This window comes from Tripterygium wilfordii, chromosome 12, assembly GCF_013401445.1.
Source record: "Tripterygium wilfordii isolate XIE 37 chromosome 12, ASM1340144v1, whole genome shotgun sequence".
In the NCBI taxonomy this organism is placed as follows: domain Eukaryota; kingdom Viridiplantae; phylum Streptophyta; class Magnoliopsida; order Celastrales; family Celastraceae; genus Tripterygium; species Tripterygium wilfordii.
The window spans coordinates 4,606,614-4,873,075 of record NC_052243.1 but is presented as its reverse complement, the minus strand read 5'-3'; the positions used below and the strand labels follow the sequence as shown (position 1 = coordinate 4,873,075).

At 36.8% G+C, this 266,462-nt stretch overlaps 33 protein-coding genes, 2 non-coding genes and 2 pseudogenes across 42 annotated transcripts; 17 read left to right on the top strand and 20 right to left on the bottom strand.

Moving 5' to 3' along the window:
* The first annotated feature begins 5,050 nt into the window (after positions 1–5,050).
* LOC120010040 (interferon-related developmental regulator 1-like) lies at positions 5,051–10,375 on the top strand. Its single transcript, XM_038860722.1, has 13 exons — positions 5,051–5,366; positions 5,559–5,730; positions 5,940–6,020; positions 6,272–6,354; positions 6,442–6,557; positions 6,671–6,781; positions 6,876–6,985; positions 7,582–7,879; positions 7,947–8,024; positions 8,142–8,192; positions 8,303–8,392; positions 9,683–9,760; positions 10,136–10,375. Exons 1-13 carry the CDS (start codon positions 5,357–5,359, stop codon positions 10,184–10,186), a joined length of 1,329 nt encoding a protein of 442 aa, XP_038716650.1. The 5' UTR covers positions 5,051–5,356; the 3' UTR covers positions 10,187–10,375.
* Positions 10,376–13,732: 3,357 nt separating this feature from the next.
* Positions 13,733–13,839, bottom strand: LOC120011615. Its single transcript, XR_005471063.1, has one exon. It is a non-coding gene; the product is annotated as a small nucleolar RNA R71 (small nucleolar RNA).
* Positions 13,840–30,008: 16,169 nt separating this feature from the next.
* LOC120011580 (transcription factor RSL2-like) lies at positions 30,009–32,474 on the bottom strand. Its single transcript, XM_038862728.1, has 4 exons — positions 30,897–32,474; positions 30,576–30,812; positions 30,344–30,475; positions 30,009–30,248 (listed from the first exon to the last, which is right to left on the bottom strand). The coding sequence occupies exons 1-4, from the start codon at positions 31,572–31,574 to the stop codon at positions 30,156–30,158; spliced, it is 1,140 nt and encodes a 379-aa protein (XP_038718656.1). The 5' UTR covers positions 31,575–32,474; the 3' UTR covers positions 30,009–30,155.
* Positions 32,475–39,963: 7,489 nt separating this feature from the next.
* Positions 39,964–46,010, bottom strand: LOC120010125 (adenine phosphoribosyltransferase 1, chloroplastic-like). The gene is made up of 6 exons (XM_038860827.1): positions 45,816–46,010; positions 45,604–45,714; positions 44,140–44,232; positions 42,220–42,369; positions 41,505–41,563; positions 39,964–40,395 (listed from the first exon to the last, which is right to left on the bottom strand). Exons 1-6 carry the CDS (start codon positions 45,901–45,903, stop codon positions 40,342–40,344), a joined length of 555 nt encoding a protein of 184 aa, XP_038716755.1. The 5' UTR covers positions 45,904–46,010; the 3' UTR covers positions 39,964–40,341.
* Positions 46,011–52,623: 6,613 nt separating this feature from the next.
* LOC120010166 (zinc finger protein ZAT10-like) lies at positions 52,624–53,671 on the top strand. Its single transcript, XM_038860877.1, has one exon. The coding sequence runs from the start codon at positions 52,801–52,803 to the stop codon at positions 53,497–53,499; it is 699 nt and encodes a 232-aa protein (XP_038716805.1). The 5' UTR covers positions 52,624–52,800; the 3' UTR covers positions 53,500–53,671.
* A 14,162-nt stretch (positions 53,672–67,833) lies between these two features.
* LOC120011367 (LOB domain-containing protein 39-like) lies at positions 67,834–68,604 on the top strand. The gene is made up of 2 exons (XM_038862467.1): positions 67,834–68,084; positions 68,153–68,604. The coding sequence occupies exons 1-2, from the start codon at positions 67,901–67,903 to the stop codon at positions 68,548–68,550; spliced, it is 582 nt and encodes a 193-aa protein (XP_038718395.1). The 5' UTR covers positions 67,834–67,900; the 3' UTR covers positions 68,551–68,604.
* Positions 68,605–70,728: 2,124 nt separating this feature from the next.
* On the bottom strand, positions 70,729–80,489 carry LOC120011001 (QWRF motif-containing protein 2-like). Its single transcript, XM_038861996.1, has 6 exons — positions 78,834–80,489; positions 74,578–74,697; positions 73,019–73,135; positions 72,816–72,905; positions 71,609–71,716; positions 70,729–71,138 (listed from the first exon to the last, which is right to left on the bottom strand). The coding sequence occupies exons 1-6, from the start codon at positions 80,175–80,177 to the stop codon at positions 71,064–71,066; spliced, it is 1,854 nt and encodes a 617-aa protein (XP_038717924.1). The 5' UTR covers positions 80,178–80,489; the 3' UTR covers positions 70,729–71,063.
* A 7,975-nt stretch (positions 80,490–88,464) lies between these two features.
* Positions 88,465–91,757, bottom strand: LOC120010650 (PXMP2/4 family protein 4-like). The gene is made up of 4 exons (XM_038861442.1): positions 91,351–91,757; positions 89,627–89,849; positions 88,931–89,055; positions 88,465–88,797 (listed from the first exon to the last, which is right to left on the bottom strand). Exons 1-4 carry the CDS (start codon positions 91,675–91,677, stop codon positions 88,714–88,716), a joined length of 759 nt encoding a protein of 252 aa, XP_038717370.1. The 5' UTR covers positions 91,678–91,757; the 3' UTR covers positions 88,465–88,713.
* Positions 91,758–92,475: 718 nt separating this feature from the next.
* Positions 92,476–99,890, top strand: LOC120010073 (casein kinase II subunit alpha-2). Of its 3 annotated transcripts, XM_038860765.1 has the most exons (11): positions 92,476–92,720; positions 93,542–93,671; positions 95,075–95,269; positions 95,510–95,534; positions 95,607–95,667; positions 96,623–96,713; positions 96,830–96,895; positions 98,356–98,438; positions 98,811–98,874; positions 98,972–99,040; positions 99,735–99,890. In XM_038860765.1, the coding sequence occupies exons 1-11, from the start codon at positions 92,635–92,637 to the stop codon at positions 99,792–99,794; spliced, it is 930 nt and encodes a 309-aa protein (XP_038716693.1). In that variant the 5' UTR covers positions 92,476–92,634; the 3' UTR covers positions 99,795–99,890. The 3 variants fall into 3 exon arrangements, with proteins under 3 accessions (XP_038716693.1, XP_038716692.1, XP_038716694.1); XM_038860764.1 differs by having other exon boundaries at positions 95,510–95,667; XM_038860766.1 differs by having other exon boundaries at positions 92,476–92,725; positions 95,510–95,667.
* Positions 99,891–101,319: 1,429 nt separating this feature from the next.
* LOC120010484 (glycine-rich protein 5-like) lies at positions 101,320–101,928 on the bottom strand. The gene has a single exon (XM_038861276.1). The coding sequence runs from the start codon at positions 101,926–101,928 to the stop codon at positions 101,320–101,322; it is 609 nt and encodes a 202-aa protein (XP_038717204.1).
* Positions 101,929–102,795: 867 nt separating this feature from the next.
* LOC120010704 lies at positions 102,796–106,466 on the top strand. Of its 3 annotated transcripts, none has more exons than XM_038861500.1 (6): positions 102,796–103,102; positions 103,554–103,668; positions 103,799–104,398; positions 104,504–104,687; positions 104,948–105,082; positions 106,157–106,466. In XM_038861500.1, the coding sequence occupies exons 1-5, from the start codon at positions 103,026–103,028 to the stop codon at positions 104,953–104,955; spliced, it is 984 nt and encodes a 327-aa protein (XP_038717428.1). In that variant the 5' UTR covers positions 102,796–103,025; the 3' UTR covers positions 104,956–105,082; positions 106,157–106,466. The 3 variants fall into 3 exon arrangements, with proteins under 3 accessions (XP_038717428.1, XP_038717429.1, XP_038717427.1); XM_038861501.1 differs by lacking the exon at positions 106,157–106,466 and adding an exon at positions 105,362–105,391; XM_038861499.1 differs by lacking the exon at positions 104,948–105,082 and having other exon boundaries at positions 102,797–103,102.
* Positions 106,467–106,666: 200 nt separating this feature from the next.
* Positions 106,667–107,597, bottom strand: LOC120010705 (cytochrome b5-like). The gene is made up of 2 exons (XM_038861502.1): positions 107,471–107,597; positions 106,667–107,195 (listed from the first exon to the last, which is right to left on the bottom strand). Exons 1-2 carry the CDS (start codon positions 107,552–107,554, stop codon positions 106,848–106,850), a joined length of 432 nt encoding a protein of 143 aa, XP_038717430.1. The 5' UTR covers positions 107,555–107,597; the 3' UTR covers positions 106,667–106,847.
* Positions 107,598–108,343: 746 nt separating this feature from the next.
* On the bottom strand, positions 108,344–109,903 carry LOC120010703 (3-oxo-Delta(4,5)-steroid 5-beta-reductase-like). Its single transcript, XM_038861498.1, has 2 exons — positions 109,745–109,903; positions 108,344–109,658 (listed from the first exon to the last, which is right to left on the bottom strand). Exons 1-2 carry the CDS (start codon positions 109,781–109,783, stop codon positions 108,531–108,533), a joined length of 1,167 nt encoding a protein of 388 aa, XP_038717426.1. The 5' UTR covers positions 109,784–109,903; the 3' UTR covers positions 108,344–108,530.
* Positions 109,904–115,252: 5,349 nt separating this feature from the next.
* On the bottom strand, positions 115,253–117,922 carry LOC120011383. The gene is made up of 3 exons (XM_038862490.1): positions 117,334–117,922; positions 116,348–116,695; positions 115,253–116,249 (listed from the first exon to the last, which is right to left on the bottom strand). The coding sequence occupies exons 1-3, from the start codon at positions 117,790–117,792 to the stop codon at positions 115,623–115,625; spliced, it is 1,434 nt and encodes a 477-aa protein (XP_038718418.1). The 5' UTR covers positions 117,793–117,922; the 3' UTR covers positions 115,253–115,622.
* A 6,938-nt stretch (positions 117,923–124,860) lies between these two features.
* LOC120011129 (aspartic proteinase 39-like) lies at positions 124,861–133,757 on the top strand. Its single transcript, XM_038862187.1, has 12 exons — positions 124,861–125,199; positions 125,282–125,402; positions 125,963–126,390; positions 126,487–126,643; positions 128,205–128,287; positions 128,392–128,488; positions 128,676–128,748; positions 128,883–129,095; positions 130,508–130,632; positions 131,193–131,294; positions 131,390–131,487; positions 133,312–133,757. The coding sequence occupies exons 1-12, from the start codon at positions 124,955–124,957 to the stop codon at positions 133,481–133,483; spliced, it is 1,914 nt and encodes a 637-aa protein (XP_038718115.1). The 5' UTR covers positions 124,861–124,954; the 3' UTR covers positions 133,484–133,757.
* Positions 133,758–138,431: 4,674 nt separating this feature from the next.
* LOC120011532 (peamaclein-like) lies at positions 138,432–139,031 on the bottom strand. The gene is made up of 2 exons (XM_038862665.1): positions 138,894–139,031; positions 138,432–138,793 (listed from the first exon to the last, which is right to left on the bottom strand). The coding sequence occupies exons 1-2, from the start codon at positions 138,985–138,987 to the stop codon at positions 138,609–138,611; spliced, it is 279 nt and encodes a 92-aa protein (XP_038718593.1). The 5' UTR covers positions 138,988–139,031; the 3' UTR covers positions 138,432–138,608.
* Positions 139,032–141,968: 2,937 nt separating this feature from the next.
* Positions 141,969–143,603, top strand: LOC120010109 (annotated as a pseudogene).
* Positions 143,604–145,279: 1,676 nt separating this feature from the next.
* Positions 145,280–148,942, top strand: LOC120010388 (cytochrome B5). Its single transcript, XM_038861170.1, has 6 exons — positions 145,280–145,470; positions 145,579–145,623; positions 146,883–146,915; positions 147,007–147,117; positions 148,051–148,142; positions 148,413–148,942. The coding sequence occupies exons 1-6, from the start codon at positions 145,431–145,433 to the stop codon at positions 148,758–148,760; spliced, it is 669 nt and encodes a 222-aa protein (XP_038717098.1). The 5' UTR covers positions 145,280–145,430; the 3' UTR covers positions 148,761–148,942.
* A 2,227-nt stretch (positions 148,943–151,169) lies between these two features.
* Positions 151,170–154,509, bottom strand: LOC120010385 (acyl-CoA-binding domain-containing protein 3-like). Of its 2 annotated transcripts, none has more exons than XM_038861167.1 (5): positions 153,558–154,509; positions 152,600–152,705; positions 152,396–152,493; positions 152,206–152,278; positions 151,170–151,520 (listed from the first exon to the last, which is right to left on the bottom strand). In XM_038861167.1, exons 1-5 carry the CDS (start codon positions 154,322–154,324, stop codon positions 151,509–151,511), a joined length of 1,056 nt encoding a protein of 351 aa, XP_038717095.1. In that variant the 5' UTR covers positions 154,325–154,509; the 3' UTR covers positions 151,170–151,508. The 2 variants fall into 2 exon arrangements, with proteins under 2 accessions (XP_038717095.1, XP_038717096.1); XM_038861168.1 differs by having other exon boundaries at positions 151,436–151,520; positions 152,212–152,278.
* A 2,023-nt stretch (positions 154,510–156,532) lies between these two features.
* Positions 156,533–163,604, bottom strand: LOC120010386 (casein kinase II subunit alpha-2-like). Its single transcript, XM_038861169.1, has 10 exons — positions 163,189–163,604; positions 162,483–162,612; positions 161,308–161,502; positions 160,911–161,068; positions 159,863–159,953; positions 159,682–159,747; positions 158,211–158,293; positions 157,781–157,844; positions 157,615–157,683; positions 156,533–156,821 (listed from the first exon to the last, which is right to left on the bottom strand). The coding sequence occupies exons 1-10, from the start codon at positions 163,272–163,274 to the stop codon at positions 156,762–156,764; spliced, it is 1,002 nt and encodes a 333-aa protein (XP_038717097.1). The 5' UTR covers positions 163,275–163,604; the 3' UTR covers positions 156,533–156,761.
* Positions 163,605–166,679: 3,075 nt separating this feature from the next.
* Positions 166,680–168,627, top strand: LOC120011582. Its single transcript, XM_038862734.1, has 3 exons — positions 166,680–167,210; positions 167,994–168,064; positions 168,203–168,627. Exons 1-3 carry the CDS (start codon positions 167,114–167,116, stop codon positions 168,386–168,388), a joined length of 354 nt encoding a protein of 117 aa, XP_038718662.1. The 5' UTR covers positions 166,680–167,113; the 3' UTR covers positions 168,389–168,627.
* A 6,933-nt stretch (positions 168,628–175,560) lies between these two features.
* On the top strand, positions 175,561–182,985 carry LOC120010083 (QWRF motif-containing protein 2-like). The gene is made up of 6 exons (XM_038860775.1): positions 175,561–177,273; positions 179,628–179,747; positions 180,488–180,604; positions 180,717–180,806; positions 181,975–182,082; positions 182,549–182,985. The coding sequence occupies exons 1-6, from the start codon at positions 175,888–175,890 to the stop codon at positions 182,621–182,623; spliced, it is 1,896 nt and encodes a 631-aa protein (XP_038716703.1). The 5' UTR covers positions 175,561–175,887; the 3' UTR covers positions 182,624–182,985.
* A 2,956-nt stretch (positions 182,986–185,941) lies between these two features.
* Positions 185,942–188,595, bottom strand: LOC120010258 (LOB domain-containing protein 38-like). 2 transcript variants are annotated; one of them, XM_038860995.1, is made up of 3 exons: positions 188,146–188,595; positions 186,577–187,135; positions 185,942–186,414 (listed from the first exon to the last, which is right to left on the bottom strand). In XM_038860995.1, exons 2-3 carry the CDS (start codon positions 186,758–186,760, stop codon positions 186,023–186,025), a joined length of 576 nt encoding a protein of 191 aa, XP_038716923.1. In that variant the 5' UTR covers positions 186,761–187,135; positions 188,146–188,595; the 3' UTR covers positions 185,942–186,022. The 2 variants fall into 2 exon arrangements, 1 of the variants encoding a protein (XP_038716923.1); XR_005470849.1 differs by lacking the exons at positions 185,942–186,414; positions 186,577–187,135 and adding an exon at positions 187,290–187,804 and having other exon boundaries at positions 188,146–188,591.
* A 5,642-nt stretch (positions 188,596–194,237) lies between these two features.
* LOC120010647 (zinc finger protein ZAT10-like) lies at positions 194,238–195,230 on the bottom strand. Its single transcript, XM_038861439.1, has one exon. It carries the CDS (start codon positions 195,110–195,112, stop codon positions 194,429–194,431), a length of 684 nt encoding a protein of 227 aa, XP_038717367.1. The 5' UTR covers positions 195,113–195,230; the 3' UTR covers positions 194,238–194,428.
* Positions 195,231–200,166: 4,936 nt separating this feature from the next.
* Positions 200,167–206,498, top strand: LOC120010649 (adenine phosphoribosyltransferase 1, chloroplastic-like). 2 transcript variants are annotated; one of them, XM_038861441.1, is made up of 7 exons: positions 200,167–200,337; positions 200,584–200,700; positions 200,825–200,935; positions 201,937–202,029; positions 203,854–204,003; positions 205,029–205,087; positions 206,082–206,498. In XM_038861441.1, exons 2-7 carry the CDS (start codon positions 200,613–200,615, stop codon positions 206,139–206,141), a joined length of 561 nt encoding a protein of 186 aa, XP_038717369.1. In that variant the 5' UTR covers positions 200,167–200,337; positions 200,584–200,612; the 3' UTR covers positions 206,142–206,498. The 2 variants fall into 2 exon arrangements, with proteins under 2 accessions (XP_038717369.1, XP_038717368.1); XM_038861440.1 differs by having other exon boundaries at positions 200,581–200,700.
* A 4,592-nt stretch (positions 206,499–211,090) lies between these two features.
* On the top strand, positions 211,091–215,427 carry LOC120010646 (mitochondrial outer membrane protein porin 2-like). Its single transcript, XM_038861438.1, has 6 exons — positions 211,091–211,318; positions 211,407–211,474; positions 213,895–214,005; positions 214,106–214,192; positions 214,278–214,486; positions 214,858–215,427. The coding sequence occupies exons 1-6, from the start codon at positions 211,270–211,272 to the stop codon at positions 215,162–215,164; spliced, it is 831 nt and encodes a 276-aa protein (XP_038717366.1). The 5' UTR covers positions 211,091–211,269; the 3' UTR covers positions 215,165–215,427.
* A 687-nt stretch (positions 215,428–216,114) lies between these two features.
* Positions 216,115–217,477, bottom strand: LOC120011386 (F-box/kelch-repeat protein At5g43190-like). Its single transcript, XM_038862492.1, has one exon. The coding sequence runs from the start codon at positions 217,346–217,348 to the stop codon at positions 216,185–216,187; it is 1,164 nt and encodes a 387-aa protein (XP_038718420.1). The 5' UTR covers positions 217,349–217,477; the 3' UTR covers positions 216,115–216,184.
* A 4,960-nt stretch (positions 217,478–222,437) lies between these two features.
* On the bottom strand, positions 222,438–226,436 carry LOC120010639 (annotated as a pseudogene).
* A 1,952-nt stretch (positions 226,437–228,388) lies between these two features.
* On the bottom strand, positions 228,389–229,730 carry LOC120011158. Its single transcript, XM_038862223.1, has one exon. The coding sequence runs from the start codon at positions 229,589–229,591 to the stop codon at positions 228,758–228,760; it is 834 nt and encodes a 277-aa protein (XP_038718151.1). The 5' UTR covers positions 229,592–229,730; the 3' UTR covers positions 228,389–228,757.
* Positions 229,731–236,469: 6,739 nt separating this feature from the next.
* TRNAP-UGG lies at positions 236,470–236,541 on the bottom strand. Its single transcript has one exon. It is a non-coding gene; the product is annotated as a tRNA-Pro (tRNA).
* A 1,147-nt stretch (positions 236,542–237,688) lies between these two features.
* Positions 237,689–239,285, top strand: LOC120011475 (LIM domain-containing protein WLIM1-like). The gene is made up of 5 exons (XM_038862600.1): positions 237,689–237,950; positions 238,307–238,403; positions 238,512–238,555; positions 238,633–238,722; positions 238,861–239,285. Exons 1-5 carry the CDS (start codon positions 237,816–237,818, stop codon positions 239,050–239,052), a joined length of 558 nt encoding a protein of 185 aa, XP_038718528.1. The 5' UTR covers positions 237,689–237,815; the 3' UTR covers positions 239,053–239,285.
* A 209-nt stretch (positions 239,286–239,494) lies between these two features.
* On the bottom strand, positions 239,495–242,793 carry LOC120011474 (60S ribosomal protein L5-like). Its single transcript, XM_038862598.1, has 9 exons — positions 242,649–242,793; positions 241,821–241,890; positions 241,633–241,724; positions 241,027–241,153; positions 240,850–240,929; positions 240,652–240,768; positions 240,321–240,455; positions 240,031–240,200; positions 239,495–239,830 (listed from the first exon to the last, which is right to left on the bottom strand). Exons 1-9 carry the CDS (start codon positions 242,649–242,651, stop codon positions 239,722–239,724), a joined length of 903 nt encoding a protein of 300 aa, XP_038718526.1. The 5' UTR covers positions 242,652–242,793; the 3' UTR covers positions 239,495–239,721.
* Positions 242,794–243,007: 214 nt separating this feature from the next.
* Positions 243,008–246,446, top strand: LOC120010197 (NADH dehydrogenase [ubiquinone] iron-sulfur protein 4, mitochondrial-like). Its single transcript, XM_038860916.1, has 5 exons — positions 243,008–243,264; positions 244,867–244,955; positions 245,359–245,488; positions 245,947–245,976; positions 246,147–246,446. The coding sequence occupies exons 1-5, from the start codon at positions 243,097–243,099 to the stop codon at positions 246,201–246,203; spliced, it is 474 nt and encodes a 157-aa protein (XP_038716844.1). The 5' UTR covers positions 243,008–243,096; the 3' UTR covers positions 246,204–246,446.
* Positions 246,447–246,578: 132 nt separating this feature from the next.
* LOC120010196 lies at positions 246,579–248,213 on the bottom strand. The gene has a single exon (XM_038860915.1). It carries the CDS (start codon positions 247,794–247,796, stop codon positions 246,711–246,713), a length of 1,086 nt encoding a protein of 361 aa, XP_038716843.1. The 5' UTR covers positions 247,797–248,213; the 3' UTR covers positions 246,579–246,710.
* A 2,982-nt stretch (positions 248,214–251,195) lies between these two features.
* On the top strand, positions 251,196–252,272 carry LOC120010112. The gene is made up of 4 exons (XM_038860816.1): positions 251,196–251,602; positions 251,705–251,785; positions 251,878–251,932; positions 252,005–252,272. Exons 1-4 carry the CDS (start codon positions 251,225–251,227, stop codon positions 252,031–252,033), a joined length of 543 nt encoding a protein of 180 aa, XP_038716744.1. The 5' UTR covers positions 251,196–251,224; the 3' UTR covers positions 252,034–252,272.
* Positions 252,273–257,404: 5,132 nt separating this feature from the next.
* On the top strand, positions 257,405–259,882 carry LOC120010134 (U-box domain-containing protein 30-like). Its single transcript, XM_038860839.1, has one exon. It carries the CDS (start codon positions 257,944–257,946, stop codon positions 259,273–259,275), a length of 1,332 nt encoding a protein of 443 aa, XP_038716767.1. The 5' UTR covers positions 257,405–257,943; the 3' UTR covers positions 259,276–259,882.
* A 4,713-nt stretch (positions 259,883–264,595) lies between these two features.
* LOC120010285 (protein PHLOEM PROTEIN 2-LIKE A10-like) lies at positions 264,596–266,063 on the top strand. Its single transcript, XM_038861042.1, has one exon. The coding sequence runs from the start codon at positions 264,725–264,727 to the stop codon at positions 265,994–265,996; it is 1,272 nt and encodes a 423-aa protein (XP_038716970.1). The 5' UTR covers positions 264,596–264,724; the 3' UTR covers positions 265,997–266,063.
* Positions 266,064–266,462: the final 399 nt, after the last annotated feature.

Genomic DNA, 266,462 nt, shown 5'->3' with positions numbered 1-266,462 from the left:
GAGAACTGGTGAAATAATAAGTCTCGACATGATCCTACTTGATCGTGAGGTGAGCCTTTCTGTTAAGCTTTTTCATATGTCAATTTACTGCATTTTCTATAAAATCACTAGCGGATTGTGCCTTCCCTTTTCCTCCCAAAGGGGTCGCAAATGCATGTTGTTATTTGGAAACGGCAGGCCGAACGCTTCCGAGAGAATTTGAGGGAGGGAATAGTCTATAAAATAACAAATTTCAGAGTGACTGAGAGCAAAGAAAAGTACAAATCAGTTGATGAACAATACACCATAAATTTTCTGCCCAACACTAACTTGGTAGAACTTTCAGATGACTTCAATTTCCATTGCCCATCACAAGTTCTGCTTTCAAGGACGTGAGGAATTATTGAAACGCTTAGACGACCATGCTCTGCTATCAGGTATTTCTAAACCTTCACTTCATCAATATGAACTGAAATAAGTTCATAAACCTTCACTTCATCAATAGAGAAGTAGAAGAATAACCATCGACCATAGAGGTTCGAAAATGACATGTTGACGTGAAATTAATTAACTAATGCAGATGTTATTGGTCTACTAACTGGTGTGGGAGCTATTGAGCCGACTTTGGGTCAAGGCTCTATGGTGGACAACATGAATGTAGAGCTTTAGCTTGAAGGGTAGTGGCATTTTATACATATTTATTTGATTTACAGTTGGACACATAATTAATAACCTTTTTAAAGTCCATAAACTAGTGTATTGATGTTCATCATTCCATTGTACAAAAATTTTCAAGTGAAAGTGACCTTGTGGGCAGAAAAAGCTCATACCTTTATGAGTGTAGTAGGACAGTTGGAAGAGCAACCACGTGGTGTTGTTGTAACTTCAACGATGGTTAAAACATTTTACGATATGTACCAAAACTTTATAACCCAAAAAAAAAAACCAAATCGTTGAATAAATTTTACAATATGTTTGTTATTTTACGATACAGGCCAACATAGTTTAAATGCATAATTTGAATGATGAATAGATTAATTACACTTGGGAAAGATGGGTTTGATTTTCGATACAATAAAAATTAGGGTTTGACTTTCCCCTCTTTCTTAGAATTCAACATCTCTGATATGTTCTGCATTTTGTTCGCCCACTCTTCATTCTGGGTGGTTAGAATCAGGGGAGGATCTTCAACCTTTAAGGTCATAGCACCATCACCTCATCGCATACTTAGTTGTTCCACAACCGAATTTCTAAGATATATAATTAAGATATAGGAACATTATTCTATGTTCAAAACTGTAAATGTAAAGGTTTCAAATCATTTGAATTCGACGCCATATTATACTCTTGAAACATTCTTTTCCTTTACTTTAGTTTAGCAAAGACTTATTTCTTGGTTATTCGACGAAGGTGATTATTTAACATATGTCCTTCTTGATAAACGTTGTGTTGTTTATCATTGACGATTACATTTCTATTTACATGTTCAAATATTCGGTTGGCATTGTAGAGCGTCGAAAAAATAATTCACATTGTAATAAAGAAGATTGGGAGATGTTCAAAAAATGGAAATTACAACGAACCTAATCTATCTTATTCACAATAATGCTTATCTGAGTTAAAGATTGCATGAATCTTGCCATTAGAGAACATGTGTCATTCAAAACTAATCAATGCCCTGAGACTTATACACTCTTTCTTGCATTAGAATATAAAGATGCATTTGCTTTGCTTTTGATGGCATACAACATAGAATGAATGTAGTTAACAATATTAATTTATCTTAAAGTGACCAATAAATTCATGTATACTCACCCCTGCTTATGATTATTAATTTAACATGAGATTAATAAGGGTCTCCATAAATGTGAATTTCATTTTCATATATATACCCATGGAAAGTAGTTGTCATCACATTCCAATTACAAATATCAATCATGGATGAAGAGAAAAATGATGAAGTGAATCATTTTGAAAGACTCCCACAACACTTGGTATCCAATATTCTGGGAAGGGTTGTTCAAGAACCTGAGACATTTGCCATGGTTCGTCAAAGGTTGTTATCTCTCTTATCTTCATTATATTTATTTTAAAAGGGTTATTTCACATTAGTTCATCTGTTCTTCAAGGGCATACACATCATTTTAATAACAAAAGTATTTTGAAACAAAAGTTTTATTATTGTTAGTTGTAAGCAGTTCTGCAAAGTGGTCCAGAAGAAAGATGTTACAAGCCAGGTAAACATATGAAAATTGAGAGGCATGCTTCCATTCCTTAATGGCAGGGGAGAAGATTTCATCAATTTCATGGTTATGAAAGGGCATAAAGATGCCAAACTGATGTAAGGAGTGAATTATATCTCCAATAGGGACTTGCCATATACTGGGTTAAGCTGTTTGAAAGCAGCTGTTGCCAATAATGAACGAGAGTTATGCAATTATCCTTGGTGATTGGAACTTTGACCACTAAAGGACGTGCGGGTGTCAACAAATGTTAACTATCTTCTCCAAAATTGCATCAAATAAGAAGCAACTAAAAAAACACCGAAGAAACTTGATCAAGATGTTCAGGCCACATGCATTCTCCAAAGTATATGTGACTAGGAGCTGCAGACAATTCGAGCAAGGACATTAGAGTAAAAGCTGGGTGCAAGTAGTTGGTGAAAGAGAACGGATGTTCACATGCCCCAAATGTGTCATGGACATAGAGACGTACAAATTACATTACTGAATGGTTTGATTTGTTGTGGCTCATATATCCTTGCTCTAATATGCACAAGCTTCGTGCCTGTGACAAAAAATATTTGAAATGTCCTTAAACTACTATTTCTGATATGTTCTAAATTATAATTAACGATAATAATTAAATCTTGACTAAAATATTTTAAGCATTGGTCGAGGATTGGATTCCTCCAGGAATACATAAGGTCGGTTATGTCTTCTTCTAAGATATTTAACTTTAACATTGATCCGCCACATGAACGTATATATTTGAGGATCTGTATCTGTTTGATACACCTTCAAGATAATATGATCCGAAAAATTTTGATGGCTTCTTTTTTTTTGGCTTTAGATTGGGTTTTTCTTAATTATTAAACTTCCCGAATGGCCATGCGATCATATCTGAGGCCAAATGTGTTACAGATATATACTCATTTCATTCGTGTTTGGATATATTGAAATAAGTTAACTACCAACATCATTTGTTCAAGTAAAACCGGTAGGATCTCAACATCAAATGTTCATTTGGATGTTGTATTTCACAGTTTTCTTCTAAGTAATATTTTTTATTTCTTTAGCAGAAAATACTACTTCATTAAGAAGAAAATGAACTGCGATCCACAGCAAATACAACATCCAGAAAATCTGCATTTACACCAAACCATTGCCTACTCTTTGAACACAACAAAGCCTGATGAGCCAGCACATCAGCAAATAAAATGGTATTCTCTCCCTCTTTCACTACTGAAAGTAAAATTGTCTCCAAGATACTACCGATGTCTCACTATACATTCAACCTCTATATAAGTGAGACCTCTTCATCTTTCCTTCAGCTAATATGAATTTCTTCGTTGAATTATATGAGATGAGGAAATTGTTAACATAGGCCACGTGAAGCACAGACATGCAACTAGTAACTAATAAGATCCAAAGCAGAGTAGTACCACAGTCCATTTAAAAACTCAAACCCATTTAATTTAGGGGAGTTGCGGACTTACTAAATAAACATGAAATTCGACTCATTACACACTTACTTAATACACTCTATTATTTTAATACACATGTAACTACCCAAATTAGTGAAATTACCCGTTCATATATGAATCTTGTTTTTGTCATCCATGAATCAATTGACAATTGTGCAATTTAAAAAGTAGACAGGTTTAGGGTTACACAATTTAGGTTTAAGTAAAGGGTTAGGGTTACACAATTTAATTTAACTTAACTTAATTGTATTTATAATTTATACTTAAAATTAATTTTAATAATAAATTATATTTATTAGGCTAAATTTAAGATTAAATTTTACAAAATTTATTATAAAAATCATAAAAAATAATATTATAAAGTTAAGATAATACTAGTCAATAGCTTATAAGTTAGCATCAGCTTTTAATTTTTAAGCTTTTATTATTGTTTTTTTCATAATTTTTTAGCATTGAAAATCAATTCAATCGACAATCGTTCTATCAAACGAAGCCTAAATATAGAGTACGCGAATCACTTTGGTATGACCACTGTGGGGGTGCTCTGATTAGATTACTTGTACCGTTTTGTTGCTTTTATATCCCTAATTCTTTTATATTCTTTCTTTTCCCTTTTGTCTGTATTTTGTTTCAAACCTTACTAGTGCATCTCTTTACGCTCATACTTGTATTTTTTCCTTTTATGGAGTTCATGCTGTCCTATTTAATTACAATTAACTTTGAATTAGTAATTTTCACATGCACAAGCACCAAGAAAAATGCCCCCCTTAAATTTCGACCAAAAAAATATTTTTCATTCCTCAATTATGGGTCGAGTTTTGTTTTCATTTCTAAACTTTTTTTTTTCTCATTTTCATCCCTCGACTATTGAAAAGTACCATTTTCGTTCTTCAAGTGAGATTGAGGTTAAAAAATGCTTACGTGACACCTATATGACACGTCAGAGAAATCGATAGGACGAACAATAGGATGTCATATTGAATTTTTCCGTCGCCGGATTTATTCGAGGGACAAACGAAGATACTTTCCCATAGTTGGGGGATAACAAAAGAGAGAAAAAACTTAAGGGACGAAAATGAAACTTTACCAATAGTTGAGGGATGAAAAATACTTTTGTGCCCTTAAATTTCTATTGCTTTCATCAAATCTCGTTTATCGTGGGTACCTCTCCCAACCCACGTGTTCCCACGTCAGCTATCCTCGTGTCTTACTCTAAGTTACCCAACTGGCGCGTGTCATCCACTGCTCTCCTTCTATCAAACTTGGCCTAGAATCGCATAAATTTAACGGCGTACATCGCGCCACGTGGTGACCCGCACAATTGAATGTCTACACACGCCTACATCTTTCGCCGAATATTCCTCTCCACCCGATCTGAATAAACCCTCGAGCCCTCCTCCCCTGCGAAACTTTGAAAACTACAAATAGGAGTATTTCGCGACCTGATCTTCGTCGTCTCGTCATATATTTTTCTGTTCTTTTTAAAATCCTCCCTTATAGATTTTAATGGCTGAATCTGCATTCGCTGTAACTACGTGTTGCCTGCGTTTCGTTGTTTCGTTTCAGTTTGCTTCTTTCGATCGGTTTTCAAAGTCATCGCATTCTTTAATTCCTAGTCAACGTTGTTCCTGTTTTTGACACTCCTGTAATCAAGCATCCGCCGCCGCTAACATGGGGAAGCGTATGTTCTTGATTCTCCTTTTTTGAGATTCAATCGATCAATTTCTGTAAAATTAGGGTTTCTGTTGTTATTAATTTCGATAATTTAGATGTTTGAATTTTTCTCTAATTCTTGAATTCTAGTTGGTGAGTTCTGGATTTTGTAAAACCTAGGTTACGTTTTGTTTTGACGTTTCAATTGGAATTTCTACAGGTAGTTCTCAGAAAAAAAATGCAGTGATGTTAGATAGCGACGACGATGATAGTAGCATAAGTTCGTCCTCGTCTATTAGGTCAGATCGAATATCGATTTTTGGAGCTGAAGAGGTGCAGCCCGTTAAAGACAATTTGCTGGACCAAGCACTTGATGCTCTTTATGAGAGGAGGTAATATAGATAACAGACACGAGAATTCAATCTGATTTGGGTTCAATGATTTTAGTTTTCTGGCCTGCAATTAAAGAGGAGAAATTTATTATATTGAACTTATGTCATAGCTGAATTTGTGAGATGTAACTATGCTTCAGTGGATGAATTTTGTCTTCGTATTGCCTCAAGTGAACATTGCTGATGTTGTTATGTTTATATGGGTGAAGGGGTTCGACAAGAGAGAAGGCTTTGACTGCAATTATTGAGGCTTTCAATAGCAACATGCAACATGAGTTTGTCGAGAAAAAGTGAGTACTTTCTTTGCTCTTTTGTACGGTTTATCTCTCCTGTTCTTTTCTGGTCTCACTAGGCAATGACACTATAATTTATTAAGGTATTTGAAGTAAATGGAGCTTACTATTTTGTTATTAGCCAAGTTTTTTATGGAAAAAAGGTATATTCTGGAATCATCTTTTTTACATGTCTGTCTGCTTATTGAATACAACGTTATACTGAAACTGGTATGTGCATTTAAGATCTTGCTTCTGTGGTTTTTCAGATTTGCTACTTTGCTGAATCAGTGTCTAAGTTGCATTAAACGGGGGTCTAGCAAGGAGATATCATTGGCATGCAGAGTTATTGGTTGGCTTTAGACGCTTTATGCTGGTTCTTTTGTGCCCCCTTTTCCGTTATTGAATTCCGTTGTAATTAGTGTTTTTTCCTTTGCAGGATTGTTGGCTTTGACAGTAGGTTGTGGTGACAATGCGCGTGAAATCTTGGAAGAGTCGGTCACCCCTCTTTCACAGGCACTTAAATCTGGGTTTGAGTCCTTAAAAATAGTATCGGTATGTATGAGACTGAATGCATTGTCAATCTTTGAGCTTTGGCTGGTCACTGAATGCTAGTGGTTGCTATATACTGAACCTAATGTTTCTGTGCAACTTGGTCATGATTCTAGGTAATTGAGTGTTTGGCCATTGTTACCTTTGTTGGTGGAAACGATCCTGAAGAAACGGAAAGGTCGATGGAGATCATGTGGCATGTAGTCCATCCGAAACTTGGTTCTAATGTAGGTTTCTGTGCCTGATTTGCTTTACCTAGAGAGTATCTGAAGCTCTTATTATTTGGTTCTTAAATGAGTTTGTCTGTTTTTCTCACTTCAGGTTGTTGCTGTTAAGCCTTCGCCACCTCTGATAACAGCGGTGGTCTCTTCTTGGGCATTTCTTCTGACAACCATGGACGGATGGACTCTTAGTCCCAAACACTGGCAAGAGTGAGTAACTCTTTCTGTTTGAGTCTTTACTGTTCCATCGCTCTATCTTTCCAACCTCTTTTGAGGTGGTAAGCATTTTTATGTAGCTGAAGCATGATCAGATGCATCTCTTCTCATGAACATCATTTTCTTAATACCTTAAAAAAATTAAAATGACACGATATAACTAATAATAAACGCTGATTTGTTTTTGTTTTTTTTCCCTTTGGTTTACTTTGGCACAAGTGCATAATTTCCGATTTGACTGTTGTAGACTTTTTTAGTAGAAGAATAGAACTGAATTGACATTATGGCTTAGTTGACCTTTTTGACATACCTGTGGAGTTGCAATTATATTATTTTTTCCTTAAAAAATAATATAGTTGGTTCTGTTGGTTTGTGTCGAATTTCAAGTATTCATGACGACAAACTATGCATGAAAACTTCGGTACATAGAAAATCAAGTAATTACAATTTTGGGTCAGTGAGAACAAGAAGCCAAAATGGATCATTACTGAGATTCTTTTTTTTTTTTTAATGAATGGCAGATGCTACCTAGAGTTGTGAAAGTTTTAATTAAGGACTAAGCCATAGCTTTCTGACATGTTATAATGCAGGGCAATTTCCTACCTTTCTAGCCTTCTTGACAAGGACGATCGATCTATACGCATTGCTGCTGGGGAAGCTTTGGCTTTAATTTTCGAAATAGGAAGCTTGGAGAAATTTTCTTCTGAAAGTAAGAGTTTGAAGGACGGTGCAGCGCAAGGAGAGAAATATAACCATATACATGGCTTGAAGGGAAAATTTCTAAATCAAGCCCGAAATCTTTCCGCAGAGGCAGGTGGAAAAGGTTCTGCTAAGAAAGATCTTAACAGCCAGCGGAACTTGTTCAAGGATATTCTGGAATTTCTCGAGGTATTGGTTACAAACTTATTGTATATGTAGACTTCCTTTTGTGTGATGCTCCTTTTATTATTTCCAGGATGGTTATTGCCCTGAAACCTCAATGAAGATTGGTGGAGATTCACTGGAGACATCGACATGGTCAAACCTTATACAGGTTTCTTTCTTGCTCTACTTTTTGTTGTTGCTTGTAGACGTTGTCTTGGTATTTCTTGTATATGATCTTTTGGCTTGTTTCACTTCTTTAAGGTTTCTAATATAAAATTTGAAACAGTTGAACTTTTTGAAGCGTTTTCTTGGTGGAGGGTTTATTAAGCACATGCAGGTTCGCTTTCCTAGTCGTAGTCCTGTGCTTGATTTAAGTTGGTTGGGATTCTATGTGTACTTTTATGCCTTTCCCTGGTGGTTGAGGATTAAATGATTGATTTGTTTCAGGATAATGAATTTCTTCACGATGTTTTTGGGTTCACACCAAAGAGAAAGCAACTTGCTAGTGGTGAACTTCGTATGTCCGGTGGTGAAAAGGTAACTCCTATGCTACTGGAACTCAACTTGGTGGCCTTGTTTCTTATTGAAATGACGATGCGAATATGCAACTTATATGGTTTTAATAATTTATAATTTGTCACATATGCAGTCTCCGAGTTGTTTAGCAAGTTCTTTAACTGTCTTCTTTTTATCCTCATATATGTGACATGTCAGTTTCATTTCTGATACTATGACTTTCGAGTTGTTGAATGAAAATATAATCACATGGTAGCATGTGAAGATTGTGTAAATGAGATTTGTGTTGGTAATGATATATTTGTATTTTGTATGTCATGCTTGTTAATTTATGACGTATTTTGATTTAATTATTGTCCACTGTATCCGTAACTCAAATCTCTTCTCATGCAGTTCTATGAATTCATGAAAGATAAGTGGATATTCCAGTAGAAAACAAAGAACTCCTGTTTCGTTGTTGTTCTCAAAACATTTTCATATTTTTCAAAATAAAAAAACAAAACAAGTCATTTGGATTTTTTCTTCTTGCAAGAAACAGTATCTTAAAATTTGCATCTCAAAAACAATAAAATTGGAAACATTATTAAGATGGTTTCATGATTTTTCTCTTCATGTTACTTGAAATAAGTGAACATCATGCATATCGCCAACCAAGTTTTCAGTAGTATTCTAGAATAAAAAGTTATGAAATCTTAATAACTCAAAATTAATTTTGGAAACATAAAAATGAAACATATCCTTGATGTTTCTGAGTGGTGTCTTCAGCATGTTCAGTTAACTGTTGTGTGGTTTTCTTCTTGTGATGATTATAGTGATGGGCTGACGGCCGGCACTTCATTTTAGTCTCCTGGAAACTGCTTTTGAAGGCAGGCGAATATTCTTTGATGCTAGAGATATGAGCATGACATTAATGATTCTCCTTTCTAGTTTAGTGCTAGCGTCTATCTGGCTTGTTCTTGCATATAACAGCATCACACCTCCCTGGATATGAAGTGGTTCCGACTCAAATGTGCTGTTGATTGTGTGGCAGCCGGCATATGACCTGCTAGCCTTTTTTAACATAATGTTATCTGGATTCTGAGTTCTTTAGTGTCTGTAACATGCTTTTTATATGTTCAAAGCAGGTTTAGAAATGACTTAAATGAGTGGCACAAAAACTTCAGCTATTGATAGTGGAGTCCAGATTTTGTGGCCTTGCTTGCATATGTTAGATGTGTGGATATGCAACATTTTATCTTCAGATATCAAAATGTTTGAATGATCCAAATTCTTACCAGAACATTTTTGCTGATGCTTTATTTGTTGGCGCAGAGGCTGTACAAGTCACCCAATTCAGTTCTCAACAAGGCGAGGACCCAGTTCTTGAACAAGCAACGGATGGTATCAAAGGTACTCTTTATTATTGTGTGAATTTGGTTAATATGCAGCGTCATCTGCAGTCTTGTTAGAGGCTTAAATGAATGTGTTGTTTTTTACTAGTAAATTTAAAAATACTGAATGGTGGAACTCCATCCATGTCCCCATGGACAAGGGTTCAAATCCTACCCTCACACCCAAACCTTACCCTCGAAAGGAAAAAAATAAAGAATTTGAATGCTGCAATATGGTAGTAGGGGTGGGTGGTTGATGGTATTATTCCAATTTTAGCTGGCGAACATGGTGCAACAGAATGTGAATCACGTAGATTCTTGAACATTTATTTGTTTCAGAGGCGATTGATTCATTGATTGCTGCCAATTATAATCAGTGACACTGTGTTTTCAGGACAAGAACATTGGCCATTATGCTGTCAACCAGGGGAATGAAGAAGCATGAAGTAGAGACTAAAGATAACTTGTTGATACCATTTGTATTTTTACATTATTATTCTTACCACCATGGCAAAGTATTGAGCTTCTGAGGCCTTTGATATTCTGTTTTATATGATTTTTGTGTTGTACTTTTATTTGAGCTTCAGGTGGCTTAACTTAAATAAATGAAATCCTTAATTTATTTATCTTTCTGTAGAGGTTGGGGAAGTAATTTGGTACCTTAATGCAATTTTGTAAGGCAGCTCTGTTAACTCCATATTTGTCTGTCTTCCTCCTGATCCCTCTTAGGTTGTGATTGGGACGGGGGTTTGGAGAGTTTCGCCAGGGGAAGGGAGGGTTAGGGAGTCTCGTTGAACCCTTGATTGGAACATCACACTTCCTGAACCTTAGCCTCCCTCAATTTTTGAATATCCTTGCAATTTTTGTACTAACATAGTTACGATCCTTGTAGGCTTGATATGTGTTGAGTATGTATTCAATTGAGGCGGGTAGACAAGTTTGAAAAGTTATAGGATTTGATACCGAGTGATTTGAGGTTGACTAGACATATTGGATGTGTGTTTCAGAGTATTAGATTACTTAGAAATGTATCCAGATCGATCGAGAAAAAACTATGCGCAGGGAATACACTTATTTAGCAGTCGTGGCGCTTGAGCGACTCTGGGTTGCATCGTTTTTTAAAAAATGGCCAGAGCCGTAGTCGCTCGAGCGACCAATGGATGGAACTAACAGGCTGTGCAAGGCTCATACAGTCAAATATGTTGATACAAAAACTGGACATTGTTCAGCCAGTTATTGGCAAAAGAATCAGGACGAGAAACTCACATGCGATATGGCTTAACTCAGACTCGCCAACAATGACTCCAGCTAAAATACCCTTGGCCCCATGATTGGGGAAATCATACCATCTGCTCTTGAATTGTAGGAAACTATCCAGGAATTTGTGCACCTAACGGGTAAGTGTCTATAGCCACTGAGACGCAAAAGAAAATGCAGTCCCTGTTAATTTATTGAAAAGTTTCAAGTGTTCGGTTTTGGGCACGAAAATTTTCTGGGTTGTTGGAATTCCAATTTTTCTCTTGTTGCTGCTGCTTGTTCCTGGAGTGTTGATTCGACATGATTTTGAATTCGATTCTAATGAAGTCAAACGAGCAAACGAAGACACTGATAACCACCTTTCTACCTTGACGAAGCTATGGCTGTAAACAGGGAGATTATAGAGAGAGCAAGAAAAAGAAATGAGAAGAAACAATCCACAATTTCATAACTGTCTTTCTTTGCAAGCTTTCAGAGACTATACTCTGAGCTTACAGACTTTCACTAAAAACAAGTTCAGATCACTGACGGAGGGAGTGCAGAGCGTTTGTGCTCTCGGGAGCTTCCTGAAGATCTGGAAGCTCCCGATCTTTCACTAATAAATAAAAAAAAGAGGATAATTAAAAAACAATCTTGAATTCTGAAGATTAATTTTCCCTGGAAAATACGAATAGGATAGGCTAATGGCAATCAACTCAAACTTTACACTGCTAAGTGATGTGTCAAATATATACATACATTTGTGCATCATTTACGCATAAGTTCATTGCATTTTGAGTTGATTAAGAGTTAATATTGCCTAAGAAAGCTCTATTTGCATATTATAGGTGTCAAGGCAAGAAAGGGAGGAAAAGAGTGCAAAATGAAGATTTGGAGCCCAGTACTGATTTCCGATCGATCGGGCCATATTCCCGATCGATCGGACCTGCCAAAACACCTAAAAATATCATCGAGACAGATTGTATTTCCGATCGATCGGACTATTCCCGATCGATCGGAGTACTATTCACAGCACTGCGCAGTTTCGCGGAAAAGACCCGAATTCACGTGTTTCTAGCTCAAAACGACATCATCCTGTGAGATAAACGACTCTGGGTCATGGGGAGTATAAAAGGAATAAGTTGCTAGGTTTTGAGGGGGTTGGAACTTTGGAGAAATTCTCTCAAGCTTGGACGGCAACCCTTGGGAGCTCAAGCTGGAATTTCAGGGGTTTCATCGAATTTCTTCTCATTTCTTGTATTAAATGACTGCTAGTATGGATTTCAAGTTGTATTTCGTGATTATGAGGAACTAATCCTCTAACTAGGGGTCCTAATGGAACCCCTCTTTGAATGTTGAATGAACTTGATTTTTAGCCTTTAATCTCTCTTATGGTTGTTGATTTTCTATGGATACACTTATTGCTTTCAAATGCTTGATCACCATTTGAATGATTTTTAGCTTGAGTTGAGTCCGAAAGGATAGGCCTAAGGTTGCAAGAATCCATAGAAAACATAAGTTGAATGAACCATAGAAATATAGGTTTATGACTTATGCAATTGTTAAGTGATTTCCATTGATCTTAATGGGTTTACAATGTACTAATCCGAGTGTTAGGAATAACCCGGATTTATGTTGAAAACACATTCGATGTATCTAGGAATAGAACATTGAATAGAGTGGGAAATTGATTGTCAACAACTAATTTGAGAATTGAGAGTTAAAGAATCAATGGAGTTCAATTGGATGAGAGGTGGTGAAATTAGGAACCCTAGTGTTTAACTTTCTTGGAAATCAAATTGTCGTTTGTTGTTAGTTAATTGTTCAATTTGTTACTTACTTAGTGATTTTGCAGTTGCTTGTTAGCTTTGAATGACCACAATCACAATTCGCATTGCCAATTAGTGTAAAAATTGTTTGAATTGACTTTGAATTTGAATTTGCTAAAATATCCTCGTGGGAACGATACTCTACTCATTCTTTATTACTTGTGCGACTTGTCCGCTTGCGAATAATTTCACAACAAGTTTTTGGCGCCGTTGCCGGGGATTGAGGCAAATTTTTATTTTTGTGTCAATTTAGGAAATTTTTGTGCTAATTCGGTTTTTAATTTTCTGCAGAAATTATTTCCTCTTGTATGAGCTTGGGAACACGTTCTTCTAATCCAGAATTAATTGCTATTGATTTGGAGATTGAAAGGACTCTTCACAATCTTAGACGAGAGCTTATTAATAATCAAATGGAAGGCTTTGGGGACAATCAAGGAAAGGGAAATCTTGGTGATCTTGGTGGAGCTGTAAATGTGAATGGTGGCAATGGTAATGGTGGAGGTGTTAATGTAAGACATGGTGATGATGAGGTTGAAGGTCCTCCTAGACAATTTGATCCTCGCTCTCTCGAGGATTGTGCTAGGCCTACTTGGGACACCAATCCTTCAAGCATCCGCTATCCCCCTATCAATGCTACTAATTTTGAGATCAAGCCGGCTATCATCAACATTATCTCTAATTCAGTGGTTTTCTATGGTCTTCCTAATGAAGAGCCCAATATTCATCTTCGCTCTTTCTTGCATGTGTGCACCACTTTTGGGATTAACGGAGCTTCTAAGGATGCTATCTTGTTGAGGTTATTCCCATTTTCTTTGAGGGACAAGGCTAAGGGATGGTTGATGTCTTTGCCTCCCAACTCTATCACCACTTGGGATGAGATGGCGGAACAATTCTTGACGAAATTCTTTCCTCCAAGCAAGGCGGTGCTAATTAGGGCGGATATCATGTCTTTTGCCCAAAAGGATTTTGAATCATTTTATGAAGCTTGGGAGCGCTTTAAAGGAATTATTCGAAGTTGCCCAAATCATGGCCTCCCGGAATGGGTAGTGTACCAAACTTTTTATAATGGGTTGTGCATGCATACTAAAGAGACTATTGATGCGGCTGCGGGAGGTTCTTTTATGACCAAAAATCAAGAGGAGGCTCGGGAATTACTTGATAAAGTGGCCAAGACCACTAACTCTTGGTCCTCGGTGAGGGGGAATCCAAAGCAAGGAGGAAGTTGTAGAGATGATGAAGTTATGTCTACCTTGGCTATTATGGCGAAGAAGATTGAGGCATTGACGCTAAATCAAGCTCAAGGGGTACATGCTATGCAAAACACACATTCTTATATGTCTTGTGCTTATTGTTGTGGACGCCATCCTACCGAAGAGTGTCTTATTGCTTCTTCATCTAATCCTAGTGAGCAAGTGAATGCCATTGGTGGAGGTAATTTCAATCAACCTCGCAATGATCTTTATTCCAACTTCTACAATCCGGGATTTAGGAATCACCCCAACTTCTCTTGGAGCAGTACTCAAAATGTGCAAAATCCTCAACATCTAGTGCAGCCCCAAGAGAAGAAGAGGGATGTTGATGAGATGTTTTCAAAGCTAGCCGGAGGCCTAGATACACTTACAACTCATACCTCCTAATTTATGACGAGGACGGAGCAATACATGAGTAAAACCGATGCCACTCTACAAGCTCAAGCAACTTTGATGCAAAGCTATGGAACTTCCATCCGGAATCTTGAGGTACAAATGGGGCAAATAGCTAACACTTTGTCATATAGAGAAAGAGGTACATTGCCAAGCCAATCGGAGGTGAATCCAAAAGGGAAGGAGAAGGAACAATGCATGGCAATCACTCTCCGGACTGGTAAGGTGGTTAAAAATGCTTTTGATCTAGATGCCGAAAAGGCAAAAATTTTGCAGGAGGAGGAGAAGTGCAGGAAAACAGGGGAGAACGAAGCTGAAAAATGTCCAGAGACAATTTTCGATCGATCGGAGGGGGTTCCCGATCGATCGGGCCTCCCTGGTAAAACTTTACCCGAGGCTATTTCCGATCGATCGGAGCCCCACCCGATCGATCGACCTGTTCCAGCTCCTGTGAAAACGAAAGATGTGCAGCCACGATATGCAATTGAGCCCGATTGGCCCGATAGTTCTCTCCCTGCACCTCCAATCAAACCTTATGTGCCTCCAATTCCATTTCCTCAAAGGTTGAAGAGCACTAAGAAGAATGATGATCAATTTTCTAAATTTTTGGAGGTATTCAAGAAGCTTCAAGTGAACATCCCCTTTGCCGAAGCTTTAGAGAAAATTCCTTGCTATGCCAAATTCATGAAAGAGATCTTATCCAAGAAGCGGAGGTTGCAGGAGCATGAAAAGATACAATTGACCGAAGAGTGTAGTGCCATTGTGCAACGGAAGCTCCCAATTAAGCAAGATGATCCGGGAAGTTTCACAATCCCGTGCACCATTGGAAACACCTTGATTGAAATATCTTTATGTGATCTTGGAGCTAGCATCAATTTGATGCCATTATCGGTAGCTAAGCAAATTGGGATGAAGGAGATTAGTCCAACCACGGTGTCTTTGCAAATGGCGGATAGATCTATCAAGTATCCTATTGGCATGGTGGAGGATGTTTTAGTGAAGGTGGGTGATCTTATGTTCCCGGTGGATTTTCTTATCTTGGATATGGAAGCCAATCCCACCACTCCCATAATCTTGGGAAGGCCATTCTTGAGCACCGGGAAAGCTTTGATAGATGTTGAAAAAGGGAAGCTTACTTTGAGAGGTGCGGGAGGTGATCAAATCACTTTCAAAGTGTTTGGCAATAGAAGGCAAGATGAGGTTTCTCAACAATGCCTCCAAGTGGAGCATATTGACATGGTTATCCCCGACACTCTAAAAAAGGAAACTCCATATATTCCGGTGGAAGTTTTCCTAGGCCAAGACTCCAAAGTGAAGCATGAAATTCCCAAGGCAGCCTCCCAAGCTGAAATTGAAGTTCAAAAGTCTCAAGTTGAAGATCCCAAGGAGAAGAAAAAGAAGAAGAGGAAGACCAAGGAAATGAAGAAAAATGCCTATCCTAAGGAAATGGTGGTGATGAAAGCTTATGCTCCTTGCATGGCACCTAAGCAATCAAATGTCAATCCTAAGAAGCCATCACGGGGAGTCTACACCACAACCCTCAAGGATCCCGGTTGAATTCACAAAGGGGAGTCGGGCTGAAGACTTTAAACCAAGCGCTTTCGGGAGGCAACCCAGGTTTTATTGTTTTATCTCTATCTTTTTATTTCTATTTTCACCTATTCCATGCATTGAGGACATTGCATATTTTAAGTGTGGGGGTGGGAATTTAGGTTTCTAGTTTTTGTAAAAAATAAAATATTTGACTTCAAATGCCTTATGCCATGTCACTCTTGAGTGTATTTGGATGAATTTTGTGATCTTTGAAGCATTGATGGATCTTGCTATGGACATTCTTTCCAATTGAGTTTTCCTAGCTTGAAAATTGTTTTGTCCATTGTGCTTTTGTGAATATGGAACACTTGATTGTGGGGTATGAAATACGACTTGACTTTGGCATTTGTGGTTGTTTGAGATCAATTTGATTCTAAATAGCATTACTTGAGCAATGAAAAATGAAAAAAAAAATAGAAAAGAGAAAAAAAAAATTGTGTTTATGAATAAATGGTTTCTTTCATAAATTTTTTGCTGAGTAACCGGGCCTCTTGCCTAGCAAGCAATGAGTTTCGCGTAAAAAGGTAGGAAATGAATGTTAGAGTACCTTGGTGACTAGTTTAACCTCGTAGCCTTTTTGACTTGGGTAATTAGATCCGTTGGGGTGTCTTAACACCTAGTGCCCTAAGCCAACTGGATTGGGAGTCATTGGTCGAAAGCTCGTTACATGAGTCATTTAGAAAGCTTAAGGAGGTTGAACATTGCACAAGTCACTTTTGAGAAGAAAAAGAAAAAAAAAATGTGAATAAGAATGAAGTTTGAATAAATGCTCATTCTATTTGCTTTTGGATTCTTATTGTTCTTGGAAGACTACATGGCCATTGTTTAGGTCACTTTGAAGCCAAATATCAAGTGAAATCCATTATGTGCATCAATTCTAGAATTTATAAGCAAAGTGGATGAGATAAGATTCTTGAAGGAATGCCTTTATTGGTTTGAATGCCCTAATGTTTGGTTTGTTAATGTGGATAGGGTTGCAATTGTGAATCCGTTTTATACTCTTGTTGATGACATGAATTTTGGCATTGAATTTGTTTAATGTTTGTGGGTATCATTCTGGTAAACCCTCAGGAGACACAACTCCTCCTACTAGGGGCACCTAGGGGTTTAAAGGCTTGTGGCACATGCTAAGTGTCATCGTGAGCCCTACGAAAGTGGCATAGATTAGTTGCTTATTTGGAGTAGGTCTTTGTTGTTTTATTTTTCATTTGAGCTTAACAGAAAATACTCTTTCCCTCCTTTATTCATTCTCAACTTGCTCGAGGACGAGCAAAGGTTAAGTGTGGGGGTGTTTGATGTGTCAAATATATACATACATTTGTGCATCATTTACGCATAAGTTCATTGCATTTTGAGTTGATTAAGAGTTAATATTGCCTAAGAAAGCTCTATTTGCATATTATAGGTGTCAAGGCAAGAAAGGGAGGAAAAGAGTGCAAAATGAAGATTTGGAGCCCAGTACTGATTTCCGATCGATCGGGCCATATTCCCGATCAATCGGACCTGCCAAAACACCTAAAAATATCATCGAGACAGATTGTATTTCCGATCGATCGGACTATTCCCGATCGATCGGAGTACTATTCACAGCACTGCGCAGTTTCGCGGAAAAGACCCGAATTCACGTGTTTCTAGCTCAAAACGACATCATCCTGTGAGATAAACGACTCTGGGTCATGGGGAGTATAAAAGGAATAAGTTGCTAGGTTTTGAGGGGGTTGGAACTTTGGAGAAATTCTCTCAAGCTTGGACGGCAACCCTTGGGAGCTCAAGCTTGAATTTCAGGGGTTTCATCGAATTTCTTCTCATTTCTTGTATTAAATGACTGCTAGTATGGATTTCAAGTTGTATTTCGTGATTATGAGGAACTAATCCTCTAACTAGGGGTCCTAATGGAACCCCTCTTTGAATGTTGAATGAACTTGATTTTTAGCCTTTAATCTCTCTTATGGTTGTTGATTTTCTATGGATACACTTATTGCTTTCAAATGCTTGATCACCATTTGAATGATTTTTAGCTTGAGTTGAGTCCGAAAGGATAGGCCTAAGGTTGCAAGAATCCATAGAAAACATAAGTTGAATGAACCATAGAAATATATGATGGATCGTACTTAACACAAGAGGGGGGGTGAATTGTGTCCCCAAATTCCGATAGGAATCTCTTTTTATAATTTAAAAGGAAATCAATGTCAATTAACAATTAGCACATAAATTTGAACTCTAATGATTATCCTAATCAACATTCATTTCAATGCAAGATGTGATACAATATGGTGAATGATCAATTATCAAATAATCAAGGAATTGCAGAAACAGATTTTTTTCAAACAACACACTGCGCACAGATTTTACAACTCAAATTTCACCTAGCAAATCAAGTCAGAATTCAATGAAATTTGGTATGCAGTATCACAACACCCTAATGAATACTATATCAAAAATTCAGATTAAAATTCAAAGTTTAGCTATGTGAACAGTGCACGGACAGACTAGTAGTTCAGAAAATTCTGCAATCAAAACACTTAATCAATCAACAAGCAAGCAATGCAATCAAGAAAGTCCACACAGCAATTTATAGTAGTTCGGAGACTCTTCTCCTACATCTACTACCTAGGTTCACCAACCTAGGATTTTTCAACCTCCACTAAGGATGTGGTTTTCTCAAGAGCTCCACAAAACTCACAAGGGTTTTTAGGTCACCCTTAAAACTGAAGATTTCAAGACAATCTTCAAACTTTACAACCAAGGGTTTCAAGCACTCCCTTAAACTCAACCTCAACAAGGTTTTTGCCCAATGAAGGGACTTTTACAAGTGTTCGGTATAAATGGTTCACTCAAGGTTTGCACTAAGCAAATAGGGTTGAGGAACACTCAAGAATCACAATATCACCTCACGGGTTGGATAGAAAATGAAGAATAATGAGGATTTTCGAATCTGAAAATAAGAAGCCAAATGAGAAGCACTCCCTCTTTGCAAAAGCAAAATAGTGAGGAAGCCTTTAGAGTGGCTTGGGTAGAAGCTTGGATTCAATGGCACAAACTAGCTTGAAAGTTTTGAGAGCAAGAATTTCTTCAATGTAATTTTGGCTTCTCCAAGTTGGAATGAGGAAGAACCCCTCTTTATAATTTATCAAGCTCTTGTGATTTCCACCATTGGATCTTTTTCCATCTTCAAATCTCGACCTTCAATTACATGTGCAAATCTCGGCCATTTAATGAATAAATCATTAAATCTTGACCTTACAATATGTAGCCGTTGCACTTGCATTATTTTCCAAGTCTAGCTTTCCAAGATTTGAGTTGTCATGTGCACTTGCAGCCATTTTTGACAATTTGATCAAACTTGCACCAAATCTTGACCTTGGTATCTCCAACAATTTTGTCATCTTTGACCATTTGATCAAACTTCCACCAAATCTTGGCCTTGGTATCTCCAATGATTTCCTACAAAATGTGTAGCAACTTGCAGCCATCTTTGACTCCAAAAATTAAGTAAGATCTTCTTTTAAGTCAAAAATTGCAAGCAAGAATATGGTCTTATGCACAACCATTGGATTCACCTTTTAAATGGTCATCTTAGCCCTTCAAGTCTTGTTGTAATCTGATCCATTCATAATTCAAAACAATTCAATCTCGACCATAGATTAGTGTACCGTTGGAGCTTGTAGTCTTCAAGAATATCTTCATAATCTAAGTCTTGTCTAGTTGCAAAATATATTTTCTCATCTCTTACAAATTTCAACCATTGCATTTGTCCTTTAGCTTCATCAATTTTCTTCTCACAAAAATCTTATCATTGACCTCAATAAAGGAAGCATGTGCAAGATCTTGTTTGATGAAGATAAGAGATCCTTCACATGACCAAACATGTCCCTCCAATCTTGACTTCAAACTCTGAATTTGGCAGCACCAATATATCCATATTATACAGCCCCAAGGCTAATTCCAATCATCAATCAAAATGCCTTAGTGGAAGGTTGATGAACATAGGTTTTTCTTGGTTTTCTAGAGATCCAAGCTCATACTCGAAAACCGGCCTTTAGTTCACTTGAGCATACTGAATTCTGAGTCATATGAGACCACAATGATGATTAACCTACAAGGAAATAGGAGGTAGAACTCCCCAATTGCATGTAAGCTCAAAGAGCTTCATATAGAGTGCATAGGTTAATTACATTAGAAAAACAACCCAGAAAATTCATATTACTGCATGATAAATCATTTTATGTGTATTAGAATGTCCATGTAAAATTTCATAACAATCGGAAATCGTTTGGTCACTCAACCAAGCAATTTGATCACTAATAGTGAAACCGATAAATTCTAAGTGTAAATTCAAAGTCATTTTGCAAACTCAGTGTAAATGACCTTTTCTCTTAAACTTTACTAAATCAAATATGTTCATAGTGATGAAACTAAGATGCACACGAAATTTCATTTAAATCGGAGTTCATTTGGTTCACTACGTTCACAAAGAACACATATGCACAAAATTAGGTAAAACCTAGTTTTGGCGGAATTTAAGCATATGACCAAATATATATGTGATGCACTTAATTTATCATGATTATAGTCCTAGAACATATATTAGACCTTCATGTGCATGTGGTTCAAGTTTCAAGTCATTTGGACCTAAGTAAGATAAATTATGATCATTAGAAGATTAATGCCCTAACTTAGTCCATGTATGTTTGTTTCCAAAACTTAATTTCCAGCACTATCTCAAATATATATAGATACCAAATTCACATATAGATATACATAAGCCCTCATTTGTATATGCACAATTAAGATATTAAACAATTAACCAAATAACCATTTAAGCATGTTTTCTAGCATTTTAGGATATGTTCAAGTCAAGCATGCTCACACACATTTTAGTATACAATCATACACAATCATCAAAAACACAATGTTGACTAGACACTAAGTCTTGGTCCGACAATCTCTTCATATTCCATTCGTATAAATATTCAAAGGTAAGAATCATCATAAACCAATATCTTTCTCAAGAAATCTTCAAGGATGGATACTCCTAACTCTCCACCTGTAAAAAGGTCTAGAACTGATGAAGGTTCTACTTCTAAAGAAGAAGAAGGTGGAGGTGATCCCAGATTCAACCTCTCCCCTATAAGGGAAGACGTATACGAGGACGATCCCCAGAAAACTATCGAATCTCTACAAGAAGCTTTGAGGGAAACCAAAAGGAGACTTAAAAAAGCAACCGACAAAGTTCAAGACTACAAAAGGCAACTTATGGTTTCAAGGTATGCCATACAAGGTGTTCGATATATGTCATGGGGCAGACAAGCAAGTACTCATGACCCAGATAAATTGCACGAAGCAATCACTGAGATCACAGTACAACTTGGATCTGTTGCAGATGGAATAGACAGTGTTCTTTATACCCTAGAATAAAATCTTTGTCCAACAATCTCCCCCTTTTTGATGATTCCAAAATGTGCAATGTAGTTTTCTAAAGATGTACCATTTTTCTTTTTTTAAGAACTACAATCTTTATCCAAAAACTATATTCTTTCTCCCCCCTTTTTGTAATTATCAAAAAGATCTTAAGGTTTAATTGTAATTCTCATTTTATACTCAAATTCTTAATTGTTTTCAATCATGCAAATGAAGTGAGCTATAGATCGAGTACAAAGTAATGTTCATATTAGCTCCCCCTCACTTCAAGTATAGTAGCATACATACTTCTCACCAAAACATGCCAAATGCACTCCCCCTTAAACTTTGGTCTATAAACCATTTCATATGTCAGTTCAAGTACTAGTTTAAGGATGCACCATGCTTGATACAAGATAAGTATGTTTTGTCAATAAAAGTTCAAATACTAAATATCGCATGAAAGGATACCATTTTAGAATATGTCCTTTTAATGCATCTTTTCTAATCATTATCCCTTCCCTATAATGTAGTCAATCAAGAGGGAATAGGGAGAGGAGTTGACACCAACCAAATACATGCATGCATGAATTTAATAAAAGCACACCAGAAGTCATGTATTCCACATATTGCTTCCAAATTATAGAGATGCAACAAGTTCACTTAAGAAACTTAGCATGCATTCTATCTTTTTCAATTAATGATAAAACATGAATTCCTAGACTTAGGGCATGCTCCCCCTTCAATCATGCATACCAATGAATATTTGAGAACATATGCATACCACATATAATCAATGTATTCCAATCCAATTAAAAACAACAAGAGATACCAATTAAGCAAATATGCACCCATGATGCTTCATTCAAACTTAATGCACGTATCATCATCATTTAATCATGTCTAAAGCATATATCATCTAAAATCAAACATTGCAAATGCAATTGAGTTAAAGTTAAGCATCTAACAAAAATAATGCAAAGGAGTTTAAAGGTTTAAGAAATGACCGTCGAAACCCTCCTAGCTTTTTGTTTGAGCATCTTGATGATATTCCTTTAATATTTGTTCCTTCCTTAGAGTGTTTGTGCTTGTCCATGTTTTGAATATATTTTCCTTGATTTAAAGTTGCTCCCCCAAGGGTTGCACACTTTCCTCACCAATTGGTGTTGCTTCATCATTTGAGATCTTCATCTTCTTTTGAGCTCTTCACCAATGGTGCATCCTCATTCAAGATAAGTACCCCACGGGTACCATTTGACATTAACTCCTTGGGATGTCCAAGGTCCTTCAAATCTGAAAATTATTTCTCTACAAGCACATTGACCTCAAGTGTGGTTATATCATAAAAATTAACACAAACACTTTCCTTAACCATTCTAGGCTTAGCATCAAAAGCATTGTGTGCACTAGAAAGAGATAAGTAATCAAGAAGCATACCAATATCACTTTTATCATCAAACTTCTCCAGATTTTCTTTTGTATTCAAGAAAAAGAATCTTTAAATTAAAACTCCTAAAGTGAATAACTTTAGGTTTTCTCGTCATACAAAAATTACAAAAATAATTTGTTCAATGATTTTCTCATATTCAACCTTTGTCATACATATCATGCATTTCATGCTTAATTTGCAATCTTTTTCAATAAAGATTAAAAATAGTATAAATGCATAACTCTCATACAACAACCAAACATCATATAACCTAATAAAATCGTTTACAATGACAATCATTAAAAATCATATTTGGGCAGCCCCTTCATTTAGGTTCTAGCATTCAAATTTATTTTTTTTTTATTTTTTTATTTTTTTTATTTTTTTTTTTTAAAAGAAACAAATCAATAAAGCCTAGTATCTCAAACTAATGCATAGCACATCTAAATAAAGTGTGATCAAGACGCTTTAGGTATCCAAACCTTGGATCCTTTAGGGTTAGTGGCCACAATTGCATATGCATTAATATTAAAAGAATTCTTCACATATGCTTTCACATCAATATCACACAAACCCTTTGGCACCCACAACCTCCTTAGGTGAATTCTCCTTAGTCTAGGATGAGTTTCCCTAGAGGTACTAGTCTCACCCATGGGATAAGCTAGCTTGACTTTGCCTTTTGAAAGCTTGGCAATGGTGCCAACACTACTCAAGGTTTCTTTGAGTTTCGTAGGATCAAATCCAAGTCCACTCTTATCAAGGTAGTGTCTTTGAGAGACAAACAACTCATCAAGCTTTGATGAACTCATAGAGAATTTAGAAAATTGAATTTCTAACATCCTATACTTTTCTTTCACATCATCAAGCTCAAGTTGCAAAGAAGTAGAGTTGTTCAAAATTATACATTCATGCTCATCCCATGTTCTCAACTCTTGTTCTAACTCATTCACTCTAGCATGCAAGGCATCCAAATCATGAATCTTTGAAGTATTACAATTTGTCATGTTACTACTAGAAGTGTGCATAGATAATTGCTTTCTAAGATTTTCATTTTCTTTCATCAAAGCATCAAGAGATAAATATATATTATCATGCTTTGCATTTAGATCAACATACTTATCATTCAAGTCATTAATCTCATCCACATGTGATTTCTCAATTTTCACAAGCCTAGATATTTCTTTTGTAGCATGCTTGTATTTAGAAATTAAGTCACCATGAGCATCACATAATTCATCATACACATCACTCAATTCATCATAAGTGGGTAGTGTAGAATCATTTACCATATCATCCGGAATGGATGATAACTCTTCTTCCTTTGCCACCAAGCAAAGGTTGGCCTTGATTTCATCCTCTTTATCACTAGAGGTCTCCTCCACTTTGGTCACTAGACACACATCGCCATTTGACCTTTCATACTTTCTTTCCATCATTTCCCAAATTTGCTTTGCATTTGTACATCCGGAAATGAGGTCAAGTCCACACCTACTAAGAGAGATATGAAAGAGATTAATAGCATAAACATTTAAGCACATTAATTCAATGTCCTTATTTGTCCATTCATCTCCTCTACTCCTACTAGGACAATGAGGACCATCCTTTACTACCCTCCATACATCTATGCCTCTAGATTTAATAAATATTCTCATTCTATTCTTCCAAAATGGATAGTCACCATCAAAGATAGGTGGAATATCCATAGAAAGGATTTCGGCCTCAACATGCAAATTTGTGTAAGTCATAAAAATGCTAATAAGGGTGTTAATCCTATGTTTTAGCAAACCGGCTCCGATACCAATTGATGGATCGTACTTAACACAAGAGGGGGGGTGAATTGTGTCCCCAAATTCCGATAGGAATCTCTTTTTATAATTTAAAAGGAAATCAATGTCAATTAACAATTAGCACATAAATTTGAACTCTAATGATTATCCTAATCAACATTCATTTCAATGCAAGATGTGATACAATATGGTGAATGATCAATTATCAAATAATCAAGGAATTGCAGAAACAGAATTTTTTCAAACAACACACTGCGCACAGATTTTACAACTCAAATTTCACCTAGCAAATCAAGTCAGAATTCAATGAAATTTGGTATGCAGTATCACAACACCCTAATGAATACTATATCAAAAATTCAGATTAAAATTCAAAGTTTAGCTATGTGAACAGTGCACGGACAGACTAGTAGTTCAGAAAATTCTGCAATCAAAACACTTAATCAATCAACAAGCAAGCAATGCAATCAAGAAAGTCCACACAGCAATTTATAGTAGTTCGGAGACTCTTCTCCTACATCTACTACCTAGGTTCACCAACCTAGGATTTTTCAACCTCCACTAAGGATGTGGTTTTCTCAAGAGCTCCACAAAACTCACAAGGGTTTTTAGGTCACCCTTAAAACTGAAGATTTCAAGACAATCTTCAAACTTTACAACCAAGGGTTTCAAGCACTCCCTTAAACTCAACCTCAACAAGGTTTTTGCCCAATGAAGGGACTTTTACAAGTGTTCGGTATAAATGGTTCACTCAAGGTTTGCACTAAGCAAATAGGGTTGAGGAACACTCAAGAATCACAATATCACCTCACGGGTTAGATAGAAAATGAAGAATAATGAGGATTTTCGAATATGAAAATAAGAAGCCAAATGAGAAGCACTCCCTCTTTGCAAAAGCAAAATAGTGAGGAAGCCTTTAGAGTGGCTTGGGTAGAAGCTTGGATTCAATGGCACAAACTAGCTTGAAAGTTTTGAGAGCAAGAATTTCTTCAATGTAATTTTGGCTTCTCCAAGTTGGAATGAGGAAGAACCCCTCTTTATAATTTATCAAGCTCTTGTGATTTCCACCATTGGATCTTTTTCCATCTTCAAATCTCGACCTTCAATTACATGTGCAAATCTCGGCCATTTAATGAATAAATCATTAAATCTTGACCTTACAATATGTAGCCGTTGCACTTGCATTATTTTCCAAGTCTAGCTTTCCAAGATTTGAGTTGTCATGTGCACTTGCAGCCATTTTTGACAATTTGATCAAACTTGCACCAAATCTTGACCTTGGTATCTCCAACAATTTTGTCATCTTTGACCATTTGATCAAACTTCCACCAAATCTTGGCCTTGGTATCTCCAATGATTTCCTACAAAATGTGTAGCAACTTGCAGCCATCTTTGACTCCAAAAATTAAGTAAGATCTTCTTTTAAGTCAAAAATTGCAAGCAAGAATATGGTCTTATGCACAACCATTGGATTCACCTTTTAAATGGTCATCTTAGCCCTTCAAGTCTTGTTGTAATCTGATCCATTCATAATTCAAAACAATTCAATCTCGACCATAGATTAGTGTACCGTTGGAGCTTGTAGTCTTCAAGAATATCTTCATAATCTAAGTCTTGTCTAGTTGCAAAATATATTTTCTCATCTCTTACAAATTTCAACCATTGCATTTGTCCTTTAGCTTCATCAATTTTCTTCTCACAAAAATCTTATCATTGACCTCAATAAAGGAAGCATGTGCAAGATCTTGTTTGATGAAGATAAGAGATCCTTCACATGACCAAACATGTCCCTCCAATCTTGACTTCAAACTCTGAATTTGGCAGCACCAATATATCCATATTATACAGCCCCAAGGCTAATTCCAATCATCAATCAAAATGCCTTAGTGGAAGGTTGATGAACATAGGTTTTTCTTGGTTTTCTAGAGATCCAAGCTCATACTCGAAAACCGGCCTTTAGTTCACTTGAGCATACTGAATTCTGAGTCATATGAGACCACAATGATGATTAACCTACAAGGAAATAGGAGGTAGAACTCCCCAATTGCATGTAAGCTCAAAGAGCTTCATATAGAGTGCATAGGTTAATTACATTAGAAAAACAACCCAGAAAATTCATATTACTGCATGATAAATCATTTTATGTGTATTAGAATGTCCATGTAAAATTTCATAACAATCGGAAATCGTTTGGTCACTCAACCAAGCAATTTGATCACTAATAGTGAAACCGATAAATTCTAAGTGTAAATTCAAAGTCATTTTGCAAACTCAGTGTAAATGACCTTTTCTCTTAAACTTTACTAAATCAAATATGTTCATAGTGATGAAACTAAGATGCACACGAAATTTCATTTAAATCGGAGTTCATTTGGTTCACTACGTTCACAAAGAACACATATGCACAAAATTAGGTAAAACCTAGTTTTGGCGGAATTTAAGCATATGACCAAATATATATGTGATGCACTTAATTTATCATGATTATAGTCCTAGAACATATATTAGACCTTCATGTGCATGTGGTTCAAGTTTCAAGTCATTTGGACCTAAGTAAGATAAATTATGATCATTAGAAGATTAATGCCCTAACTTAGTCCATGTATGTTTGTTTCCAAAACTTAATTTCCAGCACTATCTCAAATATATATAGATACCAAATTCACATATAGATATACATAAGCCCTCATTTGTATATGCACAATTAAGATATTAAACAATTAACCAAATAACCATTTAAGCATGTTTTCTAGCATTTTAGGATATGTTCAAGTCAAGCATGCTCACACACATTTTAGTATACAATCATACACAATCATCAAAAACACAATGTTGACTAGACACTAAGTCTTGGTCCGACAATCTCTTCATATTCCATTCGTATAAATATTCAAAGGTAAGAATCATCATAAACCAATATCTTTCTCAAGAAATCTTCAAGGATGGATACTCCTAACTCTCCACCTGTAAAAAGGTCTAGAACTGATGAAGGTTCTACTTCTAAAGAAGAAGAAGGTGGAGGTGATCCCAGATTCAACCTCTCCCCTATAAGGGAAGACGTATACGAGGACGATCCCCAGAAAACTATCGAATCTCTACAAGAAGCTTTGAGGGAAACCAAAAGGAGACTTAAAAAAGCAACCGACAAAGTTCAAGACTACAAAAGGCAACTTATGGTTTCAAGGTATGCCATACAAGGTGTTCGATATATGTCATGGGGCAGACAAGCAAGTACTCATGACCCAGATAAATTGCACGAAGCAATCACTGAGATCACAGTACAACTTGGATCTGTTGCAGATGGAATAGACAGTGTTCTTTATACCCTAGAATAAAATCTTTGTCCAACAATATAGGTTTATGACTTATGCAATTGTTAAGTGATTTCCATTGATCTTAATGGGTTTACAATGTACTAATCCGAGTGTTAGGAATAACCCGGATTTATGTTGAAAACACATTCGATGTATCTAGGAATAGAACATTGAATAGAGTGGGAAATTGATTGTCAACAACTAATTTGAGAATTGAGAGTTAAAGAATCAATGGAGTTCAATTGGATGAGAGGTGGTGAAATTAGGAACCCTAGTGTTTAACTTTCTTGGAAATCAAATTGTCGTTTGTTGTTAGTTAATTGTTCAATTTGTTACTTACTTAGTGATTTTGCAGTTGCTTGTTAGCTTTGAATGACCACAATCACAATTCGCATTGCCAATTAGTGTAAAAATTGTTTGAATTGACTTTGAATTTGAATTTGCTAAAATATCCTCGTGGGAACGATACTCTACTCATTCTTTATTACTTGTGCGACTTGTCCGCTTGCGAATAATTTCACAACACTAAGTCCATTATTTATGAACCAAGATAAACTCATAAACATGTGGGTTCATGGTCATTAAAATTTCTCCCAATTCTTTCTAGCCAATAAGTACTCGCGGGAATGATATTGCAAATTTGCGGAACGGGTCTTTGACTCAATGTAGATAATATTGGTTTGTAGTGTTTAGGCTAGAAAAGTAAGGTAAAGAAAGAGAAGCGAAAATAAATTCATTCCTTCAAATATAATAATATTAGTAGTACATTAGCAATATAAACAAAAAAGAAAAGAAAAGAGGAGCTTGACGCAGGCAACTCCACACACTGGCACCTTAATTGTGCAAGATTTGATTCACATGATTTGGCCAAGAGCTCCTTGTTAAACCAGTTCATCGATCAGTGATAAAAAATATGATTTATAATTTTATTTTTTTTTACAATTTCACATGCATAGCTGAATTTTATATTAATAGCGAAAGCTCGACTCTTTGTAGTTTGTAGTGTTTCCATATCTGGTTTATGTGTTGGAACTTGAAAGTGAATGGAACTGGATTCAAACACTGCATATACCACATATTCTGGCCCTGATTACTGGAAATAACATACTCACATTTGCAACGCCGGGAAGAAAGTGGCAACATTTGTGGTGTAAGGCTGGTGGTCAAAAGCTTGCAATATATGTGAAGCCTCAGATGGCTTGACCTCCATACATGGCTGCATCACCAACTCAGGCAGGCCATGACAGGCCTTATAATTAGGCATCTGAGGCGTCTCAAATTGACCGGCCCTATATATACATACATATATATATGTATGTATATATAGGGCCGGTCAAATTTGAGACGCCTCAGATGCCTAATTATAAGGCCTGTCATGGCCTGCCTATACATACATACATATATATATATATATATATATATGTGCCAGGCTGGCAGCTCTTATTGATGATGACATGAACGTACTTTGTCAGCTATGTGTGTGTGACAATTATTGGTAACAAGTCTGAGATTATTTTAATCAATGAGATTAATAACCTTATCTTCACGTCTTAAAGTCAAGGGTGCAATTTACTAAGGAGAGGCGACTCGATTGACAATCAACTGGGTTATATATATGTGTGTATACAATGTTTAATTCTAATGAGAAGCATATTTCTCAGCTGTATTTCAAAAAAAAAATGAAAGTCGAGTTCAATTTTACTAATCGTATATGCAAATATTTCATACAAGAAGGCAAGATCAAAAAACCGGATTTTGTTCATGAAGAAGGTCTCGCGCATCTTGTTTGAAATTTTCACATGAGATATCAAAGCAAGTCGTTGTTGTACACATTGTAATTTGGTTTACAGTCATTTAAACCATAAAATTTTATAACAGAAAAATCGAGTCATTACATCGTTAAGTTCAGTCATCAGCAAGATCATCGGTAACTACCTGCCTGCCTCCATGCATGTGCAGGGGCAATTTATGGTGACATGAAGGAAATCAGAAGATGATACAAGTATATATCAAGCAGTGCACCTGGTAGTTGAAAAAGAAACTTTATTTAACTTAACCAGTTATTACAAGTTATATGTATCTATACCTATATATATATATGTATGAAATATATGTTCTCCTTTTCGTTTGTTCGTCTGTTAAAAGAACACATTCAGAAAAATGTCATGTTGCTCCATCCGATATCATAGAAGCGAAGAAAACTTCTGATTGAGACCAATATCAAGGCCATTATAAGCAATAGGTGCATACATCCATAGATCATCGTGGCTCAAGAGCTGCAAAGACAGAGTTCAAGAATTAGAAAACTTGTTTTATATATGCAAATTTTTCTGTACGATTCGATACGACGTTAACCAGCCCTTGTTAATACCTTGATTTGGAGCTGCAAAAACTTGACATAGAGGACTGCCTCTTCAAGCATTGTGCTAATGTCGACCTTTGTTCCGTTAGGAACAAGGTTCTGTAAAATTCTCAGTCGCTCGTTTATTCTCTCTCTCCTTTTCTGCAAGATTTTTGTATATAAAACATGTCAAATTGTTGAATCTAAAAGACAATGTGAATATCAGAACATTTTTTGCATGCCATAGTAGAAGCTATCTTACCCTTGCATAAAGGCTTTGGGGATCTGTTGCTGAGCCTCTAGTAGCCCTTTTTTTCCCACTAGAAATGACAGCTTTTGATTCCTTGGCCTCGGAATTCATCCTTTCATTGGACTCCTGAGAAGCATTATCATCCTCAGAATTGTAGCTAGTTCGAGAATTGCTGTCTACTTCGTCCTTGTTATTTGGTGAGTTGTTCTGGTTCCTCTTAGACCTCACATTCTTCTTATTCTTCTGCGCCTGCATTGGGACATTAAAATAAGAACTACGTACTGGCGAAAAAGATTTCATTTTACAGTTTGAAGCTTCAGAATTTTCACTTACATCTCTTGATACTCGAGGCTTTTTCTGCAGGTTCTCATGCAAATTTGCGTCGACGCTGTTTTCTGCACTGATGTGCAAATCTGGTGCATCAATTTTTCTCTTGAGCTGCAATGCCTCGACTGGAACGGCAATAGCTGCAGGGTCACTGCCATCCATATGCATACTTATATCTTCATTGTCGTAAGAAGTTTCTCCAATTACTTTGTCAGGGAATGAGGAGCGGAACGAGCTGATTTTTTCCTCATCCAAGAAACAAACATTCATGGAATTGGAAACATCATTAGTAGCCGATGTAATCGAATCCCCAAGAAAAAAGGTTTCATGACTTGAATCAGGAATATTGCTCTGACCAACACCCTGAAAATCGGAGTAAAGAATATTGCAAGGATAGAACAAACTCTCATTAGCATCACCCACACTCACATCAGCATCAGTAGTTGTGGGGCAAAAACTTAACGGGGTTGTCAAGTACAGTTCCTTATCATGCTCGATAAAATTCGAACAATGACTGAGAAACTGTGAAGTGAAATCTTCACCATGCTCTTCTGAGGAGAACATTTTGTTAAAGAATTCCCATTCTCCATCAGGAAAAGCACCTAGAGACTCCATTGCGTCTTTTCTACAAACAGTTGGAAGGCTTGAAGTTGTGCTTGAAAACAAACAAAAACTTTGAGACATATATATACCCAATTCCTCCAAAGAATGTTAGTGATGATATTTGACTTCATCTGGGTGCTACACAGAATTGTTAAGTCCTAATCATTGCTCATTCTGTAGGTCCCAAGTCCACTGTAGGGGCCCAAGTACCAGGCCAAGTACAACTCATAATAGGGCCAAGTTCATGCTGATAGATTAAAATAACACCAGAAGGTTCAATGGCTTTTAAACATCTTAGACTCTTATCAGAGAGGTCTTAAGGACAATGATTAAGAGTAAGAAAATGTAGTTTGTTAGTTGGATTAACGAAAGCGAAAGCAAGCGGAGGAATTATTTGAAAATGTCTAGAACGTGGAGAGAGTCTTCTAAATGATTTTCAAGTAAAAAATGAAGCACAAGGTCGGCTAGAGATCGTGGCGATAAGTCTTTTAAGATTAGACAGCAGAACCCCGACACGGCGACCACTGTTCTGGTTCTGTCTGCCCAGATGGATCCAACTCTCAAGTACAAAAAAAAAAAAGTGGATCTTCTTATCCGCTTCAAACTCCAACATTGTACAATGAAATATTACAGTTGAATGGTTAATCTACTCCACTGCTTCTACTTGTATTGCCTGTCTTTGCTACAAAATGTCTAGACATGAAGCGGAGCAGAGCGAAAATGATAAAAGATTTCAGCAGTATCTCAGAAGTAAATTCGTGGGTTTCACATATCCCGCATGATACACATAAAACCCTATGCATAGTAGCTGCTGGAATCTGTATCATAACTGTAAACAAATAGACGAGATTCTAACGCATTCAAGAACACAAACAGGGTATCCATCACCCTGCAGGCACCCAGCTGTAAAGATCTCCATTCAGATTGCCTGAACAGAGCCACAAACACAAACACAACACAAGAACTCTTTACGCGGCTTTATTTTTTAATCTACGCGTCGTATAAAGACAAGTTCCAACTTTTGATTGTTAAAACAGAGATTCAACAAAAGGGTGTGCCGGCCATTGCACGACCTTCAAAAGGGCTTTAAAGCCACTCCAAAATCCCAAACGATTAAGGAGAATATAATCTAGCCAGCCATGTATGTACAATGTGAGGATCAAAATCTCTTCTTCTTCTTATTATTATTATTATTATCAATCAGTTTCTCCATTGCTTGCACGATTTGGGTTAAAGGGGTTGTCTTTTGCTTTAAATTTCCAACCTTAACATCGAAAACCTAGAATGACAGCTATTTTTGTCTCAACTGAACTACCAACCGTAATAAGATATTTGGTCTCCGATTCTCAATCCGCTCAACACAAGCCACGTGCTGCATGCCTACTCAACCATGACACAGATTAGACTTGAGTCTTTTATTTCTTTTGATTTCATAACTACGTGTCTAAAATTGTGTGCTGAATATTGGTGATGAATACCCGTCACAAGGGATGTGACCCAAGTTTAACATCACAAATTTAGATCTAACTCTCTATTGAAAATCTAGGTTGATAATAGGAGGTTTGTCTTCCCTAATAAGCTAAGAGGTTTGTCCTCCGTAATAAGTTAGACTCCAAACTCACTATCTTCCGATATGGGATTCTATCAATCCTTTCACCTTGGGTTGAGAGCCGATGTGAGATTCTCATTAATCCTTCCCCTTTGGGTTGGGAGCATGCATGACCTTGTGTATGGTCTTGATTGTACCATTTCGGCATACAACCCATTTGTCACCCCATGCCTTGTAAGCCAGGGTCACATAGTCTTGCCAAGTCCAGTGGATCTGGGGTTTTCCTAGTTACTTTTTAACAACCTTTTTTTTTCTATTTTTCTCAACTCCACAAAGGAATGAGCTATGGGATAAACCCGCCTATGATAGGGCTAACCCACGGGCCTGTATGTAGACGCGTGCACTTTCAATGAAAACACCAATGATGAATACCCGTCACACAGGATAGAGGCACAAGTCTAACATCATAAGTTTGGGTCTAACTCTCTATTGAAAACTCAAATTGATAATAGAATATTTGTCATCCTTTATAAGTTATACTCCAAACCCACCGTCTTCCAATATGAGATTCTCATCAATTGGTAAGAACATGAATGCTCTTACCATCATAAAAATATGAATATAAATTGTCAAAAATAAAAATTACAATTATTCTCTACGAGTTTTCATATTTTGATAAATACATCTTTCTCTATAAAACATTCTCAAGAACATTCATAAATTGATCATTTATCTTATTACGCAAATTCGTCTTCACAATATTCATTCATATCAAAAAAAAAAAATGTTCAATCCTGAAAAACATCATGTTATCAAATGGGCATCTGATGCCATACTAATCAACTAAGCCCCTCAAGTTCTTATCAGATTCAAATAGTTAATAGGATCCAAAAGATCATACTAACACAAAATTCAGAGATTTGAGTTTAGGCTGTACAATTGTTAGGCTGCTCTGCAATTTTTGAAGCTAGCTTTAAAATCAAATATTAGGGACTTGGTACATTTTTCCTTAAGCAACTGTTTAATACTATTGCATGTTGCACATGATTTCACAAGGGTAGCCCCTTAGTGTTATGAGAGTGCATCCACCTCTGCCTAAACTTTTTTTAACCGCTTCCCCACTTGGATAAACATTAATTGTATATTTAGATTAAATAAACAATAAGCCGTAAAAAAAAAATGTGCCTATTTGGTATAGTTTATAAGCTAGGAACAAATGCTCCACCAAATACCCATATAAGTTATCTTATAAGCTCTAATAAGTTGTAAAAAAAAAATTAAAGCTTACATTAAAACTTTTGTTTGTTTCTTTTTCTTCTCTTTTTTTTGGTTTCTTATTTTCTTATATTAAAATGATATCATATAATTTTTTAAATATTAATTGTAATTTTATTTATATAAAATATTTTATAATTTATTAGTTTAAGCTTAAAATTAAATTTAATAATAAAATATTTAAGTTAAACTTAAATAGATTTTTTCACAGCTTATAAAATAGCTTCAGTTATAAGCTTTATCAAACACCTGACAGAATATTTCACAGTTTATAAAACTAAAGTAGAATCAGATGTCTATTGATTCTCGAGTATTTACTAAAAGTTAGATACCTTTGCAACTCTAATTTATTTTCAGCACCACCAATCTCAATCCTAAGCCACTCAACTTAGAGAGGACACAAATTCTTGCACCATTATTGGCTTAGTTAAAGAGAGTTTCATAGAATGCATTTGAACTTTAGCTTAATTAGCTAAAACAAAACACACGATTTATGTGAATTTAAAATAATAAAATCACCATGAATTTCAATAAACCAATCTTAATTTATAAACATATATATGAAGACATAATCAAAGTTTTACAAGTGCTATTTGGTCTCCCATGACCGTCTCAACAACCCCAATATGTAACTTATATATATATAAATAATATAATATAATGATCTGTGTATATAAACTATGAAATGATACTCCATAAATTTTTTCTAGATCAATGTCTATTTCTTCAAGATTAATTAAAAAGTTAAGCACTAATGGGAAATTGGGTCTACACTTTGAGTTCATCTAAATACACCCTAGTTTTTACTCTATACACCCCCCTTCTTTTTTTTTCCTCTATACACCCCCTCGGTCCCACCATTGACCCCACCTCTTTTATATTTTTATAATTTTAAATTTATTTGGTTAAAATAAAATATTATTAAAATACAACATTATTAAAATAAAATAATTATTAAAAAACAATATTATTAAAAAATAATACTATTGAAATATAATATTAGAATTTGATTTTAATACTTTGTGTTATGATGTGAATTTTTTTTAATTTGATTTTTTATAATGTGAACTTTTTTGTATATTAATAATTATTTTAGTTTGAATTTTTATGATGTGAATTTTTTTGTATGTTTGTAATTATTTTACATTGAATTTTTATGATGTGAAATTTTTTTGTATGTTTGTTCAGGTATTTATGAGTGGGAATTATCCGATGCCCACTATTATGATCCAGTGGTTTTCATACAAGTATGATTGTGCAACAGTATGGGCGACACCATATAAGAAACAACTTCGTGATTATGAGAAACTTGTTCATTCGATAAATGTACCTCAATCCATTGTAGACATAACATCTGATTAATGTACTTGTATTCATAACAATATTATTTTTTAATAATATTGTTTTTTAATAATTTTTTTCCCAAATAAATTAAAAATTATAACCAAATAAATTAAAAATTAAAAATATAAATTATACAAATATATAAATATAAATTATAAAAATATAAATATAAATTATACAAATATAAAAATATAAAAATTTAATTATAAAATATAAAATATATATCAAAAAATTAAAAAATATAAATTATACAAATATAAAAATATAAATAAATTGAGGTGGGGTTGGGGGTGTAAAGAGAAAAAAAAATTAAAAAAAAGTTGAGGAAGTGTATAGAGTAAAAATATGGGTGCATTTAGACTTTGGCCTAGAGTTTACCTAACCTAATGGGAATTGAGGCCTAGCCTAAACCTTTTTAAGTTTTTGGTTTTTTTTTTTCCGATTAAATCCGAAACTGAATAAAAGAAACCGAAACCGAAATCAAAAAATATTCGAAAATCGAATAACCACAGTTCAAATCGGTTCCTCGATTGCGAGTCGGATTAACTTAAACATTGAATTGCAATATTATATTATCTTACAAGGAATCTCAAACGGTGAGAGTTTACGCAGAGCCTAACTCACGCATTTAATTTGATAATAATTTAGTCACTCATTTAATTTGATAATAAATATTTTGTTTTTCTTTATTGATTAAAAAAAAGATATCCTATATTCCTATGGAAATAAATGTGCACATGCGTTATAATTTAATTTGTTAATTTATTTGGGCGTGAAATTCGGATTCAAGACAGACGACTCTTATTTTGTCAAGGATATTTAGTACATGCACCTCCTTAGCTCATAATTACAACGCCATTAAATTATGGTCATTAATTGGAATCAAATTTATTAAAATAAATAAATAACACTATTCTTATTATTAATTATATGATAATTAATTTAGAGAAAATTTATTTGGGAAGTTTAAACTTTTTATCTCATACTACTACGTATTGTAGTTGTTTAAAAGTTTTAACCAGTTAAATTTTTTTTATCAATAAGTATTTTGAGAGTTCTAAATTCAATTAATCCAATTTTTATTCTAAATATAATTAATTAATTATGATTGAATATTTTAATAATTACATGCCCAATAAATCCCGCAACCTTGTTCCAATATCAAATTTAAAAGAGAGTAAGTATGCAGCATGTAGTTTCTTTAAAACAAGTCCACGAACACCAAATTTAACCATTCAATACAACTGCATACAATAATACCAAAAAAAAAAAAATAGAGATAATCTCCTATTAAATTAATAACCAACTAAGTATTTGACCCCAAAAAAAAAGACTTATTTTGTCAACGACATTGTTCATGCACCTTGGAAACCCATGAATTAATTATTTTCAACCAATATTAATCAATTAATACTCTATTTGTTTGTATGTTTTTCCCTGAAAAGATTAATTTGACCTGATTGTGTTCATTTACTTAATAAATTAGATAATTAAGTCCCGTAAACATTTGTGTCACATAAAGATAGAGTATGACCAAGAGTACAGAAAAAGACAAAACAGAAAAACACAAACCCTAAAACTCTGTTTGTTTGGACAAGACAAAACTCCCATGAAAAATCTATCATGAAAAATAAACTAATTTTCACTATGTAATAATTTTCAAAAGGTTGATTTTGACGGAACATAATATTGATCCAGTTTTTATGAGAGAACAAGTTTTAGGACCCGTTGCACTGTCTTTTATGGTTTGTATACATACAACTCTAAAATCTATAAATATTGTATAAAATTAAAGAAAATGGAGGTAATTAAGTTAGAATAATCCCATTATATAATTTATATTTAACATTTCGTTTAATTTGATGACTATAGTGGTAATGTACGTGAATTTGCCAAACACCCGAACCATTAGTTGAAGTGGTAAGAATGACGTGTATCACCCTGGTTATTAGAGTTCGAATTCTCCATTTCCGTTAAAAAAAAAATGTGTGAATTTTCCATATTAATTATCTTTGACCAAAAACTATTGATACTCCTTAAAATCTTATAACTGAAAGGGGAGAAAACGCTTACTATTCTTGCATGAAAGTGGATGGGCATTGGTGGCAATCAAAATCAACTATTGAAATATTTTGGTAATTAAGTACAAAATCAACGACTAGAAATGTATGATTAGGGAATAATTAAGAGATAAGTAGTATATTCAACAGTATAGAATGTATTATTAAGCTTATCATCTATTCAGAGACTCTTGAGCAAAGTATCTTCTTACTGGTTACTCATTAAGTCAATGAGAATTGGTTATAATTATATACAAACAATATAAATATATGATTCATTGAAATGTCAAATACTAAATATTTATTATTTTACTTCCCTGGAGTCAATGATCTTATAATTTATTAAAACCCCATGTCATTTACTTAAATCATTGGAATGTCAAACTTGATCATTTTTTTTTAATAAGAATTCAGCTCTACGAAAATATTTTAATGAAATGCATATAAATTGAGCTTTATTGTAGAGAATAAAATAATTAATTAGGGCACTGTCAACTCCAATTAATATTATTTATTTTGAAGACTAACTACTATTGATTGTAGGTCATCCCAACTCGAAAGTCCAAGCATTGTTCATACAATATAGTTTATAAATATTGACATAATTTTTATTTATTTATCATAGTCTACGTTAATCAAGAGATTAATTTTCTTATTAATAAATTTCATTATCAGTTTCTGGAAGTGTGCATTAAAAGAACACAAGTTTTCAACAAATTATAGAAAATGAAAGGGGAAAAAAAATGGGTGAGGAAGAAACTTTCATATATCCTAATAACGAAAATAATGAATTTAGAGTTAAATATGACGAAGCAACTTACGCCATGCATTAACTAATAATCCGGTGTTTGTAATTTCCTAGTATAGTGCGCTATTGTCTGGTGTTTATAAATTCTTAGGCTACTTTCGTGGCGTTAGATTTAATTTTTGTTGTCTTATAATGAAATGCAGGGTTTGAATCTTTTCAACAAAAAAATTTAATAAGCTATTTCAGGATATTGAAAAAAATGTATTTCAGGATATATTTTAAATTTTGCTTTGTTGTCAAGATCTAATGTTAAAATCGATTTATTTTTTTTGAATCAAACTCTTCAAAATTATGAGAGGAGAGAATTGAACTTTGTAGGTTTTTTTGGTAATCGATAATGACATCATACAAGTTTATCCTTTGGACATTCGATATGACTCCTGATGACGTTCAAAACTGTCTTCAGTTTTGAATCTTTTGATGACGTATCAGGCTGTAGGGCTAACGTCAAATGTCGTTTTCGGTATTGATGAGGATAGCATGCATAGGAGAACGTATGAACTAAGGGGTGTACGCTCAAGTTAGTAAACTATTAACTGGGACCGCTCGGAGCTGTCTCTCTCTAGTAGCGCGAGCTGGTCCTCTCTTATATTAGTTGGATGAGTTATAGTTTTGGTAGGAGTAAATCTCATCTCCCTGATATTTAGGTGGATTTATAGGAAGGTGAATCATCATATCCTAATTACTTTCCTTAGTGGAGTACTGAAGTCGGTCTCTTTTTGCAGTCTTGATTCCTGTGTGGTGTTTGCCACCAAGGGTTATCGGTGCTCGATAATATGCCCAGAGGGCATCTCGGTCCAACCGAGATGCTATCTCCTCGATTATCGTACCTTATTCGAGTGTCTTCTCTTCGATGGCTGTCCTCGGCTTTACTTTGGCCAATGGCCGAGGAGACTCCGGAAGAGATGTGTCATCTCAATCATATATGTCACATGTCAAGATCACAATAGAGGTTATTTTGGTACTATCATGTCTAAACTTGGACGGTTATACTTGCACCACTTTTACAATTTGCACCTCGTAATTCCCTTTTTTTCTGTTAAAAGTTTTCTCAAAACAAGCAAGTTTAGATTCAGTCATTTAGCTCTTGGAGCAGTATGAGAAGCCACAAGCCTACGATACTTGAGCAGTATGACTCACAAGCGATTGAACGTAAAATGCTGATTTTCTCTAGCAGCTTCAGCCTTAGGGGATGAAAGCTATTTCACAACAATAAATAAATAAACCAAAGGTCATATACTGCCTAGCCGCACTAATGGGTTGCAAAGAATCCACACAGGGTGAAAACTGAAAAGTGGGTCACTCAGCAAGGCAACTCTAGGAAGACATTCAAGAAACATACATGGTTTATGACCGTTCCTTGCTGGCAGTTCGACATAAATCAGAGACATTTGTTCATCGAGGCTCCAACAGCAAAGATAAGTAGAAACCATATCAAAAAGCATGTTGATCCAACCGTTAAAGAAGAAAACTTGCATTGCATCTGTCACGGTATCATTAAGTTATACAGCTTACAAATCAGACATTAGAAAAATTTACGTCATGTCCACAAGAAAAGCTGTACTACACCCAGTTGCAAACTGGAACCAAATTACTCGTGCTTGCAAAGCTGGTCACCACCACCATTTTTCAGCACTTCCAAGTTCCAGGCCCCTAGCAAGTAACAACCCCTCTTTATTACTAACAACCAACACCCCCTTTCCTACAATCCACACTCCAAATTGATAGTTCTCTAGCTTTGTGTAAATCTCCAGCAACTGCCATTACACGTGCGCAAGAAACATGCAGTTCTACAGCAGTATTGGTGTGAGATCAAGTTGAACTCACAAGAACAAACAGCGGTTTGTCTCCTAGCCTTTCGCGGCCCTGTTATAAGCCAAACAAGCACATTAGGATATGGTAAAAATGGTAAACAACTCTCACGCACAAGACTCTTGTAGTGGGCAAGGTCAAGGACATGCAAGATGTACGCAAATCTTACCCCCCACATAATATGTGGAAAGATTGTTTTCAAGAATGAACTTGTGACCTCCAAGTTACACCCTTGCAACTCTAGTACTCTACCACTGAGACATATGTTTGACTGTGGAGGTCATAACTTGAAATTGCAGAAACCGAGTCCGGTTGTCATTATAGATTGTTGATCTAGGCTAAATATGTGAGGTACCAAGAATCTTTAGGAAACAATATTTACTCTGGTTTCAAAAGATTTCTTTATTCCTTTACCGTGTGTTTAATAATGATATAAGAGATTAGCTTGAATTACAAAAATCATAAGATCGACAACTTACAAGTTACAGTGTGGCTAGGAGAACAGATAAAATAAAAAAAGCTTCTTTCTGAAGACGGTGCTGGTGGTTATGCGATAGGGGGAAGAGAGGCGAAAATAACATGTCCTGAGGGCAATGCAAAAGATATGCCAACCAGAACTCTCTGGAGGTCATAACTTGAAATCTTGAATAATAGCCAATGCAAAGGAGAAATTTTCATTTAACAGACTCAGTTTGGCGATGCTGGGATGATACATTCAATCTCGACTTAACCAATCTTCATAAAAATAAAAGTTCAACTGAAGTTGCAAATGAACTTCCAAAAGGTTGAAGCATGAAAAAGAAAAACAACTAATATAACTTAGATGCTATTAAATCAGTGGGCATTCTCCCTTAAATGAAAATCGGCCATTGCTGGGCAAGAAGCTAATGTCTCCTATAAGAAATTCAAACATCCAACATTTTTCAGCTTTATAAGAGCCAAGGATCAATAAGATCTTCACTCTCCTTCCATTTGTAACTATCTGATTGCACATAGTTATATATGATAAAGAGAGAATATATTCTCAACAATCGAAATTTCTAGCCGTGAAGTAGGTTACTCTACAAGAGTGTTGAGGGCCATACTAAAGGTCATGGTAAGCCAAAAAATTGGAACTATTTCATAACTTAGGTAAAGATTGTATCTTAAGATTCAGGACATACCTTGAGCTCTGCCAATTCAATAACACAAGCACACTCAACAACGTCAACCTCAACACGCTCTGCATTAACAAGCAGTATGATGTGAGCAAGCGCAGTCTAATAACTCTAACAAGATAACAAAAGCACCATCTCCACTGAACATGCAGTACTATGTGAGCAAGCATAATGTAACAACTCAAACAAGCTAACAGCAAAATTCCCCAAGATGATAATGCAGTAGCGTAAACAACCATAATGCTTCTTTATGTGTGGTATTTTAAACATATAGATATAGTCAGTGCAAAGGGCGTTGTCATAAATCACTTAACTACACAAATAAATTTAACCACTCGCACAAACATGCATGGTTATTGGAAAGAAAAATAGTATGAACTGCCATAAGGTAGTGAAAACAGAGTTCAGTTTTCTTAGCAGCCTCATGTGAAGCAAACTCTTACACCTCATTTATAGCGTGTCAGCTAGAAAATGCATGTGGTTAAGCTAAACTCAAAGTTTTTTCCCTCCCTGCCAAAACATATTGCTTCTTTATCAAACACGGATTGCTCAATGTGCCCAATGATTGTAAAACAACCCTTATACTACAGGGGAACGTCAGTTGATTAAAGCTTCTCCATGTAATAATTGATGTAAAGGAAAATTGACAAGAATCACTTTCAATGCATATAGACAAGAAAATACATGTAAAAGAGAGCATATTTAACCCTTGAAGCACTACCAAGTAGCCTGATTGCAGCACACAAGGTCCCTCCAGTTGCAATAAGATCATCTATTACCAAAGCACGCTCGCCGGCTTGAACGGCGCCAACGTGCATCTCAATTTTGTCTGTTCCATACTCCAGTGCATATTCTTCCGAAATAACCTCCCCTGACAAGAAATATAAAAACACATGTAAAAATAAAACATAAAAATTAGTCAGAAATTGCAGAAAATTATTTACTAAAATGCATCTGGCCATTATAGCATTAAGCTCGTTAGAACAGAATACTACATTTCCTTGAGATATAGTTGAGATTGAGAACTCGGAAGCTCAAATTTTGTTAGGACAATTTATAGAAAAAAAAAATTGTTGCAAAGTGCTATTTCAACATGATTCATAGTTGAAAATGCTCGATTTGTAGTCTCCGTGGAAACAGGAAGACTTAACACTATGCAAATCAATTTCTCAGTTAGATTATAGTTCTTTGACTGTCTTGATGTAATAATTCCCAACGTAATCGAAAAGTTGATCTAATTTCGTCTGATTACAGGACATATTCCATTAAAAGTTTTGAGGATAATAAGATAAGCGAATCATCATTCATCATTCTTTGCAACAGAAACAAGTACTAATTCAAATATTTGGATTGAATTGAATTTGAATGCACCACGCCACACCCACCATCACTACTCACAGCTCACCCATCAGGGACAATCGACTCACTTTGTCAGATTGCTGTCTTTGAGACTTCAGAGTTGAGAGTCGGAAGACAGTGAGGCAGAGAGCAATTGAGCAAAGTTAAGTGGATTTGGGCCTTTGGGCTTTGTAGACTATGTAGAGAAAACAAAGTGGGTTTGGGCTTTGACTTTGTAGTTTTAAGGGCGCAAAGCTAAGTGGGTTTGAACCTTCATGCTTTGAAGAATTTGTAGAGAGGTCAAAGTGGATTAGGAGCCCTAGGCATATAAGAGTAGTGTGGCAGGGAGCACACTTGACATCAGATAAATACAAACAGAGTAGTGCACGGTTTTGAGGAGGCATTCGAAAGATAGGATTTGAATTGAGATGGGAAAGCCATTTCTGCAAGCGAGTGATTTGGACCCCTATAGAGGAAATGGTTGTTATTTTGAGTCTTCTATTGACAAAACGACACAGTATTGTGATATTTTATTCCCGTGGGCACTACGACAGCAGGTACATAAAATATTATTCCCACGATCGTTAAAAACCACAGGTATAATAAAGAAAAATACATGCAGTTTTGTAAACTGTGGGTAAAATACTTTGACACTTGTGATCGTCAAAAACCGCATGTATAGTTTCGTACTTCATAGGTACGAGTCCAATTTCTTGTAGTGGTAATAAAAAAAAAGTTTGATGGGACGGATTTGTAAAAATATTTTTTTAAAGGGGCAAGATTGAAAAATAGATAGTATATAGGGTATTTTTTAAAAATTAAGGGGGAAAAAAATTGGTAATATAAAGATATTTTTAAAAATCCTAAGGGTGTCTCCGCCCCTGCTAATACCATAGCTTCAACGATGTTTTTAAGATGAAACACATAAAATAGCAAGAAGAAGCATTAGAGGCCTTTCAATGTCAGATTGGAACATATATGATGCGGTGAATCAGTTATTAAAATATTTAATAGAACTAAAAATATCACAAACAAATCAGCAATAAATTATACACTTCATTGATCATACATGATAAACTATTCATGAACTGCTTGATCAAGTTATGGTAAACGGCTAAACTCATAAGCATTCGACTCATCAGTGAATTACTGCAACTTATAAAAGAACTGGAGCTAAGAATATATTACTATTGCAATTGTGTTCCTGGATCAACTACCACTATTGCGAGCTATGCAAACTTTCAAGAACCTAAAAAGAGTAGATAACGTATGAATAGACATCAGAACAGGTACAATGATATACCAGGTAACTTTTTGGGTTTCCTCATTGGGACAAATTTTGCCCCAATAGCCAATGCAATAGGAGGTCCAAATATAAAACCTCTTGCTTCAATACCTGTAATCATGTCATCAATATCAGACAAAATGTAAATTCATCGCACTTTCACTATGATTTGAAGGAAAATATGCAGATAGTTAGAGAGTCAACTGAATGATGAATAAGCATACTATCATGTCACAATCTTGTATCCTCACTCCATCAGCATAATTAAATTAATTAATTAATCTATTATCAGCATTGTCATCATCACCATCAAACTAACCATACTGACACTCAAGGTAGTGGAATTATGGAATTTACCTTCAGAACATAAAAGAAAATGTAGATAAAATCAGTTTACAAAAGTCAATAAGTTTCATATGCTTGTACCAGCACAAGCTACACGTACGATTAAAATTAATATGAACTACCAATTGCGAGTACTTTCTCAGTGCTTCAATAGATTTTCTTCCCATTCACAAAGAACTATGAATACTTCTTGGGCTAAAGAAGCGGTTCTTCTTTTCACGATGACAAGCTATAGAAACAGATAAACTTAGCCATGAGCTGCTCTTACACCAGAATTACACAGTAAAAAAACACAGTAACAATAGAAGTAAATCAAGTGCAACAATCAAGTTCCATCTTCTACATAGTGACCAATATTTTTCTTACCCACTAAAATGTGCTCCTAAAGCCATAATATAAGGTTTCCTCTAAATGTGTGGTTTATTTTAGTTCTGCTGGTTTCTGCAGTCTTGAAGCATTGTTTGTTTCTCTCTCTCGATAGTCCAGCAAACACAGTGTATATCCACCACCCACCCTTTCCCTTTTTTATTTTTCCTTGCACAGTGGTACAGCCTAAACTCCAGCATATGAACAGTTCTAACACTCTTGGGCATCTCCTAATAAAACCCTGAACCTGTTCTTATTGTACAGGACCCAAAGACATAAGATTACTTCAACAAGGGAAAAGAATGCTCTCTGTTTCATTGTTATTGTTTTACAGTTAGGGAAAAGTATTCAAGTTCAATTATCATTTACATCCTTACAAGTAATACAATTTTCAAAGGACAGAGTAGGTACTCTAGGAGATGCCACAAGAAACATATCTAACTACAGTTAGCCAATTGCCTGTTAAGTTTTCTTAGAAAGGACATGTAACCACTTCAAAATACAAATTCAACAAGTGTGGCCAATTTTATGTTAAGCATTAACATAAATTCAGGTCGGTATCAAACCAGCAATCGGCTATTAGATAAATCTTCTATGCCACTGCAATACAATCGTAAAATACAGGCTTATAAAGAATCTTAAATGTCAGTTATGATGGTACTTACAAGATACAACATCAAAAACCTTAGAAATGCAACGAAAGTACAAGCTAGATAGCTAGAAATATATGTTGAAACAAATATGTCGTATCTATGTGAGAATATATATCACCTGCAACCACAGAGATACATTTCCCCTTATACCTCTCAACAAACAAATCAACAGTGTCCTTGAACGCCTTCGTGTCAAGCAGCAAAGTCGTTATATCTTGAAACATAATCCCTTCCAATACAAACATTATCACATATACGTTCAAACAAATCCCGATTAGCCCTATAAACTCACTAAAAAAGCAAAAAAGCAGAGAAGAGTGAAGAAGCAACCAGGTTTAGGAAAATCAGGGATCACGCGAATGGCGGATGCGATTCCTGCTATACGAGGGTCCTTCCCATCTGTCGCACATTCAGCCATTTTTCGATCTCCCACGGAGTCGCCGCTCACTGCTCAGAAAGTAACACGCAGAGAGTGAGGGGAGTGCGAGAGAGGCGCAGTTGACGCAACAAGAGGAAGGTCACCAATAGCGTCAAAGTCCATAGAGTGACTAAAATACCCTTCCTAAATATCTTTGCTTTAACGTTTTTATTACAATAATTACCACCCTTGACCTCACGATAATTAATGGCAATAAAATATGGGATAAATAACTAATCAGTCCATGTACTTTCAAGAAAGGGTCAACTGAATCCCTCTATTTTTTTGGGCCAAACAAATCCCTCAATCCCTCTATTTTTTTGGGCCAAACAAATCCCTCAATTTTCGACAATGGTCTCCGTTAGTCTTTCAGGTAATATGTCGTTAAAAAAATCTGGTCTGGAGTGTATTTTGTTACATGGATGTGATTTTGATAAAAATACAAATTGTGTGTACAATTTGACATGAATTTGATTTCCAAATGTATAATCCACTTGCCTCAATCTCTCATAGTTTTTCGTTGTTAGGCGAATCTATGCAATGGATGTTCTATTTGCTCAGATTCAAGCGGACCTCCGCTCCAATGATGCTCTCCGACAGTCGGGGGTTCTTTTGTAGGCACTGCAGCAATCAATGTAATGTCGTGACATCTCGTTGATCACCAAGTCTACTATGGATAGGGCTGTAAAAATTTACTAACAAAACCAAACCTAATGGTTAACCTATCGATTGGTCAATTAAATTTATGTCACAAAATTTTTAAAAAATCGAAAAAGCCCAACCGAAAGATCGAAAAAATAAAAAAACTAACAATAACTAGACGATTAGTAGGTTAAAGAATTTTTTTAAAAAAAAATCTACCATTTTTCACCCCTAAATGTGGAGGAGATTGTTGCAACACCTGCCTCGCCTGTTTACAAGAAGTTCGTATTCGACCTCATCCGCTCCACATGCCTCACAGCCGATCTCTAGGACACAGTTTTCAAGTGCATCAAGTTCGATCTCCACTTCCCCAACCCGACGTCACAGCTGCAGCCACTTCCATCTTTGCCGCTAGACCATCTCACTTGCTTGCCAAATTAATCAACGACTGCAACTCTGAGATCTCTGGTTGTAAGGAAGAGGTGGTTGTGACGGAGTTTGTGAAGGATAAAGAGGAAGAGAACCAAATTCAAAAGCACATGAACAAGAAATTTCGAAAAAGGAAACCCTAGAAGAAGCGCCAAGAGTCACAATTCCAACAAGGGAGGTTTCAATTTGGGGAATTCCTCTCCTCAAGGATGATAGAAGTGATGCGTGTGTCACGTGTAATATCAATAAAAATTAAAAATTACATATCATCAACTAACTGCCACGTCATCTCTGTTGTGATGGAAAAATGATCGAAGTGCTACTTTGGACCATCATTTGAAGTGCAGAGACTTGTTTGGCCCAAAAAAAGTAGAGAGACTCAGTTGGCTCTTTTTTGGAAGTACAGGGGTTGTTTTAGTTATCCCATAAAATATTGAATATGTAGGTGTAGTTGTAGATTGAACTGTATCGATAAACAAAAGAACAAAATGCAAGTTATTGGAGCATTGAATAGGACTATAGGGACGAGTATACGGTTGAGCCTCTATGAGAGAGTCAATGGTAAATGAAGACACGGAGGATAAGCAACGGTCCGACTGAAAAGTCGATTTGGGGACAGAATAGGGAGTCAGTACTAGCTGAGTAACGGAGGAGATACGAAAATTGATGAGCGTAGATGTAGATTTCTCCACATATCTTTAGAGTTACCAACGATAGGATCAAAAAATAAGAATGTAAACCCAAATTTAGAATTGAGTAATGCTATACCCAAATTTATGTGGCATGTGAAATGATCATTGATCATAAACACACATGTACGGCTCGCTTATCATCAAAAAATCCACATTAATTTAGAGTTAAGTGGGAACACATTTTGGGTGGATGAAACATTATTCTTTAGAATTTGAGTAGGTAAACATGGGGGCAATTTCGTCTCACTGTAATATAAATCTCGTATTCGTTTATTTATCACAAATCTCTAAAGCCCATAAGGTTAGCTCAGAAAATATAAGTTCACCGAAGAATACTATGATGCCCCTAACTCGAAGGTCTAAGATGTGGCAACACCGTGTACTTATGAGTAACCCCACAAGTATGCAAGGCTGAAAAGTATCCCTTAATCTGAACTCAAAATTTATTGTATTAACGCAATAATCTATCTATCATTTCAAAATTGAAACGGACTTTATTAAATAAATTTAAGTATCTCAATCTGTCAATGTTTGGACACTTTACCTAGTTCAAAATTTCCTACAATAAGTAAATAAAATAACCAAATCCTATAATATGTCAATATTTGGACACTTATTCAGCCTAGCCCCTAAGGAATGGGCCAGTGCACTCAGTTTAGCTCCCTGAGTAACAGGTCAATTCTCACAAAGCCAATAAAAGCATAAAACAATATACATTAAACTTTGTTATCAATTCACATACACTTCCGGACAATTTATTAATAAGGTTCACAGTACGAAATCATACGAAACAATACGAGATCATCAATAAAATTCTGTCCATATCAAAAATATATAGTAAAACTCTATCCATATCTCATTCAACAAAACATTCTTTGAAATAATTAAAATCCTTGAAATCATTCGACAAAACCTTCTTAGGTTCCTCTATAAAAATCTTTTGAAACTAACTTTATTTTCTTTTTAAAACAAAAGGAATCTATCTACTTACACTTTTGCTTGAACGGAGAAGGGGTTACACCCAAGATCAAGTTTCTTCCCACGAAGAGTACTCATCTCTGCCTTATGTACTCTCTATGTCATTGCCTCTTCTCTTTTCCTCTCCTTTTTTTCTCTATCATTAATTTAAAATGAAAATATAATATTTTAAAGTTGTGAGCCTACATATAAATGTGCTAACATTTAAGAAAGGTACAAGGGCCCAAATTTGATTTGGGTCATTTCAAATATAATAAAATTATCAAGTATAAGTAGTGTCGAGTTTAAAAGTATCACCAAACACCTTACAATTTATTTGATAATTTATAAGTTAGCTTACAAGTTAACTTTATAAGTTAGCTTACAAGTCAATATATTATGTATTATTGTTTAGATACACACTTACTAAAAAATACACACATATATATGAAGTAGAATTTTTTTTTAAGATATAGATAAACATATATATATATATATATATAGAAATTCTCCTATGTGGACCAACTTTGTGAACTTGTTTTTCAACCATAGATATGGTAGGTCCCATAATAAATGTGTGGCACACACTTATGTTGTGCTTTATTACAATTATTGAATTTTGGTCCACATTTTTTGGTCCACATTAGAGAATTCCTGTATAAACATGTATATATATGTGTGTGAAGTATATATGTTAACTATATTTTTTATATATATAAAAATTTGGGGTGGGTTGCAGCCTAGTGCAGCCCCTTGTCTCCGCCCTTGCTCATAAACTCGAAGTTTTAGCAAATAACGAGGATTTACTCGTTAAATAATTGTCTCCGTTAATGTTTTGAATATTGATTGGTGATTATTTACGGTTCCGCTCGATTTGATTGTCCGATAATTATTGTGTTGGAGATCAATTGTGTCGATACAAGAATTTGGAGGAATTGTATCTTTTGTTGGGAATCTTGAATTTGATTTGCTTGTGTGATTACCAAGTATTCTGGGTATCAAGAATTTCATATGAATTAATGAGCATGAGCCTGACTGGAACATTTGACTTGATCTTAGCCAAAACCCAAAAACCAAAGAAAACAAGAAGTGGCTAATTGGACCACTTATTTTTGAAGAAGACTAGAATGAATTTCAACTGGTGAAATTTCCCAAACTTAAGAATTCAAACATGACACCACCGCCTATGTTTTGTTAACCAAAAAAGAAATTTATATCTTTTATAGATATGTTTGATTCCGACCCAACAGTGGCGTACCTGAGTTTACAGGGGTCCCGAGCTAGCTCTAGAAAAGGGACCCGTGTTTTCTTTTTTATTTATTTTAAAATCAAAAAAGTTTCTTTTATTAATTTTTTAGTTGAAATATGTGCAGAATTGTTAGTTTTTAATTGATTTTTTGTGTTTAGATTAATATAAAATCAATATTTTTTTCAAAAATTTAGGGCCCTGGGGATTTGGGATCCCGGGTTGACCGCCCGTGTTGTCCCACCCCAGGGCCGCCCGTGCGACCCAATTATCAATCCGACCTTTTACAACACTTTTTTTTTTCTTCATCTGATAACATATATGATAAAAGTGATTCTTTGAACATGCCCTACTTATTGACAGTCATGAAAGAAGTTTAATTGGTAATGGATTTAGATCTTAATATGGTTAGGTTAATCCAAATACGTAGATCAACCCCCTCATTGCTTACCAACTCTACTGCCTGAAAATGCCTTAAGTTAAACGTGTTGATATAAATTAATATTGACAAACATGACAAAAGTGATTCTTTGAACATGCCCTAATTATTGTCCACGGTGCATGTATCAGATGCCATTCTCTGATCCCCCAGCACATTGCACTCACCTTTTTATGCTATCATCTAAAGATAATGACTGAATTATTCAGGGTGAATATATATGTTGGGGTGAATATATATGTTGGTTGGATACAACGTATCGCTAACAGAGTATAGTTAGAATATACGCTGAGTTAAATTACACGCTATACAATACTCAATGTAAGTGTTTGGTGAAATTGAATTTAGACATTGAATATAAATAATCAATTTATCTATAAGAACATTAAAGTATTAAGTCATAGTTGCTACTTTGATTATCATTAAAGTGAACGTTTATTTTTTCAACGGAAAAGGCAACATACGTTGCCATTTTACGCGTGTTTGGTTCTCCCAAATGTTTCACCAAACGATCCCTTATAATTTGAAAATATATAATGTAAACTGCAATATTCACATATATAATTACTTTAAAAAAGAAATTTTAACATGTGACTGGCTTTAAAAGAAACACTTTTTTTTTTTCATTTTCAATTTGTAATTATAAGAAATCCAGTAATGATAGGGATCTCACTACGTAGTTGGTATCCCAATTATCTCAATTGCTGAGTTGTACATACAAAATTTCATATGCATCATGTGAAACCCACGAATTCACTTAAATTTTATACGTCTAACTCAACAAATGAGATAATTGAAATATCAACTGATAACTATTGAGATCTTTGTCATTTCCGAAATATTTATGACTCTATGAGAAACCCTTGTTTAACCCACTCAATTTCAAGCGCCCGTCCACTTGGTGCTACCTAATCCCTACCTAGTCTCTCTAAGTTTATGTAGCTCACTAGTTCGTAAATGCTGATGTCACATTATTATTATTATTATTTTGTTAGCATAAAAAAAAAGACACCATATATAAACTTTGTTGTGCGTGGAAGAGCATTCTCAAAAACGTTTGCGCACTTGCTAGAAGGTATCTCATTTATCAACCGAGTTGGTGTGAACAAATTAAGCGTGACAAGTCGCAAAAGCAAGACAGGAAACGCCATCTCTTACGCACATAACTTGTGATTACTCTGGTGTACTACTACATGTGATGCAAATGAGAATTGAACTCGCAACAATACTAATTCACTAAGATTAAAACTGAGAAACAAAGATAATAGTATGAGAATCACTCTCAAGAATAAGGACTCACTCCTAGGAATCTCTCCTAACACAAAGAACTTTCTTTCATATCAAAACATAATACCCCAACAATAAAACAATGAAAGACTTAAATAGTAGTGTAAAGATGCTTGTTCCAATTAAAGTAGTGAATCTCGTAGTAACTATGTGGCTATTATAATTGCTAGACTTTAGCCACTAATAATTCTCTCATTAATGCAGTTGACTTGTCATGAACATTTGTTGATCCTCCTTTCATTGTGCTTGATATTCGGCACCATTATGGCATTCAAAAAATTACGTGTGAATGTTGGTTGTAGGAGGTTGGCATGATCTTGTAATCTTCTATTGCATCAACATGTCATGGAAGTTTCCATCTACTTTTACATTATTCTTACTTTGAAAAAAGAAAACCCCCCGAATGTCTTATATTTCACATGCTGATTATCTTCCACAAAAAACAGATAAAGGTAGACCATGACGTGTTAGTTACTAAACCTATAAGCAGGTAACCTACGTACTCTAACCAAATTCTACCATAATCCATACTTTTCATACAATATGTTCCTTCTCCACTCGATCGGCTTAACGACTAATTAACGAACACGCAAGTGCTTGACCGACCGAGCATACTAACTGCCAGCCTCGTACGTCCCAACCTCACCCGACGCGAAGGTCGGCCAAAAAAAAATAAAAGTCGCTCAAGCTGGTGGCTGCTGCTTCGCGTTTCAACTTTGACTTGGAATTAGTCTCAGTCTACTACTGTTGAGAGACTTAGTACTCAGAAGACTCAATGTATTGGACCCCACCACATTTACATACATCCTAGTGTCCCACTTTAACTTTCTCTTAATTATTTGACCCACTTCGGTCACCCCTGGCCACCAAGAACGCTCTCGTATACTAAAAACCTGCACCACTTCAACTTGCCCTTTCTAATTTTCTTTTTAATAATCCTTCACACTCTCACTTCCTCTCCACTTGTCACGCAACTTCCGTCTCCTTGCTTCTCAACTCCGCCTTTATAAACCCAACCACACCGCCCTTCACAACACTCACTCAACACACACATTTCATCTCCAACAATTAGCACAAGCCGGAGCTCCTACATACCAACACACAACACCTCTCATCTCTCTCTCTCTCTCTCTCTCAAGCAAATCAAGGTTTCAGTTTCAATAATTCGTTCCGGTTTCAGTTCAAATTACAGTCTAAGATCAGATATGGCCTTAGAAGCTTTGAATTCTCCTACAGCAGCAGGACCTACCTTCCCCTTTGAAGACCCCAAACTCGTAGAAGCATGGGTCAAGCGCAAGCGCTCCAAGCGTCCACGCCTCGACCACGCTCCAACAGAGGAAGAGTATCTTGCTCTCTGCCTCATCATGCTTGCTCGAGGCACCACCGCCTCTGAGCGCCACTACTCGCCCGCACCGCCCCCGCCGCGACCATCAGTGACTTTGGATCAGAAGCTTAGCTACAAGTGTAGTGTGTGTAACAAGGCCTTCTCGTCCTACCAAGCGCTCGGTGGACACAAGGCCAGCCACCGAAAGGGAAGCGATGAGCAATCAATCTCCACCACCACCAGCTCCGCCACCGCGGTGTCCAACGGTAGTGGTAGGGTTCATGAGTGCTCTATTTGTCACAAGACCTTCCCCACCGGTCAGGCCCTTGGCGGCCACAAGCGCCGCCACTACGAAGGCGGCGCGAGCGGTGGCGGTGTTTCTGTTTCTGAAGGTTTCGGTTCCACCAAAACGCAGAGCAACACTACCAACAGCAGCAGCCACCGCGAGTTTGACCTCAATCTCCCCGCCTTGCCGGATTTCTCATCGGGATTCTTTATCTCTCGTCATGACGACGAGGTCGAGAGCCCACACCCGTCGAAGAAACCCCGTGTTTTGACGCAGCCAAAAATGGAAGTCTAATATAGCAGATTCAAGTAGAGATTGATTGATTAGATTCATAAATCAATTCCTTTAATTTGTTAGAATGATTGATTATTTTTCGCTGTACATATCTTCATCTTCATCATCATCTCAGTTTCTATTTGTACCAGTGGTTATTCAATTAATTTTTTCTTTTTACTTAATTTTCTTATTCCTTTTGTTCAATTATCGTACTAATCAAGTCTAAATTGTGCGGGCTTCGCTTAATCTACGCACTTGAAGCATACGTCTCGACGTCTCGATTGTTAACGGTCGGTTTTTGACATGAATTTAACGGATTAATCGAATGATTATTGACGGTTTGGTCAATTATTTAGATTATTCAATCGATCTTTACTAATATATAATTAACAATAATCAATCAATTGATTAGTTTGATGATGGCTTTGGTTTGACTTTGTTTTTTAGTCAGTCCGTGCGCTGGCAGAAGCGCGTGACCAGGGAGGGCAGAGTTTGTTGGAATTTCAGTTTGAAACCACTTTGCGCATGACACACCGACAGTGACGGTTGTTAGCAACCACTGTGTGACTGTGTCTACCCAGCTGCAGTCTCACGCGTTTTGTGCTCATTTATTATTGTGTTAGAATATCTAACTAATTATTTTATTAATTAACTGAAAATAAAGATTTTTTAAATTATGGACGGACCTGGGGGGTGGGTGATGAGGATCGAAACAAACAGTGGATATGAAATGAGCCATACATGTGTGTTTTTAATCAATGATTATTTTAATGTCGCATAGATTTGAGAGACTTTTGAAATCACATTTTAAGAATCTCTAGCATTGTCCTTCTTTTAATTATAATTGATTACAATTTTCTTCCAAAAGTATGCTAAATTTTTTTCTTTTAATTATAATTCATTACAATTTTCTTCCAAAAGTATGTTAAATTTTATTCCCTAAGATGGCATGTATACTTAGGGATGTAGCCAAGATTTAGAATTAGGGAACACCGTCCGAATTTAATTATAATTGGTTCTAATGACCATTATACTAAGATTCGAACTTGGGCATTGTGGAGAAAAAGGAAGTCTGATGACCATCATACTAAGCTTCAATTTTGACACAAACTGTAAACGAATTTATTTATTAATCTTCATTTTACGATATGTGAAAATATGTGTGTGTATACATGAAATTTTTTCTTGAAAATTCAGAGGCATAGGAACCTGATGAATTCTCTAAACTTCTTTAATTAACCTTCAGACTCAAGTAAGCAAGGCTAATCAATTTGTTGAGATAGAAATCTCTATTTGATATTTCATAACAAGTGTCCTCTATGGACTTACAACCTTCATAAGCGCCTAGCCCTATTATATGCATTCTTAAGGTTACGTCATTGGTCTTCATCAAAACCATGTGGCTCCGTCCTTGGGAATACTAGAATTTAGGAGTTATTTAGAATTTATGGTTAGATTTTAGAGTTCAGATTTAATTTTTTTTCTTCAAAACCTACTGTATTCTTACATTATGATGAGAACCCAAAATACTTAATAACACATTAATTTTAAACCATGATTTGACATAATTCTAAGAGAAAATTGTCAATTCTAACTAAAAAAAAAATAAAAATGTAGCCTCCATCCCTGATTGTAAGGAAGTTTGGGTTGCGTAGGTAAGTTTTTGCTTGTTAAAACTAATGAATTTGATCATGTAAACATCATTATTGGTTTATAATTATAGATCTTTATATTAAATGACTCTTATAGTCCCACATTATATATAGCCTCCATTGTAGTTATACATCACCTCCTTTGAAATTTTAGCTCACATAATGTCTGTTTTGCCCTTTAAAAAATTGAAAAATCTACATGTACCCATAAGTTCAAAAATTTTGGTAAACCCTAGATTTTTTTTTATGTGCACAGTACATACGGCTTCTATGTATGTATATAGTAGGATTTTACCAAATCAATTGAATTCTCATCTCTTCAAGGAATCTTGTTTTCTCCAAGTTCTTTGAATCCAAACTAAAATTGACTGTACGGTGTGAGTTTAAGGGGCGGCGTTCGAGTTTGGCAGCCACAGAAACAACAAAACCAATAAAAACTCGTAAATTATATTAAGTCAAGTAGCGAGTGGATTGGGTTACAATTTGTTGATCACCAACTCATAAACTGCGGTCCTAATTATTACTGGATTACCTTCTCTTATTGTTCTACTGTTCAACAAATCACCACTGTTTTGAATCCCATATACTCTAAATTAAAGGTGAAAACAATACTGCGTATTTTAAGTACTCACCACTTTTTAAAGGTATGGATAAATGAAATAACAAGTGAGACCCACTATTTTGGACCCCACATATTCCAAATCAATGGTGAAAACAGTGGTGCACACTTTAAGTGTGTATAGGAGAATTCCTGATATATATTAGTTCACTTGCACGTGGCTCCACAATTAGTTTAAAATGAGAGAGTTTACTATTTTAATCAAATGGTTGAGAGGTATGATGCATCACAATATATTTTTATTTTCTATTTTTAAATTTGTGTAATTTTTTCCTTATAAAAAGACGTGAATTGTAAATTTTAAAGAATTGCAAAGGATACATCTAAATACACATTTTTTTTGCTAAATACACACAAATATTGATTTGACCCAATTGTGTTGATTTTTGTGTTGTAATATATGTGTTTCATTGATTTTTGGGCTTAAAGAAAGATTGAAACCATTGTGGTGTATCTAACACCTCCACGTGATCACTGCATCCATCACATGCATATGCCACGGGATTGGGGGGCCTGTAGTCTAGTTGTTTTTTTTTGGTTAACTTTCCCAATAATTTTCTAACAGATTTCGCGGTCCAAGAGTGAGGATTGGGTCCTGGGATGGGGAGATGGGTCTCGCAATGAGCCCAAAGAAGGAGAGCAATCATCTGACATGAGAACTCTCAGTCTTAGACTTGATTATGAAATTCAGCAAAAGATGAGGAAGAGGGTGGCTTCATGAGCTCTATACATTATTTAGGGGCTCTGATGAAGATAATTATGCTCCGGGATTGGACAAGGTTACAGATATCGAGATGTTCTTTCTGGCATCCATGTAGGGAAAAAGTTACCACCCTACAACACCCATTTAAAAATGGTAACAAACTTAATCAAATGCTAACTGAATATTTTTTATTCTTGCAGATATGGATCATTTGGAAGAAATGAGAGCTTGGGCCTCAGATCTATGATTGTCAACTAGTAGTTCTAGTGATAAAGTACATAAAGATACTGAAGACATTTTTTATTTGTTTCACAAAATATTTTGATTAATTACAGAAACTCAAGTGAAATTTATTGTTGACAGGATTATACTATCAGAAACGAAACGAAAAAAGAAAAAGAACTTGCGGATGATTGTGAAGAGAAAATTGAAGTTGACATTACAAATGCATTTTTAATCGAGACGGTATAACAACCAGAGAAATAATGGGCTTGTTTGGGAATGCTGTGAGGTGCTGTGAGGTGCTGTGAGGTGTGGTGTGGTGTTGTGAGTTATAAAACTGTGGTGCTGTGAGGTGAGTTGGAACGCAAAAAGCTGTTTGGCGCATCACTTTTAAAACTGCGGTGCGGTGTGGTGCTGTGAGGTGCGTTTGGCTTATCTAAATTACGGTTATATTAGATGACTAATAATATTAATATAAAATAATTTAATGTTTATATTGTACATTAATCAAAAATAAAATAATTGACCTAATTTGATTACGTAGGACAATTCAACATACAGCGTTTGGGAGTGCTGTGAGGTGTGGTGAGGTGCTGTGAGGTAAAAAGCTGTGGTGCTGTTAGGTGAGTTGAAACGCAAAAGCTGTTTGGCGTGTCACAAAAAACTGTGGTGTTGTGAGGTGTGTTGCAACTGAACGCAGTGTAAACGCACTGCCAAACACCCACAATATGTCTTCTATTTTTAACATCTTTAGCAAACCTGTTTTAATTTATAACATGTTTAAATTATTTTCAGGTGTTCGATTCACGTCAATCGTTGATTGATTCGGTTCAAGAAACAGGGGGTAATTTGGGATTCATCATCATTACATCGAGCTCATCCCTATCGTTGCAATGCGATCGCGGTGACACATACAGAAGGAAGAAAACCTCCGTGAAGCTAATAGGCACGAAAAAGCTTGATTGTCCTTTCAGAAAGGGTTGAAACTAAAGAAAGCTGATGACTAGATGGTAAGAGTGCTATGTGGAATGCACGACTATGCCCTTACATCATATATGGAGGGGCATCCATACGTCAGTCGTCTTTCTGACTTTGAAATTGAGATAATGGTAGATATGTCTAGCAATTGTGTGAAGCCACGAGACAGCTTGGCATCATTGAAGAAACGAGATCCGAACAATGTGTCCACTATTAAAACAATATACAATGCATGACAGAAGTTTCAAACTTCTGAAAAAGTCGGTAAATCTCACATTCAATCTCTAATGTCATTCCTACACGAGCATAGGATTTATTCTTTGCTCATCCAAGCTCGTTAGAACTACTACGTGCATTCCCGTATGTTTTATTAATGGATGCAGCATACAAGACGAACAGGTTCAGGATGCATCTTCTTAAGATTGTCGATGTGACTCCAACAAATATGGCATATTGCATAGCATTCGTGCTTTTGAATTCCGAGAAGGAGGACAATTATACATGGGCTTTAACGTGTTTGCAGTCAACAATTGAGGAAAAGCATTGCCTCAAGAGTTAGTGTCACCGATAGAGAGTTGACGCTAATGAAATCATATGCCCTGGTATTTCCTGATGCAAAGAAACTATTCTGTAAATGGCACATATATAGGAGTGTATTGACAAACTGCAAAAGATCATTTCAACACAAGGAATCATGGGACGCATTCTATTCCTCCTGGAATATGTTGGTGGAATCTGAAAATGAGATTGCCTACGTGTACAATTTGTCGCATATAGAGGTAATCCTACAGAACTAGGCAATTGTGGTTAGTTACATTAAAGATGTATGGTTGACACCATATAAGGAGATGTTTGTCTCCACTTGGACAAATAAGTATTTGTATTTGGGGAACTTGACCACTAATAGGGTTGAGAGTCAGCATGAAAAGTTAAAGAAATACCTAGGATCATCACAGTCAGACGTTGACTCTACATGTTGACTCTCGACCCTATTAGTGGTCAAGTTTTTGAAATGCAAATACTTATTCATCCAAGCGGAGACAAACATCTCCTTGTATAGTGTCAATCATACATCTTTAATGTAACTAACCACAACTGCATAGTTTTGTAGGATTACCTCTAGGTGCGACAAATTGTACACGTAGGCAATCTCATTTTTAGATTCTACCAACGTATTCCAGGAGGAGTAGAATGCATCCCATGATTCCTTGTCTTGAAATGATCTTTTGTAGTTCGCCAACACACTCCTATATATGTGCCATCTACAGAGTAGTTTCTTTGCATCAAGAAATACCAGGACACATGATTTCATCAACGCCAACTCTCTATCGGTGACAATAACTCTAGGGGCAATGCTTTCCTCAATTGTTGACTGCAAGCACCTTAAAGCCCATGTATAATTGTCCTCCTTCTGGGAATTCAAGAGCACGAATGTTATGCAATATGTCATATTTATTGGACTCACACCGACAATCTCAAAAAGAGGCATCCTAAACCTGTTCGTCTTGTATGTTGTGTCCATTAATAGAACATGTGGGAATGCATGTAGTAGTTCTAACAAGCCTGGATGAGCAACGAATAAATCCTGGAGCTCGTTGGTTATATCGTCGGTTCGATAATAGAAAATGTACTTGTGCTCGTATAGGAATGGCATTAGAGACTGAATGTGGAATTTATCGGCTTTTTCAGAAATTCAAAACTTTTGTCATGCATCGCATATTGTTTTAATAGTAGACGCATTGTTTGGATCTCGTTTCTTCAACGATGCCAAGATGTCTCGTGGCTTCACACGATTGCTAGACATATCTACCATTATCTCAATTTCAGAGTAAAAAAGGTGACCGACGTATGGATGCCCCTCCATATATGATGCAAGGGCATGGTTGTGCATTCCAAATAGCACTCTTACCATCTAGTCATCAGCTGTCTTTAGTTTCAACCCTTTTAGTCTGAAAAGACAATCAAGCTTTTTCATGCCTATTAGCTTCGTGGAGGTTTTCTTCCTTCTGTACGTGCCACCGCGATCGCATTGCAACAATAAGGATGAGCTCGATGAACTTCTTGTAACGCTGATGAATCCCAAATTACGCCTTGTTTCTTGAACCGAATCAATCAACGATTGACGTGAATCGAACACGTGAAAATAATTTATAAATGTTATAAATTAAAACAGGTTTGCTAAAGACGTTCAAAATAGAAGACATATTATTTCCCTTGTTGTTATACCGTCTCGGTTAAAAATGCATTTGTAACGTCAATTTCAATTTTCTCTTCACAATCATCCGCAAGTTCGTCTTCTTCTTTCACTTCGTTTCTGATAGTATAATTCTGTCAACACTAAATTTCACTTGAGTTTCTATAATTAATCAAAATATTTTGTGAAACAAATAAAAAAATGTCTTCAGTATCTATATTTACCTTATCACTAGAACTACTAGTTGACAATCATAGATCTTCGGCCCAAGCTCTCATTTCTTCCAAATGGTCCAAACCGCAAGAATAAAAATTGAGTCCGGAGGTTGGTTGAGTGTAGGGAAGATGTTACCACCCTACAACACCCATTTAAAAATGGTAACAAACTTCCGAAATATGTAGTGAAAATTGAAACACGAACTAATAAGAAAAGTCAGGTTCATCTGAGAATGAAAGGGTTGTGAATACCTTAACTGTATAGCTCCACTCGTGAACGAGAACACTATTCAAAAATCGAACAAAAAAAAGAAAATACTTTTGGATTCCAAAATATGCGATACACCAACTAGAACTACTAATACTAAGGTCTCAATGAGAGCTTTTTACAAGAATTCAAATATGTCTCTTTGGTAATAACAACAAGACTTAAATACTTCAACAAGTGAAGAGCAACAGCTATAAACTGGAGTTAGAGAATAAAAGGAAGAAGGCTTTTTTGACAAAAGGATGATAAGTCTTCAGTAGTCAAGGGCGAAACTGGGGGGGGGACTGCACTGGCCCAGTGCAGATTTTTTTTTAAAAAAAAATACTTATACAGATATATATACATAAATAGAGGCCAGGCCCATTATTCTTATTATACAAGTTATGAGTTAATAAACTAAGGCCCACTATCAATTTCTCTCCCAATTCTTAATAAACCAAGGCCCATGAATGATAATCCATGACCATCTAAGAAGCCCTTCAGCCCTTCACTGCTTCACAGTAACCTGATTCACCTCTTCCGAAGTGGCTTTTGAGTCTTCGAGAATTCGAATTTTCCACAGTAGCTTGCTTGTGCCATGCGAGATTCAACTCCACTTCCACCCTCTAGTGCGGCTGCTCATCCTAATTCCTATGCTCCTGCTTATATAAGGTTGGTATAACTTATAAGGGTATGAATGGTGGTATTCCACTTGTAGCCCATTAGCCCCTAATTGTATTTTTTTATACTCAATCGTGACAATTTTTTATTGTAATGGCTGCAGCCTGCAGCATCCTTTATTGCTCATATTTGCTCACAGTGAAGTGGCCAACAAAGATATCATCCCCTTGTAAAAAGGTTAGAGTTCTTGTTAATCCCAGGCATGTGGGTGACATGTCATTTGTTTTAATTTGGAATAGAGTTTTTCTTTAATCCCAGGAATCTGGGTGACATGCCATTTGTTTTAATTTGGAATAGAGTTTTTCTTTAATCCCAGGCATGTGGGTGACATGCCCTTTGTTTTAATTTTCCTTAGATAACTAAAATTGTTCTGCTTACTTAGGTTATAAACGTAATGGCCCATCATCAACCACCACCTAAAAGAGGGAAAACTTTATTTTCCTTTTTTAAAAAGAAAGATGGTATTCCTGATGATCAACAAAATGCAGCAGCACAAACTTCAATTCCTAATTTGCGCACTTCTGAAACTATTGTGGTTGAAAGTTCAATTTCTAATGTGCACACTATAGACACGACTTCTTTTCAACGAGATCCAGGCTTACATATCCCAATTAATGATTATCCAGTTAATCAATCAGATGAGATTAGACGTAAATATCTAAATGCATGGCCTTTTCAACCAAAACTTTCTGAGTATCCTGGGACAGAAGTTGGGGACCAGCATCGCCGATTTCAGTATGCTTGGTACAAACAATTTCCATGGTTGGAGTATTCTCCTTCTAAGGATAAAGCATATTGTTTTCCGTGTTTCATTATTGAGACTAAAAGTAGCTCTGCTTTAGTTAATGAAGGGTTCAACAATTGGAAGAGAGTTAACAACGGAGAGAAATGTGTATTTCTTGTTCATGTTGGAAGTGTATCTTCATCACATAACAATTGTGTGAGATGTGTCCAGGATTTGATGAAACCAACCCAACATATTGACAAGGTAATGAATGCACAATCAAAGGAGGATGTCATGAAGAATAGGTTGCGCCTAAAGACAACAATTCAGAGTATTCGTTGGCTTGCATTTCAGGGATGTGCTTTTAGAGGCCGTGATGAATCCCCTTATTCATTAAATTGAGGGAATTTTATTGAAATGGTAAATATGATGGCTACTTTAAATGAGGATATTGCAAAGGTGGTATTGGAGAATGCCCCTCAAAATGCAACATTTACAAGTCCAAAAATACAAAAGGAAATCTTGCACCTTATTGTTAACAAAGTGAGAATGGTGATTCGTGAGGAAATTGGGGATGCAAGTTATTGTATTCTTGTTGATAAAGCGCAAGATGCTACTAAAAGAGAGCAAATGGCAATTGTGTTAAGATTTGTCAACCGCACGAGCATTCTAATTGAGCGCTTTTTTGATATTGTTGGTGTTAGTGATACTGCAGCAATTACTCTGAAAAATGAAATCTCTGTTATTCTTACAACGTACAATCTCTTGTCACTTTGAGCTCTACAATCTTCAACTATTAATGTTTGAATTATAGCATTACTTTGAGCTTTTTAATATTCTTACAAGGTACAATCTCCAAGTTCAAATGATGCGTGGTCAAGGGTATGATGGTGGTAGCAATATGCGGGGTGCTTGGAATGGACTTCAAGCATTGTTTCTCAAAGATTGTCCATATGCATATTATGTTCATTGTTTTGCCCATCGACTGCAACTAGCATTAGTGGCAGCAGCTAAGGAAATGCCTTGCATTTGGCAATTCTTTTCACATTTGACTTCCGCTGTTAATCTTGTGGGTTCTTCTCCTAAACGCATTAGTGAGTTACAATCTACTCAACGGGATGAGATTACTCATGTTGACTATTGGAGAAAGACAGTCTGGTAGAGGAGCTAATCAAATGAGTGCACTTCATCGAGCTAGAGCCACTCGTTGGAGCTCTCACTATGACTCTGTTAGGAGCTTGATAGAAATGTATGGTGCATCATGTAAAGTTCTTGAACATCTCAGTAACGATGGGGCAATTGGATCTATACGTGGGGAAGCTAGTGGTGTTTGTGCTGCAATTATGACCTTTGAGTTCATATTTCTCTTGCATTTGATTGATAAAATCATGGGGATCACAGATTTACTTTGCCAAGCTCTACAACGTAAATCCTTGGATATCTTGAATGCTTTGAGATTAGTTTCAACAATGAAAGCTCTCCTTTCCAGATTTAGACAAGATGAGGGGATACATTTTTTGAGAAAGTGAAGTTATTTTGTACCAAACATGACATTGATATTCCTGATATGGGTGGTCGTTATAGAGTGCGTCGTTCATGTCAACGACAAGATCCTATTACAATCAAACACCATTATCACTTTGATGTCTTCAATGAGGTAATTGATTTTCAGTTGATGGAGTTAAATAGTAGATTCAACGAGAAATCAGTGGAACTTCTTACTCTAAGCTCTGCTTTGGATCCGAGTGATTCCTTCAAAGCATTTAAAATTGAAGACATATGCAATCTTGCAAGCAAATTTTATACTCAAGATTTCAGTTCACAAGAAATCCATGCTTTAAGATGTGAGTTGGAGCATGATCAGTATGATGTAATACTTGATCCTGAGTTTCAAAGAGTTTCTACACTTTCTGAATTATGTCACAACTTAGTTACGTCAAGAAAGTCACAGAACTATTATCTGACTGAGAGATTGATTCGTCTAGTATTAACTCTTCCTGTTTCGACGGCGACTACAGAACGAGCATTTTCAGCCATGAAGCATGTTAAGACAGCCCTCCGTAACAAAATGGATGATGAATTTCTCGTAGATTGCATGGTTCTTTACATTGAACGAGAACTTGCTGAGAAAGTCAATTTAGATTTTGTAATAGATGATTTTTATTCCTTGAAGTCTCGTCGGGCACAACTTCAATAGATATTATCTCATCTTGTGTAAGGTATTTTGTTTCATCAACTTTAATTGTGTATTTATGCTAATGTTTTACGATTATTTTATGCGTTAAATAAGTGTAATGTCGTAAATAACTCTAAAAAAAATTTCGGGGGCGCTGCCCCCGAACCCCCATCAACTTCTACTAACCCCCCAACTCCAATTCCTGGTTCCGCCCTTGTCAATAGTCACGGGCCTTGTAACAACAAGCTAGTGTCCCATCATGCTTGAGTGTGATCCACATCATCAGTGGGAAGTCTTGATAGAGTGTGGCAGCATCATAAATCTTTATAACGTTTCTAGCCTGTCACAAATATGTGTATTTAGCAAAAAAAATGTGTGTATTTAAATGTACCATACTGTATATATAAGAAAAACTCTCTATCGACAGTGTGTTGGGGTTTTAAAATCCATTTTAAGGGGCTGGGCCAGTGGGGCCCAAGATGATCGCAGCAGTGATAAGTTTTGTTTACTGTGTGTCTTGTCATCTCCACATCGGATGGAATCAGATCCCAGTGGATGACACGTGGCATTCGTAGCTACCACTGAGAATGCCATGCCACACATGAAAGCTCCAGTCAATTATTTTTGTTTTTTCTTTTTGGGTTTGCAAGGGATGGCAGGCAGGTCTGATGGCTATTGATGCTTCCAAATTATGCTTTCGAAGCTGTCTATTCCTGACCTATTTTGATTAAAATAATTGGAATATTGAAAAATAAATAAAATTTGAGAAGCAGTATTTTGCCTAATTTTTGTTTGATTGCACTCTCTCATATCTGGAGTAATTGTTATACTCAAATAGGGCCAACACTGGGCCATAATTTGGGTATTAGACCACCCAGGTCAGGCTGGGCCGTGACTGAATACAGGCTTTATATCTTTCGAGAATCCTGGCCCAAACTTCATTGATTGATTGATTGAAATGATTCTCTCCTCTCTCTCCCATTTTTTTTTAAATAAATATTTTATGTGAGCCTCTATAGTCTCTAGTGTGCTCTCGCATCGTTGGGGAAATTTTAGTCACATCTCGGACTTTATTTATCACAGTCACTCCTATGGATGAACATTGATTTTGTTTTGACTTTATATTTTTTTCAAGACTAAGCTCTTCACACCCCACCCCTCAACAACTTCCAAAGCAAAACTGAGTAGACATTTCCTTTGATTTTGACTTCAACGACGTCTTCGTCTTCAAGCTTTGCAGTTCCATAATCTATCTCCCAAGTTATAGAAAAGAATGACATAGCATTTCCTTTTGATTTGTGGACCCGAACTAAACCATAGACTTCCGTCCATCTACAATGAAATCAAATAATCATTTGAACTGAGAGAAGCACCTGTAACACCAAGAAAAACCAGATTCAAATCATAACAAACCCAAGAGCATCACCAACAAACTATCAGATTGAGCAAAAATTGGACGGAAAAATCTCTCACCATTGGTCTAGGTCTGGATCGCCTCAACTCGATCAACTTGTCCATGTTGGCCACCCAAAAAAGTGGAATCCAGCAACCCAAAGTTACCGACCATTTTTTTATCAGATTCCAAACTTAGGTATGCCTCAACTCAAATTGGAACTGATGGAGGCTCCCACTGCATTGAATGGACCATCAGCCCCAATTCAGTTGGAACTGAATCTAACCCAAATACAGAGACCACCAAAGAACAAGCCGGGACTAGAGCTTGCGGACGATGGCGGAGCCAACCAGGCCCCATGTCCGCAATCATGAACAGCAATATATATATAGAGAGAGGGGAGAGAGGGAGAACCAATTGTGCGGGTCTCTCCAACCCTGTGTTGCTCTCTCTAAAAGCTTAATAATGTGTTTGGATTGAGGGATTTGGAGGGAAGGGAAAGAAAGAGAAATAGACTTATCAAAAATTAAGCGGACGTATTTGAGGGGATTTGGGAGGAAGATTTCATTAAATTTTTGTTAAAATTATTTCTCTCCAAAATAGAGTCATTTGGAGGGAAGAGATTATTAATTAAGTCATTTGTAAGTTAAATATCTATTTTACCCTCTTACATAATATTTTAACATAAAAATAAGGATAAATTAGTAAATTAAACAAATTTTATTTCCTTCTTTTTTTTATCTATCCAAACATAGGAGAGAGAAAAATAGTCCCCTTCCCCTCCCTTCCCTTCCCTTCCCTCCCCCTTCCCTCCCTTCTCTTCCATTCCCCCCAAATCCGTCAATCCAAACACACTCTAAGAGAGAGAAAGGGGAAGAGAAAATCTAAGTTATGGTTTAGGATGTATTTCAGAATTGTATGAGATTTTTGTTACTTTTTGGTATGATTAGAATTATTTAAAAAATTTTGAGGTGCGGTTAATAGGGACTGTGGTTCTTAAAATTTGGAGTGTGACTAAAATTTTTTTGTGCTATTCACTTACTAGGCCCATAACCCATTTTGGGGTTGAAACCGGCCGAAGAACGCATGCATTTGGTAGACTGAGCCGCATATGGTCACTACATATATATATATATATATATATATGTAACATAAATTTTTCAATCGTTGATACAAAATCCTTTTTATTCTAAAGCCCCCTCGAACATCCTAGGCATCTAGCTAGTAAAAATGTAAAAGGGTACCCAAAATTCATTATCTAGTGATCATTGAAGGCTATCCCTAGAACATTGTAAATGCAAAAATCTACGATCAATGTAATGTCGATCGAAGTTACCAACAACCTACAAAGATCAAGGAGAGCTATCAAATGAAAGTTTGATGTCGGCTAGGAAAACTCTGACGATTAATTTAGTGGAATGGCTGAACGAATTTAGTGAGAGAAAATGTATTCTTAGAGAGAGCAATTAATACCTTCAAAATGAGATTTTCTACGAGGCGGGCCCTACTTGATATTTATAGGCATTTGACTCACGTGACCTACCAATGGTATGTGGTTGCTCAATAGGATGGTGTTTGGGGCCTATGTTTGTTCGTTGAGATCATTGGTCTGTTGAAGAAGTTGAGGAGGTCGTGGGCATTCAGGAGAGCTCGAGAAGGCCACATGTCTATAATGAGTGATCAGACACCCAGGTCGTGGGCCTATTGGTCTCTTGAAGAGGCAATGAGCCTTTAGAGTGAGTGATTTTTAGGTCATAGGCTTGTGTTGAGTCATCAGTCACATAGGCCCTGGGCTTGTTGTGTTGGGGACGGCATGTGTGTAGACTTTGACCCCATACAAATAGGATTGTCCACGGTGGATTATCGATGAATTTTTTAAAGAAAGATTTTTTGACATAAATTTAACCGATCGATCGGTAAGTTATTGTTGATTTTTCGGTTTTCGATTGGTTCTTTAAAAAATATGTAAATTTGTTTTTGAAAAATAACCGATTGATCGATTCGATTATCGAAAAATTCGATTATGATCGGTAGTTTTAGACAACCCTACATACAAACATAGAGAAGCAACCATCCGAGGCTCAGATGTGTGGAGTATGTACTCTTGACTCTTGAGTATGCTGGTCATTAAAGAAAGGGAAAAAGAGAGAATAATTGGTCTATTCAAATTGAATTTTGTTTATGATGCGGCGATAAGAGAACGAGAGGGGGGCAAAAAAAGAAAATAGCGTCTAGTATTGGCATTTTGTACTTCATTACAAGAACGACAGTACAAAAAAGCAACTAAAAAGGAGTGGACCAAACAAATCGAAGCGCTTAATAATGACAAACGAAATGAAACCAACGGTTCAGATCAAAAGAACTAAGGGAAGCGGAAACACGGAGCCGCTCGTGCCCAAAGTTTGGAGGTTATTCCCACCTCGAAACCTTATCCCACTGGACCCCACCCCTTTCCCCCACTCACCGTCAAAAACAAACCTATCCCCTTAACCATGGTTACTTTCCTAAACCACCTTCCTCTTTATTACCTCCACCCACTCTCCAGTCTCCACACCCCACTCCCTCCCTCGTTTCATTCTCCTTCTTCAAGAAAGTAACGACATCGGACGGTGGATATGAGTTGCAATGGTTGCCGAGTCCTTCGAAAAGGTTGCAGCGAGAATTGTGTACTGAGGTCTTGCCTGCACTGGATTGACACCCCTGAAGCCCAAGCCAACGCAACCTTGTTTCTCGCCAAGTTTTTCGGCCGTAGCGATCTCATGTCTTTCGTCTCTAGCGTCCCTGAACCTCATCGACCTGGTAAACCGCCGCTTCTAACCATGAATAAGAAATTTGAGATATCTATTGCTTAGAATTTCATTTTGCAGCTCTGTTCCAGTCTCTGTTGTTTGAGGCGTGCGGGAGGACGGTGAATCCAGTTAACGGAGCCGTGGGGCTCTTGTGGAGCAGGAATTGGCACGTTTGTCAGGCGGCAGTGGAGACCGTGTTGTCCGGTGGAGTTCTCCGGCCAATTCATGGGATTTCGGGTGGTAGCTTCTTTGCGGATGCATGCGTGTATCCACAATCGGATGATCCGTTCCTTATGCAGAACAAAGCGTTTGGTTTCAATAATCAGTACTCTGGAATGTGTGAAGGAAGATTAACAACAACGTCGTTTTACGCGGCGGAAGAATCAGAGATCATCATGACGAGCTTTAACAGCGGAAGTAGCGAGAAGATGCGACGAGATGAAGAAGAGAGGAAACTTTTGAATCTGTTCATTTGAGAGATTGACAGCGTCGGTGAGTATAATTGTTGTATTAGAAGAAATAACCAAAAATATTAAAAAAAAAAAAACAATTTTAAAATAAGAAATGTTGGAATTTACTTCTGGCGAGTTATCGAAATGTCTGTGTGTTTCTGACGATGATAAAGAGGTGAGAAGTTTGTGAGGTTCAACAGAAACATCTCCGAGAGAGGGAGGGAGAATCTGATCAGTGATCAGATTATAAGCGGCCAAACTTGATGACCCCCAATATGGATATGGGGGGTTCAGAGTATGAGAGACCCGCGTACGGTTTCACATTTTGACACATCTTTTTGCATGCACTCCCTTCCAGTCCACCTGGGGATTCGCATTCCTTTTCTGTTCTCATCAATCTGATAAATGGTCATTTAAACGGGTTAAGGGACGCTTAGAAATGGTTGTAATTTTAATCACAAACGTCCAATCTATTTACTATGGACGTCTATTTACTAGTATGAGGTTCACTATAAGGACTCTCATCCGCTTTTGGACCATTAACTAGACATCACTATTTGTTTTCCAAAAGTTCAAGCGACAATGAGTATCAAAATTGGATTGAAAGAGCTTCCATATAACATTCTCATTTATATGCGGATTAAGATTTGTCTTAGTGGTAAGCTCCCACCCCCATGACTTATTTAGTTCATGGGTTCCATACCACAGTTTGGAAAAAAAATATATATATATATAATGCATAAGAAAAAAAATTCATTACCTTATCAACCCAAGAAAATAGCACACCTACATCTAATCTAATCAGATTCCCCTTTCTGTGATATCTATATGGTTCTACTAAGTAATCATGGCATATGTGAAAAAAAATGGACCACAAGATCACTATTTGGTGAATTTCTCAAGTCCAAACATATCAATAATATTATCCTCTTTAGATCAAGCCTAAACATATCAATAATATTATCCTCTTTAGATCACATTATTAATGTGAGAGGCTCTGAAGTTTACTTATAAACCACTCGTTTGAGTTATATCAAATTGATGTGGAATTATACTATTATAGTCTTGACACTCTTCATACTTGTGGACTGGATTATGCTATGCCCAATAAATGAAATAGAAGTCACATTCAATTGAATTGAGATTTTATTCCGATATCATGTTGAAATTTTTAGACCAAAAATACTATCATATTGTCCTCTTAGGGTTTGTTGGTTCATTGTGAATACATTGAGTTTACAAAGATTTATTTTTCATGGACCGTCGCTAATGGTACTTAGGTTATGCCAGACTGATATGAGAGTATAGTATTGACCGGGGACAATCGTGTCGTATCGTATCAAGTTCCCCGTAAGATACACATGCAGGACAAAGATTTTCTTGGCGTCTTAAGTGGTTGTAGCAAAGCAGGAAGCAGGAATATGTAGAGTGAGGAATGCGAGGTTGCGCTCTTGGTATGAAATGTCAAATGCGAATTGGGGAAATGGGTACGTGGGTCCCAAATCATAGGTTGAAAATGGTGCTTCCCACGTCAGCCTTGCTACCTAGCCTCCTCCTCCATCGGAAGTGGGTTCCACGGCATCAACAACGATTCCTTTGACAAAAAAAAAGAACAAAAAATAAAGAAGCTAACTGGTGAAAAGACACAGGCATGACCTCGTTCTAATCCATTCGCCTCGCCGCGTCTCAAAGCATCTCCCTGTGGATCCCACCCACCATTCTCGGACCAAAATATTCTATGCCAGTACTTTGTCCACTCAAGCTATATCATTGATGCCCAGTCAATTATAATGTTATCAGCAACAATTACCCTCAAAGACATCGTCGTCCTCAACCGAACCTTTATCCCAAAAGTTTGGAGTCGGCTAATTACCCTCGAAGACAAACTTTGAAAACATCGCAAACCCTACTGATGGAAACACTAATAAGGTTTCTTCAGTAAGTTAAATGTTTAGGCAATAGCTATGTCTATTTACAAGCAGACAATAAGGAAGAACCAAACTAACGAGGCCCCAAGTCACCACTGACAACCACTATGTGTCACGCCGGCCAAATGAAACTATCAGTCTATCTATTAAGGCGGTAACATCAATAATCCTCTAAACATGGCATGTGCAGAACAATCAACAGCCATAGTTTCATTTGTAAATAAGCCGTAGGCGCTTGCAAAACCATATAGGCAGAATGCCTTGCAGATGGGTCTGACAGACTAATGAGAATTTGTATTATAAGAACAATTGACTAAAGACAATATTGAATTGAAGGAATCAATACACATATTTACAGCACTTTCATCTAGCCTATGGAAATGCACATCCTGTATACCTAATGTGAGCTTGATAAAGTAAACTATCAACCACTTATGCATGCAAACAGAAAACAAGAATTTGAATTTTGTATTACCAATGTAGAATGAATGATAGCTCCTGCTTTTTGCAACAACCAACCATTTGAGAGTATATCAGCCTCGGTTTCTTGAATTCGAAGCAAAGACACCAGTGCAATGTTAGCATTTAGGGAAGGCAGTCAGATAATCTTTACACTCTTGTTGTAAGGCTTGAAGGTAGACATTTTTGCTGCAAAATATGTGTTCTTAGGCTACATTCTTTTACCTGGAAAAAAAAAACATTTTCATTGCATTCAAGTCATGCTTGGACCAGAAAACAAAAAAGGTTAGGCTGAAATAAAAAGGAGAAAAAAAAATCAAGAGTAACGCCATAGGTGCTGGACAATGAGATACATGTGCTGGTTCCAATACTGCATCTATATGTCATAAAATTCTTCACCCTCATGAGGAGAGGATGATTTCTTCATCAATATTTACAGATGTATATTCATCATTGTTTTTTTGACCGCAAGTATATTCATCATAAGATGCTGTGAAAATAAAACCCCTACGCTGGACTTTCAGTACTCCATAGTCCATAACATGGCTTAGTAATGTGATGACATGGCTTATGGACCAAGAGCCACAATATAAAGAAAAAAGTTTCTGTATATATTGGAAGTAAGTAGCATTTTCCTCCAACTTCATATACAATTGACAATTATTCCCACAAATAACAGTAAACTGCATATTTACCTGCATTGCTACAATTGTCGAGAGGAGATCCTTGCATTGACTAAGCAAAGCGCGCTCCTTGGCAACTGTATTTGCAAGTTCAGCCACCAGAGAGTTCACATCCCCAACCTGTCAATGAATAGTAAAAATTAGAGTCAATAATTTTATCTAGTGAATTTTTGAATGGGAAAAAAATTATCGCTACACAAGGAGAAACGAAAAGCTACCAAGAGGCTAAGTTTAGGGCCACAAGAAGTAGAAAATTAGCTGAATACCAGACAATACTACAAGTAAATACAACCACAGAAAAGAAGGAAGGAGGAGAAGAATATGATTCTATATGTTGCTGGACAAAACAAGAACAGAAACTTGACAGAAAAATAAAAGAAAAAAACAACACACTAGGTGCATAGAACTCCCTTTGAAAATTATGAAAGATTTCTCATACATCACCTGTCTATAAAAATGCCATGTATCTACCCCAAAAAGCCTAAACAGGTTTCCAAGCCTGTACAGACAACCCTACAGCTTAGATTAATCTCAGTGCCCCATAAATGTTCCATATGAGGCTAATGGATCCTGCCATCTGTGTGCTACTGCGGTTTACAACTCCTATTGCACCATATGGCATTTTTTCATAAATATAAATATTCCAAGTCTCCTCAGCATTATATGACAGTACATTACATAAGAATAGAATAATATAGAGTAGGCCAAAAAAATCTTGTTGCAGAGATACAACAGAAAGACAGTGGAAGAAAAATAAAAGAACATAAGAGTCACACCGCTGCCTTGTAAGAAGTAGCCACATATGACCAAACTAAACAACAAAAGGCAATGAGAAAGAAAACAAATACCAGCATTATTGGGAACTTTAGAGAAGTTATCAGGCATGACAAACAAAGAGAAGAATGGAATTAAACACTAAATCATTAACGGAACCACCCAGAAAGTTCCTTATCATCTTTTACTCTGTCTAGGCAAGTATCTAACATATGCCAACCACAACTCTAGTCTACACGTGTTACCAACTCAACCACAATTCAAAGGACACCACTAGTAAATTAGTAAATTTAAAATTTACAAGGTGAATCAAAATTTCTTCAATTTCCTTAATGGTAATGCATTTTTTGAAAGATAAAAATATATGCAAGCATGAAACTATAATTGAACAATTCGAGGATTTCCCAAGAAAAAACTAGGTACAGGAAGTAAGAACAATAATCACCTTTGTTAACTGCAAGCATATTGAAGATGCCATTGCTTGCATCACATCAACAGTAGAAGAAATAGCATCCTTCACATTCTGGATATCTGCCTGTAAACAAAAGGATAAAAAATAATCGCAAAACATGCATCGTGTTAAGAAAGTAAGTTTCTGCAATTTGGAAGGAATCAAGAAAGGGAGGAAATGGCAGAAAAGCAGCATACTCTTGCCCCACCAATGACTGGCAAACGGAGAGTGCTAGCCCTCAAAGCTTCAATAGCCCCTGACAAAGAATTGGAATAATCTGCATCTATAGCCATCCATTCTTCTAGATATTTCATCTTCATTTGTAAAACAGTATTAGATTAAATTGGAACAACCAAACTGGAAGGGGGAAAAAACTCCACTCACCAGCAACTTGAGGGAAAGAAGCACTAGTGGAATTTATCAATATATTGGGTTCATAAGTTAACATTATGGAGAGATCAATTGAAGATGCATCTAACATGATTAAAGCTGATACGACGAAGTGGAAGAGTTTATATGGGCATTGGGTGACTGAAGGATACCCATAAAAAAGGATAAATTCCATATACACCTGCTCATGATGTATACAGAATATTGGGCTGTTACGACAAGAAAAGAAGTTAAAAAATGAACATAGTAAAAAATGAGAATGTTGTGTGGGAAGCGTGGCAAGAAAAAGGGACACCAGACTATTCCATCTAGGGTATGCATAATGCCAATCAAAAGAGGGAAGAAAATCATCTAAGACGGTTAAGGGCACAAAATATTTTGTAGCAGGGCTTAGAGCATTCAAAGAGGAGATACTAAATAAGAAGTGGGAGGGCCTATAACAACATGGATTGTCTCAAAGCGAGCTGTCAACGCCAGCATCTGTGCCTTATTTTTGCTGCCGTAGATAGTGACTTCCATTTGTACATTTTTTTCATGATTAGAAGAAATCTAAGCTGTTACAAGTTTCATAAAATAGGGATCCTAGACATTTGTAATTATCCTCAATGTGATATTAGCCAAGAGGGATTTTATTACTGCCATAATTATGCTCAGTATATACTATATAACGAGCAAAGCTTTCAGGAAGAGGGCATCAAAAATTTACCGTTCTTGACAGATTGAAGTGATAAGAAATGGGAATTTATAGGGATTGGGGAGGCAAAACTTTAGATAGGAAATAGGAATGAATTGACAAATGACAAATACAATCCACATAATATATTTCAAGTACATTCTGTTATAGATTCCTGTTGTCAACCTCAAAGGCTCAGACCGATTAGGATCAAACTTTGATGCTGATGATGATGGCGGCAATGACAACAAGAAAAATGAAGATTTTCACTAACAAAATTCTTCAGCCAATGCTACCTTTTGAATGCCTAAGTTGCAAAATGGAGGTCAAACCAAGACTACATACTAAATAGGGTGTTTACTCTAATAATCAATGTAGAGTTGAAGAAAGTTATTTCTCTATGCCATAATTGGCCAATTTTTCAAATGCTGTTCTACAGGCTTAGTCCTTTCCCAGGGAATTTAAAAGCAAAGAGAGGGAAGGAAGAGAAAGACCATCAACCAATCACAAAGGGAGAGAAGGGGATTTCCTGAAGAGATATACAAGAAGGTGAAATTGAAGGACAAAATCATAGGAAAACCGTATTGCTAAAATAACATAAATGGCAAAACCAACAATCACTAAGGGAAAAAGATCTTCAATCAATCAAGCCAGACATGCATGAGACAAATTAAATGTAGCATAATATCTTACTTGCCCCTTAAGGATGGAGATTAGCTTCAATTTTTGTCTCAGAAAAAGTAACTCATTTCTTTTGGCTCTCACAGATTCACGCAGTTTCCATGTCGCAACCAACACATTGTACAGGCTTTTCTGATGCAAAGAAGAATTGAGGTGAAAAATTCATCTAAAATGCTTGGTGTGATAAAGATGGAGATAGTTACATATCTGAATCTATGAGATATCCAATATACATTTAAGTGGCGAACAGAGAGTAGATAATTAAACAACTATCACATTTTGCAAATCCTCCCTACTCTCTCTGGCATGTCCACCACTGGCAGTAACAACAGAGCATTAACAGACACATTTCTTCATATGCACAAGAGTACTCATTATTGGTATCCACTTCTACTGAGAAAGCATTCACAGCCAGAACTTGGAACTTAGTTTAACTAATGGTTAATTGAGGGACATGGTCAAAAACATACCAGAAGATCATGAACACTTTTGGTAATCAACGTTACACCCATGCAAACAAGGAGATAAAACAAAGTTTGGAAAACCAATTTCCTCAAGTCACAATGATCACAGATATAACACTATTCAAGTCCAAAAACAGTAAATCACCACCATGTATATTCGTACTGGTAAATTCAACTATTTGGGTTAAGATAACAAGCCAAAAATTCTCTGATATAATGTTTTCAATATCTTTCAATGGAAGAAAAAATATAAATGCATTTGAATTGGTAAGGTGATTCATTGGACAATGCCACACCAACAAAGTTTTAAGAGCCTGCAATCTTCAATTCCATAAAAGCATTTCTCATTCTTGTAATGAACTAAAGTGATAGTTAGGACACTGGACTGGGCATACCACTCAAATAAATATAATAGATAATAAGAAAATATTTCAAGATTGTTTAAAAGTTCCAGTAAAGGCTTAATTAAAATTATAACAAGCATGTTAGAGATACAGAGCATTTCTTATTTGGAAAATTATGTTCATTTTCATACTGCTAACCTCCTTTTACAACTAAGCCATAAATCTTAACAACCTTCAGTAAATAAACAAGAAGCCCCAACAAGCGGAGGAGAAAATTCATGGTCACAGTAGTGACCATGGCTCAATAACTTATCTTTTCTATGGCCCACTAACTTCTCACTTGCTCTAAATAATGTGGTAAAAGATATTTCTAGATTCTTTACCTTAAAATAAAAAATAGCTAAACAATTAACAAAATGAGGATCTGTGTATGACATTATTGCACTACTGCATAAAGTTGAGAAAAGGAATTAAGTTTACTAAGAGACAAGAGGAAGACCAAAAAAATGGATTTAGTGGTAAAAAAAGACTTGGACTCTGTAGGATTAGTTGAAAGTGGGTTTTTGAAGGAACAAATGGCGAAGGAGAATTCAAGTGACAGATTCTCAATAATTTCTCAAATGGATTCACTTAAGTCAACCTCAAAAATGTTTGAGATTAGTTATTTTGCCATTCAACACAGTAAGTTAACTTGTTGGGTTGGAACGTTTCACATCATTTATACATATGCTAACACTCCCCTTCACATGTGGTTGGAAAATCCGACGGCCCAAAACGTGCACAATAACAGAGGCCCAACAATAGGGGTTCGTACAAAGGCCCACACTTGGGGCAACAACAAATGGGGGTTTAAATTGCAGAAGCTAAGGTTTGAACCCAAGACTTCCTACTCCGATACCATGTTGAGAGTAGTTACTTTGCCATTCAACCCAATACGTTAGCTTGTTAGGTTGGAACGTTTCACATCATTTATACATATTCTAACAAGGATAAAGGCTTTGATCACAATGTTGATGATAAGGGTCTGAGCAACTTAACCACAAACAAAGCCTCATACTACTACAACTTCTCTGGCACAAATCACTAAATTGGCAGAAGCTCATTTCTATATATTCCTCATTTCCCATCTCTAGCTGCCAAAGAACATAATTCTAGTGGGGGCCAATCTCTTATCACCACATCACAATCTTGCAAGACCTTCCAACTTCCTAGAGCCATCTAAGCTACATCACATATTCATCAAACAAATGAATGAAGCTTGGGTGGAACCAAAAACCCACTCTGTGCAAGTCAACAAGAATTGCACTGATTTAGGAGGAAGAAGTAAAAGTACTCGAATGGAACATGCTAATATTATCATTTTCCTCTTTATGACCCAAAACTGAATCCAAATACTACATGCCAAATCTAAAAATGAGTCCAAAATGTATAAGGATTCCACTCACATGGTCAGTTGTAATATTCAGACTCATAGGATCACCATGCTTCATTTTATTGTAGGAACAACCATCATGATAAATAAGAAACCAAAAGACATTTCACATTCAACCTCTTGGCAGAAATCTCTTTTTTCTCTTTCAAAGTTAAGAGAAGTACATAAATAAAAGCACCAGCACAACAGGATTTCACCCATCTACAAGCGATGAGAATTGAGATTAATGGTGTCTATGACAGCAAAAACTGAACGTTCATTTAAAATGTAGTTCCTGCTATGACACTTTCCCAAAAGCAAGTGTTTTAACCAAGTATTCTTACAACCCAAGGGGATGATTGTTAACTCTCAAATTTCTCTTTTTTCTCTCTCCACATAATCGATCATACGAATAGTGGAAGAGCAGAAACCAATTCCTTTCCCTATTTAGAGCTTTAATTATATCTCCAAACTCTAATTCCATCTTCTTCTACAGCACCAAAGATCATCCAATCAACGTTCATGAGTTTTAGTACCAGACACATATTCTTTAACACCTTGCAGAAATTTCCAAGAGTTCAATTTGTCTCCCATGACAAAATGTACGATTCAATCATAAAATATTACCTTTACGTCCTGGTTCTCTCTACCACCTCTTTTACCTAACGAACGCTGATCATTCTCCAGCCGACTCTCAAACAAGAAGATAAAGAAGCTTTGAGAAAAACAAAAGTCTTAATGTTATCAGTGCAACTTGTCGACAAATTTATTACCATTTTAACAACATAACAGACCAGTCTATAAACCGTCCACTAAAATGTTATATTCGTAACTCTACTCATTTCAAGGTTAGCATGACAAAAATCCCGAGTTTAGCAGAACTAACATTTACCAATTTTATCTGCTCACATCGTTCTTCAACCCACTATTTAATTTTCACTTCATCAGAATAAAACCTTTCCTTCCTACAACTCAACTTCTCAACCTTTGACCTTCTGATATGGTAGCTTCCCACTATAGCATGTTTATTGCTAGTTCCATGAAGTGCAGATCATGATAATAATAAATGATTCCTTCTTCCTTAATCTAACAAAAGATATAGAAGTTTTGACAAACACAAAAAACTTAACTATTGCAACTTGTAGACAAATTTATTAATATCTTAACAACATAACAGACCAGTATAGAAACTGTCCACAAATATGTTAAATTACTAACTTTTATCTTGAGTTTGGCAAACTTCCACTACCCAATCCAATAACTAGTTTAAGCTTCAAGCAACCTGACAGATTTCAACAGATCCGCTTAATCCTATAGCTTCTCAAAATAATCATATAAAACTATATAAGCTAACACTAACAGAAATACATAAATGAGGAAGAAGGGTGGATTATATTAGTAAGAGAGCTTCAAGGTCATGATCAATGAACTAGTGATATACTATTACTTCCCCCATTTTGATTTTTCTGTAATCATATTTATCCAGTTCCCCCTGTCCACTTAATGAATTATCCTCACTTGATGCATTCTTAGTGCTAGTTCAATTAAATAAAGATCAATTAAGTAATAATGCATGATACCTAATTTCTTTATCTGATGTTTATCACAATATTCTATTGCATGAAAACTGCACAAGTTTTGCAATGAAATTCTGGTATTTCCTATCAGATCTTGCATAATCTTCTATCAGTTAAGAGGCATACAAGCAAGGGAGACGGAAAATTTACATCACAAAACATAAAGGTTTTAGATCATGATCTTTTAGTAAGATATAGGATATAGCGTAAGCCATCCCTCCCCTGTTCCTACCGTATTTTCGTTATGTAACCATGTTGTTTAAACAATGCCCATGGGGTGATATCTGCAGTAGAAACTTCATATTGTGCAGCTAAAATTAGCAAGTAAATACAAAGCCCAACAGCTAGATAAACAAACAAAAATATCAAGAATTCCTGTCCCCAGCGAAGAAGAATGATAATAGAACCAAAACAAGTTCGTAAGAGCCACAAAAATTAGAAGAAAGCTTGAGAGCAGAAAAACTAACCATACCTCTGCATTTAACCTTTGAGCTGACAGGACAATATCAGCTCGAGCATTTACGAAACGCCACTGTAGCAACCGGTTGTAGAAAATCCTCAACATATGCGCCTCAACAATCCGATTCTCCCCAATCTTTCCTTTTCTAAAATCCACAGCAAAACCCAAAATGGAGGGTGTATTAAGAGTACTACTCATTATTCCAGCTAGTACACTCCTAGCCCGTGTCGGGCTCATTCCTCCTGAAGGCGACGAGGTTGAGGTCCCAAACTTACTGGGTGATGCAGGCCTAACCATGCCATCACGAATAGGAGAAGATTGGCCCCTGTTATTCACTACTCCCTTAGGAGACGACATAGGACTGTTGGCTGAAAACTTTCTCGGGGCAATAAGCTTCGGCAGTGCACCAGATGCTTTCAGCCCAATATAATTAGACAACGGGGAACCAGGCATCCCACGCGAGCCACGAATAGTATTTCGAGTACAGTTGTTGCTGTCATGTGTCCCTGAAGTACTGCCAGAAGACACACTCTCGGTATCCGAAGCTGCAGGATCACAGTGCGCATCAGTTCCAGTACTTGAATTGGCCTCAATTGTTAGCTCAACTGGTTTATCATGCTCCGCACAGCTCGAATTCGAGCTCAATCTTCCATCAGACGAGGCCCTATCATCCACCATAGAATGTTGCAATGCCTTAACCACATTTACTCTAGATCGATCCATACTCCTCCTTTCATCAGTGCAATCCACGCTCCTATTCACAGAATTCACTTGCCGCAACCTCCCAGGCCACCGTTGCTGCTCCACCGGCCGCGAATTCTCCACCAGATCCCTTCCTTTTGCTGGCGTAGTAGCCGATGCAACAACCTTTGTCCTCTCCGGCGTCCCCTTTCTCATGCTGCTAATCGGCAATGGTGATGGCGCAGGCTTCACTTTACTAACCTGGACAGAAAACGAGCTCCCCTGAAAGGACACCGACAAGCGCCGCGTCGAATTCAGTAGCATCTTCTGCGCATTGGAGAGTTCACCACCACTTCCAATTCTCACATCTGGAGAGTTCGGCCTCGGCGTGGCGGGCCGCTTTCGCTCAACGGACTGTGAACATTTGATCGGGGAGGGAACCGGCGTCATCATAGCCGCCGTTGAAGACGCAGTCCTCGGAACCGGCGATGCGCTCCGCTTACTTGATTGTTTGGCTGACGATGAGGAAGACGAAGAGGACATGTAGCGAGACGTAACCTCCCGCGATTTAGGACGTCGAGGAGCGAGAGCATTGTCGGGGTCGGACGGTAGAAGAGGCGGTCTCTTAGGGTTCTGTGAAGTCGTTTTGGAGTTTATCGCAGTAGAAACCACCATCGTCAAAATTCAACTCATATATCCTCCTTCAATTTCATTCCTTAAAAACCCTAATTTTCTGTATACAAATTACCAACAGAAAAACCATATAATCCCGAAGCCAAAACCCAAGCCCACAGATTCTGCGCAGTCGGAGATAATTTTTAGCGAGTGGGAGTGATTCATGCAAGGAGTGCCAGGTATAAATTTCAATTTCTCTTTCAATGTTTCAGAGAAAAAAGTGAGCAGCGAAAATGACCGTTACGATTCGCCGGCGAGAGATGGAGCGGCGCCTGGGGCTCTGTTTAAGGTAATATTTGAGAGCATAACTGTCGTGATATGCTATAAGTATTTTATTTGTACTAAAGAAAATGTCAGCACGGCATTGATGATAGTACTCGCGCGTGTTTCGGAGATGACGTGTGTAGGTGAGGGGTAGTTTTGTAAAAAAGGAAAAACTTAAAAGGAGAATTGCGTCACCATATGGTTACACGTGGAAGGAGTAGACGTGGCAATGAAAATAATTTTCTGAGAAGCCTTACCAAAGGACAAAAAGAATTTTGAATTTTCTTTCATTAGTCCAAAATGGGTACGTATATGAAGTCATGAACATAGATTTGAAGAAACCTGTCTAAATAATTATTAAAAAACGGAAGAAACTATATTGATTTCTCATGATATTTTCTTTATTATGTGGAAATAATTCCACTTCCCCCACATGGAACATTTCCATAATTATAAGAGACATAATAATAACTTTATGGTATGAAAATCGAATAAAAAATTGTGAAGAATATTTTTTTGGTAACTCATAACGATAACATATTAATTTCTCCTTTGAATATCCGACATGAGTCTAAACTCGATCTTAATTAAATTTGTAATATATATTTTCCGAATAAGTAACTATTCTTATGATCTTAGAAGGTTGAACATACTTAACTAACTATTCTCCATTTCCCTTAAATTTAATAATTTCTTATAATGTGAAATCAAACACTAAAAAAGTTTACAAAAATACCTTCACAATTAACTTTTAGAGCTTAATTAATTTCATATGATTATTTATTTTTCAAGGGAACTAACAAATGGGACCAACTAAAGAAGTGCTAAAAATTTTTTTTTTTTTTTTAAAAGCCTTGTTTAATCAAAAATGTAATCAACATGTTAGCTTGCATCAGAAAAACTCTATTGTAAAATGAATAATGTTTGAAACTCTCAAAATGTAATCCCCATTAAACTCGCAATTAATATGAAGTGTTGGATGTTAAGTGAGTTTTACATGTTTGTTTATAATTAATGACTATTTTATATGTTACATAGATTTAGCGATAAAATTGGGTCTTAATTTCGTTATTTAGCTTTAATTATTTGCACTTTAATTAATATGATATTCAATGCAACTGCCGAATCAATCACACACAATTAAAAGTGATCATTATTATTGGTAGATTCATCTACATATATGTCAATATAATGAATGCATCAACCATAATGTGGACACAAATTCATTTAAAGCACTTAGTTAAGATTATTAAAGAAATGTGGAAATTTGTTAAGATTTGTGAAAAATCTCACATTGATTTGGTGTAAGGCTACGATATATATGAGTCCACTCTCAAATTTTGAGGCATTTTTTTAAGGATGAAGTCACGCGATTCTTAGGTCCAGAACATGAACAATACTTTAATTAGATTGGGCTCAAACGTCTTTCATCTCTTTATTTTACTTCTCATTCCTTTCAATTTCTTCAAATTATAACAAAATTGTTAAATGTTTAACGAAACCTATTATTGGAAACAAGTTAAATTAACAAAAAAAAAAAAAAAAAACAACTTCCTTATGATTTCTCTTTGATGCTTACCATTTCTTTGATCAATGAATTGTGTGTTAATTATAAGGCACTCAAAGTTAAATTTTTCCATGTTAATTATGTGATGTGATGCATTTTGTTGCAAGTTTACTTTCTCCTACTTGGACAAAACGTCACCGTAATTATATATCCTTTCTCTTGACTAAGATAATAAGATTTCTTTTACCTTTTTTACCAAATAATTATTCATAATTAAAAGGAGTTTTTTTTTTAAAGACTAAATATCTTTCGAGTTAATCCTAAGCCACATATAGCCAATTAACTTTACTTCTCTCTCACAGCTTCAACCCCAATCATTTTAAGTTACTTGTGTATAGCCTTACTTCATCAAGAAAAGAAAGTAATGTCAACTTGCTTTGATAATTGTTAAAAAAAAAAAGAAAAAGAAATTGCTTCATTGATGCATCTTCATGGATGAATGGTTAAAAAAATAAATTAAGCTACTTCATTTCTTCTAGGAAGACACACTAATCTCTCCGTCTCACATACATTAAGCAATTACTTTCAAGACTATATCCGGGTTCATGTCGGATTAACATAACCCAATTGAATGGTATGTAAATAAAGTCGTAGCACCTTTCACACATGTGACGCGTTTTTGAAGCCTAAAAATCAATAGCAACGACCCATGAAGAACAAGATCTGTGCGGACCAGTGGCTAATGACAGACAATATCCTTGATGTGTTTTGAGTTTAGATTTTCAACATGGTATTGGAGTAAAGATTCGATCCATTTAGACGTGAATTCTGCATGTCTACTTTTTGAGTCTGACATAACCCAACCCACAAGTGCAGACGAGTATTACAACTATATCCCACATCGGATTAACACAACCCAACCTAATGGTATATAATTAAGTAAAGTTATTTAATGTGATCTCGGGTTAAGCATGCATTGTCGTTAATATTCAATAGTATCCTCCATAATTTGGATTTGGTGCGTCCAATGTGCTGTTAATTTAAGATCAAAATCAGCAACCACTCAACCATCAAGAAAAAGATCTAATCACTCCTTATGAAACAATGACTACATATGACTATATGAGTTGGTCATGATGGGGCAAGTATATGTGTAATGTATCTCGTAATGGAGCACCACCACATGCACTATGCAATTGAAGGACAACTTTAGAAAACTAAAGTGTGCTTTTCCTTCTTTAGCACTCAAGATAAAGATTTCTCCTTTTTCCTTGTGGTCAGTTGTTCAAGAACCACACCTCATGCTAGCTTTTATTTTTCCTTTCTTCTCATACTAGGATGTATGTTACAAAATTAGTTCAAACACATCAAAATAATAGTGTACGCTCAGGACCAAAGGCTCCCATAGATCTATTATTTGGAGTCATCTCCGAAGTATTTGGTCCCAGAAAACACGTGAATTGTGTGAGAATAGTTGTACCTTTGCTTATATGCCACTCAGTTGCATTATATTAATCCGATATGAGAATAGAAATCTTGACAATGTCAAAAGAACTTAAAATGATCTCATGACCAATTAATTTGAACAAGGTCCGAGCAACTTAAGGTTGGTCGAGTTGGCTGATAAAGAACACTTAAATAGGGAGACCCAAGTTCAAAGTTCAAGAATGACTTGATTTACTTGGAAGTCCAAGAATTTCAAAGTTCAATAGGAAATTGATTTTGTTGATTTAAGTAACATCAAATTGACGCAAGTGGAAACAACAAAGAAAGATTAAACCAACCTTCAATCCATAAACACACTGGAATCCACTAGAAAATGAGAGGAAAACTCTCTAGGATTTCAATATATTTCTTAGAATGAGAGATAATGACTATTAGGGCTGGATACAACCCTAAAATGATGAAAACACAAAAACATAAAATTACGACAATGACCATAAAAAAAAGGAAACGGGTCATTTAAGACCCTAAACGATGGAATTTCGCGAAAACAAGGTGGGGCTATAAACTCCTATTTCTGCTCAGAACACCGTTCCTCTTCAACTAGTCAAATTTCATTCAATTCTAACAACGTTACAAATTTCAATCCTACTAACTGATTTTATTACAATTAAAGCAACCTATCCAAATAGTCCTATATCAAAAACACACCAACATTTGTTTCATCCTAGATTTACTTGATGACTCCACGACTCAGCAAAAGAGTGATTGCAGAGTCTCACCAAGTTCTCTAACCATGATCTTATATGTCAATTTCCTATGACTCAAGGAGTGATTCATATGGATATGTTTTGTAATCTAATTGACTGTAGAGGTGTTATGTCAATTTCCTGGAGATGACAGAAACCATATTTGATAAACACTAGTTTGACCACAGAAAACGCTTAAACAAATCTTAAGGCTAAAACAATTGATCTATACTAAAATAAACAATTCCCGTGCACAAAATTCCTGCAGTAGATGTGGTCGGGGACAAGCGGGATATACGCAGATCTTACCCTTACATAATATGTGAAGAGACTCAGAGGCAGAGCTAGTGTGGAATCACTGAGGGGTTGGGCCCAGGTGAAAGTTTGAAAAAAAATTAATTACACGGAGCTTTATGTACCAGCCCAAGCCAAAATTAATTAGGCCCCCAAAGAGACTTAATCAGGGCCCAGGAACAAATAATTAGGTTCGTTCTTCTTTCGATTTCTCTGCAACACCTCCTCTCTCCGTCTTTCGATTTCTCTCCTCTTTTAATTTCTCTTCCTTGACGGCACCACATACTCTCATATATTCGTTCCATATAAATAACCCCCCAAAAAAATTTAATGCTTGAAACTTTTACATTATATTCGTCCCATATAAATAAGTAAAATAAATAAATTTGGAGGCGCTGGCCGCGGACCACTGCTACTAAATTGTGCCTCCAATGAGTTTGGATCTTGGATCCGCCACTATTAGAATAAATTTGGAGGCGCTGGCCCCGGACCACCGCTACTAAATTGTGCCCCCAGTGAGTTTGGATCTTGGATCCGCCACTATCAGAGTAAATTTGGAGGCGTTGGGCCCGGACCACCGCTACTAAATTGTGCCCCCAGTGAGTTTGGATCTTGGATCCGCCACTATCAGAATAAATTTGGAGGCGTTGGGCCCGGACCACCGCTACTAAATTGTGCCCCCAGTGAGTTTGGATCTTGGATCCGCCACTATCAGAATAAATTTGGAGGCATTGGGCCCGGACCACCACTACTAAATTGTGCCCCCAGTTAGTTTGGATCTTGGATCCACCACTATCAAAGGTTGTTTTCAGAAATTGAACCTGTAACCTCTAAGTTGTACCTTTACTACTCTACCAGCAAGCCACATGATCTACCACTAATTATATATATATATATATATATATATAAATTAACCAAATTAAATATTCTTTAGGTATTGCAAGTTGAAAAAATTGCACTTAACCACATCTTAGGCACTACACATTGCAGAAAATGACCATAAACCCTAAATGGCAGACCGTAAACCCTAAATGCACTGTATCAGAATCCTTGACAAGGACTAGTTTTCCGGACCTAGCTGACCTACGCAACTGATAGATAAACTAATTCATCAATAAGTTAACACATGTCCTAATCATAGCTTTATAAATCAAATGATGAAGGTTAGGAGTTAGAAAGCTACATTTCTTGATGAACACTTAATATTATAATTGGTATTAAAGCTACTAAACCTCAGAAAAGTAATGTCTTCTTCACTTAACCACTGTACCTCATATTCATATTAAAAGTGACTTTGTTCCCAGGAAATATAGAGATGATTCTTCTAGCCTTAACAACTATATATACATTATACTTCTTTTCATTGTAGAAGCAAAGAGAAAAGTAGATCATAACTTTAAACACTTAAAGATTGGCCGAGCTAGTCTCCTTTTGACAAATTGTTAGGTGCATAGGGGATGTTTGACAAATTCTTCTCAAGATATTGAAAAGAAAAAAGGTTTTAAGAGCTAGAAGAAAAAAAGAAGAACAATGTAAGATGTTTGATTGTTAGGTGCATAGGGATTGGTTCCTATTTGAAGAAGAAGTAGGAGTCATAATGGGTAGTTATAAGAGGAAGAGAAGCTTGAAGGTGAAGTGATTTCTTATTTTATCTTTTTGAAGAGGTCTGGTCAATGGGTTTGGTGTCACAAGATTGTTCCACTTCTTTGGCTTTCTATGATGAAACCAACTAACTCAATATCTCCATGTTTTTAGCTTGGTTTCTGCAAATTGTCTTATGAGGTACTAGAAGAACCTTGACTCATAGTCATCGACTAATAAAAATGGTCCAAGCCCAATTACTCATGTATGACCAAACTCAGTCAATTGTTTTGACTAACGGGTCCAGAATCCATAAATTGTACGCAAGCATGAGGTCCGACATCATGATCTCCGGCCTCAGCCAAAGGTTTGACCCATGAACCAAGCCCATGACTCGTCTCATTTGTGACAGCTAAGACTCCTACTTTTATTGGTTACATCTCGTGCATGTCAGGTCACTCTAGCCAAACGGCCGAATTCAAGCGACTTGACACCCCCACTTGCTCCCTTCGCTTTGCCTTCACATTTATTTCTACCTCGATCCTGGTATCTACTTTGGGATTGACCAATCACAGCTCATTCTTCAGATACAAGGTTGTTATTAGGTCACTCGCCCCAAGCAGCAACCTTGAGACTTGCACTAGTCCTGTCTCACAAGATGAGCCGCAATACAGGATTTATTCCTTTATTCACCAATCACGTCTGTCTCCCTTTCTGACATAGTGATACACGCTGTTTCAAATGATTTCTTTTCATATCATCCTTGAGATCTGTCCCTACATAACATGACGTTGGATTCATTCACTTCATATGAACTATAAATATTCTCCCTTCTTCCCAAAGAAAGGAGGACTCTTTGAACACTCTCAATCTCTTCTATGAGAATCACCATCGCAACAACCTTTCCTACACCCATCCTCGATCCTTAAAACATTGTTCCCGTCGTGCCTTCCTCTACGATCAACAACATCCCCACGTGCATTGTTGCTTTCCATCCTATTGACTTGGCCATCGAAACTTCTTTGGCCCACACCCCCGATCTCAAGACTATTTCGATTATCTTTTGTTTACGTGTCTTATAGCTCGCTAGTGACCCCTATTGATTTTCTTGTGATTGTAGTTCGAGCACTTGCAAGCCTCAGCCTGCAAAGTCCAACAACAAAAACATAAAGCAATCAAAATCCATCGACTCATGTGTTTTCTTGTTTGGATTTTAGTAAAAATTGGGGTCATTCTTTGGTTGAGAGCTTACTCTTCCTCAAAAAAATCCATTAACGTGAAAATTATGGCTTTTTGGTAAGATTTTATTAAAGGAAAACAAAATCGAACGGATCATCCCTAAGTGAAAATTATATTTATTATTCAAGCATACTGCGTCCAACCCAACAGCAAAGATGTAACATGTGGAATGTGGAACTCACAAATTCACTTGAATCCTATGCGTCCAACTTAATAGATCCCAAACTTACAATATTCATCAATATAACGACTAGACCAAAAGGAGAATATCATCAAAAAAAAAAAAAAAAAGGTTACTGAATGCACACATCTGCAACTGTATGTGAAGAAGGTGAAGAAATGAGATGGAGGCAGATTATCTTATGTTCTATGACGAAGAGCTATAATACCTGGAAGCAAAATAATTACAATGTGAAAAGGTGCCTGCGAATTTGATTTAAACACCAGCCAAGGAGTCTATAAACATTTTTCACACATAATAAATATGATGTTTTACTGTCAACAAAATGTGCACAACCGAAGTTAATTATAGCCATGGGCTTGGGCAACATAAAATGAAGTCACAGCACCTTAAAAAATAATGAAAAAGAATAAAATTGTCGTGAGACTGGATACCGCATTGCTGTTGTTATAAATTTAAGCACTCAACGAGTGCAAAGATTTATGATAAAATTTAATATAAAAAAGAAACGAGAACACAAAAATGGTCAAAAGTTGGGGTGTTTCTAGTAAACTTAAGGGTGTGACTAAAATTTATCTTAATTGGGTCTGATCAATTGGGCCCATTACTTTGACTAATCGGATTTGGTACTGAATCAGTGAATTGAATGTTTTAGGTTCTGTTTCAGGTTGGATAATTTTTGTGTGTTAAAAATAAACAAGAAGCACAACCCATTTTACATAAACCAGCTAAGTTGGCTGGGGATGATCCTTGCAGTTGGAGGAATGAAGTTCCATTCTCTGCATTTGCACAACACGACTTGTCAAAGTACTTGGACAGAGTGGAGCAATCCAAGTACCGGACTTTAAATGTGTAAAATGGCATGGTTACTCGTTGTAAAAAGTAACCCAATTTACGTAAACAATAAAGAAAAGAGGCAAATGCTGCTATTTTTTTTTTTGAGAGCACAGGAGATAAGGAAAACAGTATGCATAGGCTCGTAGCATAATTTACATTCATTTTTCACCTGCTTAAAAAACCATTACCAGGTTGAGATCAATTCCAATTCCATGGTTGAATCAAAGCATTAATAAGATCCATATACAGCAAATGCAGAAAGAGTCAGAATTCTTCATGTAAAGGTTGCAATTTATACATCAACTTCTCTTCACTTCTCTAACCACTAATCAATCAAAAAGAGTCAGAGAATTATCTTCTACTCAAATTAATCAAAAAGGGTCAACTGCTCTTCTCTACTCTAATTCAAAAAGGGTACCGTGTTGACAGTAAATGCAAATACTAATCCTTGCCAACTTTCTTTAAGTTCGCCATGTGTGTCAGATAAATTGTCCATATGTATGCGAACAAACTGTTCACTAGTGGCTGCAAGTAAACATTACCAAATATTAGTACCAAATTGAAGATGAAGTCTATAAATCAAACCCTGGAATCTATCCCAACCTATATTAACTAATTTGACAGAATAGAAAACGAGCAGAAAAGTAACAAGACGTACCTGCAGATGTACAGGCACAAACTTGAACGTAATAAAATCGCAAGTTGGCCAGTACAAGACGCCATTTATCAATGTTGGGAGTAGGTCACGCTTCAATCTGGCAACAATTTCACCACCACTTTCCCCTGAATGTGGGATCATAATACATATCTTAGACAGAAATTTAATGTAGAAGCAAGTTTGTATTTTGGGTAACCCCAAAGTGGTTTTTTTTTTGACATGGTAACCCCAAAAGCTAAAACTGAATGTTTTAGCAACATATTAACAGGCAGTGAGCCATCTGTAATTTGATCTGACAAATAACTTTTCCCAATTGTTGTGGCCATGACTATGCGTCTGAGATTTAACTGGCCAATTAAATGACTAAAGTGAACACAAGGCACATGATGTAACATTAATCAACTGAATGGTTTAAACCCAAAGCCACTTAAGAGCACATCAGCCACTAATAACAGCTAAGGTAATGGCCGAGTGGGGGCAGATACATTACAGCCTAATTCAAGCGAAGGCAATTGATGGCATAGATCTGAACTGTCTCCAAGAAAAAAAAAAGGTCAAGTATGTTAATAAAATGATCCTCAGATATGTCCATGATGCAGTGAGCCTGCCTAATTAATAGTCAGCACAAGAGAATGATAGAAGGTGCAGGATCATATATGAATACAAAACATTAAATGAATATAAAATTTTGTTCACCTTGTAAAACTGCACTATAGGAGAAGAAAATGGAATTAATTACAGGTCCAAAGATTGTCTGTCCCATCAGAATTTTCTTCAAGGTTGTCCCGGCATCCCGTTTTGGCAAAAATTTTGATAAAAAGTTAAACCACTGATGCTGTGATGGCCCTAATATTAGCAACCCGAATCCAGCCATGCGCAATGTCCTTATTAAGTCATACGAGGATGGTGAAGCAATCATCTATTACATATTCAAGAACAAATATATTACAATTGTTCATAGCAACATATATTAAAGTTGACTTTGTGATAATAAAGTCATACATCCTACTAAATCGAGCAAAATCAAAGACCAGCCAAATAGGATGGATAAGCATAATTGCTAAATAAAAATACTTGATTTGAGGTGTGGCCATCCTTATCCTGTGTATAAATCATAGGATACTATCATAGGATACTACCAGTACAACCATGTTAATATATGTAGACAACAATGAATGCAAATTCGGACAAGGTGCATGCAAAAGTGTTGATCTGACTTTAGCGATTTCTTAGGGTAAGAAACAATTCAAACAAGCAGAGGAAAAAAATAAAGAGAAAAATTATGAATAATGGCAAGAGAAAATAACCCACGATTAGACGATAGATGATAATGTGATGAGTAAGACTTAAATGTACCGTGTCCACAGAAGGATATATAACAAATACAAAAGTTCTTCTTGTCCATACTTATAACTTATAAGCTCAAAAACTTGTGTCTAAACACCTCCATAAATAATTCTCCACAGTCCATATACAGCCCCAGACAAGAAATGAGCATCAATTATTTTTCACGTTATTATGAGCCGCCACACACAGCCCAAACAAGAAAGCCAGCATCAATTGTGTTTTGGTAGTCAAAAGGGGTAAAAAAAAGTATCCGAGACAAGTTCAGATCTGACAACATCTGCAGAATACAACAGGAGGCTGTGCCAAGAGGATTCTTGTCAAATGGTGAAGAGGGAGAGAGAGGTGGCAGGAGGGGAAAGGGATATAGAGTGGGATTGTAGAGGGTGGGAGAGTGAGGGGGAAGGCAGACTCAATAATCAACCATAATATAGAAAAGTAAGGATGAATAATTGTATGAGGTGCAAAATTCGCTCTGCTTCCCCAAAAATTAATAATATAACCCCATCACTTACCAAGGATGAAAAAAATGATGAATCAAAAACCCAAAGCAACATCAAGGAACTGGACTATTCAAACAGTGGTCCTAGGACAAACCAAATAACATAAATATTTCAAGAATTTTGTTTTCCACCAGGATGAAACCCAACTTCTATAGCTTAGCAAAATACTCGTCGAATCGTTGTGCCCATTTGGTAGTCACACAATAGAAATTTTTAAGTGAGTCATTGGTTAAAAAAGTGTACGTGCTTTAAAGGCAAAAGCACACAAGACATTTTACAAATGAAACCATACGTCCATGGCCATTGGCAACCTCTATACCCCAAACATGGACGCGCAAAGAGACAATATTCTCCATCAGCCTCATTCGATGCCATTGCATTTATGAATCTTCTATTAATATTCCAACACAAAATTCAATGGTGATTGATACCTTGAACTAGATAACGACGTTTGAATCAAACAATGAGTTGAGCTGTTTTCAGGTATTATAAATAGCGGTTAAATAAATAAACAGATTAAACACGCGTAGCAGAGTACCATGCAAAATAAGATCTAGGGTTTCGCAGTTTCACCTTCTGAGAGGTGAAATCAGCGGCAGCGTAAATAATCGAAGATGTGACGCTTTTCGTTACAAGCGGGTGCGAATCGAGCTTGCTCAAGTACCAGCCGAGAAATCCCTTCCTTGGTGGAGGTGATGATGCTGTCGAAAATGTGTGCGAATGAGATGGTGGATAGAATTTAGGATATTTGGTTGTGGAGGCAGAATTAGTAATGGATCTCCATTGTTGTTTGTTAACAATGAATGGTTCAGCGGAGGCAATGGCATCGCAGGAGAATCGCGTCTCCGTGAGTCGCCGGTGGCAGCGTTTGCTGATGTTTACGATGGAATTAGTGCACATTTCGGCGAAGGAATTCAGGATAGTGTGATGGATTTTGGAAACTCCCAAAACAAACTTCAACTTTCCATGAGAGAAGCTTAGAAAAGGAGGGTTTTTTTTTTTTAAAACCAAAATAAGACAGGTCATTAATTTTAGTTTTAGTTTGAGATAACCTTAACGTCATTAATAAAACATGTCATTAATCCTAACAGTTGGGATGAGGTTGAAAATTGTATTCGGTCTTGATGATATATGGCAGTAGGACGTCAGGATAATACATAAACTAAAGGGGATTTGAGAGTGTGCTTAGGAAAAGTGAAGTGGAGGCGTTCATAATCCGGGTCGTGTATATATGATAGAGTCCCTTTAGTCCATTTTTATATGGGTTGGATGAGTTTCAGTTTTAGTAAGAGTATATGTTCTCTCTTAGTCTTATGCAAATTTATAATTACGTAAATCCTATCATGATTCATTTCTTAAGCGGAATTAATGTTCTTTTGAACTCTTGATTTCTCTGTAGTATTTGGTCAACACTAGTTACTGAGTATATATGCTCAGTATCATGTTGAGGGGACATCTCGGTCTTGTAGTGATGCTCTCTCGGATATCATCTCTTTGATTGGATTCATAGGTTATACTTTGGTCGGAGATCAATTTTACATGTCACGTGTCAATATCTTAGTGAAGGTTATTTTGGTACTATCACAATTAAATAGATCAATCTTTAATTTCTGAATTTTTTTTGCATGAGACTACTATAAATAAAAATCGAAAATATAGGTGCAGTAAAACGCAAATTGAGCCAACAGCGTTGAGATATTAACCATCCCCAGGCAAACTAGAAATTGGTCGAGAAAACCGAAGTAAGGCCCAACCCGATTCATCTCTTCTCAAATCGCTATCGTCGAAGGGAATTACAGTACAAAAGGACAATTTCTTGGAGAGATCTGCGTGATCTTTGTTTACACTTTGGCGGCCATGTCCAGGGCTCGTGTATACGCTGACGTGAACGTTCACCGCCCAAGGGAATACTGGGATTACGAGTCTCTCACCGTTCAATGGGGGTAAAGTAACCGCGACAATCCCTAATTCTCTAATGTCATTTTTTGGTTAGCATTAATAGCTGCCTGACTCCCGATCTAGGGTTTCGCTGTGGATCATCAGTCTGCTGCTTAGCTCTATTGTTTATGTCGAGAGCTTTTAGTCTATGTTAACCAACTCGAGCTTGTCTGGACCTGTGATTGGTGTCGTTGTATGTGTTATTTTGTATATGTGCACATGCATTGGTAGTGATTGTATTAGCATAATTTTTATTGATAGTCAGGTGGGGGATTATTCTGATCGAAAGTATCATAGCCTTCACTGCTTATTTTATTAAGATGGATTTACATGCACTTGTATTATCCTCAGCTTATGAATTTAGTTAGGAGTTGCAATGGAAGATTATTCTTTTCTAAAAAAATATTTTGTAACAGCAATGGAAGATTGGTTATCTTGACCAATTGAACAATAGTAGGTCGAAGTTAGAGGGTTTACTTATAGTAGCTCAAGTAACCCTAAAGCCGTGAACTGTAATTCTTAATCATGAACTGCAGCTCTGGTGTCTGTTTTGTTTCTTTTATAATAAGCTTACCAAGGCCCCAAGATTAGGTGTAGTTGCAGCCTCTGGTATATGAGCTACTTATGGTCAGATAATGATGAGTGGGAGTTGTACACTTGTACCCTGTATGGGAAATTTTCTTCCTGTGATTTAATATTTTTTGCTGTTGTAATAAAATATTGTAGTGCTTTTGCCTTGAATTTTGCAGTATTTGTGTTACTGGAGTAATGTGTCACATGAATATGTAATCCTAACTTCTTCCCCTTCTTTGGTTTTTGTTATCAGTGATCAAGATGACTATGAGGTCGTTCGGAAAGTGGGGAGAGGGAAATACAGTGAGGTCTTTGAAGGTATAAATGTCACCAACAATGAAAGATGCATTATCAAGATCCTCAAACCAGTGAAGAAAAAGAAGGTGACTTGTTAGTTGTTGCCTTTGTGTGTGTTTGTTGTTTCCCCAAGTGTAGTGTGGTCCTTGTGTGAGAGTAGCCCCCTAATGTTGGGCCTTGTTTGTTGTGCACATGTTGGGCCATCTGATTGCTTAGTCCACAGCCCCACACATGAGGGGGAGTGTGAGAATATACATAAAATGATGTGAAACGTCTGAACTTATTTCATTGAATGGCAAAGGAACTAATATTAACAGTGTAAATAACGTCTGGCACTGCACATTGAAACTTGTTATGCTAATGGGTGAGAAGCTTTTGACAATTGTTATTGTGTTTGACTCTCGGAAGTCGGCACCATACAATTGTTAGGTTGTCTTGAGTGAAATATGCTGTTAACCTCATGGTGTTCCAGGTGTATTTCATAAACATAGCTGAAGATTCTAGTGGCCTTCTATTAGTTTGTTGCATTATCGCCGCCAGTAACCTTTTTTCATTCCCCCAGTGAGACATTATCTCATAGCTTCCGTTTCCATGTTGTGGACTTAATGAGGAAAAACCTTCAAGGTGGTCTGTAGAGAGGAGGAATATAATTGTTGGATTCTGTTGTGAGCAATAATTATAAGTGCATGTCCTAGTTTATCTCAGTCATACCTGGGAGACTGGGACCATTCTTGATTTGAGAATTGGACCTTGATGAGTTTGTTGGATTGGTTATCCTACGCGTGATGCAGTTATTATGTGTGGACGGACGAAAAATTAATTTAAGCATTTTATCATATTTCCAACGATGGCATTCAAAAATCTATCTATGTATATTTATATTATTATATTCATGCATGCATGTACTACATATAAGGATGAGGGTACTGTTTAGATTAAGTTTCTATCTAGATCCGTATATATCCACATTGCCTGGTGCCCAATTTCACCCTTTAATTGTGTATCTTTGCGTACCCAGTAATACGTTCTGCTTCTAATTTAGATGTTGGAGAGATGCTTGTCCTTTGCTAAATTTAAATATTGATGGCGATGCACTTTGGAGGAGTCCTGTCCATGTTGAAATACAAAATTAAGTGCAATTGAGTTGGCAAGGGTAGGCGTTTCGAGTTGACAGACCCTGGTTCGAGTCTCCATAGCAAGAAAAACTCTTGATTCGTTAACACTTGGGGTGAGGGGCCACTTCTAGTGTTTGGGATTTACCTGATCAAAGCACAAGGTTTCCCTCTTTAAAAAAGTTATATATAAGCCGTGCTCTTTCTTTATTTTCCTTCTCTCCCTCTCCACTTTAATTCCCCCCCCCCCCCCCACATCCTTTTTTTTGGTTTTCGAATGTTTTTATTTTTTTGAAGTTTCTCATTGTTTGTTATCTCATTACCTTATTGAGCAATCACTGATAATTTTCTATTTAATATGTGCTGGTTTTATGCAGATAAAGAGGGAGATAAAAATATTGCAAAATCTATGCGGAGGGCCAAATGTTGTGAAGCTGCTTGATATTGTCAGAGATCAGCACTCAAAAACACCTAGCTTGATATTTGAATATGTCAACAGTACAGATTTTAAAGTTTTATATCCCACATTGACAGATTATGATATACGCTACTACATATATGAGCTGCTCAAGGTTATTTCCTTCATACTATGGCAATGACTGCTATTCTTAGTTTTTCTTCTCTCCTTATATGTATTAATTAATCTTTAGGTGTGCACAGCTCAAGTTGCATCTTGTTTTCGTTTATGCATTTTTTCCTTCGAAAATCATTATTACTTGGCATGCGGATGATTATTTTATAAATAGTAAGGCATTCTAGATTGTATTAGTTTAATAGATGCATAAACTAATATGCCTTTTCTGTAATTTCAGGCATTGGATTATTGTCATTCACAAGGTATAATGCACAGAGATGTTAAACCTCACAATGTAATGATTGACCATGACCTGCGGAAACTTCGTTTGATAGATTGGGGTCTTGCCGAGTTTTACCATCCTGCCAAAGAATACAATGTCCGAGTAGCTTCAAGGTAGTTATCAGTATGAATTTTTGCTTATCAACCACATCTCTTATTTTCATGTTAAAATTTTTCTTCTTACTGTTCTTTTTGCTGTGTTGATTATTAAATTAACTTGAAATTCTTGCATACAGAGTTGGTATGCAAAAGTCTTGGTGATTGCACTATTGTGTTGGCCATTCCTTGTTTTGTCTATTCATTGGTTAGTGAATTAAGCCAAAGGCTTTTCAACTTGTAATTATGCGTCTTTCTTAAGTTTGGAACTTTTGATGTTTAATAAGTGAAAGGGCTGTGAAAAAGGCATTCTATGGGGATGCTGTCTCCTTTCACCTGGTTACTGTGCAGGCTGGTGCTATCTCCCTAGATACAGATAAATAAAACATCTTGTTTATTTTGACATAGTTTGCAGCTACTGCTTAATAGAGGCACTTGGTTTTTTCTTAATCTTTTCTGTACTGTACTTTTGTTTTTGTTTTTTGCCATTCTCACCACATGGGATGTTCATAATTGTGGGTTGCCCTCTGTGATTTATATGTTTTGTTGATGCAGTAGCTTCTAGAAGATTAGAGATCTGCTGTATGCTATCAATTTTATATAATATTTCTTGCATGCATGTTTTGGATTGGTCATGCAATGACATAGTTGATTTCTAACCAATTGGAGGAATAATATATTGAACTTTTTATGGTTTTTTTTTTCATACCTAAACCTCTAAAGTGAGACATTAAATTTGCAACATGTTGAAGGAACTTTCTAACATTTGTTATAAGCCACATACAAGAGGTTTGAATTAATGAGGAACTCTTGATATGATGCGTCAGCATAGTTGATTACAACGTTGTGATTTGATTTCAATTGAGTTAGCTGATGCTAATGATGCTTCGTTTATTTTTGTGGAAATTCTAATGGATTTGTAGTAGTATTAGTGTTATAGGAAAGTAATAGAATTTGTATATTCGTATTGCAGGTACTTCAAGGGGCCTGAACTCCTTGTGGATTTGCAAGAGTATGATTATTCATTGGACATGTGGAGCCTAGGCTGTATGTTTGCAGGAATGGTTAGTTTTATGCTTGTACTGCTGTTTACGGCATATTCAAGATGGTTGAAAGCCTGAGGGCATATAGTATACCACTTTTCCAGCATAATGAATGTGCATAATTTGTTTCCCTCCAGATTTTTCGCAAGGAACCATTCTTTTATGGCCATGACAATCAGGATCAGCTTGTGAAAATTGCCAAGGTAATTTTGAAGTTAGTGCATTTCCTAACGGCAGTTCTGAATCTTATATCTTTCCAAACCGGCCATGTGTGATACTGATTGGCATGGGCTCTAAATCCTTAAGTTATTTTCTGCTGTAAGTTGTACCCTCCAAGTGTCTATGAATTGAGTTAAGCGTGTTTGGTGTTAAAACTTGATAAGGCCTTAGAAAATTATAGCAAACAAAAAAAATGATCCAGCTGCAAGGAATTTTATGGTATAGAGGAGAACTCTAGGTTTTGGGGGAGTTGCTTCTTGTTGGGGTCTGAAGCTTTGGATGTCTTACATTCAAAAACTAAATTTGAGGTGGCATCTTACACCGGGTTTGTGCTTCGGGTTCTTGATCCATGGCAAGTAATCCATGTTGGTGACCTAGGACTTTTCCAGCCAGTATTACTTTCTTGGAAAAATCCTACAAAGGCTGCAATCTATGGAATATGCAGTGTGAAATTCATCTTAGTCTGTAAAATTGCCATTGAAAATCCTAGCGTCAGACTGACTTTTGTTACTGGCTTCTTTAGTAAATTGAGTACCTTAGGCACGGCCCCGTGTTTTAAGGAGATATATGAAACGTAAAGAGATATGAAATGTAAAGTAAGATTATTAAACCTCAACTCTCTACAGTTTCACATTGGTCTCCTTTTATTTAACTCGTTTTCTGAAACCTGTATGAGATATAGTCACTTTACTCTCTTTGAAGGCATGGTAAAAAATTAAAGCATGCTCACTCTTGACAGTGTTCTTTAATGCAAAAAGACGTCTTTGGGTGCTTAAATTTCTGGTCACGGACTTGCGAATTGTTTTCTGAATTTCCTTTTCTTGTTGCAACCCTACTTACTTCCCCGCCATCAAATATTTGCTTGTGCACCAAGAGTTATTTTTCTTGGGCTAGCAATCAAAAAATCTGGACAGTTCGGTCTGAATCATTCTTTGACCTATATGAAGGCATACCTAATTTTATAGGTCATTGTCAAATCGTTGCTCTGATTCTCATCTGAACCTAGTTCATCTATTTTGCTTATCTGTCCCTGTATCTTGGTTCTACAAACCAGTATAGGTATGCTGATGCTTGTATTGGTGTTGAAACTTGAAAGGACTGTAATTTAAAGTGCTATTTGCTCTAGGTTTGTGGAAATTTTGTTCTTGAATGTCTGCGTTCTCTGCTTTTTTTTTTTCTTTCCCCTGGGATAAGATATAGGTTTTTCTTAGAGTTTCGTCTGTCATGAGCTAATTGACAGCTATCTAGTATATCTAGGTTAATTTCTTTCTCTTTGGGTGTTTTACTTGCGGACATTAGAACTACTGGTTGCCACTGATAGCTGGTTGAAATGATTATTATTTGGCCCTTTGATAAATGGTTGAAATGATTGGATTATTTATGCACAATGACAGCAAATTCTCAAATGAGATGTGATCTTACATTCGCTGTTTAATTCCTTCAGGTTCTTGGTACGGATGAGTTAAATGCGTATTTGAACCGATGTCATTTAGAGCTTGACCCTCAGCTTGAAGCTCTTGTTGGAAGGTGCATCAAAATTTATTATGATTCTCTTTTTTTGGATTTCCATGCCAAATGATGTGGCGTGATTTATAATTAAGATAAAGAGTGAGATCTAGGTATAATTTGATGCTATGGCATAATATACGTGTGACCTTTTGCATTAACAACAAGACACTATAAGTTTGTAGGATCTGGCATAGGATTTTCTAAGGGCATGACCTTTAACTTGAAGATGCAACTTTGTTACTTCTAATTACCTAAAGCCAATGCCTTATGGCCTTCCACATGTTTTAGCTCAGAGCAACATTCTAAAAATTGATTTAATGTGTCTTTGATTTCATGATTCTCTCTGGCATAAGTTTCACCCCTGTGAAGCTCTTCTTCACAATGCTGCAGGCATAGCAGGAAGCCATGGTCAAGGTTTATTAACTCAGAAAATCAGCATCTAGTTTCCCCGGAGGTCACATGATTTTATTTTCTGATAAACTTTAGATGATTAGTTTAGGCATATTTGCTGGAAATATTGATATTTTTTGTTTTAATATCATGACTTACAGGCCATCGATTTTCTTGATAAGCTCCTTCGGTATGATCACCAGGATCGGCTCACTGCTAGGGAGGCAATGGTAATTATCATTTTGTTGCTTTTGCTGCCTATGGTTCACCTGTAAATTGTAGATTGCCTTTATTTTAGTCATCCCAAGATCTGCCCTTGACAATGTTCATAAATTTATATCTGTTTCATCAGTAATCATATGCAATTTGATTGGAGATGTGCAATTATATCAAGTTTGGGATCTATTATTTGTCTGTTATTAAATCTTCGATGATGGTAGTTTTTTTATAAACCGCTGTGGTTGCTTCTTGCCTTTAAAGTCTTTTTTCTCATGGAGCTTATGGAGCATGCATGCTCTTCATTGGTCTTCTGATTCCACTTTATTCTTGAAGAGGAGGAAAGTCCGACTCCAGCAAAATAATTCTTCTAGACAGAAGATTTTTTGTCTTGATTCTTTTTTTTTTGTCTGGATTTTCTAAGTATTAGCTATAGATAAGTGTTGTCTGCGCACTCCCAATGAGTTAAAAATTGTAGACAGCAGACCTTCTGAATCATTCTTCTCAAATATGCTAGGCAACCACGTTCAATTTGTTCATGTTACCAACCAATATTTCAGCTAATACAGCTCATGATTGGTTACAAGTTATTGTGAAGTGCTTACTGCTCAATGCTTTTTAATGCATTTTTTTCTTCTTCGCCTGAGACAACTATAAAGGAGGTGCAAACTGACTATACTTTCTTCTGATGATTTATTTATATTTCAGGCTCATCCATACTTCTTCCAAGTCAGATCCGCGGAGAACAGCAGAATGCGCACACAATAGTCTAGGAATCTGTTTGGTCACTACTTTATTTCCCCTGCGGCCAACATTCTTTGACTTCATCCCAACTTGTGAAACATAATTTATGCACTTCTGATATTTTCTGTCATCAGTGTTATAAATGCTGATTTCCTTTGTAAAATCAATTTGCTCTCTGCTCTGCTGTTTTCTTTGATTAGGTTTTTGTGAGAAGAAAAGTGACTTTGCTACACCTGTGATTAAAGTTTGATAGTGCACTATTTGTCACCTTTTTCGTTTTTTCATACCTCGGACGTCTTTGTTCTTGATTTTCCTTTTCTGCTTCATTTTGTCTTTTTTCTTCATTTGCGGTTATGGATGTGGGGTTTCATGTGAACTATCGTGGGAACATGACCCTCGACGAAGCCTTCACAAATAAATATTCTTGTTGCCACTCTAGAGAGTAATGCTTTTTAAGAATTGGAGAAATTACACAGATGGGCAAAATGTGGGAGGTTTGTTCCAATAAGGATAGCTCAATTTTCATTTTTTTTTAGAAATACAGACAAAATGTCTTTGCATTACAGTTCACCCTTTCATCTTCCTCATCACGACACACCTGACACCGCTGTAGGGGAAGTTGGTGATGTCGTCATAGGGAAAGTTGATCGTTTGACCATTGTTCCAGAGGAATGAATGACCAAAATGAAGTTCTAGGTTAGTTCGATTAAAGTTCAATCATCATCGATCGTTGATTATCACATGAGCTGCTGGAAAAAGTTTTGGTAAAACCAAGGCCATTGTTTAGATATTATATTTGTTTTGAAAATAATATTTGAAAATATTTATAATAAAATAAGTAAATTATAATAAATTATTTTGACAATAATATTTGAAAATATTTATTAATATATTAAAATATTTTCATTCAATAACATTGCCGCTAGCTAACGTTAGTTTTTAGTTCGCTAAATACTTCACAACATATTACACATTTTTAAGTTTCAAGTTTTTTTTTTCTACAATTTTTTCGTTAGCATTGAAAATCAATCAAATCGCTCTATCAAAAACATACGGAGCTTCTAAAATGTAACGGAGCTTCTAAAATGTAACGGATCTGCACCGTTTGGTGCAGCGAAGTCGCAAGACACCCATGTTTGATTGTGTATGTATGAAAGTTTGTGTTTTCCAATGTTAGCCAATTCGGTGGCTCTCAATGGGAAAATAAAATTTCGTAATGTTTCCTTCACCAAACTAATATTATGGTTGCTCTTCTGCAAGATTGGCCAAATATTGAATACTGGAGCCCCTTACGTTTGAAATTGCTGGAGCAGTAAAGAAGTTTTTAGGGTTGGAAATAAGAGGATATTACTTAAAAACTTTCGTTTGTTGGAAAAACAAACCAACAGGGATACAAAACCCATGAAATGGGGCTCAATCCTTATTTTCACCCTATAGGACACTAATTAAGCTAGATTAGTCATCTTTTCACTGATGCAACATCTGGTACGACTCTGGTTGCACCCAAATCCTGATAATTAAGGACCAGAGCATAGCGTGCAGTATGACCTTAAGCACCACCATCAACTGACTTTCCTACGCCGCCACCACCATACCCTGAACCTGAGCCTGAGCCAGAGCCAGAGCCAGAGCCAAAACCGCCTCCACTTCCATAGCCACCTGAACCACTCCCTGATCCAAAACCACCACCACCCCCAAAGCCAGAGCCCCCACCTCCGCCACCAATTCCACCTCCTTGGCCCATTCCACCTCCGCCACCATAGCCCCCACCTACACCTCCACCACTACCACCACCTTGGCCGATACCAGAGCCACCACCAGTCCCATAACCGCCACCTCTGCCAAATCCACCTCCAGCCCCAAAACCGCCTCCTTTTCCTTCCCCTCCTTTTCCACCACCTGAGCCAAAACCTGCACCACCACCACCATAGCCATATCCAGAACCACCACCTCCACCACCACCTACTCCAACTCCATAACCTCCAGCTGTCAACCGATGGTATGCATTTCTGTGGTTGCTATTTATCATTCCACTCTTCATTTTCTGACCTCCATCGTTCACATTTCTTTCCACCAGCATAGCCTCAACAAGCACACCACAAAAGATCCCAATTACTAAGATGATGAGACCCCATTGAGCCACATTTTGGCTTCTCATGACTCCCTCTCTCTCTCTCTCAAATGCTGCTACAGTACTGGTATGAAACAACTATAGAACCAGCCCTACAAGAATGAGCAATAATAGTGCAAGAATTAGGTGATGAAAGTGAGTTAAATGAATCAAAATGGAAATTAGAACTTACCAAATAACTTGCTCCTAGCTTACCTATCCTTTTTGCTGTTGAAGTTGGATGAATTGTTCAAGCAGTCGCATATATATGGACCGTGCTAGCTACTGGAGATATTGGTGGATGCCATGGTGCTGTTGGTCTCTTATAGTGAGTTACCGTTTTAGGAAGGAAACAAGGGGGAAGGGCAGTGCATGCAGAGAATGCTTTGATCAACTGGAGCGTGCCGCTGGTTCAGGTGGTAAGGGCTATTTGCGTGACCAAGATCACCGTTTCCATGGGCCTTACTCGATGGGCTTATCTTTATTTTGGGCCGTTATTATGACTATTTGTTTCTGTTTGTCTTCATAAACTTTAATTTTGGGCTTGAAAACTGTTCGATTGACTGGTTACCATTCCATGTTCATGCTCGTGAAAGCCATTTTTCGAGTAATTAAAAAGACGTCCAAAGACTTTCATGTAATTATTCCTAGGCCCATAAGTCACAAGCAAACAAACAATTCGACCTGCCACAGTGGGCCCTCTATTTCAAACGTCAAAGCTCACGCGACGAGAGAATCCGTCGTTTTGGATTTTACTATTGTGCGCCAAATTTGACCGAACGTCATCGTTCTGGAAGATGTACAATTCTTCGCGGCTCTTTCTCATGCGTCCATCCGAAGACGCAATTTATTGGAATCTTGTGGCTGTCGTTGTCTGTCTACTGGACATTTTTAAATACCACCACACGCTATCTCCCCTCATTTTCTGAAACGCAGAGAATCCAAGCCTGCTCTCTCTCTCTCCCCTCTCTCAATCGATAATGGATGCAAAGATCCATTGATCTACGCTATCAATGTTGTAGCGAAGTTCGTGGCTAGATTACAGGAGCAGAGTTTTATCAGCTCGGGATTCTGTCAACAGATACTAATTTGCTTTCCTTAATTATTTTGTTTGTAAATCAATTTTTTTTTTCCTGGGGCGTCAAATGGCTTCGAGTTTTGATCGGTGGGAGAAGGACCCTTTCTTCTCTGCGGCGGAGGAAGTTCAAGAATCTGCCGACAGGTACCAATCTCTAATCTATCCTTTTATTTCATTAGCCGTTCTTTTGAGATTTCGATTTCCGTGCATTATGTGTTCATTCATTCGTATTTATTAATTTAGTCTGTTGTTTGGCTATGAGGAAGAGTTTATGAAGAGACTAAAGTCTCTGCGCTTGTGTTTTGGATTTTGTTGTTCGATTGTTTCTGGTATCATTTTAGCCAAGATCGATTTAGGTATCATGTAATTGGAAATGAGGGAAATATTTTCTTTTGGAAATAAGGGGATTTTAATTCTTATTGCGTCATGTTAAAAATCATATATCAGCATCGTAATTCGAGGTTTCGTTGCACATTTCGAGGCTTAGAGGCTTTTAGGCTTGCACTAATCTCCATATTTCTAGGTAACGACGTATGCACAGTTTTGTATTAAGTATGTACTTATATCGTTTTCCCTTTTAAAAATGGTTATTTAGGTTAGAATCAACGTATAGAACATGGATTCATGCGAAGAAAAACGCTTCTGGTATGTGGGATTTTGAAGAACTACGCAGGGATCTTCAAACTGCCCTTGGCACCACCAAATGGCAGGTCTCTTCCCTCCTTTCCCCTTCTCTGTGTGTGTGGACTGGCACATTTTGCCTGCTCAATTGCTTTTGGCACTTGATATATTGGTATAGTGCAATGTAGTTGATCTCAATTCTCAAGTGTGGTAATGCAGTTGGAGGAGTTTGAACGTGCTGTCAGGTCAAGTCATTCTAATAATTCCAACGATGATGCAAGGGACAGACACCATGAATTCGTTGTTGTTATTGAGGACCAAATTTCAAGAATTCAAGACTCTTTACAGGAATCAGCTATTTCAGAGGGAAAGCCTCCAGTGCCTTGGGTGCATTTAGATGAAGGTGAGTCCAATGAGTTAGCATTGTTCTTGTCGGGTCCGGCAACATCTGGAGGCAGCTCTTATGTTAAAGTTCAAGGAAGAAACAATGAATTCCCAAAAAATACAGTCAAGGAACTGGCACCTGATTTTTCAAAGAACTCAAGCCTTTCAACTGAGTCTCATGGGCATCGTCGAACTGCTAGTGCTAGTGCTTATATTGGTGCTTGGGAGATTGCAATAAGTGATGATGCTCATCCCCCGAATTTGCCTAATGGTCAGCCCCCGGTACCCCCACGAAAGATACCCAGTTTATCTGGATTTTTAAGTACCATGGAATCTGCATCAAACTGGCCGAAGAACGGTGTTAGGAAGTGGAAGGCTGTGGATCGTCATGAAGGAGCGGATACAGCACTTTTGCCATCTTTGCAGTTGACCAAGGTGAGTGGTTAATGCACTTGAAATAATTCTTGATGCAACTGTTTGCTGATTAGTTCACATTTTTTAGTCATAATTGTAATTTTTATGTTCCTGTTTGTCCAATAGGGTATCAATGCATGTTATGAAAAAAGTAAGAGTTGCATTGATAGTTGTGATGATTATTATGATAAGCAATTTCATGGCTGGTATGGAGCTATACAAAGACAGCTTCAACGATCTCAATATCAGATGCAATATAGTCGGCCAGTGCAAGTGGGTCTTTGGATTGTACTTTTTCTTTGTTTGATTGGTAAGCGTTGCCCAAGACTTTTACAGTATATTTGTATTGTATATTTTGAAGATTGTGGACTTGCGTATTTTTGCATACTTCTATGGCAGCATGCATGCAATAAATGTACAATTTTTACCAGCATATTCAAAATTCTGGAAATTGAGATGCCCTGAATAAATAGTGCTGGTTCACATTAAAGGTTCGATGACTGTTGCTGTTTGTGTACCTTAGAGTCTACTTGGTTTGCGGCACTTTCTTTTTGGTTTTTTGTTGAGCAGGGAAGTAAGGGGAATAAAGTTATCATGTCCTGAAGTTTATGTTGGAAGGGCAAGGGATTGGAGATGATCCCTTCCCTGCCATTCTCCTTCTTTTGCTTCAAAATTGTCCGTCCCAATTTGGTGGGGAAATGGAGGGTGAGTAGTTTTAATGACTTATTGACTTTTCATATTTCAATCTCATCCTAAAAATGGTAATCAATGTTGCTTGCTAAACTTCTTCTTGAGGGCACTGCTTGTTCAAGTGATTAAATTCTCACCACGCTTCCCTCTCTGCCCTTTTGCTGCATATTGAGGGAGATATAAGAACAGGAGGATTTATTACTCTCTTTTGCATGCTTTTGCATGCTTTCTAAACAAGAACTGGCGTTGTCTGGGTATGTGTTAAATCAAAGACATTTACATTATTCTTTTTAGGAAACACACAAGGAGAAATGGTAAAAGAAACCTGATCAATACCAGGGTTACAGGACGAGAATTAGACACCATCTTACCTGGTGGACTCAAAGTTGTTACATTGTCTAGATACCGAGAACTTGTCCGCTTAGTTGGATGGGAAGGAAAGCTGAGAAGAGATTGATGATAAATGTGAAACATTGTCTTCGTGTGAATTATCAGTGGAAATAGGAAAACCATGATCACTTTGAGTTATCTACAATGATCCATTCGGGGAAACCATTACAAGGGTAATGAAGTTTCTCTTCGTGCATTTTGTGTTTGTTTTCATGAGCTGTTGCTTGGCCTGAATGTGTGGTGGCGCTAGTTGGGTGGATATTGACATTGCTGTGATATTTCAATGCAAGAACTCAAGGAGTTGGTTCTGTTTTACTTTTGAATTCTGCATATGCATACAGTATCTTAGCTATTAAAGTCATGCTTTTGATTTATTGGAGTGTCAGTGCTAGGCTTTCGACGTGAGATTCATGCACAACAATAATGCATGTTTTTGAAGTCATTTTCATGTTAAAGCGGTTGGATTTGAGCACCTAGACATTCACATTAGTTTTGATTTTCTAATATTGCTTATGTTATACAATGGCAATTTGCTTGTAAGGTTTTGTCTGAAAATAACTACCCTCCCTCCTCTCCCTTGAGAATTTGGATGTGGTTTTTTCATTTCTTATTTATTTTTCCTCCGAATGATATAATTATGCTACGAACTCCTCTTTTTAGGTCTTTAGACTCATCTTATGCTTATGATTTTGTCTGTAGTTTTAATTGCCCGCGCAACCTAGAAGAAACTGTTGAATCTTCATCCAGCTCTTCCGCACATGGCGTCTAGGATCCATGAGAACATGGATTTCTTCCTGTTGACTTGTTGGATGTTGCTGGAGGTACGTTTGGACAACATATGATCTCCTTCCTCTTCTTGTATTCACCTTACCCATCCAGTTTTGATAATGAAGGGGGTGATATTGTTGTATTATTAGAAGAGATGAGGAATAACAGATTAAAAGTGTTTTGAGAATTGTTGCTTGTCCCAATTGATCCTGTAATATATGTAGTTTTAGTTTTGAATTCAGTACTTGATTAATTTTTTGCCACGTGTGAAAATAGTTATTCAGGTAAATGTGGTGAAAATGGTTCGTCTAGGTACATGTTCAACACTAAAAAATGAAGGTTAAGATTATGAAATGCCTCTACCTTCTAGTAGCATTTCGTAAAAAATGTTACTTTATACTATTTTAAATGCTAGTTTAAATGATCTACCAAAGGAAGCAATAATCTCCAAAACAAATCTCATGCATTAATGACATTAGTTGGTTCTCATTAATAAAAAAACGTTTCTTTAACATGCTTTTACTACATGTTGAAGAATTTCAGAAAAGAAAATGAACAGAAACACATCAGACTCTGATTTATTAGGGAAAATAAACCCAATAGAATCCACATATGATCCGTTTTAGAAGATCTGCTCTGGCCTTGTAAGGCATCTGAAACTGAAGTAGGAAGCAGCAGCTAAAACCGGCACAAAGAAATCAAGCAGAGCTTTGCACTTTGATATGGTGTCGTTCTTGATTACAAAAGCCCTGATCTCTTTAGTGTTAGATGGAGAAGAAGCCTCCTTCATGTCTCCATCCTTGACGTTGTGACCTTGGAGAACACCAACCTGGTACTTGATGAGCAAGTTTTCCGCTGCCTTGCTGTGTCCAATATCCTTGAATTCCTTTGTTGCATCTTTTCCTGCTGACTCCAATAACACCTCTTCTCCTCCTGGGTGTTCTTCCAAGAACTTTGTCACGTTCAGTACCTGTTCAATATGTAATAATACAACATTTTGATCACTATTTAGCCGAAAAAGATAAATATCCCAACAATTAAATTGTACGCATAAGATCCAAGTGAATTTGTGGACTCCACATAATGCAAATAAAATCTTGTGCGTACAACAACATAGTAATTAGAATAACTGAGATATCAACTGTTGGAATAATTGTGATACCAGATAGATGTTGGGATCCATATCATAACTGCTATTTAGTTACTATAATAATGTGTGTGCATGTGCGAGAGAGAGTTGCATACTCTTCCATGGATGATAAGCCAGCAGTCTTTCTTGGATTTGTGTTGGGCAACTTGTGAAAGTGTGAAAACTATCTGATCAGCCATATTTTTGTTTTTCTGGTGCTGATGACTTGAGTTAGTTTTTGGCTCTCTGAGTGAGCAATGAATAAATATATACATGTAGAATTGTAACGTTGAGAGGAATGATCGATGTGGGTGGTGTTAAACACGTGGAGGCCTACAAAAGTAGGTTTGCATTGACAGTTAGTTGATCTCACACACACACACACACAACTTGGAGAGTTGTTGGGTTATCGAGGGATGACAAAACTTTATGCGGTACTTTGATCCTGATCATTAAATTTGTTCGATCCGAATTAAATCAAATTTGGACATAAGTTATATGTATGAAATCTGGGTCTAAACAAAAAAGTCCTATTTAAAATCAGGTATGTGTCCAAAAACATAAATCTTATCTAATTGAATAGTTTGGACCTTAACCCAGATTAAGTTATTGTCTGGTTTACTTGTTTAGATTTAAATCAATCCAGGTGTGGTCAATTAAGTACGTTCGAAATTCAATCTGGATTAGGGTTCAGATATATAAATATTTCATAAGCACGTGATATTGTCCGGCTTAGAATCGACCCGGAACACTTTGTTTTTTTTTTTTCCCAACCTTCACTATCACAATTAGTAGCTACGCTGCATGAATTAGAGATCAATAATTATAGGAAAAAAGAAAAACATGTACAACTTGAAGACATCATAATTGCTTAACAGGTGTTTGTTAAAATGCCTCTATGCTCTGCCTCAGCTGTTCGTTGTTCGTTTTTCTTAAGCATTGTTCCTCTCTCTCCGTATCTTCCTACATCTCTGATCACTTATCGAGTATTCAAACCAACAATTAGAAACTTTACCAGTATTATTGACCATCACCATATGAAAACAACAATTACATAGTCTTCAATAAGACATTATTACAAATTTATAAGAAACTTTGATTCTTCGAAGAATTTAAATAAAAAACCAGATTATTACACATGCAGTTCATAACCAACAATACATCCAATCATTTTCTTCAAGGCACGATCTTGTAAGCTTTCATTTTATCAATCCAAGAAATGAAGGAATTCTTGGAGTTTCTGAATCCCAAAAATCCATGTTCCTTGCTCTTATTCATCAGAGGCAAGCGATCCTCTCCGCCCAATATAAGATCAGCAAACCACCACACTCCGACCTCCTCCAACTTCGTTGGCTGCAACTGATTCTCTCCCACAATCTCCTCCCACACCGGTCCCTTATTCTTCATCATCTCCGCCAGACTCGGCCCTTCCCCTTCAAACCCATATTCCTCTATCCCGAATTGCTCCGCCAGTACCTTCCAGAAATGCTTCCACTTGAATACATCCCCATTAGAGATATTAAACGCTTCGTTCTTCGAGTACGGATCCACTGACGCCCATATTTGATGCTCTGCTATCAAATCCGCATCGGACGCCGTCGCATAACATTCCCAGGCAGCTTTGCTTCCCGGAAATTTCAATGGAACTCCCTCGTGCTTGCAAATTGCGGCGTACACACACAGCGTTCCGATTATATTCATCAAGCTGTATGGAGAGAAGCCGAAAATATGATGGGGTCGGTGCACTGACCAAGTCAGGCCCTCCTTTGTAGCGACCTCCTCGAAAAGGATGTCCTCTTGGGTGTAGTAGAAATTCGGCACATCTAATCTCGGTAGATCCTCCGAGAAAGGCGGATCGTGCGCCGGTATCTTGCCCATTAGCTCAAAGGGGCCCACGTAGTGCTTGGTACCGGTCTGGAGGCAGACGTGGCGGAGATTGGGGGCGTTGGGGATGACGACCTGGAGAACGTTACGGAGCATCCGGCCGTTGATCTCGCAGTTCTCTGCCTCCGAAGATCGGCTAGTCCAGCTCACATAGAAGATGTTGGTGACGTCGGCAAGCTGGGACAGCTTGTCGCGGGTATCTTCGGAATCGGAGATGTCGCACTGGATGTACTCGATTGGGTGGTCGGCGTTCCAGTTGGGGCGGGGACGACGGCCTACTCCGTACACCTTCCATGGGCCACCAGGGGTATCGGAGAGGGGAAGAATCTCTGCCAAGCTGTTGCCGACGATTCCGGTCACTCCAATTACAAGCGCCACGCTCTGGAAGCTTCTCGGGGCGTCATCTTCTTCGAATTTCTTCTGCAAACAGGAATAAATTCGATGGTGTTAGTGAAGAATTGGTTCGTGTATTGAATTGAGATTGTGGAATTGTTTGTTTATTTTACCTTAGCAGCGCCAATGGCGCCGGCCCACCACCAGCTCATTTCGGATTAGTTATGTGAAGATCAGAATTCAGAAAAAGAGTGCGTGAGGTTGTTCGCGGTGGAGCTATCTGTAAGTCTTTGATATATATTAATTAGGCATAAAGAGAAGACAAATAGATCACGGCACCGTTTGTGTTACACGCACCTAATCATAGTTGATGATCAGCCTTTGTCTCAAAAGTTAAAAATTTAGGATGAATTATTGAGTTTATGAAAAGATCAACGATAATTCATTATGTATATTTATTTGGTTAAATCATATTTTATGTCTTCAAGTTATATGTTTTTCTCGTTTTTATCTTTAAAATTTAAAATTTCCCTCAAGGATATGTTATAAAAACCTATCCAAATATGCCCTTATTTTAGTGTGCTGACAAGAGAGAGCCGGAAATTACACATGTGGTAACCGGAGTTACACGGTGGCATTTCTAGGTAATTTACATAATTTTAGACATTTCCATTTTCCACATCTCTTTTTTTTTGTTCAAAAAACCCCCTAATTAAAGAACCCAAAACCATTTCTGGAATATTCCTTCCCGAGCTGCATCTTCTTCACTGCGTCATCTTTTTCTGGTGTTCATCTGCGTCGTCCTTTTCCTGGTGAGGGATCGGGATCGGGATCGAACACAGAACAGGTGGATCTCGTCAAATCAAGTTGGTTGGATTTTTTAGCTAAACATTAAAGCAAGTAATTTGGATCTTTTAAGTGTACAAGAGCTCCTCTTGCCTTCACAAGACAATAAAGATCTAAAAGCATTTTGAATCAGAGTGGATGCGTAAGTCTTCTCCGGCAAGATTGGTTGTGTAAGTCTCACACAAGCCACCTCGATGTGGTGTTTTTTAGGCCTTCGCCCACAGCCCAGGGAGGGGGCTCTTCTGAGTCTGGACGAGCCCAAGATGGGATCTTTTCGTCAGATTTCCTCGATTTCCTCGAACCTTCCATTGTAGCAAACACAAAGAACCTCGATGATGGATTTCTGTTTTGATGAAATTCATTGCTCCCGTTATTCGTTGGATGCAGGACCCTTCTTCCAGCTCCTAGAAAAAATGTTTGGGATGTGGGGTTTCCTTTTGCAAAACAACAAATTGAACACCAAGAAAGAAAGATTGCAGCCATAATTTCTTTATCTGGCACATCCTTACCAGAGAAGATGTGCTGGTCCTTTTTGCATCAAATGGAGCCTATAAGGAGCAAATGAAGACGAACCCGATTTTGGGGTTTTTTTTTAATTAGTGTATTTTCTAATAAAAAATGACATGTAAATTATTTTAATAAAAATAATGGTGTGGATAAAGTCAATATGGACTTTTCGTTGCCAAATAAGTAATTTCCGGCTATCACTCATTGGCATAGTGATTTCGGGACACAAATAACTTGCTTTTTGAAATATTAAAGGTATTTAGCGTAAATTTTAAACTTCAAAGATATAAACGAGAAAAAATGTGTAACTTTGAGGATAGAAAATATGATTTAGCCGTATTTATTTGCATGTTTTGCATATGCTTGGTGGCTCATTTTGAATAATTTTTTGTTGTAAATTCGAACACATACAATTTAATATTTGTGTCACACCTTATTATGTCAAATTTTTTTTATTCTTCCAAACTTATGTTGTATCATAATTATCATCAACCTTTCTCTTAAATATTTTGTGTCGGTTATATGAGTCTATGAGAAAATCAACGGAATTCCCTATGTGTATTCATTTCTACCATACATTTGCATTTGGATCACCTATATCAATTTCCCTAAAATACAAACAAAATATCATTGTTCCACAATTTATATATAATCTAGGCAAAAAGATATTTTTCATCCCTCAACTATGGGACGAGTTTCATTTTTGTCCCTAAACTTTTTTTTCTCCCATTTACGTCTCTCAACTATTGAAAAGCATCATTTTTGTCCTTTTAAGTGAGATTGAGGTTGGGAAAAATCTGATCTGACGAACAATATGATGCCATATAAGATTTTTCAACGGCCGGATTTATTCGAGGGATAAATATGGTACTTTTCCATAGTTAGGGGACGAAAAAGGGCAAAAAACAAGCTGATGGACGAAAATGAAACCCGATCAATAGTCGAGGGATGAAACGTACTCTTTTGCCTATAATCTATCCAACAAATATTAGATCATATTACTTATCATATCTTTTATTCATTAAAATAATGATTTTTTCTCTTTTTCCTTTGTTATTAATTAACTTTTATGATAAGACACCAACGTTTGAAGAGAGGGAGTGTCAAATTCTTTTATTTTTTTATTTTATATAATATAGGGGTCAAAATTAATCAGACTCAACAAAAAGAGTGAGTCCAAAACATAAGCCCAAACAAGGCAAGTTCATCTTGCCCAATACAACAGACCAAACCATAAACCCAAAAAAAGCAAGGTCATCAAGCCCAATACAACATACCAAAACATAAGCCCAAAAGGACATGGTCAATAAGCATAATATTTTTACATTCAGCCGAACATTTGGTAGACAAATGACTTATAAGGCCAATCAAAGGGTTAAAGAAAGACAGTCGATGGACGAAGCCGAAGTCCGAATAGTTATATACTAATGGTTATGTGCAAAAGAGACAGTAAACTTCCTCAACCGCTTCAAATCTCCTCAATTGTTGCAAACTGACATAACTGTACAAGACAAGTATAAAAGAGAGACAATTAACAATGGAAAAGGGATTTGGTTTTTTTCTGGAGATCTTGGGTCTTATTCCTTTTTTTGGAGATTTGATCTTTAGTGTGCATTCTTTGTAATAATCATCAAGTAATAAGACAACTCACACTTTTGCACTGTGCACTTAAGCTCAAAGTCGAACCATGTAAATCCATTGTTCTTTCTCCAATTTACCCAAGTCAATTATTTATCATTTTTCGGGATGTTGAATTCTTGCATCAACATATAATAATTATTATTATTTTAATAGTAAGTAATGCTTAGTGATTATCCAAATGTGGGAAATCATTGTAATTTATATGTAAAATATAGGTAATATGATGAAGATATAATTTTTACTGATTCTCTATATTTATTCTCTAAAATAAGAAAATAATCATATTCCAATAATCTAATGTGCGTGATCCTAGGATCATACTTTTATAAACTCTTATTGAATCTATATCATGATCCTAGGATCATATTTTTATAAAGTCTTATTGAATCTATATATTTTATTACTATATCGAGTCATTTTTTTTATGTCTTCCTCTTGCTTTATACTCTCTCCTATACAAACTCCCTCGATTCTTCTCACCACCTCACCTCTCTCTCTACATTGTATATGCTCATATCATCTTAAACGGTTTTTTCGTAACTCATCTTCAATCGATGCTACTTATAACTTTGATCTAATAATCTTATTTTTTTTTATCCATCTTCACTCGTGTGACCACACATCTAACAAGTATTTTCATTTCTGCTACATGTATTTTGTTGGAGATGTTGTCTTTTAAAAATCCAATACTCATACATCATCGCGGGTCACATAAATCTTCGAATGCACTTCTCAACTTCATCTACATGTTTTAAATCTTGTTAGTTATATCTTTGCTAACGTCTACGTCATCTTGAAAAATCGAGTTAAAATATTTAAAAACCTTTTTTAATTATTTCTCTCATCTAATTCAATCGTTTATTTGTTCTCTTATACACTCTTACTAAAATTACATTTCATGCATTATGTTTTAATCCTACTAAATTTAAATATTTTAGACTTTAAAATTTGCCTCCACATTTCGTGTTTTAAGCTAACTCCAAATATATAGAGATGATGATGATCCTACATCCATTGCATTGGACATGATCTGCCCCTTGAGCTCATGTCGTTATATTACCACAACCACCTCAACAATTTTGTTTGATTCCCGAGTGTGTCCATGCAGGAGACATCATAATGCAAGAGAAACAGACCTTGACGATGATGTAAAGGCTTTTGTCCTGTGCAAACAATTTGTTACGTGTATGTATGTATGTATATATGCACCTAGCTACCTGTTAACAAAACCGGCCACAAAGGCCTAGTTGTGAAGAAAGGCTTCTTGTAAGAAAGCAGACATGCTTAGCAACCCAAAGGGAGAAGTACCGAAAAAACCTTTGTACTTCGTAAAATGATTCGATTGAGCCTTCTTTTCTTCTTTTTTTTCCGAGTCACTCAAGCTCCTCTATTATGAAGAATGGGCTCGTTAGCCCTCCAATAAGCAATTACTTGTGAAATGACATGACAAACACACAAAAACCCTAATTTTTGAAGAAAGAAAAATCATAAATTAAAAATTCATAAAACCCTAAATCTTCTCCTCTCTCTTAACACTTCTCTAATTATCTCCTCCTCTCTACAAACCATCTCCCTCTCTCTCTACACACCACCAAACCCATGGCAGCTCCAATTTCACCCTAAATATTCTCCTCTCTCTTCACACTTCTCTCATCCTCTCTGCAAACCCTGTCTTTCTCTGTCTCTGCATACCACCACACCCATGACAGCCCCAATTTCACCAAAGATGAGATCTAGAGGGAGACTGAGACTTTTTACCAAGTGAGTGATGTTCCCATTAGCTTGGGCCGGGTTCGATTTCGATCGTCTGATTGAGATAAGATCAATGTATAGATTTAGTTTTAGAGTTTAGGTTATAAATTTGGGGGTCTCAAATTTGGGAGAAAATTAGGGTTTCTTATTGGGGTATGGCGGGGCTCAAATTCAGTTCGTGATCGAGAACCACCCATCAAATTCAGAGTTTCGACTACCATCCAAGTCCCTCTATTGATGAAATTTGGTTATGGATGTGTTTATTCTGTTGATCCAATTTGGTTTTCCATCAATTCGTGTTCAACTGTCATTACAGAGGCTAACTCGACCCATTTATTAAGAGTATAGGGGCTTAAACAACCCATTACTTAAAGTAGAGGGGTTTCGTTGCCCCAAACATAAAAAATTCCAAGACCATTTAAGTCACATATTCCCAATTGCATGAAAAATTTTGGACACGTGGCCGTCGAGTAAGCAAATAGCAAATTATTCAAAAAAAATCCATCTCATTACTTAATTGACAAAGGTTAGCATGAGGAGCCACTTTGGCCAATTGTTGCAAGTAGAGGGGCTTGGATGATCCCAAAAAAAGTAAGAGGGTTCAGTCGAATCGTTTTGCAAAGTAGAAGGGTTTTTTCGATACTTCGCACCAACCCAATCACAAGAAACTATATTTGACATCAATTTTTAGTCACAAGTTCTATGGGAACTAGAAACTAAAACTAAACAGCCAATGCAGAGACATCAAAAATATATGTGCTGGAAATCCAATTTCTGCACAGCAATTGTTGATAATCTTCCTCAACTCAAAGGTGAAAAAAAAAACACACTTAGAGATGCTCTACAAAAGATGGCATTACGCTATAGCGAACATGTCCATCTCCATCGAGAAAAGGGCAATAAAAAGTGACATAATTCAAGAACAAAGGAGATACCCAACTTTCAGAATAGCTATGGCTCTTGCTAAAAGATTACACATTCATTCTTCATCGTGGAACTACCAAAAAATAACGGTATTACAAGGTATCTGTATATGAAAAATGATCTAGCGTGATCTAATACCTTTGTCGAAGTGCTTACAAGAATTCTACAAGCAAAGGGATGCTCCAACATCACTACTTCCTGTCATATGTAGATAGGAGCTATATGGAAAACAAGTCTACTCGATAGCTCTGTCATCACTAGCCCAAGCCCTCCCCAACAGGACTATAAATTAAACCAAAACTCTTGCAGAAATATGCCAATGACTTCGCTCTATTTACAAATTAGAAGAGACATCATCAAAAAAAGTGGAAATTTGATAACCTAGCTCAGCTGGCCCCTCCAAGCAGCATTGTTAGCACCATTTTCATGACGTTTCTCAAACTCAACAACTTTAGCACGATAAGCTGATGCAGGGACAGCAGGTCTTACTCCACGAACCTGTGAAAGCTCACAGGTTTCACTCACAGATGCGAATCTTAGTTCTGCAGGAGGGATGAAACAGTCAACTGACAGGCCAGGAACATTGAATGCCATTTCCTCGATTGCCCATGCTTCTTCCATCCTGGTCCTGGTGTGGCTCATTGCAGTATCTCCAAAGCGGAAAAGGGTTGCAACAGAGCGCCCTGAGTGAGCAACCATTATTCCATCCACTGGCCTGTAATCATCAAGAAACGAGTTGATTGTTGTCTCCCAATAAGCAGCATCACCTCCGTTGTTTTGGATGCGAGTCAAATGGGAGTCTTCGAGGTGAACAAGGAGCCCTGTTTTCTGGCTGAAGTAGCCAAACAAGACATGCCTAATAATCTCAGCAGGCCCTTCACTCCTAGCTCTCAGTGTGGCCGGATCAGTACAAAGCTTGAGGATAAAGCAATCATCTTCATTGATCTTCTTCTCCCCAATACATCTTGCATTTGCAAACATGCTTGCAGTTGTTCCTGGGTCAAGACCCTGCCAAAAGAATGAAGTTTGAATATGAAGTCTTTACAAAGAACCAAAATATTTTCAACATGACAAGCAACTAAGAGTACTGAGGACAGTCTCTTCACCTGAAGAGCACGTCGTAGAGGTCTAACAGGACCTTTTGCAGTATGTGCACCAAGCCATGGTGTGTGCCTCCACACAAGCTGTCCATTGCAGCCAGCATGAACTTTGCTGCCACCGAGTGCAAGCTCCACATACCATTTGTCTGGATTCATCTGCCATAAAACAAAGCCACCCAACTCTGCAGCCTTGGAGGAATTCCGGCTCCTAGTCACCTTGTTGCCAGTCTCAAACTGAGAAGCTATCATCCTCACTTTTCCCATGGCATATGCATTGTGAATAGAGTTTTGAAGCTTTTGCCCTCCTGATGCTGCTGTGTACTGCTGCAATATATACTGAGCCGATGAAGTTTCCTGCACCAGGATACCCACAAATATCACTCTTCTGATGGTTTATTGCAGTATCATTGGATATTTAGTATTCATTCACTATTTATCAATGCAAATGAATTAAAATGCCAACTCGAGTAGGACTAATGCTAAATGCTAATTGCTAAAGAAGTATCAATCCACATTGTAAACAAATTCTTCCTTTATTTCAATGCTGCATATCCAACAGGAACACATTGCAGACTCAATTCCGATACCATATCTACAACGAGCAAAAATCCCAAACACACAACTATGATTATTTTTTCGCTCATCTACAATCACTACTGATCAGTTGCACAGACATCACATTCGGAATATTTTAAGAAACAAAAAACCCCCACAGAAAGGATAAACAAACCGTCCTCTAATAATAAAATAAACCAGCTTTGAAGTTACTCTACCAGCTAGTTGAACAAGAAACATCAACAGGTAACGATAAAAGACAAAGCAACATTAGTCAGTAATCAACAAGTAAGAGTCATATTTTTTTCTTATATCATAACCAAAAGCAGAAACCAACGGTCCCCATTCCCCAAGAAAACGATGTTTACCCCCAAATCTCTCCCACTATTGACAGTAAAACTCATTCAATAAGATGTGGAAGAAGAAAGCGACTTAACAATTGGAGTATCTTTGATGCTGAGATGAGGCAGAGGGTCGCCGGTGCAAACGTGTACAGGCGCGAGTGGCGCACCGAGGACCCCAAGCAGCAGCCTCAGATCGGACCGCTTGAAGGCCGAGCTAGCAATTGACGGCGTCCTCGAAAGCTTTTCCTTCATCCAATGGCCCCACCTACCCTCCATCCTGGAATCTCCGCCATCATTACCGTCCGGATCCGGACCCTCCTTCAGCGGGGATAATGCCTCTGCAGGCCTCAGACCTCCGGATCTTGCAATTAACTGGTCCGGGTGCGGCATGTGGAGGTGGCCATGACCCCTCCTCCGTCTTAGAAGACCCGACATTGGTGACCTACTTCTCGCCGGACTTTGGGCCCTTGACCTCGATCGGGACCTCCCCGGCGACAGCCCTCTAACCACTTCCTCTTTTAGCGCCGAAAAAAAACCCTGTTTTCTCTCCATTTGACAACAAACTGAATCAACAAAACCCAGAAATGAAAACGATGGAGAAGCCAGAAAATGGATCAGCGGAGAGCTAACTGAACAGTGACAACTGAAAAAAGTAAAGCAACCAGGTAGAGTGAGAGTGAGAGTGAGAGTGAGAGCAAGAAGCGTCAGTGATAAAGTAGAGATAGATAGAGAGGGAGAGAGAATCTGACGAGAATTTGTGGATTTGATAGGAAAAGTAATTAAAAATTTGAAGATATTATTAATTTGGGTAAAATTATTGCCGCGAAAAGTGGTAGTAGCGAGCAATACTACGTCGCTTTAACGTACTTTTCTGTTTGTTCTGTTTTTTATTGTTTGTTTGTCCGATTATTATTGCCGTATTGTCGTTAGCAACCTTTTTACAGTCAAAAGAATATAATAATATTTCCTATATAATGTAAATATAGAATAACACTCAATAAATATTTATAAGATAAACTTCAATATAATAATAACAAACATCAAGCATGCAAGGGGCGAGGCAAAGGCCATGATAATGCTCATCTCCTCTTTTATTTACATTTTTATTTGGTGCCCAACAAAGATGTCCAATTGACAAAATGATGATATTAAAAAAATTTATTTTATACAACAATCATTGTAATGTAATAACTTCATTTCAAATTTGTATTAATTTTTTCAAAAGCGACGGCTGAAGTGGCAAAAAAAAAAAAATGGTGTTGACTTTCTTGACCAAACACACTTTGAAACCCAACTCATTTGGTTGAGCCGCCTAGCACAAACATGTCAACTCAAAATCTCATCCAAATCTTCACTATCATCGTTATAAATGGATAAGTCATCTGCCCAATACAATGAATCTTTGATAGCCCACCGTCTTCTCCATCAAGTCACGTCAAGTGTCGTTCACTCAACTAAATCCTCTTTACAAGAAGATACATGTAATCTCATCCAATATTCGAGAAACCATCAAGAAAAGTGTATGCCCTACCGATAGCCTTATCCAAGGAAATCCATGATATCCTTATTTGGACATGTACGTCTCTCTGATAACCTTGAGACCCACACCAATCTCATCACTAACATAATCGTCATTTCAAGAATATCCCTAAGACTTATTTTCAGTTCAACGCGTAAAATCTAACGCAAATTTTATCTTCATATCTCCAATTGAGATTTACTCTTGAGAGACACACTATCCACTCCAAGGGGGCAAGATCGACGAAAGGAGGAGGGTCCATTTCACCTTCCTTATGAAACCGAGATTATAAAAGCTTTCTCCTTCAACCGAAAAGGGGGTCCCTAGAAAAATACAAGGAAGTATACTAAAAGCTGGTAACCCTTTCTAACACCAATTATCTTACAAAAATTACTTTGAAACACCATCTAATTTGATCATCGAAGCCCTTTTGATCGAAACATCCACCGGCCTTAAGATACTCTTTCTTTCTTTCTTTTTTTTTTGAAGTTTGCAGGATTGTTGGTAGCTCCATCAACAAATTCTTGATTGTAGAATCCATCCCGGTAGAATATATATATGTATGTATGTATATGTATATAATAAGCAAATGACGTGAGAGGAGATTATCAATGTCGTCTTCATGTGAAAAGTACTCACATTGTTTTGACAATTTGTATAAGGTAGGGTTTCATCAACCAAGCACAAGTCCCATTTCATGGAATGGGGGTCGTCATATTGTGGGCATATTTTTGACTAGTCGATTAGATTTCATGACTTGTGTTTCATACATTTGTTCTTTGACAAATTGACAAGGACACATGCAATATAAAAAAGCTAGCACAAGTACCTAACCTTTGCCTTTATCAAACCATTTTTTTTTTCTTTTTGCATGCACACTAGTGCTCAATCTCATCGCCAATCACGGGAACTTCCATAGTCCATGAAAATCATTGAGGGACAGAGACCCATGCATGATTCATGCCACAACCAATTAGGCAAAACATGACATTAACAAAAGATCATGCCATTGCTTTGTGTTTTCTTTTGACAATGTTGTCATTACGCTTAAAATGTTAGTCCAATGCTTTGTTGTGACCTTGTCTGTTTGGACACAGACAATATCTAAAGAACACAGACAAACTTAAAGGTTAAAGAAGTTCTTGAGAGCTTACAATACTTGATCAGCACTTCATCCGAGCTGGATGTTCCGGTTCTTTCATTTATGGAATCGTCCACGATCCTTTATTTATTTGTTGTTGGCTATGGGACAGGTCCAAGGCCCAAATCCAATCATATTGGGCTGGCCCAACTGTCTTCTCATATGGAGTTTATCCGGGCTTAGGAGTACTTGCATCAGTATATGTAAACTAATGCAAATAGCTAATCTAGACAACGAAAATGATAGATTGTTGCAAAAAATACTACAATATCTGTATATGTAAAAAGTAGCTAAAATAGATACTTGTAGGAGTGGTTATCTACTTTTGGAGACCCACTTAGATTTTTTTTTTTCCGACAATAGAAACACACATGCACCGCGTATGTACTCCTTCAACTCACACACACTCACATAATTCACACAAATGCACACACAAATGCTACCCATAAGGATTGAACCATTGACCATAAGGTAGAAATATAAGAATGGAGACCCACTTAGATACTCTCACATATTTCCTCCCTTATCTCTCTTCTCTCTCCTCACGATTCGTGAGAATTTTTATTGTAAACAAATGATATTTTAATGTTATATAGATTTATGATAGAGATATTGATGCAGTTTATAAATTATCAAAAATTAATGTTTAAATAGCTAAAATAGAGAATCTATTAAAAGTTTTTGAAACCAGTGCTCTAATCTATGGACCAATAAGATATATCCAAGTTGTTATTAACCCTGTAAAAACTATATCAAGCACTTCAAAATCATTCTCTCTCTTCTACTCTCTCCTACGTGGCATAACTTAATTGGGTGAGTGGGTCCCACAATATACACTATTCATCAACACTTCATACTTTTCAACACTTCATACTCATCTTCTTTATTTTCTCTCTCTTACTTTTTATCATCTCTTTCTTACTTTTCATCAACTCTCTTCCTTTTCATCACCTCTCTCTTCCTTTTTATCATCTCTTTCTTCCTTTTCATCATCTCTCTCTTCACTATTCATCAACTATATACATACTTCATATTTCAAGTGTCATTTTTAACAACAACCTATATTTCAAGTGTCATTATCAAGAAAGTGTGTTTTCAAGTGTTCATTTTCTTCCATTGTAGAACTCCAACACTCTAAATTTTCCATAAAGTTCACTTTTCAACACTTGAAAATGTGTTATCAAGTGTCCATTGGACATGCTCTAAAGCTTTTGAGTCCGCAGATGTTTATCATTTATTGCCCTAGGTCTGTACCTTCGTCTTAAAGTTGCACTCTGAAGTGGTATATTGGGCCTAAGTTTATCTCAAGCATAGTCTTTCTTATTGGGCTTCTTTATTTGTTATTGACTTATTGGCTTATTAGTCTTTTTCCTAATGTCTCATGCCCATATACTTTTGGCCCATATTATTTTAGTCTCATTTCAATTATGTTTGTTTATTAATTCCTGTCCATCTTATATCCATTGGGCTGATACATGTACACTTTTTTCCCCCCCTCTGGCACAAGAAAGAACATACTACAAGCCACGCCAATCCAAACTAAGACAATGATCTGAAGGATCATGATCACCGTCTAATCAATATTGAAGATCCAGAAAGTCTCCTGGCTGCGGCCCATTTGACGAAAATATCTACTCAGACATTATGATGCCTGCTAACATTCGAAATAGTCTAGCTTTGAATCTCATTCAAAAACCTTGAGATTTTTTTGAATGGAAAAATGCATGGAAATAGGCATCAGGCATGCTAGGGATTAAACCAAAGGCGGACCTACGTTGAAGGGACTGGGGGCATGTGCCCCCAGTGAAAAAAAAAATTTTAATACTAAATATGCTATAATTAGTTAATTACATGTCAAATAAAGTTTAAGGTCCCCAATCAAAAAAATTGATGCCTCCAATCCATTAATTTTTACCTAATCCACTAACTAGTTTATACCCAACCCAACCTCATAAATCTTAGAAATTGTTTCATGTGACGCTACAAATTCAACAAAAAAAACTCAAGCACATGGCCTTTTGAGATACTTGCAATCATTTGATTTTGTTTTCAATTTGTAACTAATGATGATTATGTTGGGGATTACATATGAATTATCATTGGTTTTACAAATAAAAGATGGAGACATGTTGAATACTATTGTGATAATTACAATGTATCTTCTTATTTCTTCGAACTATTATTAATGTGTTTTTGTATTTGCAATCAATAATCATAAATTGATTATATATAGAACCCAACAAAAAAATTCTGGGGGCGCTGCCCCCGGACCCCGCAATACTTTTGTGTCCTCACTGATTCAAATTCTTGGGTCCGCCACTGGTTTAAACAAATCCTAACCTACCCCATAATAACTATTGGGATTATACATATTCCTGCAGACAATCTAATTAAGAGTATTGTAAAATGTTTCCAGTTACCTCCTCCCTAGCTCGTATTCATACATGCATGCTACCATCTTTTGCGACCAAGCTCGCTCTTTTTGTCTAGGGATTCAAGACACAAACCAAGTCGAGGTGTTCACCTCTGACTTTAAAAGTGATTAATTGATTGTCATGCCTCTGTGCTTGCAGTCTCAGCAATTTCATCTCAAGCACTAGGTCATGCAAACCAAGAACTTTGGATTGTAGCCTTATCAAGTGAACCCCAACAAAGCAGAAGCCACGGAGAGATCAGAGATCATGAACTGCCATGGTTACCAATTCTTGTCAAATGATTCAGGCATGAAACTCTGCTCGAGTCTTGACTGACACAAATAAAGTACGGAAAAAGAAAAGGGTTAAAGGCTCGGCAAACATGCGCATTTTGTAACCAAACTAAAACAAGAGTGAAGACAACAATTAATTAAAAACATCTAGCCTCTAATCCTTCCCGGTGGATACTCATTTCTCATGCTCAAGGTACAATTACAAACACGCACAACCATACACAATGCATTGTGCGATACCATTAACTATGCATATGCAAAGGAAATTGGGCATGAAGACTTCGATTCCTACATGGAGGTCATCGAGTCTCTTGGTCTACGTTGAACGCAAAGGGGTAGGTACCTAGTCTTATGGATTAATGTTCCCCCTTAAGGCTCGGCTTTGCTAGCACCCTAGTTTCACACTCAAAGACCAATTAACCATAACTCTCTCATGCATATTCCGTAAATTCCACAAAATCACATCATCAATACACACAATTAATGGTTATGCAATTTAACTCAATCAATTGGGAAAATCATGCATTGGGTATTAACAATTCCTAATCAAGCATGTTAAGTCAAGTTCCTCTACTACACAACGAATACAAAGAACACAACACACCAATTCTTATGTATTAATGTTCCCTCTTGGGGCTTAGCTTTGTTGTCGAACCCGATTCACACTCCGAGTCTAAGAAACACAATATAACATGCTATTCTCTTGCACTCAAATATATAGCTATCACAAAATCGAAAGATAGAGATCGAAGCTACGACTCTTTAAACATACCTCAAGCAATCGAAACTTGCATCCACCACTCCGGACTAGAAACTAGAAATCAAACCTAGTCACTCATGATATTGAAGATAAACAACCAATTTATTGATCAAAACTAGTGTTAACAGTAAAATCAAGAGAAAACTTAACAAAAACTTGAGAGAATATGATAACCTAAGAGAGAGAATGAGATGGAGGCTACTCCCCCAAAAGGAGATATTCCTTCAAGAATGGTGTTCTTAGGGTTAAAACACCCTATTTGGTAATGAAAATACCTAATTACCCTTACAAGATCAATCCCTATTGGTTACAATTAAGAAATACCCAAAAAACTCTTCAAAAATATGTGTTGCAGCTGTTGGTTCGCGACAAGGTGTCCGGATGACTTCTGAAGGTGTTCGAACACCTGGGCTTCATCAAGTTTTCGTCATAGGCTCTGTTTCATTTTTCAAAGGATGTGTCCGAACACCTAAGCATGGTGTCCGGACACCTCACTACAAAAATGCCCAAAAAGGTGCTCCAAGTTGCCAGAATTAGGTCCAATTCCTACAAAACCAAGGGGAAACATTTGTAAGTGTAAAACTAATCTAAAATACAATAAAATACATTAGCTATACCTAAGGGTATGAAGGTATGATATTGTAGGCATGATACTCGACGTCGTCGACATAGGGTATAATGTCGTCGATATTGATCAACGGTTGGTTTGTAACTGCATGGTTTAGGGTTTCAGGCTTTATAGGCCATGTTTGGAGGTGCTAGAAGTTAGTAGAAGTTAAATGATATATAAATAACGATTAGACTATATCTACGTTGACTCGTGATCAAAGATGAATAAGATGGATCAGTGGTGGCCCTAGGTTGGGGCGACCACCCCAGGCCCCCAAATCCCCAAGCTCCCAAATTTTTGGAAAAAATATTACAAAAAATCAACTTAAAAATGAATAATTCCCAACGTATTTCAACTAAAAATTCAATAAATAAATTTTAAAATAAATTAAAAATAAAATAGGGGTCCTTTTTGTAGAGTTTGCCTGGGGTCTCTGTAGACTCAGGTACGCCACTAAGATGGATAACTATTTTTCATCATAACATATACCAAATTTCTTATGTGGTGAAGAAATCACGGTTTGGATGAGCAATCCAATAAAAGAGATTTTGTTCAAATTAGTATTAAAATATGTTGATCTAAAATAGTCAGTATAAAATTGGAAATTTAAATCTTTATATTGATTTATAATTTATAATAGACATATTAACAAAGAAATTTGACACATCACCTATCAGGCTCATATCCAAACTGGACGGTAACAGTTACCCGCTTAACGGCTCTTTTGTTTTTTGTTTTATTTTTTAAAAAAAGTTTTATATAAAAGAGGCTATAGCTGTTAGAGAAGAGGGAGATGACGTGGTTGTCTCTGATTGGTCAAGATTTAGCTCCCTAGATCATAAATGCGAAATATTTAATTTTTTGATTTAACTGCTTTCTACGAAGAGTTAGGTCCTCTTGCACTCTCGCAGCTTCTCGTTGACCTGGACTCACACCATCTTCTCCGATAACAGGGAGAGAGGAAGGGAGACGCACCTATGGCTCGGTCCTGGACTCACCTGGGCTTAGCGCTTCTCGTTATTCATTTTTCAATCGGATACAATCTTGCCGGCGCTGAGTCGGTTAATCATCGGCAGTCGATGATAATTCCCCTACATCTCACCTCCCCTAATGTTTTCAATCTACGACGCGCCTCCGATGGAATTCATTTCCGACGTCATCTACAGAGCTCGCACACCCCTAACGCTCGGATGCGTCTCTACGACGATCTTCTCTCCAACGGGTACGTTTTCGATTTTCCTTATGCGTTTCGTTTTTGTTTTACTGCGGACATATTGAATTTAGATTTATTTTGTTATAATCAGTTATTACACGACACGGCTGTGGATTGGTAATCCGCCTCAGGAATTTGCGCTTATAGTGGACACCGGGAGTACTGTGACTTACGTTCCGTGCTCAGGATGCGAACGGTGCGGGAAGCATCAGGTTTTGGCTTCTTGATTCAACTTCCAATTACCAATGCTGAATCAAGTCTTGGTTTTCTTCGATTCTGTGTTTTGTTTCCAATCAAGTATTGTTTTGTAACCACAGTTTCTTAGCTCCAATAATAGATGGACGAGTGATGTTAATGTTTGCAAACCAAATTTTCCTTTGGTTACATGAAATTTAATTTAAAATTTATTTGACCCAGGTCTAAGAAAATTTTAGTGTTATACCGTTATCTGAGGAAAGGTTTGTCTTAAAAATATAATGGATTTTTTCTGTCTTTATTTTGAAGTGTAAGTTTGTGGATTCGATTCCTCGAGTAAACTGATTATAAAGCGGTGACTTGCTATGTTATTGGATCCAGAGAACTATTGTAGCTCGATAAAATACAAGCCTGTTTTATAGAATGAATGAAAGAGATCCATGGTCTTTTTCATTGGGGAGTGCCAATTAATTTTCGTTTTTAAAATGGAAATGTAATTTTCTTGGTTCGCCGATATGATTTAATTGTGGTATTTGCCCGTTCATCTTTTCCGAGAACTAATTTTGTTATTGTTTAGGATCCAATGTTCCAACCCGAGCTGTCTACTACCTACCAAGCTGTAAAGTGCAATCCTAGTTGTAACTGTGACGATGAGGGAAAACAATGCACATATGAGAGACGATATGCTGAGATGAGCTCTAGCAGTGGTGTTCTTGCTGAGGATGTCATTTCTTTTGGCAATGAAAGTGAACTCACGCCTCAACGTGCTGTTTTTGGGTGTGAAAATATGGAAACCGGGGATCTTTACAGCCAACGTGCTGATGGTATAATGGGTTTGGGTCGTGGTCAGCTTAGTGTTGTGGATCAGCTAGTTGACAAGAGTGTTATTAGTGACTCATTTTCACTATGTTATGGTGGAATGGATGTGGGCGGGGGAGCAATGGTTCTTGGTGGGATATCTCCTCCCCATGATATGGCATTTACCCGTTCAGACCCCTTCCGCAGGTAGAATATGACGACAACATCATGATGATTGATTTATTTTTGCGAAGTATGCGTTGTGCATCTCACACATTTACTATAGTTTTTGGGTGACAACAGTCCATACTACAATATTGAGCTTAAAGAACTACATGTTGCTGGGAAGCCATTGAAATTAAGCCCAAAGATCTTTGATGGTAAGCATGGAACAGTCTTGGACAGCGGGACTACATATGCCTACTTCCCCGAAGATGCTTTTATTGCATTCAAGAGTGCTGTGAGTTCCATGGCTCCATTTTCCATCTTGTCTTGCTTTAGTTGGTTTCAAAGTTGATTTTTTAGTATTTAATGTGACAGTCAAGCTGTGTTTCTCTTTGAGCAAATTACTCTTTTAAATATTCTTCTTTCTATCACCAGATCCGTGCATCTAAGTAAAGAGCTTTATTTTATTTAGCCATATTTGAGGTTCAGAAGTATATGCTTGTGTTCGCTAGTAGTGTTTAGTTAGCCTTGATGAACAATATATAAGTAACATGCGACAGCTTTAGCAGTCCTTGTTTCACGGGATTCCCAAGGGTTAAATGATTAAATTATCCTCTACCCAAGAGGTTGGCCTTTCGGGTGAAATGAAAATTTAACAATCACCTTTGATGGACTTGCGATGTAGACTGCATTATAGGTTTATCAATTAAAAAGAGTTAAAGAACATGAAGAGTAGCTGAACAGGGAAGATGATAAGTGGCTTGAATAGTTATACCATGATTTGGAATATAAGATAATGAAAGAGAGAGAGAAAAGATCGTCAACACTGATATGACTTCTTTCATTCAGCCAAAGAATAATTATTTTGTGTGTGTGTGAGTGTATGTGTGCGAGTTTTCCTTTTTTATTTTTAGAGTATGTTTGGATTGAGGGATTTGGGGGAATGGAAGAGAAGGGAATGGAAAGAAGGGAAAAGAAGTGAATGGAAGGTAGAAATACCTTTTCCTCTTTCATGTTTGGATAGATAAAAAAAATTTGTTATTTCTCTTGTTTGGATATCTATCATAAAAGAAAAGAAAGAAAAGGAAATTGGTTTAATTTACTAATTTATCCTTATTTTTATGTTAAAATATTCTGTACAAGGGTAAAATAAGTTTTTCACATAACTTAACTCTCTCTTCCCCTCCCCTCCCCTCCAAATGACCCATTTTGGGGAGGAAGTATTTTGACAAAAATTTGAGGAAATTTTCCGCCTAATTCTCCTCAAATCCATTCCTTTATTTTTAAAAAAATTATTCAGACAAGGGAATTGGAAGGAAACCTCATTTCTATTCTCTTCCTTCCCCCCAAATCCCTCAATCCAAAAATGCTTTTAAAGAATCAATGTGTTTGTAGGTCTTGTAATCCTCTAGGACCTCTATTTTCTTTGATGCAATGTGTTTCTCTGGCTCATGATAATATTAATAATGACCACCAAGGCTATGGAATTTGGAATAAGAAAAAGATTTAGAATTTTTTTAAAAAAGTGAGTTTATAGGATTCCAACCACCCTCCTTTACAAAGAAAGAGTATATTAAAGTCTTTGAGCTTGAAGGACAAAATATTTTTTTATCTGAACGTCTTTTTAAGATCTTTGAAAGTTTCATATGATATGCTTGCCTACTGGGTGCTGTAACCTGTTCCGATGATGATGGTTAACATATGTTTTTCATACCAAAGTGATGCATCAATTATATCAATATGGATACCATCTTTTATATTTTTCTATTTGGACAATTACGTAATAGTGTACTTGGCATAAAACAGCACGCCATGGGAATAATAATGGTTCATGGTTAATTTTGAATCAATTGCAGATCATGAAGGAGATCCATTCCCTCAAGCAAATACGTGGCCCCGATCCGAATTACCATGACATATGTTTTTCTGGTGCTGGAAGGTATTAATAATTATAAGCTCATAGAATTGTCAGCTTTTATCACCGTATTGATAGTTAGACGCCTTTAATCTGTTTCTGAGTTCTTTATGTGAAACTTGATGTAGGGATGTCTCTCAACTGTCAAAAGTTTTCCCGGAGGTTAACATGGTATTTAACAACGGACAGAAGTTAACATTGTCTCCAGAGAACTACCTATTTCGGGTAATTTGATTAGCTAACATTCTTGAACTTCCCCTATTTGAGGACATAGGAAAGCTAAAAAAATTTGCTGGTCTTTTGTCTTGCTTTGTTTCTAATATTTTCTAAATACTCCATGATATTATCTTTTCTTTGTTTAACTTTCTAATGTTCTTTTTTCTTCCTCTATTTTTAACGCCATGATCTGAAGCACACAAAGGTTAGTGGTGCATATTGCTTGGGGGTTTTCCAGAATGGGAAGGATCCAACTACTCTCTTAGGAGGTATACAATATATTTGCAGATCTCTCTCCCCCTCCCCCTATGTGTGTGCGTGTGTGCGCCCATGCGCTCAAGTCACTTTAATGATTCATTTATTAAGGAACTGAGATCTCTTAATTTTAATTTGTCTGTGGCAGGAATTGTTGTACGTAATACCCTTGTTACCTATGATCGGGAGAATGATAAAATTGGATTTTGGAAAACTAATTGTTCAGAATTATGGAGGAGACTGCAAATTCCTGGTGGTCCCACCCCATCACCTTCAGTTTTCCCCAGCAGTAATGAAAGTACAAGAATGCCTCCTAGCCCAGTGCCTAGTGCTACTGGATTGCCGCCAGATATCCTTCCAGGTAGTGTTCTCTTGCAAAATGTATCTGGCCTTTATTCCTCTCATCAGATTAAAAATACATGTCCAAAAAGTCTTGAGGATGTGATGTGCCTATTTTAGCAATTGGTTTTCAATGGTTTGCTTGTTTTTCTTGCAGCATGCAACGGTTAGAAATATATTATAATTATCATCTAAGTCAAAAACTACCAATGATATTGTTAACAGATTGTTCATATTATCTTTAAGCAAGATTAGGCATTATTCTTGCTTGTCTCTAATTTTTCTAGTGAAGGTTCTTATTTTGCCTCTTGTGTTGGTTTTCAGATGAAAGGACCATATATCTTTAGTTTGTACTTCCATATTCATATGGTTTTTGGTTGCCTTGTCCAAATTCCTCTATCGTGTTTACCTTCCATTGGATAAACATCAAAGATTGTGGACAACTCCCACTCAACAGTAGTATCTAACAAGATCAAAGGACTCCCTTTCAATAGCGACAAATCTTCTATATTTATAACTGCATTGGCTAATTCTGATTCTCTGCAACTTATGAGGTTCTTTGGCATTGGACGATGTACTTTGTTGTTCCTGATAGCCGTAGGGGCTGGGGTGGAGGTTAGGTCCTCGAGGGATAATGTACTCCATTGATGGGTTGCTGATTGTTAGTGTGAGGATTGCTGTGTTTTGTTCAGTATGGATGGTTGTCAAATATTATTGATTTGTTGTTAAAAACAGGTTACTGGTTGTAATTTTTGTTTGTTGTCGTAGGCAGCATAAGTTGTGTGTCATAATGAGTGACAGGGGAGTAGTTTTTGGAACCTGGTGGTAGGTTTGGCAGTCAGTGACCGTGGCATGTTAAATGTCCGAAGATTCTTGCCTGCAATCTGATATCATATTTTAACACTTGCCAACATTTTTCCAATCAACAAGTTTAGTCATAGTTGGCTTAAAAGTTGCCTATAGATACTGAAGTTCTTGAAGTCGGGCTATTTCAGGACGTTTTGTCAAACCTAAAACCAGAAAAGAAAAAAGATACAATGCCTTTTCTACATTTCTGGAGATATAATGTGATTTTGGTAGACAAAATCACTTGGCCCTGCATCATTTAGAAAGAAAGACATAATGATTTTTCATACCTGCATTTGTGTGGATTTGACCTTCATTTGATTTTGCATATGGCATGATTATAATTGCAAGATCTGCGTGGACATTCTGTCATTTTATTTGGTCATCATACGTGGTCCAGGAAGGCAATGTAGTTCTCTAGTCATGTTTTTCTTTACTTTCTATAGCATTTTAAATATACTAGTAATTACATGCAACGAAAATTATATCATAATCGTCATATATTCATGAGCTATATGCATACTTCATCTTGTAGCTTATATTATGGAATTTTGATGATGATGCTACCTTTGTGCATCCTATATACAGGTGAATTTCAGATTGGAATGATAACCTTTGATATGTCAATAACTGTGAATAACATTTCACAGAAGCCCAATTTCACTGAACTTGCAGAGTTCATTGCCCATGAAATGGAAATTGATGATTTACAGGTATTATAGTATTTCTTCACCTTTTCAGGTTTTAAGTCTCATGGACTCTGCAAATCAAGAAATTGTATATTATTTATAGGGGGCTGTTTTCAGCTGGCTGTTGAACTCATCTTTAATTGGATCTTCATCACTGAATTATGAAATATTTTGCTTTAGAGACCGCAAACCCACTGACTAACCTGGGTAACTGGCAATTACAGCTCTCAAAAGCTTCAAGCATGGAATTCAACATTTCTGGCCTAGAAACTATTGCTGGTTAATTACTCATACACAGAAAAGAAAAGCTAACCAGGGGAAGTTTAAATTAAAAGAAAAAAAGAAAAAGGAAATTTTGTGTTGGGTTTGATCCTTGTAAGATTCAAAGTTAATGATTAGCGGGCGGGATGAAAAATATAATGATTAGTAAGGGCAGTGTTAACCTAAATTCAGTTGAATCATTAGCGACATTTTGTACGTCCAGTTCCATCTGAAATGAGATGAGAAGAATATTGCTTTGTCCCAGCAAGCATTCTATATTGACTGATTTTGGCTGAAGACTTATCCCAAGGTCTGATTTTCAGGTTCATCTGTTAAATTTTTATCGCAAAGAAAATGCTTATCTTGTTAGATGGGCCATCTTTCCACCCGAATCAACTAGATACATCTCAAATAGTACGGCAATGGTAATCATTCTATTTTGATCAAGTATGCAACTGGTTTGCTCTGTAAATTTTGTTGAATATGTGCCAGCTGATGCTTTGTCATTTCAATGTGTCAGAGCATAATTCTGCGATTAAAGGAACATCGTCTACAGTTTCCTGAAAGATTTGGGAGTTATCAGTTGCTTGAATGGAATGTAGAGCCTCGAAGGGAGCAGTATGTTTTCTTCCTATTTTTCAAGTTTCTAGTGCTTTTTTTTTGCATGGCCCTTTTTGACTCTTATACATGATTTAATTTTATTTTCTAAGCTCATGAACACAGTAAAAGCCCCCAAGTTCACTTGTGTACATCTTGGAAAAAATCATGCCCAGAAAGGGAAGAAAAAAAGAAAGAAAGAAATAATTTTCATGCTTAAAATACTCTTTGTGGTAGAGAAACTTCATTGATCACAGTTCTTCTAAGATCCAACATCTGGGACGTATTTAAATTTAATAACTGTTCATTTTTTCAATGTCCTGACATACACTATGAACTGGTCTTTGGCTAAATCAATTCTCATAAATGTTGACCTGGTGGGTCAGTTACTGATAAAATAACATGTATTTCCCTTCATTTCTCTTTTCTATTATTTCTTCTCTATGAATAGCCTGCGGCCTTAAGATAGATTGCCCCAGTAACTATTTAAGAATTATTTTTACCGCCTGACAAAATAGGGCAATTGTAATGTTCATGACTTCATGTACTGTGTAATGTTTATAGCCTTATAGGATTACTCTGAGGAAGGAGTAATTGTCAAAAAGGTCAGAGTAGGAGATTAGAATCGAGTATGCCATTAGGAATGGCAGGTTTTCATTTTTATTTTATATTGGTGATGCAGATTATAAGACACAAGGGATTCAAAGATCATGGAATTTTGAATTACAGTTTATTTGCAAGTTTAGGTCCTTTTCAATTAGGTTTAGGTTTGATTTTATGTTTTACTTGTTAGGTCACTTTTATTAGGGTTTTATAGTTTTAAGAAGCGAGGACATTATCGTAATTTTGAAGTTAATTAGAAAAAGAAAATTAATTATTTATTAGTATTTTACTATGGTATCTTAGGAAGTCGATTACTTGTTAAAGAAGTAGTAATATCTTTTAGGGGTCAATTAGAAGGAGTTTTATTTCCTTTTAGTATTTGTTTCTAATTAGGAGTTTTTTAAAGGTTTGGTTTATGATTTCTCTATTTAAGGATTGTAATCTCCAATGAGAGAGACAACTTTTAAACTTTTATTCAATCATAATACAGAATTTTTTGTGGGTTTAATCACTAGAGACTCCATTGAGTCGATTCTATCTCCTTTCTTCTAATCTATGCGTTCAAATCCCTTTTTTGCTATTCCTTATTGTTGTCGATAATTTTTCCTCCATCAATTGGTATCCTTAACTTCTTCGGGATGCCTGTGGACTCATGCCAAGGGTAATAGTCACGCAGCACGTAGTGGCAGTGGCGGCAACATAATTTCTTTCGCCGGAGCCGTTTCTGTAGGGTTATGGGGGTAACTCTATTAGTACTCTGTAGATCACATAGTTTTTCTATGCTCAGTATTAGTTTTCTTGAAGGAGCCTTTCATTGTGTTAGCAAGGAGCCTTCATGGAATCGGTATGATAACCACATTATTTGGGAAATTCTACTAGTTAGATGTTATGTAACATCGTCTTTTTATGCTGTTTCTCTACCCGTTTTTATTTCTAAAATGACTTGTCATATGCTATTCCAGTCTTTTGGTACCAGACTACCATCTGCTAGAAATCACTATAAAGGCACACAATATCAGGAACTTTAATCAGATAGGACTATGTGGAGGAACTTTAATCAGATAGGACTATGTGGAGATGAATGCATGATCATTGATTTTTTCATAATTTCCCCGGCTTTTTTGTTGGGGGTAGTTCTCTGTTTAAAAGTGGGCTATTCGTAGTTACGTGTATTCTCAAAACAGTTTAGCTATGGATAGCTTTTGCTGCATTGACGTTTTTGGCTCCTCTGGACCATTGCAGGACATGGTGGAAGCAGCACTTCTTGGCGGTGGCTGTTGGAGTTCTGGTAACTCTGGTTGTTGGTATGTCAATTATGGGGGTGTGGTTGGTTTGGAGGCACAGGCAACGTGCATTTGGTACATATCAGCCTGTTGGTGCTATTATTCCTGAGCAAGAGCTTCAGCCACTTTGATTTTGACTTTTTGGTAGGCATGCTGATTCTGATGCATAGTTCTCCTCTGTAGTTTTCTGTTTCCATGACTAGGTTTCGCATCACATAGCTTCACCCGAAGGGACGAAATTTATTATACCTCAACTGCTGTAATACGAAAGAGAAAAAATTATACAAAAATGACAACAATTCTATAGGTTTTGGATATTGTGGTTGTATGTACCTAGATGAGGCCAGAAACAAAATATTATTGCACTTTACATTTTGATCTTCAAATGATGTTCAACTGCTGGAAGACCACATCCCATTAAATCTTGTTGTATCATATTACATATTACATCTTGTTTTAACATGTACAATGTTTTTTGGGATAAGTACCAGAGAAGCTATTGAATTTTAAAAAGAAAGTTAGTTGAGTCCCTTATCTTTTTTTTTTTGGGTCAAACCAGTCCTTCCCCTTTCAATTATGGTCCACATTTGACATTAGCCCTTAAACCATTTTGTCCTTAAAATAGTATGATGTGGACATCATTTTCTGACATCTATTTTATTTTGTTAAAAATTAGAAATATTTACTGACATGGCAAGTTATAAAAGAGGGGAAATTAGATAGCAGGGCAAAATACAACATTTGTACTCCAATAAGAACAAACCTGAAAAAAGTTTAGAGAAGAGTACAAATGATATTAAGTGACTTAAATGCCCCTACATATACATACATTCTCCTTTCTTATCCTTGTTCTTCCTTCCGCTTTTTTCTTTTCTGCAACAAATACTCTTCTTCTTTCTTCCACTTTCTTCTTCCCGGTGCCTCATCTCTTCTTCATTCATTGCTTCTTCTCTCTTTTTTCCTTTGCTTTCGACACAGATCGGCGTTTATTCTTCTTCTTTCTTGTGACTAAAATCGAGGTTTCTTCTTCTTCCTTCACTTGGGACAAAAACAGATCTGCAAAGTAGAGCTCTTGATCTAGAGAGAGAAATAGAGAACGGAAATGAAAAAGTCGTCATTCGATTGTCATCACTAGATCTGATATTTTATCTGTTTTGGAGCTGCTAATATTATATATGTTTTGCATATGCTGCAATTACATATGATAAGGCGCATCATCTTTTCTTCATTTTTTGTATTTTTTTTTCTTTTGATTATGGTTATTATGAATCTGTTTATATATTATCAATTTTGGATCTGTTGAAATTTTATCTGTTTTTTCAAAATATTATCTGTTTCTCTAAAATATTATCTGTTTCATCTGTCATAAATTTTCAAATGAAATCTGTCTAAAAAACATAACACAATTAAACCAAATCAGTTTCACTTGCCTAAAAATTTACAGATAACATATATATTCAACAATCCAGAATATCATTATCTATCATGAATACAATCATAAAATCCAAAAAAAAATCGCAAAAAATAAGATGATAGTATTACATGTCTTTCTATCGTGGTTCCTAACTTCTCACATCTAATACACATAATTTTCCTTTTCCACTATAAAAATAAGATATCTACTAGAAACATATATTATATATTAGAAACCGATAACATATGAACAAGTGCAAGTCGAAATAGATAACAAATTACCAGATTCGTGGGAATGGTGGACCACCGTCGTCCGACCATCGATCAAGGTCGCCGACCCACCAAAACAAAGTGTCGGAGCACCACAACTAATCCCCAACCATCATTCGCTGCCATCAATTGCCAATTCCATTGGATTTTGACCTTGAAGTCATGGCCAACCGTGAAGAAAAGTGCTCAATCCTGCCACCAGAGACTTTGCCGCCACAAGCAACCATCACGGGAGTGTAATCATTGGCTGGTCGGAATAGTCGTCAGAAAAGGAAGATTCAATTTGGGTGTCAAATTGGGAAGATGAGGGTATTTCTGTCAACAAAATAAATATTTATAACTTTTTGTCATTTATGAAATATTTCTTAAACTTAATGGATCTTATGGAACAAAACTTATTGGAGTGTCCTTATTGGAACAAAATTTTTAGTGGAGGGACTTATCACTAATTTTCCCTATAAAATAAAATAAAATAAACAAAGAAAACCCTAAATCTATCTCTCATTCTCCTCCATCCTCTTGCCTCGTCAAACCTAGAGCCAGTAGCTCCTCTAACACAAGTCTCTCTTTCTTTCTTTGATTGGGTCTGAGTTTTGAATTTGCTCTTGAAGTCATGGTAATTCTCAGAAACCAGATGTTAGGATTTGCTGAGGCAATGCGGGAAAGGTTGAGAAAGTAAGAAAAAATGGTCGCCGGAGATGGAGGTCACTGGATATGGAGATCGTCGGAGAGGGAAAAGGTTCAGATTATGGCAATTTTGATGTAAGTTTCCTTTTTTTAATCATATATAAAATAATGACATGTCAATATTTTATTGGTGAATGCCATGTGTTTGCCACATCAGATTATACATCGGCACTTAACTACAATGTAAACATCGTTAAGACGGAAGTTGAGGGGCTTGATTGGTCCGAAAAAATGTTAGGGGATCAACTGACATTTTTTTTTAAAATTCAGAGGCTTCCCTAATACTCATCCCATTTTTTTTATGTAATGTTAGGGATCACATTTAATGGGATCACAATCATCTCAACAATTCATCTTATCCCTTGATTGATGCAAGTGTAGGGGTACACAAAAACGGATGATTAAACCAAATAGTGATATGTCAATCACTGAGATGACTGAGACCCTGAGAATCTTCATTGACAGTATAATTGAATGGGAGCATGGCCGGTGGGTGGTTTCGGGCCATTATTACATGGGGTTGGGTCTAGGCACAAGTATAGGCTCAAAGAACTTGGCATAGCTAGCAATACTAAATCCTAATCAGAAGCCGACCTAAACTCGAAAATGATCACAAGGATGAGGTCCTTTTTTTTAAAGGACAATGATATATCTCTCATTTTGTGATCTCAAAAGACCCACAAACCTATGTAACATTAAAATAATCATTGATTAAAAACACATATGTTAGACCCACTTCACATTTAACACTCCACATTAAATGAAGGTATTTTGGGGTTACTTTTTGATGGTCTCAAACATTATTCTTTTTTAAAATGACAATTACATGACGATGGAGTTGGCTTTTGAAGTCACTAGAATTTTATTATTTTTGAAACAAATTATGAATATGTTTTGATTGGATTTACGATTCCAAATGTATATTTTTTGTCACAAAATAAAATATAATTTAACTTGAAAAAAACATAGTATGTTTTGGATATATATTCAAGTCTAGAATGTTGATATTTTTTTTCACATTGTATTTGATTTTTGTTTGGAATAAAAAACATATATTGAATATATATAAATTCCATCAAAACACATTTATAATCTTTTAAAAAAATAAAATAAAATAATAGTGATTTAAAAGACACTACACCAACAACTTTTGCGTGGGGGTAGGTAGGGTGGGGTGAGGTGTGTAGTAAAGGGCATGGGACCCCAACACTTAAAAGTGGCTGCTACGTCGTACGCTTCACGTGAAACTGCTGCCTCTTGACAAAAGTTGAAACCCGGTCATCCTCCTTTCGCAAGTCCTCAAACGGAACGACGCGTTAAGGTTGTTCTGCCCCACCTGGACAAGTAGCTTTAACTGCGCATTGAATTAGCGTTTACGCACGCTTAAAAGTGGAAAAAAAAATCGGTCCAAATTGATTTCACGTCGGATAATATCAAGTGTTTATGAAATATTTACATGTCCAGACCTTAATTTGGATTTAATTTTGAATGTATTTAATTGATCAAACCCTGATTGATTTAAGTCCGGACAAATAAATCGGATAATAATCTAATCCAGATTTGGGTCTGCACTGGTAAATCTTTGTGTTTGGATCCTGACCCAGTTTTAAACTGAACAAATTTTTTTTGTTTGGATCCAGATTTCGGACATATATTTATGTTCAAACTTGGTTTAAATCGGATTGAACAAATTCGATCATTCGAACCGGACAAAGTTTTGTCACCCTATGTACACCGTGGGACATGTTAGACTTGGTAGCTGGTCTTCGACCTTTCACACACATGCATTAAGAGATCAAACAACTAACTTAATCATTTGAACAAACGATTTTTTGTTCACTGAAATCTAAACCATAAATTATAAACACCAATTACTAACTTCTGAGCTCTAATATGTCGTTCTTAAATAAAAAAAAAGATTTAATATGTTTTAGCAAAAAATTGGAGCACCTCTCAACTCCTATAAATGAATCATAAACATAATCAAGATTTTTGTATAAACTTTTTAAGGCTTCTCTTCATTTTTTACATAAATTCATGGACTAGGATTTTGAGTACTGATCTTCTCCTCTGAATCCATGGATAAAGCTAAATGCTGTATTTCCACAATTCTAGTTAGCTAGGAATGTATCTTTTTAATTAAGAGACTTCAATTTCACTTTCCACAAAGGGAGAACAGCTAAACAGTAATTTCCTAATTATCAAAACTTGATTTAAGAATTTACATGAGTTGGACTGCATGCGCTGATATATTTATATTAATTTTTTTTTATTGGTTCCATGTTACTAAAAAAAAAAAACTAAACTTGTGCCCAATTGTGGTTGAATTGTCGGGTTAATGTCACTTTTAGCCACTATGAATCATGTTACAACTCTGATATATTTCTTATGAAAAATTGCAAGAAATTGCCCTATGAATTTGTTTTATGGGATAAGAAAGAAATTAATTTTAACACTTTAATCTCTCTGTTTTTTTTTTTTTCCTGAAATATGATATGATAATGACACGCCATGTCCTTTTTTAAAAATGTTTACCATTTGGGCAATATGCCAAGTCAGCCAAAGGGTGACCGAAATAGTAAAATATCTGACCGTGGAGCCATTAAGTAGTATTAATGGTCAAAGTGAAACGTTTAAAACGTTATTGATTGAGTTATAACATAACCCATTTGTAAAAAGTGACATTAACCCTGGAATTGCCACTTCTCTGATGAATCATATTGTCCATCATTATTGCACAACTAAATGTGAAAAGCAGTACAACGAAGAATTGAGTACAAACCCACTTTCACTAGCAGCACAACACAAACAAAAGAAACCCCGATCGATCGAACATCTACATATACATACATATTGTAACACATATATATATATATATAATAAACATTAAGGGCACTTGGGCTTGCCCTTAGAGTTCTTGAAGTTTCTGTAGCAGCTGCACTCATGCTTGTTTCCATAAGTCCCAGATGGCACGCACTTGCATTTTTCACAGCAGATTCCGCAGTACTTGAGGCACCGCTCCTGAAGCCCTGCTTTTGAGCACCTCACCTTGCACTTTCCGTCACAGAAACCTACAATATGCATATATATAAACATCCATTGCACCAAAATTTGCAGTTAAGACGACGCCGTTGAATTAAAAAAAGAAAAGAAAAAGAAGAAATTAAGTACCTGAACCAGCCATTGTGACCTCAAAGAAAGAGTAGAGGAAGAGGAGAGACAGGAGCAACAGAGTTGGAAGTACTGGTACTACTGACTTCTTCATTTCTGTGTTCTTTAGTTTTTGTTGGAGTGTGGCAGAGCCTTGGAGCTAGCAGGTATTTATAGTGAAAAAAGAGGGCTGGAATAGGTGAGAGGTTTGGAATGTGTTTTCCATACAAATAAATAAAAAAGCAACAAACTAATTTACAGACTGTCATTTAGTTTTTGTGACCGATGTCAAGGCCAAAGATATCATATCGGTTTGATATAACCCAATTAAGTGTTTTATAAATAAAGAATCACTCCTCATACAACAAGGCACGGTTTTGTCCTTCTAGACTGTCGCCTATGGTATTTACTTATACCTAAAATGGAGAATAATAATTTGTTGTGTTTGGGATGTATTTTCCAACAGCGAAGAACCATCACTCTTGCTTTTTTTTTTTTTTTTAATTTTTTGACAATGACGACACATCATCAGGAGTTGGCAAATGGGGGGCTCCATGGGACATAGCCCAAACAGGGAAGCCACATTGGGTGAAGTCTAAATGTTAGTATTCAATAATGCTGTCGGTGGTGGAGATGACTTTGCTTCATGTGCTGGTAAATTGGTAATTACAGATACCTCAGCACCTTGTTTTGCTTAGTTACGTAGGGACGGTTTTGGAACTCTCTTGAACCCAGAAAGTAGAGAGAAAAAGAGGAAGTAAATATAATAGTGCAAGACAAATGTTAGGGACACATATGTATCACGCCAACTTAACCTCCTACAGAGAAGGGTTGGATCATGCCGTAGTGGAAGTTGGATAGTGTTGCCTTATGTGTAGGGATTGGTGGTGTACATGTTGTTATTTAGTTTTCTACTTTTATATGTCAATTATCATCTTGTGTTTGTTGCACACGATGACTAGTAGTTGTGATAGTTATCACATTGTGTTATTGCTTCCTAGTTTAAAGGAGTTGAGTGTTGTGTCACGTTTGATGACAACTCAACCTCCTTTATTTGTTTGTATTTAATTTCATGTGGAAAGGACTGAGAGTAACGAGTATTAACAGTGGACTTTAAGTCTTGGAGGTTCTGGTTTTCCTCGAATTAAACCAACACCATTTTCATCACTCAAACAAAATTGGTAAACACAAGAATTCTGTTACAAAACGGGATCCAAGTTCCCTAGATAAACCCGTCACTCAATCAATGTCGCAAGCATGTAATAACAAAACGGGCCTAAAGCCCGAAACAATGCAGATAGTGGGCGAAAGATCCACTCAGGGCGTTCTGTTGCAACCCTTTTCCGCTTTGAAGATGCTGCAATGAACCACACCAGGACCAGGATGGAAGAAGCATGGGCGATTGAGGAAGTCGCCTTCCCGGTCTTTCAGTCGACTGTTCCATCCCTACTGCGGAACTAAGATTCGCAAGGGTGAGTGAAACCTGTGAGCTTTCGCAGGTTTGTGGGGTAAGACCTGCCATCCCAGCATCAGCATATCGTGCTAGAGTTGATGAGTTTGAGAAAGGTCATGAAAATGGTGCATGCTAACAATGCTGCTTGGAGTTGGAGTCAGTCAGTTTTTCCACTTTTGGATAATGTCTCTTGTAATTTGTAAATATATAGAGCAAAGTCGTCATTGACATATTTTCTCAAGAGTCTTGGTTTAATTTATACTCCTGCTGAGCATCCCTTTACCTGTAGAATTATTGTAGGCTCTTTGACGAAGGTACCTTGTAATTCTGTTTTTCTTGGAGCTGATCTGATTTTCTTCTTCAAGTTTTGTTCTAGGTCTTGGTGGTTCACGGCTGAGACATTGATCTTATTGAACTGGACTATCATTGTTATTGGGCCTTTCTCTTATTACACAGAACAGGTCCAATCTTAACCAGTTGAAGAAGCCCATTTTAGTCTTAGCTTTGAAACCCATTACAATCATGTAGAATGCATTTTATTATTAATTCAAATATCTCATTTCAAATCTTGTAAAGGTCACTTCTAATGACCGTTGCTGTAAAAGCATATAGAGTACAAACATCTCTTTTTGAGATTATTGTGAATGGAGTTTAATATGATTTCATTTGCAAAGCTTTTTCTCTACTGTTCACTTTCTTCTTACTCTTCATCTTCTTCCTTCTTTTTTCTTCTTCTTCTAAATTCTGCAAATACACAAACAATTTCAATTAACAACACGGTATCCGAGCAAGACACACATGGTGTTGTTGATCCACCTACTTCATCAATGGTTTTAACATCCATTTATGAAGCTACTAATTTCATAAGGGGAGTTACAACTTCTGCCTCCTTTGTTACCAAATGTTCCCGTGACATCATTGTCATTTGGAGGAACTCGTGAGGCAACTCTATCTAAACCCTAAACTTTTAACAAAAACACTAAATCAATCAATGGATCATTGGAGAATGGGGAGTATCTTGTGTTTTGCCCTCTTGCCATGATGTAAGATGAGTTGCAGTGATTAAAAAATTTGAGGTATCACTAAAAATACTATGACAAAATGAAGGTAAAATTAAATATTTTTTTTATCAATATCAATTAATTTTTGACAATTTTTTTTATATAAGTATAAATGTAATAATAAAATTGTTTTGATAGTGAAATTGAAACAATATCGTGTTTTGATGTTGAAATTAAGGTCAAGCATGTAGCCTCAAGTAACTCTCTACGATTTTAGTTTCTAATTCATTGTGGTATACCATAAATCGTTGTTTGGTCCGAACTCGATACCTTCAATCCAAAAGCAATTGAGAGGTGGAAACACAATGAGATGGGAGGAGTTCTAATTCCTAACTCAAATTTTGACTCCAATTCTCCCCCCCAAACTCATTAAATCATGATTTTTTTTTTAAAATAACATATTAAAGTTTAAGAGTTAAAAATTAATGCTTATGATTTAGAGCTTAAGGTTCAAATTTTAGGGTTTAAGATTTACTGTTTAGAATTTAGTATTTATAATCTTTTCTCTAAGATTTATTATATTATAATATTATGAACACCAAACTACTCAATCACATATTTTAAATCATGATTTAGACATGTATTTTGAGAAGAATTAAAAAAACCTATCCCAAAGACAATGCATCCAATGTACACGTAAAAGGACAAATGTATCACCGGTGCATCCAGATGACTCCATCTTCTGCCAGCTAAAGCTTGGATCGGGGGTGTTATCTCTGCTTTCTTTCATCTTGCCTTCATCAATGCATAATTTTCCCTCTGAAAGCTCTCCAATTTATAGAAAATAAATACTGGGATTGTAATTTTCTGGATAATCAAAAGACTCACAGTTAGCTCCACCAACAACAACCTCAAGCAGTCTCTCTTCGAATAATCTTCACCTATCTGATCCAAAATGAGCTGGTGGTGGGCTGGAGCCATTGGTGCTGCTAAGGTAAAACACAAACAATTCCACAATCTCAATTCAACTCTTCACTAATATGATTGAATTTATTTGTTGTCTCAGAAGAAATTCGAGGAAGACGATGCCCCAACAAGCTACCAGAGCGTGGCGCTCGTACTCGGAGTGACCGGAATTGTGGGCAATAGCTTGGCTGAGATTCTTCCCCTCTCTGACACCCCCGGTGGCCCATGGAAGGTGTACGGCGTGGGACGTCGTCCCCGGCCCAACTGGAACGCCGACCACCCAATCGAGTACATCCAGTGCGACATCTCCGATTCCGAAGATGCCCGCAACAAGCTCTCACAGCTCACCGACGTCACTCACGTCTTCTATGTGAGCTGGGCCAACCGATCATCTCCGCCACATCTGTCTCCAGACCGGTACCAAGCACTACGTCGGCCCTTTTGAGCTAATCGGCAAGATCCCGGCCCACGACCCGCCTTTCTCTGAGGATCTACCGAGATTAGATGTACCGAACTTCTACTACACCCAAGAGCACATACTGTTCGAGGAGGTCGCTGCAAAGGAGGGCCTGACTTGGTCAGTGCACCGACCCCATTACATTTTCGGCTTCTCCCCGTACAGCTTGATGAATATAATCGGGACGCTGTGTGTGTATGCTGCGATTTGCAAGGAGGAGGGAGTTCCGTTGAAATTTCCTGGAAGGAAAGCTGCGTGGGATTGTTATTTCACGGCGTCGGACGCGGATTTGATAGCAGAGCATCAAATATGGTCGTCAGTGGATCCGTACGCGAAGAACGAAGCCTTTAATATCATCAATGGGGATGTATTCAAGTGGAAGCATTTCTGGAAGGTACTGGCGGAGCAATTCGGGATAGAAGAATATGGGTTTGAAGGGGAAGGGCCGAGTCTGTCGGAGATGATGAAGAATAAGGGACCGGTATGGGAGAAGATTGTGAGGGAGAATCAGCTGCAGCCCACGAAGTTGGAGGAGGTCGGAGTGTGGTGGTTTGCGGATTTTGCATTTGGCGGAGAGGATGTCTTGCCTTTGATGAATAAGAGCAAGGAACATGGATTTTTGGGATTCAGAAACTCCAAGAACTCCTTCATTTACTGGATTGATAAAATGAAAGGTTACAAGATCGTTCCCTGAGAGCATATGGATATATGTATGGTGATGAAATCTGAGTGCCTACTATGTGTTTGTGGATTTGTCTGTAAGAGGCGCAGGATGTTAAGTTTTTTCCTAAATAATTCGAAGGTTCTTGTAAACTTGTAATGATGTCAACAAAAACGTATGTGTTTTTTTGGTAGTTCTTAATTGTTGGTTTTGAATAGTTGATAAATTCTATTAGTGATCAAAGATGTAGGAAGATTGGGAGGAGGAAGAATGCTTAAGAAAGAAGAAGTGAACCTAATAGTCTTAATAAAATCCTTTTTTCAGGATTTGTCCGTTTGAGGTGTTCAGGGGTGTTGGGTTGGGAACACCTTCCAATCCTTGACCGTTTCAAGCACTCAGGATTGTTGGGACAAAATATCTCTATAAGATTATATATAAAAATCTTAACACCTCCCAACATCTCCGAACCCAACACCTCTGAACCAATACCCCTGAACACCTCAAATGGGCAAGCCCTTAATGCTGTTGATTCCCCCAATTTTAATATACTTGGAAGTCCTGAACAGAATCGAAGCTGAAACCAAAGTCTTAAGAAACATCAAATTTAATCACAGCAACAGGAATTGGTTCATGCAGTCGCTAAACCCCAATGGCAATTAGGCAAAAAATACCAAATCCGACTAATTCTTGACCGGAGGATCAACACAAAACAATCCAACAGTACATGAATACTTACACAAGTAATATACCCACCACAGAAACACAGTGAAACTAAAATTTGTATGTGATAACAAGTTATGAATACAAAATATCTCATCGTCCCATCCGTTAGGCGTAAGTCACTCATGTGGATTGTAAATAAAGATCCACCTCAACTAAGAGAGACAAACCCGAATACTTTAAATGGATTGGCCCAAATCACAAAATATGCGACTTGTCAACAATAGCAAGAGATTGTACAAACAAGAGTTGGTTTGGTTGTCAATCGGTTGAGTTAGACATATGTGCATCCAAAGTTCGATTTCAACCACAAACGTAATTATCTGTGGTGTTTAAAAACATGAGATTGTTGGTGCAAGTAAATAAAATGTGTTTCCTAAGTTTGTTTTTCAACCTTTTCTGAATTGCATTGTCAAAGAGACAGAAAAAAATGAAGCATAAGCAGTTGGGCTTTATTGGGTAATATGGGCCTACATGCTCTTTTGTGTTTAATTGTTTATTCCCCTAGTCCCCTATAGAGATGGCAACGGGTCGGGTACCCTTCCAATTAGTGAATACCAAAACCGTTTCCATTTAAGGTACCCAATACCAAAACCGTTCCAAAACCGTTTAAAGAATCATTTAAATTTCCAAAATCGGAACCGTTCCATAACCATTTACCATCGGGTACCCGTTTACCATTTAACTTTTAATTTTTTTTTTTCTATAAATGTATAATTCAATTTCTTAAAAAATAATATGACTTATCATATTGTTCAAGTTTGAATGTATAATCTATAATTTTATTATATTATTTTATTTAATATGCTTGATCATGTTAAATTTATCATCCTAATAATATATCTTTACATATATGATTTATAATGTTATTACTATAATTCACTTTTTTAATTAAACAGTTCGGATACCCTAAACCCGGCATCAAAAACCAAACCCGACCCTAAACCGTAACGGGTTTGAAAATCAAAACCAAAACCGTTTCCAAACCCTATAGGATCGGTTTTCGGATTTTAAATGGACCGGGTATCCTATGGATAATGCTCGGATCGGTTTTTTTTGCCATCCCTAATCCCCTACTGAGTGCTGGGCCCAACAATCAAGGATATTTTCGTCGTTTAGTTTTTTTTTTCTTTCTTTTGTTTTTGGTGAAAAATTATAGCAACTGAGAAATGAAAGGACGATAGAGAGAAATAGGCCCTAATTCTTTGTTGCTGTTCGTGACAAAAGATTAAGGATTGGAAGTCGAAATCGGAGATTAACTTTCTTCAATCATATCGCTTTACATCTTCCGGTGCTAGAAATGGTTCTCACGAACTTCACTGGAGCTGGTGTCGGATTTGGTAATCACTCTCTATAACTCAGTTCTACTTTGCACATTCTGTCGATTCAATTCTATGCAAGACCTGTGACAAATTCTTTCTAATTTTTGTTTAAAATCCCGTTTTCAGGTTTCGGCGTTGGTTGTGGCTTTGGTATAGGATGGGGTTTTGGAGGTTAGTCCCGATACCTTCTTCATCCGAGACAATTAACTGGTTTTCCATTTGTCTTCAGATTCTATGTAACTTTCATGTTTAACTATTGGAACTGAAACTCTTGATAAACCATATAGAATATGTATAGATTAGAGGATGCACTTGTGGATACTTGGGCGTGCTTGGTCTCTTGAAGGAACAGAAATATAAAATATTTATACAAAAAAGAACCTGCTTTGGTGTTCATTGTTCAAAAAAGAATAAAGAAAAAAAAGCCATTGGATGTTTGTTGTCATTGATTTTCAGTTTCGCTGGGTTATTAAGCTAGTCAGTTTGCTTAATCAATATTTTCTTCAACCCACCCTGCTAGTCCTTTGTAAAAGCTTATGATGTTGCATGAGTCCCCCCAAAATTGTTCCACTTGATATAATGTATATTTGTGAATATTCAAAGAGGTGAATTTAAAAGTGAAGTATCTATTTATCCCTCATTCCCTCCATTAAGCTGAGTGTTTTAAAGGGCATCCGAGTTCTTCCGCTTTAGGATTTTCCTCGTTTATGAACCTGTTATTGCTGTGGAGAAGTTTGCGGGAATGCTCTTTTGTCTCCTTTACTTGGTTCTTTTTTATAAAGCAGCAACATCATTTGCTGATATATCCTTTGATGAGTAGCAAGTGGTGACTTTTCAGTCTTCCTTTTCATGATTTGGGATCAGAATGTAGCTATTTGCTACCCCGTTCATTCTTCTATGAGGGCCTTCCCTATGTGAATGAGGCATCTTCACTGAATGTGAGAACTCTTGGGTGTATGTAAATTTAATATCATTGCTTGTTAGCAATTACCAGAGTGATAATGATAATGTCAGTCTCTCCGGTTCCTTCCAGTTGATATGTCGACAATTTTTAGAAATTTATGAAGGTGCGGCGTATGGTGAAACCGGTGGCAAATGCTTGTTGAGCAACCTTTTAGTCAAGTTCTAAAATGTGAACTTTAGAAACAGATTTGTGGAGCTCTATTGACAGGCTGCTGATTTGTGATGTCTGCTGATTCCATCTAAATCAATTTTTTTTGTTTATATTCATGAATCATGATGCATTTTTTGTGTTTAATCTGATGTAGATTTAACGCATGTTTCAGTTATTCATAGCAAGAAATAATGCCAAATCCAATTGTTGGCCTCGTCTGAACTTCCAGTTGATTAAGAGATCTTCTGTATCATTACATTTTACACTCATTTACTGGTGCATTTGATTTGCAAATGTAACATTTTCATTCGTACAGGTGTGCCTTTGAATTTCTTAGGTCTTGGAGCAGGTACACAACCAATATTTTTTAAGTTAGGGCATATACATATCTGTATTTAATCATATTATGGTGGTTTACAAAATTGAATTTTCATTTAAAGGTGGAGGCTGTGGGGTTGGACTAGGCCTTGGATGGGGCTTTGGCACTGTATATGGTAGTCAGTATCGCTCGTCTAGGGTCACTTTCAAAGGCGAGGAGTTTGACAGGAAGGGTGAAAATGATGGTGGTAAGTTCAGAGATTTGTCAAAAGGCACCAAGGAAGTTCGCACATCGCAATAACTATTCATCTCAGCATTGCCCTTTGGTGTGATGATGGACATTACATCTTCAGCGCAAAATAGAGGATTGTCACTTTGAGATACTGAATTGGTTTAATTTGATAGGAGTGAGTTTGATAAGAATTGGTTGAGAGTCGAAGATACCCTTTATACCAGTTTCAGCATGTGCGTTTCTAAGAAGATGAAACAGAATTTCCTAGCCCCTAAATTTCTGTAAACAGTATCAGAACATCTGGAGATGCTTTCTTTTTCCCCTATACATTAAACCATTAATAGCTGAAATTCACCTTGTTTGTCATGTGGTCAATATTAGATGATAAGGGTTTGTTTGGTTTGTTTTTTATTTCCCGTGTTTTTTTTTAATTGTTTCTGAAAGTGTCTTCTTTTTTCAAGTGATTTCCTATTTTCCATGTTTTCTAAATTGAGCAACCAAACGTGCTTTAGGATTGTTTTCTGTTTTTTAAAAAATGAAAACAGAACATACATGAAAAACAAGTATAGCAAACAGATCGTAAGCGTCCGGAGATGGTGCTCTCAGGGTGGGAATTATTGTTTAATGGTGTTTGAATAATGGCTAATGGAACCTGATTAGTGGCCATTTTCATTTTTATGTCTTCAAGTTCTATACCTAATTCATGTGCCATTGGGGTAGCTAGCTACTAATTGAGTAATTGTGAGGATACACCAACCCTTCAAATAATTTAAACCCCTGCGATAAACTAACAGTCAATGCAAACCTACCCTTTAGGCCTCCCCCCACGTGGTTAACAACACCCACATCGATTATTATTCCAATTCTACATCTATTTATGCATAGCCTCACTCCAGAGAGGCAAAAACAAACAACTCCATCCCATCATTACCAGAAAAAAATATGGCTGGTCAGAGAGTTTTCACACTTTCACAAGTTGCCCAACACAAATCAAAGAAAGATTGCTGGGTTGTCATCCAAGGCAGAGTATGTAACTCTCTCTCTCTCATACACTCACAATATAGTGGTTAAATACCGGTACCGGAATCATACCGGTAAGACGATTCGTATGCGGTATAACCGGTTCAACTGGCCAAGCAGCACAAAGATAAGATATATATTTGGAGAGGATAGGAGTAACAAAATCATGTTGCTAGAGTCGGCAGCTTCTTCTTCTTCTTCTTCTGATAAATAGAGTCAGCAGCTAATTTAACTTAAATAGTGATTACAATGTTATATTATTACATAATTGTACAGGTACTGAACGTGACAAAGTTCTTGGAAGAGCACCCAGGAGGAGAAGAGGTGTTGCTGGAGTCAGCAGGGAAAGATGCAACAAAGGAATTCAAGGATATTGGACACAGCAAGGCAGCAGAAAACTTGCTCATCAAGTACCAGGTTGGTGTTCTCGAGGGTCACACCATCAAGGATGGAGACATCATGGGGGCTGTTTCTCCATCTAACACGAAGGAGATCAAGGCTTTTGTGATCAAGAACGACACCATATCCAAGGGCAAAGCTCTGCTCGAGTTCTTCGTGCCGCTTTTAGCTGCTGTTTCCTACTTCAGTTTCAGATGCCTTACAAGGCCTGAGCAGATCTTCTAAAACAGATCATTTGTGGATTCGATAGGGTTTTCCCTAATAAGATCTGTATGTGAGGTGTTTATTTTCTTTTCTGAAATGGTGTCTTCAAAATGTATTGCTCCTTCAGCTCTTAAAATCATGTCAAATAAAACTTTTTCCATCAAAATATGATTTTTTTTAAATAAACTTGATATTTGGATCTACTCATACTTATTAAACAAAATTTGAGCGTTACGTCTTGTGGTCTGTCAAGGTATTTGGAGAACATGAGATTCAAATATCAAGTTTATATGGATAAAAGCCTATGATTTTCATGTTATTAAAAAAAAAAATCATATTTTAGAATTCGTATTCCAAAATTGTTTTAACTTTTTAGTTTTTATAGGGTTGGCTCCAAGAGAGGGCTTAGTAGCCTTTTTCAAAATTTCCCCTTTTTTCCGTTGAGGCCCAAATGGGGTTTAATAACATTAATTTTGGTACATTTGTTTTCCACGCGTTTTCTAATTCTATTTTGAAGAAAATAAAATACAATCTAGAAAATACGTTTGGTTTTCATTTCGTAAAACACAGAAAGAAAATAAGAAATCAATGGAAAACAGAAAACGAAAAAAGCCGTTTTCTTAAAAATAGAAAACATGAACAAAAAAATTAAAAAAAAAACGCGTAAAAACAAACAAATGGATCCTTAGCTAGTTAGCTTTTTTTCACGGGGCATGAAAATGAAAGGTAACGAGTCAATCGAACACTTTTAAGGCCTAAAATTAAAGTTTTATGAAAAATGGAGACAAATAACGAGGGCCCAAATTAAGAGAAGCCAATTGGGTTAGACCCATTGAAACGGACATCTTGGTCACGCAAATAGCCCTGACCACCTGAACCAGCGGCCCGCGCCAGTTCATCAAAGCACTCTCTGCATGCACTGCCCCACCTACCAATCTCACACATATGTGCTTGCTTGAAAAAAATAAACTCCCAACTTCAACACCAAGTAAAAGAAGCTTTGGCTAGCTAGGAGGGAGTAGTAAGTTGACTAAGTTCTGGCTTTTAATTACCAATTCATGCATTTATTGAACTTTTATCGCATCATTCGTGCGCTGCTTCTTTTTCGTGCACAACTTCTTATTCGTGCATGTTGAGAAAGGGAGTCTTGAGAAGAAAAGGGGAGGTACGGTAGAGGGTGTACCAGACTAATGTCCTGTTTATAATGTAAACTGTTGGATCTTGGAAAGTAAATCTAACGGTTCACAGTCTTTTCCCCAATTTTGTTTCTGCAACACATCTCTCATGTATTCTATCAAACAAGCTTCTTTTATCTCTCTTCAAACTCTCTACACCTCGGCTCTACAGATTCTTAAACAGATTGGACTCGTTTCTATAAGAACTCGAGATCCTTCTATCTTTTTTTGAACTCTCTATATGGTTATGCTGTTGCTTTCTGGGGGAGGGCCTCATAATCCATCACTGGCTAAGAGGTGAACACAGGGTGCTGCTGCCGCCTGGGAAGGCCATATGACTATATGAGATCCATCACTTCCGGTATATGAACATGAGAAATATTATTGAACTACTTAATTGAAAAAGCAACTTCTCCTTGCCCAACATTGATGATACGCAGATTGTGAAACTGAAAGTTAACATTAGCGACCTTGACTAAAAGATTTTGGGACACGCTCTGACGCCCATTATTCGATAGTCTTGTTTTATGCCTCTCGAGAGTTATTGAGTTAAAGTTTTTGTAAACCCTTGTAATTAAGATGAAACTAAAACTTTGTTTCTCCTCTTCGATCTTGGAATAAATACTTGGGCGATTAGCTGGTTCATGCTCCGTGAAATGGGACGTAATATGGATTGAGAGAAGGAGCTTGAAAAAAGAGGGCTGGATACATTAGCCAACGGAAGAGAGAAGAGAGAGTCGTGCTGCGGACATAAAATTGGGGAAAAGATTTTGGATCGTTGGATTTACTTTTCCAGATCCAACGGTTCACATTATGTGGGTCAAGTGGTTTATGGAAGTGGAGGTGGTGTCAGTGGCGGCTTTGGCTCGGGCTTTGCTCAGTTTCAGGGTATGGTGGTGCTTAAGGTCATAATGGCTGAAGGCTATGCTCGGGCCCTTAATCAGGATTTGGGTTTTGTCTCCTTGTTTTCAACTAGTGAAAGTTCAAATATCCTCATAACAAATAATCAGCTCTGCCACAAAGCAAATTGCAATAATATCCTCTATTTCCAACCATAAAAATTAGAACAAAACAACTTTCCTGTTCCAGCAATTTCAAACGTAAGGGGCACCAATTGCAATGCAATGATAATGAATGAAATTAGCCAATGTTGAATATTTGGCCAAGAATAAATTATGCAATCCAAGTAAATAATCAAATCCCTTCACGTAACTTCACAGATCATCAAACAGACAAAACACCAATCTTAACGACATTAACAAAGAAAAGCAGATGATCAACCATAAAATTAGTTTGCAGAAGCCAACATTAACATATTTCATTTTCTCCTTGAGAGCCACCGCCGAATAGCCTTACATTGGGGAACACAAACATTATATATAACATATATATATACATACAGACATGCACAATATACAATGTAAATGGACACATAACATTCCCATAATACTAGGATAACTAAGCAACATGATAAACTTGATCAATCATTTTTATTTTTGGGCTTGGAGCTAAGAATTTTTCTTCCAATTGAGCATACCAGGTCCAAGAAGAGGGCCCCTCTGGTGAGGGAGATGAAGCAGCAGGTTATTGATGGTCATTCTTTGGCCTGAAAAGTTCAAAGAAAACTAAGTTATGAACGGTAGGGAATCTAGTTCTAAGTGTAGCCCACCAATGTACAAAGATAGCATATGTGCGAATAGAGTGCATAAAAATATTTTATAGTCAAAGTACAAAGTTATTTTTCCAAAAAAAAATTGAGAACCATGTTCAATCTAAATATGATTTAGTCGAGGATGGAGTGCAAATTATATTAGTGAAATTTCCAAGTATCTGCATCATCTTATACATAAAAAGATAGGGCTAGTGTTCTACAATCAAGTGGTTCGTTCAAGGAACAAAGACACAGGATGAGGACATATGGCACTGAAGCACTTTTAATGTTTGTAGGAATATGACTTAAAGAAAGCTAAAGGAAATCAAACTCTGTGCATAAAAAATAATTAATTTCACTGAGATTTCAAAAGTGACAAGGCTTCCAGGAGAGTCATTCCTCACTCTTTTTTCTTTGCAAACTGCATCATGGAAAATCCCTTTTTGAATAAGTTCGTTAATTAAAAGACTATTCTATCAACAGAATGATACTTTGCTCAGAAGTTAGAACTTTCTAAGGCACCGGAGTTCAATCAAACTTTTAATATAACATCTCTGATAAGTCTTAACATATACACCCAAAGTATATAAAGAAAAAAAAAATAAAATAGAAAAACACTGCAGATGAATCAAAATCATACCCATACCATGTTGTCCATTTTTGAGCCCCCTGTAGTCCCACCTCCCTCAGTACAGGGCTTCATTTCTAGAGCTCTGTGGGGGAGAAGTCATTGAGATGAGTAAATTATTACAACAAAAGCCAAGATGTTTAAAATTTTAAACTGATTAGTCTTAAGGCTGATGTATAGGGTAATGAGACAACTTAAATACCTTTCAGTAGGAAACTCCAGTTGATGGGCTGAAAAAGTATTTGTCTTTGGAGATATATTGATTCCCATTCCTGCTTCTGATGTTTCCTTACTGCTATGCTGAAAGAAATTACATCCAATAGCATAGCAAGTCATAAAATTTCCACAGTAGAAATTTCAAAGTTACCAGAAATGCTCCATGCCTAAAAAATAAAAGACCACTTACAGCTAAATTATCTTCTATCCATCCAGGAACTTGTTCTGAAAGATGCTCAATATACTGCTCCATCGCCATCTCTGGACTCATGCTCCCAAGCCTTTGCCAAGCATTCCTTGCAAATGCAATCAGTGCTCTCCATCACTTACACATAGCAGCTCTCAACCCTGTTATTATAACTAACTATCAAACTAGACCCTGCAATTTTGGAATGGGTAGGCCCTACAACGTTTTCCAGATTAAGTTTTCATTCTTGGTTGGATACAATTCTTCTCGTGAGTGAGTAAACTAGTATATGAGTACTAGGCCTTTTGATTTGTCAACTATAGTTAAAATATGATGAATATAAACTTCAGGGACTAGAGAGTGTCATCTAAAATTTTTGCAAATTAAAGAAATATGGTATTGTAGGACACAACTCCTTGGCTTCATAGCCATGGGATGGTTAAACACAGTTGGGAAACTACATTGTCCTTTGGTTCCAATTGCGATCAATCATATTTTTTTCTGGTCCCTTTGTTTTCATGTTTGTTTTGCTACCAACTGAAGTCAGGGACATTAACCAGTTAAAAATTGCAGGTGTAATTGCTTTATGTCAATCTGCAACAATTTGAGTCTTTCTCAAAACTTTGCAGTTATTTAATTTCAAGCTGCATTATATTAATTCCTATCTTGTTTTCTTGTTTGTTCTTTCATGCCAATGACTTCATTTTCCAACCAAAAAGCCTAAGGATATTGATCTATTTATAGCTCCATTGTAGTAATTCCCATCCAAAGGTGAATTGTGCAACATTTTCTTTTGGCAAGGCAAGTAAGCAAAAGCAAGTCTATTACTCTGCTAGCACAAAAAATAAACAACTGCCTAATGGCCCTAATCCAATTTTCCAGCAGCTTTTCATTCAAACAAAGCAAAAGACCATCAAATCTGTAAATAAACAGAGATTTTAGGCAGAGAAAAGTTTGATACCACTTAGCACGCGCAGAGACCTTGAGAGCCATAGGCTGTGGCTCACGGCAAGTTCCTTCAGTAGCTATCTTGTGAAGCCCATACATCTCCATCTCCACATTGCTCCCTAAGTGTGCCAATCGGCCAACCTTTTCCTCCGTCTCAACAAACTTGGCGGCTGCCGTGAAAGCCTTCTCTAACTCGCTCTTCTCAATCCCCTCCCAATCTTCGTCATCAATCTCAATCTCCTTCTCTTCCTTGTCTTTTCCTTCCTTGTCACTCTCCGCAACCTCAGCCTCCTCAGAAGTTTGAATAACAACGCTTTCGTGCCCTAATTTAATCGCAGTTGCATCTACTTCAATGGTTTCGCCAATTACGTCATCTGTTTCGAGGTCGATTTCTCCGGTCTCATCTACCGTCGCTTGCTCGGAAGAAAAGATAATCGGCAATTCAGAGCATTCAGTTTCGATTTCTTCGACGCCTTCATCGGATTCCGATATTTGATGGAGCCGGAGATTCTCTGCATCGAAACGATCAACCTTATCGACAGGCTCACTCATAATTTCAGTTTTATTTCCACTTCCAAAACACTGAACCGTCTGTTGCTTCTGGTTGTACTGTAACTCCTCTTCCATAATTACTTCTTCATCAACACCTTTATTGGATAATTTCAAGTTCAGATCATCGAAGGAATCTCCCGCCATAGCCATGGAAACAAGTTTGGCAACCAAAAAGGAGAAGAAAACAGCCACAAAAGCTGTCAGAAAAAGCTCTTGAAGAAGCTCCATCACCTTCCAATAATCAAAACTCAAAAACAAAGAAAGATAAAGAGAAGCAGGTGGCGTTTGTGATTAAACGATCACTTTTGACAAAAATCACAAGAGATTATAATTAATAGGTTGAAGGAGGAAGGAGGAGAGTCGGAAGGCAGGGAGGGAGAGGGAAAGTATATTGGCATAGAAGAGCAAAGCATATTCGACTTTTGCTTTCTGACATTTACTTTTTCGCTCTACTGGTGGGGCCCAGGTTCGCAGTCGGACGTTAATGGAGTCACGGACGTCTCCGAAAAGCGCGCAAACAGCCAACTTGACGTGGGACTCGTTTTATTTCGACGATAAAGTAATTTAATGGTACTAAACATGTGCTGATTCGATGCAGATGTGCTGATGCGGCATCGAATGAATGAGGGCCAACAAATTTATTTAATTAATAAAATAATTTTATTTTACTCTTTTATTTCATAATTCGTTGGCTACAATTTATTATTTTAATATAAATGCTATTGTGCTTTTTAAAACATAATTCATTGTTTTAGTTCTAAATTCATTGATTTTAAAATTACATTGAAAAAACAATAGAATTAAGATTTACCCGATAAAACTCATCGACAATGAATCTTATTAAAAAAAATTTTATGCACTGAATTCCGAATATATAATTTTTTTTAAAAATCAAATATGTATTTTGAGAGTTAAAATGTTTTAAAATTTCATTTAAGATATTTGGATTCCCATAAACTACCTAACACTACCTTTAAAAATAATAATTAAATCTTATTTCTAGCATATGACATAATATGCGTCAGGACTCAGAATCATTGAATATTTCTTATTTGAGGGTGCATTATCTTGAGAAGCTAACTTCGTTTTGGCCCTCCAATCCCCACTTTTAATGATGAAACATTACATTCTTTTTTTAATACCAAAAAAAAAAAGAAATTTCAATTTTGTGTAAGCCCACTTATTATATTTATAACCTATAAAGTTCAATAATTTTTTTTAATAACGTAAACATCGTACAAATTTACCTTTTAGACATTTAATATGAACGTAAATTTAGCTCATATACACATAAATTTTCTACCTACGATATACACGTTAGACGAAAACTCAATAAAATCACCCAAAAATCATTTATACCATAATGGTTAGACATAAAACAGATCATTTAAAGAATCTAAAATTCAAAAAACCTTTAAGAGGGATAACTCTCGAGAGTGTCTATTTTGGACTCCTATGGCTATGATCCTATCCAAACAACTAGACTAGGAGTATTATTTATGAAGGCGTTGTGGGGTGGGGGGGTGTCACGTTCTACAATATTTTACATGTAAAAAACACCGGCAACCAAATGACGGAGTACGTGTCAAGGGTTGACTGGACTGGATCATTATGCATTTGAAGCACGGGGAAGACATGATTATCTTGCAAATTTTATTATTATTATTATTTGGCGGGTGCTTATGTCGATGATGACTTGCTAGGCATCTTGTGATTTTGGTGGGTTCCATGAGGAATGGAATGAAAGACATGGTTGTGATATCCATATTCTGTTTAATGGGTCGTATGGGGGTTTATCCTCCTACGATAGCTTTTGGTTTGGAGAATGAATGAGAAACTACATAGGTTATGCCATATTATGTGGGCTACTCAATGACCGACCAAAGAATCAATCAAAATATCATCTCAAGAATGTTTCAAACATAATGTAGACTTCTCCTAGGTTGTATGTTGTAGATTATCATTATCTTTTTATGGTTTTGTAGGTGATAATCTAGTAAGTGAATTTGTTTGGGGTCAAATCAATGACGGATTTAGGATTCGATCTCGTTGGGGACACAATTAAGTAGTGAGAGTCCAATGCCCCTAAAATTTTTCTGAGATTATTTATGTAACACAAACATAATTACTAATAATAATTGTTAATTTCAAAAATAAAATATTACATCTTTTATTTATCACCATTGTTTTTTTTTTTTTTTTTTTGCAAATTTTCATATTCTGAAATAGTTTCAAGCCATTTTTTTTTTAATAAGTGAGGATTGCATTGGAAAAAATTAAATATTTACAATCTACTAGGGCACAGAGACATATTGATTATGAAAGATTGAAGGGTCCATGTTATGACTCAAGTAAAAAGGGTCAAGCCACCCATACGCTTCTGGCCGTTAGTTGTTGTCTATTTTGGACCTTTAATTCCATGTGGAGCTGTTAGGCTTGATAACAACTAATAACACAAAATATCAGACATAAATTATGTTTCGCAAGTTGGGCTGAATTCAAAGAATGTTAGCCGCAGGGGGAAAAAAGTAGTGAGCAAACAGATTCCTAAACTAAGATTTCTCATGCAGCAACCATGCAATGCATACACGTCAACCCCAGAGCAACATGGCTCAATTGAAAGTTAAGTCAAAAAAGAAACCCATAAGAGAGTATCAGTGTATCACTATTGCGTGCGCATTCTGCTGTTCTCCGCAGATCTGACTTGGAAGAAGTATGGATGAGCCTGAAATATAAAGAAATCATCAGAAGAAAGTATCAGTCAGTTTGCACCTCCTGTATAACTGTCTTTCAGACAAAGCGGGAAAGAAAAGAGCATTAAAAAGCATTTGGGAATATGCAACTAATGGAACAACCAGTCAACCATAATCATAAATCATCTGCGAGCACTTCATGATAACTTGTAACCAATTGTGAGCTGTATTAGAAGAAATATCAGAAACATGAAAGAAATTGAACTTGGTTGCCTAGCATATTTTAGAGGGATGATTCAAAACGAGGTCTGCTGTCAACAATTGTTAACTCGTTGGGGGTGAGCAGAAAACACTTATCTATAGCTAATGCCAAGAAAATCCAGGGGGGCAAAAAACTAACCACCTGAACAAATTGAAACTGAAGAATCCAATATTCAAAAGAAAAAAAAAACAAAACAAAAAATCTGCTGTCTAGAAGAATTAATTTGCTGCAAAAGTAGAATCAGAAGACCAATGAAAGAGCATGCTCCATGAGAACAAGATTTTAAAGTCAAGAACAACCACAGTGGTTTAGAAAAAATCTACCATCATCGAAGAATTAAGAACAGACAATTGTTCCCAAACTTGATGATCTAATCGCATATCTCTGATCAAATTACGTGTGACTAGTGATGAACTGGATATAAACTTTCGAACAGATTAAGGAGCAGATATCTTGGGATGACTTTTTTTTTTCTTTGAGAAAGATCTAGGGATGACTAGAATAAAGGCAATCTGCAATTTACAGGTGAAACATATGAGCAATAGCAACAAAATGATAATTACCATTGCCTCCCTAGCAGTGAGCCGGTCCTGGTGATCATACCGAAGGAGCTTATCAAGAAAATCAATGGCCTGTAAGTCATGATATTAAAACAAAAAATATTAATATTTCCAGCAAATATGCCTAAAATAATCATCCAAAGTTTATCAGAAAATAAAATCATGTGACCTCGGGGGAAACCAGATGCTGATTTTCTGAATTAATAAATCTTGACCATGGCTTCCTGCTATGCCTGCAGCATTGTAAAGAAGAGACTCATGGAGGTGAAACTTATGCTAGGGAGAACCATAAAATCAATGACATATTAAATCAATTTGTAAAATGTTTCTCCGAGCTAAAACATGTGGAAGGCCATAGGCATTGCCTTTAGGCAATTAGCAGTGACAAAGTTGCATCTTCAAGTTAAAGGTCATACCCTTAAAAAATCCCATGTCAGATCCCACAAACTTATATGTATTGTTGTTAATGCAAAAGGTAACACACTGATTATGCTATGGCATCAAATTATACCTAGATCACTCTTAGTTTAATTATGAAACACGCCGCATGATTTGACATGGAAATGGAAAAAAAGAGAATCATAAAAAGTTTGATGTACCTTCCAACAAGAGCTTCAAGCTGAGGGTCAAGCTCCAAATGATATTTGTTCAAATAAGCATTTAACTCATCCGTACCAAGAACCTGAAGGAATTAGACAGCTACTGTAAGATAACATCTCATTCGAGACCTTGCGTCGTTTTGTATAAAAATCCTATAGGCACTTTATATTGCTCACAAATAATATAATATTAACCATCTATCATAGCGGCCCATGGCAACTTGTAGTTCTAAAGCCAGCAAGTAAAACACCCAAAGAGAAAGAAATTGACGTCAAAATAGTAGTGCTAGATAGCTGCCAATTAGCTTATAACAGAAGAAACTCTAAAAGAACCTAATCTTTACCAAGAGAAAAAAAGCAGAGAACCCAGACGTTCAAGAACTTTACATCATTGCAAATAACACTTTACATCACACCACTTCAACTTTCTACACCAATACATGCATCCGCATATCTATACTGGTACATGGTACCAAGATACAAAGGCAGATAAGCAAAATAAATGAAATCAGAGCAATGATTTGACAATGACCTACATTCTGTGAACTTTTGCCAATGGAATTCAGTATGCCTTCACATAGTTCAAAGAAGGCTTTAGACCAAAATTTCCAGATTCTTTTATTGCTAGCCTGTGAAAAATAACTCTTGGGGCATGTGCAAGACTTTGATGGCAGGGAAGTAAGTAGGGTTGCAACAAAGAAAAGAAAAATCAGAAAACAATTTGCAAGTCCAAGTGGTCGCAAATTCAAGCACCCAAAGACATCTTTTTGCATTAAAGAACACTGACACGAGTGAGCACGCTTCAATTTTTTACCATGTCTTCAAAAAAACGACCTAAAAGAAAAGGAGACCAGAAACTGTAGAGAGTTTAATGTTTAATAATCTTATTTTAAGTGAGATATCTCTCCTCACAACACAGGGCTGTGCCTAAGATACTCAATCTACTAAAGAAGCCAGTAACAAAGAGTCGGTTTACCGTTTAGGATTTTCAATGACACTTTACAAAGTAAGACAAATTTCACATAGTGCATGGATTGTAGCTTTTGTAGGATTTTTCCAACAAAGTGATACTGGCCAGAAATGTCCTTGGTCACAATTACACGCCATGGGTCAACAACCCATAGCACACATCATGAAAGCTGCCAACTCAGTTATTTTTGAATGTAACATATCCAAAGCTCCAGACCCCACTAGAAGGAACTCCCCCAAAACATAGAGTTCTTCCTTTATAAAAAGTCTAGCAGCTGGATCATTTTTATTTTTTATTTTTTGCTATAATTTTCTACAGCCATATCAAGTTTTAACACCAAAAATTTTCAACTCAATTCATAGATCTTTGGAGGGTAAGATTTAGAGCAGAAAATTACTTAAGGATTTAAAACCCATAGCCAATCTGTAAGCAGAAACAGTCGGTTTGGAAAGATACAAGATTCAGAACTGCCATTAGAAAAAGCACTAACTTCAAACTTACCCTGGCAATTTTCACAAGTTGATCCTGATTGTCATGACCGTAAAAGAATGGTTCCTTGCGAAAAATCTGGAGGGAAACAAACTATGCACGTTCATTATGCTGGAAAAGTAATATACTTTATGCAATCAGGCTTCCAATCAACTGAATATGCTGTAAACAGTGGTGAAAGAATAATACTAACCATTCCCGCAAACATACAGCCTAGGCTCCACATGTCCAACGAATAATCATAGTCTTGCAAATCCACAAGGAGTTCAGGTCCCTTGAAGTACCTGCAATATGAGTAGACAAATTCTATTACTTTCCCATTACACTAATAATACTCCAAAGCCATTTGAATTCCTACAAAAATAAATGAACCATCATCAGCATCAGCCAACTTGATTGAAATCAAATCACAAGGTTGTAATCAACTATCCTGATGCATCACATCAGGTATCCTTCTTTTTACCTTATGCCGAGGTTTAATTCAAACCTTTTGTATGTGGTACATAACAAATGTTAGAAAGTTAACTTCAACTCGTCACAAATTTAATGTCTCACTTTAGAGGTTTAGGAATGAGAAAGGAACCATAGAAACTTCAATATATTATTCCTCCAATTGGTTAGAAATCAACTATGACATTGTATGACCAATCCAACACATGCATGCAAGATATATAATAAAAAAAAAGAGTCCAGTACTCCGGTCTCTAATCTTCTAGAAGCTACTGCATCAACAAACATATAAATCCTAGAGGGAAACCTACAATTATGACCATCCCATGTGATGAGAATGGCAAACACATCAAAACAACAGCACATAACAGCAAAGATTAAAATCAAGTGCCTAAGAAATAGCTGGAGACTGCCAAAATAGACATGATGTTTCATTTATCTGTATTTAGGAAGATACCACCTTCTGCACAGTAACCAGGTGAAAGGAGGCAGCATCTCCATGAAATTCCTCTTCCAGAGCCCTATCACTCATTAAACATCCAAAGTTCCAAACTAGAGAGAGATACATAATTACAAGTTCAGAAGCATTTGGCTTAATCCACTGAATAAACGAAACAACAGAGACTGACCAAAACAATAGCACAATCTCCAAGACACTTGCATTCTAACTCTGCATGCAAGAATTCATATAAATTTAAAAATCGACACAGCAAAAAGTAAGGGGAGAAGAAAAATATTAACATGAATACAAGAGATGTGGTTGATGATCAAAAGCTGATACTGATAACTACCTTGAAGCTACTCTGACATTGTATTCTTTGGCAGGATGGTAAAACTCAGCAAGACCCCAATCTATCAAGCGAAGTTCCCGCATCTCATGGTCAATCATTACGTTGTGAGGTTTAACATCTCTGTGCATTATGCCTTGTGAATGGCAATAATCTAATGCCTGAAATTACAGAAAAAGGCATATTAGTACATTCTAGAATGCTTAGTTACTTATAAAATAATCATCAGCATGCCAAGTGATGATTTCAGACAAAAAGCAAAAACAAAAAACAAGATGCAACATGAGCTTTTGCACACCCAAAAATTAATATATAAAAACAAATAAACAATATATATATATAAAGAAGAGAGAAGGAAAACTAAGAATAGCAATCATTGCCATAGTATGAGGGAAATAACCTTGAGCAGCTCATATATGTAGTAGCGTATATCATAATCCGTCAATGTGACATACAAAACTTTAAAATCTATACTGTTGACATATTCAAAAATCAAGCTAGGTGTTTTTGAATGCCGATCTCTGACTATATCAAGCAGCTTCACAACATTTGGTCCTCCACAGAGATTTTGCAATATTTTTATCTCTCTCTTTATCTGCATAAAGAACAGTACATATTAAATAGAAAATTATCAGTGAGTGTTCAACAAGGTAATAAGAAAACAAACAATGCGAAATTTTTTTTAAAAAAAAACTCTTCAAAAACCAAAAAAAAAAAATTAAAGTGGGGAGGGAGAGAAGGAAAAGAAAGAAAGCACGGCTGAAAAACAGGTTTCCAGGTAATTTATTTTAAGAGGGAAACCTTGTGCTTTGATCAGGTAAATCCCGAACACTAGAAGTGGCCCTTCACCCCAAGTGTTAGAGAAATCAAGTTTTTTTCCTAGCCATGGAGACTCGAACAAGGGTATCTCAACTCGAAACGCTTACCCTTGCCAACTCAATTGCACTTATTTTATATTTCAACAAGGACAGGACTCCTTCATGGTGCATCAATATTTTAAATTTGGCAAAGGACAAGCCTCTTGCCAAGATCTAAGTTAAAAGCAGAAAATGTTACGGGGTATGCAAAGATACACAGCTAAATTGGTGAAATTGGACACCAGGCAACATGGACATATACTTGTCTGGATGGATTCTTAATCCAGACAGCACCCCCATCCTTATATCCTTGCATAAATATACAAATATATAGATAGATAGATCTTTGAATGGCATTGTTGAAGATACGATAAAATGCTTAAATTACTTTTCCATCATCACATAATAACTGCATCACACATAGGATATCAAATCCAACAAACTCATCAAGGTCCAATTATCAAATCAAGAATGGTCCCCTGTATGACTGAGATAAAATTATTGTTGCAGCTTCCACACAACAGAAATCTGACAATAATATTCCTCCTCTCTAGAGATCAGAAACAATTCAAACAATTCTATGGTTCCAAGAGCCAAACACGATGACAATTTTCAAAAGCTTGTGACCCTTTAGCATAACAAGTTTCAATGTGCAATTCCAGACATCATTTACAACTATTTACACCATAATGAGAAAAGGCACCAAATAAGGAATCACCTTCTTTTTCTTCACTGGTTTGAGGATCTTGATAATGCATCTCTCCTTGTTGGTGACATTTATACCTTCAAAGACCTCACTGTATTTTCCCCTCCCCACTTTCCGGACGACCTCGTAGTCATCTTGATCACTGCAAACAAAAACCAAAGTAGGGGAAGAAGTTAAAAATAAATACTCATACTCACGCGACAATTACTCCAGTGACCCAAACGTTGAAAAATTCAAGGCAAAAGCATTCCAATATATTACATCAGAAAAAACCTTAAATCAAGGGAAGAAAATTTTCCCATACAGGTACAACTCAACTCAATGTTATCCGGCAAAAAGTGGCTCATATACTAGGGCATAGATTGACTTCCTTGATCAAACAATATAGAAGCCCTAACATCGTTCTGTCATAACTTGGAACTACTATTGTTCAATTGTTCAGTAATCCCAATCTGACTATCAATAAGTATTATGCTATTACAATCACTACCAATGCATGTGCACATACACAAAATAACACAGACAACGAACCCAATCACAGGCCCTGACAAGCTAGAGTTGGTTAATAGAGACTAAAGGCTCTCAACATAAACAATAGAGCTAAGCATCAAACTGATGATCCGGAGAGAAACCCTAGATCGGGAGTCAGGCAGAGGCAGCTATTACTGCTAGTCAAAATAGGACATTCGAGAATTAGGGATTTTAGCGGTCACTTTACCCCCATTGAACGGTGAGAGACTCGTAATCCCAGTATTCTCTTGGGCGGTGAACGTTAACGTCAGCGTATACACGAGCCCCGGACATGGCCGCCAAAGTAAACCAAGATCACGCAGATCTCTCCGAAATTGACCTTTTGTTACTGTGATTACCGTTGACGATAGCGATTTGAGGAACGGACACGGCGTTGGCCTTTTACAGCTTTCTCGACCAATTCAGTTTGGCTGGATATCGTTAATATCTTCCTAATTTTCCTCGGCATGTTTATTTATTGAAGGAAAATTTGCTCAAAGCTTCCAAACTATGCTTTTAATCGGTTTTTGCCATGACCATAAAATATTATGGCATGCATATCCTCCTATGGCAAAGTTTCGAAATTAAATTTAGGGTTGGGCATGAGTCGGTTTTTCCCATTAACCAATCCATTATCAATCTATTTTTCATAATCGATAATCGCTCATCGATCATTAATCCATTCACAAAGTCATGTCGATAATTTTAGACAATCCATTAAAAGATATATTGATTTATGGTCGTTAAAATAATCAATAGTTAATTGACCGATAATTACCTACAAACATACTACTAAAAGATTTGGGCCAAAAGCCCAAATATTACAAATTCACAAATCCAATATCCATTGGAAAAGCCCAAAAGTGAAACGATCCAAGCCCTAGAAAGCTAGAAATCTCTCATTGTTACTAGGGTTTCCAGTTTCTACTTCTCGTTAGTCATTTCTCGCTCGACAGCTTCTTGCTCTACTATGGCGTCGCGATAACACTTGTAATTAGAGGTTTGCTCATCTATGCTTTCAGTTTTTTTTATTTTTTTTTATTTCAATTTTAAATGTTTAATAAGCTATGAAAATTGACACATTTATTAATTTATACAATTAATAGATAATTATATATGATGAAAAGTCAGTTGTTATCGTTTACTCGACTCAACAAGTAATCGACAAAGTTGGTTGACAACTATTAGTCTACCCACAAAGTCAAGTTGGTAATAGTTTTGAATATTTTTCAATGTCGATTGGTCAAGTTGGTAGGTTGTTCGGTCGATAATTAATGGACCCGACCCATGCCCAACCCTAATAAAATTTGATGTTCAATTGCACAAGATGATCATGTGTCATTTTAATTATTAACTTAATTAACAATCTAGTATTAATGTTAACACGTTTAAAAGACGAATTAAGACGTTTTTGAACAAGTTTTTCAAAATGTGTATTTTCACTAAAAATAAAAAAGGAAGCTCCAATCTAACAACAAACGTAGCTAATTCACGTTTAATTTTTGTTGCACTATAATTAAACGTTGCTAGACTTCATTGAGAATCTTGTGAAAGCGTGTTTTATTTTAGATTAATTACTTTATACTTATTCACACATTTTTTCACATGTCTAACTAAGCCATCGATCCCTCCACCGGGTTGACAGCTATATTTTTGTTTACAAAATTTACATGGTCTTTTTTTCTACTTACCCCACTACTAGGAGATGTCTCCTCATCAAAGTGAGCCCACACCCAACTAGTCATTTGCCTCTTAACATTTCTTTATCCAGTAATGTTAAGTTGCTCATATAAAGATAGTTCATGGAAACCCAAATCTCTTAAACGAAAATTTAAAACGTTTTAACTCTCAAAATACATGATAATTTTTTTTTAAAAATTACATATTCAGAATCAGCGCATAAAACTCTTTCTAATAAGATCCATTGTTGATGAGTTTTATCAGGTAAATATTAATTCCATTGGTTTTTTCAATGGAATTTCTTAAATATTTCATTTTTTTTAATGAAATTTTAAAAACAAATAAATTCAGAACTAAAATAATGAATTTTAAAGTGTGATTTAAAAAACAATAGAATCTTTATTAAAACAATAAATATTGGACAATTAATTCTGAGATGAAAGAATGAAAATAAAATTATTCCATTGATTAAATCAATGGAATAAACCTGTTGGGCTCCTATGGACTACATATCATTTTCGTTCTTTACTGGTGCTAGTATCATCTACACTAGGACTAACTATTGACACAACACTCAGTTAGAGAGGTCTACAACCTTGTGGGGCGGGGGAGGGAGGGGAGATGCTTGATATCCCATGGGATATTGAGATTCAGGTGCTAATGTATCATCATCATCAATTGAATGAATATTCGGATTTATTCAGGAACACAATTAAAATCAACGATACGATTATATAACATAAATTGTTCACTAATTGCATTTTGTCACCTAGCTTATGCACAATCCATTTGAGGTAAGTCATTTTTGTTTGTGTTAGTGTGTGAATTCATTTGTCTAGTGAATTTTTTTAAAACACAAATAAAAAAATTATAACACAATTTCAAAGATAGCAAATAAAATACAACGCTTGCAAATTTCACAAAATATAAAAGAACTTTGGAATAGTTAATTAGGATTGCCACCCTCCAACGCTAGTAGTAATTTGAAATTAATGAAGCCCTTGGACATCCCACGATAAGTGTCACGTAGACTACATATCAGTCGATTATCGAGATGACCATCTCGGATAGACTGACGAAGTAATTCATAATTAATGGAAACGACATTTCAGGGGGATAAACCCCGTAAAACACTCCCCAAGATCATAAGGAAGTGGTTCAACCATAAAAGAGTGGTTACATCATAATCAAAATTTTACTAGGCCGACCCATTTGGGACGGGATCCCGGACCCCACTCGGTTTACTAATTATGTGTCCGTTTGAGACTGTCTTTTTGTTTTTATAAGATCTCTCCATTTTCAACAAGTTGTTGGCCAGAATTATGAAAAACAATGTTCATCGCAAACATGCTGGTGGTCAAAACGTTGACACAAGAAAGAAGAAACCAAGTGACAAACGGTTGCAAGCTACGTAAAACAAAGCTTCAATATTGACCATAATTTTCACTTCAATCAACTTTTTGAGGAAGAACAAGCCCTCCACTAAAGAATGGTCATCAATTATGGGCTGTAATGCAATGCCTTTCAAAGCATGGAAGCCAAGTTATACAACATGGGTCGAGCGCCGAGACTGCTCTTGGGGATTACTTTCTGTTTGTGTTGGACTTTGCGGTACCATCCTAGTATCTAGCTCAAGTGGACAAAGCCACAAATATTTACAACGACGAGTTTGATAATGCTGTGCGAGTTATCGAGTGGCGAGGAGGCTTAATGATCTAAATTTCACATCGCTCAGGGTAAGAAGTGAAGTGCAAAATATAAATTAGTAACAATTGCTTTTCATTGATTCAATTAAAGTATAATGGGCTGATGTTAGGCTTAAGAAGGAAAAATGATACGATGATTATAAATTAGTCCCAAAATAAATAAAGTATTACTAACATGAAAAAAAGAATTTATACAAATGGTATCGGACCAGCTCCCAGGTTTACGAGGACGTGAGCCCATAACTAAGAAGACGAGAAGAGGGCGCTTAGTGTTTTAAAGAGAAAGGTGTGCTCTAACAGACAAATGCCCAACGCCTCGCATTCCACCACTTCCTCTGCATTAAAGATCCTGCATTCATTCCCCACAGTTGCTGCGATAAACAAGTAATTAATGCCTCTTTTCACTTTCTCCTCCGAAATAGTGAAATCTGAATCTGTCCAGCAATGTACGACTACAAAATCCACATGCCTTCCTTTATTATTCTCACTCACCATAAATGATCTCCCCATACTGTATTATGTACTTATATAATATATATTTCAAGATTGGGTGCGCGTGGACTCTCTCCTTATCTCCATGGATTTCCTGCTGAACTGTGTCGTTCGCTCAATCATTTTTTCTTTTTTTTAAAACTTATTTATTGTGAAGCTCTCTCATGGGTTGAAAAGGAATAGTGCAACAACAGATACACTTCCTTTCTTGAGGAAAATTTCTGGATTTCTGGTCTTGGTGATTCTTTCAACATTATGAAGATTTCTGGGTCTTGGATTTTGCGCTTGCTAATTGTGACAGCTCTAATGCTCCTTAACTTCTCAAGCAGCAGAACCAGCTCGTCGATTGTCGGTAATGGACCTTTATGTGTTTGCATATTTTATTTCTGATTCACTAGGTAATTTGTATTTTGCAGCCAAAACTTACTGATTTATACGATGAATCATCAATCAATCACCTTCTCTTTCTCTACCTGTTGATCTTATTAAGAAACCAATTTAGTTCACAGTATTAGTCTCCCAGCTTCCGATCTTACTTATACTTGCTTGCATGCCATCTTCTGAAGTGGGTTGTTAGTACAGGTTAGGACAAGTGTAATCATTTATAAAATCCAAGCCTAGTTGAAGAGTGTGGTGGATTTACTGCATTCATTCACTTTTTCAACATGAAATCCGCCAGCCATATCATAAGTTCATTGTCCTTCCTTCAGTTCTTACAGATAATGTTAAGATCAGTTACTAGTTAACTCGTTGGGTTGGACACTTCTTGGGGTTTTAAATTGCGAATGCTAAGGTTTGTGATTAGTTATTTTGTCATTCAACCCGATAAGTTAACTTGTTGGGAGGTATTGCACATCATTTGTACTTCTTGACGTCTTATGCTTTTGTCTTTCAAGTTCCTTTATTTGATCAAATATTTTGTTTAAACTATTACCAATGAACGTAAATGATATATTCTCTGGTTTCAGTTGTGGACCTAATTCTTATGTAAAGTTCTGTTTCAAGGTTAACTGAAATCGTCTCTGTTTAAAACTCAATCACATAACAGCAAAATTGTTTATTTACACATTTAATCCTGCCTAGCTGCTTGAATGTCGTAGCTTAGTAGATTGGACTAATAAAGTAATATGATCAGATGTTTTATTCACTGGCAACAATGGCTATGGTTCCAGAAGGATTACGACAATTGCTAGCAGGAAGTTGAAGGTACATGGTTGCTAACTGACTTAAACTTGGGCTCATAATTCATAACCCTCTTAGTTCTTAATTACTCAATGGAGCAAGTCATACTTAAATTAGCTTTTACCATTCAGGATGTATGAATTTCTTCTTCTAAAATTTCAGGAGCTGAGCACTGATGGAAAGAGCATCAACAGCAACTTGAATCTGGACGATTACCACCCCATTGATCCGGTTCCAAGTTCGAAGGCTTCCATAAGACCTGGACCTATAGAGCATGGTACTCCGCTTAACCCATTTATTCCTAAGCCATCTCCTCCTAGTCATCCTAAAGATGCTGGTTCCACTTAGCTTGCTAGCATCCGGTTCCAGTGACGGATATCATGAGAAAGTGAAGATCCTAGTAAGTTATTTTGTGCAACGACTTGCTTACTGTAATGTGTTCATCCAGACAGCTGAAGTTACTTACATATTTTGTGTGTCATGCGTTGATGTGCTTGTAATCGATGCTTTCGCCATGCGAGAGTATTTTGTGTCCTTGAAATAACTCATGTAGCTTGTTCTACCTATGAATCTATGATTGTTATCTATAAATGTCTCTCCTCGGAGTCACGCAATATGCTGCATAATTCTTTGAATCATTCCATTTTCATCGTATTCGACTGGCGAACCACATAATCGATCACTGCATACTCAGTAGGAATTATGCTTTCCTTTCTCATGTAATTTCAGCATTGTAAAAGAGCTGGCTATAGAGTGGAGGTAGCCCCTCCAAATATTCATGAACTCAGCCCATCATAGTTGGATCTGGCATTTGGATTTAGGGGAATTAACCGACACAAAAATGTGTGTGTGTACTTAGCCCAAGTGTAGGGTATCGTCAAGTAATAAACCGGTGAGTCCGGTATCGATCCACGATTCTTTGACCTTTTTGCCATTGGATTCAACTATCCGAACATCCAATGAAGATGTCCGGACAATTCTTCATCCCTATACACTTTTCTTCAATCCCGAAAGTTTCCTACTTTGCTAGTTTAGTCATATTTTCTGCAAAACCAATGAAAGACAATCATAAGAGTAAAACTAACTTATTTAAACACAAATACATTACTTTAGATACTAGAACCCTCTAATTAGATGGTATTAGGACCTCAAAATAGAGGTCCGATCAGGAATCCATCTTTAAACTTGATTTATTCGCTGTTTTCTAGTGAAAAGTCCACGTAATAGATTCTGCATAATTTTTTTATGTGCATTCATTAGATTACTTACCCCAAAAAAATTGGGGATTACGTGACGTAGACGAAAACAATCGAATAAGGCTAATCGATATTCAACTTTTTTAAAAAAAACACTGAAATCCACCAAATAGAGAGGAAACACTCTCAAATTTGGTGTATTTCTTTAAATGCAAAGACAACAATTTCTACGACCCGTGACAACAATTTCTACGACTCGCTCCAACCCTTGAAGCAGTGGAAAACATAAAAATACGAAATTATGAAAATGTTCTTAAAATATTAAAAGGCTCATTTGAGGCTCTAAAGAGCCCATTTGCCACTAGTCCTACATATTGTTTTTCTGTTACTTTGAAACTAGAATCTTGGCATCAATGACTTCTATACAATTATTAGATCATCTGCAATTTCTTCTAAGTTCTAACTATTACTTTTAGTTGCACCATATCTTTGCCTTCCACTCTTGCCATCGCCAATCTATTTCAACTTTATATAGTGATCACTAATACCAAATTGTTACAATTCCAAACTGGTATTCCTCCCTTCAACTACTTCCAACCCCAACATACAAAGTTTGGGCTTTTTTAGCTGAATATGTGAAAGTGTGTTCTTCTTCAAGAATCGTTAGTCAAACACTATAGAACGTGCAGAATAAGTAAACAATAATCAACACATAGAAATAACGAGGATAACCCAGTGGGGAAAAATCTAGAGTCTATCAAGCGACCAATATCGAAAACAATTCACTATACGAATAAAGATTACAAAGGATTTAGCCCTAAGATACCTTGGTACATCAACTATTCAACGTTTGTTTCCTAAGACACAACAAGTCCATTAGCTGTTCGTACTTTGGCCTCAGCCAAAGCCTCTAAGTTGTGAAGAAGTTGTCTGACACTCCACCAATAAGTGATCCACTTCTCCAAGAATTGTCTCACGCCAATGTTCTTCTTCAACAATAAAACTATGAAACGAAACTTCGAAGCAAAAAGAAATTGCTTTGTATTTATGCACAAGCTTTGATACTCTGCATGTCTCAGACGATAAGTATATATAGTCTTCAATAAACCCTAGTCGTTTTAGAATGCAAATCTTCTAAGATCCAAGTTTCCTAGTTGGGCTTCAATCACAAAACCTAATTTTAAGGAGCTTCCTTTAACACCAAACTATGAAACTTTAATTACAAGTATTCCCTTAAACATAAACCCTAGACAAAGAGTTTATAATTATAGACAACTCTATTCTAGTATTCTTATAAGGAAACTCAGTTACACAATATATATAAAATATTATGACCCACGTCGCCCTGTTTGGTCTGATCCAAAAACACGACCGTCATAACCTACATCAAGATACACAAAAATGTCCAGTAGAGTAGGCTACCCCAAGATACATCCCTGCATAAAACAAGTATATCTTGAACAAATATGTCTAAGGCATTCAAGTATATAATGATCATTCAACACACAATGCCTAACCACTCATACTGTCATATTCAATGGGGGAAAAAACCCCAACAACATGATTCTACAAGATCTAGTTTTATTGTAGTCAAGGATCTTCTGATCATAATTTCAATTCCATTAGTATATCGGTTTGCATGTTCACATCTCTATTAGTTGATAACTACCTACTTCTTTGACTACTTTGCATTATATTTCTTGGTCGACAATTTGCAGAAAAGAAGCTAAAAACATGGAGATATATAGTGAGTGAGTGAGTTGGTTGCATCATAGAAAGCAAAAGAAAGTGGAATCATTCTGTGACACCAAACCCATTGACCATACCCCCCACAAAAGATAAAGAGGGATCACTTCACTTTCAAGCTTCTCTTATAACCACCCATATGGCTCCTACTTCTTCCTCAACTAGCTAGGAACCAATCACTACCCAAAATAAAAAAATAAAAAAAGCACTTCCTGCTGCTTAGCCCCATCAATCAAACATCACATTGTTTTTCTTTCTTCTTCTTTTTTTTTTTTCTTTTCAATATATTGAGAAGAACATAACAGGGTCACCATTGGCAAAAGGAGACTAGCTCAGCCAGTCTTTAATTTAAGCCTTTAAAGTTATCATCTACTTTTCTCTTGCTTCAGCAATGAAAAGAAGTATAATATTAATAATGTATTTATTAAAGCAACAGGAATCATCTCTATATGTCCTGGGAAAAAACAGTCACTTTCAATATGGGGTACAATACTTTTAAGTGTAGAAAACATTACTTTTCCATGGTTTAGTAACTTCAATACCAATTATAATATTAAGTGTTCTTCAAGAAATGTACCTTTCTAACTGGTAACTGTCATCATTTTGTTTATAAAGCTATGATTAAGACATATCTTTTAAGTTAATGATGAATTAGTTTATATATAAGTTGCATATGTCAGTTAGGGCCCCAAAACTAGTCCGGATTCTGACCTAATACAGTTTGGTGTTTATGATTTAGGATTTATGGTTCAGTGCAATCCTAACATAGGGTTCCTATGTTTGTGGTGCCTAATCTGGACTAGTTGGGCCCGGGACCCAGCATGCCCTAGGTCTCATTGCATCTTTTTTTTGACATAATGAAAACTACCATAACTCTTGTGGGTGTAGTTTATATTGGATGAATCATGTAAAAATCTTGTGCTTCTGTTGTCTCTCTTCTTTACTCTTTATGTTATTTGCTGTTATTTAGGAATGTTAATTCCTAACACTAACAAAGTTCAAAACATATTTTTCACTCCGCATAAATCCTCGAGTGTTGAATTTAGGTCTCAACTTGATGTATTCATTACCAGCCACTAGGGGCGGAACCATTAATCCCACCCAAGGTTGGGTGGCTGCCCCCGTAAAAAAAATTTAGAAGTAAATATTACATATATATATATATGAATTAGATTACTGCACACAATACAATACATGTCCTACCTTAGCCTAATAAAAGATTAGTTACATAATTTGAGCCTAGGACAATACATTAATAACCTACATACCCAACTGAATAAGTAATATCAAAAGGTGAATGAACCAACTAATGATAATGATACATGTCCCCTTTAACCCAATAAAATTTTTATCACAAAGAAGTATTGTGGAAAAATGATATATATATATATATATATATATAACAAAAAAACTTAACAAATGATATATACGGAATTAAAAAATTAACCACAAAGAAGTACCGTAAGGTCGAAAAGCAATATATACATAGAACTAAAAAGAATTATGGGGCCGCCACCCCTTGACCCCGCAGGCCCGCACAAAGTTTTGACCCTCAATATTCGATGTTGGTTCCACCTCTTGCGAGTCAATTCGACTAACACTAACGGGGCATTTGGTTGCTAATCCAGTGAGTGTGAGTGTGAGTGTGAGGTGAGTGTGAGATGAACATTAGCATATTTGGTATGAAATGAAAAGTGAGTATGGGTGTTAAAATTTTAATTGTACAATTTCCATACTACTCAAATTTTTATACATAAAAATAAGAATAGATTAATTTACTGGTTGTGATTACTTCTTAATAAAGGGTATAATAGTATTTTGAGTATCAAATTCATTCTCTCTTGTGGAAATTAACCAATCTCATCATTTTAGTGAGCTTGGCTAATCTCCATAAGGAGGGAATGAGGGTGAGATGAATTTGAGATTCCACCCTCTCAAACTCAACCAAACGACGGAATGAGTGATTCTCACACTCGGCTAGCCTCATTCCCCCTTAAAATGCCAATCAAATGCCCCGTAAGTGACTCGAAACTTGTTCAAGTTGAATGGAAAAGCAACTTGTGATCCTTCCAACTTTTTTAACATCATTATCTGAAAACAAATTAAAAGTCAAGGTAGGATGATGAGATTCTTGCACAACTGAGAAGAAGGAAAAAAGGGAAGAGAGTTTATCTTGAGTGCCAAAGAAGGAAAAGCATACTTTAGTTTTTTAAAAGTGGTCCTTTAAACGGATTTATGCATGTGGTGCCATGCATGGCTGTGCTCCACTTTGACACACATAACCTACATACACTTGGTTATTGTACCTATCAAAAAAACCAAAAACTCATGAGTAGTACTTAGTGGTTGCTGATTTTGGCCAAGGGCCACCTGGACTAATCTATGATTATCAATTTTTGATACACTACTAATTCTAGAATTTAAATGATGTTTAAAAAGAAAAAGAAAAAGAGTATTTACATAATCCGAGTGATGGGAATAATGTGTTTGTTTTGCAAATCTTATAAGGTAGGTTAGGGGCATACGCTTTACCAAACAGATCTGCAGCTAGCTGATAAGGCATTCTCTACATATATAAAATTTTCACAATAAAATCTTTTGAACTTCGAAGTCATTTTCAGGGTTTTGGCCTTTTCAGATAACTCATTAATAACTTAATGCAAATGAGACGAGAGGTTGTCTCTGTACAAAATATTATTAGACGAGAGGTTCCTATCTAGCCACAAATGTATTATTTGGCCAGCGGTTGCCAAACATCTCCAACATGTTAGCGGTGGTCACAAATGTATTTTTTTTTTAAATTAGGTTTCATCAAACATATGACAGTTTATTTCATATCTTATAAATTAGTTTATTTTGTAGAGTTTATAAAGTACGTAACTTATAAACTTTACCAAACATAGCCAAACTAGAAGTTAATTTTATAACCATCCATCAATGAAGCAAGTTTATTAGACTTTTCTTGGCTCCTTTAAAGAATTAAGCAAATATATATCTAATTTGAAATGATGGGGCTAAGGCTGCTCGTGCACAAAGCAATCGCCATGGCTTAGGATTAACTCGAAAGATATATAGTCTAAAAAAACTCCTTCTAATTATTAATAATTATTACCACCCAAAAAGTTTAGTAGTTCGCTTAATTATTTGGCTTCACTTTTTTCATCTTTTGTATAAAGAAAAAGAAAATATGGTAAAGGAAAAAAAAGAAGAAGAAGAAGAGAGAAAGCATCATTACGGTGACGTTTTATACAAGTATTATATTTTTGTTTAATTTTATTGTTTTTTGCAATATAGATATTTTGCACCAATAAGAGCTTTGAATGAATTGGCACCAACATTATCATCACCTTCATGATTATATTGATATATATATAGGTGAATCTACCAATAATATTGATAACTTTTAATTGTGTATTATTGGTTAGGCAGTTGCATTGAATATCATATTAATTAAACTGCAAGTAAAGCTACATAACCAAATTAAGTCTAAAAGTTTAAAGTTTTTTGATTAGTTAATTATATGTATGATAAAGAGTTTTCTGATGCAATCTATCATGTTAATTACATTTGGGATTAAGCAAGGTTTTTTGTGTACTTTTTAATTGTTCCCCAGAAAAAGAAAACCTGTAAAATCTATGGTTTTTCAAAACTTTTTTGGTATTTGATTTCGCGTGTTAAAAAATAACAAAAATGTTGGGTGATAACCCAAAGGTGAATCTCTTTGAAGCTAAATCGTATGAACGTAGAAGATTTTGACTTCAATTTCTACTTGTGGCAATACTCTTATGGTCAAACGTTGAGTTTTGACCCTACTTACCACGTTGTCAGGTGTGAAATTTTTGTGCGCCCAGATTTGACGATCCCCAATTTAAGACCATATTGAATGTTCAAAACACATGATATCGATTAATGTGCAAATCGTGCTTTATAGGTATGAGGCGTTGTTAGATCTACATACTCAAATCGTGTGTGATGGGTATGAGGCGTTGGATTGACGTTGCCGTTAATTAATCGTGATTGGTGTGGTTTCTGGTGACAACGAGAAAGTTGATTGAGATGAAGGCGAGGGCTTCGTTGTCAGGTGAATCGCGACTAGGTTGAAAAGGGTAGGTGAAGCTGTCTTGGGAGGGTGTATCTTAGAGGTTTAGATTGCAGTCGTTGGATTGATCTAAGGGCTGATGATGAAACCTGCAAGATATATCCTTATTTTAAAAGAGAAAACATGTATATATATATATATATATATATATATATATATATATATATATATATATATATATATAACAATTAACAAATTAATTTTGTCCCATAATGGACAAAAAACGAAAATTCAAAAATTCGTTTGTCGTTTGGTAACGTCTCTCCGAAGGTTCACAGTGTTCCACACTTATCAGCCCATCTTTTCGTTGGACGGGACTCCTTAAGTACCGCTCTCTTATACGTGTAACCTATAGTGACGCTATTATCCTTTTATTTTCATATTTTTACAAAAACGCCCCTCACCTATACACGAGTTCTATCATGAGGCGTGCGAACATTTTTTAAAAAATAGATGTATTATTTATAGCATATCACGACCATTGTGCTCTCAAATATCGCCTTAAACAGAGCCCCGACGGCCACTCCATCACTCGCCGGCGACCGTAACGGTCTTATTTTGGTTACTCACACGACCTTATCTCACTCTTATCTCTGAAAAAGGAAAGAAATAATCGCCGATTATTCCTGCCACCCCCTGAATGACTCAATTTCACTCGCTAGCTAGCTAAGATTTCTTTCCGACTGCGCAGAACCTGTGGGCTTGGATCGGGAGTATATGGTTTTCTCTGTTGGTAATTTATACACAGGAGATTAGGGTTTTTAAGGAATGAAATTGAAGGAGGATATATGAGTTGAATTTTGACGATGGTGGTTTCTACTGCGATAAACCCCAAAACTACTTCACAGATACCTAAGAGACCTCCTCTTCTACCGTCCGACCCCGACAATGCGCTCGCTCCTCGCAATCCCAAATCGCGGGAGGTCACGTCTCGCTACATGTCCTCAACTCCATCGTCTTCGAAACCATCAACGAGACGTAGTGCATCGCCGTTGGTTTCGAGGACTGCGACTTCAACGGCGGCTATGATGACACCGGTTCCCTCGACTATCAAACGTTCACTGTCGGTTGAGCGGAAGCGGCCTGCCACGCCGAGGCCGAACTCTCCAGATGTGAGAATTGGAAGTGGCGGTGAACTCTCCAATGCGCAGAAGATGCTACTTACTTCGACGCGAAGCTTGTCGGTGTCGTTTCAGGGGAGCTCGTTTTCTGTCCAAGTTAGTAAAGCGAAGCCCGCGCCATCACCATCGCCGATTAGTAGCATTAGAAAGTGGACGCCAGAGAGGAGAAAGGGTACTGTATCTGCGACGACGCCAGCGAAAGGAAGAGATCTGCTGGAGAATTCGCAGCCGGTGGAGCAGCAACGGTGGCCGGGGAGGTTGCGGCAAGTGAATTTAATGAGTAGGAGCGTGGATTGCACCGACGAGAGGAGAAGGTCGGATCGATCAGGAGCAAATGTGGTTAGGGCACTGCAAAATTGTATGGTGGATGATAGGGCCTCATACGATAGAAGATTGAGCTCGAACCCGAACTGTGCGGAGCATGATAAACCAATTGAGCTTGCTATTGAGGCCAATTCAAGAACTGGATCTGATGCACACTGTGATCCTGCAGCTTCGGATACCGAGAGTATGTCTTCTGGCAGTACTTCAGGGACGCATGATAGCAACAACTGTATTCGAAATACTGTTCGTGGGTCGCGTGGTGTGCCTGTGGCTGCAAGGTTCTTGCAAGAGAATAATATTAGCTCGCGACAGTTGGAGCTTGTTTCCCCGGTGTTTGGGCTGAAATCAGCTGGTGCACAGCCGAAGCTTATTGTCCCGAGAAAGTTTTCAGCCGATAGTCCTCTGTCGTCTCCTAAGGGAGTGGTGAATAACAAGGGATCTTCTCCTATTCGTGCTAGCATGGTTAGGCATGCATTGCCCAGTAAGTTTGGGACCTCAACCTTGTCGCCTTCAAGAGGAATGAGCCCAACACGGGCTAGGAGTGCGGTAGCTGGAATAATGAGTAGTAATCTTAACAATACACCTTCCATTTCGGGTTTTGCTGCAGATTTTAGAAAAGGAAAAGTAGGGGAGGATCGGATTGTTGAGGGGCATACGTTCAGGATTTTCTACAACCGGTTGCTACAGTGGCGCTTCATAAATGCTAGAGCCGATACTGCCCTGTTGGCTCAAAGGGTAAATGCAGAGGTATGGTTAGTTTTTCGCCTCTCCTTAAGCTTTCTTATAACTTCTAATTTTATGGCTCTTACAAACTTGTTTGGTTCTATTATCTTTCTCCTTCTCTGTAGGAATCCTTGATATTTTTATCTATTTATCTAGCTGGTGGTGTTTGTGCAATGTGAAGTTTCTACTGCAACTTACCAAAAAAAAGTTTCTACTGCAGATAGTACCCCAGGGGCCTTGTTTAAACAACATGGTTACATAGAGGAAAATACAGAGGGAACAGGGGAAGGATGGCTTGTGCTATAACTTACTAAAAGATCATGATCTAAAATCCGTCACTTTTGTGATGTAAATTTTCTGTCTCCCTTTCTTGTATGCCTCTTAACTGAATAGAAGATATTCAAGATGTTGTAGAAAATTTCAGAATTTCAGAGAAAAATTTATGGAGTTTTCATGCAACAGAATATTGTGATTAGAGATTGAGAGTTAAATAAATAAATCAGGCAATATGCCTGATGAGTGACAAGCAATGATGAAGAAAAAATGTTAGTCTCTGAGATGTAAAGCTAATAATGCATCAAGAGAGGATGTGAGTTCATTAAGTGGTCAGGAGGAACTGGACAAATATGATTACAGAAAAATCAAAATGGGGGAAGTAACAGCGTATCACAAGATCATTGATCGTGCCGTTGAACTTCTCTTGCTAATAAAATTTACCCCTTCTTTCTTGTTTATGTATATCTGTTAACTTATATATGATTATTTTGAGAAGCTATAGGACTAAGAATATCTGGTGAAATCTGTCGTGTTGGCTTGAAAAAAAAAACTAGATATTAGAATGGATAGTGGAAGTGTACCAAACGCAGAGGACTTTTGTTATGCTAACCTTCACATGGGGTAGAGTTGGTAATCTAACATATTTGTGGACAGTTTTTATGCTGGTCTGTTATGTTGTTAAAATATTAATAAATTCGTAGACAAGTTGCAATGATAAACATTAAAAAATGTACTTTTGTTGAAGCTTCTATATCTTCTTGTTACATTAAGGGAGAAGGAATCATTTATTAGTCTCATGATCTGCACTTCATGGAACTAACAATAAGCATGCTATATTGGAAGCTATCGTGTCAGAACTCAGAAGTCAAAGGTTGAGAAGTTTAGTTGTAGGAAGGAAAGGGTTTATTCTGATAAAGTGACCATATATAGCCAGTTGAAGAAGGATGTAAGCAGATAAAATCTGCTTTCGTAACTAGCAATAAGCATGCTATAGTGGAAGCTATCGTGTCAGAAGTAAAAGGTTGAGAAGTTGAATTGTAGGAAGGAAAGGGTTTATTCTGATAAAGTGACCATAAATAGTCGGTTGAAGAAGATGTAAGCAGATAAAATTTGGTTAGTTTTCATTGGAAAAATGGTCACTACTGCGATCATAGATTGTCGCTTTTTGGAGGTTCTTGTTTATTTACTGAAGGTTGTGAAGATTTATGGCTTAGTTGTAAAAGGAGGTTAGCCGTATGAAATGAACATAATTTTGCAAATATGAAATGCTCTATCGCCTCTAGTATGCTTATTATAATTTAATTAAGCTTTTATTGGAAACTTCAAACAATATTGAAATATGTGCTTATTATGTATTTTTTTTGAGCTGTCCAGTTTCCTAACTATCGCTTGAGTTTATTACAAGAATGATAAAAATGCATTTATGGAATTTAAGATTGCGGGCTCTTAAAACCTGGTTGGCATGACATTATCCATTGACTTGCCTTACCAATTTAAGCATTTTCATTTTTTCTTTCATTGAAAGATATAGAAAACATTATATCAGAGAATGTTTGGCTTGTCATCTTAACCCAAATATTTGAATTTACCAGTACGATTATACATGGTATGATTGATGGTTTTTGGACTTTAATATCATATCTGTGATCATTGTGACTCATGGACATTAGTTTTCCAAAACTGCATTTTGTCTCCTCATTTTCATGGGTGTATCCTTGATTACCATATACCAAAAGTGTTCATGCTCTTCTGGTATGTTTTTGACCATGTCCCTCAATTAGTCCACTGTTATTGGTTAATCTAAGTTATAATTTCTGTCTGTGAATGCTTTCTCAGTGTAAGTGTGGATACCAATAATGACTATTACTGTTCATATGAAAAAATTTGTGTCTGTTAATGATCTGCTGTTACTGCCCGTGTGTAGACATGCCAGATAGAGGTGGGAGGATTTGCAAAATGTGATAGTTGTTTAATTAGTTACTCTCTGTTTGCTACTTATATGTATATTGGATATCTCATAGATTCAGATATGTAGCTATCTTCGTCTTTTTCTCATCAAGCATTTTGGATGATTTTTTCATCTGAATTCTTCTTTGCATCAGAAAAGCCTGTACAATGCATTGGTTGCAACATGGAAACTGCGTGAATCTGTGAGAACCAAACGAAATGAGTTACTTTTGCTGAGACAAAATTTGAAGCTAATCTCCATCCTTAAGGGGCAAGTAAGATATTACGCTACGTTTAATTTATCTTATGCACGTCTGGCTTGATTGGTTGATGATCTTTTTCCCTTTGTGATTGTTGTCATTGCCATTTATGTGATTTTATCAATTCGGTTATCCTATGATTTTTCCTTCATTTTTACCTTCTTGTATATCTCTCCAGAAAATCCCCATTCTCTTCCTTTTGATTGGTTGAGGATCTTTCTCTCATTCTCTCTCATTTAGTATCTCTTCCTTGAATGCTCTTAACTGCCATGCCACAAACTCTTTAATGCCCTTAACCGTCTTAGATGATTTTGTTTGTATCTTTTGATTGCCGCATTACCCATACCCTCGATAAAATAGTCTGGTGTCTTTTTTTCTAGCTGCTCTTCCAACCGAACATTCTCATTTTTTACCACATTCATTTTTTTTCTAGTCTTATCAGCCCAACATTCCTTACCATACGTCATGGGCATGTGTATATGGAATTTATCCTTTGACTGCATGCGTATCCTTCAATTTCAATCGCACAATGCCCCATTTACACTCTTCCAATTCATCCAATCAGCTTTGATCATGTTAGATGCATCTTCCTTAATCTCTCCATAATGTTAATTTATGAACCGAACATATTGATAAATTCCACTAATACTTCTTTCCTTCAATTTGCTTGTGGGACTCCCCCCCCCCCCCCCCCCCCCTCTCCCTCTTCCAGTTTGGTTGTTCCAATTTAAACTAATATCATTATACAAATGCAGATGAAATATCTAGAAGAATGGATGGTTATAGATGCAGATTATTCCAGTTCTTTGTTGGGGGCTATTGAAGCTTTGAGGGCTAGCACTCTCCGTTTGCCAGTCATTGGTGGGGCAAGAGTATGTTGCTTTTCTGCCATTTCTCCCCTTTTGTGATTACTTCCACATTGCCCAAATTTACTTTTAACATGTTGCATATTTGGGCATTCTTGTTTAATATTTTTTTCTACAGGCAGATGTCCAGAATGTGAAGGATGCTATTTCTTCTACTGTTGATGTGATGCAATCAATGGCATCTTCAATATGCTTGTTGTTATCAAAGGTAATTATTGTTTTTACTTCCTGTACCTAGTTTTTTTCTTCAAAAAACCTCGAATTGTTCAACTGATGTTTCATGCTTGCATGTATTTTTATCTCTCCAAAAGTGTATTACCATTAAGGAATGCTAAGAAACTTTGAGTCATTTTGTAAATTTGAACTCCACTAGGCAGGCCCTTGAATTGCGGTTGAGTTGGTAAGAGATGTGGACCAGAGTTGTGATTGGTATATGCTAGATACTTTCCTAGACAAAGTAAAGGATGATAAGGAACTTTCTGGGTGGTGCCCTTAATGATTTAGTGTTTAATTCTATTATTCTCTTGGTTTGCTATGCCTGATAACTTATCTAAAGTTCACAATAATGCTGGTATTTTTTTCTTTCTCATTGCCTTTTGTTGTTTAGTTTGGTCGTACATGGCTACTTCGCACAAGCCCGCAGTGTGACAATTGTGTTCTTTTATTTTTCTTCCCTCTCTGTCTTTCTTTCAGTTGTATTTCCACAAATAGATCTTTTTGGCTTACTCTATATCATTATATTCTTATGTTATGAATTGTAAAGATAATGCTGAGGAAACTTGGGATATTTATATCTATAAAATATTGTCATAGGGTGCAATAGGTTATAGGAGTGGTAAACCACCACACAGATGGCAGGATCCATTAGCCTCCTTTGGAACATTTATGGGGCAGTGAGATGGATCTAAGCTGTAGGGTTGTCTGTACAGATTTTGAAACCTTTTTAGGCTTTTTGGGTAGATTACATGGTCTCCGTAGACAGAGGTGTGAAGTATGAGATATTTCTCATATTTTTCAAAGAGTTCCATACATCTAGTTTTAGATTTTTTCTTTTATTTTCCTAGACAGTTTTTGTTCTTGCTTTGTTGGGCAACATATAGAATCTTATTCTTCTTCTCCTTCCTCCTTTTATGTGCTTGCATTTATTTGTAGCATTGTCTGATGTTTAGCAAATCTTTTTCTTCTTTTAGCCCTAAACTTAGCCTCTTTGTAACTTTTCGTTTCACATTCTTGCGTAGAAATATTTTCTGTCCCATTGAAAAAATTCACTAGATGAAAACCTTTATCTCGATAATTCTTGTTGTGTAGCTAATTTTTGTCCCATTTTCATCGATCTTGATATATTTGCGCATATGTAACGCATTTTCCATTGAAAGGTTGGGAATGTGAACTCTCTGGTGGCTGAACTTGCAAATACAGCTGCCAAGGAGCGCGCCTTGCTTGGTCAATGCAAGGATCTCCTGTCAACAATTGTAGTAATGCAGGTAAGTGCAGTTTACTGTTGTTTGTGCAAATAATTGTCAAGTAGGTATGAACTAGGAGGAAAATGCTCTTTACTTACTCTTAATATAAACAGAAACTTTTATCTTCGTATGGTGGCTATTGGTATGTCATAGCCATAAGCCATGCCATCACATCATTAAGCCATGTTATGGAGTGTTAAAACTCCAGTATAAGTTTTCTGTTTCCACAGCATACATGGTGAATATACTTGTATTTGGAAAAACAATCATGAATATACTTTTGTAAATAGTGATGAAGAGATAATCCTCTCTCCTCATCAGGGAGCAGAATTTAATGTCTATAGATACAGTATTGGAACCAGCATATGTATTTCATTTTCCAGCACCTCATGGCGTTATTTCTTGATCTATTTTTCTTCTCAACCTAACCTTTTTTGTTTTCTGGTCCAAGCATGACTCAATTGCAATGAAAATGTTTTCGTGCCAGGTGAAAGAATGTAGCCTAAGAACGCATATTTTGCAGCAAAAAAGTCTACCTTCAAGCCCGACAACAAGAGTGTAAAGATTGTCTGACTGCCTTCCCTAAATGCTAACATTACACTAGTGTCTTTGCTTCAAATTCAAGAAACCGGGGCTGATGTACTCTCGAATGGTTGTCTGTGCTTGGAAAAAGCAGGAGCTATCATCCATTCTATATTGGTAATACAAAACTCAGATTCTTGTTTTCTGTTTGCATGCATAGGCGGTGGATAGTTTACTTTATCAAGCTCAAGTTAGGTATACAGGATGTGTATTTTTCCCTAGGCTAGATGAAAGTGCTGTAAATATGTGTAATGATTCCTTCAGTTTAATCTTTAGTCAATTGTTTCTTATTCTTCTTGCTATTTTTCATCATTCAGCCCCATCTACAAGGCATTTTTCCTATATGGTTTTGCGAGCTTATTTATAAGTTTCTTTCCTAACCTTTTGATTGTTCTTCACATGCCATGTTTTAGAGGATTGCTAATGTTACCGCCTTAATAGATAGACTGAGAATTTCATTTTTACCGGTGACACATATTACAGGCCTCAGCTTTTAGCTGTGATGGCCGAAGTTAGTTTGGTTCTTTCTTACTGTCTGCTTGTAAATAGAAGTAGCTGTTGCCTAAACATTTACAACTGAAGTGTGTGTTCATCCCCCATCAATAGGGTCTGTGAAGTCTTCGAAGTCTTTCCGAGTGTAATTGTAGGCTTGTAGCAGATAATACGGGTTAAGAGTAGAAGTCATTCCAGTGGCCATTACAAACTGAAAGGCTATCTACCAAATTTTAAAAAAATTGTGTGGATATAACACCAAATGGGGGTGCTTAAAGTGTCTACTACAAGCAATGGAATTATTCGCCGTGAGATGTACTTTTTGATGTTAAAGACAGTGTGAGTCCCACCCTCGAAAACATATCTAAGGACGGTCTGCGGTTTCCACTACAAGTTATCCTTAACTCATCGCACACTTTCGAGTCTGTGACTAAAACTGCAGGGAAATTAAGTAACTTCTGCAGCGGGGGCCCTCCTCCGCCGCGGATGAGACTATATTTGGCTGGGTGCGTCTGTCTTCTCATCAGTCATCAATGATAGAGGATGAGTACTGGGCATAAAGCAGATGTTGATCCGAGGAAGGTGGGTGGGACCCACAGGGGAGATGCTCTGAGACGCGGCGAGGAGAGCATGGTTGTGTCATGTCACTAAATTTGCCTCTTTTCTTTTTTTTTTGGTTTACTTTCTGTCAAAGGAATCGGTGTTGATGCCGTGGAACCCACTTCCAACGGAGGAGGACTAGGTATCATAATCAAGGCTGACGTAGGGAGCACCATTTATAGCTTTGTAAAACCCATGATTTTTGGAGCCCACCCATTTCTCCCATTCTTTGTCTTTGCATTGCATTGCCAACAACACAAATCTCACTCACAATTCCTAATCCTCAAATCAATAGGGTGCTGCCTGATTTGCTACCACCACTTAGATGATGGGTTCGAGAAAATCTTTTTGTCCTGCATAGATTGCGTTACATGGAACTTGGTACGATTCTCAACAAATAGTGATCGTGTAAACCAATTTTTTCCACATATCCCATGATTACTAGGTAGACCGTATAGATAGGACAGAAAGGGGAATCTGATTAGATTAGATGTAGGTGTGCTATTTTCTTCGGTTGCGAATGTAATGAAATTTTTTTTCATTCTTATGTATTGGAATTCATACCATATTTTGAAGAATAGATATATTATATAGGCAGGACAGACTGACAGTTCTTTTTGTAGTTAAGCTGGGTGGGCTGGGATTTGAACTGGGAACCCATGAATTAAATAGGTCATGTGGGTAGGAGCTAGCTATTAATCAACAAATTCATTGCTGTTAAAATATCTCACAACATCCGTTTGGATGTTGACATAATTTAGTTTATTATTTATAAGGAAACGACTAGGAAGAATAAAATTATACGGGTTCGATGTATCAAATTAGATAAACTCGACGTATTCACAAAAACAGAATAACCCAAAATAAACTATATTTTTGACGTGAGTAAAAGCTGAAATTTTCAACAATTATGTTTCGATCATTGTTTCTGCTTCAACTTTAGGAAAACAAATAGTGATGTGCAGGTGGAAGCCAATGCAAAAAGAGGGGTAAAAAAACGTGAAACTGTATGGGATCACTTTTAGCAACTTATCTGATCAGGTACTCTGCATCTCTCGGAGATTTCTGTTGAACCTCACAAGCTTCTCACCTAGGATGGTAAAAAATCGGTTCCGAGTAGGTTTTGGGTCTGACATTGTCATGTGTTTACGAAATATTTACATGTGTTGGACCCTGATTCGGATTGGATTTTGGACATACTTAATTAACCATACCCGGATTGATTTAAATTCGGGATGAGGATTAGTTGCACCCCAGAGTTAACTAAGTACACCCCAAAAACTTAAAAAAAAAACTTCATTCTAATAACACCCCCAGCTGACCCTACCATTATGCTCCAAATTCTTTCTCTTTTCCTTCTCTCCTTCATCTTCTTCCTTCTCCTTCTTCCCCTACATGAAGACAATGATCCCAACTCCACTCATCCTTCAAGAATCCCGGTTCAATCGATGATCCTACCACATCTTCTCTTCTTTCTCCTTCTTCCCTTCCATATAGAAAGGGGTAAATAGGGAGTTTCTGTGCAGCAGCCAGCAGGAGGTACTCACCTGGATTCCATGTTCAAGGCAGTAAAGCTCCCATCAAGTGTTGTCGACTTGGATTCCGGCCTGACCGATGTGGATTGAAATGCATTCTCTCATTTTGATCTGTTTTCGAGTAGTGGTGGTGGTGTAGAGATTGAATGGGTGTTTTTTGATTGAGCTTAGATTCGAAGGAAATTTGGAGAAGAAGTATGCAGGAGTATATGGGAGAAGCAGTATGCAGGTGAAAGGGATTGAGAATTAGGGTTTGAGGGGTGTAAATGGTATTTTTGTGAAAAAACACAAATTGGGGTGTACTCATAAATGTTATATTTTTTGTTGAGGTTTATTTAGAATGGGGTGTGCTTAATTAAGTAAGGAGTGCAAATAGTCCTATCAAATTCGGACAAGTAAATCGGACACTAATTTAATTCGGGTTAGGGTTCGGACAAGTAAACCGAACAAAATTTCTGTGTTTGGACGGAAACCCGGATTTAAACCGAACAAAAATTTTGTATTTGGACTCAAATTTCGAACATACAACTTATATTCAAACTTGGTTTAATCCAGATTAGACAAATTCAATCATCGAAACTGGACGGAGTTTTGCCACCCTTATTCTCACCTCTTTATCATCATCAGAAACACAGGCATTTTTCTATAACTCGCAAGAATTAATTCCAACATTTATCATTTTTAAAATTGGCTTTTTTATTATATATTCCTCTAATACAATTATACTCACCGAATTTTCAAAAAACACTCTCTCAAATGAACAGATTCAAAAGTTTCTTCTGTTCTTCTCCTGGTCGCTTCGAATTCATCGCATCGTCAGTTCCACTGTCAAAGCTCGTCATGATCTCTGATTCTTCCGTGTAAAACGACATCGTAACTCTTCCTCCAGACCTTTCAGACTGATTGAACCCAAACGCTTTGTTCTGCAAAAGGAACGGATCATCCGATTGTGGGTACACGCATGCATCCGCAAAGAAGGCACCACCCGAAATCCCACCAATTGGCTGGAGAACTCCACCGGACAACACCGTCTCAACTGCCGCCTGACACACGTGCCAATTCCCGCTCCACAAGAGCCCCACGGCTCCGTTCACTGGATTCACGGTCCGCCCGCACGCCTCAAACAACAGAGACTGAAAAAGAGCTGCAAAATGAAATTGCAATCACCAAACACTTCACAAAACGACAGCCTATAGCAAATTGATTTTTTTTTGTTTTTTATGGTTAGAAAACAAAATTAGCAAGAGAGTTTTATCAGAAAATTTGATTTTTTTTTTGTTTTTCTATGGTTAGAAGAGGCGGTTACCTGGTCGTTGAGGTTCCGACACCGCAGAGACGAGAGAGATGAGATCGCTACGGCCGAAAAACTTGGCGAGGAACAAGGTTGCGTTGGCTTGGGCCTCAGGAGTGTCAATCCAGTGAAGGCAAGACCTCAGTACACAATTCTCGCTGCAACCTTTTCGGAGGACTCGGCAACCATTGCAGCTCATATCCAGCGTACGACTTCGTTACTTTCTCGACGTGGAACGGTGGAAGGAAGCGAGCGAGCGAATGAGTGAGGTCTGGAGAGAGTAGGTGGAGGTAATAAAGAGGATAACAGGAGTGTGTTTGGGTTTGGGTGGGGTGGTTAGAAAAGTAACCATGGTTAAGGGGCTGGGTTTGCTTTTGACGGTGAATGGGGGAAAGGGGTGGGGTCCAGTGGGACAAGGGTTTTAAGGGGAATAACCCTCCAAATTTTGGGCACGAGCGGCTCCGTGTTTCCGCTTCACTTAGTTCTTTTGATATGAACCGTTGAATTCATTTCGTTGTGATTATTGACCGCTCGATTTGTTTGGACCCCCTGGTTGCTTTTTGTACTTTCGTTTCTGGAACAAGATTTGGTCCAATAGAGACACTCAATGCTTATTTGACTTCACATAACCGTCTCAAATAATGAAATAAATACGGTAAAAATATATTTTTCATCCCTCAATTATATGTGAGATTTCATTTTCATCATTTTTCCTTCTTTTTTTTCCCCATTTTTGTGTCCCAATTTTTGTAAGGTATCCATTTCGTCCCTAAAGTGAGATTGTCCTCCGAAAAAGTTGATGTGGCACGTCAGAGATTGCAAACTTAGCAACCTATCCATAATATGAACGATATGTCCCTAAAGTAGTGAAATTTGACACTTTTGATCCCCGACTTTACAATAAAATAGACATGTTATCCCTACAACATCCAACTTCAAATAAACAAGAAACAATAACAAAATCCAGTAGCAATACATCTCAACAACATCCGAATTCAGACATTACAACGTCCAATGCCAAAATCTAGCTTCAAACATTACAAACCTTGAAACAAACTACATAACTTGTCATACAGAAACACAATTGGGAAATTAAGCTCCATTACAAACCATGAAACAAGTTGCATAATAAGCCAAACAGAAACACAAGTCCATATCTACATATGCCCCGTTACAAACCATAAATTAAGCTCAATAACAAGTCAAACAGAACAACAAGAAGTCGAGAAGGTCCAATAAAAACCTGAAAATGGAAGCACATAAGACCTATCACCCAAAAATGAAATAATCAATAGTTAATTGAGAGCTAAGTTCATGATTTGAGTATAAAAAAATTGCAACAAAAAGTGAACAGCACATGAAAGTCATAGCACCACAGCAGCTAGCAGGGATTTCTTTGTTAAAGAATCAACCAGTTAACAAAAGAATCAACAAAAGCTTATGCCTAAACCCAATCAACCAATTAGACCCAATTCAAGACCTTACAACACAGATAGTCAATCATTCAAACTCGATCCATATCTTCACCGAAGATTCAAAATCAGCAACAACCATTTAGCGAATTGCACAATAATTTGTACGTACCAGCTTTTCCCCGGGTTTCATTGGAGCAGTCGGTGTTGGGGGAATAATGTCCTCATACCCCTTCTAATGCTTCCTTACAGTTCCTTGTGGAAGTGCAGTAACTGCTGGGAAAGTCAGTGGCAATTGCTTTGAGATTGATGGGAACGCTAGAGCGAGCCTCGTATGTGACTGACGATCCGAGTTCAACTGCGCCACGGTGACATCCGTTATGGTCAAAGGACATGGTAGATCTGCCCAGATGATTCGAGTAAGCCTTTGTGACCTAGGGGAGGAAGTGATGAAAGAAACACCAGTGCAGATCCACACACTAGAGTTATAACATGAGAAGTTCTGCGATGCGAGAAGGTCTGCGACACGAGGAAATCTCCAGATGCAAGGAAATCTTCGACTAGGATGGATCTAGAAGGTGGGCAAGAAATTTGAGATTAGGGTTATTTGATCTTATTTATCTTACGTGTAAATAGGTGTATTATTATTTATATTTCACCTGCATAAATTTATCCAATTCATATGCCACATGTGATTTTTTCGTCACCAGACTTATTTGAGGGACAATTAGGGTACCTATCAAAAGTTGAACGGAAGCACTACATATCCATAAAATAAACATGTATAAACTTACATAAACATGTAACATGTCTATGTGGCTTATTTAATAAAGATTTTTTTTTTAAATCTATGTGACATGTCTATCTGACTTGTCACATAGATTATGTAAGTTTATAGATGAAAAAATTATGGACATATATCATTTTAGAAAGTTGTGACACGAAAATGGAACAAAAAAAAGGAAAATGATGAAAATGAAATCACGTACATAGTTGAGGAACAAAAAATATTTTTTTTGCCAAATAAATACTGTGGTTTTAACAAAGTGAAATAAAGACAATTAATATAAAGCCCAAGAGACTTTGATAAGCCCAAAGGCCCATTCTTCAACCTGAAGAGTGACAAGACATGGTTGATGGTTTAGAGGCTGATAGAAAAGATCCAATAGAGGCACTCAATGTTTATTATATTATTCATTATCTTAGTTGGATCTATTCTTCTCTATCGTTCTTGGTTATTCGTTCTCTTTGTTGGATAATTTCTTTTTTCGTATTAGCTGGATTGGGAAATCATTTCTAGCAATCAAGACTTACTTTGAACTTTGAAGAGAACACTGATGTCAACAACATCGCTCCTCTTTCTCTCAACATTCCTAGTGATTTGCTCTCGCGAATTGTTGCCTATGCTCAGGATTATGTTGCCAAGACGACTGATGGAGAATTGAAGGCATTAAATAAGAAATTTGTGGAGGAGAAAAGTGATGGTGAACTCCATGTTTAATTGTGGCGAGTGATTCGAAATCAAAGGGTTGGAGGAAGTAATGGGTAGGATTTTCGGTAATCAACAATCCGAACCCGATGATCCAAAACCCAATAGCTCGGTAACTCTTCACATTAAAAACATTGGGTCGGGTCTAACTCTAACCAATAACCTGGGATCCATATCGGTGGATACTTTTTTTGGGATCGTAAAAGAAAGAATGAGGGAGCTAACAAAATTAAATCATCAACATAACACTAAGGAAAATGTTATTTGTCCCAACACTTTTGGTCCCAAATCTTCCCAATCCCATGTGACATTGCAACCTAAGCTTGATGGCATGCAAAGCATGTTGACGTGGATGAACACATTTGAAATTTAAATTTCTCTCTTCTTCCTCCATTCCTGTTTTGTTCAAAATTAGAAAATTAAATACTCCCTCCATATTCTCCTCCACTTTCATCTTTCATCTTATGTCTTTATGCATATTTTATTTGGTCATATAAACTCGTGGTTACATTATTTTTTCTTATACAAACACGTTATAACATTGTTTTTTTTTTTCACACAGACTTGCATTTACATTGTTTTCAAAACAATGTCATTTCAAGAATAGGCAAATATAAGATGTAATTTGTCAAATTTCCATAACAATGTAAATTGTCAAATTTTCAGAACAATGTAAATTGCCAAAATTATCAAAACAATGTAATTTTCAGTGTTTGCCATATATAAGCTAAAGAAAAAATAGTCTACAAATCAGTGGTGAATGACAAGGTAAAATAAATTGTCTCAAAAACATATTTATTCAAATGAGTATCAAACACATTATTATATTGTTTTCAATACAGTGTAACTTCCAAAGTATGCAAAAAAAAAATAAAAAATGAGAAGACAAATTACAATGTTGCTGGAGCTGGAGGTGACCGGAGACATTGTTGGAGGTGGCTAAATGTATGGATCGACGGATTACATTATTTTCTTACAATGTATGTTGCATTGGGTTGCTTGATTCCGGCAGCAATCTGACCAAAAAATGGGTGGATAAGGTGCTCCCCGACGTGTGGAGTCCAAATATGTGGTCGATTGCCGAAGATGTCGTCTAAGGTGACAGGATCGACGCGATTTGTGCTGCTGTGACCTTCTCCTTTAAGTGCCTTTTTCCAACGATACGAGTGACAATGGGTGGTGTGGAGGGTCGGGAAATGACCATGGTGGTCGGGCACTTCCGTTCGATGAGTCGACAGCTCCGATTGGTGGTCGGACGGAGGAGCTCCGGTGAGTGGCAGTGTTATGTCGTGAGAGTGGGAGGGAGAAAAGGAGGGAGAAAGGGAAGAGAGAGAGAGAGAGAGATAAGAATGTTTATATAGATAAAAAAAGCTTAGGTGACATGTTGATGTGAATTGTCACATGGGATTGGGAACAATTGTGATCATTTTCATTGGGCTATTTAGCAGGATTGTAACACTAATCGAAAGAGTTGAGAGGATCATAATGAAGTGGCCACAATTCTCGAAAGAAGTGAAGGCCCAAACTCCATATATAAGAACTATTATTATGTGAGGAAACAAAAATTCAGCTAAATATTAATTAATAAATGTGTTGGGGCTACAATTCTTTTAAGACTATAATTTTAACCCCTAAAATTATGTTAAACGATGATTTAAAATGTAATATTGAATATTTTGATGCTCATAATAGTATATTATAATAGATTTTGAAAAAAATAATACTAAACTCTAATCCTTAATAATTATTTTCTAACTCCCTAAAATCATACCCTAATTTTTTTTTTGTAATCGAGAACGATACCATACAAGTTTTTTTTTTGGATATTTGATATGGGCATAAATTCGGACCTTCAAGCACGCGTGTACAGAAGTTTCCCACCTGACGATAGGAGTAAACTGGGATAAAGCTCTGTGCATGGCCACAAAGATATTGTTTCCAATGGAAATTAGACTCATTAACTCTCGAGTCCATACGGTTTGACCCTGAGATATTCACCAACTAGATTATCACCCAACCTAAACCCCAAATCTTATAGTCGAAATCCTAAAAATAAATCCTAACTTCTAAACCCTAATATTGAGATTCAAGGAAAATTGACTTCTTTTTCTAAATAAATAATATTAATTATTTTTAGCCCGTCAAAAAATTCCCACGTTCAACTTATTTAAAATGTTAAAAGAGTGACTACCACTAGATTACAAATAGCTTGGAAAGCATACCGTCACATTTGATTGGATCTGCGTGCGCGACATTGCATTCTCGGTGGTGGCCACGAATGCCACGTGTCATCCAATAAAAATGGATTCGATTCCATCCAATGTGGAGATGTTAATAGTACAACAATGGAATTCGTCCTCTGCATTGTCCGATCTGTGGCATCCATTCTGTATTTTAATTTTTAAAAACAGATCAGACGGTCATACAATAAGCTGCTTGCAGTTTTCACTACACACCCATCAGCTAACAATCTCATCACTGTGGTTGCTCTCACTGGTCCAGCCCTCCCCATACAAATGAATTTTAAAAATCAACCGAATATTATTTTTCTTCTTAAAAAAAAAAACCCATCATACTTTTGGTAGAGCCGTAGAGACTAGAGACAGGTTTTTTATAATAAACATTAGGCTCAACATGTTGTTCTTGTACAATGAATCTGGTCCAAATTGTAAACCAAGTCGCTGGTTGACTTAGTATCTATTACATATGTTTACTGGGTTTGTTGTTTCTGTGGCTGCTGCCAAACCTGAACGCTATCGCTCAAAGTCATATACCGGCGCACAGTCGATTATACTGGATTCAAAGAACTTGGAGACAAGCAGCTTCCTTGAAGAATTGAAAATTTACGTGATTACATAAAAATCATACATATGTGGTGAACAAACTTTACACACATGCCGAACACTCTAAAATGAGCTCCCACGTAGTTTGGTCGGGAATTCTTCTAAATATTTGATGTCTTAATCTTGAAAAATGACAAAGGTCAACAAACCTAACAGTCGTAGGTTGGCCGTAAACATTCCAATGCTCAAGTCAATCTCAAGATCAAAGAGGGATTGCCTATAAAAAAAAAAAGATCGAAGAGAGATTAATAATCACAAAGTAGTGCTTAACCTTTTCCTTGAATTATTCTCTCCCTTTTATCGTGATTGATTTGAATGTTCATACATGGTGACTAAATAAAATCCCTTATTTAGTGACCGATCACCTCCATATATCTTGGGTTTATGATTTGAGTTTGATCAACGTGACTTTCTGCCTAATGAAGACCTGACACGTGACTCCTCACAATACCAAACTATTTAAACGTAATTGACTTAAGCTTTCAAGCGCAAAGCCGACGTTTTGTGTGAGCTAGAATTTCAAAGGGTTAAATATAAACACAATTGAGGCTATCTATTTCAAATGTGTGGGGTAATTTGAGTCATTTAATAGAGATTAAGACTTTTGTTTATATATAGCACCAACGATCTATATTATGCTAGTTTAGAATTTTTACTAAACGGTCTAAATAAGCTATGGCACTATATATAAATTTAGGAGTTTATTTGTGCAATTAGGCTAGTGCACACATTTGTCTTCTTATTTTTCCCAAATAAAAACTCTGTTAATTTTAAAAGTATCACCCAATACCTGATATGTTATAATTTTTTTTTTCGATATATGAGAATTTATGAGCCCACACATGTCCTCTGGATAGTTGGATCAACTCTAAACTTAGACAAGCCTCCCATGGATTTTTGACACATGCAATAAAATAACGTTGAAAATACTAAGCATGAGAGTTGACCTGACAGTTTATAAGCTAGATTATTTTTATAGTTTCTAAGTTAATTTATTTTTCCTAGAATAGAAGGAATACACCAGAACTTATTGGACTTGAAGAATATGATTCTAGAAGTATTCCTCATTAAACCAAAACAAGTGTAAAAGTCGACATTGCTGTTCATAGAAATCACTACATATACAAATTAAAGATAGATGTTGAAAAAGTTACTTCGGCACGTGTAAAACACGTCCGCAAATTCATTTTCCTTGTTTTAACAACCAAAACTTATCTACACAACCCCATCTCGTACGTGGCGTTATACAACTCCATGACTACAAAAAGAGATCCAGTTGCACAAGTAAGGCCACCTGTCATCCTAATCAGATTTATTGCTGAGTCAGTGGCCCATCTTATCTTCTTGTCCACTGTTTGTTTTGATCCTAATCACCCATCACCTTCCCCATTAAATATATTTATTTCAATTATCAATAAAATAATTAATTAATAAAACAAATATGGTTAGGGAATGTAACACCATGATAATGAGCTAACATGCACAAAACGCGTGAACCTCGTGGTACCGCAGCTGGATACACACAGTGGTTAACAACCGTCACTGTCCCTTTGTCATGCGCAAAGTGGTTTCAAACTGAAATTCCAACAAACTCAAACTCTGCCCTCCCTGATTGTATTGCAGCTAAAACTCATTGCAGTGGTCATCACATACATATGCTCAATATATTTACTAAATTTAAAAAAAATTATGAAATTCATGAATGTTTGTGATTAAAATTGTCTCTAGTGCAATAAAAATTATTATAATGATCATCACATACGTCCAATCTATTTATTAAATTTAAAAATATTTATGAAATTCATGAACATATATGTGATTAAAATAGTAATAAAATTGTAGTAACTTATACGCGCTTCTGCCAGAGCATCATATGCGTAGATTAAGGGATTTCCAAGCTAAGCCAGCGCATTTTATACTTGATTAATAAAATTAGACGAGAATAAAATTTTTGTTAATAAAAGAATAAATTAATTGAATACTCACTGACTGGTACAAACAAGAAATGCTGCTGCTATGTACAGCGAAAGAAAAAAAAATCATTCATTCTAACAAAAGAAATTGAAATGACGAAGAAAGAATTGGTTCATGAATCTAATCAATCACTACTAGAATATGCTAGATTAGACTTCGATTTTGGGCAGCGTCAAAACACGGGGCTTCTTCGAAGGGTGTGGGCTTTCGACCTCGTCGTCATGGCTAGAGATGAAGAATCCCGATGCGAAATCCGGCAAGGCGGGGAGGTTCAGGTCGAACTCGCGGTGGCTGCTGCTGTTGGTGATATTGGTGTTGGTGTTAGTGGATCCGACACCTTCAGAGACCGTTAGGCCGCCTTTGTCGCCGCCATCATAGTGGCGGCGCTTGTGGCCTCCCAGAGCCTGGCCGGTGGGGAAGGTTTTATGGCAAATAGAGCACTCGTGAACCCTACCGCTACCGTTGGACACGGCAGAGCTGATGTTGGTGGAGGTGGATTGCTCATCGCTTCCCTTCCGGTGGCTGGCCTTGTGTCCACCGAGCGCTTGGTAAGACGAGAAGGCCTTGTTACAAACACTACACTTGTAGCTAAGCTTCTGATCCAGAGTCACCGTTGGAGGCGGCAGAGTGGGGGAAACGTGACGCTGCGTGGCGGTGGTGCCACGAGCGAGCATGATAAGGCAGAGAGCAAGATACTCTTCCTCTGTGGGAGCGTGATCGAGGCGTGGACGCTTGGAGCGCTTTCGCTTGACCCATGCCTCTCCGAGTTTGGGGTCTTCAAAGGGGAAGGTAGGTCCTGTTATTGTTGGAGAATTCAGAGCTTCTAAGGCCATATCTGATCTTAGACTGTAATTTGAACTGAAACTGGAATGAATTATTGGAACTGATCGAAACCTTGATTTGCTCGCTTTTCACAGCTTGTTGAAGATGAAATGTGAGCGTTGAGTGAGTGTGAAGGGCGGTGTGATTGGGTTTATAAGGAGAGTTGAGAAGCAAGTAGGTGGAAGTTGCGTGACAAGTGGAGAGAAAGTGAGGATTATTTAAAAAATAATATAATAAAAATAAATAAATAAAATTACGTGAGCTCTCTTGGTAGCCAAGGATGACTGAAGTCGGTCAAATATTAAGAGAGTGGAACTGAGGAGTGGTATACTGCATGTATTAGTGGACTGAGTCTCAGCTCTCCAGAGAGTGGACTGATCGAGACTGATTCCAAGTCAAACTTGTAAAGCGAGGCGGCAGCCTCAGGCGACTTTTTTTTTGGTTTTTGGCCGACCGTGTGATACGAGAGAGTGCCAAATTGCCAATTAATATGCTCGATCCACCACTTGCGTTCGTTGCTTACTTAATTGTTAAGCCGGTGATTCGTGTCAAGACTATGTCCCATATCGAAATGGTATAACTCAACCAAGTGTGTATAAGTAAAGTCACATGCAAATGATACGTATTATGGGATTAGTGTGTATAAGTAAAGTCACATGCAAATGATACGTATTATGGGATTAAGAACAAATGGAGACGATCCATGAAGAATAAATTTGTGCGGACTCGTGACCTAGAACGAATGATATCGTTAATGTGTTTATACTTGGATTTCCAATAAATGGTCACCAATTTTCATTGACTGATAGGTTAAGGAAATAACACATGGTGGTTTACCTTTCTCAACTTCGACAATGTGAATGTGGAATAAGTCATTTTGGTAACTCAAATATTCTATATCTATATATATAGTCGTAAATAAATAAATACACCTCAAATAAAGGCGGTTTGAGAGTTGGAAGTATCAAATTGTTTTTATTTGGAGAATGTTTGGACTACTTTACACGTACGTTTCGATGGGTTTCCTCGCTTGTTGGTTCTCTAGAATCCTCTTTAAAACGGGAAAGGACGAAGATGCACGAATCATCCAATCATTTCTCACCGAAAACCATCGGTTTGATCCTCTATCATGTCCCATTCAGTGTACAAGGTTCACATAGTTTGGACATCATCTGTAATTGACAACGTTGGTCCAGAACGCATGTACGCGTGCTTTTGGCGTTAAGTAAGTGCATACTTGTGTGCTGCAGCTAAATTCTTGTATTTGTTGTTTTAGGCTTGCAAACTAGTACTCTTTCCTTTCCTCCTTTTTTTTTTTGTGTGTTTGTTAAGATGTTATCACACATCGGATTAACATAATTCAATCGAGTGACATATAAGTAAATGTCAAATCCTTCTCACACAACCAATATATTTTTTGGACCAAAGAAACATGGGCGGACGTAGGAATTAATGTGAGAGTAGGCAAAACCAAGCGGGGTTCAGGGATAGGGCTTTCAAAAAAAATTTTGGTTATTTATTAATTATGCCTTTGAAGGTACGAAAAATAACACTAAAACCGTATAATAGCGATAAGTAATAATTTACAAATGTTTTAAAATTGTTTTATGATGAAATCATTTCGAATAGCGTCAAAAATATATTTCTAGCTCGATATACAAAACTAAACTATCATTTTACAATTGGTCGCTCATTTGATTTCGAAATCGATTCTTGACAATTTTCGTGGCAGAAAATACTATCTCTACTGTAGCAGTTGCGACTGGTAGAAACAATGTCAACCTAATTAAGAAATCTATAAGCCAGTGTGTATACATTATGTCTTCTAGTATCAATCATTAGTGTGGGAAAAAAAAATTAGACTCTAGAGTGGGCAAAAATGAGCTAAAAACCAAAAAATTAACCTATAGTCAATTATTTTTTTTTGAGAGTGGGCATTGGCCCAACTTGCATCCACCCTTGCTAAGAATCGATGACAAACGTGTAAGAAAAATAAAACCATTCCAACCTTTGACCCAAAATGAACAACATTAATTTGTAGTATTTGGTCTGAATTTTCTGACAAAGTTGAGTTTAATTTGCATTACTTGAAAAGTTGACAAATTCCAAAAGTTGATTTGCTTAACATGCTGGGAAATTTATTGAACATTTTTTCTTCAATTGAAGTTATCATTAATCAAGTTAGATTCAAGTATTATTACATTCACAAGAATTGCATCAACCATTACGTATAATCTGATCTTACAATATTCGCTTTCCTTTTTGCAAAGTAAGAAACGTAAAAGTGGACGGAAAATTCCGTGACATTTATACCAGAATCACAAGGTAGCTGCTATGCACGTAGGCGATGGCGTTTCGAGTCTTGCTTTTGCAAGTTGTCACGCTATGTTTACACTAGCTCGGTCGACAAAGATGCCTTCTAGCAAAGTACACACAACTTTATGACTCTGAGAAAAAAAAAAAAAAACATTTTAAGCACATGAAAATTTATACGGTGTCAATTAGAGGCTGTTTATTTTGGAAAAAATAAATAAATTTAAATAAATAATGGGCGTAGGCCTCCCAAAAGATAAAGAGGTGACTGAGTTAGGCATATGTGTGCCAATATTCAATTTCAATGAGAAGTATATTTCTCAATGATATTTAAAAAAAAAAAGAAAAAGTAAAGAGGCGTGCAAAGATTTCCTTGGTACAGATGGAGATTGGCCCTCTAATGTAAAGGCATAAGAGAGCTTGACTGCAAGACCCACCCATTGAGCTGGGACAAAAGTCGGCTCCAGTGATCCGACGATACCTAGTGGAAAGGTCATCGTTCAATAGATAAAAGTTACTCTAGGGATAAAAGATTGATCTCTTCAAGAGCTCACATCGATGGGAAGGTTTGACACCTTGATGGCGACTCTTCTCTACGAACGAGCTACATGAACTTATAGTAGAGAGACTAACTAGGTCTAGGTAGTAGGTAGCAACAAAAAATCGTTGATTCAGATGATTAAGTTAGTTGTTTGAATATCTTAGCGTAAGTGCGTGAGAGGTCATAGGTTCTAACACCCACTCTGACGCGATTTGACGTTATTTTCATACTGAATTTCGGCCCAGGGACTTAGTCGGCTCATGTGATTTCAGGGTATTGCATGTGACCAATGAGTTTACCATTGAGGATAGAGTCTGGTAGATTGTACCTTCGGTGAGTTTCCTCGTCAAAAAATAAAAAATAAAAAAGTGGATGGGCCGCACTCTTCAAAGTTGCAATATTCTAAAAATTTGTGTGTTTGGACTAGATCTTGTGACTCGATCTGCATATTAAGTGGTGGTTGATGATTTGGACATTTGATTGTTCTCTTATATTTGATGTACCTATTTCTGTATTGAGTAATGCTACAAATCCTCACAACATGATCCCTATTTTATTCCTAAATCTATGTGATATATAGAATAGTCATTGATTATAAACATATATGTAGGGTCTATAGTTACAAAAAATCGTGTAGATTTGCCCCTACAGGATACACTTAACATCCAATACTTCATATTAATTGAGGATAAAATGTAAGTCATAGTTTGGGGGTCTGAACTATTATTATATCAAATTTGCCAAAAAAAAATAAAGTGAAGGACCCCCCCGTGAAGTCACTGCTTACACATTTTTTTTTTCTTTTTTCAATGAGTTTACATGAGCGTTATTTTTAATCGTGTTACTTTGTTTTGGGTTTCTCATTAAAAAGGGATCTAAACCAGATTCTATACAGTAATAAATGTTTTGATTTATCATAATTACGAGTTGAAAATGAAAAACATGTGCCTTTTTTTGGGTCAAAGTTTCAATGTGGAAACACCACTATGTAAAGATCAAATTTCGTACATAATAAGTCCCTCCCTCCCTCCCTTACCCGTCAGAAAGTCTACGTTGAAACCAAATGAAATCTACATGCCATTTCCAAGTTCACCGAATTATAAACGCATATATCAGACCGTTTGAAAGAGCAAGACCTACAAGAAATTTGTCCCTTCTTTTATTTTGGGACGTTAGTTCAGTGTTGTCTTCGGACTTTCTTGGGATATGCCCATCGTATCATGTACTTGGTTCCTTTTAATATATTTCTTATTTGCCAAAAAAAAAAAAATACACCTTTGATGGTTTATACATTTTTTAAAGGGATTGTATTGATATCAAATAGTAGTATTCTGAAACGGAAAAAGACTTTAGTAATGGTGGAATTATCCCTGTAAGATGATTGTGATTGTAGAATCAAAGTTTAAGGATGTTAACTCATCCGCCAGGTAGTTGTTGTCCCGAGGATCATAGCAGATATCACAATAAACTTTATTAGTCTTAGACAATATATCTTTGAGGATGAATCCGTAAAGGGTAGGTAAATGAATGAGCCTTTCAATGGAGAGCCTAAAGAATGTGTCTAACGAGCATTACAATGGTGTTATTTATGCACACACTCCAAATTTCTTTAAATTATATTATCTTTCTTCTCCTCTCTCTTAGTTGGCACAATTTAATTGGGTGACTGGGTCCCACAACCTATACTATTCATCAACACTCCATACATTCGAACACTCTATACTCATTTTCTTTATTTTCTCTCTCTTCCGTTTCATCATCTCTCTCTTACTTTTCATCACATCTATCTTCCTGTTTGATCATCTCTCTTCACTATTCATCAATTACCATACACTTCAAAGATCAAGTATGAACTAATTCTTCAAGTGTCATTTTTTATCACAAGTGTGCATGTAGTGCTTAACTTATCAAAAAAGTATCATCTCAAATACACATTGTGAACATCTAGAACTTAATTTATCAAAAAAGTATCTTCTCAAACACTTTTAAAATTATTCTATTGTGGATACTCTAATAACAGATCAAGTATGAGTGCATGACCCATGTTGATATTGGGTTCATAGTCACGCATGACGCAACAAGAGAGAATAAAGTAGGAAAAAAAATGAAAAACAAAGATCAGTTGATAAATAAATTAATACGGAATTTTATATACAAATGAACCAAATTGCCCCTCACGTTTACCGGCTCATACGTTCTTATTGCGATCCGGTCACTGCCAACTCCACAGACGATGCAGAGAAATCTGCTTCTACTCTCCTCAATTTCTGTCTCTCCTCCGTTACTCAACTCGCACTGACTCTCTGCTCCGTCGCTAGACTGACTTTCCAGTAGGACCGTTGGTTCTCCTCCGCCGCGTACTCGTCCCTATTCAGTGCTCCGGTAACTTGCGTTTTGTCCTTTTCTTTGCCTATTCAGTTACAGCTACAGCCTACACATTCAATATTTTATTGCCATTAAGGTCGATCAACAGTGGTAATTATTGTAATAAAGACCTTACAAAAAAGATATTGGTGGAAGAGTAGTTTATTGATTATATAAACTTTGGCGCTATTGCCTATTGGTTGAACTCGTTCTTGTTACGGCTCTCTCGCACTCTCCTCACTATCTGCGTGACTTTCTTAGCAGTGAGTGGCGACTCCGTGGGAGATCGAAAAATGGCTGAAAGTGCGGCAGATGAGAAGGACCCTCGTATAGCAAGAATCGCCTCCGCAATTCGCGTGATCCCTGATTTCCCTAAACAAGGTGCTCCTTCTCTGTTCTATATTCTCTGCTTTTGCTTTTTAGTTATTAATTAGTTTTACAGGGCTAATCGGAATTTGCTTCAACGTTTATGAGAGAATGTTTGTGTGAAAATTTGTTTTGGCAGGGATTATGTTTCAAGATATAACGACTTTGCTGCTTGACACGAAGGCGTTCAAGGACACTGTTGATTTGTTTGTTGAGAGGTACAAGGGGAAAGCTATCTCTGTGGTGGCAGGTGATCCATGTTCTCTCACAGATAAGACCCTTTTTTGTTTCAATATGTTTTCTTAAATTGTATTTAGCTTGTAATATTGTTGCATTTATAAGGTTTTTGATGTTGTAACTTGTGAGTACCATGAAAACTGTCATCTAAGACTCCTTATAAGCCTATTTATTAAGCTTGTACTGCAATGGCATACAAGATTTATCTAATAGCCGATTCCTAGTTTGATACTGACCTGAATTTTTGTTAATGCTTAATACAAAATTGGCCAAACTTGTTAAATTTATATTATGAAGGTGGTTACATGTCCTTTCTAAGGAAAAATTAGCAGGCAGTTGGCTAACTATAATTGGATATGTTTCTTGTGGCATCTCCTAGAGTCCTTACTCTGTCTTTTGAAAAATTGTATTACTTGTAAGTTGTAACTATGTAAATGATACTTGAACTTGAATACTTTTCCCTAACTGCAAAGCAATAAAAATGAAACAGAGAGCATTTTCTAGAAAATCGTGTATAGCCACCACCCAACCTTTTCCTTTTTGGTTTTTCCTTGCGCAGTCTAGACCCTAGCATATGAGCAGTTCTAACACTCTTGCCATTACCTAATAGAATCCTTTTTCAATAGCTTGTCATTGTTTGAAAACAAGAACCGGTTCTTTTGCCCAAATAATCTGTAGTTCAATTTAATTTTAACCATAGTACCAATTTTCCGAGCTTTATGTGTGGCTTGTGCTGATACGTTCTTTTCAAACTTATTGATTTTCTTGTAAGCTGATTTATCTACATTCTTTTTTATGTTCTGTGGGTAAATTTGATAATTCCTCTACCTCGAGTGTCCGTGTGGTCAGTTTGATGGTGATGATGACAATGATAATAATAGATTAATTAATTAATTAAATTTATGATGATAGAGTAAGGATACAAAATACATGATAGTTATGCTGATTCATCATTCAGTTTTTGGATTTTCTAACTGGATTTCCATCTTGTCTGACATTGATGGCATGATGCAGGTATTGAAGCAAGAGGTTTTATATTTGGACCTCCTATTGCATTGGCTATTGGGGCAAAATTCGTCCCCATGAGGAAACCGAAAAAGTTACCTGGTATATCATTTTACCTGCTCTGATTTCTATTCATAAGTTGTCTACCATTTTTAAGTTCTTTGAAGTTTGCATAGCACACGATACGGGTGGTTGATACGGGAACACGATTGCAACTGTAATATATTATTAGCTCCAACTCTTTTATAAGTTGCAGTAACTTAATGATGATTCAGATGCTTCTGCTTTTATCCATAACTTGATCAAGCAGTTTACGAATAGTTTATCATGGATGATCAATGAAGTGTAAATTATTGCTGATATGTCTGTGCTGTTTTTAGTTCTATTAAATATTTTGATAATCAATTCACTGCCACATAAAACAGTCCAATCTGAAATTGAAAGGCTTCTAATGCTCATTCTAGCTCTTTTACGTGTTTCATCCAAAAACATTGTTGAAATTATGTTATTACAATTTGTTCGAATTTATCTGACATCTTGAACAATGATCGTTGTCCAAGAACAATTCATCCACATACAACTTCCCTATCCTCTCCCAAGAATGTGTTAATTCCTACTTTAAACCTGATAATATTACTACTGTAATTCTAGTGTGTTCCATTGTGTGGGAAGGAGGGGGTAAAGAGCTTAAAGCATGATAAACTCTATTAGAATGCAATAATTTATTTTCTCCATTAAAATAAAAGAAAAAATCCATTATATTTATAGTCCTCAAATCTTATAGAATTTCACCCTTAAAAAATGTAACTTTTGTCTTTTCCATTTGAAGCATGCCCGTTTCTGACTCATAAGTGGTGAAGGTAATGGTAATGACTCCGAGACAATTTCTATTGTTGAGTATCCCACATCGGTTGGAAAGAGGGCTGGTGTGTGGTTTAAATGAGGGTTTCCTCCTACCTCTTAATAGGCCTTTTAGGGGGTTGGACAAGGGGCCCAATATGTTAACATGGTATCGGAGCCAGTCCAACGCGATGGGCTTTCACGTGGTGGGCTTCTCGGAGTTGGGCCAACCCACACGTGAGGGGGGATGTTGAGTATCCCACATCGGTTGGAAAGAGGGCTGGTGTGTGGTTTAAATGAGGGTTTCCTCCTACCTCTTAATAGGCCTTTTAGGGGGTTGGACAAGGGGCCCAATATGTTAACATCTATAAACCAAATGTATTACTCCAGAATATACCTTTTAGGGGGTTGGACAAGGGGCCCAATATGTTAACATCTATAAACCAAATGTATTACTCCAGAATATACCTTTTAGGGGGTTGGACAAGGGGCCCAATATGTTAACATCTATAAACCAAATGTATTACTCCAGAATATAGTTCTGAAAAAAATTGTTTGAAAGCTGGAATGCGGTTCTTCCACAAGTATGCATCTCTTTTACTAGGAAAAGGAAATTGTTTATTCTTTTTATGACCATTCATAATTAAATTTAAGCTTTCAAGTTCTCAATCTCAACCAGATGTCCAGGAAACATAGTATTTTATTCTCACGACTCACGAGCTTAATGCTATGATAGAAACTCCCACATCGGAAAGATGGAGGAGTTAAGTCTTGTTTATAAGGAAGGCAAATGTCACTCCTTAACATGTCCAATAGGTTTTCACAAGAGCCCATGAAACATTGGTATTGTGGAGGCCCATTGGACTACAACCGGTTCGTGTGCACGTGCGCTCATGGATGCTGGCGGGGCTTGTTGGACTGTTAAGGTGGGGTTTGGGTATGGACTCTCCAAAGCCCATGAAACACTGGTAGGAGGGGTCTTTATCATGCTATAATTGCCAGATGCATTTTAGTAAATATTTTCTGCAATTTCTTACTAATTTTGGTGTTTCTTATGTTTACATGTGTTTTTATATTTCTTGTCAGGGGAGGTTATTTCGGAAGAATATGCATTGGAGTATGGAACAGACAAAATTGAGATGCATGTAGGCGCTGTTCAAGCTGGAGAGCGTGCTTTGGTAATAGATGATCTTATTGCAACTGGAGGGACCTTGTGCGCTGCAATCAGGCTACTCGGTAGTTCTTTGAGGCTTAAATATGCTCTCTTTTACATGTATTTTCTTGTTTACGTGAGGCAGGGGGTAGGAGATAACTAGGACACAGTAAAACAGCAAATGAAAGTATAAATTTTGGAGCTAGAACTATGCTTAGAATATCTTGACTTCAAGGGAGATCAAGAGCTGAACACAAAAGAGTTTATTGAACATAGCCATACCCTAAGTACAACAAGCAAGACACAACCATATCTTATTAAAAGACTCAACCATACCTTATGACGCACCATTCCTCTTTAATAAAGAGCATTTTCTAGGCTTATGGCCATTAAAGACAATATAAGAAAACAGGGACTCGCTCAATAAATAAACAAGAAATGAGCATGAACAGTGTTCTGTGTGCTACCGCATCATTATGTGTATTGAAGGTGATTCTTTTCAGTTTTCCTTTGCATCAATTATTTCATAGAGAAGCTTTAATCAATTGGCATGGGAAGAGGGTTACTATCATGCCCTTGAAGTATAAGGGTTGTTTTACAAATCGTTGGGCACATTAAGCAGTGCATGTTTTGATCAAGAAGCAATATGTTTTGGCGGGGAAGGCAGAAACTCTGAACTTAGCTTCCCATATGCATTTTGTAGCAGACATGCCATAAATAAGGCGTACAGTTTTACAATCTAGAGCTTGCTTCCTGTGAAGCTGCTAAGAAAACTGAACTCTGTTTTCCTGCGTTGTGGCAATTCATACTCTTTTTCTTTTCGATAGCCATGCATGTTCGTGTGAGTGGTTGAACTTATTTGTATAGTTAAGTGATTATGAGAATGCCCTTTGTACAGACTATATGTTTAAGTATGACGAATAAAGAAGCATTGTGGTTGTTTATGCTGCTGCATTACCAGCTTCGGGAATTTCACTGTTATCTTGTTTCAGTTATTACATTATGCTAGCTCACATAGCACCAACTGTTTGATGAAGATAGTGCTTTCGTTTTCTTGTTAAGAGTTATTAGACTTTGCTCGCTCACATCCTACCGCATGTTAATGCAGAGCGTGTTGGGGTTGAAATTGTCGAGTGCGCTTGTGTTATTGAATTGGCAGAGCTCAAGGTATGTCCTTAATCTTAAGATAATCTTTACCTATGTTATGAAATAGTTCCAGTTTTTGTTGGTTTACCTTGAGCTTAGTATGGCCCTCTCCAATTTTGTAGAGTAACCTACTTCGTGGCTAGAACTTTCGATGGTTGAGAATATATTCTCTATTTATCACATCTCACTGTGTTCAATCGGGCAGTTCAATGGTTTAGTCCTTGTGGTGCACCACTAATCAAGTGGTCAAGCTCCTCACCATCCTGCACTTAGGCTGGGGTTCAAATCTCCATCCATAGTGAATAAAAAAACAGAACCAAAAAAAAAAAACATCCCTATGTATTTCAGTCTTTGAGTGTCAAAAAATTGTTTGATGAAGGAATTTCATTATAGAAAACAAAATTAAGTAAAAGTTTGACAATGGTGAAAGGTTGTGCATAATGAAAAATTATACATTTCAAAGGAAAAGTGGTGGGAAGGATGGCGCGCACAGTCTGTGGTGGTTATATTGCTTTGTATATAATCTTCCATGATTTACAAACGAAAGGAGAGTGAAAAATGGATCTCATTGATCCTTGGTTTTAGTAGAACTGAAAAATGTTCAATTTCCGAATTTCTTATAGGAGACATTGGTTTCTTGCTTTGCAGTGTCTAATTGTCATTTAAGGGAGAATCGCCACTGGCTTAATAGCATCTCAGTTTCAGTTAATATTAGTTGTTTTTTTATGCTTCAACCTTTTGCAAGTTCATATGCAATCACTTCGGTATAACTAGTCGAGATTGAATGTATGATCACTGCATAGCCAAACCGAGTCTGTTAATAGGAATTTCTTCTTTGCTTTGGCCATTATTCAAGTTATGACCTCCAGATAATTTAGGGTTGGCATATCTTTTGCATTACCCTCAAGACATGTCATTTTAGTCTATATGTATGGTCATCAACCATGAACAAAGTTTACCTCTGAATTTACATTTCTGAATGTATATCCTGATGTGCTTGTTTGGCTTATATCAGGGTCGTGAAAGGTTAGGAGACAAACCCCTCTTTGTTCTTGTGAGCCCAACTTGTTCTTGAGAAGTGTCAATTTGGCTGGCTTGATTAAAGGAAGGAGGCATTGTTGGTAATAAATGGTTTGTTGCTGGTGGGGAAGTGCTGAATATGTCGACCATCAAAAGCAGGCTATGCCATAACCTTTGGATTGATTTTTAATTTATTGTGAAATTATCCCTAAAGTTTAAGCTGTTAGAGAAAATCAACAATTTTATATTTAATCTCTTGTGAGTTCATATGGTTAAAAAAACATATTGAAAGAACTTTAGGGGTACAATTTCCAATGTAATATAGGCTCCTGGCCTTTGATATTGCTCCAAGAGCTAGATGGGGATTTTTTTTGGTGATGGGGGTGTTATTAGGAGATGCAAAGTTCAACTCCCTCGTCAATTAAATCCTGATTATAAGTTATTATTGAACGTTTTTCAACTCAATACTAAAAAAATGTATTTTAGCAATTAAAACAATAATATGTAAGTGTCAATGCATGCTATTGCATTGCAGAATAAATAACTCTAAATATTTTGTGCGGCCTTTCCTGAAGAAATTGTGTTTATCGTTTTTTTAAAAAAATATTTGTTGAAAATTTGTGTTATATGTACGCATCCAGAAAATGCTGATGACAATGTATCAATTACATGATATAGTTAGGAATTGCAATGAGGGGCACCATGAGAGTTCGGGCTGCACTTCTGGAAAACAAATTTTGAACTATTTATATGCAATTTGTTAACATCTAGTTCAGTAAAAATATATATAAATTGATATGCAAGACTAGAGTTATTTTAATTGAGTTATATACTCGTATACATTATTTTGTATTTCTAAAATTTGATAGATAACAAGCAAATAAAAAATCCGTTTGCGATCATTAGTTCTAATGAGTGGCTATGAAATAGTAGAAAAAGTAATTACAATTTAACTATAATTATCTTTGTTTTTTTCGAGGCATTGCCCCCTAATCCCCTCAACTTTTGGCAACCTTTGGCTCCTCCTATAAATTACTCTTTGCAACTAACGAAGCCCCCTCTTAACCCATTTTGTAGATCCACCCCGGGTGACAATGTTTGACTAGAATGATTCTATCACTTTTGCTCTGCATATTAACACAACTAATCAAAATGCACCACTCTGTAGTTTAAGGATGTAAGAAATATCCGTACCTGGCAGACACCCATATAACCCATTCTAAATAAGATGGGTACGTTCCATTATTAACGAGTCAGTTATAAGTACATGTATTTTATAGCAAAAACAATGGATATAAGTGTGTGGACGAGTTTGTCAAAATCCACCCCGCTACATATTCACACGTTACTTACAATTGAAAAAGACGGGTAAAGGAACGGAGATTCCTCGCACCTACGGGTGAGGAAATGGGATAAAAATTAAAATATCCAATGAGTAAGAAGTTTATCTTACGGGGATGGGCAAAGAGGTTTTCACCACAAACCCGCTCCGTTAACGTCCCCACTCTATACCTAGTCGTATGAACTCCATGAAGGATACTCGCTTGACAACCAGCACCGTTTCTCCCAACCGATTCATGTATACACATGGTGTAATTACTCGTACTTGAAATCGCGTCAAGTGCCAAGTAAATATATATTTCCAATTAATTGCATTTCTATGATTTTTTATTACATTTTTTAATCTCTCTTATATTGCATGTTCTAGGAGTTGACAAAATGTGCAAATACGTGGTGGTCTGTTTTCCGCCTCACTCCGCAAGCTAGGAAGAGAATTTGTTATTATACTTTCATGAGTGTGCACAATATTTCGTCTCCTCCCACTTGAGCCCATAAACTAGTTGGTAAGTCAGGTTTTCACTCTCCCAACCTCAATCGGTCATGTTCATTTGGGACCCTACCAATCCACTCTTTTTCCTATTCAAAGATCAGTCCTTTGTCTCTATGTTTTCACATCGAGAATTCTTTCCCATGAAGAGATGTCAAAGGGGCTTCTTACTTCCCAGGGGATCCCCTCATCTATATATAAATATTGGTTTATCAAGAATACGTAAGAACAGAACTTTGAATTGTTGATTCATAAACAGAGATGGCTGAGAACCAATAGTTCATTATCTAATGGATTTTTTCGTTCTAATATAGACGAAATATTATCTTGAAATAAAAAAATATTGTACGGGGCCGGCCAGGTACTTAGTGCACAATTCCTTAAGTGGGGAGAAAAATAGTCCACATAATATGGTGGTGTAGGGAGTAATTTGAATGATCATCATTGATCTGCATTGCATCAGACACTAAAACAAGACCAACATTGGAGATATAAATTTTATTTATTCTCATCATGAATTGCTATTTATAATAATGACAAAGTTCAAATGTAAATCTCACTAGTTTTGGCTCAATTTACTAAAAATATATTTAGTGGTTGCTTAGCACCACGTCGACATGGTGCACATATGCCATTGAATACTTGACCCATTAAACGAGACAATTATTATATTATATATAACAATGAGGGTATGGTGGTTGGACGAAAAATAATATGGCAAACAGTACTCAAAGAACTCAAGTTCATCAACAAGAACATTAATGCAGATATAGATGAATTATGAAGAAAATTTGAATCGCGGTTTAATAGGCTCGAGGAGAAAGAATTGCGTGCTAAAGAAGATTTCAGTGAAAGTATAGGTGAATTCGAAGTAAACTTTAACTAATCAATTAATTAACATGTATGGTTGGCAGTCGAGAAAGTGGGAGAAAATTCTTTGTTATGCTAACTCTTATTTTAATTTTGGTTGATGGTGAATTTTAGGTATGATGGACTCAAAAGGAGTTCGTAGTGAGATTTTCAATGCCCTAGCGAGACAGAGGTAAAAAAGATTTCGAAGATAACCAAAAAAGAGTTGTGCACTTGTCAAGTATTCAGTGGAGCATGCGCACTGCATCATCTTATGATGATGAAGTGTTGAACCACCATTGAATATTCTCTTACTAAATGGTATATTGATAGAAATATGATGGTGATGGCAACAGTGGTGATGGTCATGAGTTCAACTATGCAATTTTTTCCCCCTTTACATCAGCTTTGATATTTTTGTGTTGTTCTCACTTTATCACGAAATTATATTAAAGTTTTTACTTGCATGCTCCAAATAATGGTAAACTTTAGTCACACCCCGATATTTACTAAGAACACTCCGACTTATGTTGACTTTGCTTTGACCATGTGTTTTGTTAGGCTTGAGCTCTTTCCACCCCAGTAAGCCCAAGATTTTTTTCCCCTCCTCCACAAACACCAACCCTAAAATTTAGTCACCCAAAATTCTGCAACCATCTTTCAATTTATGCCCCCATAGGTTACTGTAATTTCTGCAACAAATCTTTGAGTCTACTCTTCAAGTGTTTGCTTGCTAGGTTTTGTATATTTATCCCACACAAATTTAGTTTGCTTCCTAGCCTGATCTCGCGATCTCCAACAAGCGTTCGAGTACGAAGTCATCTGGGGTGAGAGACGCCGATCTCCGACAAGGCTTGCCTGATGCTACAAGCTTGGTTTGACTTGCATCTTCAAATTCATTGTCTAGTCTTGCAATTGATAGTAGATCAACCTATGAGAGTGAATCCTAAGCTCAGATCCATTCCCATTTACACAAATCTGGTTTACTTCCACTTGTTTCTTAGGTTTCATGGCATAAGTCGGTAATTACATACCTTGTATACTTCTATCGATTTTCAAATTCCAAGATCCATTGTTCGTTCCCTGACACGCGAAACAACTATTGTTGTTTCCCTCCTTCAAGCTCGCGAAGCCATCTCCTCCAAGCGTTCGAGTATGACGTCATCCGGGGTGAGAGACGCCGATCTCCGACAAGGCTTGCCTGATGCTACTAGCTTGGTTTGACTTGCATCTTCAAATTCATTATGTCTTGCAATTGATTGAAGATCAACCTATGAGAGTGAATCCTAAGCTCAGATCCACTCCCATTTACACAAATCTGGTTTACTTCCACTTGTTTCTTAGGTTTCATGGCATAAGTCGGTAATTACGTACATTGTTATACTTCTATCGATTTTCAGATTTCAAGACCCATTGTTCATTCCATGACACCCGAAACAACTATTGTTGTTTCCCTCCTTCAAGCGATTGACAACTAAATTTTCATTTGAAGATAAAGAGAATTATCTGGGTTACTCTATTTTTTGATTTGGGGTGTTTTTCTAAAATGAATGGGATTTTATGTAATTTTGGGTGTGTTTATAAATATGTTAAATTTTTAGGAATATGTTTAACAAGGGGCATTATTAATAAACATGGGAATGTAACTAAAGTTTACCTCAAATAATTTTACCAATGGTTCGGCCCTAATCACCACCGGCCCATTGCGCATTATAAATTGTTGGACAAAAACTTCGTCAAAACTACGTCATTTTCTGCCAAATCGACGTGAACGGTGTGGTTCTGGCTAGGGATGGCAATGGGTCGGGTACCCTTCCAATTAGTGAATACCAAAACCGTTTCCATTTAAGGTACCCAATACCAAAACCGTTTAAAGAACCATTTAAATTTCCAAAACCAGAACCGTTCCATAACCATTTACCATCGGGTACCCGTTTACCATTTAACTTTTAAATTTTTTTTTATTTTTCTATAAATGTATAATTCAATTTCTTAAAAAATAATATGACTTATAATGTTGTTCAAGTTTGAATGTATAATCTATAATTTTATTTAATATGCTTGATCATGTTAAATTTATCATCCTAATAATATATATTTACATATATGATTTATAATGTTATTACTATAATTCACTTTTTTAATTAAACGGTTCGGGTACCCTAAACCCGGCATCAAAAACCAAACCCGACCCTAAACCGTAACGGGTTTGAAAATCAAAACCAAAACCGTTTCCAAACCCTATAGGATCGGTTTTCGGATTTTAAATGGACCGGGTATCCTATGGATAATGCTCGGATCGGTTTTTTTTGCCATCCCTAGTTCTGGCCCTCGCCCTGCGGCTGTAAGATAGCCTCATTACTTTGTCCAGTTGTCCCCAAAACATCGAAAACTATACGGGATATAAAAACCCAAACATCAACTGTTCATCTCTCACAGCACAAAAACCCTTCGCAAAACCCTCTCTATAGCCAGTGCTGTGTCTCATATCTTCGTGTCTGCGACAATGAGCAAAGGACCTGGACTCTTTTCTGAATTCGGCAAGAAAGCCAAAGGTAAATCTTCCTCCTCTCGTTCCTCCCTCTGGATTGATACTCAGGTTGAAGTAGCATGGAGCTTGTAGTGATCTGATTTTGTATGCAGATGTACTGACCAGGGACTACAGTGACGAGCAGAAGTTTAGCATCTCCAGTTCTAGCTACACTGGATTGGTTCGGACTCTTTTCCTTATGATCGCAATCATTCATGAGTATTATTATCGATTTGGCCAATTTAGCTGGATTCATATGCATTTTCTGGATCTAACTGCTTATTGTTGAGTTTTTTTGATAATTAACCTAGGTTTTGTCGTCATGATATACTTGTACTAGTATTCAGTCAGATTCTTTGCTCTTGAGTCTTGAGTGCATTCTACCCGATTCTCCGTTGTGCAAACTTGGATCTGTTTTTTAGTCATGGCTATGTTAATTAATGTCGAATCTTATGTTGTTGTCTTCAGCCGTCACATTTTTCTAATAAAGTTTACAGGACTTCTGTCTTCTTCTTCATCTTTCCCTATAACAATGAAAATGAGTGGAGAAATGTCTGATAGTTGACAATTGGAGTTTGGAATTTTCTTCTTTTACTGAGATCTTCTCCTTTTCAAGGTGAACTACTTAATGCATATCACATTTAGTGGTAGGATATCCATGTTCATATCGTACATTCTCAAAGATAGTTCATTACATGAAAATTTTACACCTGAACTGAGAGCTATAATTATGTTTCTGAAGATTTTCTATTCCAGGTGCCATGAAGAGTTATCATTTCTCCTTGAAGCCCCATTCTGTTGCATATGTTCCAAATATCCAAATATTGCTCTTCCCACCTCCTATCTCCCTTTCTTGTAGCAATTATGTAGCGGCAGGAATAGATTCAATTTGTTTATTATTGTTTATAAAGTTTGATAAACACTCTCTAACAAATTCTGGAAGTGCAATGAAGAAGGGATTATTTGCTAAAGGCATGCTGTGAATATTGATTTTACAATGTGTAGGCAGTAATTTTTAATAGAAATAGAGTAGCATATATAAATTTCAAAGACAATTGGTAGGAAATTTGTTACTTCGCTTTCAAGTTTCAAGCTTATTTAATAAAATTTGTTACATATGTTCTTTTGGATTTATTGGGAACCATTCAGTGGATGCGAACAAATTTCGGTAAAACACAGGTGAGAAAGGAAGTTAGAAACTGTGTTTCATGAAAATGAATTCCTTATCATATGTGTAGAAGAGTTGAAGGATTTCTATCGTGTTTGTGGACTTTTTGACTCTCTCTCTCTCTCTCTCTCTCTCTCTTCCATTTTGTTGATGTGGACATAAAAAGAGAAGTAGTGTTTATGCTTAAAAAGGGAATTTAACTAAGTTAGCATCTTGATTGCATCATTTTCACATAGAGACATGTGCACAAGCACGTGTCACAACTCTATAACTTCCACAACAGATATGTAGCTAATCTGCAATTTGTATTTACCAGACAGAAAATGACTGGAATCTTGCAATATAATAATGTCTCATGGAGAGTTAGTTTGTTATTTTTAAGGGGAAAGAAGAAAGATATTGCATTAGTAAACTATAATATTGTGCTTTTGAGATTGACTAGGGACTGAGTATTAAATGCTTTATATATTTGAAAACAAAAGGTATCCTTTACCCTGTGGCCTGAAGAGTTGGCTGATTTGGCCTCGAAAGTAGGGCTGACAAAACAATGATGTCTGGATGTCTGTTTGATGAAATTTCTCTTATTGGTACTAGAACTGTAAAGTTGAAAGTCGCTATATGTCGAAGTTCTTTTCGCTGTGTCCAAATAAATAGACATTTCCAAATGTGATAGTCTCTCCATTTCAGTTACCTTTTATTAGATAGGATTATTTATTTATGCACTCTTCTCTGGACCTTTTTTTTTTTGTGTTGTGCTAGGGGTTGTTTGAAAGTTAATTACAAAATACATAGTTGAAAGGAAGGTGCCACCATTGTCATATAAATAAGGTAGAGGACAGTATTGAATCACTAAATGAAACTTGAAGGAACTGTTTTTGGTGAGCAATGACGGGTGACTTACGAGTGTTGATTGTCAGGCGTGCTGTTGGGATTGTGAAGCATCATGCTGGTGGGTGAATATTGATTATTGACACCCAGAAGTTGTGATGTTAGCGTAATAGCTGTCCATTACATTTGTTGTTTGGAAAGATTATGTCATTGTGGGCTAGTTTTTCACCAAGTTGAAGACTTATCTGCTCCTGAATCATGCGGTCTTTTATAATTGCTGATATTTCCGTAATATAAACCACTTCGTCTTGGATCTGCATTATTTCATCGTTGGACATTTTTTAAAGTATCTTGGCTGAAGATTTTGCATATTTTGCGAGGTTTCATGTGTAGGTGTCTTGATAGTATTTTATTCATTTCTTGGTCAGTACTACCCTACTTTTTTCTTAAGGTAGCACATCTGTCCTTGTTTGGCGAGGTGCCTGCCTTCCATTGCATTCTACAAGGTTTTTTCTTGAGCTTAAATTGGGTTTAGAAGATTTTACTTTTTCAGCATGTTCACTTTTAGGTGATTGAATGCTTTAACATCATCTCTTTATCTGCAGCATCTTACTTCGAAATTAGTCCAGAAGGGGGGTCTATCGTCTGGGGATGTGGCAGCACAATACAAACACAAGAACACCACAATTGATGTCAAACTTGACACAGAATCAAATGTAATGAGTCACCTATGTTTGATTTTCGTTTTCTTTTCCTTTTTTGATCCAAGTTCATAATGATTTTTATATTTTTGATAGTACTTTACATGTTCTGCAGATCTTAACAACCCTCACCATCGCAGATTTCCCATCATCCACGAAATCTATTGCTTCGGTCAAACTCCCTGATTACAGCTCTGGCAAGGTACTAATTTTGTTTTCGTGTCTGGTGGATGCAATCTCACATCTGTAAATGTAGGTTTTATAGTTCTATGTTTTTTCTTTTGCAGTTGGAGGTTCAGTACTCTCATCAACATGCTACTTTTACTACAGCTGTTGGTGTGAAGCAATCCCCTGCTGTTGACGTTTCTGCTACTGTGGGTACACCCACCATTGCATTTGGAGCAGAGGCGAGTTATGTGACAGCTTCTGGTGAATTTTTAAAATATAATACTGGAGTATGCTTGACGAACCCAGATTCCATCGTTACAGTGATTCTGTAAGTCCTCTCCCTTGAGATTAACTTACAGATGAACCTAGTATTAGATATATTTACTATTATGCTTGTTTATTTGCTTAGTTTGTGTTTCTAAGCAATTCTATAAATGGTTTGTATAAAATTCAAAATATTAGATAACATCGAGGCTCTGCTTCATAATCTTAGATATAGCAAAAGGATTTTGTGCATTTCGGTTATCTCAGTTAATGGTTGTTCATGGTGTGAAATAGTGCTTTGGAGTTGACAACTGTTGCGCAAAAAGCTTTCTTATCATCATACTTATCACTCAAACCTTGTGAAAGGTTAATGGGATTTGATAACTGCCGATAATATTTATGCATAATCCTAAACGGGATCGTTTCCTTTTGTAGAGCTGACAAAGGAGACTCGGTACGTTTCTCATATCTGCATCATCTAACACAGCTTAATGGAGGTGCTGTGGTAGGGGATATAAGCCGAAGGTTCTCCACCAATGAAAATACGTTAACTGTTGGATGCTCATATTCTGTTGATCCACACACAGTCGTGAAAGCAAAGCTTAACAACCATGGTAATCTTGGTGCCCTTTTACAGCATGAGATCAAACCTAAGTCCTTCCTGACAATCTCTGGTGCCTTTAACACCAACACCTTGGAAAAGACTCCAAAGTTCGGCCTGGCGCTCTCTCTCAAGCCTTGAAGGCTCATATTATTCTTGACAACTTTGCAACTCACATTATTTCGTCAATTTCTTCGCCTCTCTTGCAGGTGCATTATAATTTCCAAATGGTATTCCTTGCAACTTTTTTGGACAGGGTTTCTTATTTTACTTGTTTGGAAAGAATAGCTCCAAATTGCCTAAACTTTCCCCTGTTCATTCATGTTGAGTGCAGATTTTGATTTCATTGAAATGGCAAATGACTTGAATTCATTTCATATTATATTCTAATCCATGGTTAGTAATGCATGTGTGACTTAGTCAATAACGATTAAGCTCATTATCTTATGTTATTAGATTGGACAAATATTTGTGATGGAGAAATCATAGACTACTTTTGAAACAGGGAATCCTAGTCACCAAACTAATACGCACCATCTTTACCACTCCAATTAGTGGCTCCTTACTCATATATACCCCCAGCGCAATAACTATTCATGCTATAAATAAACAGAACCAATATCAACCTCTTAATTCACTCATTGGCCACTTGAGATTTCACTTGTTTTTAAAGTCTAGATAGTTGACCAGTCTAATTTTTTTTGCTAATTAATGACGGGTTTTGTTGGCAATCTTTGTTGTTTTGTAAAGCAATGACTATTTCGCAGTTGGGTCCAACCGCTACTACATGCCGCCTATTAGACTCAACAATTCAAAGGAAAGGATGATCATGACCGTAATTATACATAACATATTGTGAGGAACAAAGTAATTGTTTATGGAATTGAAAATTTCAAACTACCACGTAACAATTGAGCAATGCTGTATACTCAAATTGGGTCCCTATTTTACCTCAAAATCTATGTGACGTGTCAAAGTCATTGATTATAATTGCAGCTTACTTAATATCCAACAATCCACATGAATTGGAGTTATAAATTGACGATCTCAAACATAGAAAATAAAAAAAAAAAAAAAAAAAAAGTGAAACAGACAAACAACACTATATCTTTTCTAGTAAACAACTCCAAGGATATCCATTCAAACAATAGGATACACAATTCAAGCTAAGGCATACAATTCAGGAACAAAAGAAAACCACCTGAAGCCACAGCTCCACTTCTCAGGCAATGAAGGGCATTTAGGCAACCAATGCCAAGTCCTGCTTAAGACCTTGTAATACACTATTTCTGGCCAAGTGTAGCAGCACAGACAGATTGTATTCTGATGCCAAAAGCAATAAACATGCTCATAATTGTGGTAAGAAACAGACATTAATTTCCTGCACATCATCTCGGGCAAACTCTCTACTTCAATCCAATTCCTTTCATCATCCAAATCCCACAACTTAATACTCCTTGAAATCCCATTTCTTCCAATCCCTCCAACCAAATACAACTTCTCTTCCCCGTCACTCACAAGCCTCACAAATGTGAGGTCAATGGGCAAATTAGTTTCTAATCTCTCCCAAACCCCATTTTCCAGATCAAAGCATACTATTGAAAATGGCTCTGGAGAAGTAAAATACAAAGACCCTTTAAAGTAAACACCTCCTTGATAATAATTAGCACTGAAAATTGGATCAAACCCATTAAATTTTTGCCAAGAATGGGTTCTTGAGTCGTAAACAAAAGCTTGATTACACGAAGACCGAGTGCAGAGCATGAAGATTTTGTACCCAAATGGAGTGGAAACCAAAGTGAGTAACTCAAATCCAAAAGGGTATGAAGGGAATTCAATTATTCTAGAAGATTTGGCCAAGAGATTGCATACAAGGAAGGAAGACAAATTGGGAATAGAGAAGCAGAACAACCCATTAGAAGACGAAATCAGAGTCGTTGGTGCAGTGCAGGGTACTGATATAGAGAGCGAAGGAGCTAAATTGCGCCAGGTGCCAATGACAGGGTCATAGAGAGGAAAGTGACCGTGACATTGAGGGTGAGACAGCAAGAAAAAAGAAGAGAGAGAAGATGAAGAAGAGTTTCTAGACACAAAAGAAGGAGAGTATATTAGAGACTTGAAATTCTTACAAGTTGATCTCAAATTCATCAATGTTTTGAGAGGCAAGAAGGAGAGTATATGCTCCAGTACTTCCTCCGGCAAGCGACTCCATATCTCCGAATCCATTTCTTGAAACCCACCGGCAGATTTGACTCCGGGTCCGTCCGGTGTCTTCGGTGAAGATCGGAAGCTAATGGGTTTGATGTGCATGTCTTTTCGTTTCATTTGTGTTGACAGCACAAGAAGAAGAAGTAGCAGTAGCAAGAACGCAATCGGCCGGTCTTTATAACATATCTAAATTTGCTTAAATGGTCAGAAGAAAATAATAACAATGGAGTAATAGCCCACTTGGTCAGATTTATTTCTCCTTAAGTGGATTGTGCTCATATTTCGTCTCATGGACTATGAGAACTTTATGTGAAAACTTCATGTCAAAATGATTTTTTCATTAAAATATCTAGGCCATTTGAAAACTTCTCCTTTAATTTAATTAAAGATGAATATTACTTAATTATCTCTATTTTTGGTTTCAGGTATAATGTGAGCGTTTCCGTTGATACCACCGCTTTACCAAACGCTTTAGCGTTTGTAGCGGAACCGCTGCACAAACGGTAGCGGCTCCGCTAGGTTTAAATTGGAGCTTATTTAACAACAGCTACTGTTTTGTTTTTTTGTTTTTCATTTTTTTATATCATGGGATACACATAATTATTAAATTTTTTTTTGTCTTCTCTTAAAAGTTGTCAGGTGGGTCTGATTCTTTATACCTAAATAACATTTTTTTTTAAATCGTGGGGCCCTTTATAATACTATCTATATTAATATATTGCATTAAAAAATTTCTTTATTAATTTCTTTATATATTTATTACATATATTAATTTCTTTATTAATATTACTTAAAATAATTTATATTATTATTTTATTAACATTTCCTTATCAATTTTAATTAAAAAATATTTATATTATTTTTTTTACTTAACAATTTTTAATCTCATATTACATAAAAAAAACATATTTTCAATTTTAAAATATTTATTAGATTAAACTAAATAACAAAATGATTGAAAAGTTATGAAATTTATTATTAAATTCAAGATAATACTTTCACTCAATAAATTTTCCTCTAGCGTTTATTTTTAGTTCATCAAACACCTCACAGCATATTTAACAGCTTTAAGCAACTTTTTTTCTACAATATTTCTACTAGAATTGAAAATTAGGGGTGTTCGCGGTCGGTTTCGATCGATTTTTAGAGATTTTTTTGACATGAAAATAACCGACCAAACGGTCGATTTTGTCGATTTTTTCAGTTTTTTATTGGTTCGGTTTTTAGTGGAGAAATGTGAAATTTTGTATTATAAAAAACCGACCAATCATTTTGATTTCGGTTTGGGCGGTTTTTTTGAAAAGCCCTATTGAAAATCACACTTTCCGCTCTATCAAACTAACCCAATATCATAAAATAGTGAAAAGAGGCATTTTCCCGAGGGCGTTTCTTGCACGAGCGGGAGGAAGAATTTCTTAAGCAATAATTACTGACTTGCTGGTCTTAATCGGCTGAGTGGGCGACAAAAGGAGAATAATTAGTGTAGGATTTTGGAGCTGCTAGTTTTTGTGCAGGGTTGAAGTTGTTCGCTACTGCATAATAGCTATTTTCTGAACAAGGTGTCGGACACTCTTAGAGGGGTATAGCGCAGCGGAACACACAAAAATTAAACACCTCAAATCCCGTTAAATCGGCAAACCCAACCGGGAGTAAAAGGCCGAACCACCACAAGCAATAATCAATCACATAAGGAAGTAAATCGAATAGAGGGCAAAAAAAGACACCGGGATTTACGTGGCTTGGTAGGTTCTGATATACCAAACTTACGTCCATGGGGTTGTACGAGTACTCCACTAGATGTAGAAATCCGAGCCTCTTGTACAACCTCTAAGTTTGCTCCACTCAAGGTTTGATCAATTCCCCTTGAGAAACCCATAAGAATCACCCATGTGCACTCAAGATTTATCTCACCAAACTCTCCTCTTCGAATCATATACAATTTGTTGTTGGCCTTTAGTTTTCTCTTCTTCGAACCCCCTTTTTCTAAGAGTCTAAGCTTATCCTCTGTTGAATTTGAGCCAAGCAAGAGGGTATTTTCGGTATTGCGAAAAAAGATTAAAATAAGAAGAAATGTCACAATTATTACTTATCTTATTTTATAAACTTTTCATTTTTAGTATTATTTATCGTACTTTCAAAAATATAATTAATAGATAATCTAAAAAAAATTCTAAGGAAACCGTTTAACTTTGCTCATCTTGACATAAAATCATATGTCTGCTCTTGACGACCCCTCTTATATTACATCATGGCTTCACCCATGTCTGTTATCACGTAGCAATACTTGTAAATTTGGGATATTTCAATTTTCTAACTTTAATACAAGCACAAACCTATTGGGTATTTTACATTTGAGTTGACTACACAAGTTGGGTCATTTTCGTTTTGAAAATTTATTCATTCATTATGTTGTAAGTTGGACAATAAAAACAATTATACACTTTTTCTGTTTGTTGGAAGCCACAATTATTTTGTAGGATGTGCACTGATTAAATTTATTCGGCACGTGGACAGAAATTCAGACCTTATAAATGACAGAAAGTCAAACAACACCCTAAAAAAACAGAGACGAATTCACTAACGGGATTCTTGGAAAAAAGAAATTTGTGCAATAAGAATAATGCACAGTATTAAAGTCTTATTATAAAAGTCTTTGATGGTGATTGAATAAATCTATCCGTGAGTATCGATCATATATATATATATATATATAGTCGTTATGGCATTCAATTTAAACTCCATTCCTATTTCTAGAAAAATATGTTACATCAACGATTGCCGTATTTATCATCTGAAAGACCAGTGTGTTTTGATATTTCGACTTTGAAAAAAAAAAGAAAAAAAAGAACAAGTCCGGATACACATACCACATGCCCCTAGTAATTACTAGTAGTTTCGATTCCAATGATGTTCTCATAAACTTGTATAATTGACTCCAAAATTTTGAGATAAATGCTCGGTTGATTATGACATTTTATAAAATGGAGCCCACATCCAACCTTTTAACGAGTATAATATCAGTTAGCAGAATCCCAAAACTAGAAGTGTCCCACAATTATTAAAAACAAAAATATTGGCATATGGGTGTACTCTTGGGGCAAAGCTAGGGGACTTGTTGGTTCAAGTGAAGGGTATTAGTTATATATTCGACTAGAAAGAAAGGGTATTATACTCAAGGGCAGAATTAGGAATTTATGTTAGGGGGACTGTTAAAAGTTAGTGGGGGTTCGGGGGCAGCACCCCCGGAAATTTTTTTAGGCTATTTACATTATACCTATTTAATTGGCAGTACAAGTTACTGAAATTAGTTGATTAGACATTTAGGCTTACTGTTAGTTGAGATTTTTAAGACGAACTTATGAAGAAACATGGTTACACACTTGCACCAATAAAAGAGAGTAGGTACAAAGTGTGTTTTTATTTAGGTGGCTTAGTGTATATTTAGGTATGAACATGTATATAATTGTATTTTTATTTATTTATGTATAATTATATAAGTATGTATGTATATGTATATGTATGTATGCATCCATATATATATATATATATGTGCGTGTATATATGTGTAAGTATATATATATATATAATTACCACACATTTGGGGGGCTACAGCCTAGTGTAGTCGCCCCCTAAATCCGCCCTTGATTATACTGTATGTTGACCGGTTCATTAACACAACATTGGTTTATAAGATTATTACTGATCCCTCCTAGTTCTCCCACTCGTTCCCAGCTACTTCAAGTGTGGGGTTGGGTCGAACGACCATTCAAACAAACATTAACGAAGAACTTTTTAAGTCCCTTGATATAATTGTTTCTTTCTCTTCTAAGATTCACAATATATGTAACCAAAACAAATTTGTTACGAATCTAACTTAATTGCTATCCTAAAAACACTGGGTGGTGGTAAGCATCAGGTTAGGCTATAATTGTGAGAGAGAGAGAGAGAGAGAGAAAAGTAAGCAATTTAGTATCTTTCACGCTGTTGTTTCGTTGGAGCCCCCAAACCCTAGTCAAAGGTAACTGGTAACATGTCAACATCTTAAACAGTAAGCTATTTAATATCTTTCACTTTCATGCTCTGCGGAAGCAACACATCAACCTCTTGGCGTTATATATACAATGATGATGTAATAGAGGGATGCCATATCACTTCTTTTGAGTTTCACATGTCTAATTTTATAATCTGTGGAAGAGGGTTTTAAAGCCATATGGAATTATGGATTATGTGAGCGGCAGTACATCTTGCATAAAGAAAATGCAGAGGATTCGTGTGGAACCTGATCCTGCGAACTAAACCAGCAACAGTTCACGTATTCATAGTGGCCACGAAATGTCAGGTATGTCTTACCTGACCAGAAATCGAATGCCTGAAGCATTCAGAAAACAAGTTTAGGTTCCAAATTCCAATATTACTGTATTATAAATTTATAATCGATATGCATGTAACTCAATCAAAGAAGTCAAATTATGCAACATTTCTATTTTCTTTAATTGCATTCATAGTGCATTAGTTGGTGAGAAAATGGATTAAAGCTCCCGTCCTTATAGCAAAAGCTCTCATGTAACAATGATCTTATAAATTTTAGGAAAAACACGAATTCAACCTGCACTCAGAAGATACATGCCATCTTCAGTTATTTTTATGCCCGTGACCACACCATAATGAGCTGTTGCATGATCTTGACTACATCCCTGGATGTAATCTCTCCCTGACAAGTCCTTTGGCAGGAGTTCTATCAAGAAGAGAACTTTTTTCACTCTTATGACTGGATTTCCTTTGTGATATGCGTGACTTGGAAGGCAATTTTCTTGATGCGGAATCCTCAGAGAGTAAACATTGTCAAGACGAATCAAAAAGGTTATCCACAGATGGTAATAGATTCAGAGGTAAGCAGGAAGTACAGAAGCACAGAAAAACAAGTAACAACCAGAACTCCACAAGCATTACAACCTTTGCCCACCATTTTTGGCTGTGACGAATTCTGTAGCACAACATGAAAAATATGCAATTGGATGTAAATTACAATTGGCATGATCTTTATTAGTCATAGTATCATAACTTCAATTGCCAAGAAACTGGCTGTACTGGCAGTTTAGGAATATCTAGATAAGCATCTATAGATAGACGATCCATCAGCAGCATTCAAATTTTAATAAACAAAGGAAAATAACCTTTTAATTATAAGAAATTTACTACATATTCGAAGAAAATTGATCAACTGATTTGAGTTAGTAATACAAGAAGGATTGGCCAACTAAATATGCATTTTGTTGTAAAATGCAGACATGCTAAAAAAGAGTAAAAGAGTAACCTTGTTCATCGCAGAGCATGTTCGAATAGGTAGGCGTCTCCCAAGCTGGATCTGGGACTGATCTAGAACAAGAAAGCAGCCAGCACGTCTGATGTCCCAAAAACGTATCCCACCATCACATCCGCCGGTTACCAGAACCCACTACTCACTGGAAGTAGACCATTCTACTGTCATAACACCATCTACAATCAAAGAAATAAAATAGTATTCTTACCAACTCTTACAAGTAATGTCTTCTATGCCACAAAGGCACAAATAATAAGTAAATAAAAATGAGATTTGAAGGTTAAAGCAAATATGTAGCTTCAAGACCTTATGAAGAAATGAACCCACACAAAAATGAATTAGGTAACAATGAACAAAAAAAAAAAAACTTGGAATATTGGTAGTCCATAAAAGAAAAGGGGAAATTAAAAAAAAAAGAAAAGAAAAGAAAAAAGAAGCAAAAGTGTGCAGGACTTGGGCAATATGTCAATATAGTTCTCAGTGAGAAATCCATAGGGAGCAAAATCTCAATAGTGCCATAAGAGCATTCACAATGGGCTACTAGCAATTTAGCACTCCAAATACCTTGTATTTTGTGCACACTCCATTAGCTCAAGTGTTGTGCTACAATGGTGCACTCTTGATAGTAATATAGTATTGCAATGTTCATTCTCTCTCTTCCCCTCTCTCTCGGGTGGCACAAGTTAATTGGATAAGTGGATCCCGCAACCTGCATTATTCATCAACTAGAAAGTACTCCATAGATCAAGTGTGGGTTAAATAAATTGCCACATGTTTTGGAGTGTCAAATATTAACCATTGTGAGCATCTAGCACCCCATTTATAGAGAATATCATCTCAAGCACTCCAAACCATCTCATTGTGGATGCTCTAAGACAATTCAATAAAATTTTGACAAAAACAAAGAATAGTGTTTTGGTTGCACCCCATAATCATAAACTACTTTTGCTGCTCAACAATGTAATGAACAATCCTAGATATGAACCTTTGGGTCTTTCAGTTTTACATGCCGGGTTACGCTGGTGATTACACAACCAGTTAGACTTATTGCTACATTTTTTTTTTGATAAATCAGAATTTATTAGAAAAAAAAGAAATCCTCTTACAACCATCAATAACCTTAACAAAAAAGCACTAGCACTGGAGAAAAGAAAGACACAACAGGCGGAAAGATTCAAGGACATTAAAGAAGCCATGACACCATCAAATCTTGTCTACCAACCCCTTTATTGGCTAAGAAATCTGCCACACCATTTGCCTCTCTCCAAATGTGGACAAAATTCACTGCAGCAAAGACCTTAGTGAGATTAGTGATTGCATTACAATCCTGATCCATAGACCATGGATTGGAGGAACCCTTCTTGAGCCAGGAGACAGAGTTGCGAGAATCAGATTCCACAATGAGTTTCACCCCATTACTTGAGCCATGAGCTACTGACATCTCAAGGGCTTTCCTAATGGCCTTCATCTCAGCTGAAGTTGCATCAAGAGTTCCTATTGGGCCTAAGAAGATACACAAGAAATTCCCACTACTATCTCTTAAGACCCCACCAATTCCTTCCTTATCCAGCCTAGAGGAACCATCAGTATTCCATTTCAAGTAGCCAGTAGGGGGAGCAACCCAAATGGACACCGGCCTTGGAGCTTTATTAAGGAGAATCTTGAATTTCACCCCCTCGCTTGCTGCCATTAATTCTGGACCACTGTAAGGAATTGAAATGTTAATTGCTTTAAGCCATAGTCCATATCTGATGAATACTAAGTACAACACATTACTCCACTCTACTTCAGCATCATCAAAAATCACCTTGTTTCCTTCGGTTCATATTGTCCAAACCACAACAGCAAATATCATATACCAAACCCTTTTCTGATGCTGACCATGAGCAAAAGAAGGCCACTCTTTGAAGAGATTTGAGATTGAACTTGGAGGGCACCAGCTGAAACCCCACCAACTTGTAACATGATACCATAAAGAGGAGGGACCATGGTAGTGTAAAAGCAACTGATCGAGGGTCTCTGGAACAAGTTGGCAGAAAGGGCAATGATTGACTTCCACAATCCCAAGCCTAGAGAGCTTCTCCCTAGTATTGATCTTCCCACCAAGTACTGGCCACAAGAAGAACTCAACTTTGGCGGGAGCCCAACCATTCCAAACCTTGGTAAGAGAATCTTCAAGAGCTGGGAACTCATAAATAGCTGCTGCTTGGGTGAGGGACTTAACTGTGAAAATCTCATTGCTGGCATACCTCCAAATTATTCTATCATTTTTATAAGGACAAATCACTATGCTGCCATATTGGTCCTCTAAGATGAGAGGCTCTAAAGTCTTAGTTATGATTCAATAAAATTTCTACAGAGAAGTCAGAATGTGATGACATTCCTGATATGGAGACAGTTCAACATTAAATCGCCCAAAATAGCCGATAATCATATATAAATACAATGTCAAAAAGATATTTCCCCAAAATTATCAGCATACCACGATGACCAGATAGCGTGTGAGCGAATGCACCGGAAGCAATATCACAAAGACGAACTTGAACATCTTCAGTTCCAGCAGCTATTAGCATGTGGGATGTTGCCAACAAAGACCTGGCAGCTCTATGAACTTTTGCCGGCATTTTGAAGTTCACTACCGCCTGTAATGTCAATTAAAGAAAATTTAGGAATGTAAAACCATATACGTGATCAAAAGCATGCATGGAAGACCATATTAAGCCTGATGAGCATCAATACCTATGTAGTTTTTGTATCCCATACTTTTATGTAATGCTCATATGAGACTGTAATGAACAGCGCCCCGCGTCTATAGGATACCATATGGCAGAGGATATAGCATATTTGTGTCTGTGTTCATGTTTCTTGTCAACGGCAGAACAGTGCTTCGCAATAAGGCCACCGCCTTCATAATCTGTAGCCCTTTGAACGTCATAAACAGCTGCTGACGCATCTGACAAACCAGATAACAAATATCGCTCCTCTGTCAAATCAACCTGATTTCATGGTCAGATAGTAGGACTCTAGAGCTAGTTAACAGAAGACACATCCGCTTTTGTTTTCTTTTATACTTTAAGCAACAAAATGCACTGTAGGATCTCGGGAGAGAAAATATAGGGAGTTTTACATTGAACATAACACACGCTCAAAATTAAGCTAGTGACATACAAGGGGAACATTTTTATCCTAAATATGTAGTTCATAATAGAGTTTCAAACTTGTTGGAATAGGTTAGCTACTGTATCTATCTCTTCATATGCCCTTCAAACCCAGAAATTTTGTACTTATATCGCAAAAAAAGTTCTGTATTAACCAACATATATACTTGAATTATGCGCTCCAATAACCAGAACTTTAAATCCAAATTAAGTCAACCTTCCTTTTCCAGAACAATTAATGCCCCAATTACGAGGTAAAAGAAGTGAGCAGGAGATACATAATTTACTAAGTAGACTGACATAGAAGTGCCCTTCTTGAGTTCAATTTTACAAATCACAAAAGCAACACCAGATCATCAATTGATTGGATACACGAATGATGGGCGCATATCGATAAGCAAGTGAATAAAAGGAACAACATAATCTGAGCAACAAATTCCATGCATAGAAGAGAAGAATTAATAGAACAAAACTTCTTTGAATGAAAACGAAGCCAAGGAAATCATTATTGTTAGTGATTGAAAGAACCTGAAGCGAATTGATGGCGCCTCTCTGAGAAGAGACGATGTCTTTGTAGTTAGAGAGCTGAAGAGTGCCGATACGACTAGATTGGACCCGATTACTGAACGAATTCGGGCGGATTTTTCCGACTTCTCTGTCCCCGACCTCCCTCCACATTCCCTGTGCATCTTCAGCCTAAGAATAAACTTCGTTCCCGATCACTGCCCCCCCCCCTCTCACTCTCACTCTCACTCTCACGCACCATTGTTCAACACGGCATTTGCATCGTGCCACGTCATAATTGAGAGAACGCCTCGACTAAGATCCTAAACGGTGCGTTTAATTGACAAAAAGAAGACGGAGCAAATACGATGCATTGAATAGTGGAAAGCATTGATATTTCCAGACAAGGTGTGGAGGATAGTGACTTGTGGGAGAACAGAAAATTGTGAAGCATTCTTGATGTTCATAAATTAGGTGCTTAGGATCTCAAAATTCTTAAATCTTCTAGCTCATGAATATGTCTGCTTCCCTGGCTAATGCAGGAGCTCATGCATGCATATAAAAAAGGGTACACGAGAATTCGTTGATCAGTGATCAGCTACAAGTCTACAACTAAGTTCCATTTCATATAGCCCCCTCTAATACTGATTCGTGCATCTTCAAAGGCACTATCTCAGTGGAATGCGTGGTGTTTCACTTACCCAGGTGGTACAATTTGTTGCTGCTGGTGTCGGACACCATTCCAAGGAGTCTGGGCAGGTCGTAGGATTTGTTGCTGCTGGTGTCCGGACACCATTACAAGGGATGCGGAAGTTACCGTCCGGACAGCTGGAGCCCAGTCTTTCTTTTTGGTAGACAGAACACAATCTTTCCGGACAGAATTCAAAACTCTTTGTTTTTTGGGCTTTCTTCAATGGTTTTAGAGAGAGACAAAAACAAGGAGCGAGGAGAGCTTGGTGAGATCAATCTTGAGTGTACAAGGGTAATTTCTTGTGGATTCCTCAAGGAGTATTGATTAAAGCTTGGGTAGAGCAAACTTGGAGGTTTACATTAATGTTCTTGAGGAAGAGGTTTACATTACCAAATGGTTGCTGACTTGCTGTAAGTGTGTCATTCATTTCTGTTTGCATCACTGGATGTGGTTCCCCTCACGTCCTCGACAAAGAGGAAGGAAAGATGATACTTGCGGGGATTTGATGTCATGTAAGCGGGTTGATTGCCCATAAGTTGAGAAATCGGTTCAATTAACTAGTTTGAAACAAATTCGAACTTCTCCAACTATTAAGTTGCAACGTTTGAACTCTCATTGACTAAAATGAATTTTGGAAAATCTTTCGGTGATGAAAAGTGTTTAATAAACTAGAGTTTAATAAACAAGTGAGTTAAGTTTATGATAATTCACCAAACCCCTCGAGAATCATGGATTCAAATATTTAATTGCACTATATATAGTTGCGTACCTTATGTTTTGGATGGAGGATTCGAACAATATATAGTTTATAGATGGCATCAACATGCGTGCGTGCATGTTGATGACAACGTACAATTAGGTCAATGACCAGATTAACCTAATTTCTCATATTGATGATTCCTTTTTCCTAAGTTGTGCTGTTTTCACTCACAGTTTGGTGATGAATCACACAAATGGTTCTTGGACTTGCCTCCTCAAGCTGATCTCATTTTGAACTAGTTGTCTGTATGAGAAATCACTTCACCACAAGATAGTCATTAAACCCTCAAATAAAAAAAAATGGACAATCTTGAGCCAAATCCTATTTTTCGAAAACAAAGAAAGATTCAGAAAGTAAGAATTACACATGGATAGGTGCAGAGGTTCATTGGAAGCTGTTCTAACAAATGGAGTTGAGTGACGGGTGTTGCGATAGTAAAGGAATCCTTACATCACAACTTTTGAAAGGCTAAAATAAAGGATAAAACCTGCAATATCTCACTAGACTATCTCAGTATAATCGTTACCTGTAGTGAATGTATGATTTCTTGAATGAAAATGAAAGCATCTTAGGGTCCGTTTGGTATATTGTTGTGCAATGGTATTGGGAATTCAATGACCAGTAATCATAGTGGAAGTAAGATTAGCTTGTTTGGTTGGTAAACTTAAATTACAATGCATTATGTATTAATTTTCAAAAATACCGTTAAAAATAAAAATACATATATATTAAATTATTAAATATTTATTATTATTTTTTATGAATGGATAAAACCCCCACCCATGACTACTGGACAGCAACACTAATTGAAGTTTCACAAAACCAAACCATTATGCACACTAGTACATGCATGCCAACATGGGTTATGGTCTCTCTAATAACCTAAATCAACCCATTTATGTCCCTAATAATTTACACTTACAAAACATGTCAAAAAAAGAAAAAGAAAAAGAGATTGACTTTTCAACCCAAACCCATCATGAACTCAAAACTTGTTAACCAAAATCTATCACACAAGGGGTTAATTAATTCTTTAACCCCAATACAAAACCCAAAAAAAAGATGAAAGAAGAGTGAGTTCAGATCCTTAATTTCACCAGCTCTTTTGATGTCCATGGTTATGCAGCAACAATTTGTCTTTCACAGCTCCTGAATTGCTGTTCTTAGGAGAAAATAGCCCATCAATGGCCATCTTATTCTCACTGTATCTTCTTACATACATCTTATTATTCTTTGTATGCCTTTTTGAATCAGAACTAGTCAAGGTAGGCAATATGTACCATCCAAGAGAGGTGCAGAGTATTGCAAAAGATCTCCCAAACAGAGCCAATAAGAGCAAAATCAGAATTATTGCCACTGGGAGATAATAACAAGGATGCCTCCATTTCTGTAATCTTGGAGCAGTACTCCATAATCTCCATTTAAGCCTCCTCTGCTCCATCTCTTTTGGTTCCAGTTTTGATTGCTTGATTTCTTCAACTGCTGTTGTAATTATTGGCTCTGTTCTAACCTTTTGATCTGGGATTTCTGAATCATGCTTAGCTTCTCTGTTCTTATTGGGTTTCTTCTTCTTATCTTTCTCTGTCTCTGTTTGTTTCTCCTTCAGTTTAACAACAATTGGAATACAATCATTGTCATTGGAGTAAACAAACCTGACAAAAGAAACATCTTTTGGATCCACTTGTGAGTAAATCCTCTGCCTCTTCTCCTCCAATTCAGCTAGAAGTGCAGAGAACTTGTCGAGCCCACAAATCGAATACGGGTTCTTGCTATCCTTGTTATTGTTTCTGCTCTTATTGCAAAAGCTGCGCTGGGGACTGATTGTTTTTCTTGGTGTTGAAGGAAGACTACTCCATGGTTTCTCTTCTCTCTCTTCTTGAGGAAAATTGCCACTGCCACAGGCACAGATGAAAGGACTCATGACCATACTTCTGAATTTGAATCAGTTTTTGTTTTGTTTGTGTAGAGAGAGTATTAATTGTTTGGAGAAATTTTAGGGGGTTTGACATATAGAGGAGGGGAGAGAGAGAGAATGGTGATGTATAAGGACGTGATGAGAAGACAAAATCCAATGCCAAGCGTTGTCAAATTTGAGGTTTGACAAGAAAGGCAAGACATAATAGCATAGAACCTTCTAACAATATATGTTAATGGAATAATTATATTATTCATTAACACATTTAACTTGTTAATTATAACCTCTCAAATTCAATGGGAGACATAAAGTCCCACATTAAATAATTGAGGAAGTAAATATCACTTAATAATAGAGAACACACTAATTGGTTATTGTGTTGGGCTTGGTTATGGTTCCAACCCACATACGTAAGAAAGTAAGGAAAGAGGTGTTGTTGGTGGGGGTTCGGGCTAACCATTCAAGTGAAGGTTCGAGTTAGCCATAGGACTTAGTCGAGATGTTGTATCCTCGTGATGTAGGACTAATTTTGCTATATTTGCAATAAAACTGCTTACTAGGATTGAAAAACACTCCGTTGTCAGAATTGAACGAAATTCGACCGAGTGACTCGGATCGACTTGGTGAACTATACTAGTCACTATGCCTCTATCCCCACCCTAGTTTTGTGAAATTTCATTGTTTAGGGCCTTAAACGGACCACTTTATGATTTAGGGGTACTACAGTAATTTTACATTTTTCTTCTTTTTAGAGTTGTAGCTATCCCTAATGGTGATTAACTTTTGATTTTATGAAAATATATTGAAAAATCCTTGAGAGTTTCCTCTCAAATCAAGTGGATTTCAATGTTCTTTGTTGATTAAACGTTGATTGGATCTTCGTTGTTGTTTTCGCCTGCGTTACCTCGAGAGGAGTCGAGCCAAGAAAATTCTGATGTACCAATTCATTTTGTATTTTCCATTATTATTGTAATCCTGCACGAACAGTTTCTGTGTCATTTGAATTATTGTAGAGGAGGTGGCTACACCATTCTTTTATGAGGATAACTTATCATGTACGTGAAAATAGTTGAACTATTCAACTATCCTTGCAATTTAATCGCATACATACAAACATCTACATTTGCTTGGAGAAAGGTGAGATGACCCACTAACAACCAAGGGGTAACCGACACCCATCTAAAGCAGGCCCGTTCTTACTCACGCATGGGTGGCCACCTGCCCATGGACCGGCTGTAACCAAGGCCCCAGATACAAACATCTACATTTGCTTGGAGAAAGGTGAGATGACCCACTAACAACCAAGGCCCAACCGACACCCATCTAAAGCAGGCCCGTTCTTACCCACGCATGGGTGGCCACCTGCCCATGGGCCGGCTGTAACCAAGGCCCCAGTCAGGCCCAAAGGCCCCCTGGGCCCGCCCTCCTGAAAACCTTGGCTACTAGGGAGGGAGGGTCATCCCACCTAAATACTACATTGGCACGCCCACATCTTCCGATGTGGGACATGACAATACCCTCCCCTTCTAAAGACCACCTAAATACTACATTGGCACGCCCACATCTTCCGATGTGGGACGTGACAAAAGGGACATGGAATAATATTAAATATGTGAATGATTGAAGATTAAAGATTGAAAATTTTTCTTACTACAATAATCAATTTGGGTATAGGTTTTTTTTTTTTTTTTTGAAAGGGATTTGGGTATAGTTAGTTGAGCGGTAATGTGAATTTTTTTCCTTTTATAATAAGAGGGTCCAAGAGTTTGTTATTCCTTTAAGAATGTATGTTGTAGTTCCCTCAATAGGTTTGGTTTAGACTTGGACCCATTTAGTATGATATGTGTTTATCTAACTTCATACCTGATTAGGACTTGAATCTGCTTACCCACATTTTCATTATGAATTGGAACTGGATATATACATTATTGATTTGATTAGGACTCGACCCGATTAAAAGTTTCTGATTATTCATATTAGGATTTGCAATTGCAACATAGATGTTCAATAGAATTTTTTTTAAAAAAAAAAAAAATTGTAATGAAGAATGACTTCATACAAATTTGCCCTTTAAACATTTCGATATGGGTCTACGACCCTCACATAGAAATTTATCGCTTGACAAAAGGATAAGTTGAGTTAAAATCCAACGCGTACCATCATAGTAGATATTTGATAGATCAGGGGCATGTGATATTGGACCAGTTTATGTGGCTAATGGAGAGTTGGTAGGGTAAAAAAATGTGAAGTCTTTTTCTTAATTTGCAAATAATTAACAAAAATCCATTTCAGGGGGTTTGTTGACTTTGAGCTCCACATCCAACTCAAGATTTATCTCTTGTAGACAGATAAATCATAAATGTTAGTAGTATATTTATAAAACTTCATTTAATCGATCCTGCTAGCATCACCAATATTTCTACCCACCTTTTCTTCTTGAGATGCCACTGGTAGGGTTAGTTGTTAGATAATATATATTTATTTATTTAATTTATAAGTTACGGACGTCCGCACCTTTCTATATATATTATAATCATGAGACATTCTTGTTAAGATGAATGTAATCCATAAGATATTGTTGTTAGGGATTTGGAAGATTTGGACAAAAACCTAACACCAGCAATTTTGGTATGCCTGGATTGGACAAGTTGATATGTTTAGGTATGCCTGGAATGGACAAGTTGATATGTTTAACTATATCTTCTTTGACAAAGCCAATGACAGATTACGTGGGAGATAATGAAAGATTGAAAATCTAATGAAGAAAAAAAAAAACAAACCAAAATGTCTAATCTTGCTTATTACAAGGCAGCAGACTTTGCATTTCTTTGTTTTTTTTTTTTACCAAAAACGACATCATACAAGTTTGTCCTCTAGACATCTGATTCAAGTATAAACTCAAATCATCAATCCCGCGCACACAGAAATTTTCTACCTAAGGATAAGGTAAATTGGATCAAAACCCAATACGTAATTACAAATATATTTTTTCAGCGACAAATCGAATTCAAAATTTTCCGAGCTACTAATTGCAACAACGGAATAGTAATGCAATGATGATGTTGGACTTAGCTTCTGTGTTTAATTTTCATATCAAGATGTAATTATGCAAATAAAGAAGTTTAGACAGAATCAAAATCACGCAGTTAATGATTTCTCTTAATTAGTCTTCTCTATGCGTAAGAATCATAGATTTTATTTTTATAGAGAAGAATCATGGAGACTAGTCAAAGGATTTGAAATTCTTAAACCAATGCCTGAATCAGCTCACAACGTCAAGTTGGAGAAGTACACCAAGGATGAGTACAAGGGTTGATGTTATCTAGCAGATAACTTCTATGACAGCCTAGTGGTTTGGGATCGAACCTTATGAACCAGAAATATTATGAATTTGATTTTCGTTGGGTGTAATATTATGAATTTAATTGGTGGTATTACATAAACCACACTTGGGAAGGAAAAAAAAAACCATCTGACTTTTTTTGCACATCTAAAATTTCCATAAACATCTAGAAAGTAGCACCTTTAACAAAATAACATTAATTTTACTTATAAGATAATCTATAGTATTGTTCAAGCAATCATATGTACCTTGCAAGCAATGACTTGAAGAATCAACAAGAAAAAAATTCATAAAACAATAAACTAATCAACATATCCCTCAATTACATTTTGAATATATATATGCGTGTGTGTCTTTAATAGAAAATCATATCTGAGCCATTGATTTGATCTAATGGTTGGGAATGGTGTCCTTATTTTGTGAACTTATTATGTAAAACCTGTATATATATATAGGATAAACATACATTATGTTTAGGTGAGTATCAACTAACCTCAATGGGCTGGTGCAACAACGACTATCCTCAACGAATGTAACAACAACGACTATCCTAAACTTTAAACACTACATTACTCCAACAATTGTGTAGTCATGTATTTTACTATAATTATTATAATTAATTTAAAGAGAGATCAACAATTTCTCAATAAAAAAATCTATAAAATTAAAAAAGTACTGCATGTACCGTGGATATTACACTAGTACTATGGAACTAGGCCGAAACTACTTGCGCATGGTCTCTGTTTTGCTGTAGAAATAATAAGGGTATATTATGTTTGTTTTCTGTTTATCTATTTTTTTCCGTTTCCAAACTTTTTTAAAGCAATTTTTTGATACCCGTGTTTTCTAAAATTGACAATCAAAAGTGTTTTTGGGGTTGTTTTCTGTTTTTCAAAAAATAAAATGTACCCAATAATTTTCTCACACCAGAGTGTTTGAGTTCTCCAAACCCAGTTTATATATATATATAGAAAGAAAAAAAAAACAACAACCATAATTTCTTACTTTTTTCTCAAAATACCTTGATGAGTATAAAATATAAACAAAACAAATTTCACCATACAATATACAATCTGTAGGCTCGTGATTAGTGGAATTTGTCAATTTGAATACAAAATCTTCTAGAATGCAATTCTATCATGAAATTGATTAACGGACGATCACTACCATTAATTAATTCGTTGATTACATTTGGTTCTCTTTGTTATTATTTGATTGGATAATGTTTGAGACCCACGAAAAGTGACCTCTGAAATACCTCTCATTTAATATGGAGTGTTGGATAAGAAATGAGCTCTACATGTTTGTTTTTAATCAATAACTATTTTAATGTCACGTAAATTTGAGGGACTTTTGGAAGATCATATTTTGGGGTCTCTAGCATTGTACTTATTTGACTACTAATCCCTTAAGTCTTAATATATTCTAGAAGCATATGCAACGCCGTCTATCATGTTCTGGCTATAAAGTCTAGTCTAGTGAAAATTGTTTCAAAGTCATCGTTTAATAGTCAGTCAATTCAGATTTTTCCAGCACAATCAAGTACGTACATTGAAACTCAAGTCAACCGTTCCTTATCACCTTGGTATATAAGACGATTCTCGTCATTTAATTCCGTTCACATTGTCGCTTGGGTACCATAGTGGGATCCCGCGGGGAAGACCAGTGAACTATGCACTCGATCCCAAACCGGTTCACTAAAAAAATTTGGAAAATTTTAGAAAAATCATATAAACACGTAGTATTTAACATAACGAATTCAATATTCTTCATCTTTTACTCCTATCTCACAACTGAAATAAGAGAAGATGATCGATTCATCTAGGCTAGCAGTGTTGAGCTATGCCGCTATTTCTCCGTTTTACAATCTTAATTATGTTTGGCTTAATTAAGTTTATTTATCTCTTTCTGTGACACGATGTAGTATCATGTGGTATGTGAAGCTCTGTTGTTTTGGTCTTCTAGTTGTTTATAATCTTAATTATGTGTGGCTTAATTAAGTTTATTTATTTCTTTCTATGACACGACGTAGTATCATGTGGTACGTAAAGCTTTGTCGTTTTGGTCTTCTAGTTGTTTAATATAGTCTTGCTAGGGCTCGTTTTGCCCCCAAAGTGTTTTTCCCTCTGTTGACACAAAAAATGGCCCAAGATGGAAATGAATTGCAGGTCTGCCAAGGCTTATAATTTCCTACACTAATTTGAATGAAATGCACCGAATGTAAATTAAACTTCTATCTAGACAATTGAGCGAATTATCTTGGGGCCTCAATAGTTCTAGATTCCCCAATTCTATTATAGTGCATTTTGTTGAGATTGAAATGAAAATAAATAGATAGAAACGATAGTTGGTATTGAAATTTGACAAAAAATATTTGTAAAATACAAAGTAGTTTGGAATGAACTACATAATGTCTGCTCGAAATTAACAAGAAATTGAAAAGCAATTGGAATGCTAGAAAATGTCTTCAGGCTTGAGTTTTTGAGTTTGTCTTGTTCTTCTTTTCTCATCTATCTGTCCACCAGCTTTTATATGTCTTGTTTTGCACGAAAATCTCCATTACCCATTATCTTGCTGCAGTTATACCTTCATTTGTACCATATTTTGTTAGTTAGAAGCTACTACCACATTCTCACATCAACTTTCATTTACTTCTTTCATGTACTGTCACGTGGATCACCTTCCTCTAACTGCCACAAACTTCTTCCACTTTATGCGAGCCACTTCCAACACAATTCTACTTGGGCCATTATTCTTAGCAGTTGGGTTCATCTTCTTCAACAATATGAGCTTATAGGCTGTAACAATCCAAACCGTAATAGGTGTATGTGCTGCATATTGGTCCATGTGATTAGGCTGCACCACGGGCTTTGTACATGGTCTAAGCCCATTAGACCCAATATGTTTTTGGTGCCAGCACCCTCAATACTGCTTCTCTGTCCTGCCTCCTTGCTTCCGTCTGCTGTGTAACCAGTAGTTGATGCCCATATGAGAATTCGTGTATGACTGAAGGATAATCATAATATGACCAAAAGAATCACAAGAAATATCGCAATTCAAGTCGCATTATCAATATAAGCATCTATGAATATTCAATCGGTGCTTGAGGATTAAATATACTTTATCCAAGACATGAAGTTCCCCTGTTCTGTTTCATGCCCCCTTGTTCTCACGCCAAATAAACGACAACCAATTGCTCACTTTTCTAAGAGAAGCTTAAAACTGTGCCATGGTTTCATACTTTCATCTGTACTTCTGTAGGCTGTAGCTGATCCTTGAAGCTGCTGAAGTAAAAAATCTCAATCATCAACTACTGCAACCATCTTCCGACAATTCCAACAGTACTTGAGCAAAACTTTTTAAGCAATATCAGTCCATATTGAGCCCACTAGTAATAACAAACCCTTGCTCCCATGACCAAACATAAAGGGAAGCTGTATGGGCGGAAATTCGCATATCAGGCTTAATGGTAATCCAAGCCCAAACCGCCCTTCGCAAATGGCATGGCCTTCCTCACATACAAAAAGTAAAGGCGAAGAAAAAATTAGGGGCGTTCCGAGAATCGAACTCGGGACCTCTCGCACCCAAAGCGAGAATCATACCACTAGACCAAACGCCCTGTTGTTGTGGTTTGAAATTGAGATCCTATAATAACCAAGCCCATTGTGGAATGAATGCAATTATATGAGGTGGTCCACCTGGTTGTGTTTTTTTGCACATGGTCCTGGGACAAAGGTACTGTTTGATTATCTCATCACTGGTTCTTCCATCATTCAATGTTGCATGAATATTATTAGTACAGTACAGCACAGCTATCATGTGAAGAGCTTGGATTCCATTATTCTCTTCAACCCAAAAAACAACATTTCATTGGATGCCCAAGTTTCAACACTGCATACACTATTGGATGAGTAATTGATCGATTATGAGCTGTCAGCCATTTCTTTCATTTCAGAGTAATAATAATACTAATCGATTGCTTTGGAAGTTCCTTACAACCTCCATCATTTCCCTTCACATGATGTTATTTTATCTTCACCAAATCATGCCTATGCTTATGCTTATGCTTAGAAAGGAAGAATATATGATATTATTGAGAGTTGAGAGTTCAGACTTCTTGTTGTAGAATAGTATAAGATTATCAAATGTGGAAAGATGAGGGTTGCCAGCCAACAATGAGCAGACAAAGTCATGGGCCACTCAAAAATATCTATGCAGTTGACAGAGAAGAAAAAATAATGTCAGATTCTGGCACATATGGTCCCTGGTGGACCATTCATTCAGACTTTTGAAACATTGCTTCAGATCCAATTGTGCCCGTCTATGTTTACATGACAGAGGATAATATACACTATCTTATACTTTTAGTTTAGAATGGATACCCAACATTTAACAAATCAGTTTTGTTTGGGATATGGTGCAGTTTTGACTATGATAACTTTCTTGTAAATACGAAAGGTTGCAAGTTCAACTCTCACGCTCAGCAGAATTTTCTTGCATGGGTCAAAGGCGCATGAGAGGCTTTGTAGATTTTCCTCTCCTTCGTGTATTTTGGTATCAATAAGTCAGCATAGGTTTCGGCCCGATCTTGTTATCCAAATTGAGGCCTGTTCTCCATCCATTTCATGAAATGATAGGAGCTGACAAGGAATGTGAGGAAAAACAAAACTTTGAGAAGGGTAGTTAGATGCTTCGAAAGATGGACCAAATGATTGTAAAACACTACTCAAATTAAATATTAGGTGGCAAGTATATCTCTGCTTTTGGTCTTTTTTATCTCCTGCAACCTACATTTCTCCAACCCCCCACTTTTTTATTAATCTCTTCTCCTTCTCCTTCCCATACCTTTAGTGACAATAGTGGTGCTTGAACACAGCAAGAGAAGTGGAAGCCATGGCATTTGCAGGAACAACCCAGAAATGCATGGCCTGTGACAAGACTGTGTATCTTGTGGATAGGCTAGCTGCAGATAACCGTGTCTACCACAAAGCCTGCTTCCGCTGCCATCACTGCAAAGGAACTCTCAAGGTAATCTCCTCATTTTAGTTTTCCTTCTCAGTACAACTTTCAATCTTTTGGAGCTTGATCTATCCTACAATCTACAGCAGCGCTACTAAATCTTGAGTCCTGCTGCATAACACACATTTTAGCATCTATATTCATATCAATAGTGGTTTACATGAATCAGTGAGAAGTTGAAAAGATTAAAACAGTGCTATGCTATCTATATATATAGATCAGGCATGAACAGAGGAAATGAAACTTGAGTACCCAATTTCACCTCTATATTATTCTTATGTGTGTTTTGATCTGAGTTGAGGAAAGTTTCATCCATCATCTGTTCTGTTCTGCACAATTCTAATGACAGATGAATCTCTCTGCAGCTTGGGAACTACAATTCCTTTGAAGGAGTCCTGTATTGCAGGCCACACTTTGATCAACTCTTCAAGAGGACTGGTAGTCTGGACAAAAGTTTTGAAGGTAACAAAAACCAAAAAAAAATAAAAATCAGATACACTCCTAATTAACTTGGTTTAATAATACTTCATAGCAGCTAGTTATTTGTTTCTCTCTGAATTTTCTGTCTAGGGACACCAAAGATTGCAAAACCAGAGAAAATTGTAGATGGAGAGGTAATTCTCAAAGTTACTGATGTTTGTCATGAGTTTCTGATACCTGAACACTGCTGATATTTAGCTGTTTTGGACAGAAACCTGCAGTGACTAAAGCCTCAAGCATGTTTGGTGGAACCAGAGAGAAATGTTTTGGCTGCAAGAACACTGTTTATCCCACTGAGAAGGTAAACACATTGCAATGCTAACTCATCAAAGCTCTAGTTTAGATTAGTACATGAACCTTTTTTGTTTTTCTGGTAACGTGAAACTCACTCAACTACCCACCGGACAACTGACTTGGTAAATCTCATCTTTCTTTCCAGGTTTCAGTGAATGGGATCCCTTACCACAAGAGCTGCTTCAAATGTAGCCATGGAGGGTGTGTGATTAGCCCATCCAACTACATTGCTCATGAAGGGAGACTATACTGCAAACACCACCACAATCAACTCATCAAAGAGAAAGGTAACCTAAGCCAGCTTGAAGGTGACATTGACAAAAATCAAGTGGAGTAAAGAGAAATTCCTGCAGAATCATATACCTACCTGTCTCTTCTTTCCAACTTCTACTCTCTTTGGACACTGCTGTCACCATCATTTTGCTTTTGAAATTTATGATTTACTACTTGCCAAACGATTTACGCTTGCAAGTCATATGAGTGTATAAGCTATTTGTTAGTATAATGTGTTAATGTTGCAGTTGTGGACGCTCAGATGGAATGCCAAAACCTATTTGTTTCTGGGATTTACTCTTTGAAGTTTGTGTATATTTGTAACTTTCTAGTGATTTTTTTTATTTGGAAGTTACATATCCCTATCACTGAACATGAAGGTAGCTTGCAATATATCTTTGAAATGATTGCATATATCGCACCCAAGCAAGATGTGCAAGTTGAGAATAGAAAACCTGATAAACCTCCACTTTCATCTAAATTTTCCTCTGGGAGGATAATTTATGGGCAAAAAAATGGCAAAAACGTTCATTTCATCTGTCTGTGCATGCAAAAGCTAGGATTCAAAACTGCATAGCAAGAAAAAAAAAAAAACCTTCCAAAATCCTGGTTATCATCTATCTAAATAGCAACAAGACTCTGAATCACAAAATATTGCTATTAAATAAAACCCCAAATGAAACACAGCAGAAAAGAGATATCCAGGTTATCTCAAACACCATAAGGCAAAAGATCAATCATCATCCTCATCATCATCAGCTCCAGCTGCAGAGTTTAGGGCCTGCAATCGTTCAATCAACTTGGCCTTCCTTTCCTCGTATGTAAGCTTCTTCAAGTTGTACCTGTGACAATTGCGGTGAATCAAGATGTTAATAGTTCCTCGCTTCTGAGATATGCACAAATGCCATGACTGAATTTTCTTTTTATCAACTAAAAGGTTTTAACTAAACTAAAGACCAACTAAAAAAAAAGATCACTAAATAAGAGGGAAAACAGAAGAGTAACAAAGATTAAATAACGGCTTGGGCCTTTTAAGTTTTACCTCTTGTGCTCCTTGGGTGGCTGCTTGTTAGAAGTCTTGACAGTCGGGTCAGCACGAATAGCTGCATGGACCTTTTTGTAGATCTCCTCCATGTTGTCCGCCTCAATTCCTTTCTTGATGTACTCACTGAAGTGAGACTGATACTTCTCGGGCTCATCCTCAATCAAAGTCTAGTGACAGAAATAGAATTAATGTAATGTAGCACAAGGCAAACAACTCAAAAGGGCTACTGTTGATTCTAAGATGAGAAAGTAAACTAGAGGTATAATTTTATAATTGTCCACCCCTACCCTCATGTATGCAGCAACATGACCACCGTAGATATACTTGCGGTGAACCTCAGCATCAAGCTGCTTATCATCCTTTGAAAAACCAGCAAATCTCTTGTCACTATGAGGAATATCCAAGCCACCATCGAGAGCTCCCTGAAACAAGTGGCGAAATTAATGAAATGCATCATCATCCAAGCCATATCCAAAATTATTTTGGGGTTGGCCAAATGCATAAGAGATAAAGAATCGCATAAAACTAAACTCTAGCTCTCTACAACAAGCAAGTTAACAGTTAAGTAAATTATACATTTGAATTTTTTTTTGAAAGATTACCGTAAGAAAGTTATACCTTAAGAGCACCAAAGACACGATTTCCAGTGGTGGTCCTAACGAGTCCAACATCAAGAAGAGCACGGAAAGGCCTCCTTGTCTCAGCTGGTTCAATGAAGAAATCCTCCCCGGTAGCCTGACAATGTCATTGATATCAGCTCAAACAATGTAGCACTTGCTTGCCAATTCTGGAAAGAATAATATACACCAGAAATACCTCGACATTGCCCTCATACTCTTCGTCCATTTCAAGCATTTTCAAGACACGTCGAGCAAGGAGAAGCCCAGTGGCATAAGCTAATTACAGGTAGATAGAGCAAAAGAGCTTAAGACAGCAATAATATGTACACATATAGATTTGCATACACAAAAGGACATCATGAGAGAGAGAGACCTGCTGCATAATTTGTGAGACCCACTTCTAGCCCATAGCGAGGCAGTTCATGAGAATAAGCAGCAGCAAGAACCATATCACCAGCAATACTAGCTGATATTATTTGGGCAGTAATATCCTTGTTTGTCTGATAACAAGGTTAAGGTGCAAAAAATATGTAGTACCATGTATATTAAAGAACTTTCATCAATGCAGATAGGCAATTAACAAAACATATGGATCACTTAATCAACAAACCCACAATAACAAGCATAACACAGACTTGCACGATTAAATCTCTAGCAGTGAACAAAATACTTCCTTGCATTCATTCTAATAAAATTATTAGCCAAAAACATTATGAGTAACTAAGAGGAAGATCAGATTAAGAGCGATACACAAAAATTCACAATGTATACAATGCCGGGCAACTTCACAAGGAACATAATTTGTTTGTTAAATATCAAAAGCTTACTAAAATGAGAATTTATTGCAGATTATTTGTCAAAAAACTCAATCACCCTAATAAATACAATAAATTGTACAACTGTACTGAAGTTTTCTGATCAATGAGAAAAAGGAGAAAACCATAAGAACAGCACCACCACTAAGATGACGAAAGGATACAAATCGAACAACAAAGCGATATTTTGGAGTGTTGTACTTGTTCTTGTCCTGATTAATAAGGCGAATTCTGGCCCGGTAGTCCGTCTTTCCCTCTACAAATATTCGAAAGATACATATAATCAGAAAGACAGCAATTATAGTTATCAAAGAGCACTTCAGGTCACATGTGTAAAAAAAAAAATCAATACCTCTTCTTCTCTTATATTTGACTTGATATCGCTTGAAGTATGCTTTTGACTTCTGAGCCTTTACAAAAACCTAACATGAAAGAATGGAGAGTTTCCTTATATTAACATTCACTAAAAGAAATATGCCTTAACAATATTTTATCCTAAAGATACATACATAATAAGCAAAAGAAATGAAATCAATCTAGTAATGCAAGAGTGCATAAACACAGCATCAAGTATCAACATAACATACAGACAAATCCAGTTCGATATTATTATGCAATAAAAAATGGCACAGAGATCACAAATCAAGACTCATACAAAAAACTCACTAAAAATTATCAGCCTCAACACATAGATCGCAAGGCAATACAGCATAAAAGCATCACCAGCTGCAAATCTATTTGCTTTGGCTTCCAGAATCCTAAAGCTACTGCAAGTAAGTAAATTTTGAGTAACTAATATCCTATAAAGGATGTATGAGCCACCGATAACTCTCCTATATATCATTCAAATTCCTCGCGCAAACCGTCATTTTTTTTCCAGCACCAATATCAAGAATAGCACTTGAGAGTGCTCAACGCACAGAAAACTTCAAAATCGCAGCTCAAAACAAGCCACCTCCTCTAATCCGCAACATTGTGGATTCAGTTGACACGAACAATAAATCAAATTAATCTTTCATCGCATACCTATTTTCTTCTTTTATTAAGATAAACAAACGAAATATCCCTCGAAACGCATTTTCCCGGCAATCCATATGAAACGAAAAAATTAACTGAACGATTGCAGAGTGTGTGTAATTACACAACTCATGGTCGAATAGAAAGGCTTCCAAAGTCTTACCATTGTTGAAGCCCGATCCGAGAGACGCAGAAAGGTAGAGGGGGAGAGACGGCTGCCTACGACTATGTTAGAGAAGAAGCAGAGCTCCCAGATAATAAACCCTAGAGAGTGAACTAATTGAAATCAAAGATCAACGGCTGTGATCTATCCTAAGTTAACCCTAGGGTTTTGTGTTTGTCAACTGAAAGTGTTTTAATTTGACAAATATGCCCATACTAGGTAGGTTTCAAGTGTTTGGGCCTTCACTTTTTTATCGGGCGGAATTGTTGATGGCTTGTTAATGGGTTATCAAACAAGGCCCATATCCGTGGGAGGCCCAAGGTCCAAGTACTCTAGTATTCTGAATTTCTGATCTCCTCGTGCCGCAACTCGCATCTGTGCCTGTTGAACCCCTCTAAACTTTTTTCATACAACTTTGGGCGAATCACAATCTCCGGGGGATTCGAAAATGGCGAGCTCGTTGTTGCGGCTGCGCGGTTTGAATCTGGTTCGCACTAATCGAGTAGCTCTTACGTCTTCAACCAGATGGTTCTCTTCGGACGACGCCTTGGTCGAGATCAAGCCTGGTGAGATCGGTAAGGTCTCCGGCATCCCCGAACCAGAGCTTCGAAGAAGGGTACGTGGTTCGGTTTTGATTTAGCTTATCGGAATATGATTACCTTGCTTTGTAGCGGAAGGTTGAACAACTACTCATGGTTCACCAAAATCGGAGAGAAAATTCCATCGAACTTTGTGAATTTCAATGTCAAAGTGCTAAAAAATTTGTAGTCTTGATTTTGATTTTTACTTTTTCACTGATAATTGGCTTATGAATTAAGCTCAAAAATATATGAGCAGGAGAGTAAACAAAAAAGAAGTACAAATAAATCAAAGCTGGAGTGCTTCTCTTATTGGTTCTTAGCGTTTCAATCTCTATGGGAGTGGGAATTCGAGTTGAGCATTAAGCTCTTTGATCATTGTTTGTTTGCAATTAACGTTTGTAGGTAACAAATGATTCGAAAGAAGCAACAACGGGGAAAAGAGATGAAAAAAATAGAGCTGATAGGAAAAAAAGAATACAGAAAATCAAAAAATAATGCCTCGGCCTCAAGATTGTAGATTAAACAATCTCAAGGTTTTCTGTCTGAAGGCTTCTGGATCATAATTAGTTTAATATTCACTCATTATTGATACATGGATTAGAACTGTATAGATATGAAAGATAGTATTCAAATTTAACATGATAATATAAAAATTTAACATTCAACTCAGTATTAACTCTAGGTGTTGACCTTTTTTTTTTTGTGATGTTATTGCCATGTAGTGCAATGTTAAAACTCAAGAACGTACTGAGGCTTATTTAATGCTGGAGAATTACCACTCCAATATAACATATTGGATGAAGTTTTTTTGCTTTATGTCAGTTCCAATAACCATGGACTTTACTCTTCTACCAGTGAGGAAAAGTTGTATGATATTGTGTGCTTGTAATGATTTTGGAGTGTTTTCCACTTATGTGCCTTATCATTCTGTTGGGCTTCGTTCGTGAATTCTTTACGAAAATGTTGGCTCCAAGTGCCTTTAATTAGATCACACATAAGGGGTAATAAATGATCACTTTGCCTATACATAATGGCTCAGCTTTTGTCCGTCCTTCTCGGTTTTTATTTATTGCAACCATTTTGTTGTTTGATAAAATTGTCCTGATCCTTTGTCATGCCATTTGCAACTGAGGCTCATAGGCTATATATTTAGACAATTCACAGATGAATATTTTTCTGAACCCAAAATACAGTATTCCGAGCTGTTAGGTGTAATAATGTGTTGATTATATGAGTGTTTCAGCCGATTTCTAATGGCTCAGCTGGATATGGTGATATGAGCATAATTGCTAGATTTAAGGTAATCTCAAGATCATGCATGTTCTCAAGTCTCTGGTGATGTATCAACTGGATGTTGCTTTTGTGCACCTCTTAAGGAAAGAAAAATGAGACCTGACTCTTTACTGCACATCTGTCCTCATGCTAGTTTATTCTAAAATTGTTTCCGGATAAGCTTGCCAAAGCTACCCCTCTGGGCAACCACATACATCATTATATTTTTGTGGATCCTTTTGGTCAATCTTGACTCTGAAATGATCTGGCGCGTTTGATTATTTTATTCCCTCTAAATCTGCTCTTAATTGTTTCCTCCAGGCTCCAAGATTTCTTGAATTACATTGTTATGACATTTATGCCAGGTAATAATTTACTCACCTGCTCGAACTGCAACACAGCAAGGCTCTGGAAAAGTCGGGAGATGGAAAATCAATTTTTTGTCAACACAGAAGTATGCTCTGTCCCTGTTCTATTAAGTTTTAAAAATGAAAGTATTTCGGTGATTTTAACTTATGCTTCCATCCATTTCTTTCCTTATACCAGCTGTATATATATATATATATATTTGTGTGTTTCACCTTTCACAAGATGTGTTTTAGTAAAATTTCAACTAAAGGAAGTGAACTGACTGGATTCTAAGTGCCGTTGGCATATCTTGACAGAAGTCTTCTCACTTTGAACGTCTTGTACATGCATTAACCAGTGCAGTTTCTTATCTGTGTTGACCATGAAAATATATTGCAAGTATGCTTATGTATTAATATCCTTCTGTTTGTCTCGCAGCATATGCCTCTGCTCGTTATAAGATTATATCTAGCAGCACATTTGACTTCTATGTTTGTATAAATTGCAAGGTGGGAAAATCCATTGATGGGTTGGACATCCACAGGGGATCCATATGCCAATGTTGGTGAGGCTGCACTCAGCTTTGATAGTCAAGAAGCTGCAATAGAATTTGCAAAGAAACACGGTTGGGAATATTCGGTACGTGCCTCTTTAGGTTGTAATTATACCATGCAACTAAGTTGTTCCTTAATGTGTTTGCGATATATAGTCTTTCACTTAGCATGTGAAGAACTCCTCTGTATTAACTGATGGATTTTAGTCTCCAAAACTCACTGCTTCTGTTGCAAGCGGATAATCCCTTAGCAGCCTATTTCTCATGATCATATTTAAGTATTAGGGTTCATATGATATATTTTCCCCCATTTTTTCTCATTTGGTTAAAATTTATTGTTTGAAAGATGCGGCCGTATAACTTATGTTTAGTTTCCATATTTCTGCTACCTGGAGAACAACTATCCATATATTATGTGGGGGAAGATCTGCATACATTTTTTTTTGTTCCCTAGCCAACCCACTGCGAGAGTCTTGTGGACAAGAGTTGTTTGTCTTTCTACTATCTGGAAATTCTTGATGCCAAAACTTTGATTCTTTTGCAGGTCAAGAAGCGCCATACTCCTCTCTTGAAGGTTTGTACTTTCCTTTGACTAACATATACTAACATATGCTAGAGGGAAAATATACGTTTGTTGTGGAAAAGCTTCATTTCTCTGGAACTTGTCTTAATAGGTTGCTCTACCTGATTTGGTTTTGTTTCAATGTGGTTATAACTGTTGCTTGTACTCTCTTTTATTACCAGGTTAAGGCTTATGCTGACAACTTCAAGTGGAAGGGCCCGGCAAGCAGTCAAGGATGAACGAGTCTGTATCCCTCGAAGATGATCTTCGAGAGAGTGTGTTTAGCTTGTTAGAAAATGTACTTTTGACGCCAACTTGTTGCTCATGCAATAAATTTCTTGTTTCTATTGAAAATTATATTCTCCGAAGTCTTTGTTGTTTGACATTCTGAATATGTTAAACATGTACTAGTGAAAGGCCTGTGTTGCAGGTTTGACCTATAAATAAAAATTATCAAAATACCCTCCCTCCCTCGAGGATAATTGCTTCTTCCTTTCCACTTACATTATGAACCAAGTCTTTCAATACTGTCTACCCTACTAAACTAGCATTGCAGTTGACACATTACATAACTGGATACAATAATATTACGAGTTCTTGTGGAGATTGAGGCGGCATTGACAATGAACTGCCTATAGCATCATCAGCTTTGATGTCTTATGTATACATGGTAGCAGTAGATGAGGTGCATTTTAGTATATTACACTAAACTAAGTATATCTACAGTAGCATATATTCAAACAGGACTAGTACTCTACGGGGGAGGCTTCCCTGATGGGAGTGTGAAACCTCCAAGTGAAAAGGTAGTGTTTAGATTCACAGGATGATCTGATCACATCAGAGAAAGCATTGACTGATCGTTTCTGTTTTTCTTGTCCCCATTCTATTCTCACCCAGCATGAAAACCCATTTGATGAAACAGGTACCCTTGTGTTGGAGAGATGAAGCATCACCTCTCCACAGATTCTTCTGCAAGAATGGCCTCCCAAATGCCCATCACCAGGGCCAGTATCTGTCAAGTCGAGCCACGGACATTCTGGCTGCCCAACCATCTTTCTGTAAGCAGAATTCGCCAGCCTAACTTTGTTGTAGGAGTCTGATATAATAGCAGGTAAAGCCTCAGATTCAACCTCTTCTTCAAGCTCCTCTGGTTTTTTTGGAACTTGCACTGATGAGGTAGTAGTTTTAGGGTCCATATTGATGCACCCAACACTTATGCTTGACCCAACAGGCCTAACTGGCTGAGGTGTGATAACAACTGGTTTCCCTTGCAATTGTTGCAAGAGATCCTTCTCTTCTGGTATCTCAGCCACTGTGTTCAAGTCTATGTCCCTTTTTCTTGTACTTGGCTCCATGCAATTTGATTCAATTGCTGTTACTTGGTTAGCAGTAACAACAGGAGCAGCAGGAGGACATGGAAGAAGAGGAAGCGTCACCAAACTTGATAGTGTAGTAGTAGTAGTAATATTCACTGGACTATCCAAGCTGTTACCAGCCACAACAGGGTTTGGAACAAAAACCTGAAGTGAGAAATTTTTGGCAGGTGAAGCAAGAAAACTAGGAGAGGAAAGGCCAAACATTTGTGTTTTCTGTCTCTTAATGGTAGGTGGTAGTGATACTACAGCCCTGCCTCTCTTTCTGGTTCTAGTAGGCCTGGCTTGTAGTTGTGGCCAGAGATTCCTAAGGTAAGGAGATTCCCTGATCTTCTGAGACATGGATGGACTCTCATTGATTGGAACTTCAGGCTTTGGTACTATGGGTCTGTACTTTGACATAATCTGAGCTGTTTTAGCAGCATCAGAGTAAGGACTCAAGGTCTTGAATTTGATCATGGTGGGATGCTGCTTTCGAGTCTTTGCACTTGCAGAGAGAATCGTGTTCTGAGTTTGTCTTTAAAGAGCAAGTAGAGAGACCAATCAAGTGAATGCAATGGGGAAGCAAAGAAAACAGGGGGATGCTGACACTTGGGATTTGTACGGTGGGTACGTGTTTGAGAGGCTTTCATATGGGTCAGGAGTGGGGCCCGATGCATGCGAATATATTTCACTGCCGACTGCCGAGCCCTTCATATCTGGCAATGAAACTTTAGTCTGTCTGTTGAACCAATCAAAAGCCCGCTCGCATTATAACGCGTGTGGAATGACAGTGCCATGCGTGCATACACCTATCAAATTATCAATCAGGAATTCAGGACTGTCTGGTCGTTTTTCAAAGTATTTAGTTTGTTCGGTTGTCCTGAAATGACAAATCTGACCTTGTATTTATTTGTCTTTGTTTATCGGTTGCTCTTGTCATGTTCTACTACGTGTCAACTGATTAACTTTGATATTGCAGGCAAGGGGATGAGGTAGAATCTGATTGAATGTTAAGAACTCACAAAGCACAATGGGATATTCGTGGCCTGTGACACACGTGTTGTTTGTATTATTGTCATGACCTTTAATTTTCTCCTCCAATTGAAGGTAGAGCTGTCAACTGGGCCGCCCACGAAAGAAGTGGGCCAAGGCTAACCAGCCCGCGAAACTCATATAGCTAAGTGCCTGGCAGGTCCAAATTCTTTTACTGGTTCCGTTCATTTGAGCCGGGAGTTGAGACCCAACTCAATCAAGGTATTCGAATCAAGGAATTAGGGGCTGGGCCAAGCACGGCCGGGCCCGTGAATTTTACACCTTTAATTGAAACTCCCTCTATTGTGATGTGTTTGGTACAACAAACGGTTGCACTCTCAATCAATCAAGAAATATAGATGCAGATGATCATGCGAAATCGTGCATCCCACATGATCCATATGAAATCGATAGTATTACCTATGGTTTTACATTCCTATTATATTAAATAGAAGTTATTGTTCAATATGTATTGCTGCCAATTTGGGTCCATTAGAGCTTACAATCCATAAGCAGCGTGATATGGATTTAATTGCAAGCGCACAAATCGTACAAGTAATAAAGAGATGAGTAAATTATCGTTTCCACTAGGGATGTGTTGGCAATCAAGATCAATGTCAAACTAGTAACAACTATGCAAATTGGGGAAACGGATTCGAGATTGATTTTGTTTTTAAACTAAACTAAAGCAAAAGAACAAAGACAAATCAAACACAAGTATGAAATCAAGGATGGAAAGCACTAAGGTTCTTAACGTCACCTCACCTATCCAATTCAATTCCCTTGGTCCCTTAATCCCTAATTCCTCTCTCTATAATGACAATCGATTTCCCAACCTATTCAATGTTCTATTCCTAGATACATCAAACATATTTTCAACATAAATCCCTGTTATTCCTAACAATCGGATTAATATATCAAAAACCCATTAAGAACTATGGAAATCATTTAGCAATTGCATACGTCACAAACCTATATTCCTATGGTTCATGCACCCTATGTCATCTATGGCTTGAGGCAAACCCTAGATATCTCCTTCCGGTCTCAATCTAGGCAACAAATCAATTGAATGATGGTCAAACATTCAAAAGCATTAATCACACCCATAGACAATCAAGAGAGAGAGAGAAATCAAGAAATAAGGAAACCAAGTTTATTGAATCTTCAAGGTTTGGTTACATTAAGTCCCTAGTAAGAAATCTAGCCACTCATGGAAGCAAAATACATCATTAAACAAAGGAAGTCAACCATAGAAACTAGGATAGAAAATGAGAGAGAAAACCCCCTTGTAGACCCTCTTCTTCTCCAAGCTCCAATGGTGGCTCCAAGCTCTCCAATGGTGGTAGAATGAAAAACCATCCAAGAACTCCCCAAAACCCTATTTTTTGCCCTTTTATACTTCCCAAAACTCTTATGTCGTTTTCAAAACAAGTTGGGGTCGTTTTGGCTTAAAAACAAGTGAATTCGGAACTTTTTCACGAAACTGCGCGTGCTGTGAATAGTACCTCCGATCGATCGGACACTGTTCCGATCGATCGAAAATACAATCTGTCTCCATGAATTCAAGGCTGTTTTGGCAGGTCCGGTCGATCGGGAATGGCTCCGATCGATCAAAAATCGATTCTGGAGTAAAAATCTTCATTTTGCACTCTTTTCCTTCCTTTCTTGCCTTGATACCTACAATATGCAAATATAACTTTCTTAGGCAATATCAACTCTTAATCAACTCAAAATGGGATGAACTTATGTGTAAAGGATGTGCAAATGTATGTATATATTTGACACATCACGGCGTCAGCAGATCAAAACAGCAGATTACTAGCTAATCTTGTACGGTACTCACAACTAGAACATGATTGGTTCATCATATCATAATATGCCATTGCATGCCATCTCTACTTGATTCATTGACCTTTCTCTTGCATAATTTGATTACTCAAAATTGTTTTTCACCCACATAATTTGACTTTCTGCAATTTCACCTGAATGTGATATGTATATCAGAAGTAATAAATTAATTTGTGGGGTATGAATCCTACAATCATTGAAAACCCTAAATTGATGGGTTTTTGTTGTTTTGTGTGTAAGCTAGGTCGTTGGTTTCAAGAGTCTTCCTGCAACTAAATCAATGGTGATGTAACAGATAAAGATACGTAATGAGTTCCTATTACAATTCTCTTCTTTATTTGTTTGTAAGTCCTGAATTTTCTTGTCTAGAAGATAAGCAGTAGAGTTGGTATAAATGATGGGGACTTAACTTTTGTTCCTTTGTAAAGAGAAGAATCTCTAGATGAGACTTTGAATAATGGTGTTGTGTTAGAACAAACACAAAGGAGAATGGCAACTGGCACAAGTTAAGACATAATTTGTATAGGTTTGGGTCCTTTGGGACCACCATGCGAACGGCTGAGGAGAAGCTGACATATTAAGCTAATTATCTACGACGGAGATGATGACAAAGTGTTTTAACAGTTTAACCAGAATTTTTCTTGCAACTTATCCTGTTAATAGCTTTGTGTATGTTGCTGTCAAGAATAAAAATGTCACGTCGGTTTGACATAACCCAATTGAGTGATTTGTCTTATAATCACATCGCTTTTCTTGGCACACCAAGACACTGACGTACACACGCGCTCGCACACACTCAGACTCAGGGCCAACTGGCAAATATGATTGATCCAAATAGTGATAAAAATTGAGAGGGGAGAGGACATAGCAAAGGACAAAACTAGTCAATGATTTGAAGATAATTCTTTTTGTCTACTCTTCTTTTCTTTCTTCTTCTCTACTTATACATATACAAAAATAACAACATATCATGAGCAAATTGTGATTTATCTCCTCTCCTATGCATAGAGAATTTGGGTCTAGACATGGATATGTCAGCTTCTCAGTGGACTAGTGGGTGTGACTCTGGTTGGACACTTTACTTAGACCAATCCTCTTTTTCTAAAAACCAATGCCATACTAGTTTTGGTGATGATGGTGGTGGTGTTGATGAGGCTTATAGAGGAGGGGAAGGAGCAAGAAGGGAGAATGATGAAGAAGATGACTTATCGATGGTCTCCGACGCATCGTCTGGGCCTCGGCATTCTAATGCAGACAATGAGGAGTGCTCTGGTGAATTGGACAAGAGGAACAAAAGGAATAAAAAGAAGAAGAAGGCGAAAAGCAGAGAACATTCTAGAAATCAACATCGGTCATCTCTTCTTGATGACACTGCTAGCTCCTCTGTACTTGGCTCTCCCAAGGTAACTTTTACACAAGAAGTGTGGAAAAACCCATTATTCATTGATTGTGTTTCCATTGGATACAAATAACTAAAATGGTTTCTTGATATTTTTCTACCACAGGATGCAGGTTTCCATGAAAATGAAGCTTCAATGGACCATGTTTTGGACTCCTCACAAGGTTTCTCCGCGACAAATTTCCGGGTACTTTTCTTCCTTCCTTTCCTCCATCTCGATCTATTGCTATTTATACGACTTGTCCAACTTGAGAAGCTAATATTTATAAGATCTTGCAGGGAAAATCTGGATTCAAGAATCAGTTCGGATTGTTTCCTTCATTCAAAGAATCGGGTTAGTCTTAATTTGTGTTTTCGATCTATTGGTAGTTTTTCCCTATATTCCTCACATGTGTATACTTCGCAGGTGGTTTGCGAGGAAGAAAGTCAGAGTGACAGATAGCAGCAGCCAGCTGCTGCTGCTTTGGAGACGTTGTCAATATTTTTGCTGCTATTACTTTTTGTTGGTTCCTGTAAGTGCAGGAGGAAACAATACGAACATTTTTCCTTGTCTAAGATATTAATCTTCTCAGTAACGGAAACTGTCAACTAATTTTTTTAATGTCAAGAGTCTCAAGACTACAATGTAGAAAGTACAAGCCTACCATAGATAGTAAGTACTCAGAAGAATATAACATCCCTGTCTTACGTGGCAAAACATGATTAGGAAGAAAAACTCTTTTTTTTTTTTTTTGTTTTTTATAAACAGGAAGAAAAGCATTTTAACCAACCAACCACAATTCCAATACCAATCAACCAACCACCAAATTTTTTTTAACTGAAGAACCACTCGGACTGTCAAAAAAGCTTGTACCCCGTTGACAACAAGTAAAACAATTAGAAATACACTCTCTCATACATGCTAACAATATTGTCGCTTTGGGTTATCCGATTGTCATGGATATATTAGGTTCGCATGGCTTTGTTTTTCCTAAGCCGGGTCTCCAGAACAGTCCTCACGATGCTTCTAAGTGGACATAAACCTCTGGCAACCAGAACAGCTCTCACCGTGTTGGCAACAGGTAAGACTATTAGAAATCTACACTCTCATACACGTCAACAATATTGTTGGTTTTGGGTTATCCGGTTCTCATGAATATATCGGGTTTGCATAGCTTTATTCTTCATGAGCCCAACTACTATATGATGAAACCCAACTCACTGAGTAAGCCCAGCTACTACAACCAAGCCCCAATGTACTGGGAGTAGAAAAATGTCTTGTTGATGGTAGGGAGGTGGGATTTGCTTTATTAACCACTTGGTTGAAACTTCCCCAACCGAAGTGGTATTTTTCAGTCATAACAAAAACGACAGTTAACACTGGGCCAAAGCCCATTCGGGTGAAAATGAGGCTTCTAACCCTTTTTTCGAAAATGGATCGAAAGTCCACGAGACCAATAAAATCCTTGGAAAATACTCTCAACTAGCTGGTTCGAACTTTCGATCTTAACGACATCCATTCGCTCTAAATCTAGAGACATAACGAATTGAGCTATTGCTCCGTGGTTTACCAACCATAATTCTGATAGCATCTCGCACTCAATACAGGGTGTCTCTAACATCATCTCAAACTCATTATAGGGTGTCGCTGTACTAGCTTGTAAGCAAACCAGTCCTGTAGGACAGAAGAGAAGCACTAGGGGTGTGTTTGGAAATGGTTTAGATTTTTTGTTTTCGAAAACTGATTTTAAGATTAGATTTTGAAAACAATTTTAAAAAATTATGATGAAAACAAAATTCATTTGGTAGAGGATTCTGCACGGAGAAAGATGAAAGAGAAAACAGGAAAGAATTTTACAAAACTTCAAATAACAGTTTTGTTTTTTTATTTTTAAAAACCAAAAACAATTTTCAATTTTACAGAACAGTTTTTAAAAACATCCACCCAAACTAATTTTCAATCCCGTTTGAATTTTCAAAAACAAAAAACAGTTTTGAAAATTGTAACTAAACAGGCCCTAGGTTTTTCCATTTCTGCTACTGCAGCCTAGCTTACAACAAGCTGTACCATTTTCTAGACTCGAAGTGGACAACCCATCTTGGAAAAGGACTTAAACCTCAGGAAGATTACAACACTTCAACTTCTGTCCGGACAGACCACATAACTATCAAGTTCAATATCACCAAATTTAGCTACAACATCAATCATTTTAATAACTTTGGACTGATTTGTCATAGTTTGCAGTTTTCTTACCCGCATCATCCCCACTATGTAAGGCTAATACACACGGTTGTCAGTATAAGCTGTATGTATCAAATGTAAACAACAAATGGCTTGGAGTATCCTCAATCCTCAGATATCACCATTTACTAAAAGTTGTTGTCTCCATCCTAAAATAACTCAACCATGGAAAACCGAACAAGTGGACAGGTAAAATAACTCAACCATGTCATAGATCTTAGTTCACTCACATTAACAATAGTGTTCGCTTTTGGTTTACCGGTTTCAATGAATACATTAGACCCGTACGGCTTTGTTCTTCTGTGAGCCGTCTCACTTAATTAATGGTACTTAGTCCCAAGAAAAAGGTCTTGTTAATGGAGAGGGAGTGAGACTTTCCTTATAAATCACATTGTTAGGACTTACCCAAGCGATGTGGGACAAGTCTTGACACAAAAGGCTCAATGAATTCGTTTGGTTCTCCAAAGCATTTACGTGAAATCATGAACTTGTATTTACATGAAAATCGACTGGTTGATTCATTTCGGCATGGGCAATTCAAAAGCAATCATATCATCGTTGGGTCTTGTGATTTTAGCCTAATCATGACGTTTAGGGCCTCAATTTCGTATTTTTATGTTTTAGCTTGTTTTGAACTTTTAATTTTTATTTTGTTTTGGATAATGCTTGAGATCCCCTAAAAATAACCCAAAAAACTCACATTTAATGTGGAGTGTTAGATGTAAAGTGACCTTACACGTTTGTTTTTAATCAATAATTATTTTAATGCCACATAGATTTAGATTTGGGGGATTTTTAAGGTCTCTAGCATTATACTTTTGTTATTAGACTTTCTTTTTGTTTGGGCCTATTTTATGTTGGGTTTATTTCTTTGTGAAAGTCCTAGGTCCTTAGGGATTGGCTTCCTCTTCTGCTATATTTTGTGGGATTGAAGAAAAAACAAAGAAAAATCCTAAGAGAACGTTCTCTCTTCAGCCCTTCCCAATCCTTTGTATTCAGTAGGATCAATAATTACTATATAAGATTCTGATCCTATACATATGGAAGAACAAATCATTTGAGGATATATTAAGAGGACAACCCCTCTTACAACAAACACAAGAAAAATGTTTTAGGGAAAATTAGCTACTAATTAACTTGATGTTATTGTACTGATCATGAAACTTAACTTTCTCTTCAACGAATACACCACCTAATTCCTAACTAACACATAAATAAGCCACAATCTCTAGTTGTCACACTTTCCAAGCTGCAGGTAGTTGATTTGATTCAATGGTTTTTTTTTCTTCAAATCAATTACTTGTGTTTTTTTTAAAGGGTTTAAACCCAACACTTCAATTACACCTAGCGTCACGTAAGCAACTTAAAAAATTTACAAACTCAAGCAAATGAATTACAAAATCAAAGAACAAACACCGGATTAACACCGAGATGTATCTAAATAATATTGTCTCGGGATAAACTCGGACAGACTAAACGAAAAACAGAAAGCAAAAACAATACACATGGATTGAATCAAGATTATTGGCTTCCCCTTCATCAAGAAAGATCAATCTCCACTAAATCTATGAGACCTATCACTGTACACCAAGTATGTGTCACTGGAACACACTAGAATAACCAATGTGATAAAGAATCCACGACATATGAATGAGAATATCAAGATTTCATCTTCATGGAAAACAATGTGGTGAACAAGTCCTGTATATTCTTTTTTCTTTTTTTTGTATGTCAAAACGATGGGCATGGACGATGTATATAACAATCATTCGTGACAATGAGAAAACGCATTCACTCTAGAATGTTCGGTTGGAGTCATAATTACTATTGTTAGTGCGAGTTTGTCACTACAACCCAACAAAGTGCCCAGTTGAAGAAGATTTGGAGAATATCCTTAACATAGTGACTTCTGATTCATAAACTTCAACCCTTGCTACTCGCATGAGTTAACTCTAGAAAACAGAGGGAACATTTAATTTTTAATTTGTCCATCGAGTCACACAACACAATAATCATAGTTTGTATAACAAAGTATGGTCATGGACCAAAGAAAAATATTAGTCAAATCTCTCTACTTCAGACTTACACTATTTTAATGCTTTGAGAGCATCCACAGTGATGCTTGAAATATCAAGCACTTCAAAATTATTCTCTCTCTCCTCCTTTATCCTACGTGGCACAATTTAATTGGATGATTAAATCTCACAATATACACTATTCATCAACACTTCATACATTCCAACACTCCATACTCACTTTCTCTATTTTCTCTCTCTTCCTTTTTATCATCTCTTTCTTCCTTTTCATATCTCTCTCTTCCTTTTCATCTTCTCTTTCTTCCTTTTTATCATCTCTCTCTTCCTTTTCATCACCTCTTTCTTCCTTTTTATCATCTCTCTTCACTATTCATCAACTATATACATACTCCAACTCTCAAGTATCATTTTTCCACAACTAAATTTTCAAGCGTCATTTTTCACCCATTGTGTGCATGTAGCGCTATACTTATCAAAAAAGTAACATTTCAAGTACTTAAAATACACTCCATTATATCCATTGTGAACATCTAGCACTTAACTTATCAAGAAAGTATCATATCAAGTACTTCAAAATCATCCCATTGTGGATGCTCTGATTAAGCAAACATGTTTGTTTTCTCAGAAATAAGCCAGAGCAGAATGGCTCAATGGGGCAGGGGGCACAGAGAGAGAGAAAAAAAAAACTCCTACCGCCACGTGCCGGTATCAGTACACCCCAAGAGCAAGCATATACATCGAAGTTCACGAGGGATGTACGTGCCTTCAAAAGTAGCCAATCACTGGGAACCGGGAAAATAAAACCCAATCCAAAGATTCAAAGATCAACCAAAACCAGTCAAACGCTGAGCTGGCACTTTATTAATAGTAAAAGCAAAAGCTTTGGGTGGGCCTGCCCCACGAGGCTTCAAGGTTCAGCCACTTATTAATTAAAATTAAAAATAATTGCCCTTTTTAATTTGAATATTGTTTGTATTCAATAATGAAAAAAAAAAAGATTCTCTCGGATATCCAAAATGCCATAAATTTTTTGCTTTCTCCTAGAAAAATACTGTCTGGGCCTCAGGACACCTCAGCAAATAGAAAAAGAAAATATTTAGAAAAAATGTGTTATATTTTAAAAAAGATATAATTAATTTAATCCCGATAAAAGAAAAAAAAAAGGAAAGACAATTAGACAAGCGTACATGGACGTTGTTTTCGGTTGGCTGCCTTGTACTAGCAAGACCTTTATCCAGTAATTATTCGACGTCTTTTTCTCTAGTTTGACTTGTCTGACTCAATTTTTACATAATTACATATCAACCCCACCATTATGAAATAAAAAAGGACAATTACCCGAACAATAAATAATTAGAAAATAAGTACTGACATGCGGCGGGAGCTGTGACTGCACGTGTGGTGGTGCACGGTTGCCCAGAATGGTTGAATGGATTGACCGGCTTTAGCCAGTCTCTCAGGTCCTAATATTGAGTTTCCACAGCTGCCCCTCAAGATAGGTTTTGGTGGATTCCATTCCGTTCTCCTTCTCTACAGTGTCTCTGCAACTGGAGGAGTGGAGGGGCGCATTATTTCCAATTCTTCTTTCATTTTCAAAAGTTAATTCGTGTGGGGTTTTAATTTAATTTTATTATTTAGAAAGAAGTTTTTCTCAGTCACTTTTGTGTCGTTGGCTTTCTTTCCTGATACGGGACTGATGATTTCAATCCCTTTTTTTTTTTTTTCTGTTGAAGCTTGAAGGGGAAGGTTGAATTAGTGAGTGAGATACTTTGGTATTAGAGAAGAAGATTACATTAACCCATCATGACTTTGATGATGAAGATTGATAACTCTTTTGACCAGAAACAAAGAGAGAGATTGATAAAGCAAATAATGGAGAAAAGTTGTCCCCTTTGATTTTCTTTCTCCTGCTATTGAAAGAAAGAAGAAACAAAAACAACTACTCTTCCTTCTCTTACTACTATCTCTTTCAGTCTCCTTTTCTCTCCCGCACGCTTCTTCTTGTCCTCGTGTTTATGATAGGTCTTTGAGATTTGGGTGGTCTTTGTGAGCCAGTTCTCTCTGTATTTCCAAAAAGGATATTCCAAAATGCCGATGTATCAGCCAGATCTCGATGTGGGTGGTGGTGCGCAGGTGCTAGATCTGGAAACTGCAGTCAAGGATGGCATTTTGGGCGGCGGCGGTGGCGGCGCAATTTGTGGTGGGGGTGTTCAGAAACTGGATCTGAAGAAGATGATTGAAGAGCTTGAACCCATTGATGTGCCTTCCTTGTTTATTTGCCCAATCTCATTGGAGCCCATGCTGGACCCAGTCACCCTTTGTACTGGCCAGACGTATGAGAGATCCAACATCCTCAAATGGTTCTCTTTAGGTCACTACACTTGCCCCACAACAATGCAGGAGCTCTGGGATGATTCATTAACGCCAAACAAGACTCTCCAGCAGCTGATGTATAGCTGGTTCTCGCAGAAGTATCTAGCAATGAAGAAGAGGTCGGAGGATGTGCAAGGCAGGGCCATGGAGCTTTTGGAGTCCTTGAAGAAAGTCAAGGGCCAAACCAGAGTTCAAGCTCTTAAAGAGCTTAGACAGGTCGTCACTGCACATACTACAGCGAGGAAGGCTGTTATGGGTAATGGTGGTGTTGCTTTAATTTGTTCTTTGTTGGGTAATTTCACTATGCATTCTGTTGGGTCAGAGGCAATTGGGATTCTTGTGAATTGGGATCTTGATTCTGAATCAAGGTTGAATTTGATGCAACCCCAGAAGATTTCCTTGATGGTTGATATGTTGAATGAGGGATCAATTGAGACAAAAATCAATTGCACTAGATTGATTGGGATGTTAATAAAAAGTGAGCATTCTGAGATACAGAATGTGTCAAGCTTGAGTCTTTTGGTTGGATTAATGAAGTTAGTCAGGAATAAGAAACACCAGAATGGGGTTTCAGCTGGACTAGATTTGTTGAAGACAATTTGTTCACATGAGCCATCAGTTGGGAGCTTGATTGTAAGCATAGGCGTGGTTCCTCAATTGGTGGAGCTATTACCTAATTTGAATAATGAGTGTTTGGAGTTAGCCCTCTATATTCTAGAGGTCCTTTCAACCCTTCCAGAGGGTAGACTGGCATTGAAAGATTGTCCTAAAACAATAACTAATATGATGAAGTTGTTGATGGGAGTCACAGAGAGCTGTACTCAGTCTGCCTTGTCGATATTGTTGGGCGTTTGCAAGCTTGCCCCAGAAGAATGTGCTTCATTAGTGGTTGAGGCTGGTCTGGCTGCTAATCTACTTCTTGTAATACAAAGTGGTTGCAGTCCTGTATTGAAGCAGCAGTCGGTGGAGCTCTTAAAGTTGTGTACCTTAAACTATGCTGGTACTATCTTCATTTCGAAATGTGAGCTTGCGAGAACGATACAATGAAGTGAAATGGAAATATTGTTGATATGATGTGGATATGCGATGCAACCTTAAATTCCTTGGCCCCGGGTGGGAAGAGCATGAGAGGGCTCATCGGGTTGGACAGAATTTGAGATACAGCGAGGACATTGGGTTTCTTAGGTATGTTCATGTGTGGTGTACACCAATCAAGGACCTTTTGTGCATTCAACTGGTTTCATTTGAAGAAGCTGTATGATGCCAAATTGGAAGGGATTATGCAAAGCCATGAGCATATTGCACATGAATCCACCTGCATTCTTCAATTGAAGTTGTGATCCACATGACTCCCGTCTGGTTTTAAATTTTTAATGGTGAGCTGTATTTTGGTGGTGAAAATACAGTGATGGGGCACGGGAAGGAAGTCTTCATGGGATGTGTTAGAAATTGTAATTTGTAGTGAATTCCAGTTGGTTTCCCTGTTCCATTGATACCTTAGCTTTCAGTCTTCTTAGTAATTTTTCCTGAGTTGAGCATCTGCATTGCAGAGTTTGTAGAGCTTCTGAACTTTGAATATACAGACTTGTACAACAACCTTCCATTGTATTTTTATACATTTCTCAGCTAATTCAATATATCAAATTCAAGTTTAGAACTCTTCTCTGTTGCCTAATATTTTATTATGCGTTTCATGATTTTGCTTCCTAGCTATATAAGAAACACTTGCAAGCAGAAACCAGCACCAACATTGTTACACTTCACCATATACTAGTTACATAAACTGCATTGTAAACCAACTGTTTTTCGATTTATCTAACCAAAAGGAATGATCGTCGTCCCAAATACATCCATTAAGAGTAACGCCGCAATCGCAGCTGGAACCTACAATAACCATATAGATATATAATCATCTCCTAGAGTACTGCTATGATTGCTACTGCTGAAGTTCCAACACTAGTTGAAAATCCTGTCAAAAATTAGAGATCAGCGATTTCTTTCATATGTTGTATCTATCAACTACTTTTTTACGATTTGCAACAAATTTAAGAGTCCTTATTACCAACTTCCTTAAATATACTGCTACGGTAATATGCAAAGCAACTTCCTTATTACCAACTTCCTTAAATATACTGCTACCAATATGTTGCAGTAACATTAGTCCGACTCCCCAATCTGAAGCAGTTGAAAATTCTGTTAAGAGATCAGACAATTTTATTAATCAGTAAAATTTTTATTTGAAAAAAAAAATTATTTTAAGACTCATAGTAAGCATATCTCCTCTGAAACAAATCCAGGACTGTAGTTTTCGAGTGCTGCTGCAACGCTTCTGCAACATTGTAAATGAAAGGATGATGGGTTCGTTACGCTAATCTAATCTGCTTCTTGAGAAATATCAGCATTTTTGCAAAGAGATGTGTATATTTTTTTGATAACCGAGGAACCACCCCGCCCAAAAGACAATTTCTTGCCCCTTAGATGCTGCAAAGCATATTCAAACTCTTTTTCTTGACCACGTTTTGCATACACATATAGTATGGTTCTTATCTATAACAATGAATGCCCGATTTTCCATGACTACTTGAACATTTTTAGTTGCATTCACCATCAAAGCACCGAATTAGTTGGACTCACCAGCCGTCTTGGAGACTCCGGAATGAAGAATAAACCGATAATTTGTATAGCAGATGGAATTGCTGATAGGAATAGTATGCTAAAAGGCATTATTTTATGTAATATTCAAACTCGATTTATTTATTTAAATAAAATATATTTAGCATTTAAAATGAGAAAAGACATATTGGCATCAGTGTCTTTTATTCTATATGATATATAAATTGGTGTGTAGAGTCTAAGCTTGCACACGGAAGATCAATTCATAAGTTCCTATCGAATATAAATAAGCGATCACAGTTAAGACGAAATTTGACAAAAAAGACATATTGGTATCAGTGTCTTTTATTCTATATGGTATATGAATTGATGTGTAGAGTCTAAGCTTGCATACGGAAGATCAATTCATAAGTTCCTATCAAATATAAGTAAGCGATCACAGCTAATACGGAATTGGACAAACCGTCGGCTTGGCTGTGGTATAGTATCTCAATATACTTATCTTGGTTACGGAGAGCGGCAAAGCTTGAACTTACTATACTAGTACACTTGGAGTGTATTAATCAAGACTACGTGTGAGTCAATTTTCCCAGTCTGACTACATCGAAAATTGTACACTCACACAGACGTTATAGAATTGTTCATATTCTTAATTTATTAAAGATTATTAGTACATGTGTATTTAACGTACGAGACTTTGATTTACTAAAGGGTGAGGACTTTTTGTACAGGCCAACAAACACCAAGTGAGTTGGGTCACCGCATTAATTGTACGATGAAAAATAATTTGTTAATAAAATTCACGTCCAATTATAGATTGATGATACCCTCTTGAGAATGCTCATAGGATTTGAAATTGTGTCAAAACCTTGTAGGTGGATTTTAATTAATCCGACACATTCAAATAAGTTAAGCGGTAAGATCAAGGAAATATTTAAAGATGTCAATTAAATATTATATGTCAGTGGCATATTTAATTGACGGATATCTGTAACTTAACGTAAGGAATTTTATGAACAAGTATAACGAAAGGCTCAGATTTAATTTGAGATAAAACGGGGAGTGCAATTATAATATTTTAGTGGAATATATTATAATTATATCCATGGGTTTGGGCTGATAATTAAATTCATAAGAAACCCATGTTTTATTTTTCCTAGTTGGTCCCCACTGTAGTCCAGAAGCACAATACTAAAAGATACAACAAAACCAAAACGGACCGGAATTAGGAGAGGGAGAGGCTTAGGGGCCGGCCCACCTAGGGAGAAAATCCTAGGTGTGGCCGAACCCTATAAATACACACATAGTGTGTGTTTTGTTAACACAAATTTTGAGATACCATTTGGCCTCTCTGCTCTCTAATCGTTTCCACTAGTTTTGGTTTGTGTTCTTCAGGTTCTTAGAGAAAATAGACCACCCTCTCAATCCAAGTTTGGGAATTAGTGCATACGGTGGAAGATTCGCAGGTTTGAGTTTAGTATCAAACTCGCTGACTCCATCCTTCGTTCCTAATTATTAGAGATCAAATTAGAGAGATCTCAAGGTATATAATCTTCTTGCAATTAATTGATATATGGTTTGTGCTATGGTGATTAGTATTTGATAAGAAATTTTTGAAGCTTATCTAGCTATCGTTTATATCTATGAGGTCCTTATACGCTTCCGTAAGTTACATGGTTCCAACAATTGCAACTGCAGGATCATAATTATCATTCAATCACTTTGGGACTGTATAATGTAACACACAAAAGTAAAGAGCATATAAGTTTACCAATCAATGCTAAACTGCGCCAGGAAAAGTCGTTTCGATGAAGTATAGTAATGCAAATCATAAATTTGCCATCAACAGTAACATTTGGAAGAGAAACAAAAATGAATAATCCATGCTAAGCTGATTTTTTTGTTCTGATACCAATGAATGTCTCACAATACCAGATTGGAAGATAAAAATGCTCCCCGAAGATCTTTCGGTGCTATTTCCGCAACATCTCCAGTGGACAATTAGTATTTGATCTGAAGTCGTGTGGGCCAATATATCCAAGGGAATCGGTGTATTCACGGAAACCGAACAACCCAATGCGGACTATATTATTGACGTGGACTGGAAATTCTAATATTAACTGCAGCCAGAGAGAATCCCAAGTCTTCCATGATCCCAGACTCAGCAGGAGATGAATAAGACTTCTACAATGTAATTAATACAGAGAATTGGCATTTAAGTTCTCCAATTGGCAATGCTTGCAGGGTTTATCACACAACATACCAAATAGTTTTGAGCAGCATAAGCGTATTCTTACAGGAAATCCATTGCATAAAGAGACGAAGACAGCCACAAAGGTCCTAAGAACAACAGTAGCAGTCACAGAGGAATTGCCAGGCTTAGGTGTATGACTGCAGCCACCAGCATTGCAATCTGTCTACACCAGCTGAAACTTCTCTAGTATTCCTTTCTCTAATGCTTTCTAGCTCGCCCATAAGTATTCAAATTACAGAGATTTTACCGTCTATAACCCCGCAAAATAATGCTTCAGATGAACAGAGCAAAATAATGCTTCAGATGAACATTTCTTAGTCTGTTGCTTGTCCCCGACCGTGCCTACTGCGGGGTTGCATGGGTGTTATTTACTCCCATTGAAGTTGTTCTCAATATTCAACAACCAAAATTCATTTACCAGAAAAATTGTCTATGAAGTTAATGACGTCATATATATACACGAAGCAACAACAGAAAAAATAAATAATACTAAAACAGTCGCACATTTTAAATGGCACAACAAAATAATAGGAAAAAAAAGAGAGCTGGATTGATCGGAGCCCCCGCATCTTTGGAGATTCCCGAAAACGAACCCTAGATTCCTTGATTTTCAAATCCAAAATGATATATGTCCATGATTTTGATGTTCATAAATGTCCATAATCTAGGTGATATGAGGAGAAGTGTGAGGGACCATGTTGTATTAAATTGTCCCTCACACTTCTTCTTATGCCACTTTGATTATGGACACTTATGGACATCAAAATTATGGACATCTAATGCTTCCGTTTTCGAATTTCTCATCTGTCCTCATCCTTGCTTGTCACTTATTCTTGTAAGTGTTATCCAATTTCACTAGGATTGTCTAAAAAACCAGAGAAAACCAAATCGACCGTTTTGGTCAGTTTAACTATTTTTCTTCTTCGAAAACCAATTGATTGATTTTTTTAAATAAAAACCGAAATAATTGGTCGGTTTTGAATATTTTTATAAAACCGATCGATTAAAACCGACCAACCGTCATAATAAATATTATAATATATATACTATATAGTATATAATGATAAGTCATTAATTTTTAATTTGTATATATTTATATACAATATATATGATATAATGATTAATCATTAGTATTTAATTTACTACTTATGACTTAATAGAAATGAACTTTGAGATTTATATTAATATATTTAGATAATAAGTATATATTAATATTGTATATGCATATATATATAATTAGATATATAACTCTGCAATTTAGACAACTAATTATTTCATATTAATATGGGAATGGGATATTGAATAGAATACTGCGATCTCAATAGTTTGATTGAGGTATTGATTGCGGATTTTTTATGGATCTATTTATTCTAAATTTCTTTCTAAATTGAGGTATTAATCGAAAAACAGACCAAACCGACCAAAGTGGCATGGTCGGTTATAACCTCACTGTTACGAAAATCGATCCATCACTGGTTTTCACTAATGAAAAAACCGAACTTTCGACCCAGAGGTGAATATACCAAATAACCAATCATACTGATCGATTGACAGCTCTAGATTTCACAATTCAAGCCCTAGGGTTTCAATTTCTTGCAACTCTTGGGCTGATTCTGTCTCTGTTGTTATATGGATCTAGGATTGGTGAACAAGGCTTTGAATTTCTCCCGCAGAAAAAAGAAATGGCTTGTTCTGTTAGCAGTCTTTGGTTTATCAGGTTATGGTGCCTACAGGGTTTTTAATTTGCCCTCTGTGGCCGAGAAGAGGAGAAGATTGACGAAGCTCGTAGGGGCCCTTATTGCGGTTGGGGAAATGGTGTCTGATTCGTCGGAGATAATTAGTGTTGTATCTAGAGATTTGAAGCAGTTTTTGCAGTCTGATACGGACGAAATTCCTAATAGCTTGAAGCAGATTTCTAAGATTGCAGGGTCGAAGGAGTTCTCTGAGTCGTTGGCTAGGGTTTCTGAGGCTATAACACTTGGGATTTTGCGGGGGTGCAGGTCTCATGCTGAGAGTGATAATGAATTGGATGGGCGTGGGGTGAACACAAGTTTTACTGATAGGATGATGGAGAAGATGCTGTCTAATTCTGGGACTGGGTTTGCTTCTGTTGTTGTGGGTAGTTTTGCAAGGAATTTGGTCATGGGTTTCTACGCAAATGGGGGATCTCCAAATAACCAGGGGAATGTTTTGCAATGTAGGTCAAACCCAGAGGATGTGCCTCGATGGGTAAATGTGGTTTGCGATTATAGGTGTAAAGAGCTCATCGGTGATTGTATACAGAGGTTTGTGGGTACAGCAGTTGCAGTTTTTCTTGACAAGACAATGCATATCAAAACTTACGACGAGCTTTTTGCTGGGATGACCAATCCTAAGCATCAAACCGATGTGAGGGACATGCTTGTTTATATTTGCAATGGTGCTGTGGAGACCATCGTTAAAACATCTCATCAAGTCTTGACAGGTTCAAATTCGAATGCAAACTCAAGCTCTACTTGTTCCACTGTTGAGCATAGTGAAAATGCTACTGCAACCAAAGATAATTGTTTCAAGCAAGAAGCATACTCAAACCAAGTGAAAGAGGACAGTTCATTTGGTAATATTCAGAGCAGTGGTTGGGTGGGAATGTCGTCCACACTGGCTTTGTCAAGGAATAGGAAGTTTGTGTCTGATGTGACTGGGAGGGTGGCATTCGAAACATTAACATCTCTTGTGGAATTTTTACTATGGAAGCTATCAGATGGTTTGAAAAGAAGTGTACATGTAGCTCACAAGGATGCTGTGGAGAGCGGAATGCAAATTGTTAGATATGTCGGTGCTAAGTCATCTGTTATTGTTACTATATGTCTTGCTTTGTATTTACATGTTATGGGTGGTACTAGGGTTATGATGCCTGCATAAGTTCGTGGGTTTCTCTGTCTTTTATAAGGCACTACTTGTTTTTTATGAATGGAAAATTTTATTAAAGCACCAAGGGGGTGCAACCCAGAAAGAATAAGGAACTTCTTGTTATTTTAATATCACAGTTTATCGATATTGCTACTTTTGAGGAAGACTTTACATGCTATTCACTTCAGACATTAATTGAAATGCAATAATCCTGTCTGTTAGCTTTAGCATGGTGAAATTTGCTGCTTCCTGTCCCCTACTGAGTGAGTAGCTTCAAGGTTTTTTTCTCTGGTAAGCGGATTAGATGTACATTTTGAAAATTTGTCATTCATTTGTACTTGAACACATGAACTTTGTACGTGTTGTAGCTTATATGTTGTCATCTGCCTCATCGGCTTGTTGGCTGACCACGATGTTTCAGGCATCTTTCTCCTCTTTTTTTTTTTTGATAAGAGACATCTTTCTCCTATTGATTGAC

Coding starts and splice junctions, on each gene's coding strand:
- LOC120010647 (XM_038861439.1), bottom strand. CDS start 195,112: ATGGCCTTAGAAGCTCTGAATTCTCCAACAATAACAGGACCTACCTTC.
- LOC120010386 (XM_038861169.1), bottom strand. CDS start 163,274: ATGTCCGGGGCTCGTGTATACGCTGACGTTAACGTTCACCGCCCAAGA. Junction 162,613..163,188: donor TCTCTCACCGTTCAATGGGG/GTAAAGTGACCG, acceptor TTTTGTTTGCAG/TGATCAAGATGACTACGAGG. Junction 161,069..161,307: donor ACATATATGAGCTGCTCAAG/GTTATTTCCCTC, acceptor CTGTAATTTCAG/GCATTAGATTATTGCCATTC.
- LOC120011386 (XM_038862492.1), bottom strand. CDS start 217,348: ATGAAACGAAAAGACATGCACATCAAACCCATTAGCTTCCGATCTTCA.
- LOC120010388 (XM_038861170.1), top strand. CDS start 145,431: ATGGTTCTCACGAACTTCACTGGAGCTGGTGTCGGATTTG. Junction 147,118..148,050: donor CGAGGAGTTTGACAGGAAGG/GTGAAAATGATG, acceptor CATCATTACCAG/AAAAAAATATGGCTGGTCAG. Junction 148,143..148,412: donor GGGTTGTCATCCAAGGCAGA/GTATGTAACTCT, acceptor ATAATTGTACAG/GTACTGAACGTGACAAAGTT.
- LOC120011367 (XM_038862467.1), top strand. CDS start 67,901: ATGAGTTGCAATGGTTGCCGAGTCCTTCGAAAAGGTTGCAGCGAGAAT. Junction 68,085..68,152: donor CCCTGAACCTCATCGACCTG/GTAAACCGCCGC, acceptor TTCATTTTGCAG/CTCTGTTCCAGTCTCTGTTG.
- LOC120010646 (XM_038861438.1), top strand. CDS start 211,270: ATGAGCAAAGGACCTGGACTCTTTTCTGAATTCGGCAAGAAAGCCAAA. Junction 211,319..211,406: donor ATTCGGCAAGAAAGCCAAAG/GTAAATCTTCCT, acceptor TTTTGTATGCAG/ATGTACTGACCAGGGACTAC. Junction 214,487..214,857: donor TCCATCGTTACAGTGATTCT/GTAAGTCCTCTC, acceptor TTCCTTTTGTAG/AGCTGACAAAGGAGACTCGG.
- LOC120010650 (XM_038861442.1), bottom strand. CDS start 91,677: ATGTGCACTAATTCCATCGTAAACATCAGCAAACGCTGCCACCGGCGA. Junction 89,056..89,626: donor CTATAGTGCAGTTTTACAAG/GTGAACAAAATT, acceptor TCCCACATTCAG/GGGAAAGTGGTGGTGAAATT. Junction 88,798..88,930: donor TTGTGCCTGTACATCTGCAG/GTACGTCTTGTT, acceptor GTTTACTTGCAG/CCACTAGTGAACAGTTTGTT.
- LOC120010083 (XM_038860775.1), top strand. CDS start 175,888: ATGGTGGTTTCTACTGCGATAAACCCCAAAACTACTTCACAGATACCT. Junction 180,605..180,716: donor CAGTCATTGGTGGGGCAAGA/GTATGTTGCTTT, acceptor TTTTTTCTACAG/GCAGATGTCCAGAATGTGAA. Junction 180,807..181,974: donor TATGCTTGTTGTTATCAAAG/GTAATTATTGTT, acceptor TTCCATTGAAAG/GTTGGGAATGTGAACTCTCT.
- LOC120010134 (XM_038860839.1), top strand. CDS start 257,944: ATGCCGATGTATCAGCCAGATCTCGATGTGGGTGGTGGTGCGCAGGTG.
- LOC120010649 (XM_038861441.1), top strand. CDS start 200,613: ATGGCTGAAAGTGCGGCAGATGAGAAGGACCCTCGTATAGCAAGAATC. Junction 200,936..201,936: donor AGCTATCTCTGTGGTGGCAG/GTGATCCATGTT, acceptor GGCATGATGCAG/GTATTGAAGCAAGAGGTTTT. Junction 205,088..206,081: donor TTGAATTGGCAGAGCTCAAG/GTATGTCCTTAA, acceptor GGCTTATATCAG/GGTCGTGAAAGGTTAGGAGA.
- LOC120011532 (XM_038862665.1), bottom strand. CDS start 138,987: ATGAAGAAGTCAGTAGTACCAGTACTTCCAACTCTGTTGCTCCTGTCT. Junction 138,794..138,893: donor GGTCACAATGGCTGGTTCAG/GTACTTAATTTC, acceptor TGCATATTGTAG/GTTTCTGTGACGGAAAGTGC.
- LOC120010112 (XM_038860816.1), top strand. CDS start 251,225: ATGGATATGTCAGCTTCTCAGTGGACTAGTGGGTGTGACTCTGGTTGG. Junction 251,786..251,877: donor TCTCCGCGACAAATTTCCGG/GTACTTTTCTTC, acceptor AAGATCTTGCAG/GGAAAATCTGGATTCAAGAA. Junction 251,933..252,004: donor TCCTTCATTCAAAGAATCGG/GTTAGTCTTAAT, acceptor TATACTTCGCAG/GTGGTTTGCGAGGAAGAAAG.
- LOC120010703 (XM_038861498.1), bottom strand. CDS start 109,783: ATGAGCTGGTGGTGGGCCGGCGCCATTGGCGCTGCTAAG. Junction 109,659..109,744: donor GCGCCATTGGCGCTGCTAAG/GTAAAATAAACA, acceptor TCCTGTTTGCAG/AAGAAATTCGAAGAAGATGA.
- LOC120010073 (XM_038860764.1), top strand. CDS start 92,635: ATGTCCAGGGCTCGTGTATACGCTGACGTGAACGTTCACCGCCCAAGG. Junction 92,721..93,541: donor TCTCTCACCGTTCAATGGGG/GTAAAGTAACCG, acceptor TTTTGTTATCAG/TGATCAAGATGACTATGAGG. Junction 95,270..95,509: donor ACATATATGAGCTGCTCAAG/GTTATTTCCTTC, acceptor CTGTAATTTCAG/GCATTGGATTATTGTCATTC.
- LOC120011383 (XM_038862490.1), bottom strand. CDS start 117,792: ATGGAGAGAAAACAGGGTTTTTTTTCGGCGCTAAAAGAGGAAGTGGTT. Junction 116,696..117,333: donor GCATCAAAGATACTCCAATT/GTTAAGTCGCTT, acceptor ATCCTGGTGCAG/GAAACTTCATCGGCTCAGTA. Junction 116,250..116,347: donor CTCTACGACGTGCTCTTCAG/GTGAAGAGACTG, acceptor TTCTTTTGGCAG/GGTCTTGACCCAGGAACAAC.
- LOC120010484 (XM_038861276.1), bottom strand. CDS start 101,928: ATGAGAAGCCAAAATGTGGCTCAATGGGGTCTCATCATCTTAGTAATT.
- LOC120010197 (XM_038860916.1), top strand. CDS start 243,097: ATGGCGAGCTCGTTGTTGCGGCTGCGCGGTTTGAATCTGGTTCGCACT. Junction 245,489..245,946: donor AACACGGTTGGGAATATTCG/GTACGTGCCTCT, acceptor ATTCTTTTGCAG/GTCAAGAAGCGCCATACTCC. Junction 245,977..246,146: donor GCCATACTCCTCTCTTGAAG/GTTTGTACTTTC, acceptor TTTTATTACCAG/GTTAAGGCTTATGCTGACAA.
- LOC120010258 (XM_038860995.1), bottom strand. CDS start 186,760: ATGAGCTGCAATGGTTGCCGAGTCCTCCGAAAAGGTTGCAGCGAGAAT. Junction 186,415..186,576: donor GTCGGAACCTCAACGACCAG/GTAACCGCCTCT, acceptor TTCATTTTGCAG/CTCTTTTTCAGTCTCTGTTG.
- LOC120011474 (XM_038862598.1), bottom strand. Junction 241,154..241,632: donor ATCGCTTTGTTGTTCGATTT/GTATCCTTTCGT, acceptor CCTTGTTATCAG/ACAAACAAGGATATTACTGC. Junction 240,456..240,651: donor GTGTCTTTGGTGCTCTTAAG/GTATAACTTTCT, acceptor CACTTGTTTCAG/GGAGCTCTCGATGGTGGCTT.
- LOC120011001 (XM_038861996.1), bottom strand. CDS start 80,177: ATGGTGGTTTCTACTGCGATAAACTCCAAAACGACTTCACAGAACCCT. Junction 73,136..74,577: donor TCTCCATCCTTAAGGGGCAA/GTAAGATATTAT, acceptor TTACAAATGAAG/ATGAAATATCTAGAAGAATG. Junction 71,717..72,815: donor TATGCTTGCAGTTAACAAAG/GTGATTATTGTT, acceptor ATTCATTGACAG/GTTGGGGATGTGAACTCTCT.
- LOC120010125 (XM_038860827.1), bottom strand. CDS start 45,903: ATGGCTGAATGTGCGACAGATGGGAAGGACCCTCGTATAGCAGGAATC. Junction 44,233..45,603: donor ATGTATCTCTGTGGTTGCAG/GTGATATATATT, acceptor ACATGATTACAG/GTATTGAAGCAAGAGGTTTT. Junction 42,370..44,139: donor GAAACCCAAAAAGTTACCTG/GTATATCATTGT, acceptor ATTTCTTGTCAG/GGGAGGTTATTTCGGAAGAA.
- LOC120011580 (XM_038862728.1), bottom strand. CDS start 31,574: ATGTCTCAAAGTTTTTGTTTGTTTTCAAGCACAACTTCAAGCCTTCCA. Junction 30,476..30,575: donor CCCAAAGCCTTTATGCAAGG/GTAAGATAGCTT, acceptor AAAATCTTGCAG/AAAAGGAGAGAGAGAATAAA. Junction 30,249..30,343: donor TTTTGCAGCTCCAAATCAAG/GTATTAACAAGG, acceptor CTGTCTTTGCAG/CTCTTGAGCCACGATGATCT.
- LOC120010704 (XM_038861499.1), top strand. CDS start 103,026: ATGGCTTCGAGTTTTGATCGGTGGGAGAAGGACCCTTTCTTCTCTGCG. Junction 103,103..103,553: donor GTTCAAGAATCTGCCGACAG/GTACCAATCTCT, acceptor ATGGTTATTTAG/GTTAGAATCAACGTATAGAA. Junction 103,669..103,798: donor TTGGCACCACCAAATGGCAG/GTCTCTTCCCTC, acceptor GTGGTAATGCAG/TTGGAGGAGTTTGAACGTGC.
- LOC120010285 (XM_038861042.1), top strand. CDS start 264,725: ATGGATCTAGGATTGGTGAACAAGGCTTTGAATTTCTCCCGCAGAAAA.
- LOC120011582 (XM_038862734.1), top strand. CDS start 167,114: ATGAAGATTTCTGGGTCTTGGATTTTGCGCTTGCTAATTGTGACAGCT. Junction 167,211..167,993: donor AACCAGCTCGTCGATTGTCG/GTAATGGACCTT, acceptor TAATATGATCAG/ATGTTTTATTCACTGGCAAC. Junction 168,065..168,202: donor TTGCTAGCAGGAAGTTGAAG/GTACATGGTTGC, acceptor CTAAAATTTCAG/GAGCTGAGCACTGATGGAAA.
- LOC120010705 (XM_038861502.1), bottom strand. CDS start 107,554: ATGGCTGATCAGATAGTTTTCACACTTTCACAAGTTGCCCAACACAAA. Junction 107,196..107,470: donor GGCTTATCATCCATGGAAGA/GTATGCAACTCT, acceptor CATATTGAACAG/GTACTGAACGTGACAAAGTT.
- LOC120011475 (XM_038862600.1), top strand. CDS start 237,816: ATGGCATTTGCAGGAACAACCCAGAAATGCATGGCCTGTGACAAGACT. Junction 238,404..238,511: donor TCTGGACAAAAGTTTTGAAG/GTAACAAAAACC, acceptor TTTTCTGTCTAG/GGACACCAAAGATTGCAAAA. Junction 238,556..238,632: donor AGAAAATTGTAGATGGAGAG/GTAATTCTCAAA, acceptor TGTTTTGGACAG/AAACCTGCAGTGACTAAAGC.
- LOC120010166 (XM_038860877.1), top strand. CDS start 52,801: ATGGCCTTAGAAGCTTTGAATTCTCCTACAGCAGCAGGACCTACCTTC.
- LOC120010385 (XM_038861167.1), bottom strand. CDS start 154,324: ATGGAGCTTCTTCAAGAGCTTTTTCTGACAGCTTTTGTGGCTGTTTTC. Junction 152,706..153,557: donor GTCTCTGCGCGTGCTAAGTG/GTATCAAACTTT, acceptor TGCATTTGCAAG/GAATGCTTGGCAAAGGCTTG. Junction 152,279..152,395: donor CTGGAGTTTCCTACTGAAAG/GTATTTAAGTTG, acceptor TCTCCCCCACAG/AGCTCTAGAAATGAAGCCCT.
- LOC120010040 (XM_038860722.1), top strand. Junction 6,558..6,670: donor AGTCCTTAAAAATAGTATCG/GTATGTATGAGA, acceptor TCATGATTCTAG/GTAATTGAGTGTTTGGCCAT. Junction 6,782..6,875: donor ATCCGAAACTTGGTTCTAAT/GTAGGTTTCTGT, acceptor TTCTCACTTCAG/GTTGTTGCTGTTAAGCCTTC.
- LOC120011129 (XM_038862187.1), top strand. CDS start 124,955: ATGGCTCGGTCCTGGACTCACCTGGGCTTAGCGCTTCTCGTTATTCAT. Junction 128,489..128,675: donor CAGAGAACTACCTATTTCGG/GTAATTTGATTA, acceptor CATGATCTGAAG/CACACAAAGGTTAGTGGTGC. Junction 131,295..131,389: donor TCTCAAATAGTACGGCAATG/GTAATCATTCTA, acceptor TCAATGTGTCAG/AGCATAATTCTGCGATTAAA.
- LOC120010196 (XM_038860915.1), bottom strand. CDS start 247,796: ATGATCAAATTCAAGACCTTGAGTCCTTACTCTGATGCTGCTAAAACA.
- LOC120011158 (XM_038862223.1), bottom strand. CDS start 229,591: ATGGTCATGAGTCCTTTCATCTGTGCCTGTGGCAGTGGCAATTTTCCT.